The sequence below is a fragment of the Gobius niger genome (assembly GCF_951799975.1).
Source record: "Gobius niger genome assembly, chromosome: 10".
Classification (NCBI taxonomy): domain Eukaryota; kingdom Metazoa; phylum Chordata; class Actinopteri; order Gobiiformes; family Gobiidae; genus Gobius; species Gobius niger.
This window is the reverse complement of record NC_136861.1, coordinates 27,065,115-27,342,611: the sequence shown is the minus strand read 5'-3', so window position 1 is coordinate 27,342,611 and position 277,497 is coordinate 27,065,115. Positions and strand designations below refer to the sequence as shown.

General features: G+C 41.9%; 29 protein-coding genes and 2 long non-coding RNA genes across 45 annotated transcripts; 13 read left to right on the top strand and 18 right to left on the bottom strand.

Moving 5' to 3' along the window:
- The first annotated feature begins 4,676 nt into the window (after positions 1–4,676).
- tnrc18 (trinucleotide repeat containing 18) lies at positions 4,677–50,970 on the top strand. 7 transcript variants are annotated; one of them, XM_079564124.1, is made up of 33 exons: positions 4,677–4,856; positions 6,295–6,606; positions 21,678–21,818; positions 25,406–25,510; positions 26,657–28,156; positions 29,983–30,070; positions 30,373–30,602; positions 31,043–31,189; positions 31,769–31,956; positions 33,913–34,327; positions 34,745–35,689; positions 36,295–36,440; positions 36,539–36,672; positions 36,770–36,880; positions 36,953–37,124; positions 37,207–37,510; positions 37,818–38,030; positions 39,963–40,127; positions 40,407–40,858; positions 41,231–41,368; positions 41,536–41,677; positions 41,762–41,879; positions 42,073–42,148; positions 42,228–42,336; positions 42,589–42,705; positions 43,060–43,212; positions 44,065–45,062; positions 45,093–45,137; positions 45,183–45,494; positions 47,755–48,081; positions 48,516–48,752; positions 48,826–48,900; positions 49,477–50,970. In XM_079564124.1, exons 2-33 carry the CDS (start codon positions 6,399–6,401, stop codon positions 49,681–49,683), a joined length of 8,718 nt encoding a protein of 2,905 aa, XP_079420250.1. In that variant the 5' UTR covers positions 4,677–4,856; positions 6,295–6,398; the 3' UTR covers positions 49,684–50,970. The 7 variants fall into 7 exon arrangements, with proteins under 7 accessions (XP_079420250.1, XP_079420247.1, XP_079420249.1 ...); XM_079564121.1 differs by having other exon boundaries at positions 45,093–45,494; XM_079564123.1 differs by having other exon boundaries at positions 44,065–45,137; positions 45,198–45,494.
- An 11,590-nt stretch (positions 50,971–62,560) lies between these two features.
- Positions 62,561–81,973, bottom strand: slc29a4a (solute carrier family 29 member 4a). Of its 2 annotated transcripts, none has more exons than XM_079564135.1 (11): positions 81,732–81,973; positions 79,681–80,069; positions 75,165–75,296; positions 74,962–75,075; positions 72,222–72,350; positions 69,526–69,600; positions 68,894–69,153; positions 66,303–66,423; positions 66,037–66,224; positions 64,219–64,459; positions 62,561–63,597 (listed from the first exon to the last, which is right to left on the bottom strand). In XM_079564135.1, the coding sequence occupies exons 2-11, from the start codon at positions 79,937–79,939 to the stop codon at positions 63,461–63,463; spliced, it is 1,656 nt and encodes a 551-aa protein (XP_079420261.1). In that variant the 5' UTR covers positions 79,940–80,069; positions 81,732–81,973; the 3' UTR covers positions 62,561–63,460. The 2 variants fall into 2 exon arrangements, with proteins under 2 accessions (XP_079420261.1, XP_079420260.1); XM_079564134.1 differs by having other exon boundaries at positions 68,885–69,153; positions 81,732–81,972.
- A 7,077-nt stretch (positions 81,974–89,050) lies between these two features.
- Positions 89,051–90,233, top strand: atp5mf (ATP synthase membrane subunit f). Its single transcript, XM_079564150.1, has 4 exons — positions 89,051–89,184; positions 89,729–89,836; positions 89,904–90,020; positions 90,097–90,233. Exons 1-4 carry the CDS (start codon positions 89,169–89,171, stop codon positions 90,123–90,125), a joined length of 270 nt encoding a protein of 89 aa, XP_079420276.1. The 5' UTR covers positions 89,051–89,168; the 3' UTR covers positions 90,126–90,233.
- Positions 90,234–91,076: 843 nt separating this feature from the next.
- cpsf4 (cleavage and polyadenylation specific factor 4) lies at positions 91,077–93,434 on the bottom strand. The gene is made up of 8 exons (XM_079564142.1): positions 93,030–93,434; positions 92,487–92,537; positions 92,258–92,410; positions 92,093–92,188; positions 91,909–92,002; positions 91,755–91,824; positions 91,372–91,530; positions 91,077–91,298 (listed from the first exon to the last, which is right to left on the bottom strand). Exons 1-8 carry the CDS (start codon positions 93,130–93,132, stop codon positions 91,230–91,232), a joined length of 795 nt encoding a protein of 264 aa, XP_079420268.1. The 5' UTR covers positions 93,133–93,434; the 3' UTR covers positions 91,077–91,229.
- Positions 93,435–93,728: 294 nt separating this feature from the next.
- shmt1 (serine hydroxymethyltransferase 1 (soluble)) lies at positions 93,729–96,259 on the bottom strand. Its single transcript, XM_079564137.1, has 11 exons — positions 96,143–96,259; positions 95,834–95,979; positions 95,644–95,759; positions 95,397–95,557; positions 95,250–95,331; positions 94,958–95,170; positions 94,764–94,877; positions 94,568–94,690; positions 94,364–94,480; positions 94,175–94,285; positions 93,729–94,103 (listed from the first exon to the last, which is right to left on the bottom strand). The coding sequence occupies exons 1-11, from the start codon at positions 96,233–96,235 to the stop codon at positions 93,931–93,933; spliced, it is 1,449 nt and encodes a 482-aa protein (XP_079420263.1). The 5' UTR covers positions 96,236–96,259; the 3' UTR covers positions 93,729–93,930.
- A 1,451-nt stretch (positions 96,260–97,710) lies between these two features.
- Positions 97,711–100,125, bottom strand: pdap1b (pdgfa associated protein 1b). The gene is made up of 6 exons (XM_079564143.1): positions 99,989–100,125; positions 99,605–99,696; positions 99,410–99,514; positions 99,213–99,334; positions 98,218–98,369; positions 97,711–98,133 (listed from the first exon to the last, which is right to left on the bottom strand). Exons 1-6 carry the CDS (start codon positions 99,999–100,001, stop codon positions 98,078–98,080), a joined length of 540 nt encoding a protein of 179 aa, XP_079420269.1. The 5' UTR covers positions 100,002–100,125; the 3' UTR covers positions 97,711–98,077.
- Positions 100,126–100,493: 368 nt separating this feature from the next.
- bud31 (BUD31 homolog) lies at positions 100,494–102,024 on the top strand. The gene is made up of 4 exons (XM_079564148.1): positions 100,494–100,677; positions 101,175–101,297; positions 101,388–101,554; positions 101,635–102,024. Exons 1-4 carry the CDS (start codon positions 100,584–100,586, stop codon positions 101,683–101,685), a joined length of 435 nt encoding a protein of 144 aa, XP_079420274.1. The 5' UTR covers positions 100,494–100,583; the 3' UTR covers positions 101,686–102,024.
- Positions 102,025–102,833: 809 nt separating this feature from the next.
- Positions 102,834–107,520, bottom strand: smcr8a (Smith-Magenis syndrome chromosome region, candidate 8a). The gene is made up of 3 exons (XM_079564130.1): positions 106,477–107,520; positions 104,506–106,203; positions 102,834–104,263 (listed from the first exon to the last, which is right to left on the bottom strand). The coding sequence occupies exons 1-3, from the start codon at positions 107,079–107,081 to the stop codon at positions 103,807–103,809; spliced, it is 2,760 nt and encodes a 919-aa protein (XP_079420256.1). The 5' UTR covers positions 107,082–107,520; the 3' UTR covers positions 102,834–103,806.
- Positions 107,521–107,786: 266 nt separating this feature from the next.
- top3a (DNA topoisomerase III alpha) lies at positions 107,787–118,631 on the top strand. Its single transcript, XM_079564129.1, has 19 exons — positions 107,787–108,276; positions 108,357–108,416; positions 108,488–108,561; positions 108,658–108,733; positions 109,027–109,135; positions 109,254–109,397; positions 109,463–109,633; positions 109,723–109,823; positions 111,481–111,555; positions 111,665–111,747; positions 111,858–112,068; positions 112,135–112,320; positions 112,466–112,595; positions 112,701–112,814; positions 114,193–114,358; positions 114,438–114,584; positions 114,651–114,773; positions 116,044–116,759; positions 117,760–118,631. The coding sequence occupies exons 1-19, from the start codon at positions 108,052–108,054 to the stop codon at positions 117,939–117,941; spliced, it is 3,093 nt and encodes a 1,030-aa protein (XP_079420255.1). The 5' UTR covers positions 107,787–108,051; the 3' UTR covers positions 117,942–118,631.
- A 4,891-nt stretch (positions 118,632–123,522) lies between these two features.
- cbx7a (chromobox homolog 7a) lies at positions 123,523–127,525 on the top strand. The gene is made up of 6 exons (XM_079564141.1): positions 123,523–123,813; positions 124,803–124,846; positions 124,977–125,042; positions 125,130–125,196; positions 125,438–125,714; positions 125,786–127,525. Exons 1-6 carry the CDS (start codon positions 123,745–123,747, stop codon positions 126,313–126,315), a joined length of 1,053 nt encoding a protein of 350 aa, XP_079420267.1. The 5' UTR covers positions 123,523–123,744; the 3' UTR covers positions 126,316–127,525.
- A 426-nt stretch (positions 127,526–127,951) lies between these two features.
- ep300b (EP300 lysine acetyltransferase b) lies at positions 127,952–146,567 on the bottom strand. 4 transcript variants are annotated; one of them, XM_079564125.1, is made up of 30 exons: positions 146,152–146,567; positions 144,210–144,787; positions 143,078–143,254; positions 142,672–142,945; positions 142,393–142,506; positions 142,088–142,318; positions 141,909–142,017; positions 141,716–141,841; positions 141,519–141,636; positions 140,737–140,905; positions 140,576–140,653; positions 140,357–140,442; positions 140,132–140,278; positions 139,605–140,045; positions 139,256–139,501; positions 138,551–138,743; positions 138,200–138,351; positions 136,777–137,016; positions 136,554–136,642; positions 135,600–135,710; positions 134,773–134,829; positions 134,583–134,660; positions 134,402–134,469; positions 134,180–134,330; positions 133,833–134,093; positions 133,585–133,750; positions 133,327–133,494; positions 133,075–133,236; positions 132,678–132,959; positions 127,952–132,587 (listed from the first exon to the last, which is right to left on the bottom strand). In XM_079564125.1, the coding sequence occupies exons 1-30, from the start codon at positions 146,243–146,245 to the stop codon at positions 129,102–129,104; spliced, it is 8,652 nt and encodes a 2,883-aa protein (XP_079420251.1). In that variant the 5' UTR covers positions 146,246–146,567; the 3' UTR covers positions 127,952–129,101. The 4 variants fall into 4 exon arrangements, with proteins under 4 accessions (XP_079420251.1, XP_079420254.1, XP_079420253.1 ...); XM_079564128.1 differs by having other exon boundaries at positions 135,600–135,680; XM_079564127.1 differs by having other exon boundaries at positions 138,233–138,351.
- A 1,822-nt stretch (positions 146,568–148,389) lies between these two features.
- xpnpep3 (X-prolyl aminopeptidase 3, mitochondrial) lies at positions 148,390–163,498 on the bottom strand. Its single transcript, XM_079564136.1, has 11 exons — positions 163,196–163,498; positions 162,958–163,080; positions 162,100–162,287; positions 161,791–162,010; positions 161,511–161,695; positions 161,077–161,139; positions 160,860–160,973; positions 152,150–152,235; positions 149,593–149,776; positions 149,086–149,206; positions 148,390–148,990 (listed from the first exon to the last, which is right to left on the bottom strand). The coding sequence occupies exons 1-11, from the start codon at positions 163,272–163,274 to the stop codon at positions 148,824–148,826; spliced, it is 1,530 nt and encodes a 509-aa protein (XP_079420262.1). The 5' UTR covers positions 163,275–163,498; the 3' UTR covers positions 148,390–148,823.
- A 533-nt stretch (positions 163,499–164,031) lies between these two features.
- On the top strand, positions 164,032–169,333 carry st13 (ST13 Hsp70 interacting protein). Of its 2 annotated transcripts, none has more exons than XM_079564140.1 (13): positions 164,032–164,175; positions 164,488–164,627; positions 164,879–164,927; positions 165,236–165,329; positions 165,461–165,534; positions 165,611–165,677; positions 165,748–165,832; positions 166,251–166,361; positions 167,892–167,994; positions 168,066–168,182; positions 168,297–168,336; positions 168,462–168,550; positions 168,782–169,333. In XM_079564140.1, exons 2-13 carry the CDS (start codon positions 164,518–164,520, stop codon positions 168,914–168,916), a joined length of 1,074 nt encoding a protein of 357 aa, XP_079420266.1. In that variant the 5' UTR covers positions 164,032–164,175; positions 164,488–164,517; the 3' UTR covers positions 168,917–169,333. The 2 variants fall into 2 exon arrangements, with proteins under 2 accessions (XP_079420266.1, XP_079420265.1); XM_079564139.1 differs by having other exon boundaries at positions 168,459–168,550.
- A 525-nt stretch (positions 169,334–169,858) lies between these two features.
- On the bottom strand, positions 169,859–171,122 carry rbx1 (ring-box 1, E3 ubiquitin protein ligase). Its single transcript, XM_079564149.1, has 5 exons — positions 171,012–171,122; positions 170,523–170,601; positions 170,384–170,454; positions 170,080–170,165; positions 169,859–170,005 (listed from the first exon to the last, which is right to left on the bottom strand). The coding sequence occupies exons 1-5, from the start codon at positions 171,087–171,089 to the stop codon at positions 169,993–169,995; spliced, it is 327 nt and encodes a 108-aa protein (XP_079420275.1). The 5' UTR covers positions 171,090–171,122; the 3' UTR covers positions 169,859–169,992.
- Positions 171,123–171,403: 281 nt separating this feature from the next.
- chadla (chondroadherin-like a) lies at positions 171,404–175,526 on the bottom strand (the record flags this gene model as incomplete). Its single annotated transcript, XM_079565261.1, has 10 exons — positions 171,404–171,693; positions 171,764–171,930; positions 172,118–172,470; positions 172,561–172,897; positions 173,106–173,362; positions 174,315–174,553; positions 174,638–174,783; positions 174,859–175,014; positions 175,095–175,289; positions 175,368–175,526. 10 exons carry the CDS (start codon positions 175,524–175,526, stop codon positions 171,423–171,425), a joined length of 2,280 nt encoding a protein of 759 aa, XP_079421387.1. The 3' UTR covers positions 171,404–171,422.
- A 444-nt stretch (positions 175,527–175,970) lies between these two features.
- LOC306968668 (ran GTPase-activating protein 1-like) lies at positions 175,971–185,083 on the bottom strand. Of its 2 annotated transcripts, XM_079564131.1 has the most exons (16): positions 184,970–185,083; positions 184,289–184,407; positions 184,092–184,219; positions 183,931–183,990; positions 183,665–183,844; positions 183,450–183,584; positions 183,219–183,377; positions 181,806–181,919; positions 179,554–179,653; positions 179,378–179,462; positions 178,014–178,179; positions 177,811–177,927; positions 177,636–177,741; positions 177,374–177,462; positions 177,130–177,251; positions 175,971–176,391 (listed from the first exon to the last, which is right to left on the bottom strand). In XM_079564131.1, exons 2-16 carry the CDS (start codon positions 184,398–184,400, stop codon positions 176,310–176,312), a joined length of 1,755 nt encoding a protein of 584 aa, XP_079420257.1. In that variant the 5' UTR covers positions 184,401–184,407; positions 184,970–185,083; the 3' UTR covers positions 175,971–176,309. The 2 variants fall into 2 exon arrangements, with proteins under 2 accessions (XP_079420257.1, XP_079420258.1); XM_079564132.1 differs by lacking the exon at positions 175,971–176,391 and having other exon boundaries at positions 177,099–177,251.
- An 860-nt stretch (positions 185,084–185,943) lies between these two features.
- On the top strand, positions 185,944–194,566 carry LOC306968737 (zinc finger CCCH domain-containing protein 7B-like). The gene is made up of 23 exons (XM_079564220.1): positions 185,944–186,128; positions 186,267–186,340; positions 186,430–186,466; positions 186,797–186,994; positions 187,144–187,302; positions 187,640–187,720; positions 187,961–188,014; positions 188,080–188,134; positions 188,233–188,390; positions 189,020–189,554; positions 189,786–189,832; positions 189,911–190,004; positions 190,209–190,364; positions 190,521–190,735; positions 190,972–191,072; positions 191,146–191,327; positions 191,643–191,734; positions 191,807–191,955; positions 192,679–192,784; positions 192,880–192,985; positions 193,077–193,213; positions 193,291–193,457; positions 193,538–194,566. Exons 2-23 carry the CDS (start codon positions 186,282–186,284, stop codon positions 193,716–193,718), a joined length of 3,069 nt encoding a protein of 1,022 aa, XP_079420346.1. The 5' UTR covers positions 185,944–186,128; positions 186,267–186,281; the 3' UTR covers positions 193,719–194,566.
- Positions 194,567–194,688: 122 nt separating this feature from the next.
- tefb (TEF transcription factor, PAR bZIP family member b) lies at positions 194,689–201,565 on the top strand. 2 transcript variants are annotated; one of them, XM_079565220.1, is made up of 4 exons: positions 194,689–194,886; positions 197,282–197,878; positions 197,970–198,187; positions 198,694–201,565. In XM_079565220.1, the coding sequence occupies exons 1-4, from the start codon at positions 194,787–194,789 to the stop codon at positions 198,907–198,909; spliced, it is 1,131 nt and encodes a 376-aa protein (XP_079421346.1). In that variant the 5' UTR covers positions 194,689–194,786; the 3' UTR covers positions 198,910–201,565. The 2 variants fall into 2 exon arrangements, with proteins under 2 accessions (XP_079421346.1, XP_079421345.1); XM_079565219.1 differs by lacking the exon at positions 194,689–194,886 and adding an exon at positions 196,577–196,790 and having other exon boundaries at positions 198,694–201,564.
- Positions 201,566–204,243: 2,678 nt separating this feature from the next.
- Positions 204,244–209,425, bottom strand: tob2 (transducer of ERBB2, 2). Its single transcript, XM_079564062.1, has 2 exons — positions 209,209–209,425; positions 204,244–207,331 (listed from the first exon to the last, which is right to left on the bottom strand). Exon 2 carries the CDS (start codon positions 207,181–207,183, stop codon positions 206,020–206,022), a length of 1,164 nt encoding a protein of 387 aa, XP_079420188.1. The 5' UTR covers positions 207,184–207,331; positions 209,209–209,425; the 3' UTR covers positions 204,244–206,019.
- Positions 209,426–210,934: 1,509 nt separating this feature from the next.
- Positions 210,935–211,973, top strand: LOC306969389. The gene is made up of 3 exons (XR_013793318.1): positions 210,935–210,997; positions 211,617–211,788; positions 211,881–211,973. It is a non-coding gene; the product is annotated as an uncharacterized lncRNA (long non-coding RNA).
- A 2,232-nt stretch (positions 211,974–214,205) lies between these two features.
- polr3h (polymerase (RNA) III (DNA directed) polypeptide H) lies at positions 214,206–218,498 on the top strand. Its single transcript, XM_079565429.1, has 6 exons — positions 214,206–214,461; positions 216,054–216,150; positions 216,222–216,308; positions 216,656–216,719; positions 217,257–217,491; positions 218,306–218,498. The coding sequence occupies exons 1-6, from the start codon at positions 214,351–214,353 to the stop codon at positions 218,354–218,356; spliced, it is 645 nt and encodes a 214-aa protein (XP_079421555.1). The 5' UTR covers positions 214,206–214,350; the 3' UTR covers positions 218,357–218,498.
- A 647-nt stretch (positions 218,499–219,145) lies between these two features.
- Positions 219,146–224,979, top strand: csdc2b (cold shock domain containing C2, RNA binding b). The gene is made up of 4 exons (XM_079564669.1): positions 219,146–219,385; positions 220,689–221,039; positions 223,303–223,425; positions 224,155–224,979. The coding sequence occupies exons 2-4, from the start codon at positions 220,828–220,830 to the stop codon at positions 224,315–224,317; spliced, it is 498 nt and encodes a 165-aa protein (XP_079420795.1). The 5' UTR covers positions 219,146–219,385; positions 220,689–220,827; the 3' UTR covers positions 224,318–224,979.
- A 995-nt stretch (positions 224,980–225,974) lies between these two features.
- pmm1 (phosphomannomutase 1) lies at positions 225,975–231,008 on the bottom strand. Its single transcript, XM_079565422.1, has 8 exons — positions 230,664–231,008; positions 230,132–230,249; positions 229,346–229,422; positions 228,719–228,810; positions 228,495–228,594; positions 227,876–227,951; positions 226,720–226,835; positions 225,975–226,361 (listed from the first exon to the last, which is right to left on the bottom strand). The coding sequence occupies exons 1-8, from the start codon at positions 230,742–230,744 to the stop codon at positions 226,239–226,241; spliced, it is 783 nt and encodes a 260-aa protein (XP_079421548.1). The 5' UTR covers positions 230,745–231,008; the 3' UTR covers positions 225,975–226,238.
- A 5,925-nt stretch (positions 231,009–236,933) lies between these two features.
- On the top strand, positions 236,934–249,377 carry gucy2ca (guanylate cyclase 2Ca). The gene is made up of 27 exons (XM_079564252.1): positions 236,934–237,149; positions 237,447–237,559; positions 238,166–238,233; positions 238,312–238,539; positions 238,626–238,744; positions 240,432–240,531; positions 240,607–240,715; positions 241,073–241,208; positions 242,172–242,257; positions 243,219–243,333; positions 243,411–243,492; positions 243,566–243,659; positions 243,727–243,789; positions 243,859–243,930; positions 244,011–244,115; positions 244,483–244,569; positions 245,989–246,121; positions 246,195–246,332; positions 246,407–246,495; positions 246,573–246,664; positions 246,739–246,897; positions 247,024–247,216; positions 248,002–248,176; positions 248,311–248,409; positions 248,486–248,580; positions 248,652–248,728; positions 248,880–249,377. The coding sequence occupies exons 1-27, from the start codon at positions 236,939–236,941 to the stop codon at positions 249,082–249,084; spliced, it is 3,243 nt and encodes a 1,080-aa protein (XP_079420378.1). The 5' UTR covers positions 236,934–236,938; the 3' UTR covers positions 249,085–249,377.
- A 90-nt stretch (positions 249,378–249,467) lies between these two features.
- LOC306968752 (uncharacterized protein) lies at positions 249,468–251,239 on the bottom strand. Its single transcript, XM_079564235.1, has 3 exons — positions 251,035–251,239; positions 250,799–250,969; positions 249,468–249,808 (listed from the first exon to the last, which is right to left on the bottom strand). Exons 1-3 carry the CDS (start codon positions 251,129–251,131, stop codon positions 249,531–249,533), a joined length of 546 nt encoding a protein of 181 aa, XP_079420361.1. The 5' UTR covers positions 251,132–251,239; the 3' UTR covers positions 249,468–249,530.
- Positions 251,240–252,554: 1,315 nt separating this feature from the next.
- plbd1a (phospholipase B domain containing 1a) lies at positions 252,555–259,351 on the bottom strand. The gene is made up of 11 exons (XM_079565169.1): positions 259,201–259,351; positions 258,382–258,604; positions 257,407–257,490; positions 257,150–257,291; positions 256,620–256,757; positions 256,387–256,531; positions 254,994–255,194; positions 254,791–254,931; positions 254,171–254,356; positions 253,972–254,078; positions 252,555–252,900 (listed from the first exon to the last, which is right to left on the bottom strand). The coding sequence occupies exons 1-11, from the start codon at positions 259,310–259,312 to the stop codon at positions 252,724–252,726; spliced, it is 1,656 nt and encodes a 551-aa protein (XP_079421295.1). The 5' UTR covers positions 259,313–259,351; the 3' UTR covers positions 252,555–252,723.
- A 1,032-nt stretch (positions 259,352–260,383) lies between these two features.
- On the bottom strand, positions 260,384–264,100 carry pick1 (protein interacting with prkca 1). Of its 2 annotated transcripts, XM_079565165.1 has the most exons (14): positions 263,962–264,100; positions 263,527–263,588; positions 263,323–263,434; positions 263,114–263,242; positions 262,623–262,689; positions 262,447–262,536; positions 262,328–262,381; positions 262,195–262,257; positions 261,976–262,109; positions 261,810–261,902; positions 261,681–261,731; positions 261,452–261,596; positions 260,945–261,214; positions 260,384–260,855 (listed from the first exon to the last, which is right to left on the bottom strand). In XM_079565165.1, the coding sequence occupies exons 2-13, from the start codon at positions 263,565–263,567 to the stop codon at positions 260,946–260,948; spliced, it is 1,248 nt and encodes a 415-aa protein (XP_079421291.1). In that variant the 5' UTR covers positions 263,568–263,588; positions 263,962–264,100; the 3' UTR covers positions 260,384–260,855; position 260,945. The 2 variants fall into 2 exon arrangements, with proteins under 2 accessions (XP_079421291.1, XP_079421290.1); XM_079565164.1 differs by having other exon boundaries at positions 260,387–261,214.
- Positions 264,101–264,288: 188 nt separating this feature from the next.
- Positions 264,289–265,889, top strand: LOC306969412 (galectin-2-like). Its single transcript, XM_079565033.1, has 4 exons — positions 264,289–264,444; positions 264,915–264,994; positions 265,094–265,265; positions 265,663–265,889. The coding sequence occupies exons 1-4, from the start codon at positions 264,442–264,444 to the stop codon at positions 265,807–265,809; spliced, it is 402 nt and encodes a 133-aa protein (XP_079421159.1). The 5' UTR covers positions 264,289–264,441; the 3' UTR covers positions 265,810–265,889.
- A 410-nt stretch (positions 265,890–266,299) lies between these two features.
- LOC306969597 (interferon-induced very large GTPase 1) lies at positions 266,300–267,486 on the bottom strand (the record flags this gene model as incomplete). Its single annotated transcript, XM_079565260.1, has 1 exon — positions 266,300–267,486. The coding sequence occupies exon 1, from the start codon at positions 267,368–267,370 to the stop codon at positions 266,300–266,302; it is 1,071 nt and encodes a 356-aa protein (XP_079421386.1). The 5' UTR covers positions 267,371–267,486.
- A 174-nt stretch (positions 267,487–267,660) lies between these two features.
- LOC306969596 (interferon-induced very large GTPase 1-like) lies at positions 267,661–270,834 on the bottom strand (the record flags this gene model as incomplete). Its single annotated transcript, XM_079565259.1, has 2 exons — positions 267,775–270,834; positions 267,661–267,725 (listed from the first exon to the last, which is right to left on the bottom strand). The coding sequence occupies exons 1-2, from the start codon at positions 270,752–270,754 to the stop codon at positions 267,661–267,663; spliced, it is 3,045 nt and encodes a 1,014-aa protein (XP_079421385.1). The 5' UTR covers positions 270,755–270,834.
- Positions 270,835–273,777: 2,943 nt separating this feature from the next.
- LOC306969363 lies at positions 273,778–275,185 on the bottom strand. Its single transcript, XR_013793317.1, has 4 exons — positions 275,078–275,185; positions 274,957–274,991; positions 274,822–274,876; positions 273,778–273,806 (listed from the first exon to the last, which is right to left on the bottom strand). It is a non-coding gene; the product is annotated as an uncharacterized lncRNA (long non-coding RNA).
- Between the last annotated feature and the right edge of the window lie 2,312 nt (positions 275,186–277,497).

The following is a 277,497-nucleotide window of genomic DNA, read 5'->3' as shown; positions in this document are numbered from 1 at the left end:
GCAGGAGGGTCGGGCGCGTGCGTCCCAGAGGTTATTGACATTGATAACATTAGTTGCTCGGGCCCAGTCCGGTAAAATTGTACGCACCATCTCGTTACTCTGTAGCTTACACACCAAGCTCAGCACTCGGTAAACATTGAGTACTTGGGTTCGCCTGCTACTGCATTTTTAGGGAACACGGAGGCCTGCACTCATGAATATAAGCGTGTGTTACCAGTAAGTGAGGTGAATTTATATGTGCATCTATAAAGGTGCTGCATACGGGTTGTACACACGCTGAATTGTGTTTGGAAATTTATTCCATCTCGCAGCAGTTCCCTTGTGATTCTGCTGAGGCTGCTACCCTCTGATATTATTTTACTGCAACGCCAGCAAATCACTCGCTGTAGAGGTGTGTGTCGGCTATGCGCCCTGATCGTGTGCAGGGGTGTTCACGAGCTCACGCCGCAATCCTCAATTTAGTGCGCGTGTAAGGGGCGCGTTCAGCCTCTATGTTCCTCGTGCGCACGGCAGGTGACTGAGAATAATGCTAGTTGCTGCACAATAGCTTCCCGCGAGAGACGACATAGTGGGGAAACCATTTGTCAGAAAACGAGGCGTACTGTTTTACAACACATTTACAACAGTCAGCTCGAGCCGGCAGTTCCTCTGGTCATTCCACACACCCTCATGCAGTTACAGTGTTTATGTCCAACAGAGGGGGCTGTTGCGCCGCTTCATCGCCAAACTAAACTGGGTGGAAGGGAAATAGAGGGGTATTAATGCAGACAGAAAGAGGCCAGTAGAGAGAACGACACTATTTGTTAATGTAATAACAATAACTCCTCTTTTAGCTTGCAGAACAATAAAGCATATTCATAATGACTATGGCAATTCAGAACAAAGCAATTTAACAACCACTTTGTTCTTTGCTCTCTGCTCTGCACACTTTGTTTTTAGTCTCTAAACAATTATAAAAGCAGATTACTCAACAAGAATCTACAAACTTTTACATCTGTAATAAAGTCTGTAGTGTTGGCTATATGTAGTCAGCGGTTCTCAAACTGTGAGACGTTTACCACTGGTGGTACTTGGGTTTCTGCAGGTGCAGGGTCTCATTTCATTCTTTTTCATTGTGTCTTTATACTTTAAGAGCGCTATCAGGTTAGTTGTTTTTTCTGGTTTACACACAGTTAAAACACAATTTCGTCTAATTCAGATTTATTTCTGACTCGATCTAGTCATGAATTGATCTTGATCTATGCCTGATGGTACTTGGAAGGTCTAATAATTTACGAGCTGGTACTTTGTGTGACATTGACATAAATCTTAGCCCTATATATATATATATATATATTTTTTTTTTACTGTGCACCATTGAAAAATATCTTTCTAAAAGACCTTCACACAAGAAAGTAGCCAATGTGATTGTAATTCTACATATAATCCCAATAGGAACAATAGGGATTAGCTGGTGAGCAGCTGACATAAATATTATAATTCACAGACACACAGTACATACATCTACTTTGTGGCCGTTGAATCAGCGTTTGCTTGAGATTGTTGCAATGTGCTCGTCATACTTGTCAAAGTATGTGCTTGTCAAATCTCAGATCTTGCACAGACCATGCCAGGAAATACATTTCTAAAGCATGCTTTGCTTCCTCAAGCGCCCTGCTCTACCCTTCCCCCAACACCATATTGAGTGGAGATTACTCTTGATATTTAGATGTTTGTTGGGTAAATTTACCTTTTTTTTCTCTATGGAATAGGCCCGTCAGTCAAATACAGTTTTGATACCTTAAGTGGATTTGGTAGTAATGAGTTCTGATGAGTAATGTTGTGGAGGCCCTCGTCCATGTTTGTGCTGTAGCTCCAGACCTACAGCTGGGCTGCATATTGATGAGTAAGAGGCACAATGGAAGGAATAAGGGAATTCAAAGGACATTGGAGGCATTGTCACATAACATTGTTTTTTATTTTCACTGAAAAGTGATTTCTCTGTGCTTGAGACCAGATGGGTGTCTGGAGGAGAGGCTTCAGAATCTGAAGAGGTTTTATTGCCATTGTCAGTGAGGGAACATTCACAAACTAGGAATTCAGTGCTTTGTGATGACAGACAGGAGACAGGTTGCCTACTGAGCTACACACTCCTCACGAGATGCTTGTCGCGTGGGGTGAACTCACTCCTCTTCCACTCTATTATTACATATGTATTTGTCTGAGGAAATGTGACACCACCATTAACCTTCTATGCAATCATCTCACAGATTAGTGTTGGTGCATTGCAGCAGCAGTGCGTCCATAAGCGTACAGTGCTTCCAGATAAGGCGTGATGAATGATTTAGCCCTGCGGTCATGCTGCTCTGTGAGGATGTAACGGTGTGCCTGAGAGTGGGGAGGAGGTGTTGGGCGGAGGAGACTAGTAGGTTGACAAAATTACTGCACAGTTATTTATTGATGCTTCTAGTGTGCCATTTGTGGATAATAGAGAATATGTCCACTGGAGAATGTTGTTAAAGTGGGATTGACTGTATAGTTTGAGAAAGGCCAGGTGCTTCTGCAGGGGGCACATCTCACTGTTTATTTATTTATGTATTTCTTTCTTTCTCCACAGAGGAGTGAACCCCCACTGAATTAATCAATGCTGTCTCCGAGGGCTGTCCCCTGTGGCTTCATGCAGCCACATGTGTACAGAAAATTAGATAGTCTGGCTGCCAAATCAAATCTTTCACCTGATCCCTCAGTCCAGAGAATGGACCAAAACCTCAATAATGTAATTATAACTGTGTGATTATATTGCTTGATGTGAAAAATTACATCCAGGCAACAAAGACAAAGAGGGAGAACAATAACATTATCGTAGATATGCCCACAGTCTCTTTGTGGGGTTTAGAACAGTCCAGGAATAATGACTTTTTGACATTGTATCAAATTTTAGTTTTGTTTTACCAGACTCTTTGGCAGTAGTTATAATAATAGTTACATTACAGTTTGGACTATCTACTAAAAACATTATCTGAGAGCCATGTCCAAATCCAAACAAAATTCAGTTGTGGCTCAACACAAAGATGAGAACTTCAACATGAAGCACAACAAGTTTACAGCCTTTATTTAGATATTATTTACTGACTGCTCTTTGTGAAGTGTGTTTGAACAGCTGAACCCACTGCAGGCATTTCACGGAGGCAAATAAACCGAATATTAAGTGTGCGTAAAGTGTGCGTAAAGTGGGATTTCACCTTAATTGTAACCTTTTATATTTTAGTTTGTAATGACATTGTGAGCATAAACATAAGCTGTTTACCGACTGTGGCAGTCACACCCACCTTACATAGAAATAAAATCAAACTCCGCAAGTGAAGATGAAACCTTCCTCCTGCTTGTGGGTTCACGACAAAAACAATGGGCCCTAATCTAAGGCATTGTCCGTATTCCCATTCCGGGCCATGAGTAGAACAAAGAGTCTAGTCCCCATCGGGTGGATGGGACACCACTGTGCCTAAATCCATGGTCATGTCCCGTCAATGTGACAGTCGACACTGGTTTCCAGACTCTTCCTTCGCTGCCGCTTCTCGTGATATTTGTAGCTGCAGTCGCACCGCTCCCCTCTCTGCATGTGCAGTGTTTTCTGCGCGTCCTTCGTTCTTTCTTTCTAGTGGGCTGCCTTGAAACGGTCTCGCGCTGAGGAGGTGGGGCCAGGGCGGCTTGAAACCGTTTCGTATTTTTAATCAACATTTTCTTCAACTATAGGCTGCTATAATGCAGAATATTAGGGAGTGAACCAATGGTTTCATGTCACCGAACCAATCTACAGGTACCCAGGGATTAGGAGTGAAGCTGTTGGGCACACAGAGAGCGTTGCTTTTGCTCCTCTTCTCATGCTAATTTAGCCCTGCTCAGGCTTAATGCACATTATACCACAGGCAGCCCAATGCTGCTTGACCCGCTGCATGTTTTGGTCCTTTGCATGAAAGCGCTGTGCTCCCCTTTGAGAAAAATAAAGTAGCGAATCAGAGGGATAGAGGTCATGCTGCTGATATGTCTCATGCGCCTCATGTGCCTACCTTTGACCCAATGAAATCAACTTATCTGACCACAACAACTTTGAATTTTGGCCCAACAGATTATCAACACATCAGTCAATAATAGGTCCTTATCCATGTTTGAGGTCCAGATTAGTGGCATTAGGTCGGACACTTTCAAATGGTTGCCTGCCACACAGAGCGTCAAATAAATGCAACATTTATTTGTTGCATTATTTGACTGTAATAACTCAATTTATCTTCCAACACTTGACAAAAGTGAAACAATTCCCACGGTTGTTTCTTACCCACTTTAACGGCATTCTAATCCGCGTGGAAATGAGAAAGTATGGTCACCAACGGGGGGCAAAGAAAAGGGTCGTCGGGAAAACACGCTTCAAATAGCCCCCACCACCGCCTTTCAAAAAACTGTTTTGATCACTCAGTCTTGAAGGGAGAGGGGACCTTGAAACGGCTCAACCTCCTTGCTCCATAATTGGTTTTATAGTGCTGGCGAGCGGCCAGAGTATTTTTTTTCAGTAAAGCTACAGACTTTGATTGACACTCCCAGCAGCCAATAGGAGCGGGTCTAATGTAGACGTTCGGGGCCGGGCAGGGGCTTGGTGGTAGCGAGGGAGATGGGCGGGGCGAGCTAAACAATGCTGGGTTTCATTGCTCTGGAGTTTACCGACTCGACGACGGAGGCTTGCTCTCCTCTGGACTCTCTGTAGTCATCCACCAGCTCGCCTTTAGACCAGCATGTAATGGACTAGTTCACTTCTCACGGCAACAAGGACGTATTTTGAAAAATGTTTGAATTTTCAGCTCGGGTTACAAATGTTCTCCTTTCAAGTAAGCTCCACGTCATTTTCTTGTTAGTCCAGTTTTTGACTCAGAGTAAGTCCTTGTTCAAAAACATTTTTGCGCAAATCTAACTAAAAGCGCGCGAGGCGTACATTTTTGTTAACTCCGCTTCGATTTGCAATCCAAGTTTCAACATCCTTCCGTGGAAGAAACTTTCGTGCTCTGTTTACCGTGAAAAGTTTGAAACGTGGCTGAGTTGCCGCTGTCTCGCCGAGCCGCGTGGATAACTATCCGCTGGGGAAGTCGTCCTTGCCTGCGCCGTGCGCGCCCTGGGACATTTTAGCCGGGGTGCTTTTCGGAAAAATAAGCGCTTTATTATGGTTAGTGGAGTCTTCAGATCCCGCCCGCCTGCATATCTCTAGTCATAGCCCTATTTTCTCGCTTCCAGTCTGGTTAATCTGACTTTGTCGTAGTAGCCTCGCTATCACTTTGGATGTCACTTTGAATATATAGATTTTCTGTAACCTATTAATTTTACGCGTAGCTAAAACATGACGCGCCAAGTTCTGTCTAAAAAATCTGCCTGTGATCCTTCTGGACTCGGTGCGCGCGCTCCCATTACATGAAAGTCCTGACTTTTAATCTATTTAATTTTTAGTAATGAGCTCTGCTACTTCACATGTTTAAACTAATGGTTAGTCAGTCGCTTCTGCAGGTTCTCCGTGGACAATTAACTTCCGCGCATTAAAGGTCTTTATATGGTCGATCCGATCCAAGTTTAGGGCATTTAGATTGTCAAGTAATAACACACGGGCGTTTTGGTGTGAAATAGCTTCATGTATTTAGTTGCTTAGGTTGTGCAGCTGCAGTTTGTTGTCAGTATATTTGCATTTGTGGTCAAGAAAATACCCAACACGGTTGATTAATGATGCAACCTTTGCAACCTTATTTATTTTTAACCCGTTTGAAATTTATATTTGATGCGCCTTCAGTATTTATGGTGTATTGGCTTACGAGGTCGCCTGCAGCACTGCCGTTTGGTGTGAGGAAAAGCTCGGTAAAACGGCTTCGATGGGTGACTAAATTGTAGCCGTATGCGCTTGCAAATCTCGGAGCGCTTGGTTTCGAGCCGTCGTTCTGCGGCGCTTCCCGGGAAAGAGCAGCTCTTGGCGGCTGCAGCTCGGTTCGCAGTGGGTGGAGCGCTGCGAATCCGCTCCACTTTACCTCGTCTTTTAAAAGATGTAAAATACAGCCTGTGTGCTTGAAGTAGTTGCAGAACAGTACAGGGAGCTCGATTTGTCCTCGCAACAATTGAGAAATTGCGTGTGTTTAGTTTTTGAAGTGTTTTTCCAAACTGCGTCATTGGTCGTTTGGGCCGAGCGCTCGCTACGTACGAGAGAAATCTAAAAACTGACCTCTGCCAGCACTTCACTTGTACCTGAATATGACAGTTTTTGTCAAGTGTGTTTCCTGTTGTGTGTTATAGGTCAGCAGCATGACTGAAAAAGAGCACGTATCGCCTGAAAAACTAAGGACATTATAGCCTAAACTGGCTTTTTGATTTTGGGGTAACTTTTCCTATCGTGGATAATGGATGGCCGAGATTTTGGACCTCCACGTTCTGTCCACGTACCCCCACCTCTGTTGGCTGGACTCGCCATGGAGCAACACCGACTCGGCTCTGCGAATGCAGCCGGGAGGATCCCTCCCTCCCCCGGTCACTTAGGCGCAAGTCATCCGCCGCCTCTCCATTCCGGGAAATTTTTACCATCGGCCATTAACCTACATTCACATCACAGTAAGTCTATTTTTGTTCATAACGGCTCTGTACTGTTGTCTACAAAGCATTAATGTAATGAACTTGTATGATTGTGCATAGAGAATGTCTTTCTGCGGTGGTAACAGCTGCTTGGAGGATCCGCTATCGCGTTTGTGAAAAATACAACTAGATTTCATAAGGTGTCGCTGATATACAGCAATGACAAGTTGAAGTGGCAAAAGAAGGGCAACATCCATAGGCTGGACACTTGCATAAACGTCGCTTGTTTAGAGGAAAATGACGGCGGTGTCGTCATGCGCTCCGTGTTTAGGTCTGAAATAGGCTGGAGGTGTGGGTGCTGTTGCAGTGTTGCGCAGGTCAGGGTGTAATGCCGTTGGATCGTATGCGGACCATTACACTGTCATTGCTGAGAGCAGGCTGTTTGTGAGAGTGGGGGTGGTAAAGTTGTGACCTTAGATGGTGACAGGCCAATTCTTTCTCCCTCAAAGGAAATTGTTTGAATTACTGTGGTTAAGTCTGAGGTATTTTCAGTGAAATGTTTTGTTGTGGAAGGGTAGGCAAAGTCATTGTCACCGTATATAGGCTCTTTCTTATTTGGACCCACTGAAAAGAGCTAGTGTTTTGTAAGCTGACTGATGACCGTGTTTGTTTACATCTCTTTACCTGTGCAGAGGGTGCTCTGTATTAACTGACTGCCTGACTGACTGTTACAGTTACTCCCCACTGAGCTGGAGCGTTTCCCTTCACTTTCACTGCCAGTATGCTCTGCCTTTAGTAATGAAAGTCTTGTAATAACACGGCACAAAAGATAACTGTGTTTACATACAGTTTTGCGGTCTGAGCGCCGTCACACTTGGTTGATGTTGCGTTCAGGGAGGATAGATCTGCTGCTTTTTTGGAAATGGAAAGTCTGACAAACGCTCTCATCGAGTTACTTGCCTCCCGCTGAAGTCATGTAGCTGCGGATAGTATACTGTTTCTTTGGTTTCCTTTCAGAGCTAAAGACTACAGAAATTCACTCCACTTCAGCCCTGTCTTTTCTTAGTGTAAGTCTAATGCGGTACTTAACCATTTGGAGCGCACAGAGGTTTCTGGCGTGCAGTGAAAAGGAGGTACGTCAAGCGGGGCAGGGCTCCGGTACAGGCGAGCCCACACACTCCCAGCACATGAAAAGCTGTCAAGAGATGAAATCGGCGCACAGCGTGTAGTGTTACCGTGATTGATGGCTGTGTCACGCCAAAGAGATGAGCCAGTGCACTGTTTATTGCAGGTGATTTCTGGCTGTGCTGACTTTGAAGCTCAGAAGGAACACCTTAATATTTCCACTCAAACCTGTTGGATCTAACACCATTGCACCGCAGCACTTCATCGGCAGTGCATTGTGGCGTCCCACGGCTCGGAAATGAGCTGAAAACTGCTTGCGGTGGGTGTGTGCGCGCTGTGAGTTGGCATGTGTGGAAGTGAATGTGTTGCTGAGGGGGGGAGTTGACGTGGAATGGACCCAACCTGTGTAGCCCAGACTGGCACTGGAAACAGACTTTTTTTTTTGAAAATGAACTACATGTGAATTCTGCCCACACACAGAAGCAGCCCCTCTCTCTCTGCTCCCACTGTACGACACAGGCCATAAAACTTTATGGCACTCTTCAATATCAAAGCCCTGCACATTACATCAACCAATGCCCGTCCCAATCATGTAATAACACCTTCAAGCCTATTACAAGATAATTACGCTGTCATTTCAAATCTTTCAAAAGTGCTTCGTTTTTTAATTGCAATAAACGATGTGCATCAAGAGCTCAAGGTCTGAGTGTGTAATCAAAGCGCTGGAGTCGCCCACCGCTGTTTTTGTTTACATGCACTTTATAGAATCCACCGCACACTCTGCTCTGTGGATGTTGGCTCTTTTCAACAGAGGGGGTGTGACTTTCTAACCGCCAGTGCAGTCTTGTTTTCAAAGCTCAAAAGCTTTGCAGTTTGTGTAACTGTAAAGAATGATCAAGAAAACCTTGGCCAATCTTTTGATCAGTTGTGGTTGTCTATTTTGCTTCGCACCACTATTGAAAACATCGGCATTTAACCTTTGCAAAATGACATGGGAAATGACATCGCTTCTCTTCACATAAAGCCAAGCGATGCCAATGTTGATACAAAAGATCTAAACAAGGGTATTGCTCTGGCTCTCATGTTTTGCAACCGCAGTGCTGACATGGTGAGACCGAGCCAGATTGACATTACAGGGCGATGGACATTAGCCCTGTAATATCAATATGCAATAGCACCCGTTTAATGGTTTGGTAAAAGAAGAGCAGTTGCTGCTGGTTGGATCAAGTGCACCTCGTTTTAGCCAATCACAGCCAAGCATCAAAACAGCAAACTGAAGCTAGGCTAATCAATACAATATATAGTATTTATTAACAATGATTATTTATGCTTGTGTTTAGCAGCAGACTGTGTGTGTTTTTCTGACATTGTTCGCCTACTCATGGCAATACTGCAGTGCTGCGGATTCAAACCACTGATTACGAACTGCACAAGATGGATCCTCGTGTGTTTGAAACTCAAATACGGCGAGAATTCAGCTTGCACAAAAGGTTACTACAGTGCCAATAAAAAATAAACTGCTGTATCGGCTAAAACTTCCACTTCTCATTGATCTACTCACTTAACACAGTTCCCCACAGATGCGCAAAAGTGCAAAGCGATACTTTTTTTGTTTTTCTCTTTACCATAGATAAATGTTTTTACCTTAAACTGTTGGACAATTGTCATTCCTCCTCTCACTTGACTGGAGCATCAAGTTTTCTCTTTCTATGTAAGAAAGTCAACATGGGGCCGTGACACTGCGCACATTGACATTTGTCTTACCAGTGCACAACAGCCACAAACAGGTCTGCCCCTTTGGCCCGCTGTGCCCTCACCTCTTTATTTATGCAGGCTATATGAAAACAGGATTAGTTATTAGGCCGTGTTTAGAGATGTGAAGCGGCTGTAAATGGTCCTCTGTCTATTGGAGGTCTGCCGCAGCCTCCCGTCACCAGATTGGGGCCATCTGTCCTCCCAGTCCTCCCCCCCCTCCCCGTGTGCATCCGAGAGCAGGAGAGGTAGGACCAGTGAACGTTTCCAAAAGATCACATATGTATGGCGTTTTCATCCTGCTTTCCCTGCTCTATTCATTTGTTCAAAGCAAACAGAGCCATGTTGCCACAGCCCACGGGAAGCCAAAGCACATCACTTCCTGCGCCAGCAATATTTTCCGGGAATGGTGTGGAAAAATGGTAAAGGCGTGCTAATGTTGCACTGTTTGGAAACGGGGAATATATACAATGTGTGCGAGCTACAAAAACATTTATTTACCCCCTCCAATAAAATTTAATGACCTCCACCAAGGCACTGGGGGGTGATTGTGATCTGGCGTAACATATACAGCATACAGTAACTAATATTCACTATAAGTAGCAACATAACATAAATCTGTAATAGGATTGCAAGTTTATATTACACTGGCTTAACCTAAATAACCCAAATACCAAAACTTTTTAATCTAAAATGGATAAAGCTGATTTATTATTGTTTACGATTACACAAACTTGGTCTGAATCAGGACTTTGTAAACAAAAAACATTTTGTTAGATTATTTTATAGGCAAGAACTAAGTAAATAGTTCCAATGAGGTCCATAATTTAGCTTTATTGGTGTCTCTGGACAAAAATAAAGCAATCATTGTTTGCAAAAATACTACTCTGGCCTTGAGCGTGGATCTACTGTGCCCGTGCTACGCCTATCCAACGATTACTCTAAACTGTCAGAAGACTTCAGAACAAATGTATAGTCAATGAAAGGAAAATACGGTTTGGGGTGTTGTCCCCGGATGCTTTTTCTTCGGTATTCACGCCCTCTCAGTGTTGAATGGATGAGATACGCAGAAGCAAGTGTTGCCGTCAGAGCTGCAAAGGAAGGTCGAAAGATAAGTGGTAAAAGCAGCCCGATACAAATGGGGAAAGTCGTCCCAAAATGGGCAGATTCCCAGAGGTGAGGTGCAATGCTTTGTTTTTGTTTTGTTTTGTTTTATAAATGGAGGGATAAGGTTCTCCAGTGGCAGTGCGTTTGGAGAGAAACAGATGGGAGGATTGAGAGCTCTTGTGTATGGGAATAGCAGCATGTGATTGTACTTAGTGCAGTTAGGGGCTGGGGTTTCCCCTTGAGACTCGCTGTGCACGGGGAAAAACACCGAGATTTATCCTCCTGACCACAACACACTCAAAGACAAAGTGAGAGCCTTTCCAACCTGCCATTCTTTAAATCTATATTAAGTCAAAAACGTGGCAAATCTAAGAAACTGGACCAGGACATACAGCTTTGACATAACCAGAGTCAACTTTGCATTAGACGTTGGAAGTACCCTAGTCCCTAAACTCATAACTGCACAGTTATGAGTTTAGGGACTCATAACTGTGAGTCCCTAACAGTTATAAGGATCACCATGTACCATGAGCGGTTCCCGTGCCACAGTTTGAGAACCACTGCTTCAGATATGCACAGAAAGGGCATGTGTGAGAGCATAATTCATACAGCTTGTGGGGCAGGGCCAGAGTTGCTTTGCTCCGATACCAATTTGTCTCCCACACTGGCGGGCCTGTGTGTGTCTGTTTACGTTGAAATTAATGTGGTGAGTGTGTGTTTATATATATTCAAGACGCGGGACCCCTCCGCGCGGCCGGGACAGGTCCGGCTCTCAGATTAATTGGATCCTTCAGGAGAGAAAACGGGCTGCTTAAGAGAAAGCACAAGGCAGCGCTGCCCCTCTACAATAAACCTGTCAGGCGCAGACAAACGGCGCGCACAAACATCGCACACGCGCACACGCACACACACGTCGTCACACCTTAAGAGTGATGGTGTGTTTGGATCAATCGTGCCGTGGCATGTCCAAATACCCAGCGCATTAGCTAACCTGTTCTCCCTTGGCCAGAGCCTCCGTCTATGTCAAACAACAGCCTGCGGCGCACATAAAAGGTCACGCGGTTCTCTGCTGTCAGTGTGACTTCTCCTCGCTCATTACATAAGATTGAATGTGCCGCTCTAGATAATTAGGTAACATTTTGAGGTGAGGTGGCGTGAAATGAAGAGGTGTGACACATGCAGTTTGGATAAGCACGACGAAAGTGTACAGAAATGCTGCTCAGAGCTAAATGCGGCTCTTTAGCTACAGAGTGAAACGTGTCTGGTGGACCTCATGGTTTGGATTTGCTTTAGTCTCGGTCTAATATGTTGTAAGTCCTTGTTTAGACCTTATTTAGTCCTGGTTCAATCGTCACATTCTCAGTAAACATTCTATTTGATGAGATTTGGTGTTTTCAGGAAGAATTTGGCTCATTTTGGATCCGAAAGGTTAAGACCCACCCCCTGTGTCACCAAAGACCTCAAGACGACCAAACTAACCCAGCTCTAAAAGGTCTAAATCAAACATTATTTATCTGAGCGCGCTAGTGATAGTAAATTGTTCAGTGTCAAGGTTAAGTACAGCCCTGCTACTAATTCCGCCTACTAGTGCAATAGTTCACGGCATCGTAATACTGTATTTGATCTCAAACCTTCTGTTGGAGCGTACACAACCCTGACTCATTGTTATTGTGAAAATAAGCAAACATAAAATCCTGAATGCCACGTGTTGGACTTTTTTTTTTTTTTTTTAGTAATCATTTCCTGACAGAGAAGAGTTTTGGTTTCATGGGGATTGAGTAATAGCAGAAATATTAACCACAAATTGTCTATTAGATCAGAAGCTTTAAAACATATAGTTTCCTGAGATACTTGAAAAGCTTTACTGTATAAAAAAACACAGTACAAATGGTTGGGTTTTCCATTAGCTTCACTCTTGAGAACAGCATTAATAAAAGAATCTAGTCTAGTCCTGATAAGATAGTTTATGTGTTTCTGTCGGTTACATATTAAACCCTAGTTGTGCTGCCAGACCCAGCCTGTCGGTGCGTTCTTCTGTCTCCCCATGTCCTGTGTGCCTGCGCCTGTTGCCACTGCGTCCCCATTTGTTGCCGTGGAGGATTGTGTCAAAACAACACCTGCCGTCTTCGCAGGAGATTTGGGAGCGCGCGGTCGTCGGCGCACACGAGGAGCACTTCTTCCATCCAACTGTCAGGGAGAAAAACCTGCCGCACAACTCCCGCCATTGTCCTCGTCAAAAGTTCTACCAAGAGAGAGGGAGATTCCGCCATGGCCAAACGCTGCTTTTGTTGTGCTATGCATTGAGCGGTGCGCTTCAGGAAGTTTGAAGAGTCTGTTTAATGAGCGGCTTTGTCTTAAGTTTGGAGGGAAACATTGTGTCGTAAATGGTGATAAGAGTCATTACGTGGGAATAAAAACTCAAAAAGAAAGTTACTCGTTTTACTTACTCTTTCTATTTGACATACACTGGTGTACATATGTGTTTTGTTGCTTGAAATCCTAACAGGCAATTACGACAACACTTTACGGCATTTCATTTTATGTATTCATTTTGCATAGTGACAAGTAAGGTTGCGCAATCTTTGACCTTTCTGGACCCATTTGAATGTTCTGTCCCAGTCATTATGTTAACGTATAGCAAGGTATTCATAATCTCTGTGGTTTCTCTGTCATTAACATATTGTAAGATGTTTAGGGCTTTTGGGTGTGTTTCTGAACACACAAAAAGCAGACACCTAACTTATTATTATAATATTATAATATTATGATTTAACGTTTGGGACAGAGGCCACCATTTTTCATATAAAAGTAAAATCTCAAAGGATCTGTACATTCATTCATGTTTTCTAACTAGGCTTTGACCTCACCTGAATGTGGTGGATTGGTCGACAACAGATTATGGATTATTCATAATTTGGGATGTTTTGTGCCTAAATGCTAATAGCAGGCTAACAAACGTTGAACAGTTTCCTGGACTAGCAAGCTTGCTAACTGAATCTTTTATTTCTGGTCACAAAACATAAACCATTTTGCTTGTTGGCCTGTGGTTACATTTGAAGTATTCAGAAGTTTAATTGACTCTTGGCATAACTTCAAATCACAACAACGCTGCCCAAGAAGTGACTTCCTGCTTCGATCCAGCACGCCAAAACAAAAGCACACAGCTCGTCTCATTGAGTAGTTCAGCAGCGAACATTACAAGAATATAATTAAATAGACACATTTTAAGTGTTTTGTCTGTTAATAGTTAGGCAAAGTTGAACTAAGGAATAAGATTGTGCTGTAATTTTGGCGCGCTGGATCGAAACAGGAAGTCACTTCTTGGGCGGCGTTGTTGTGATTTGAAGTCATGCATAGAGTCAATTAACATGATCCAACCAACAGAGAAACTAAAATTACATAAAACTACAAGACTACGTGAGGTTTTGACTCGGTGCATGTAGAGCTGCCTGTGAAGATACCATCTTTTTGGGCTCATGCTTTTACTGTGTTGCTAAACCGTAAAACTTTATAACAGTGGATGTCCCAAAGCCTGTAGACAAACATTGCAGAACCACGTACTTCCCCAACATGAAAACTGACTTGTCCTAACCGGTGCGGGACATAAGCGGACACCCGTTTACAGGGCTTGAAAAGGGCTTCTTGTTCGGCGTCAAACAAAAAAAGAAAAACCAGTCCTCCCCGACAGGAACATTCTGAAATGATTAACGCACGCACATAGCTCCGCATAAATCCACTCTCACATCTTCCCCCTGTGTTTACGTGACCTTTCCCGCTGCGTCGCCTGGTATAATGGTTACCAGTGTTGCAGTACCAGCCTACAGCCTAGCTAGCCTTTTACCCAGTTTGAATGGTCTTCTCCTTGGGAATAAAGAGGGGAAAAAAAGAAAAGAAAAAGGTGGATCAATAGATGTATCCCCCTCCAGCTCACCCTGCCCTGATGGAAAACACATGGGTTTACTCACTGTGATGTGTGGCAGCGCCTGGTGTCTCTTTGTACATGAAGTATTGCTGTTTTTAGACTCCCGACAGTCAATTTTAAATCAATAAATCCACAGTTAAATTCTTTTCTGTTTTTTTTTCAAACAATTTGTGTAGGCGTTTCAAGAGCTGCAAAAAAAAATGGGGGGAAAAATGCAGGCTTTGTGTGTGCACGTTGGGAAGTCAGCAGAGAGCGTGTTTCTTGGCAACTTTTTCATCCCAATATGGCAAACTGACTGGCTGTGAGTGAAGCAGGAGCCAATTGTGTGTGTGTGTGTGTGTGTGTGTGTGTGTGTGTGTGTGTGTGTGTGTGTGTGTGTGTGTGTGTGTGTGTGTGTGTGTGTGTGTGTGTGTGTGTGTGTGTGTGTGTGTGTGTGTGTGTGTGTGTGTGTGTGTGTGTGTGTGTGTGTGTGTGTGTGTGTGTGTGTGTGTGTGTGTGTGTGTGTGTGTGTGTGTGTGTGTGTGTGTGTGTGTGTGTGTGTGTGTGTGTGTGTGTGTGTGTGAGGGACTCTGAAAAGCGCAGGGAAGTTTAAAGAGGCAAAGGAAAAGGGCAGGGAGAGAGGGAGAGAGAGGAGGGTAATGAAAGAGTCATTCCGAAACATTAAAAGAGGCACTTTTCCTCTCAGCTACCATTTGGATGTTGTTTCTGGAACGGGGAGTGCAAATGTTTCCCACCCCCTTCGCTCTCCACTCCCTCCTCCTGCACAGGATCAGGGATGTTTTTTTTTTCACTTACTACGAGCGCTTAAAGTTTGTCTAAATGTATCAGTTGTAAAAAAAGAAAATTAAAAAAAAGAAGTGATCTGTTTATTCTGAATCAATGACCGTGCTCTGGAAACATCTCCTAACATCTCGCCTTATTCTTTGCCTGATTTATTTAACTTTGAATCCCAGAAAATGAAGCATTTTTTTTTTTTTTTATGAGTAGACAAAGACAAAATAAATCCCATGTGGGTGAAAATAAATAAATCATGGCGTCTCTTGAGGTTTTACTCTCTGTTGTAGTAGCAGCAAACTTCATCTTGATATCATTTCTATAACTCACACAGGGTTCACAGTTAAGATTGATCCAGAATGGGCTGCTTGCCTCTTGTGCCTGTTTCGCAGACCCCTGAGGAATGGAAAGTGCTGACGTGCGCTCGGACCTGAATGCTTGACAGCTAATAATCCGTCTGCGTGTTTATAGAAGGACTGGGTTTTTGCGTACGGTCCCCTGCACTGCACGCACCAGGTAACAATTAGGAGCTGTGTTATCGACCAGAACGATTCGCAAAAACAACATTTTGGCCGCATGTTCCTGACACGACTGACGGGGAAAATGTGGCCGTTGTGGATGGAATAAATGTAGAAAGAGGAGCTGTGCACAGACTCTGAAATGAGCTGATAATCGAGTGTGCTACATCCACTTGTACAGGCTTCTAGCTCTTTTTTTAAGGCTGCATTATAAATCACATTCGAATCCAAATCATGAATGGAATCATTGTCTCCCTGGGGACTTTGTACATAAAACCCACCAAGCCTGTTGTTTAAGTCTCTACAAACGTATTCAGTTACTAATTTGACTTGTGTTAGTTTAGTAGTTTGTATTTGGTTTAAGGCAAACAGGATAATCTTTAAAGTAGAGGACCTGTCAACACTGAAATGACAAAAATAGCTACTGGCTCATTTATAAGTTTAGTTTATTAGTTTATTTGAGCAGTTTAGCACTCTGCTCAAAAGGAGTGGGCCGAAGCAAGAGCTTATAAGCGCCCGCCCCCAAAATCCATACAATAAAGTAATACAAAGGAACATTGTGCAACAATTGATTATATACACTCGCAGTATCCGATCATGGTAGAAAAAACCCTTTACAAGATGGTATTTACATAAGTCATTACATGAGTGAAACACATGTACTGTTTACATTCTCCAAAAAGGAGTAACGCTGATTACAAAACAATCATGCTGCTTAAAGGAGCTATACCTGATTTTTCTTCTAGAAATGAAATGAAAATAATTGTATCCGCCTTTGGTGTAATATAAACTCAAACATTTGTGGGGAAAACAGCATGCACCAAATTATAAAACATATGTGTCAATTTCATGAACTTTGCAGGCTTTTTTTCTTGCATTTTTGTGAATGTGATCCTGGAAAGTTGTGAAATGTGCCTATAAACCTGTCCCTGTAAAGAATTTGGATGCTACAAATACATTAGGAAAGTTACGAATGAGTTCAATTAACATTTTAATTTAGTGGCCTCCCCTTTAATTGTTTGCAGTCAACACAACGTTTATGAATCAACCTTATCCTATTGTAGTTACATTATCAATCATACAATTAGCAGCATCATATTTTGATTTGCCTCCTTAGCAAAAGACAACCTGTTTGACTTCAAAGCGGCTATTTTAACACAGACCATACTGACAAACTATTTGAAATATTCATGTAATTCATATAAAAAAACAGAAACGAGGCACAACTGCAACAACTGTCTCGTTTCATGTACAATGTCTAGTACAAAGCAAGTAATGACAAAAGCCGATCATTAATACATTTCTAAGCTGCACAATCAAGCATTTGCTTTTTCCGTCTTCTCTCAAATGTTATAGCACACAGTTTAAAGTTCACTGTCTACTAAATCTTACTTAAAAAGCACATACTTGAAATCATACTGAAATCATGCATTTCTAATGTTATTAGACATTCGCTTTAACACATGTCAATCACACCAAAGGACTAGTTTTATGCAATACTAGAAAATGTACTTCGCGCTGTTGTTAGTACATTGTTTCAAAATCATGTACCATCAGGACTTTACAGTAATGTCCGGAGAAGCAATGAGTAAGGCACAAAGAGAAAACCTCTCAAACCAAACTTTGAACATTACAAACATCCAGCACACAAGGCTGTTCTAAAAAACGATCTGCTCTGTTCATGGAAGTTGACGGCCACGGGGCGACCATTGCCCTGCAGTATGTTTTAAATGTTTGTGTTTACGCTGCGCCGTCAAAGCAGCCCTGCAAATTCACTGTACATATGCAAATTGAGGCTTTTCAGAAAACACAACAGGACGTTATTTGCATTTTTGGATATTCCTCGAGGCAATTGAAATCTAGTCAAAAACATGTTTACAAACTAGTTCAAAGCATAAAGACGCAGTAAAAAAACAACAACTCATGATCAAAACTGTTTTTATTTTATTTTCAAAATGACCTACTGGTAATATTTAAATTCATACTCATTGTATAAATATGTCAGATTACTTTCCACTAAATAAACAGATTTTTAAACCGATTGTATTAATGTGATTAGTAAGCAAGCTTTACCACAGCTCATTGAGGCATAAAATAGATATAAAAGGGGCAAAATGGCTTTGAATTTTCTAGACTTGCTTATGGAATTAAAAAAGAAGTATTGTTACAACCATAAAATAATATTTGGACATAAATCAGATCAGTGTTGTCTCTCCGCACAAGCTGGAAAATAGTGTTTGAGTACTTGGCTGTGTTGTGGCACGTGTGTGTGCTGGAGGATGTGTACTTTGTGTTTGCGCAGCTCCCGCGGTGCGTCTGACTCAAAGGGCACTGGCTGCAAACCCACACTCTGAACTGTTTGCACATGTTAGCGCTCACACACGTGCAGCCCAGCCACATCGCTGTTCTACCGAGAGCTGACGGACCGCTGCAGTGCGAGGAGAGCCTCCTACTCGCAGTATTTTAAGAAACAAAAAGGAGGGGGGGGGGGGGGGGGGGGAATAAGCCTTGGAGCTGCGTTTATGATTAATCAGAAAAGCCGCATTGTGCTGCTGATTTACAATTCTCTGATGCTAGATGCTGGAAAGGGGGCACACCGCGTCCCTCTTGATTCCCCCAGGACACGCAGAGAAAGCCAGCCGTCCCTCCCTTCCCTTCCCCCCTTTAGCCCATATGTAGACACCACCTTTCCCCTACACACATGGTTAGTTTTATCAAGGTAATGGCTGTGCGCTGTGTCCACTTCTATGGGACGAGTGTAGAAGGGGGTGGGGTCCATAACATTGAAATACGCTCTCGCCTTTGCTCTTGTTGGCTTCGGTTCGGATATGTGGCAGCGGTTCAACGTTTATGAGTGATCAGATTGCGCACAGTGGGTGGGTTCAATCAGAACAGTAGATACAATTAAATGCTTGTATTTTTATGAAGTGATTGTACGCACATTTGAAATCAGTAATATAATCTCATTAGGCAAAAAAAAAAACTGGTAACTTGAGTGATCTGTTCAATATTAATGCTCCTGTTCTTGCTTATAATGTACGCTGTGAGCTGAATCTTAAAGTGATCGTCTGTGAGTTTGCAAAGTGAGGAAAGCTGAAAGTAAACAATCAAAATCTTCCCCTCTTTAACCAGAAAGCCATTCATAGTTTGCAAAATGAGGCGAACAGGAACAGAATTTTCAAAGGTAAATGATCAAGCTCCTCCCCCTCCCTCCTGATTGGACCGGACAGGCTGGTTCACAGGAAAAGCTCATCTTATTGGTCGACGTGGGAGGATGCTAGACTCTGATTAGTTGCTGAGGAAGGTGGGACTTTACAAAAAAAGAATATATTAATACTTAAATTACATCAAAATGCAAGACCAGGTGGTAGATTTCACACATTTTATAAAATCTTTAATACATTTGGACTTCCGGACTTATCACTTTAATTTTAGACGGGTATTGCAATTACATATTTGTCTAAAGTCGTGCAGGCCGATCATTACCCAGATGACGCTTACAAAAATGTGTAAATATGTAAGCCAAGTTTACTTTTGGTATGATGTAATTGGTTGTGGAATATCAAAAACAGGTGAGCGAGGGGGGGCAGCTTGAAGCCATGAATAAAGAAACATGTGCGATTCTGTCTCTATCTATATTTAAACAGTTGCGCTTGGCTGTCCTTTACCAGCCTCTATTTGTCAGATACAATATTTGTCTTGTGCAACCAATGTTTAAATTTCTATTTCTACCGAGCGCCCGACTCCGCTCCACCCTTAGCTACTCCTTGATTTACAGTCGAGTTTGCTCCTCCGCAGTGGCACGGTCTCTGAAAATATTGATCTTAAATATCACTGTTGACCTGGGCAAATATTTCATCTGGAATCATTGACTGGATTCCTCCTCTCGCCATGAGACCCGTCCGGCCGCCGCACAATGAGAAGAAAGGGTTGAGACATTAATTAATCAGGGGAAGCCTTAACTCAAACATTATTTTCATCTCGCCTTGGTGAATAAAGCACCGCCAGGCACTGCCTCCCCACAGGCCGAGCCACTTCCTCCAAAACCTCTGTCGACTAGTCACTTCCCCTCGTGACCCCGCGCGGTTGAGCTCCCGCTGTGACGATTGTGTTTTTCGAAGTTTTTGTGGTTGCATTAACCGGCTGGTTTTTTTTTTTTTTTTTTTTTACGGAGTGCAGTCAGTGAATTTGTGGTCGGGCCGAGGCGCAGCGCTGGGTGGCTCAGTAATAATGTGATTACTACAGACTTCCTCAGCACAGGGACATCAGCACATATCGATCGCACGCACTCAGCGGGGTGAATGACAGCGTGTACAGTGTGCACTGACCGCCCCGGCCGTTTATCAGGCCCAGGGTCTGTGCGGTTACCACGGTGACTGCCGGTATGGGTGGGGGATATTGATGGAAACGGATAGTTCAATATTTTTGTAATGGCAATGCAAGCTGTTTGCTGTCAAACCAATAAGAAATTCCTGTTCAGATGATCGCAGAAACGTCACATTGTTCACCACACATCAGCCGATTATGTAGCTCTTGCTTTGCTCTTTTGTCAATATTGTCATTTTGCACATCTTTCACATTTATTTTGCACCCCTCAGAATAGAGAATAATGATCTTCTAGCGGCCAGCCAAATATCGATCGAATAAGGAGGCGTTTACCTTTTCATATTTGCCACTCTCATTTTTATTGTAAAAAGCTTCTCTTCACACAAACGCCTCTGTTGTATAGTGTGTAGGGCTGCAACTAACGGTTATTTTGGTAATCGATTAATCGACCGATTATTTTTACGATTAATCGATTAATCGGTTGGCTGTGAAAGGTGCATGGAATTTTTTGTTTGTTTTTTTTAATGTATCACATAAAGCTAAGGTGGCGCCACTTGAGGACACGTGGATGGAGTAAACTTAAAGTAAACGTTTGTAGGAGGCTCTTTGCGCTAATTCTGCTTTGATTGGACGAGACAAAGACAGATATTTATGAAATTTACGATGTACAAAACACTGCAGACCCTAACTTTAAAAAAAACAAAGTAGTCTTTTTTGCTCAATTTTAGTCTGTGTTTACTAGAAAACGATTAATCGATTACTGGAATAGTTGACAACTATTTTAGTAATCGATTAGTTGTCGATTAAGCGATTAGTTGTTTCAGCCCTAATAGTGTGTATCACTAACTAAGACTGTATAGTTTTTGGACATATAAATATGGTTAACTGCAAGGTAAACCTCACTATTGTGTCACTAGAAGATCGTTAATTGTTGACGAAGCTACTCAAGTATCGCTTTAGTTCGTTTTATTCGGTTTATCGTATGCACAAATTATTTACATTGAATTAAGCACACTTCTTCAACATAACGTATGCAAACGGACTCAAAAGGTATGGGCTGAAGCTTTATATTAAGGTGCGCTCATTAAGTATCAGTAATTGTTATTTTAGGGTTAGGGTAGACTAATCATATTACTCATTGCCTATTAGCAAGTATAAGCATCTAATTAATACTTAAGCATATTATTAATGGCCTATTAATAAATAATGCTTATTATTATTAATACTTAATGAGCGCACCTTAGTATAAGCATAAAATTATGTTCTTCAATCACATAATCATCTAGGTCAGCGGTTCCCAACCTTTTTTTTTTTTTACTTTCGTGTTGTTCATTCATACTCAAGTACCCCATACCGTGATTATCCTGCCAACTATGCTTAGATTTTTACCAATTAGTCTTAAAGTTGGTGAAAAAACACTGTTACAAATGAGCTTTTATTTGAAAATAATATTGAAATACAACTCAGTTTCACAATTTATTTTATTTTTCATCTGGAATTATTCCAAGTAAGTTGAGAAACGCTGTTCTCTGTGATAGACTGGCCACCTCTAACTGACACTTGTCCTTCCTCTTTCCCCCTCACAGGCGATGCCTTCCCAGCAAGCTCCAGTCCCTACTTGTCCGGTTACCCTGGCCCCTCCCACTTGACCTCTGACCCAGGGTACAGAGCGGCCAATCCCAGCAGCCTTCAGATGGCCCAGCTGTGGGCGTCACACGCACACGAAGGTGAGCTCGCGTCTCTGTTTAGGCTTTTCAGGTCGTGGAGCTCAGTGTGGACTGAATGAATGAAAGTGGTTCTGAATGGAAGGCAACAGTGGCCGCCCACCTCAGTGTCTAGAAGTAAAATTCCCATTCATTTAACCCTGGGCTCTGTAATTAAAAAACACAATGGATGATAATCAGCTGTGTGTGTGGTTACTACTGATCATAGCATGACGCAAAGTAATGAAACTGAACACTTGAAAAGGAAGAATATTTAGTTATTTATCGTACTGAGTCACCACTTGGTTAATTATTTTCCATTATTCTCTTTTTAACTTTTAATATTCTGACAAATCCATGAAGAAAATGTTTTACTTCAGAAACCAGCCCATAGTCATGACAATTTTCTTCTGTTTATGAAATGAGTATGCACTATGTTTCACCACTATTCATATACACCTTTCCTAAAAATGTAAATAATAGAAAAATATTTTAAAAAGAGATCTGAGAATATTTTTTGTGTTACTGCATCTTGACAAAATCCTTCTCCCAGAAGTTAAAACACACAGATGCCGAAGTTTAGAATCAGATGAGTGAACTTGTTTTTCATGCTGATTTTCTCATTATCTGGATGTTAAATATTGTGAACTTTCATCACGTCTTCATCTTGCCCCGTGCCTATTCCTCCACATACTTCCCCTTCGCTCCTCTGCTCCCTGGTGCATAATTCAAAGGCGCAAAGTGACATCATATTTTAATGACATATCTTGCGGTCGGCTCCTGTCGTGCTGCGCGGCGCCCAGGAGGCTTGTTCCTCTTGTGTTCCTCATTGCTTACACCGGTGGGATCCTGCTCCAGTTCTGTCTGTGCGCCGCTACCTCTGTCCTACTTGTGTCCCGCGCACTCCTCCTGTCCTCTACTGTTTCCATAGTTTTGCCTGTCCAGCTCAATGTAATCCATCTTCTTCTCCTGTTCTTTCTTTTTGACCTTGATGCCTGTTTTTTTTTTTTCTCCGCTTGTCTCTCCTTCTGGCCCACTTTTCCAAATGTTTTCTATCCAGGCTAATCTCTGTCCTCCTTGTCTCTCAGCTGGACTTCTTTGTGCAATAACAAACTTTAAACGTGCTCAAATTGTTAGTTTCTAATTGTTGTAACAGGCCAACTGCTTTGCTTTATGTGAGTGATAGAATCGTGCTTCTTTTCCCTTGTGTCCTTGAGCAAGTCCTTATCTGTAAGAAGCGGAGGGTCAGATAGTAGCACCTCTCTCGTGTGATGGTCGAACAGCCAGTGGATTCCTTTTAGGTTAATTTAAAGTGGATGGTATCGCAGCCTTTCAGTCACAAATCTAATTTGGCGCTCTCTAAAACCAGCCAATCAGATTGAGTATGACTTTGGCTTTTCATTTGCCAAAGTTACTGCCCGGTATTAGGGCGATACTTAAACCCTGTCATGAATATGATGAGCCCCTCTGATGATCATCCATCATCCAAAAATGCATTATTCTAATTGTTTGATTTGATCGTACCTGTAATTTCAACTTGCAAAATTTTCCACATTTGACTTCAAACTGTGTTAACTTAACACGTGTTAACATATTTTAATTTAGTTATGGTTGAGATTTAGTTGAATAATTCTCTTTAATTTAGGTCTAGCTTTAGTTGATTAAAATTGCATGTAAATTTAGTCGACTAAATCTAAAATGAATTCAGTCAACTTTGCATAATTGACATTTTAGTTTTAGTCTCAAACAACTTTTAATTTAGTTTTAGTGAAATTTTCATCAGCAAAGAAATTACATGACAAAATATTTAAAAATTAATAAACAGATGTTGGAAAATTGAAATATACAGGTCTAATTAATAATAATTATTTTGATATGAATAAATTTAATCAGAGCCAGTCGAAGATCTAAAGATCCAGATGAGTCAAATTGGCATTAGTTGAGGTGAGTGTCTGCGGGAGCTTAAACACCGACCGGGCGCTTCGAGCCGTTGTGGGTCCTGGTTCAGGACCAAGGTTCTGGTCGGTGACATTATCGACCCGCGGTTTGTTCATCTCAGGCAGCTGGAAGTCGTGAGTTAGAGGCTCATGAGTTGAAAGCAGGATGTAATGCTGATGTTGGATCAAAAATGTAAAAGTTATTTGTAAAAACTGAGTATATGTTTTAAACTAGGGGGAACGTTTGAATAAGAATCACTTGTGATGCACATCTTTAATTAATTAATTGGTCTGTTTAACAAACTATTATCAATTAACTGTTTGGTTTCATTTTAAATTACACTATATACTTAAACTATGCATTTATTTTAAGTAAAATAGTTTGAGTCTTTGATTCAAGGTTTGGGGAAGGAATTTCTCCTAATTAAACTGGAATGTTTCTTGTCAACTCACAAGTTTTATGTTGGTGTTTTTGGCCGGCTTCGCGTCGTAAATTTCTGTGTTATCTCCTCACAGAATGGCAATGCCGCTAAACCGAGCATCCGGTCAGAAAAGGTTAGGGTTACAACTTGATTAACGGCTGAGTCCAGACTGATAAATATGTCAAACTTATTATCGCATTAGGATCCTTAAGTGTGAACACTGAGTATTTTACTATTTAAATTCCTCATTGGTTTAACATTGAGTCTTCTTTTTACACATGAACACAATCCCGATCTTTACAGCACAACAGCACATCTCCCAGTTCTTTGGACTTTTGGAAATAGACCAAAGCTCTGATAGTTCAGTCTGGCATAAGTAAGCTTTGATTCTGGTTGTAGCCGCTAAATCCCTGGGTGGTCAGAGAAGCCGTAGACTCGACTCGCTGATATGAAATGAATCCTTCGCAGCCTGCGAGAGATTCCTAATACCTGGTGGCCGGCTTTAACAGGAGCTAAAGTTACTCAGCGCTGGAGCGGTTTCCAGGCAGAAGCGGAGAGGCAGACTGGGGAGCTCTGTGTGGGATATACCGTAGCAGCGCTGGGAATCTTCACTTCGGAGCTGCGAGAGATCAAGGCGGGCTCGTATTGTTGTTAAAAGAAGCTTTACGAGAGATGTTTCCAGCGTGCCTCGCATCACGCCGCTTGTATTTCCGTCTGCTAATGCTGTTCCCCGCTCGCTGACACCCCGACACCCATCTCTGGTTCCGGCACGGCATGTTTGGGCACCACCTCGGAGCACTACTCTACTACTTATTACTTATCCGTGGTCAGTGACACAGTTTCAGCCAGCTCAGGCGTAACACAAATATCCATAGCATTAGGAGCGATGAGGTCTATATTAAGAGCTGGTCTCCGAGAGCAGCAGCTGGCTGAGGGGCAGATTGGCTCGGCCAGTTGACCCCGAGGACAAAATGAGTTGTTTTAGGCGGCACAAGGTCACTGATCTCTGCTCCCACGGCGCTTTAAACAAGTGACTCTACATGTACTCAAGTTTAGCGTCTCAGTGTCGTGTGATGGGCTAAAACTTTCTGAAGAGTATTTGTTTTCCTAAGTATAATGTCTAATAGACCTTACAACAACATTAGCAATTCATCAGTAGTTCCCAACTGTAAAACAAAACCACAAGGCGATGTCTGATGTTCCTTTTTAATCACTTCCCTGACATTCTCGGACCCGTTGTGTGTTTGCCCAGGCTACCCCCCTCTCCCGAGCAGCCTCTACTCCAGCCCGTACCTGTCCCTGGGGCATCTGGACCCGCCGTCGCTCTCCCAGCACCCGCTCTACGACTCCCACAAAGGTCAGTCCCAAACACGGAACAGAATTCACACCGACAGGCAGCTCATTTTTAGAGCGCGTCCTGTGACACCTCAGTGGAAGTGGGTTGTATGTTTTACTATTTTAGTGCGTGTTATGTTGAATTGGGCCAGTGCTCCAGCGCAGAAATAGGTGCTCAGAGCTGACAGATTCCGGCCTGAAGATTTGCTTGTAAAGTTCGGTGTTAAGTGTAACTAAAGGAGGGTAAGGTTGTAAGTTTGATACTTTATTGGCATTATCATCAGCAATGTAGGTTCATGGTCAGTTTCCGGTGTGGCATTACCCAAATTTTTCCAGCAAAAACGTGCTGGAAAAATAGCAATATACCAAAAAAAGTGACAGAAACACACGACTAAAGAGTGATGAAAAGGCATCAAATCAAGAAAATCACAAAAAAGCCACAAAAAAGTGACAAGAATTTCATGAAAAAGTGACAAAAGCACATCGAAAAACTGATGAAAACGCAACAAATGCTAAAAAAGTTCAATTTCGTAAGTCTTAACTTTCAAATGAGGCATTACACTGGCCTATAGGTTGTAAGCTCTTAAGGCAGGGAGCTTATAGATTTGGGTGGGCGGGGGTTAAGAGGTTAACTTTAGTGCAAAATAAGCAGCGAACAAAATAATTACTCAAATAAGAGTTAAAAAGTGAGTCTCACAGAAACTGAGCGTAAACGTCTGATTTACGATTCAGTAGTGACGAAACAAAGCATGAAATAATGTTAGAATCCTAGTCTTTCCAGCTGCACGTGAGGCTCTGCAGGTCTGACCACGAGCTCTGAGGTAAATAATGGCGTGTCTCACTTACAGCTGCGGCTTAGAGGGAAACTCGTGCTCAAAACATGAAGATAAATGTGACAAGTGCTGGGCGGCTTTTCTGTGCTGCTGTGTCAGGCTGTAGTTACAGGATGGTCGGGGAATGGATTTTCCAGCTTCCCCGGCTCATCCGGTTAAAAAAGCAAACTAGCAGGACTTTGCACCGGATTTTTTTTTTCATCCCGCCCCCTACTCGAACCAAGTAGGCGTCGCTTGTTCGTAATAGGTTAATCGTTAGTTCATTGGCTCTAGTGTTGCTTACAAAATCACCTTTCTGCTTGTTTTTAATCTATTATTATCTCGTCTGTGTTTAGAGGGATTTTACCTGCCTGCTTCACTGGGCGCTCTTCACCCTCCTGCTCCTCCGCCCCCCACGATCCCCTCCAGCTCCACCCCGCCACAGAGGACGACCCGGGACAACAGAGACAAGCCTTACAGAGGGGACAGGGACCGAGAGCGGGACCGGGACAGGTTAAGAGACGATCCCCGGCCGCACAGTGTAGTGGACCTGACCCAGGACAGCAGGGGGGAGGAGGAGCGCAGGGCCCGCAGCAGCGAGCGCGACCGAGAGAGGGACGCGGAGAGAGACGGCTGGACGCTCCACTCGCACCCCGGCCATCATAAGCTTTCGGGGGACAGCAGGTCAAGACCGTCCCCCCCACGGCCCGCTGGTTCATCACACAGACTGCACGGGGCAGAAACGGACAACCATTACTCGAGCAGTTCCGAGAGACAGCGGAGGAACGAGGCGGCCCCGGCCTCAGCTGGGACCCTTCACGCGTCCTACGGCCTCCCCCCACCCTTAACGTCCCGAGAGTCTATGAGGGAGCAGCGGATTAGTGCACCAACATATGTGCCTTCTGTGGAGGTGTACGATGAACGGGTCGGGCCTATCCAGATCGCCTCTCAAGCCCGGGACAATAAACACAGCGACAGGCACAGAGAACAGGAGAGGGGCCCATCGGAGCACCCGCGCCTCTCCCAGTTCAGCGACACAAGCAATCACCGAGAGGAGGGCTCTATCATCTGTTCCAACGGTTCCAAAAAGGGACAGGACAACTCGAGCCAATCACGGTTCAGCCCCGAAGCCCGGGACCTTCCCAAACACTCGCCCCGTCTGGCCTTAGAACGGGCCGCCGTCGATTCGAAATGGAACACAATCAGCCCGATGGCGAACTATGCCACGAGTCACATGGCTGCCCTCGCGGCCCAGCACGGACACGCACTTTCGTCCCCCCACAGCCAGCCCCCAGCCTCCCCCCACGCCGCACACAGGCCCAGAGTCAACTCCAGCCACAGCCACTCCCCTCACACGCCCACTGAGGAGAACAGTCAGAGGCGCTACCTGGACCCCTCCACGCTGTACAGGACGGGGGCGCCGCTCGTGGGGGCGTCCGGCGGTGGAGAGCGCGGAGGGGATCCGACTGAGGTGTCAGCCATGCAGAGCCTCATTAAGTACAGTGGCAATTTCAGCGCTGAAGGTGGGGGCTCCTCCAGGCTGGCAGCAGATGGCAGAGGGCCCTTCGGGGGGCTGGGGAGCATCTCCGCGGAGGAGCGAGAACGGGACAGGGAGAGGGAACGTGAGCGGGACAGGCTGTCGGGGGGCCCAACCAGTACAGGGCCACTGCGGGGGCCTCCACAGCTCAAAAGAGAGCAGGAGCGGCCGGACAGCGCGCGCTCGTTTGGTCGGGAGGGGGAAGGGGAGGTGCGACACCCACCCGTGGGCATCGCTGTGGCCGTGGCCCGGCAGAGAGACAGTAAACAGAGCAGTGGGACGGCTGATCCTCCCAGAGCCTTCCTGACAAGCGTCAAAGGTAATGAATTAGCTTTAGTAGAAAACACTCGTCACTTCACTGTGATCTGGGGATTATTTTTAATCATCATTCTTATGTTGCATGTCTTCAACTCTTCAACTCTTCAACTCTTCTATGTGGCGGCTTCTTTTACATTTCTTGTACATTTGTTTTTTTTATAGTTTGTAGTCTACACACTGAAATGAACCAAGAGGCAAATGAATCCTCATTTTGGTTTCCATGAATAATGGAGGATTCATTTTCTTCAGATCAAAGTCTTATTTTCTCAGCCCTGTTTGACTTTGAGGTGTTCATGCATAACGTGACTGGAATAGTTAAAACAAGTTTTTCTATGAATAACTAATTGTCTGTGGGGCTTTTGGTATATCGGTGGTCGCTGTGCTATAGTTTCAGGTTTAGGGCTGGTTCAAGGTCACACGGCGACAGTAGAGCTCTGTGCTGTGCCTTGTTTCTGTTTCCTTTCAGACGTCTCTTTCTGTTCTTCACAGTTCAGCCTCCTTTCATCTGATTGAATGTATCCTACCACCGCCCACTCCGCCTCTCTGAGGGGTCTTCTATAGGGCCACTCCTCCTTGTCCCACCTCAGGCCCCCTTCTTTGGCTCCACTCTGTTTTTAGCTCCCTCTGCTGCCCCCGGGCCCCTACACTCCCCCTCCATTCAACATGTCATTACAGAGTGGAGCTACAGCTACAAACAACTTTTCCGTTACAAAGACCTAGGTGTGCCGAGCAATGAACCCCACAATCAGACTGACTTAGCAGTGTCTGAAAATATTATTTTCTCTGCTCTTTGCACACATTCAGACTGTGTTTATTCATCTAGTCGCTGAAGAGTGGCTGCTTTAAAAGCCTCATTCTCTGAACAAGATGTGCAGGGACCAAAATGAAAGGGAAGAATGCTTGAGATGATGGTGATGATGATGAAAGTCTGGAGGAAGAGGGATGTGCTATTGGGACAAATGGACAGATCAATGTGATAACTGTGAAGTGTGCGTTATAGCAGGAAATCTGTGAGCTGAAGGGTGAGATTAGGACCAGCGGTGGAGGCATGGAGAGATGGAGGCGTGTGGCGTTGTGAAGCGGGAGGATGGCATGTGGGACAGACTCCCTGTAACCTTGGTAACGGCCTTGAAACCTTTGCTGGGAAGCATGTCAGGATTGTTAGTCTCTTGTCCCTGTGCAGCTGCACCAGGACAGCACTGAAGGGTTCAGCACACTTGTATTAAACCTTTCTCTCCATCTCCGCTGCTCGGGGACCTCCAGTCAGACGTGATGAGCTGGAAGAGGGTTAGCAGAGAGCGAGGAGGAGATCTCATGTTTATTCTGGATTGCTTCACTGCGTGAAGAGCAGTGTCTGCTTGAGTGCCATTCCCTTTTCCATAAATCTGTCTTTTGCCGCTGGCTCTCTAGTATGCTGCTGCTGGACGGGTTTCTGGTCTGTGTGCATAGTGGTGGTGTGTTGCCACATCTCTGGGGAACTAGACTAATAAGTGATATGAGCTGACACCCTGAGTGAGAGCTGTCTCTCTTGCACTGAATATTTCACTCTATAAAATGCTCGCTACAGTCCAGGCTCTGGTCTAACATTGTATTTTTAGCCACTTCCTTCTCGTTTTGACATATGACCACGTTATACAGCCACTGTCATTAAGCATTCTTCCTGTCTCCTTTCTGCTGTGACAGCTTTACCGGCTCTTCAGCACAAATCCACAAATAGCATTTTCTTCTCTTATATAGAGAAATGATTTTCATTCACAGTAGGATACAACTCAGATGGCCCTAACTAACTCCTGACTTGTTTTCCCCCCACCTTTGTGACGTGGACAGATGAAGAGCGAGGGGAGGAGCACCCTCGACACCGAGATGACCGGCTGCTGGGGAGCAGGTTGGAGCGTGAGCAGGAGAAAGTGCTCAGGTTGGCCTTGCACACAAGTGCGCACCAAAACCGTTGCATATCGAGAGGTCAAATTCAGATGAGGGGAAAAGTGAATGACCAGTGTGTTGAGTATATTTATAATAACACCTAACACTTGTGTAGCGTTTTTCAAGATACTAAAAGACGCTTCACAGATAAAAATCTCAATCTATAGAGCTTTGTACAGCAATACATTTGGACAATAATGTTTAACTTGTAGATTGAGGTGATGGGGGTGGACTCGGAGATGATTCCTTCTGCTTTCTGAATCTAAATGATCCTGCTTCTGCCCTGACATTTAGAGAGTCCAAAGAGCTGGCTGAGTTCACCCAGATGCACCCGACTCCTCTGTCCGGCGGCCTCGCCCCCAGTATGATGACGCCCACTCTTCTGAATCCCAACCTCATGGTGACGGGGGGAGCCGCTCTGTCAGGGGCAGGACGCTGGCCGCCCGACCCCTCAACGTTAACCTCTCACCCCTGGATGCCTCGCTCCGGGGCACCCCCAGTGTGGCTTTCCAGTTCCCCTTACAGTACGTGGATTTTTTTTGTGCTTTATTATCCTTTGTTAATCTTGTGGCTAACATTTAAATCTGTTTGTAACTGTGGGGGAGCCTTCTGATTGGCCACTTATTAAAGCGCAGTGTCGGTTTTGTCCGTTGATTCGCGCTGCAGCCGCCGTATCCCAGGGGTCAAGTGCCATAGACATTCCCAAACTTTGCAGGACATTCCGGTCCCTCTGGTCCAGCACGCCCGGTCCAAAAATAACAACAAGGCACATTCTCTCACTTTGTCATGCGAGTCTTCTTTGAACCAGACTTGGATAAACACCAAAATACATCCACTCACAGCTCCCTGAGGCGGAATTCGTCTAGACACATAAACAAATAAAGGCTTTGAGATGTTTGTATTAGTTATAATGACAAAGTATCTTATCTAACATGGTGTTTTTTGAATATTCTTTCCCTCTCAGGCCTCGGCCCTTCGTCCCTTCACCAAACCCTCCCACCAGGCTACCCTCCCTCTCTGGCCGGGTCCATGCCCCCTCCTTACCAGTTCGCCAGGGACCCCCAGTCTGGACAACTGCTAGTCATTCCCACTGAGCACCTGCCGCACTACGGTACGACTGTCATTTGGTGTTCGAAGTTGTTGGGATTGTGCATAAGCGTTTTTTAAGTGCAGTTTATTATTGTTATCGGTTCCACGACAGATGTTTTGGAACAACGGCGAATAAGCCAGTGTGAGCACGATCTCTCCGGCTCCATATGGCGCATTAGACCAAAGATTTATTACGCTCAAGCCGTTATGGAAGCAGCTGACAGGTTTAGAAGAGAACTCTTACGTAGTTACTAATGCTAAAATGACACTCATTAGAGAAGCTGTGGTGAGTTCAGAAGCGTATTTCTGTTTTTCTAAATCAATTTCAGTTCATTCTTTTAAAACGCCTTCACAGAATGGCTTACAATATCCTGAATAACTATCAATAAGTGCAGCATAAATGTGTAAAAGTGTGCATGTAAACATCGTCCGTTTCACCTTGTTGCTTAGAAATAGACTGACTTTACAACACAAATCCATGGCAACAAATCTGATTTGATCCCATAGACAATACAGCACATCTATCACAACACTGCATCTTAAAAGCAGACAATGGAGAGGTGGTATGAACATTCCTCACGGTCCCATGCTGTGTGCGTAGGGGGCGGTGAGGTGTTGGAGCGGGGAGCCCCGGTGTGGTCGAGTGTGTACGGTACAGGCAGCTCCCTCCAGCACGCAGCCCAGCTCCAGCTCCTCTCACAGCAACAGATGCTGCGACAACAGGAGCTGCTCATGATCCAGCAACACACCGCACAAGTCCTGGAGCTACAGAGGAACGTGCAGCTCGTCGTAAGTGCTGTTTGACTGACTGCTCACGCGGCTTAACACAGGCAAACAGGATTCTGAATAGAGGAATACGAAATGCACATAAAACTGGAAAAAAAGAGACTGAATGCACTCGCTTCTCTGTGGCCATATTCCCTTGTCTATATTGGAGGTCGATCACAGATTAAAGCCAATATCTCCGGGACCGAAAGTGATAGAGACTCGCTCTTTGCCTTGAAAAGAGCAAAGTCAGGGCTTTAAAACGTGTCCTCCCACAACTTCCTCGGCCTCAGGGGAACAGAGAAAATTGGTTTGCTACACTTTAGTTAAATACAGGTTTCACTAAACCTCAGTCACTATGGAGATGCCATATTTTAAAGCACAGAACCCGGAGAATTTAATCATTGACTTAGTTTTAGCCTCTGCAATTGTATTTTTGATGACCACGCAAAGCGCCGCAGCCAGCAACAGTATGCTAATGTTAACGGCAGCATGCTAATGCTAGCGCCAACTAATCAAAGCTGGGACAGAAACTATGATTGAATCACCTAAAGTAATAAAATAAAATCGGTCACTGCTGTAGTGGCCAAGTATTTGTTTTTTACAGGATTATATTTACTTTTGAAAAAAAAAGGCCAAAAAAAATAAGTCAGAAATATCGGCTGAGCGTATTGCCATCGGCCAATAAAAATAACCAAAAACTCGGCATCAGCCTTTGAAACCCATATTGGTTGACCTCTAGTCTATTAGTCCCAAGGCAATTTATAAAGGTGTTGTTTGAGGTCTGATTTTTCACTAATAGTTTACTTAATTCTGAAAACATATTGTTTTTGATCATTGACGCATATACTGTTTAGACCAAGGGTAAGTAATTCATGGGATTAAGGGCAGTTGGACCGCCAGAATATTTTTCTTTTTGCCAGAATGAAAGCATTTCTGTACATCGCATTATATAATGGAAGAGATGTGATGCGTACAGGATGTCTGGGTATAGCACTATTTAAACTGGTGCTTCATCCTCCCACTAATAGAGTTGGTGCCTCCACTTTTCTTTGCAGCCGTCACTACCAAGCCTTTATTTAGATGTCAAGACCTCTCACATTTAAATGACCCATCTTTTATTTAACCAGTGTGAAAGTCAAAAAATTGTGTTTTATGAGCAGCATTGTGCCTTCCCACAAATAAAGTAGTTTCCTGTTAATGACCTAATTATTCATAGCAGTCCGTGTCACAGGTGTGCTTTAATAGCCTCTGGTTGGAAGCGACACAGGTGGACCAGGCCATTATTCTCCTGTAAAACAGCAGCCCTGCATTTAGTGCTCTTGTACTATGTCAAATAACTGTGTTGCCTAGCAGTTAGTGAGGATATTAGTGTTGTGCGTGAGTAGCTACAAATATTTTGGAATATTTTATCTTTTTCTCGCAACTTTCACAATGTATTTTTAGCAGAAGCATTTAGAAATATAATTTTTGTTGCTATAAAGGTGGGGCTTAGCATTAGCTTTTAGCTCACTGACCACTGTGGCACGTCCTTTACAAACTTTACTAGTGAGTTAGTGTTGTTATTTGTCACATGCCAAAAGAGCTACTTCTCACTACTTACATTTTTTATTAACTTAAGTATGATGACTCAGAACTTTTTCTCCCCCATGGTACTCGCTATACGCTGAAGCATGGTGTACACGGCATGATTTTCATCTCAGATTTATCGATTTGCAGTTTTCGATGGGTCAAATATTGAATCATAGCTACGTCCAAAAGTTCATTGTACAGATTTTCTAACTATATAATGAAGGGCAACCTCTATATAGCCTTATACCAGCTCTAACAGACTGCAGTTGTATGCTAATGAAGCACTGCAGTGCCTCATATATGTGCTTTAAATAGCCCCAGGTCCAGGTAGGCTCTCTGACATTAAAGTCTAGTTAGTAGACACTGGTACCTGCTTCCCGCTCACGTGACCCTCTGTCTCACTCTCAGGAGCGCTTAAAAGCCAGTGAGCACCGTTCAGAGGTGGAAGACAAACCAGACAAGCGGAACAACGTCGAACCCAAACCGCAGCCCCCTTCGCTGTCGTCTCCGTCCCCCTCGGCCTCACCTCACCCCCGCAAGCCCGCTCCCCCGCCCCGCTCGCCGCCCTCGTCCTCCCTCACCCCACTGCCCCCCACGCCCTCTCCCGTGACCAGCCTCAAGTCGGAGGAGGCGGTGCAGAGAGCCTTGTCCCACCCGCCCACGCCTCTGGCCCACCCGTCCTCTCCAAGGTCCGCGTCCCCGCCGCCGTCATCCCCACGCCGGCCCAAGCGGGAGGCAGCTGAGGATGGAGAGCTGGGCAGGAGAGAGGGGCAGAGGGACGTCCAAAAATCCCACCATCCTCCATATCCAAGCATCTACACGGGTGAGAATTGATCTGCCTCAGCCGACACTCACATGACTCTTCTGGACTTCTTACAAGATCATTACAGACCATTTCCAGGTTGATAACGTTCACCTCCCGGCCTGAATAACAGCTGAAAACAAACCAAAACTTAGTGTGACTTAGTGTAATATGTTATACTGTCAATATTTTGATAATGAAGTGCAGAAAGGCCCAGTGACAGTTGAACATTAGCACTAGCAAAACACTCTTTCTGAATTTCATCAGCTACAAACTAGCTTTGTCATCGTGTTCAATCAGATTCTCAAATAAATAGAAAACCTTAGGCCAAAACCTTATTCAATACATGTCAAATAAATGCTGGAATGTTAGTTGCTGAAACAAACTAAAAAAAACTTGTCTTCAATCCCTGACACCATTGCTTTTATTCTTTAACAGATATTCCTCCAGGTTACCCGTACCAGCCCATTGCTGCATCATTTGGCGCACCGTTCACCTCATACCACGTCCCACCTTCCACCTGTTCAAACACAGACGTTGCCCCACCCCACCGGGCTCCCTCTCCCTCCAAAGCCCATCTACTGCCTGCACCCCATTTGCACTCGAGGTTAGTGGACTCTGACAACAAACCGCCGCCAAAACTAGAGTCGTCAAAGAGCGGCGCTATCCTCGATCTGGAACCCAGAGTGGAGCAGCCGTACGGGACGGCAGAACCACTGGGTCCTCTAAGACGCACTTGTAGTCCGGTCCTGACCAATCAAAAAGACAGGGAAGACCCTAAACCCCAACCAGCGACTTTGAATACCTCCATCGCTCTTCCACTCAAAGAAGTCCAGCCTGAGGAAATCGCAGCGGACGAGAAAATCAAAATGGAGGCGTTGCAATACTCGTATCACATGTATCCCGAACCTCCCACCCTCACAGAAGCAGAGCCCAAGTCAGAAATGATCAAAGACCCTCAGCAGACACCTTATCCATTATGTATAATCGCAGATACTGACGGACAGGGATCCTCCACCCACGAGCCCCAAGATCAAACCTCTGTGTATGAACCCGAGACACAGGACACGCCAATAAACCTGCACGGACCCATTGATACGGATAAAGTTGATATTCCGCCCACGTCAGACTCTCCTCTGCCTCTTGTCGTCGTTCCTGAAGATCCTATGGCAGGAATGCTTGCACTGCTGGCAGCTACTGAGATGGCCCAGGCCCGACCCTGCACCCCACCAGCTCCCACGCTCACCCCACAAATGGAGATGTCTCCCGTGAGCTCTGAATTCAGTGCGACCGGAACGTTGGAGATGGTGGCTTTAGAGGGAATGGCCCTGCTCAGCCAGATGGCGCAGCAAGAAATGGAAAACCTCAACAACAGTGGACAAGGTTAGTCGAAAAGTTGGTTAAGCTCTAAGAATTAAGGATTAGATTGGTTTGATGTTGAGCAACAATGATGTATAAAATCAAAATTCAGAAACTTGGTAGAAAGACGATAGAGTAGCTCTAAACGAGACCTCATGCAAAATAGACTTTTTATGAAGTTGTTCCTTCATTAAGACGCACCTGGAGTGTTATTCTACTTCATTCATGCAGTTTTGAGTTGTTCAGTTCACTGGCTGTTTCTTGTTCTACTACAGATGTGCTCTGATCTGTATTTCCTGGAATTTATTGCGTCATAGGGGAATACAAAACAGGCCTCCACATATTGATAAAAAAAGAATCCCTAATTCAGCACGGGACTCGATCTGAGCTGTTCTGCGCATAAAGAATCTATGGATTTCTTAGCATGCAGTTGGCTCAAAGTGAAATCTTTTTCTGTTTTATAAAATGACATTTCCACTGCTCCCTGCAGAGGGCGCTCCAGAAACTTTGACCAGCACCGTCTGTCATTAGAAACTTTTTTCTTTACATGGAATTTCATAATTGAAACGTTAAATATTAATGCTGAAGTGGTCAAAAGAGTGTTTCTAAGCCTAAATTATGTGTTACAGATGTGGCTTTGGCGGGTCTCGACTGCCTTCTGGAAGCAAGCCGACAAATACTTTTAGAAGCCATAGAAAAACAGTCTCACATCCAGCTGCCCCGAGAGTTGGACCCCAACAAGAAGTACAGCTGGAGGCAGAGGAAAGAGGAGCCGGTAGGAACAGGACAGAATATATCTACAAACTGCTATCAATGCCACAACGTCGTCTGCTGCTTTTCCTTCCTATTTTACATTGTCTGTTGTCCTTGCAGCTGTTCATTAAAATGTCCATGGACGTGCTGGACGCGGTGGAAGTGGAGTACCGCGTTCGTCTCGCAGAAATACAAAAGACCTACAAGGATAAACAGAGGGAGTTCAGCAAGCTGCAGAGACGCACAGACAGGCAGTGAGTGATCTTTTCAACACTGTCATACTCCAGGCTCTTATTAACGCATACCAAAAGCACACCTCATGTTAAACATTGACGCTACTTGTTCTCCCAGTGAGCGGCACCAGGATGACGACAGGCGGAGTCTGACTAGACGGGGCAGAGGAAGACCCAGGAAGAGAAAGCTGCTGGCCACTCCACCCAAACTGGACGGCAGGCCTGCAAAGTGAGCAGACGTTCTGAAATTTAATGCACATCTTAGTATGATAATTTTGTAATAAATGCCCTTTTGTTGTAGGGTTGGAAGGACAGTGCAATACTCTGAGGACTCCGAGGCAGGGGAGGGACAGAGGAAGAAGTTTCGATTATCCAAAGAGGATGAAGGCACAGAAGCAGGTCCTGGAGCAGTGAAGATCAAAAAGAAGAAAAAGAAAAGGGGTTGGAAAGATCAAGATTCTTCTAGTTTGGAGGTATGATTTAAGTGGTAAAGTGCTCGTAACCTTTTCATTGTGATCAGTGATAATGAGGTCTTGTTTTTTGTGTCAATGTCAGGTCCTAAAGGCAAAGCGAAGTCATTTATGTGAGCAGGAGCAGCTGGCGTCAGATCTGAACAGGGCTTTATCACTCTCACAGCTTAGCTCGCTGGCTTCATCACATAAACTCGGCTCCAGTAAAGTGGACAAGTCCAAAGGAAAGTCCTCTGAAAACCGTCTGAAGGACCGAAGCATCCACGCCTCTGTCAAAGGAACAAAGCATAAGATGAGTGGCAAGATGTCCTCCTCCGACAAGATGAAGAGCCAGAAGCAGAGACCCATGTTCTCCCCGCTGAGATCGGAGCTGAGCAGCTGCTCCAACAGTGAGTGCACATGATCAGTGTCAGTAACAGTCTATGGTCACATTTGCAGCCGGGTGTTGAGTTACTACAGTGATCACACAAACTGTACCAAACTAACACTTCATATTCCTTTTTAAGTTAATTATTGCATTTCCCAATCCACTCGCTCTTAACACTCTCTCTTAACATTTTCTAGTAGTTTTATGAACCTCTTCTTCACTTTGTATCATTGTGCTTTGTCACTTTGAGAATTTAGAGACATCATGAGTTAGACTCTTGTTTCCACTTGTGACCTCATAAATGATTAACCACCCTTTCTCTGCACCAGACTCTGATTCCGAGGAGCACATTTCGTCCCGAGGGGGCTGGCCCCCACTTTCAAACTCTCGCTCCTGTGATGATGGGACAAGGAAGAGGAAGTCCGCCATGTCACCGTCCTCTCTGCTGTCCAATAAGAAGTCTCAGAAGAAGAAACACAAGCACTTATCCCTTCTGCTGGAGGAGGCAGGCCTCAGCTCGTCTGACGACTCCTTTGATCAAGGTTACTGACCAAACCCTGCCGTAGAGCCCGACTACGTGTCTTTGAGCCGCCTCAAAATCTTTGTTTGCTTTTGTTAAAGCAGCTGCTTCTGGACTGTGCTATAGCTTGACAATTTCTACCTCATTTGCTGCTGGCTTCTTTTGTGAAGTTGCCTTTTAATAATAGTATACTTGATTTTATGGTGCTTTTTTATATTGCCTGGATTGCAACCTAATTTGTAGCATTTTGTACATTTGAAAATTGTGTGAATTTGTGAGATTTTTTCATAAAGTTGTATTGCAGTTTGGATACATATAAGCTTTATTAAAGGTGTTGATTTATTGGTACAGAAAGCAAAGCGCTGTGGTCCTTTTGTCTGCTTCATCTGTCTGTCTCTGTCTGTTTGTCCAGCAGCACTTCACACATCCTTTAGTGGCTCTTTGTCAAATATCCCACCAGAACTGAAACATCACTGTCAGCAGGTTTATACCTGATACATAAAGGATTTCACATGGTGAGGTCTGTTCACAGTAATGCTGAATGATGCTGCATTATCACATAGAACAGTTTTACAACAAGTCAAAGTGTTACTTGCTGTTGACAAAAAACAATCACAGGCTCTCGTGGCAGACCTCAGGATATTTGTACAAAAGAGCTTTGTCTACTAAAACTTAAAGTAACCCTTTCCCTTGCGTTGCTCTCTGACACCTTGCTCTGTCCTCTCACTGTTTCCCCTCTCACCTCTGACCCTTGACCTGTCCTACTCATGATGCTTTGAGTGTCTCTCAGCCTGTCCCATGAGCTTGTGCTGATGCTGCCACGTCATTACAGAAGCTTGGCCAGGACTAGCGCAGCCTTGAGCCTATGCTACCTCGCTTATAGCTAGTCTATGCTGTGGTTCAAGCTCTGCTCAAGCTAGACTGTGCTAAAGCCAGGCCATGCTATGGCTAGGCTGCGCTCTCACCGCTGCACTGCCCAGCCCCGCCCTGTCTGAGGCCACGCCCTCTCACCTGTTGAGTAAGTAGGAAGTGCCCCTCCCTCTATTCTTTATTGACCTCTAACATGTAAAGACATTGAATTAATCAGATCTTCAGTTCGTTTGGATCATTATTTATTTCACTATTCTCACTAAAGATCAGCACTGAGAGCCATGACTACCTCCTGCCCATTGGTCTCGAGCCCTTCTGGGGCGGGGCAGGACTGTAACCATGGTTACTCAAACTTCAAGTGAGCGTTATATAGGGGCCTCACAGGGCTGACCTCTCAGTGCCTGCTTGTTGTTTGTCTGCTTGCTTATGTTAACACAGTGGATGCACAGTACCTTTGCACATGCGTTTAATCTGAAATCATTTCGAACATACATATCTATTTACCTTTTACAGTAACTACTGATTCAAACAGTTTTTAGAGACTCTGTACTGTGCATCTGCCCTCCATGTTAACAGTCTAACCCCTGAGGAGCTGTTCCTCCTGTTTATCTGTTGCCATAGAGCTGCTAACTACCAGCTACTACTCACAGCTAACAATCCAAACGCCACTGTATATATCTGTGTGTGGGCGCTTTGTGTTTAATGTGCTGTTGCAGCCTGTCAGACTTTATGAAAAAAACAAAAACATTCCTTGTAGCTTTTTACTTCTTTCTTTCTCAAAGTCTTGGGGTTTTAAATAAAACATGATATCTGGGCTCTAAAGGCTTCAGTTGCTGTGTGCATCAGCGCGCGTCACATGCATGTCTTAAATCCCAGTCTTTCTGCTGTCTCTTGCTTACACAGCGTTAAAGGCTGGCTGCACTGGAGTGGATAGGGTTAACACTTCTGACCATGACTAGCTGGTGTTACATGTGCTCACTGCTTTGTTTTGTTTATTAACAGAAGGCTTTCCCTCTCAAACCTTGGGCTATATTCTCTCTGCAAACCAATTTGAAACTTATCTGTAACTTCTCTCTGGAAACAGAAAGCTCGGAGGATGATGAGGATGACTCAGAGTCGGATGACGGTGTCTGTGATGAGAGTGGACTGGGACTTTTAGCGAGATTCGCTGCGAGTGCTCTTCCTGTCAGCTCCCCTGCTCTGGGCCTTCTTCATAATGGAAAACAACGCAATAGACAAAGCACTCTGGGTATGTGTGAACATGTTATGTATCATACTTCTCTTTATGAGAAATGGCCTTTGTGTGGACTGAGTGACATCAGCTGTCAGGGTGTCTTCTCAGTATCATCTTATTGATCCTTAGTTAAATGTTCATTATCGCCATGGAGCAGGTAATGAGTCAGTCATTAATTATGTATTAGTTTCTAATGGACCAATATTCCATTCACAGGCACATTGATTAGAGATTGTGACTTGAGTCTATTACTGGGATCATGTGTAAAGTAACGGCCTGCTTTCTCCTCGTCAGGTTCCTCTGAGTGTGAGTGGTCAGACTCAGATCTGCAAATGAGGAAGTTTCCCTCCCTGCTTCACGGCAAACGTGCCGCCCCTGAGCTCCCCTTGTTGCCTCCTGTCACTCACCGCATCGAGCAGACCAGCCCCACGAAGCGAGACGACTCTCTCTCCATCAAACGCAAGGCTCTGTCCAAACCGCGGCCCTCGCCCCGGTCTCCACGGAGATTCAGCTTTGAACAGTCTGGCTTTGGGGGATTCAGTGAAGATGAGGGCTGGAACCGCCGTCGAAGTGAGAGGATCTTCCTCAATGACGCTACAGCATCAGCCAATCAGATGTCTCTGTCCTCCTGCGGCTCAACCAACCAGATGACTTCACCTATATCCAGCTCTGCCCCTTCTCTCTCCCTGAAACACGCCTGCAGACCGAAGCCCGCTCCGAGCAGAGAGGGAAAAGATGCAGTGAAAGTACGTCAATAATTAATGATTGTTTTTCACCTGCAGAGAGCAGCTGAAAACACTAAACATTAGCCTCCATCCTTTGTTTTCTCTCTCACTCCACTCCAAACTTTGATTCCGTCTAAGCTCTCATCTCTGTGGAAGCCTGTGTGTGTGCGTGTGTTTTAAGTGTGTGCATGTCACTGTGCCAGCAGGGTGCCCCTGTACATCAGTCACTGCAGTCCTCCCCTGCTGTCCCTGCCATGTTGCTGACAAGAAAGGACAACTGCAGGCATCCCACCCTCAGAGTGTGTGGGTGTGTGTACCAGAGCGGAAATCTGTCCAGCCCCAGCCTGTCATTCTCATCTGTGTTGTATTTGTGTTTGTCTTGTCTTAAATCAGAAGAAAAAGAAGCTGAAGGAGTCTCCTCTGCCCCTGAGCCCGTCCACACTGTCGTCCCCCGTCACAGAGGGACCTGTGCCTCTCAGCCTCAGTCCAGTGCGAAAGAGCCAGCCAAAAGCTAAGCCCAAACCCAGAGATGTAAGTAGGACGAACTCATTAATAAACTATTAAAGGTCAGCAACAACAACAAAAAAACAACACAAAGTTTTATTTTCAAAAAGGCATAGAGCATTGGACAGCAGTATAACGTTTGCTCTCCAGTCAGTGTTGTCAGACCTTTGAAGTGAGTGTTGTTGCATGTGCAGCCCTCCAGGGGGGCTGTGAGCCGCCTGATGGAGAGCATGGCAGCAGATGAAGACTTTGAGCCCAACCAGGACAGCAGCTTCAGTGAAGACGAGCTGCTCCCATCGTGTGACAGCAGTGCACCAGAGACATCCCCCCCGCCCGGTCAGCACTGAGCTACACGTGCAAGAGTAATATGCAGCTCACTGATCACGGTGTAATCTAACGCGCTGTTTGTGATGTCCTCAGCTCCAGTGCAGTGTGTCCTCGACAAAGACTCTCTGGTGGATGGGCTCCGAGTCTTGATCCCGATGGACGACCAGCTGCTGTACGCTGGGCATGTCAACACTGTACACTCCCCCGACATGTGAGTGTGCGAGAGACAACGGCAACCTTTGGGCTGATAATCGATCAATATAAAGTGCTCTGTATTTTACCATGCTGTCAGATCTACATCACAGGGACATTGGTTTAGCAGAGATTATGGGGAATATAGTGTAAAAAGGAAAGCGCATTGAGGAGTAGGAATCACTGATCTCTCTCTGTGTCTCTCTGCACAGATACAGTGTGGTGGTAGAGGGTGAGCGAGGGAACCGTCCACACATCTACTGCTTGGAACAACTTCTACAAGAAGCTGTGCGTTGACCAGACCTCTTGTAATCTCGCATGCACAATCCCCTTGTATTGGGCTGACTGTTTATTTTGTTATGTGCAGATTATCGATGTGAAGCCTCCGTCTGTGCGCTACCTCCCAGAGGGCACACGCATCGCTGCCTACTGGAGCCAGCAGTACCGCTGCCTCTACCCTGGCACTGTTGTCAACGGTACACACCTCCCACTTACATGAGATGATTCATCCTGCTCTCACAGACTGTATAATTGTAGCTGGCAGCACAAACAAACGCTGAGTTCCTTAACAAAGCTGCTGTCTCTGTGTTCACTGCTCTATAGGCCATTATTTAGAGCAATCAAACAGTAAAAAGGACATTACGTGTGTCTTTTCGGCGTCAAATGAGTTTTACAGCTGGGCTGTTACATTGTACAATTATTATAACAAGTGTGTTATTTCTTCTCAGGGAATTCAGACATTGATGAAGATGACAACCTCATCACAGTGGAGTTTGATGACGGTGACACTGGCCGTATCCCTCTGTCTCACATCAGGCTGCTGCCGCCCGACTACAAGATCCACTGTAAGCACTGGCCACACACACGCTCAAGTATAAAATATAGTTAAAATACGTCATCACTGCAAGTCTGTGTGAAATATGGAAGTTCAATCAGAAATAAAATACTAAACAAACATGACCTCTATAAAATGGAGACGGTTTAATAAAAATGTTGAAATGTTAATTATAAAGCCACATGATCAACAGGCAGCCTTTACTACACTGAACACATTGCAATAATTGAGTGCACACCTGCTGTTTGCGTTTTCCTGTAGGGAAATGGTTAAGTCCCACACTTCCTGCAGACATAATGAAAAACACAAGAGGCTGGTTGAATTCATGGTACCGTAAATGTTTATGGCTCTGGTGTGGTTCCAGGCGCTGAGCCGTCCCCTGCTCTGCTCGTGGCCAGCTGCTCCAGGAGGAGAGTCCGCAAATGCAGCAAAGAGGGCAAAGACACCGGGCCCAAACGAGACGAGAGCGCTCCGAAGATCAAAGGGAAGCCCGGCCGCAAACCGAAGCCCAAACCCGGTGAGTTGTAAACCTGCCGTTCTTCAGACACCTTAAATGTGTTGTAGCCAAGCGTTTACCTGCTGCATGGTTATAGCTCTGATATCGCACAGTGGCATAGTAGTTATCTTCCTCATCTCACAGAAGTAGTTGTCTCATTGAGTGTCCTCCATCTGGGATTTTGTTCACTGGGCGCACTTAAAGCCAGCATTTCAAAGGCCTGGCTTTATCCAACTCACCTCAGCTCTCTTGTATATTTCATCTCCATATCTTTTAATCCACAGCACAAATAAAGCCATTTGAGAAGCACCTCTCCATTGGGTTAATAATAAAGCAGAGATCCGTTGTGGTGTTTTTGAACTTTTTTCTTGATCTGCAATAGACTCCATTTATAACATTGTCTCTTGTGGTGTTCTTTTATCGCCCTCTAAATAGACTAACCGCCTAATAATAGCGCCCATCTTTTTAACAGTTCTATTTTAAGTAGCCTTTAGACAATATATTAAAGTTAGAGCAATGCATCCTTTGAAAATAATGGCCCGAGGGCTCAGAACAACTTTGATTTCCCGTTTGACCACTGCGGCCTCCTCTGATTCATTTCAATGAATTTGCTCCAACAGCCACTTGTCTGGTTGTGTGTTGCCACAGCTGTAATATACGGCATGTTGAGCGTGTGATTCGCTGACGCCGGGCTTGTTTTGTGTGAGTAAGCGCTTCATAAATGCAGTGGTTTCCAGAATAGTTTCCTCACTGATTTGTCTGCCATTTGTAGCCCTTACAGAAATCATAACACCGCAGAGTGAAGGCGTCAGCGTTTTAGAACTGACCCGAAAAGCAGCTGAGTGGGTAAAGTTTCTATTTCTTTTTTTGCAGAGATCGCCCTTAATCAGGATTGTCGAGAGAAGAGTGAGTCGTCTGTCTCGCGGATATCGGACGGGCCTCCTGCTAAACTGTCCCAGGACAGGGCACCATCTGCGCAGAAGGCCTGTCAAGAGAAGCCCAGGCCCGTCTCTCGGCCCAGTTTGGAGATCCAGCCCAAACCGAAAAGCAAAAGCTCATCGTCCTCCACTCCGACCACCAGCCCCACCCTGTCCAGCCCCGCGCCCAGAAAGGACGGCCAGAATCCCAAATCTGGGCGCTCGCTTCCGTCGTCGCTCTACCCATCCACCTACGGGAAAGTCCTGACCGTGGATCTCTACGCCGAGCCCAGTCTGACGTCCTACCAACGCAGAGATAAAGACGGCGCCATGAGTCCGACGTCGCACAGGCCGCTGTCCAAATCGGGTTTAGCCAAATCCAGTTTGACTCCCAATCACAAACCGCTGTCTTCGTCCAAAAATAAACCGTCCACCGATAACCACAGCAGATCTGGCCTTGGCTCCGGACTGATATCGAGTTCCCTTAACAGGCTTTCCACAAGCAAGCCCACATCTCTGAGCAGACCCACGTCCTCGTCACTACCCTCTGCCCCGCGCCCCAAAATGAAAATGCCCTCAGACCAGCTGATCTCAAGAACAAGCTCTTTGCCGAGACCGAAGCCAAGCTCCGCACAGAACGAGGCGAGACGTAAATCGTCGTCCGAGGAGCCTTTGGTTAAACTCGACCACGAAGGCGTCACTTCACCCAAGACCAAGAAGACGAAGTTAATGCTGCTCGAGGGGCGAGGCGTGAGGCGGGACCACGCCCCCATCGCAACAGCCAATCCGAAGCCGCTGAAGCCTAAAGTTCGAGATCACGTCCCGGTAGAGAAAGAGAGTCTGTACAAAGCGACGCCGCTGGTCAAGGAGAAGACGGACGGCGGGAACAGTAAGGGACATGCGGCCGAGAAGAGAGAGGAGAAGGTTAAGCGGGAGGAGGTCAAACGGGAGGAGGTCAAACGAGAGGAGGTCAAACGAGAGGAGGTCAAACGGGAGGAGGTCAAACGGGAGGAGGTCAAGCGAGAGGAGGTGAAGCGGGAGGAGGGCAAACGAGAGGAGGCCAAGCGGGAGGAGGGCAAACGAGAGGAGGTAAAGCGAGGGCCGCAGTGCAGCAGCAGCTCGGACTCGGACGAAGACCGAGGAGACAAGGACAAAGTAAAGAAGAAGAGGAAGAAGTGCACGTCCAGCTGCTCCTCCTCCTCTTCTTCCTGCTCGGGCTCCTCCTCCTCTTCCTCCTCCTCCTCATCTTCATCGTCGTCCTCCACAGACGACTCCTCCTGCAGCTCGGACGAGGAGCGGCACCACAGCCCTCCCCCAGGCCCAACCCCCCCACTGCCAGCACAGGACAAGCCCAAAGAGGAGGCCAAAGAGGAGCCGAGGGAGGAGGTAGGATTCCTCTAGAGTTTTGGAGTGTTTCATGTAATTGGCAGTTGGTGTGACTTTTTTAAGTGTTACCTTAATTAATTTGTTTGTGCAAATCGCAGAGTGACAGGCCTGTCTGCTCCTACTTAATTAAGAGCTCATGTTTTATCTGACATTTCATGAGAGAATGACAAAACTGAATCCTCACAAATTATAGCAGCATTTTAAAATTTCTGTTGCTAATAATGAAAACATTTACTGTGCTAAACAGCAGCAAAGCAAGCGGTATTTATGGACTTGATACTTCTTTTCTGATACAATGTAAACAACATCTTCTCTGATCCATTGACAACAATGATCAATCCACTAATGAGGGTGTTTTTCCAGCAGCCCTAAAACCTGCGATTGTCACCCCTATGTTTAAGTCTGGTGACAAACAAGATATGAACAATTATCGTCCAATAAGCATCCTCCTAGCTGCGTCAAAAGTGCTCGAGAAGACGGTGGCGGGGGCAACTTACCACCCTGCCTGTGGCGGGGCAACTTACCACCCTGCCTGTTGCTACTTCCTGGAAACTATCAGGGCATATGTGGATCAGGGAAGGGTGGTGTGCGCAGTCTTCCTTGATCTGCGTAAAGCCTTTGATTGTGTCAATCACCAGATACGCTACAGTAAATTTAATCAATGTTGTCTCTCTGAGCACACCCAAAACTGGATAAGATCTTATTTGAGCGACCGACATCAGTGTGAGTAACATCCAATCTGCATTTGGAGCCACCTCAATGGCCGTGCCGCAAGGGTCTATCTTTGGACCCTCATTTTTTCTACAGGTGAACCTCAGAAAATTTGAATATTGTTCAAATGTTCATTTATTTCTGTAATTCAACTTAAAATATGAAACTAATATATGATATAAACTCATTACATGCAAAGTGACATGCAAATTTACGGTTCATTTTCAAGACATTCTAATTTTATTAGATTTTTATTTGGGATTTTTACAAACTGAGCCATAATATCTGACTTGGCATGTAATGAGTCTGTCATACATTAGTTTCACAGTTTAAAGGGGTTAGATGCAAGTTTTATACCATTTTATACTCACTACTGCCTCAGGTCACATGTGTAACTGCAGCTTCTATATTAAGCTTGTGCATGAAGGCAATTCGGACCAAAGTAAATCTTTTTTAGTGACAGTGCAGGATTTTAGAGGCAGTTGTGGTGAACAGGTCTGGGCTCATTCTACACATTAGGACATTGCTGGAACATGTAGGGGGAGGAAAATACATAATTTTAACATTTTTAAACTCTTTAAGTTGAATAACAGAAATAAATGCACTTTTTAACAATATTCTAATTTTCCGAGTTTCACCTGCATATACATGACTGATGATACGGTGATCTTCACTTTTGGGGGAAACGAGCTGGAGGTTGCTGACAAATTATCAAAAGAGATGCAAAAAGTAGCAGAATGGCTAGAATCCTGCCTGACCTTAAACATGGATAATACTGTCTCAATGTTTTTTTTTCCAATAAAAGTAAATTACAAGTAATTCATATAAATGGACAAAAAAATGAATGAAACAAAATATTTAGGTCTAATACTTGATTCGAACCCTGGTTTTAAAAGTCGCATAAAAAACTTGGTAACAAATTGAAATATGACTAGATGAGCTTTAACTATAGAAATTCATTAACTATGGAAGCCTCAGATACTTACCTCAATACTATGATTGTTCCACATCTTCTATATTGCATGTCTAGTTGGTCTCAGGCGTGTAAAACATTGTTAAAACCACTTGAATCATTGTTTAAAAGAGCCATAAAAGTTCATGATAAAAAGCCTCGTCAGTACCACCACTGTACGGTACAAAGTAAATACAACAGTTTCGAAAACCTCATTAAATATAATAACATTTCTGCTCTATTTAAAATAATCCATAATAAGGCTGCTCCCCCTTTAAGATAATTTGTCACACTAAATTCGGAGAGAATTTCTAGAGCCACGCGGTCGAGAGAGAGCGCAGGGTTTCCAAGATGCAGAACCGCATTTGGTAAACAATCGTTCTCTCGAGCCTTTGGAACCCTCTTCCAAACCAAATTATTTCATGCACAAACCATTGTACATTTACACGCCTGACCAAACAGTGTTTATTGTCAAAGCAAACCTGTACTGACCTGTACTATGATGACAGCTCTTTTTTTTAGACTAATGTATTTTGTGCACTGTCCATGATAACATAAAATAAAATGAAATTACATTTTCGTCATTGATCTCTGCAGATGAAGAAAGACAAAGAAGTGAAAGAGGAAGAGTCTGCTCCTGCAGAGTTACCCTCAGCCTCTCCATCCACTAAGACCCCTGCCCCGGCTAAACCAAACAAGCCTGCTACAGGGAAGGGCTCCGGACAAAGGGGGCGTCCTCCGAAACAGAAGCCAGATGGAGGTGAGGGCAAGGTGGGCAGACCCAAGCGCAGAGAAGGTGTCCATCTACCCACCACCAAGGAGCTGGCCAAGCGCCAGAGGCTTCCCAGTGTTGAGAACAGGCCCAAAATCTCTGCATTCCTCCCGGCCAGACAGCTCTGGAAGTGGTTCGGGAAACCCACACAGGTGATTAGAGCGAGTTTCACTCCATTCCTCACTGTTTTCATAAACAAAACTATACAAAGAGTTTAAAAAAGTTGATATGGCACCATACAATGTACAGAGATGAGAGAAAGAAATGTTCTTGATGAATAAGCATGAATTATGTAATAATCAAGCTGCAATCACCAGAACCAAATGTAGAGCAAAACTCAAATAGATACTAATTAACAAAGCGACGACAACAACAAAACACTAGGTGCTGCTACAAATAACACATTACTAAACTAAACATTGAATGGATTTTTGGTGTTTTGGTGCAAATGCTGCTCCAAAAGTGCATCCTCTTCTTGAACCAGTCAGATTGATTTCAATGCTAATGTTATTGTTAATGAAATATGAATCTGGCTCTTACCAGGTTCCTTTACTCAGGCGTAACATGTGTCTCCTGCCCCTCACAGAGGCGCGGTATGAAGGGCAAAGCCAAGAAGCTCTTCTACAAGGCCATAGTCCGCGGTCGGGAGATGATCCGAATCGGGGACTGTGCCGTGTTCCTCTCAGCCGGCCGTCCCAACCTGCCCTTCATCGGCCGCATCCAGAGCATGTGGGAATCCTGGGGCAGCAACATGGTGGTCCGAGTCAACTGGTTCTACCATCCTGAGGAGACCAACCCCGGCAAGAAACTCACTGACAAGAAGGTAGGAGCGTCAAACATCAGCACCGAAAGGACACATTTTAATATTATATTTACTAAAGTGTCATGTTTAATAGAACTGGGACCAGATGTGTGGCCAGTCGATACCTGCTGCTCTGCACTCCACCATCCAGAGGAAAGACTTTGTGGAGGTAATTGTCTCATTTCAATTATGTTTTAACGTTGTTTAAACCACAAAACTTCAGTGGATTCTTTGATCTTTCCATTTTATTTACAGCTGTCTTCAATTCCTGTTTTCAAACCTTAATTGACAAAGGGAGCGAGCAAAGTTTAAATTGTAAATTGTGATGTAAACTCATTTACATTTTTGCCAACACATTCCAAACTGCTCACTAACTTTCATCAGACTAGGTTTTTAGAATGGGTGTTATTTTTGGTTTATGTATACCAAAAATAACATACTATGCTGCAGACACCCTGTAGCAGTCTGTGAATACGATTTACTGCATGGAGCACTTTGCTACGAGTCAAAAAATGGGGTATGGCCCCTTTAAAGAGAATAACGTTACCAGTCAAAAGTTTTAAAGCGCTCCAGTTTTCGAATCTAAGTTCCCACCTTTGACAGAGATAACAGCTGAACACACCTGTGGCATTCTTTCTATAATGGATACAAAATATTCTAGTAGTTCCCATGTAGTGTATGTAACTAATTGCCATCTTAAAAGGCCACAGCTTCATGAGACCCGTGTCTGTGTCTTTTCCTGCAGCGCGCCCTGTACCAGTCGTCCCACAGCGATGAGAACGACGTGCAGACGGTGAGCCACAAGTGCCTGGTGGTGAGCGTGGAGGAGTACGAGCAGATGACCCACACCAGACGCTACGCGGACAGCGAGGACCTCTACTACCTGGCCGGCACCTACGAACCCACCACCGGCATGATCTTCAACACAGACGGCGTGCCTGTCATCTGCTGAAACAACTGGCCCAATACGGACTTTTCCTGACACCAACACGTCCACCGCTGCACTTGTCCGGCTGCGAAACACTACACAGTATTATCCAGCTGCACACTCCGTTAACAGATCAGTGCTTGTCGTGCTCGTGACGAAGCGGCAGCAACTTGTACATGTAAATACACCGAACAGACAGTTATAACACACACGCATGTAAATACTCTAACACACAGCACAGTAATATAGAGGATCTATGAGTGTTTTATTTTCATGTAATAGATTTTATGTCCAGAGTACATTCTCTATAAGATGTAAACCGTCGAGAAGCTTTAAACGAACTGTGAAAGTCAAAAAGGAGCGGCGTAAAGCGCAGTCCTGGACTATACTGTCGTGATTATGATGTTGCCATGGTGATGTTACAGTCGTGTCAATGTTTTTAGACAGAACAGCGAGAGCGAATATGCACGGATATTTTCGAAGGATCGAGACTCCTTCCATTGCAACAGAGCACTTAAAATACTAATTTAAATCCTACAATTTCCTTAGACAATCCTTTCTAGGACAGGTCGAATGTTTGCGTGCTACAGAAATCTTTAGACTCCCTCAGAGACTCAGGTTAAAGAGAGAAGAAGGAACCTTGTAGTATTTTAAAGCACTTACCATCGTATTTTTTTTGTTTTGTCTTTTCACTTAAAGGAAACGATCCGCCCAGAAACACTATTGAAAAAGCTGCTATTGTTAGTGTTGTTTTCCAATTTGGCCCCAAACCGACGTCGTGCGATTCCCTCGGATCGCGAAAGAGGATTCTGGGAAATGTAGGACACCCTTCTTATTTGTGGGAATGCGTGACTAATAAAAAGTACAGTTGTGAGCCTTCATCACAAAGTAACTCCTGCAGCTTGTTTATGAACAGCGTGGGAGCCGCAGCGGGTGGATTTTTTCCTTTAAAATGTTTTCAGAGCTGTAAACACTGCGGTCGGACCCGAAAGCCTCAAGGCCCCAATTAAAACGGCGTAGATCACTTCTGAACACACGCCTTTTTTTTTGTTGTTGTTTTTTTAGACGCGTTTCCACAGCCGCCGTGTGCGTATCTATGTGCAGCCTCGGTGTATCCCACGTTTTTGTGCTTTCACTTCCCCTCTCCTGCTGCCTAACGTGTGCCCGAAAAACACCGCCCAATGATTGATTACATTCGACAAGAGTGCACTTTGATTGAGACTCACCGGGTCTCGAACGTCTTCCTAGAGTACTTACTACGAGGCCCCCTCCGTGTGCCGCGCCCTCTTGTCTGACTTGTCCCCTCTTTGCTGCTTTTACATTGTTTTCTACGTGCCTCGTCGTGTGACTGTTCTCGGGCTGGACAGCTGAATGTGTCGCGCTCAGGGTTGTGAGCGCTTGGGCCGCCTTTTTTTGATTTCCAGGGCCTTACAGTAATCACGAGGATAATGATTCACCAAATCTGCCGTCAGCCCCGCCCCCTTCCTGTCGCTTTCAGGAGCCGTGGAGTTTCCCGTTTTACACATTCACACGAGCCCCACGGCGTCGACCACAGATCACTTTACGCGCGCACTGTACAGCGTGTTTTTTTTTCTTTTCTACACGTCGTTACCGTGGCGCCCTCTCTGCTCATCGGCAGAGGCTGATTGTCTTGTTGATATTCAATAAGTTTAATATTTTCTACTCTCTTGAGATTGTTTGCTTAGAAATGTTTCTTTCTGGCTGTACAGATTGCTGCGTGAAAATGATTTCTTGCATCATCCGGTAAAGGATAAGAGTACATATTCTTCAGAGCAGATATAATAGCCGTCACCGGGAAAAGTGTAAATAGATGCTGCTAGTCTGTTAGTGTTAAGCCCGAGTGCGTGTTTTTTCGAGGTAGCAATACTATTCAATCAAACCCTGAAAAATGTTATTCAATCGCTAGAAGCCCCACCCCCTTTACCGAAGCTGCTGCTCTTCCGTCACCTTTACCTGAATCGCAAAGCGCCAAATAGATGATCCATGACGCGGACTCGCAGAACAAGTGCCCCGTTTGTGAATGTTTGTTTGAGGACAGACACACGATCCGCTTTACCCCCAACCTCCCCCCTGTGAGGTGCGTCTCTGCCTCCCAGTCTCCGTTCAACCCACCCAAAGCCCAGTCCGTGGCCTTTAAACAGGGTCCGACAAAAAACACTTTAGCTCCACTTTGCCTTCGCTTTGATTTAGTGTCATCATTTCAACTCCAGAGTGTTCATTCGTTTTATTCTTTACTTCGGCTTGCCTTTCTTTTCTTTTCTTTTTTGCTGTGACATTTCCCTTGCTTCCCCTCTCTGAACAATCGTCCAGCCTCTCAGGCGTTACCGCTTGACAGGCTCCGGGAGCTAGCTGCTAGAAAGAGAGGGACGGGAGATGGAGCTTAAGAGAGAATGGGGAAACGGAGAGAGAGAGAGGGGTGGACTGGAGGCTGGTTCTTCGTCTGCTGTTCCTTCAGTATCTTTATCGTCCTGTTACAGATTACAGCAGAATGAAATATTTTAAAATGAAATAGAGTTGTGGGGGGTGGGGTGGGGGGGGGGAGGGTTCCTCTAAGTTTTGTAAATGAGCCTTCAGTGCGGAGGGAAGAAAAAGCTATCAGAATATACTTTGTACACATGTCTAATCTTGTAAAAATGCAAAAGAATACATTTTAGAGAGATAAATTGGATATATTCTGTCGGCCTATTCTGTATTGTATTGTTTCTTTTCTCTTGTTTTTTTTTTTTTTTTTTTTTTTTTTTTTTACAGATGAAAACCATGTTTATCAGTGTTTCTTTTTGATTGTTTTAGTAACTTGATATTTTATAGTATATCAATAAACAGATGGAACTGTACGGATGAGCGTCTGAGAATTTGTGGCATGTCACCAAAGGAATGTCCGGTTACGACAGATGTCCACCAGACTCCAGTTTAGCCTCACTTCACAACAAGTGTGTTTTTAAGATAATGAGGAGTAAGAGAGAGGGAATGTATTCTTCACTGTAGCCGGTTGTCAGAACAAACTAATTTTGGAGGAGGCGCTGAGCACAACAGAACAGGCTTTGTGCTAATCTAAATATAGCTGCTATTGGTGCCAGTAAAAGCAAATAAAGCTACTAAGGCTCAAAAATGTACAGACTGTGTGGTTAATGGATTACCGTGAAAGAGTTGAAGCATGGGACATATTTAGAAGCACATATGACCGGTTCAACAACCCATTCATCAGACCATAGTTAGTTAAAGGAACAGGCCACCGTTTTTCTATCCTGAGATATGTTCTTACCCGAGCTTAGACGAGTTGAAGCGTACCTGTCTGGTCTTTCTCGCTCAGTCACGCAAAGAGACCAAAGATGTTGGTAGCATTTAGCCTCTCCTCCAAGACCAAGCTCTTCCACGTTTCCCCTATTTAAAATCATTTATGTGAAAGGTTACACGATCCAAGTATAGTTACACAAAATTAAACATGTTGATTTTCTAAGTGGATAAAAAGTAGTATTATATTGTAAGACGTAATACAATATTTTAGGAGCACATCGACGTCTGCGCAGTTATATCTTCACTCCTAAAGAATTCTGAAGATATTACTGCGCAGACGTGTAACTACTCAGGCAACCGTATTTAAATAGGGAAAACGTGGTCGCTTCTAACTTCATCCCTGTTTGGAGCTATAGGAATATGCAGGGAGAGGCTAAATGCTAACTACATTTGCGTGACTGAGCGCACGCACAACGACCAGACAGTTATGCATTAACTCGTCTAAGCTCAGGTAAGAACATATCTCAGTATGTAAAAACAGTGGCCTGTTCCTTTAACATCTCATTAAAGATGTAGCGGTATCGCTTTAGATTAAGGGGTGCATGAAGTGTTAAAAAGCATTAGTAATCATTGTAAGGGTAGGGTAAGGGTTAAGGTCAGGGTTAGGTTAAGGGTTGGCTCTTAGTATGTTAACAGATAAAAGTATATTAAGCAGTATGTTAAAGAGACTAAATACAAGTTGGTCATTTTATGCTCACTACTGCCACCTCAGGTCTTATGCGTAACTGTAGCTTCTATATTAAGCTTGTGCATGACGGCACTTAACACCTATTTTAGTGACAGTGGAGGATTTTAGAGGCAGTTGTGGTGAACAGGTCTGAGCTCATTCTACATATTACGACATGGCTGGAACATGTAGGGGGAGGAAAATACTTTAACATGTTTAAACTCCTTGTAGTCCCTTTAATACTTTACGAGCATATTATTAATGCTTATTAATACCTTATTAATACTTAACAAGCACACCTTAATATAAAGCATTACCGATGTAGTTAATACTTTACTGATGTAAACTGTCAATAGTACATAACACCGCCGTCAAAATAATAATTAGAAAAACATTAAAATGCTTCACTTTTAGATCGCTATTTAAAGTGACTACCTGATTTTGAAACTTTTTAATGAATATGTGAAGAAATGGGTATTTTTACTGTCACAGTCGTGCTTCAGACTCAATATGTGATGAAAAAGGTAAACCCCTTTTAGTCACATGTTGACTATTTGGGTTGACCGTACACAACATCAACAAATCATAATACGGCGCAAACTTCACACATCAGGCTGATTTTCCCCCCACAAATTTTACAACATACTTTTATGGGGAAAAAAATAATTCAACCCTACAAAAAGAAAAAAAATGTCAGGTATAGCTCCTTTAAGCCCATGTGACAATGCTCCTGTCACTGTCTTCAGCCCGGTGACGATGCCACTGTGCCCAAAGCAAACCAGCTGCACAGTGATGGGTAGTTTTTCGAGCTGGATGCCTGAGCCACCTACTGGTCCTGGATAAGGCGATGTGAGTGAAGTGTCTTGCCCCCAAAAGCAGTGGCAGCTTTTTGAGATTTGAACAGGGAACACTTCACACACTTCCCTCTCCTCCTATGTTCTTTGACCCTGTTGCAAGTTTTTGTGGACTGCCCCTTTAATCACCAGTGGACTCAATAAGCCCTCCATTTTGGCAGCCCCTGTAATGAAGCTGCTGGTCGTGCTAAAATGGAGGAAAAGTTCTGCTTCTTCTTGCTCCCTCTGCCTCTCCGGCGGCCGCAGGAGACCGCGCGCTTTTCCACCGTTTGACCGACGGTGATGAGCTGACAGGGCGGTGTGTGTACGTGTGCGGTTTGAATTCCAGCGTGTCCACGTGTAATTTAATCTTTGCTGACATGCGGAGACTGCGTGTGTGTTCCGGCTTCAGCAGTCAGGGGCCCCCCCGACCTCTGCTAAACTGGCCCCCCGGGGGACCCACATCAGCACAACATCTCGACCTGCAGCAGGGGCCAGTCCTTCAGCTCTGACTGTGCAGCCGAGAGAGAGAGAGCGAGCGAGAGAGAGAAGGTGAATGAGAAAAGCTCCATCCAGACTGTGGGTGTGTCGGCGTCCAGCGCTCTGACTGGCTGGCGTCTCACCAACACTCGGGTTTCATTGGTCGGGGGCGTTGATAGGCTCGGCTTTATGCGTGTGTGTGCGTTTTGCAACTTACCGATGCCCAGTGATGCCCCCGCCTCAGTCAGCTCCTTCAGGCGAGTGTGTGTGGGTCGCCAGCAGTTTCCCAGGAGACAGGTATCCGAGCGAGGGGGCGTTCAAAGCACAAACATTTTTTGAAAAGGCTTGTTATTCAGACACTCACTCATTCAAGTCAGTTTGTCCTTCAACATAAGGGTTTTGTTGTTTGAGAAAAGAGAAACTGAATCAAAAAGAACTTAGAACTATTCCCTTAACGTTGGTTCCCTCTCCATTTTTCACATTTTACATCTTTACACTCAAGGCTTGTCTTTAGACAAGACAGCTACAGGGAAACTGTTGAGACAGGCTTTCCTGCATGCACAGTGAGAGATACTTTGAATAGTTACAGCACAGACAAGGTAATAACGGGTTTTCAAGTAAAGTGCAAATACCGATTGAAACAACTTCACACAATGCAGCATCTGCCCACCTTTCATGTGAACTTGGCTGCTTCTATAGACAACCACGTCCTCTAAAAGTGACTTCAACATCCTACTGAGGTGAACCTGCTATGGGACACAGAAGCCCGGGGACAGTCTGACAGAAGTGTGGCTGCCATTATAAAAAAAATAGTCGCTGAATTTAGTTTTTTTTTTCACTTTTTTCCTGCACTTTCATCGCTTTTTTTGTGACTTTTTTGTTGCTCTTTTCGTTTTCATAGTCGTTTTCTTCTTGTCTTTGTCGCTATTTTGACGCTTTTTCTTACAAGAAGCTTTAAGATTTGGGTAATGACAAACTAGATAAAATGTACTTGGTTCAAGTGGGGGTTAAGAAGTTAACAACAAAATACTTGGACACAACCTTCAGCAAGCTACAACTGTATTTTAGCGGCACAAAAGAAAATCTTGAGTTGAAAAATAAAATCGTTGAAAATCCTTGGAAAGTTTGAAATGTTTTATTTTGTTTTTCAAAAAGGGAGTGGACCAATTCAAACACACAAAAGGTTTTAGATTGCATTTTGGCCCCTGCACACTCTAATGCACTCACAAATGCATGCAGAGAGTGCATTCACTGCTGAAAATGTCTTGCCTGTGGACACATAGGCAGAATTCAATACTGGGATGTTGGCCAAATGCATTCGATGGGACCGACAAAGCCGATGGATCATCTGATACATTTTGAGAACACATCACACAGGGGAACTTTGACTTGGCCTGTTTGTGTGGTGTTTGTGTACGAGCACCTGTAATATGCTAATGTCTTTTTTGGGATGTATGCCTTTTGTCTCGCTTGCTTTTCATCGGCGCCTCTTCCCCCCCCTCGCGGTGCCTCGTCTTCTTGTGCATCTTGTGATAAATTTAAATCTGCAATGACAAGTAACCAACATTAGCAGAGAGTGCGGTCCCACATGGAAGAAGGCTTGTGTGTGACGTGCTGCATATCAATTAGCCCTATCCATTATTCATGCTGACAACGTAATGAATGAAACATCACAGTCTTTGTATCGGGCATGTTTACTTGTCTCCTGCTGTCGGGGATATTTAGGCAGGACTGACAGTGTGCACCGAATCCCATTGTAGCCGTGAAGGCAAAGTGACGCCCGATGAATAACTGACAGCTCCAAGTCTATAATGAAGTTGGGGGGAAGAATGCGCCGCTGCAACGGGACACTTAATTGCATCGGATTTGCAAAAGTGAATGGACGAGTTCCTGATAAGAGACAGCGGATCATTAAGACGCTGCCATTCTGAAGTAGCAGGTGAAACTGGAGAGGGGCTGTGGTAAACTCGGTTAATAAGAATAGAATAGGATTGGCATGGCCCAGCGGTAAGTTCTCTCATCAGCGGAGTGAGCAAGATAATCTGGGCACTGAAGTGACTTTAACCTTTAACCCCCACTCTGAACCGACCACATTTTCTCCAGTTTGGCTTTACCCAAATCTAAAGCTTCTTCAAAAAAAAGTGTCAAAAATAGCAACAAAAATGAGATGAGAAGGAACGACGGCGTCAAAAAAGTGATGGAAAAGCCACAAAAGACCAACAAAAACGTGATGAAAACACAATAAAAACGGCATCAAACTATAAAGTAACTAAAATGTGACAAAAACGTATCTTTCTGAAACTAAATGCTTTTGTATGTATTTGTTTTTGTGAGGTTCAGCTGCAGAGAGTCCACTTAATGAAAAAAGCATCTTTTTAAAAGTAAACAAACAGCTAGCTTATGAGCTAAAGACATTTGAGACCTACACATTTCTTCTTCTGAAACACTGAAGAGGTACTAAGAGCCCCCCACACCTGCAGCACAGTGGAGGCGCTATTGAAACAAAAAAGAGACAAACGAGGAGGTATCCGGGCAAGACGTTCACTGGAGAATAAAACAGATTAACTGCTAAACTCTTCCCAGAAGATGGTGAAAAACTATTGTGGAGCGGAGGGAGCTGCGCGGGAGGAAGAGGAAGGAGGACCAGTGCAGGACGCCACGCTCTGAAACAGGGAAAAACCCAGGATGCAGTGCACCATCAGAGGAGCACTGAAGACAGCCAGCTAGGTTTCACCTGAACCCTATTTCGAGAGCTTACATAAACTGGAAGTAAATACATTTATGGAGGAGCAGGTGTAAATAAAAAAGTAGGGCACAATTCCTTTTTTTCTAACACATTTAACAATTTCAGGGCGGCACTTCAAGTTTATATTAATACTTTTGCAGGTGATTTGACAGCCAAAAACGTACACACTGCTGTTTTACACCAGAAATAACAAAGCTCATGGGACTCTTTTTCCCGCACCTGCATTCAACTCTTCAAATAGTGTCTCTATACGTGCTTCTTCTCTCACCGAACGAGAGCAAACTGTTTTACTTCAGCCTTTTGAATATCACTATAACGTGAGGGCAAATCTGATCTAATGAGGTCTATAGCTATAGTTAGAAAAACGGGAACATAAATGGTACCTTTCCCTGAGGCAATTCCAACCAGCCGATTATGTTCATATGTGCAGGACGCTAAAACACTAACATGTTTACACTGGCACATGTTAGTCGTTTACTATATTTAGTCCCTCTCCGACAGCATACATAATCCCCTATCCATATCTTTCCCTCATCCACTATGTCAGCTTTGGTCACTGATTTGTTTTATCAAAAGTAAAGAGGGAGAAAATACTCAGTCATTATAGGCCACACACTGCCGTCTTCTGTCAAAAGCTTGATCCGCACTACAAAGAGTCCGTGTGCTTTAGCTGAAAAAGACCTGGCACCAACGCAGCACTTTGTTTGATATTTCCTATTGCAGATGGTGCTCAGCGAAGCGGGCAGGTTGCCATGGAGCCATAAGAGTTCTTTATTTAGCCTTGTCATTCTCTAAAGTCATCATGAAACTAAACGGTCTTCAGAAAGCGGACATATTTAGTGTAAAAGAATACATTTGCAGGTGTTTTTGAAGTGTGCCAAAGCTCACAGGGCTTGGACAGTGAAAAATTGTTTCTAAAAAGATTTGTTGGGCTGTGTGCGCCTGTTAATGGGGCCACTGGAAACACATTTAGGCTTTAGGTCAGGCTCATGGGACAGCTTTGAGTGCAGGTGTGTGCCACATAGAATGAATTTAGGCTATGAATGTTAACTATGTGTAAAGGTTTATCTATTCTTAAAGGAACAGGCCACCGTTTTTCCATACTGAGATATGTTCTTACCTGAGCTTAGACGAGTTCATGCGTACCTGTCTGGGGTTTACGCATGTGCTCAGTCACGCACAAAGACCAAAGATGTTGTGAGCCTTCAGCCTCTCCTCCTCTCCTCTATGGGGCCAAACGGGGGTGAAGTTAGAAGCGACCAAGCTCCTCCATGTTTTCCCTACTTAGATACGGTTACGCAGTTACACGATCCAAGTATAGTTACACAAATTTAAACATGTCGATTTTCTAAGCAAGAGGGAGCTGAGTAAGTTTCCTTCGCAGGGTGGCTGGGCGCACCCTTCGAGATCACGTGAGGAGCTCAGCTACCCAGGAGGAGCTCGGGGTAGAGTCGCTGCTCCTTCACGTCGAAAGGAGCCAGCTGAGGTGGCAAGGGCATCTGTTTTTCATGCCTCCTGGTCGTGAGGTGTTCCAGGCATGTCCTAGTGGGAGGAGGCCTCGTGGAAGACCCAGGACACGCTGGTGGGACTATGTCTCCGAGCTGGCCTGGTGTCGCCTCGGGGTCCCCCCAGAACAGCTGGAGGAGGTGTGCGTGGACCGGGAAGTTTGGGCATCTCTGCTGAGACTGCTGCCCCCGCGACCCGGCCCCGGATAACGCGGAAGAAAATGGATGGATGGACTTTCTAAGCGGAATATCTTCACTTTACTGCACGGACGTCGACGTGCTCCTCTGGTGTTATTATGCCTTACAATATAGTTTTTATATGCTTAAAAAATCGACATGTTTAATTTAGTGCAAGATGATCTCGCTTGAAGTAAGAAAGTAAAACTGCCAATGGGATAAGACCAATTTTCTAACCCCATTGGTGAAGAAAATCACTTGAAATAAAGAGAAAATGTATGAGTCAGAAACATCTCAGAACAAGTGAAATAATCTAGGTCAAATGCCCAACTACATCTTAACAACTAAACAACTAAAATTTGGATTATTATGTTCCTCAAGTTGAGACATTTAAACTAATCTATAGTAATTTCCTTTTTGCAGTACTGTAGTGAAGCTGAGATCAGGAGAGATGTACTGACGTGAAGACTATGAAAGAGAGAGTGACAAGACCATCTCTACAAAGTGTTGAGGGACTGAGGTAGCACAGTTTCCATTTCCAAAAAAGATCAGAAACCAAACCACCGTAAAGTTTTTAAACATGGAAACCAATTGGTGCCACCCAAGCAATTAAGTGTCCCCACTAGGATACGCCCCTGGAGAGAGAAAAGGCGGGAGGTTAGGAGACAATAATAATCCATGATAGAGACAGAAAACCCGCTAGAAGAGGTTCCACATACTTACAAAAACAAACAAACAAAGCCTAGTTTACTGTTGTTCTAACTTGCCTCATTACATCCAGTCTCCTCCCTCGCTCTTGTGTCTTCTCCATGTTCCTCCTTTTTTTTATTTTATTTTTTTCCTGCTCTTGCTGAATATGGAGCAGAATGACTAATGATCACTTTTCCCTGTCACACGCCGGAGACTTTCTTTCTCTCCCTAGAGCTACATCCAGAATTAGCTCGTCGGGTCCAAAGCAACACTCTGGCACCTGCACACGGGAGCGCCGCGCCCTCTACCGCCTATAAATACATGATCAATGCGACACACTGACTGTACTAACGCGCCAGAATATGCACGGTCCTCTCATGGATGGATGGCACACAGCAGGGGTCAAAATACACTTTCTGGGCAGTACGTGATCATTGGGTCTAACGATGCTGTGTTTCCTGTAGTCTCGCAGCGCCCTCTGTCGGGCGTAGCCGGGGGGTGCAAGGGAACTGTATGCCAATTTAATTTACTTTATTGACGTGTGAAGCTATAAAGAAGGCAGTGTTATGGTCCTGCAGAGGATTGAGAATGATCAAGGGCAGGGAGGATGGCTCTATGCATCTGTTCATCCTCTGCCAAAGGTAGCAGCGTTAGGCTCAAAGACCAAAGCTGTTACATTTTATGAATATGCATAGACGCGGAAAGAATGATTTACATTAAAGAAATGCCCTGTACTTCTAGCAATACTTTTATCACATTGCCTACTTTCCAAGTCTACTCCAGTAATGGACTGCAGTGAGTACATTTATGATAAAAGCTTAATTTTGACATGGAAATAGTACATAAACAGTAATTTATTCTCAATATCAAGATTATCAAATAAACCAAACAACTTCATCAGCATCTCACATTGTACATGGACCGAGTTGTTTGTGCTAAACTTGTTAGGACCTTGTATATTCAGAAAAATAAATAATGATAGATAATATTAACTTCTAGTTTCCTGTATCTCACCATTAGCGTTTGCATTGATCCATCTTCATAGGCACGTGGTTAAACAGACACGATGAGCACCAAGACTGAAAACAATTTATTCTTTATTTTCTGACATGGAAAACCCCAAACAGACTGTAAACAGAACCACATGTATTAAGGCGAATCAAAGACAAATTATTCTGAATTAGAACTTAAAGTGCATATGACAGGCTTTTGTGATTATCTAGTGACGTCCTACATCAGCGGTCGGCAAGGGACCAAATCTGGATGATTTTAAGAAGTGGAACTAAATGCATAGCTCCGCCCACATTCGCCATCCAAAAATACCTCCCAAGGTGGGTTTCACCTTGAGGACGACGGGGCTCATTCATGACGCTTATGTACAGTATGGTATACCTCTTTTTGTGTTACACCCTGTACCTATTCCTAATAAATCTTACATAATTGTGCAAACTATGCTGTTGTGAAATCCGTGTCATATGCACTTTCAGGTTTCTGACACCAAACAACAACCCACTCACACAGGACCTTTGGCAAATGATTTATGAGCGGTGGCACGAACTATCTTCTTCTTTTATACTCTGTCATTAGGAAGATAAATGTATGCAAAAAGTAGCAGTGCATTCACAGTACACTGAGTCCACTGGGGCACCCCGCGCCGCTTTTTAAATGGACCACGCTCCCCGTTCTCGAAATAGCGCCACTAAGAAAGAGCAGCAAAGTGACTTCCCATGTCCTTAATGGTGCACTTGGCCAAAATAAGCAACAGGTGTCTTAAAAAGGGGGGGGGGGGGGACAAAGTGAGATGGATATGGCACATACATACATTGATGAGGTCAGCCCCCGGTCGAGGCCAGATTCACACAGTGTCCACAATAGTCTCTGTTCAAGTCTCTACTCTTCGTAGTAAAGTGGGGTATTTATGTTTTTTATGTTAAAGCTGCATTATGCAACTTTTTATGTGGAAAAATAAAGTTTATATTTGTGCGTATTTGACCTTGTAGTGACTCAGTGGCTGTATGAGTGGTCAGCGATCCTGCAGCGTTGTAGAGACCACCCTGATGGAAAGTAAAGGTGACCACTCATACAGCCACTGAGTCACTACAAGGTCAAATATGCACAAATATAAACTTTTTTTCCCCCCACATAAAAAGTTGAATAATGCAGCTTTAAATCTACTTTTGAGTTTTTCTCAAATTCGTTAAGGAACTACACTCAGGCTTATATAAAGGCTGCATCCATCAGTAAGATGAAACATTTATGAATGTTTAAAAACTGCACAACTATGATTGAGCGCAATAGTGGGTCGGCAGTTCTTGAATAGGCTCTGAATACTTAATTTGATTCATTTCGCTTTTTCAGTTTCTTTTTTAATGCATTACTTTAATTAGAGTAGATTTTTCACGAATAGATAAATAAATGTGTATAATCAAAATCCTGCAGTAATAAAATAGAAATAATAAAGATGTTTAAAAACTTTCTGAACAAACCGGTGTATCTAAATGCATTGACATTTTAGCCAAGCTTTCCCTACAACTGAAATTTTCACTCACTTCAACAAAAAAACTGAGTACGAGCTGAACAGAGTCATGAAATATATATTCTGTTTTTACAAATAAATGAGTCACTGCTTTGAGTGAGCACATCTGTGTATTTACAGTTTCCCTTGTTTTATATAGAACTACATTCATATAGTTACGCTGTACATATGCACACATATTTGACACTGTTTAGTTTCCATAGTCGCTCAAACGTATATGATTTGGTTTCTTTTTTTTTTCACCATCAGGGGGTGCAAGAAATCACGCCATTTTAACAATTTAGGGGGTATTTTTGGTCAAACAGAGCTGCATGTGGAAACAAACTGTAGCAGATTGAAGTCAATAGCATCACCCGAATAAACCCTGTAACACTGAATACTGAGAACACTATCTTTGGCGTGCAAATCACATCCACATAAACGCCCCAAATCCTGCTACTAAAATAAACCCAGGGCTTTCACAGTACATCTTATTCCATTTACTACAAACACAAAGATGTATGCAGCCAATGTCGCCAGTGCTCCTGTTCAAAATCACTGCTCTTTTGAGTTATTTCGGGCACTAACATTGGTAAAAGTTGTATTTCTTCACTCATTGTTGCTGCAGCATGCTGGCACAGTCACCCCAAATGTCACCCAGTCCACAATTACAACAGTGGGAGGCTGCTTTAAAACCTCCTCCTTTTCATAAAGTTGTAAGGAGGATAAATGAGGGTGTTTTCTGTTATTTTTTATTAACTTACATGTTTTACTTCCTCCGAGTGGATAATATTGTCCTCTGCTCGGGTCCACTTTGACATCTTCAGATGAAATGTTTGAGCAGTTTGAAGACGCTGTACAAGAGGGGTACATTCAGTTGCCTGTGGCGTTGAGGGAGTGCAGCGTTGCCAGGCGAGCTCCGGACCCCGGGGTCGTGAAGCTATAGGCTGCGTAGGCCACAGCGGAGCCAAGCATGAGGCCTGTCATATATGACACTGTCATGGTGTTCCCTGCAGGCACAGACAGAACAGACAAGACTTTAATCCATTGTTTCACTTCATTCAAAATGTGACAACCTGTTCAAACGGAAATGCAATCATTTATGTTTTGCAGTTTTACAGTGACACCAATTCCACAGGGGTTATGTAGATTACAGTTGTCGTACAGTATGTGCAGTGAGCACACAGAATAAGAGCTCAGTGTTTTATTATTGGTACTATAAACATGAGAAATGTTTGGTTTTAATCATGATAGAGCTTTTACATCAACTGCTGTTACGCTCTCACAAGATGACCTCTATATTATCCTCTGCTGAAGCGAGATGTGCCAAAAAGAGTAGAGGTAAAATGTAAAAGATGACATCAGAGTGCCTCTCTCTAAAAATTACTCATGAACTTACTTGGAGCCAAGCCTTCCATTAGGAAACCTGCATATAGCAGCTACTGGACTAAAAACATGAGTCATAGCGGAAGGAACATGCATTTTCATTTATTCAAAGCATAATCATGAATGACGACAATGTTAGCGTGAAAAATGACAATAATCTAAGTCATGAATTTCTAACCAAGTTGTTCTCTGAAAGTAGATTACCAAAATGGAATCAAGAACAATCATTCATGACTGTTTCTTACCAGCCAGCTCTCTTTGCTCTGGAGGCACTTTTCCAGCCGCTTGGATCATTGGCACAGATCCGAAATATCCGTTGGAGACGCCCATGAGAAGGGAGAAGAGACAGGGCCAGGCAGGGTGGGACAGTGTGGGGGCTCTGGCCGGGTACACACACATGACAAACAGAGGGATGAAGATCACTCTGAGGCAGGAGAAGAAGAGCAGGCGGCCGCCCGACCAGTCATACGGCACCGCAGCCAGGATCTGGGACAAGAAACAACAAACTAATATAAATACAAATGGGTTTACGATAGTTATTTCAGCTTAGGGTTATTAAAAACATCCACACCCAGATACTAATCACTTTATCCCTCTTCACATGGAAGCACAGCTAGACTTCAATAGACAAACTAGCCTAGCATCCCGTTCTGATGGCAAATAAAGTTCTCCTGCTTAAGAGAATAAGACTCTTGGTTATTTTCCTTTATCCCCCCGGATGCTATTGTTTTTTGTCTAAAAATAATACATTACATTTCAGTAATTTTGACTTGCATCATAGCAGTGGTTCTCAAACTCTTCACACCAAGTATAATTTCAGGTGATCTTTGAATCCTGGGAGTTACTGACTGTAATGTTCACTAAATCAACAAACCAAAAGTTAATGTTAAAAGTGGAAGTTGGGTTTTAAAATCAGTATTGAGTGGCAAGTTTCATAATTTAATCAAATATAGGTCGGTATTAGATCTGAGATCAGATCTGAGGAAGGTCAAATATTTGAAGAGGATGAACTGAAAACACCTTGAACATGAAACACTGCCCTGTAATGAAGGTCAAAAAAACCTGACTTTGACTTACTTTCTGTTTCTACTTTCCTCAAAGAGAGTGAAGCTAAATTTCCCCATTTTCCAGTTCATTTCCTTCCGCCATCTTATCTCTCACTTTTTTCAACACAATGCTAAATTGGGCATGAGGACAAAGTCAGTGCTTATACTAAAAACTCTCACTCAGGCGTAAACGTCCTATTTAACTGGAGGGCAGCAGATAGTGTTTTATTTCTGATTATTTAAATGAAGCTTTTGAGGCGTGTTGTGACACAAAATAAAAACGTCAGTGGCTCTCAGTGCTCAAGGTCACCGTGACGGCTTCCCTCCAGCTGAATGGAGACTGATCAAGGAGGACGTTCGCCAAATCATGGACACAAGTCGAGTAATATTCACAAGGTCTGCACAATATATTGCAAAAAATATAAAAAATCACATCAATAAGGTGATGCAATATCCGTATCGCAAGAAGCCACTATACAGTACATCGTATCATCGCTGACCATCAACCTGGCCCTACATCTGGAGATGGGTCCCCAGGCGCGGTACTGCCTAATGCTCCTTATGGTTGTTCTATAATGACACATTTTTGCAAACTCAAAAACAAACAATGCATTGAACTTATACTGTACATGTGCAAAAGTTCAGTTTTAGACTTGTTTTGGTCCCGATGTCTTTTTTAAGTCTTCCTTTGACACAATTTGCTGAAAAACTAGTTACCTACGATTTGTGTTTAATTAGAATGGAACATATTGTGTTGAAACAGTGTCGTGAAATATCACAATAATATCGTTATCGCGATATTGGAGAGCCGCGTCACATATCGCAAGTTACTTCAATATCGTTCAGCCCTAATATTCACCTGGGTGTCGTTCAGGGATTCATGATCTACAAATGCAAAGAAGCCCTAAACACCTTTAAAAAGCCTGACAAATGCAAGATAATGATTAGAACCTGAGCATAAGACAGAGATACAAATGAAGTTGAGCCTGTTTAATGGAAGACTAATGAAGCCCTTACCTTGCCCACGAAGTCCGACATGTTGAAAGTAGCCATGATGAGTATAGGAAGCCATTCTCCTAAAGTGGGGTTGCGTATTTCTGACTCGAGGCCAGGGAACAGGCAGAGTGTGATGCTGTAGGTCACTGCTATGGACAGCATGTAAGCCCAGATCACACGAGACACGACGTACCGGTGCAAGATCATGTCTGTGCGAAAAGAACAAAAGGTCACAATTACAAGCAACTCGGACGTGACTTAAGCTATTTTCATGAGCGACAAAGTACCGCGAAGGCCGGGCCAGCTTTTCCTGATCTTGGCTTTTGGAGCATCAAACCGCACATAAGTTCCTCCCCCAAAGTCATCGACGCCTTCTTCTGTGGAGGACGCCACTGTCCCTCCATTCCCCTGAGGACACACAGGATCATTTTAACTTTTAACTCACATAACATAAAATACTATCAAAAGCATTGTGGATGAAAGGCGTTTTTGCCTGGGGATGTGCTTCAAAGAGAGGACACTTATCCTTTTAAAAATGGGATCTTTTAATGTAAAAAGACCGTTACAAAGGGCTACCTCAAATGTGAGCCCTTTGTGCAAATGAGTGAGAAAAGTCTTTTCCAGAAAGTAAGCGGTGACCCATACCAAGCCTCAGATAAAGGTGAAGCTCTGCAATAAGAGAATCATTTGGTTTCACAGAGAAAAGCCAGAATAAAAACTGGTCGGTCTGGACCCCAATGTGGTCAAGGGAAAATATTCCGTGGGTGTTTACTCTTTTGCCAAAAATATTCATAAATTGTTTGATAGTTTTAGTTATTCAGCCTTATGATTGAGTCAACAGAACTCTATGAGGAAACACTGTACTTTCATTTCATAAACTGGTCAAAATGTAAACTCTTTATTATCGTAGTTTAAATATTTCTATTTTGCCTTGACATGACAGTTAAAGTGTGAACCCGAATTCAAGTGTCTGGATTTGACTCAAAAGCAGCTTTTATTCAAACAGTTTAGGGTCGAGGTGTGCATATATCGATGCAAAAACAACAAAATGCTGCTGTTTTACACATTCAGCCAACAAACTCTGCTTTGTCAATTAGGGAGCGCTTCCGGGCAGAATGACATCAGCACTTCAGCTGCTATTAGAGTTAATTGAGCCCTGTGGATGAACTTTGACAGCAGGGCTTGAAACAAAGATGCTTCAAAACAACAAATTGGAAACGCACCACATTACTATAATATTCAAACTACACCGAGCATGTAACCTTTGATTTGTTCTTCTTTCTATTTCCAGCCCCGCCTGCCTCGAAGCGCACACACCGAAGCACGCACACACAGATCCATTAGTTGATTAGGGAGGACTCAGGGCCAGAAGGAACCACTCTTCTTGATTATCCCATAACTGCAGAGCGCAGCTTCAGTCTCCCCCGGCAACCAGAACAAAGAGAAGCCTGAACCAGCCCCCAGTTGCACATGCACATTTACACACACATACACACAGAGCTGTCAATCACTGCACCCGTGCGTAATACTGAGCAAACAGAGAGATGAAAGAGGCGCTGCCCGAGGTGCAGCATCTGCCTTTGAGCCCCCAGAGCACGCACATGTTGTTACTGTGGCGACTTGACTTTTACAACGCAACGCCTCCATCAACAGCTCATAATTTGGTCCTGTTTTTGGTCCTCTGCTCCATGACCCAGTCTGTCTTTGTCTCTGCTTGAATCGTCACGCCTCTTCCTTTTGGCAGCTTGCCTGCAGCTTTCCACCACACAGTTGTATGTACAGGTCTTATAGATAATGTGCACATATGCTGCTATGTGTGGGGCAGCAATAATAGTAGTAGGAGCGGTAACAGTGGTAGTAGCATATATAGTTCTAGTTTGTGTTATTTAGCAGTAGTTGTAGTCGTACCAAGAAGCAGTCATAATCCGGACCTGCTTGATTACACATGTTGGTCTCCACATCCTTCTCTGCTCTAAGCACCATGACTTTGGCTTGTGCAGCTCGTAGGAGGCCTCAGTCTCTGCACCATCTGTCTTCTACCTGTCTCACCCTCCGCTGCTCCACCCACGCATCACACATAACAAACACCGGCTGCTCCTCAGCTCTCACAGCCCGCTTCCTCTTTTTGACTCAGCCCGCAGCTTCAATAAATACTCAGTGTGTATCAACACACTAATCAGTCAGTGTGTGCCACTCTTCACGCAGGTATAAACTAGAAAATTAACTTCGCCGTCTAAAGGTTGACAGTCGATGTGCCTGGCGTAACAAACAGACGCAACAAACAACTTGCATAGATATTATTATAATCATATTATAAAATCATCTGATGCCAACAGAAACTTGGCCTGGTGCAAACCTGGTTTACACTTGGGCACAGCACTGAATTGCTCACTTAGCTTTACTGCAGAGCCAACTTCCAAAAGATCCATACAGATACAGCTTTATCTGCAATAAATCTGTATTTAATGAGCCAAGAATCCATTTCACACTTTTGATGAATAAGTAATTGGCATTAGTGCACTGTGTGCATTCTATGAGCAGGTTGCACAAAGTCAAAACGCCGTTTTCTTGCTTATTTGGGCCAGAAATTATATTTTATGATCATATTGAAATATATTACAGCATAATTATAGAATTTAAATTATATTGTTGTTATTTGTAAATGCAGTAAGCTCCGGGTGGTAGCATTGAAACACTAACAGGCCAAGAGTAACACCATAAAAGAGTTACACAGCAATATTGTAAGATTTTTTTTTTTTAATATATAAATAAAAACTATTTATATATAAACCAAATAGTAGAATGCAAAATAAAATTAAAAAAAAACTGTCATGTGATGTGTAAAAAAAGTAAATATCAAAAGACTTACAAATCTTACTTCCTCTGCCGTGACATCATGGTGGACCCTGTACGCCGTCCCATTATCCCGCGGGTCGTGAACTTTCCCTTGGCCTTTGCCCTGGGAATGACTTGTGTAGTAGCGCACAAACCGAGAGCGGCGCACGAGCAGGTGCAGCAGAAAGCAGAGCATCTCCATGCTGATGGACACCAGGAAGAAGATGAGCGTGTTCCTGCGCTCGTCCGGGATGAGCAGCTTGGTGAAGATGCGGGACAGCGAGATGATGACCCCAGCCGTGCCTTGAACGCCAGAGGACAGATGCGCACAGATTAAAATGCAGCCCATGATGGATTAGACTTGTAGCACAATCTGACAGAGGTCTTGGGTTTTGTCAGGTGGGGACAGAGTATTAGCAGGTAGCATCCATGTTTTTACGCTAATGTTGAAATAAATAGACATCACACTTGTGTCATCTTCTTGAGGGAGAACCTACATATGAACAGGTAAACTAAAACATTGTTATTGTCTGATAACACCCCATCCCCACCAAGGAGATTTCTTTTTTCTTTCACATTTTGCCAAGTGACAAGATGCAGCAGATAAAAATAGCTGTGCGAAAGCAGGTATGAGATTAGAAACGGGCACGAGATTAGAAATCGGCGTGTGCTTACTCTCTCCTGTCATCACCCCCTGCGTGTACCTCTTGGGAAGCATCCCCATGTAACCATAGAAACTGGACTGCTGCACTGAGGAGACAAGAGGAAGAAGAGCTTATGTGAGCGGACAGCGGCTGGACACGGTCAACACGGCGCCGACTCAATTCATTTCCACCACACAAAGTTGCAAAGCACGAGAGAGGTGCAGCTGCGACCTGAGATAATTAAAAAAAAAAAAAGTACTGTTGACTTCAGGGCGCATCGGCAGGGGAGCGGCCGGAGTGTGTGAAAGTCATTAGCAGAGGCCGCGTAGAGTCGCCTCAATGCCCCATAGATCTACACTGTTGCTTGCTCATTGTTGCAACTGCCTCACTATTATTGATTGTAACGCCTTCGCTACACATTGTGGGCTATTTGTATTCAATAAGGCGCGCGCTAATTTGGTTTGCGTCGTGCGCAAGGCAATGTGACTGCTTTAACAATTAGCAAAAGGTTATTTCATGTAGCCCGTTTCAGTGCAATTAATAAATGATGAGGCAAAACAACTCGGCTTGAATTTGCATACTGTATCAAAGTGGAGAGTTAGTAAATAAACGAGTTTGGCAGAGTAGTTCCTGTATATAAGTAAATGTCGGCCTTGCAGCAGCTCATGGTCAAACTCTTTCCTGTACAGTCAAATCTGTTTCATTGTAATGACAACAACAGCCGCCTTTTCATGTCTTTGATGTGAGTAATGTCCTTCAGACTACATTCAGCTCTAGGTTTAATGAGGTAAACATTGTTCCTAGAACATTACTTATTTACCGTAATACTCAATAACAGGATCTCTGTAAGACTGTATATGTGGTACATACACATGGAGCTGCTTCAGGAAGGTTTTCAGACCTCTCTGCTTTTGTTATGTTGGTTTCATTACCTATTTAGATCATGTCCCAACCGTCAAAGCTGATTTCCTTTATATAATAGGCTACTGTGTGATACTACATGATATCCACATTCCTTGCATAAAATGTTCAACATTGGGTGTCCTAACTTTGTGAGTGGGAATATGTTGTGACCTACATGTTTTGGGGGCTACAATAGCAAATAAAATGGTACTAAGTATCTTGTTTACCTTAATAAAACATTTCCGTAGTCCCTCTGGGGCAATAAAAGTGTTAATGGGATGATTGGGGGGTCTTTCATCTCCCCTTAGTGTCTCTGGCCAGAAAACCACACTTGCAACTTTGCCTGCACCGGGTCAGAGGCCCCAATACACACTAATGGAATCATGAAGAAGAAGAAGCTAACAGGCTAACGCTAAATGCAGGCTAGTGCCACTTAAACAGCATTCACAGCCAAGTTTGAATGAAAACAATGATCTCCATTGTGTAATTGGATGTACAATATCCCTCCCTCCTTTGTCTTTTCTGTCAGCGTAGTATTTACTCTCAAGGACAATTAATGAGTAAAAAACCTGAACATGCTACGACACTTGCAGCGGCGCTTATGGCCTCGAAGGGGCATGAGTTACTTAGTACTGCTTTAATTTCCCAGTTTGTCCCGCCATGTCCCATTGCACAACGGTCACCCTAGTCTGATGATAAAATCCTACTCTATTCTATTGAAATTCAACACTGACTACTCCACAATAATGCACAAAAAAATGACTCAAAAGGTTTAGAAAACAAAAGGAAAAAGATAAAAACATCTCATTGTAAAAGAAGTAATCAGATGGAATACAACAACTGCAGACCTTCCATTGCTCTCGGTCATAGCTTTGAAACATTCGCACAAGTTACATTTGGTGGTAGGAACAGGACAGACTTGAGCCTTTTCAGCATCAGACTTCAGCGTAGTAAACAAAGAGAGGCGCATGAACATTACCTGAACCCGCTGAATGCACGGACACAGCAGGTGTCCAAGTTATTGGGTGTCACCTTGGATTGTCACCTTTCTTGGTCCGCTCACATCAATGAGATCATAGCCAAGATGGGAAAAGGCATTGCAATGTCCAGGAAATGTATGACATACATACCCATGTCTATTGCTAAACAGGTTGTACAGTCTCTTGTTCTGTGTCATTTGGAATACTGTCCAGTCATTTGGTCATCTGCTTCACAAAAAGATCTTCACAAACTTCAAGTGGCACAAAACAGGGCAGCCAGGACTGTCCTTCAGTGTTCCTACAGGACCAGTGTGGCACTAGCGCATTCACGCCTGACTTGGCTTACAGTTAACAACAAAATTAAACTAAGACTAATTTCACTAATGTGGAATTCTATATTTAAAAAACAGCCACAGTTCTTTTCTGAGCAGCTTGCGTCTGTAGAAAGCAGCCACCCATACGCCACTAGACGAGCATTGGGTGGTGATTTAAAACTTCCTCATCCCAAAACAAATTCTCTGAAGTCCACAGTGCTTTACAGAGCAGTATTTACCTGGAATCAGCTCTCAGTCAGCACACGCGGAGAACTAAATAAATACACATTTAGAAACATGTCTTCACGAGAACTACTGCAGATGACCATGTGACTTTTCCAGCAATGTTACTGTGTTTCACTGTATTTCAGTAGGCACTTTAAAGCATGTTTTGCAAATTTTATTTTTTGTAAAGTATGTTATTGTAGTCCTTTGAAGGACCCCCGGAAGACTAGCTGCCATTAAACGGGCAGCTAATGGGGATCCAAATAAAACAATAAACAAGGGCAGAAGCACATGTTCTCATCTACCTGTGCATCCGAACGCCACCACTCCCACCGACACCAAGTTGATGATGTACGCCTGCCGCGTGGTGAACTTCTCCAACCACACATCGAAAACGCTGACGAACACCAGCGGCCCCAGCGCAAAAATATAACCTGGAATAGAAGAAAGTGAAGCGTGACGCAACGGTTTGACTGGATACAAATGTGACATGGCTGACGCGATGCTTTTAACCAGCGCCCACTACAATCCCAATCCCCGGGGACGCACATCAAAAGACTTCTTGGTGCTGGATTGGTACTGCAGCTATTTTAAGACGAGCGCGGAGAAAGACTGATCGTACAAGTGTAGATATCAAACATTTCCTAAGGGGACATGCAGACTAGTGCCTCCAAAATCTTTTTTTTCCTTCAAATTTTGAGAGGGCTGAGGCTGAGCGGTGGTGTATCAAAGGAACTGAGCAAGCTAACTTATTAAATTATGGGTTTGGGGCAACATTAACATATTAAAGACCTTGAGAAAACAAAATTGTGTACACTGGTAAGGAAAAACTCTCCGTGGATTTCTGCTAAACCTCAGGCAGCGATAAACTAGAGTATTATTTTATCTATGTAGCTATGCCCAGTCATTTTAAATGTGTAAACGGCAGTCTAGATATTGCATGTTTTCATTAAGTTATTATCAGGTTAAGATGAGATCTATTAAATAAAAATACCCTCCTTTCAAATGCCAGATATTTCCAATGGCTTAAAAAATGTTATTTAATCATTAGACCATCATTCGTATGTGTGTTGGGTTTATTCGGAATAAGTCTGTATTGTATTACAGATAACTTCTCAATTCTTTTTAATAGCACCAACCTACAATACTTTACCTGCCAGCCTTTTATTGCTATAATCTGGCACATTTACACCGTTTTAATGCAGATGTTCATCAATGAATGAGCCCTAAAAATAACTTACATTTAGACACAACCGTGGTTGTTATACGCACGTTGAATGTTGCTGTTTACTGTCGGTGATCCCGCACATGTGCGCTACGCTGGGGGGCAAAAGGCTCGCCTCCACAATGCTCCACAATCAACACAGCCCACATTATTTGAATATTATGTATTATTATTATTTGATACATCTTTTGTGCCGAGGATCACGAGCTACTGCACTAATGGGACTGCTGCAAGCGAAAAGCCCATAAAAAACAACCTCTGTGCACATAACATTAAATTATATATATATATATATATAAATTAAGTTATTCTTAATACTTAAGTTTACATCTTCGCCTACACCAGTGTAACAATTACATTTAGGCCATTCATTTATTATCAAAATCATCCCTTAAATATTACATAAATCACCAAGGTTCACCAAAAGAAGATAAAGCATCCCCACAATTTGGACACAAGGACCTGTTGCACAATTTATAAAGTGCTCGTTTCAAAAGCCTGACATCTGACTGGACTGTCCTCGCTTGTACAGCATGAGGAACATCTACTGAGGCTTTAACAGACACGATGGAGGCACTTGATAGTCATCACTTTTTTGTGTCTGTGCATGTGGAGGTTTTTATTTTCTAACCTCTAATTACGTGAAATGAGCAAATTCACTCACTGTGATTCAGTCTCCTCCTATTCGCTGTGAGCTGTTGCTTTTTTCATGTTAAATCTGATCTTAAATCTATGAAACTTCTCCACTCCTTTCTTTGCCGCCTACAGAAGTCTGAACTACAATGATTTTATTATATTCAGCCATATTAAGCACGATCTTTGGTCAAAAGTTTTCAGCTAATATATTATGGAGTATGAAGGCCTGCGCTTTCCTTTTGCCCTCCAGCCGGTGCCGCCGTTCAGAATCCAACCAATCCTTTGATACCCACCTCAGTTCAGGAAAAAGGTAATAAGACCAATGTTTTTGACTTAAAGGTGCATTATGCAACTTTTTATGCGCGAAAAAAACTTGATATTTGTGCGGGATTGACCGTTTTGTGGCCAAATGGCTGTATGAGTGGTCAGCATGGCGCCTTTACTTTCCATCACGGTGGCCTCTACAATGCTCCAGGATCAAATGTTTTGTAGGTTTTCTGGTGAGACGGTCCGTCAGCAGAGAAAACCAACCACACAATTGATCCTGGAGGGTCATAGAGGCAACCGTGATGGAAAGTAAAGGCGCCATGCTGACCACCAATACAGCCGGTTAGGTTAGTGTGAATACTAAATACTGTGTATACTTCTTTTTTTTTCACATAAAAAGTTGCATAATGCACCTTTAAAGGGGCTTGATGCAAGTTAGTCCTTTTATGCTCACTACTGCCACCTCAGATCTTATGCGTAACTGCAGCTTCTATATTAAGCTCGTGCATGAAGCACTTTGGACCCGAATTAACACCTTTTTGAGTGACAGTGCAGGATTTGAGAGGCAGTTGTGGTGAACAGGTCTGAGCTCATTCTACACATTAGGACATGGCTGGAACATGTAGGGGGAGGAAAATACTTAGTTTTAACATTTTTAAACTCCGTATAGTCCCTTTAAAGATGTTAATGCCAGATTTGGTGCTAATTCATATTTAATTTATCAGTTTTGGAAACTTGAGCTTTGTTATTAAGTTCATTCAGGGTAAATGATTACAGTTTGTTTTGACAAAGCACAATACTCAGTGCATTAGAGTTTATTGTGTCACAACACGTATCGTATCGAGCCCTCGGCATCGCGGTTCGTATTATATCGCGACAAAAGCGTCAGATTTAACAAATCGTTTGCCCAGACTTACCCACTGTGATTCTGGTGTGCATACTAAGCCTCTCCACCAGGACATTGTTGAGGATAACCGCCAACAACGCCACGAGAATGTACGTCAAGCTCATGTCGAACACAATAGACGTTCCTGCAAACCAGAGATGTTTGGAATAAACATATTTTCTCTCATATTTACCCTTTGATTCACTGTTTTCTTTCAGGTCCTTCACTTCATACCTTCAAACTTGTGGTGCAGGTAATCCACATCGGTGATGAAACTGTTGTAGGGTAACAGGAAACCCACTCCGGCCAGCAGCATCGCAAAGTAAATACCATGGTAACGGTCATCAGGGATAGGCTCCTCGAAGTCTGGCCAAGGAAGTGGGGAAAAAAAACAATCAAAGGTCACAATGCTGTAAAGCAGAGATCTTCAACCGTTTTTTTTAACTGAGAGTTACTTTTAGGAAATGACAGCGGCAGACAGTTTCCTTAAAGACCCTATACCCTATTAATCACAAGTAATGAAAGAGGAAGCCACTAAATTAAAATGTTAGTTGTGTCCAAACTCATGTCTAACTTTGTTAACATATTTGTAGCATCCAGTTCTTCACAGGGACAAAGTTATAGGCACATTTCACAACTTAAAGGGTCACTTTACAGAAATGTGTGTTCTTTTCCCACACAAATGTCTGAGTTTACAATATACAAAAGGACAAAACACATTGCATACAAGCGCATATGACACATTAGACACAATTTCCCCTCACTCCCCTCCTCCTCTGTGATTGCACTCAATGAGCTACGGAAATCTCATTAATCTTGTGTGAAACACACATTCATCCGCATAAATAAGATATGTACAAAGCAAGTATTTAGAGATTTACATGTATTTGCTAAATTGCAACTTTCATGAAAGTCTGTCACTTTTTTAGGACATTTAGAACGTAATATTTCCATTTAGAACTAAGTTTACAGCGCAGTACTTTTTTTCCTGCAACCTTTCAATGTCTCAGCCTCTCCTCCGGTGCTGCTTTGCTTTGTGAGGAAAAAAGCTGACAGCTCCAGTAGATATTGGATTAATAAACAAACTGACATTTCACTTTCATTAAAAATTTCAGCTGCATCAGAGCAAGTCGGTCAGATATTTGTCAGTTGATCATCTTTTTGTAAACTTCTATCATAATGCTAAACTGTTAGCCGCTAACTGTTGCTGCGTCTTCTGCTTCCAACATTTGCGATCTCTTGTTCACGTGTTTCTGATGTTATCATCTAAATAGGTCATATTTTTTATATATAAAGCATTAAAACCTGTCATATGCACTTTAAACTTTGAGGATGTTTGTGTAACTGTGCGACTGCCAGGATGATATTTGAACACTTTGAACATTGCGATGTAATTTGGGATGTTTGTAAATGGATTTTGAGTTTGGACATTTTGAGCACTTCCTGGACCCTGTATTCCAAACAAGTGTGAAATATGAGCTGCGTACAACTTCAGACGTCCAACAAACAACAACAAAAATAAAATTAGAAGATTTCCTAAGTCAACAAACATTTGTGTAAAAAAATATTAATTGCAGGCTTTATGACATTGCAATTATTAAATTGTTGAAACTGCAACTTCAATTGTTGCTGCCCTAAACACCTGAAGCTTTTAATCATCGACTGGACTGATTGTTGAATTGAGGATTTTTAGTTCTATTCGCAGAAGCTTCTTAGCTCTTGTGGTCAGAAAATGTAACAAGTAAAGCCAAACTCGACATGGCTCCAATAACACTCAGGCCCTCCTAAAACCGAAGCAAAACATCCTCAAATCAACCAACTCAGGCCTGTCAACGATTTAGAGCTTCACTAAATGAATACTTCCTGGGCGACTGAGAGTCTCTGCAAACATACTGCCATAATATTTGCTAAAGCACTGTTACATTTTTGTATTGTGTAATCATAAATGAATAAATAAAGTCTTGAAAGTTGATTTAAGCTCTTCTGTGTGTAATTGCTCTCCTAAAACAGGTTCTGTATCTTTTAAGTCATCAGAGCTGTGACGCTTCATTTTAAGGGGCACATTCACAGTGAACTCATGGTGAACTCACCACGCATTCCCTCATCACTCTAGAATCTTAACTTATAACGCAATAATTAATATGGAGAAAACTCATCTATGAATGTGAGGCCGAGAGACACTACTCAATCGTCAGGCTTAAGTAGAAATGTAGAAAGCTTTTGGGGAGCTTCTTGGAACTATAGTGGAAGAGCTACTGCAAGCTACAGGACGGCATAGGCCAAATTCCTGTGTTAATAAACTCTGGGGCCTGAAAGAACATTGTGCAGCCTAAAGGTTAACCAAAATGAAAAGGGCTGCAGTGACGGCACGTTTGGTGCCCTGGAGGACCCACTTGTCCCGGTTGTGTCTGCGAAAGATTGATTACATGAATTAATGATCACGTACTGTATAGTTAAGAGTCCGTTTGAAAACATGGGAAACTGCGGGTTTCGCAGCTGATTCAGTGAACGTGTGACGGGCCGGGTTCTTTGTGTAGCCGTTCATAATCCGCTCCTAATCCTCTGAGTCAGTCCTAAATGGCTTTAAATGATTTTTGTGCATTTAAATTCCTCATCTGACTCAAAGGTAAAATAACAACTTGTACGTTCTGTCACCTCCAATTTATTCTTTTTGGAAAAAGTGGTAAAAGCATCATTATTAGTAAGCACTGCAGTTAATCTCTTAACCCCTACCAGACCCGAGCATATTTTGTCCAGTTTGGCATCACCCAAATCTAGAAGCAACAATAACTCATCAAAAATGTGACAAAAATGATATAAATATGTGATACAAACATGGTGACAACAAAAAGTTGCAATCAGTTTTGTAGGTCTTAGCTTTCAAATGAAGCGCTACACTGGACTATAGGTTGTAAATTCTAGTCGAGAAGCTTTTAGATTTGGGTAAAGCCTCAGTTAAGCGGGGGGTAAGAGATTAATCACTGCCATCTATAAAATAGCAGGAAAGAAGATGCATAAACAAGAAATCTGCCTAGAATGTACTCTTCTATTTAAAAAAAAAATGCAGTCTATAGTTATGGACCTCCACCAAGGCACTGGCAGTATAATGGTAAACACACACTTAAGTTCACCATTGAGTTCTAATGTGAAGAGAAAAAAAAGGACTTCCTGCTCTGTGCTGAAATTGTGCTTCAAAATTCCTAATATGTGTGTAATTGGAGCTTCTCAAAGTGGCTATTGTGTTGAAATAGCACAAACTGCAATGACGTGTATCAAGACATTTAACGCTCTCAGTGAGGAACAAAAACCTTGTCTCTACGGGGTCTCATTATCCGTAAAACCCACAAACCTACTACTTTAGACAGATTTGCATGGGATCTATATTAGTCAACTCAGAAATGTGTCAAACGTTAAGGCTCCTGGACTAAATCGAATCGCAATCACTATATTTAGCCAGGAAAATTACCCCTGGTTGTGTTGTTCAGACCTACTTAATGAATCCTCCAGATAGTGAGTAATCCTAAAATGACCAAGGTTCCTCAAGTCCTTCTCCTTCATTTGCCTTTGATCCGTGCGTGCAAACGGACCAAACTTAGACGAAAGTGTAACCTCCATGTCTGGTACATTCGCATCACCGGGACAAATCGTGCGCAGGTAAATGGGTCGAACGCGGCGCCGGTGCTCTGTTTACAGCTGCTGATTCTGCCCAGTCAACAGAACGGGTCGCCGCACTCGCTCAGACAGAATCATTGCTCGCACTAACTCCGACTCATTAGCAGCAGAATTCAATGAGGAAGACATCTCTCAGGTCCGTTTCTCGCTGAATGGCAGGCTCACAGTGCATGAGGTTTGATTTTAGATCATCTCAGCTTGAACAGCATATTGAAGATGCTGGACAGCTTTTCTTTCAGGAGAAATGTCCAGCCTTGTCATACTGTAACTGTCAAATCTTGCTACTCATTTAAAGGCTCTAAATCCGCTTTCACAATATACTGAAGGACAAACCTATTTTTATTCCAATACAGGGAAAAAAAAGATATAGGTATATGGCCTAAGCTACAGCACAGAGAAGGCAAAATGGGGGCCAGTATCCAATATTTATATCTTGGGGCTAAAGGTGCTTCTGCAGAAAAACGGCCCTGCGCTGACAACAAATACCAAGCAGTTAATGAGTCTCGATTGCCAGGCTCTTTAGGACCCTCGCTGTGCCCGTGCTGTGTGTTGCTGGTCACTACTGATTAAATTAAGTTGGCCTTTGTGCGACGAGAGTAACCTGGCAACAGAGCAATTTTCTCTTCATACAGCTGCCTCCTGTGTTCTACATAAACTTTTACTCGCTGTTCCCTTCACGGTTTACCTCCAAAAAAACCCAAACTCTTTGAACACGAGTAGTAGGGGAAAGGAAATGGGTGCTTAAGATCGAAACTAAACTAAACTGAACCACAATGACACCAGTGACCTTACGTTGACCTAACACTGTTAACATCTCCTCTTCTCCAGTGGATCACACAACCAGTTTCTTGGACCAGTGCAACTTCAGAATTGACAAAGCTTCCAGGATGAGAGGTCAGACATCTCGAATGAAAATAACCTAGTTCAGACTATTTCTTTTGGAAAGCCTTGTATGTTTACATGCCTGGACATCTGGAAGGTTATGGCTACGTTAATAGTGATTAATCTCAATTTTCTATTTGTTTGGATTTTGCACAGCCTTCATTTTGAATCTGTTTGGATCTCACGCGTTCCTCACCGGGTTCGGACAGAGCCAGCACTCCTCGCTCCGGGGCGTCTTTACTGATCTCTTCCTCCTCCAGCTGGTAGGAGTCGAAGCTGAAGCTCTGCACCACGCCGCTCTCTCGCCCCTCGCGCCAGCCGTCTCTGCCCCCCATGTCCCTCCAGCCTGTCCGGCCTGGATCCCTCCATATGTCTCTGTCCTCCTGGGGTAGGACCGGAGCGGGCCTGCGCCTCTCCGCTGCCACAGAGCCCATCTCTGTGCTGGACGTATACATGGGAACGCTTAAAAAACTTCACTCGACGAGGCTGTGCACAATCTCTGGGGTCTGCATGGTCAAAAGAAAGCTCCGAGACACGCCCCGCTCAGGGATACGCCATGCAGGGGTCCTTCGGATGATGGAGGATCTGCAGAGAAAACAAGAGGAATGAAGGCCAGGGTTTGAATTTCAATGTAAAGGAAGAAACTGAGATATAGAAAACAATACTTCTGTCACTAAAAGCAAGTGTGGGAAGAGTCAAGGTGAGACACCATGAAGAAGTGGCTATGCGAGAGGCATACTGAGTGTGTGACAAAGCAAGCATGACTGAGTGTCAGGCACAGTGAGGTGCACCGAATAAACAGCGACAATATAGAGCTGGGAGAGGAGAAGGAAACTCTACACAGCAGCTTTTTGGTGTTATATCTGTTTGCTGCCTCCAATAAGCAAAGCAGAAGGGGTGTAGACTAGGACTGAATATGAAGTAATTGTGCTGAACTTTGCCGTAACAATAAGACAATGAATATCTGTTAAAAGTAGACATAGTAGATGAAAAAGTAGATTTAACTTTAAGAGCTTTCAAATTGCTTTCTTCTTCTTCAGGAAAAAACAACCTTAAATAACACTATTAAAGTAAATTATGTGTCTGTTTAGTTTTTTTTTTATTATTATTTATAGGCTATGTCTTGATAATCTCTCAATTTACTGTTATTGTTGATCAAATCATAGCCCTCAGATGGACAGTATGATAGTATTCAGGGGCTATGAAGGAGGAGCTTGTGCACAGACCACAGAGCTATTGTCTACGTTTATAAACATAAACAATAGCTGTGTGGTCCGTATAAACAGGCACATCTCTACTCCCTCCCCTGAAGTGCTTTCCCAACATACATGGCCCGATCATGTTTCAGATAACACACACACAGTCTTTAGGAATCCCTCTGTTGTGTCGTTCACCAAAGGCCAACTGTTGTCGACGAAAAGACAGTGTGACCGTGTGGATCAATGAGACGTATTGACGTTGGGTCCCAATGCAAATATGCTTTAAGGGCATGGACAAAAGCTCAGCTGCTCCGGTCCTGCCTCCTCCGGGTAACACAAGGCGCTCCTGTCAGCAGTGTTAATCAGCAGTGCGGCCTGTCCATCCTCCCAACTCTGCTCCTTTCAGGCCAAATTAAGGGCTGTAGTTCAGTAACACACATTTGACTTGCAAGACACTGATTCCCATTATGATTATGCCCAAACACTTTTTTAAGCAGAGTAAGTAGCCAATGCATTAGGATTTATACCAACATATGTTCTCCCAAGTGGCCACCACGCGCTTCCATTCTCAGCCTGGAGGCGGCGCTCACGACCTCGCCTCTGTAAATTAATGTGAACGAGGATAATTGACTCGCAGTTAATATCACGCCGCAGTCCCCATTGTTGCGCCGCGATATAACGCTCCAACCATTATTTATCCACACTCCCCTCAGGTAACTAAGCGGATCGTAAAGCCGTGGATTAGCCTACTACAGGGCAACAAAATGTCCACAATCAATTAACCTGAGCGTGAGAGGAGGAGCGTGAAATGTAACATAGAAGAAGAAGGGGGAAAAATGCACGGAGCGTGAGCAAAATTTAATGTTGATGATTAAAGCCTTTTTTTCAAGATTTCCAAAAGGGGGAGAAAAAAAAGGCACAGTCACATGAAGTCTGTAAACACGCTTTGAATTATTATTATTTTTGCTTTTTTTTTTTTTTTTTTTTTTACAGCCCTCCATCCACACGTTTTCTTCTGACTGGCGAACAACAACAGGTTAGCCCGTACCTTCTCCGCGTCCCTCACTCTTCACTTTGTCCTGTCCCTTTCCCCGCTTCGCCTTGGCACGAGGTTCTGTAGAAGCCACTCTCCGAGCCCCCATGAGCAGCAGCTCGAGCACGATTTTTGGTGAGTCCCGGATCATCCAGCCCTGGCCAGCACCCGGTCCTGTCTCCTCCTCTCCTCGACCCGCCGTCCAAGAGCAGAGAGAGGGGAGGAGGATGGAGAGAGCGACCGGGGAGGAGGCAGGCAGCTCGGATGGATGGATGAGAGAGGGGAGAGAGAGAGAGAGAGAGAGAGAGAGAGAGAGATGGGAGGGGGAAGAAGAGGGGTATGTTGCCTGTGGCTGTTCCATCGTTTGCAATCACTCGTTTTCACCATTAGTGCATGAGGAGGACACTGGTGATATCCATGTTTTAATCCACTTAGACTTGTAGCCTACATGTTTAGTGGGAAACACTGCAGGCAAAATTCTCCACCACCAGGATTTCAGTTTTTTTCATAGAGTCAACGCTCACAAGCTTTTCAGTTCTTTCAATAACTACCTCAAAAGCACTTGAGTCTGTTTAAATGACTGATGCGGAGTTGCTTTGATTATGTTTTTATGTCTTATTTAATGCTTTAATCACCAATTATTTGCAGGAAAATTTAATCTAATATTTTGCGATACTACATCAAATTCTTGCTTGGGTTTTGATAAGACCCCAGATAAATCTTTATAGATGTTTATGAGAATCTGAAACATAAAATGCCGTTTTCCTAAAATACTTTTCCCCCCCCAATACTTTGTTTTTCTCTGAAGGATTTGTAGATGCTTCATCCCTGGTCTGATATTGAGCTTTTAGTCACTTAGTTTGCTTAAGACTTACAAAGATAGTCAAATTTTGTATCTACTATGTCAACAATAAACCCAATTGAAATCATGTTCTATCCATAAAGCAAATCTTGTCCCTTGATATATGGGCCATTTTTAGCTATTTTTATACCGCAAATGCCTTTTTATTTCTCAGTATAAAAATATTGAGTCACAAAAACCTCACAATACATTTTGCCGTACATTTATGTCAGTAATTCAGGATTCACAGTAATATCTCACAACTGAGTTTAACAATCCCTCAAGGTCCTGGATTCGTTTTACATTCTTTTTCCGTTCATAATTAGCCAACTGAAGTTCATGATGCTCCTCCAGTTTTGTAAATTTAATCTGGTTTTATTGTGCAAAGTGCATGTCTGCATGTCAACACAAGAGAGAGAGAGAGAGAGAGAGAGAGAGAAAGAGCAAATGAAGGGATCTGTTCTCTCTGCCCTTACGTGTCTCAGTCTGGCTCATCACAGACACAAGTGCTGGAGCCGCTATGTGACTGACATTTTTATCACTTCATTTCAATATGTTAATGCTGGCAAACAGGGATCTTAGCCTTTGCTGCCACGAAGAAATGGAGCCATATGGACGTCCACTAAACGCCATAGCAGCCTTATTATGTCTCCAAGTAGCTCTACCTATCTCATTTTATTTGCCCCAGTTTATCTTTTTGATATTCAGTCTTACCGATATTAACATGTTTTGTATATGACTGTAGCTCGGATAGGATTAACAAAATACAGTCTTGTCTTTGAATTAGCTTGAAACAAAGGTTTACTCTTAAGAACGAGGGGTAGGAAAGATTTGCAATGAAACAAATAGGGAGGGAAAGAGCTGAATACTACGGAAGGACATTAAATGAGGACAAGTGCATTTATCATGCCGACAGGACACTCACTCTGCCTTTGTTTTCCACAGTGCAAGGGGAATCTGTTCACTTTTCTATTTTTCTCTTGGTTTACAGTACAATCTTGTCCTCGCCATTACAGGAGTCGGTGGTTCAGGTGGTAGAGCGAGTTGTTTTATGACATATCCCCGCACAAGCATTCCAGTAACAGAAATCAGGAAATTAAGGAAATTATCCACACTTCTTTCAAGAGACATTTGTAAGAAAGTTTCTTCTTCTTGTAACTTTGAATTGAATGGTCTGGTTGTGTAGAGAAAAAGGCCCAAAATGCAAAACAGCCTCCAGTATTTATTAACAAAAACTGTCCAAAAACTAGTCAGGTGAGTCGGGCAGGGAGGGTCTGTAGGCGAAGGAGGCTGTGGGGCAGAGTGGACCCCGAAGGCAAGTCAGGGGAGTCCAAGATCTCTGGCAGAAAGTCCAGAGGCGTCGGCAGAAACGGAACAACAAGATCCAGGGGCTCCAGCGGAGACAGGACTGCAAGGTCAAGGGGCTCCAGGGAGGTGGAGGTAGATCATGAAGGCCTGCTGAGGGCCATGGTGGCAGGAGGAGCCCACCCCGGATGGAGAAGGATGTCTGACAGTGACCTCAAGACTAGAGGAGCCCACCCTGGACGGAGAATGGTGTCCATCGGTGGCTTGAAGAGAGCAGTTTTGGGTCATGTTTGGTTAGTTCATTCTGTCACGGTGTGAAGGTGGAGCATAGAGAAGAGGCAAACTGCTCTCAGCATTTATTAACAGAAGTGTCCAGAGAAAGGAAAAGAAATGCCAAAAATACAACACCAAAGTTCAGAAATTACTAAAGAACTTACAAAACGAAAAGTCGGGACCAGGCCTGTCAAGACGCAGCAGACACCAGACAATGAACCGACAAAGACAAGGGAAAACATAGGGGTCTAAATACAGTCGGGAACAAGGAACAGGTGAAGCACCCAAGGGCAGGGAAGGTAAACAACAGGGGAAGTAATGCAAAACTGCAGTGACAGAACTGACACGTCAAAGTAAAACAATAAAGACATGAACAGAAACAAGATCAAGGACAAGAGCAAGAACAAACAAAACCAAGGGAGAACAGAACAGAAATTAAACTGAACAGCACCACCGCCCATAGGCTTGTTTTGGATCATTTTTTGGTCAGAGTTTTGGAGCTGATCTGTTTGCTTCTGCCTCGCATCCAACCTGCCTGTCCCAATTTGTCCGACTTGCCAAATTTGTGTCTATCATAATCAGCCTGTCTTGCACCTTTCCCACTTGGCTGTAGCTTGTCTGTGCTGGCGGCTTGTAGCTCTGGATTTGTGCTGTGTTCTGAAATATAATAGATTGTCACGTTGCTTTACCCTACAGCAATCTGAGCTGACAGAAATCGTAATGGCTCTCACGCTGTTATATTTCCCACATTTTGCTCTGAACACAGTTATGAATGCATAAAAAGGTCATACTACGCTGCATCTCCATCGCACAATGGAAATAGTTTTTTCCCGGCGCAGTGGTATGGGCGACTTTATCCTTTATAATGTTGTTTTTGCAACTCTTACTTCATTTTGCAATGTTTATTTGCATCATTCCACCCTTACCCACTCCCACCCCTCCTTCCAGCCTGGCAAAGATGCTGAGCTTTAACTGTGTCTATATTTAGCTTTTGGTTCAATCAATGGCAGTCGAGCCACAGCGCCATGACTCTGCATACTGATAGTAGCAGTGTATATCGCCACCGACGCTCAATTCTGGGGAAAGCGATAAAGAATTTGTGAAAAGATCATGTGTGGTGGGGGAAGAAAGACAGACAGATGAGGTCCTAATCCTATCACACGGTTGGAAAAATCCAAAATAAGAAAAGAGCTCAAGGAGGAGAAAAGTGCAGGTAATGAGCTGCAAGGCGGTGCAGGTGAGGCAGCAGGATGAAAAGAAAAAGACAGGTGTAACCACAGAGGCACAAGGAGGGAGAGATGGCGACAGATGGATGGAGAGAGGAAAGGTGGAGTTGACTCAAGATGGAAACAGCAGACTGAGGAGAGAAACAGAGATGTCTAAAAACGAGAGAGCGATACCAGGGGAGAGAAGAGGAGAGCAAGTTCACACAAGAGAAGGAAACTAAAATCCTGCAACTCACTCCAGGCTTTAGAGCAGTGTTGGTGTGCCATTTGGCTGGGTGGATTTGGAGGGAAATTAAAGTTGATAGGGGTGTGGAGGAGGTGGGGAAAGCTGGCAAAGACAGTTGTAGGCAAAACTCTTTGTGGTCTCTTTGGTATTACCGGATGATTTTTGATTTCAGTTCTCACTGGCGAGATGTATTTCTGGTAGTTTAGGCCATTGCAGTCAATTTGTAAATGTTACTAATTTGACAACCCCAAAATTGCTCCCTGGCAAATGTAAAAACCCAATGTGGCTTTCTTGGGTCAAAACGTTTGCTTTAGAAATGATCACATAATTGCCAGTAAAAACAGAAATCTAACTGTCCTTTCCCACTGAAAGATTCCTCAACGTTTCCTCTTTCTTGTCTGTGTTTTTGATTCATATAAAGCCAGAAATCATCATATTTATATACAGTAGATATAACCTAACAAAATATTTGAGGGGATTACTTGAAGGAGAAAGGTTCAGGGCATTATTTCTGACCTTTTTTTCCACTGTTTCTATCACGGTTTAGGTCTGATCTGTTCTCTTAAGACATTTGTCTTTGTTCTATACGAATCAGCAACGCTCAGAAAGAGTCAGACAGGCAGCTTAGTTTGCCTCATTATCGCAGTCTCTGATCTCGCTGAATTTGTTTATTAAAGGTTGCTATGTAACAGTGCGCCCTGTTCAATTGAAGTAAGCAGCTGTGTCACTGCTCGTGTGACTGTCCATCGCTGTTTCTGCGGTTGTGTTTGGTAGAATAGAGTAGCTCTGCTATAGGCACGCTGCAAGCATTATCATACATTCTTAATTTTAGTTTCTTTGTTCAGAAAGACATTTGGAACGGAAATCATTCAGATCTGATTTGACTAGTGTAATAAAGTAGCCTAGTCATGGATTTAGCCCAATGGCATTGTAGAGGCCTTTCCCCCTCAAGTGACTTTGCCTATATATAAGAAATGATGTTTGAAGACAGTTCAATTGTTCCTCCTCTTGGAAATCCAAATCAAATCAGACGGATAGATTTTGGAATAGACAAGTCTGATTATCATGGATATGGATAATATGAACGGGATGTTTTAATGTTCTCCGAGCTGATTACATGCATAATGAATTAGTCTCGTGTCTGAAAGTCTGTTATTGTTTCCATTTTTGGTCTTAGCTATTTGGTATTCTGCACATGTCCAACCTTGATTAGGCGCTGTGCTAATAGTTCCCATTACATTACTATGTGAGTGTGGATGGGTAAGTTTGATTTAGTGGCTCAGGCCATTATCGCAGTGTGGAATGAAACGCTCCCAGTGGAGAGCTTCCACACACTGTGCTCCTCACATGTGCCTGTCTGCCACTGAGGTCTCCTCAGGGAGCTTTATCAGAGCCTTAGAGGTCCTTTTAGCTACTCCCCCATGATCACTGCATGAAGAGATTACGGAAATGATTGGAGGGTATATAAAGCTAAAACCAACTCTCCCAGTGCGTCTGGAGGTTTGATATGGGCTTAACTCTAACAGAAGGTGGGAAAATAGAAGAATGAAGAGAATTACAGTGATTTATTTAGTGCAAAACATTTAAATCACAGGTAGTTATGGTTTTGATTAGAGGGTCAGCGTATTCTATTGATAGAAAAAGCAACGATGAAAAGGGACAGAGGGATGGCTGTGCAGTCAGTGATGGAAGCATCTCTGTGTAAAGGTCATGTGTTTTGCTGCATGTAGAGTGTCCTCTCTCTGTCTCCCTTTTTCTCTCTGAATTCTCTTACTCTTTCACCACTGTCCCTGTTTCGCTCTTACAGTCCTTTATCCTCTCCGTCCTTTATTCCAGCACAAACCTCTTTTTTGCCTCTCCAGCGGCCTCCTGCATTTGTCTCCTCCTCTCTCTCTCCATCAGCTTCAAAGAGCTGTCTCGGTGGTGGACCTCGAGGGCAGCTGCCTCTTGACGTGGAATAAAATCATCGAGCCCCTTGTGTGTTGTGTGTATGGAGCGAGTGCAGACTCCTGTGAAGCCGTCTGGCCTGAGGCAACTTTAGACCAAACAAACAAAACTAATGAACAGGTGAGCAAGGCTGCTGGGTCCTTTTCTGCTTGTAGATTTGTAAATTAGATTGCTAAATGGTAGGTGGTCATCTTTACAGGTGGAATGCCCTTAATGTGCTATGAATGCTATGAATGTACCACCTCTGGGAGTCTGTGGTTTGCCCTGACATCTTAACAACAAGAGTTTGGATCACCTTGCAGTGGCCTGTTTTGCGCTTATATCACACAGAACTTAAAATAGAGGAAGCAGGCTCAAGGCAGTTGTTTATCCTATGTCCTTTTGCTATAATGTGAGCGTGTTTTTCCACTTGTTTATCTTCGGCATTTCGTATCCTCACTAAATGAATAAATTTGATTGCCTCCGGTCACTCTGCCAGAACTGTGAAACAAGTCTAATCAATATTCTCAACAGTAGATCTCAAGGACTGTTTCAATGTGAAAGGAATCAATCGTAGCAGGACTCACAAAACACGAACAACCAGTTATGCACACTTTTGAGTTTAGTTTGTTTTGAGGAGGGAACAACTGGTCGGACACAATGTACTTAAAGCTTTATTATTGCGTTAAAGCTTGGTCTCTTCCCAGCTTAGTCATGCTTAGGTCTGTAGGTCTAAACCCTCTGGTAATTGGCAAAACAAATATTTTAAGATGTTGCACTTTATGTGAAAGGTGCTTTGGCCTATTCTAGAATCACTTTACTAACTCTCGGCATCTTTTCTATCTGTTGATTTGAAGTTGTGTTTTGTTGTGAATATAAATTGAATGCATAAAGAGTTCACCTCACAATCCACTGTGAGAGCACAAAACAGTCAGTTATAAATGCAGACCACTTGCAGTTATGTGGGAAACATTATTCGAGAGAAAAGAGATGGGGCGTTATTGGATCTATGAATCTACTGTGTAATTAAGGTCGTTAGAGCAGTATAGTTGTCTAAGTGGATGGTGTTGGATGGTGCCCAATATATAGTCACTTTCTGGGCAGTTGCCATGTCTGCAGGGTGTACACTCTGTCTATACAAGACACTAACAGGGTGGTATGAGGTTTAAATACAGCTGCCTCACCTCATGCCCCACACTAGCACACTGTGAGCACAAACTACTGTCTTCAGGTGATGCAGTGCTCAAGGCTGGTCTGGTTTGTATCCAATCGATTGTCTGGATTCTCAGATGAGGTGCCAAGAGACATCATTGTTGCTTACTACACTCTGTGTTTCAGGTTGAGCACAAAGAAAACTGCAACAAAACATGCACCATGCACCTTGTCTTTACTGCAGAGAGCCAACATACCAACATTTTTGTTTTGAAATCAAATTAAGATATGCAATAAAGATTTTTTCCTCGCACATTTAAATGACCCTTGAAACCCCTTACATCATTGTTTATCGCTTTATTCTGTCAGTGAGGGACATCTGATTGAACTTGTTTCCGCTGCCGCCCTCTGGTGGACATATGAGAGGACTGCATTAGCCATAACGCCCCTGCCTTCTTTCCCATCGTCCCCCGCTTCTCTTCCAGCTCTCAGCACCAGTCAAGATGGCGGACAGACCAGGTAATTCAGCGTGCCCTCTGTAAAACGTATCTTATTTTGTCGCATTTAGTCCACATTTACTTGTTATTTTCGCCATTTAGCAAGCATTGATTCTTATCTAACAAGTCAGACTCATGTGTTGGACTTAAAAGGCTGTTTGAACGTGGCTGAGAACAAGTCACGTCAAGGACTTTGCTTGTCATTGGCTGGTTTGCAAATAAACTGACAATGTCAACTTCCATTTAACATTTTCTTACATAGCTGCGTGTCGTTTGCCATATAGCAGTGTTGTGATTTCGCACACTGCCCCGATTTTGCAAGGATTAAGTGTCATGTATGTGGAGTCTCGCATTAGCTTAGCATTAGCAGCTAACGTAAACGATGCACGGTGTTCCGAGTTGGACAGTTTGTAATAAGTCTATACTTTCTTATAATGGCGGTAGTTTTAACGACCGTCAAAGGTGCATTTGTGTTGTCATATACTTTGGTTGAAAACTGTAGGTATTGTTGAATGATGTGTCGATATAAAGTCCTTTGATTTTGACATTCATTGTCATTATTGCAGTTCCAATAGTCGAGAAGCGACTGATGGACGTGAAGCTGGGCCAACTCGGGACCTGGATTGGAGGACGAGACTTCACTCCTAATGGCATTATTGCATCCATCCGCAACGGTGAGGAGTCTTGTGAAAGCAAATTCCAAGTTACAGAAACGGTTATATTTTTGTCCTATCCCTCTAGGCCATGACAGATACTACAACAAGTACATCAATGTGAAGAAAGGAGGTTTTGGTGGCGTGGCTATGCTGCTTGCCGGATACATAGCTCTCAGCTATCTGTGGGAATATGACCACATCAGTAAGTCCTTTTTTTTCCCTTCCTTTTCTCATTTTGTCGTTATTGTGCGTAAAATAACCAGGATGTTTGCTTTCAGAACATGATCGTTGGAGGAAGTACCATTGAGCATCTTCTGCAACGACTTATTCATGAGGGTTGCGCAAAAATCACCCATTGCTCTCAGCATAATTTTGTTATGTATTTGTCTGTGACCAATAAATATAAAATATTCTATTTAATGTGTTGCACTTAATTGAAAGTAGTCTAGATACGCACTGAAAGAGCAGATATTTCGACATCTCGCCTTTGCTATGCCTGATCGCGGAAGCTAAGCAGAGTGGGGCCTGGTTGGCACTTGGATGGGAGTCGAGGGTGAACGCAGTGAGTGGTTGGAAGGGCCCGATGGCACAGACTGGTCGCCTCAATTCTCTCCGTCTACCCCAGGGCAGCTGTGCTTGCAATAGTAGCTTACCACCAACAAGTGTGGACTGCATGAATAACGCAATATTAAGCGTCAAGTGTCCAGAAAACTGCTATATTAAACCAAAAGATGACAAGTTTGTGGCAAAGTGAGTTAATGTGGCTAAAGCATTAACTTCTGACAAGTGTACATCAATGAAATGCAGTTTCATAATTGCATGAGCTGAATTTGTCAAGATTTATTATGAAAATGGAATGAGAAATTTAGCCATTGCATTACAAAAGTGTGTGCCAGATGATTCTCTTGTCATATCAATACACACATGATCTACAAGAGCATCAAGGGGGAAAAGCTCTTTCTTTGAAGAGAGCAATGAAGGTTTATAATTACAAGTCTTTGTTGTGCTGTATTCCCATGGGTTTAGAAAGATGTTACCTGACAGATGATGGTTTAAAATTTTGCAATTGTTGCTTCAAAGTTATTGTCACAGTCAACACAACCTGTTAACTGTGAATGATCTGGAAAAACGTTCTATTTCTGCAACTATAGACAGAGTATTAACAATGAGGACACCTTCCCATCTTTTCTGTCTTTGTACAAACAGATTTACTTGTGTAGACAGTCACTTTTTTTTAATAACCTTCATCTTACAAGTGTTCTTTTTTTCTTTTCTGGCCCACATCTTGGTACAAAATGTCTTGCTTCACCAGCAATAAGTCCTTGAAACTTGCCAGAGTTATTCTGCCAACTGGTGTCACTGCAGCTCTGCACCGATGACAGATTAAAAACTCTTTCGAACATGTCTGATTCTACTGTCCACTCAGGAAGGCAAGATGACCTTTAGTGCATTTATTGGCATAGTGTCCTTTTTCTCCACACTGAAATAGAACCGTACAGTAGAATATAAGCATGTATTATGGCAATATAAAAAATGGTTACAATATGACTAACCTTGTAGCATGTGACCTGGTCCAATGGCCTCTGGCCTCTAGCCATTATGTTATTTTGTGGATTCATGGCAGATGTGTAGTTGTTTTGTGGCCGCTGACCTGGACTGGAGTTGGTCAACTGGATTAAAGATAGAGAGGAGCGGCCCATGGTAGAAGCCATCTGTAAAAAATAGATGGGCAAATTCAAAACAATAGATCAGGGTATGCAACAGGGTGATACAGCACCCTGTAGCCTGAAACCTCAGCTTTCTAGAACGAGTGTCTAAAGAAATGAACAATGTAGAATTGGCACTCGTTTGCTTATGTTGCTATGCTGTGATGTCATCTGCATTCCCTCATCATCTGCATCTGTAGTATTCATGTCAGTTGATGAATTCAGCTTACTTTTAGCTGGTTTTGGCCTTGTGGGAGAGGTGGCTGCTCTGAAGCTCCCATTGGTAACTCAAAACGAGGACTGTAGTAAGTGACAACAGATTAATATAGTTAGTGTAATGAAAAAGGCATAATACGAATTGTAAATCTGCACATAATGACTTACTGCATAAATTTACAAGACTTTCCTTCTGGACAAAATCCCACAAGGTAATTTACGCAGATTACTCTTCTTGTATGCCGGTGCCTACAGTCCGGGCCTGCATTGAAAAGATGGCTTACTCAGTAATTTTCAAAATACAATACATAAATCAACACTATTAAGAATCTTGGAAAGGCTGGGGAGATACCATGTTTGCAGAAGCCTCTGTCATACCAAGGACAGTCCTTAATTTTGGATTCAGGGTCAATGTGTAAGAAAGGACATTCTTTGTTGCTACATTCACCTGTGACAGTTAGCAAAGTTACAAAATATGGTCACAAGCAAATCAGTAATGAACTAAATTAATACATACCAAATTTGGAGTAGAAATAGCATTCAGGCATTTTTGTCATGTCATATTCATGAAGAAACTCGCACTGGTCGCCTTTCTTACACAGTCCTCTCAGCCAATGCTTACAAACTACAGTCTTTTCTCCACTGATGTGACGGAAGGGGCACATGCCACCTGTGGAGCAAAACGCAGTCAGATTTGCTGGGCTTCTTTTTGTAGTCTTGTAAAATATATTGTTGATATACTGTACCTTTCGAACAAGCCGCTCTCATGAAGAACTCACACACAGCAGATCCAGACTCTAGAGACAGGATGAGGCAGTTTGTTAGTTACAACCTTCATTATAACAGGTCTAAGGTCACCGTAGTGTAATAGCAAGTGTAAAGTAAAACAAAGTCACCAGAGGTGGTTATTTTACTGCATTATGTAGCTATTTGAAAACATTGTATACAAGTTCATGTCAGATTATGTTTCTCATCAGTGATCACGAGGAAAACGTGAAAACATCTATTACAATACGTAGACTCAGTTGAGAAACATTAGCATTGATCAACGACTCGAGCCACCGTACTTTTTGACAATATTGAAGTGTTTTTGACGCTTTTTGATGCTACAGTTTAGAAACGTTTGTAACGTTGGTGTTTTTAGTGAGATTTCAATCAAACATGTTTCAGACACTAACGTCCAAACAATAGTAGTACAGTGAAGAGCACTCATCACTGGGATAATGTTTGGTCAACTCTTGCAGCAAGTGCAGGATGAGGCTAATGTAGCTGCTAACAGAGGCGCTTACTGTCCATGCCGGGGAAAGGCAGAGGCTGGGCGCCCAGCTGCTGCTTCACCGCGATCTCCAGGTCAAACTTGATGTGATCCACGTTGGCGAGTAGGTCCTGCATGTTGTTGCCTTGGTCTGACGCTGCTATGAACTTTCACAGGAATCAGTGCGTAAACCTAGATCTGCCTGTTGGATTCATAAACGTTAGCCCAATGAGCTAACGGAGTTAGCCTGCTGGAGCACTGACAAGGAGATTGGCAACTTTAGTCGCAGAAAATCAATAGATGAATTAATTGCAAATATCCTTCACAGCGACACACGGACTAAAATGTTGCAGTTTTTATCTTAACCTCATCGGGATGAGAAGGCAGTCGTCCGTAGAAGCGACTTAAACAGTCTCTGAACTACAGCAGGCTCGACCAAACGATCCGCTTCAGTCGATCACGAGCCTCTTCCTCTGGGGCAAAGGCAGAAGCAGCTGAAAATGATACAGGCCCGTTTCCTCCACCGGAAATCACTCAGACTGGGGCTTTCCAAATGCAAAACATACATACAATATAACAGATAACGAGAGCACAGTTTAAATGCCTTGACTTTGGGACAGTTGACCGTACACAGCTACTTAGGGGACTTGATACAAAATACAAAACAAACCAGTCTTATGCACTTCATGCTTTATTTGTTCCCCATTTGTGCGACTGTTCATATTCATATCAGATGAATTGAAAAAGTGTGATTAAAATTCATTGCAGTAGTTGTTATGCAGAAACTTTGGACTTGTACAATAATAATTTAAAACAAGCAGATTTTCAAATTAAAGCTCTGCACATTGGATATACAAGACAAATATATAATTTCAACAAAATGTACACAGAGCCATTCAGTCATAGTAATTGTTACATATTCATTTTGGGAGCCACTACAACTCAGGCAGGCCAGGCATGGGGAACTGGCCAGCAAAGGCCTCCACCTCAGATCGAATCTGTGCGGTCTGTTCCAGAAACTTCTGTCCCTGGGACATGGCCTGGACAAAGTCCTTCAGGGTCGCTTTGGGATCCAGGCTTTTCTGCACCTCCAGTGTCAACACAATACCTGCACATGATAATAGCAATGAGGACAAGTATATTGGACTTTTGTGGCAGGTTGGACGCTTAAAGGTTTACCTTTGTGGATGAACTCTGCCACCTTCTTAAAATCTTCTTCCACCAAACCTCTAGATGTCAGAGCTGGAGAGCCAAATCTCAGGCCACTTGGACGCAGAGCACTTTTATCTCCTTCAATGAAAATGTGTGAAGGAGAATATAAGATTTTCTATATTCTACAACTACAGACACCATGTTCACTCAGCATACCTGGACAAGTGTTCTTGTTACAAGCAATTGCACAAGCCTCCAAAATCTTCTCCGCCCTGCCTCCATCGGTGCCCTTGGTACGTACGTCCAACAGGATGAGGTGGTTGTCAGAGCCACCTACATGACAAAACATGAAAAAATGAAAAAACTTATGTCCAAAGCGTATTTTTAAAAAAGGATACAATAATTTGGGAAAACACTCACCTGTCACGATCTTGTAGCCATGGTCGATGAGGGCGTTGGAAAGGGCTTTACAGTTGCCCAAAACCTGCTGCTGATAGGCCTTGAATTCTGGTGTCATGGCTTGTTTTAAAGCAACAGCAACACCTAATAAAAAGGAATTCATGTCAAAATATAAGTTTAAACAAGCATTTTTTTGGGGGGCTCAAGAATATTATACCTGCAATTGCATGGTTGTGTGGACCTCCCTGCAGACCAGGAAACACAGCCTGATTGATAAGAGACTCCAAGTTGTACATCGTTTCCTTGCCTTTACTATCGATGCTTCTCACACCTGTTGCAAAACAATAAAAATGCCCATATAAAAATCAGAGTCCTAAAAAAAAAAATCTTGTTAGGTTTATGGCAACATACCTTTCCTGTAGAAGATAAGCCCTGCACGACAGCCTCTCAGCGTCTTGTGTGTAGTTGTTGAAACAATGTCACAGCTTTCGAATGGTGAGGGAACAACTCCAGCAGCAATTAATCCACTGATGTGCGCCATATCTGCCAGGAGATATGCTCCATTTTCGTTTGCAATCTGCCTCATACGAGCATAGTCGATATTACGGGAATAGCAGCTTGTACCTATTACAAGTCAAAAATCACAAGGCATGACTAAAGCTACTCGGGTTAGGGAAGTACAAGAAATGTACAAATCATTAACCTGCAATGATGAGTTTGGGGTGAAAAAGCTTTGCATTTTCTTGAAGACGGTCATAGTCGATATATCCTGTTTCAGGGTTCACCTGGAGACAAACAACATGTTGTTCAGGACCAGAGATAACTTATAGGAAATGTCAAAAATATTTACCTTGTACGGCATTGACTCAAAATACATGGATGTGGCTGATATTTTCTTTTTTTCAGTCATAAAGCCATGGGTTAAGTGACCTCCATCAGGAAGGTCCAATCCCATGATTCTTCCATGGGGTTCCACAACAGCAGTGTAGACAGCAAAGTTAGCTGGAGAACCTAATGAAAAAGCACAAAAGTGACTTGAACATACGCACAAATAATGAAGAGATTAAATAAATATTCTAAATCAATCTAGTGTCTACCAGAGTATGGCTGAACATTGACGCCCCACTTTTCTGGGTTCAGACCAAAAGCCTCCAGTGCTCTCTGCTGACAGAGTCTTTCCAGCTCATCCACATGTTCAGTTCCTCCATAGTACCTGAAAATGCACATTATGTCATAGAAATAAATAAGCAGAATATCCTTCACTTATAACGGCCTACACGTACGCACCTCTGACCAGGGTACCCTTCAGAATACTTGTTGTTCATACAAGAACCCAGCGCTTCTAACACAGCTCGGCTTGCAAAGTTTTCGGATGCTATTAGTTCCAGGCCATAAGTCTGTCGGTGCTTCTCTTTCTTTATGATAGAGAACACCTGGAACACAGGTAAACAAGCACCAATAGAAACAGAACGGTAATAAAAATAACAACTCTTAACATCCTTGCAGCCAGGCAGTTCACGTTTAACCAAACACTTTATGCAGCAAGTGAATTTGAAGAGAAGATTTTGGTATATTGAAAAAAAAATGCAAACAAACCTCAAAATCGTTGGCGGCCAGAGGCTCCAACATCATCTTGTTATGAGAGTCCCATGTTTCTTTGCTCACACAATGGCCATTTGTCAGAGACATGGTTGTTGTTTCTCTAGTCCCAAATGGAAATCTAGATAAGAAAAGATTTAAATACACCAACACCAAAAACAAACAAACAATAGTCTTAAAGGTGAGCCCTAACTTTCAAGTTCAAAATGTTAATATAAATCCCATTTTAGCAACGTCGAAACATACCATTAAAAAACACTGATCTGACCTCACAAAACCTGGAGAAGACTGTCTACGTCACACAGGCCATTACAAAACTCCAGATAAGATAAGCCTCTATTTTGATGAGGCTACAGGCTCCACAACTGCAGCCACCTTACTCAGGCTGCTTGTGTCATTTCTGTAAACAAGTCAATGACCGTATGACTTTTATTAGCGCTAAATGTTGCCCCACTGACCTAGAAATTAGCCCGTCAGCAAAACATTACAGCACAATGTTACCGTAGGCTAGCAATGAAAGATATAGGAAACAAATCTTTTTAAATGGAATGAAGTTGCGTGAATGCAAGCAGTCGGCTGTCATTCTGTTGTTTTACTCATGCATTTCGCCAATACTTAAATGATAATGATAAACTGGGCCCATCTGAAACACTACACTGACAGACAGCGTGTGTAGCCTTTTAAATATGACTTTACTTAAACTTACCTTGTTGGTTAGATCCTGCTGTTGTCAGCCGCACACTGGACAGGCGTCAGACAATGAGGCTGAAACAAAAAACTGCAGCGTCTGTTTGCTCAATGGTTTGCTCTGTATCGAGGATAAAGTCCGCGAAACTTTCAACCAATCAGTGCGCGCGTGCTCTTCTTCCTCTGCACAGTAATGGCCTCAGAGCCTCACACTGGTGCCTCACTGGCGCCGGAGAGCAACGACTCTCTTAAACTCGTGATGAAAGATAGTGTGAAAACAAAGATGTTAAGTCAATTTAAATTGATTATTTTTGTAAGAAACTGTACTTTCCAAAGTATACACGTCTGAGATCTAAGCAGTTTATTAATTAACTCAGCTCATAGGTGTCCCTTCTTTTACTCACTTTTTAATTTGACCCTAGATCAGTGGTTCCCAACCTTTTTGTCTCACGTGCCCCTTGAGGTGTTAATTTGTACTTCGAGTTCTCACAAAATCATAACAAAGTGAGTAACTAAGCATAGATTATTCAATTTGGTAGATTGTTATGTTGAAAATATAGGTAAAATACTGTTTGAGTCAATTCTTTTATTGGCAGGTATAATTAAATCAAGTCTTTGAAAGTCATATTGAAATTCTACTCAGCTTCACTTTCGTTTTGTAATCTGAGGTTATTCCAAGTACCCCCTGCCAAGTGCTCAAGTACCTCTGGTTGGGAAACACTGCTCTAGATTATTGAATGTAAGGAAATAAGAGTTGTAACCCTATGTGCTGCTGTACCCATACTGTGATAGTAAATCTATTTTGTAAATTTGCACAAATAATTTTAAAAATTATATGATACTTTTATTTAGTTTCTACATTTCCTCATTCATACCATTTACACAGAAGTGGATTCAAAAGTCTGTTCATTGATAAATAAAACCAAAATAAATATTGAGGCATTTCTGATGAATCTGAATCTTCTCCATAATGAGTTGTGATGCTCCAAAACATAGCAGCAAAAATGGTTAAGATACAGTGATTCAGTCACATTATCAGTAACATGATAAATGGCAAAGGAGAATAAACATGTACTCAGTGCTGATGTCATAACCATTATGCTTTGTGGCTATTATTCCAAGCCGTGTCGTACACACAACTCAAATACACTGTGAAATACTCTTCATCTTTAGCTCTTCCTTTAAATAGGCAAATCTGTGTTATATTGCACCAGTCCGTAAATACCCTCTGATAATTCTCATTCATCATTTCAATGAGAGTGAGTTCATCCCTTTTGCTGCCGCTGCTGCCGCCTCTTTTGCTAAAGAAAAAAAAAGAAGAGAAAAATAATGTATTATTGCTTTATTAATGTGTATGACAACTGTTGATTTCTACTGTTGCTTACCTTTTTTCTCTTCCTCTTTTTTTCTGGCTGCCTCCTCTCGCTGTTTTTTAATAATTGCAAGGCGGGCAAGATCTGCCTTAGCCTGGTCTGTTTTTCCTGCCAAGTGCATCTTCATGTAGCGCTCTTTTGCTTTCTGCTTTTCAATCTCCTCTCTAAAACAAATACAAAGGAGTTTTTAAATAATTGACCCCTGAATAATAGTGGTGTGATACTATTATACAGGGGAGTGGGATGGCTACAAGGTCAAGAAAGACCTTGCTTTTGTGAGCCCAGGTCCTCAGGAAAACAAACAAACAAACAGCTCCCCCTTTGTTTACGCCAAACCTCAGATGTTCGTTACCAAATATCTATTTATCTCATGTCACCAGGGAGAGAAGAACTGCTCTTCTGGCAACCTTTCTAAATAAATGGTGGTGATGAAGGTGATAATGGTCATAAAACAAGACGTTGCTGAATGACGTGATGTATAATCAACTTTTGTTTCTAGCCACCAGGTGCATATGAGAGAAAAAAGTATCACTCCATTAGTCAAGAAACACTGATGAATATTTTTAAATCCAGTTGTCTTTTTTTGGCAGAATTATTTTTGTACATATTTTAAATGTTATATAGATATTACAGCGTTCTTTTCTCATAGTTACCAGGGTGTGCCGGTGTGTTTTTAGGGTACTGTATTTTATGATGATGACTTTTTATTCAGACCATTAAATTAAAGTATCCATTCACTCTTTTCAACACCAACTGAACAAGCACTTTGTGTTAAACCTATACGCCTGTATTGTGTTCAATAGTACGTAGTTTTCGCTGTAGTATGTATGGCTTGTTCCGTATGCGGCCAACTGTGGTTCTCTGTAAATGTTCTAGAAATAATGGTTGATTTCACTATGATGAGTTAAAAAGTTGCAGCGCTATATGATGTGCTCCATGGCTGTGTTTAACAATGGATTTCCTCCATAGATTAATAACATTTCATAAACAACAACATAACTTCATACCTTTCTCTTCTAGATAACTGCTTTGGTTCATCCAGTTCAATCTGCGTCACCTTCTTGGACTTCTGAGACACTCTGTTGGGGTTCTCGATCTCTATTAAGCCTTCCACGCCAGCTCGTTTCCTCTGGACACATAACAATCAAGACATAAGGCAATAGTACGTAGAAAAAAAGTGTCTTGCGCAGGTAAAGTAGCCTACATCGGAGCCTTCATCATCACTGTCTTCTGATCCTGATCCTGGAAGCTTCTCCTCTGCCAATTCATTCTGAGCGGCCCCATCACCATCACCTTGCTCCTGCTCTTGCTGAAAACAAGAAAGCCCGACATTAGGGTGAGCTTGGTTGTTTTACACTACCAGTCAACTTTGCACAGTTTAGAAACTAAGATACACTACCTGTTTCCTTTCCTTCTCTGCCTTCATCTGAGCGTCAATCTCCTCAGGGCTTGTGTACATCCGTGCTCGGCCCTTGTGACTACCCCTTTTACCTGTCAGCATTACACTAGAGTCAGTTTTACAAGCACTAACAAACATTTGCTGTTGACAGTGATGTAAATAAGTATATAATGTATAAAGCAACTGTTATTATAACGTTAATATGGTTATGCATATACATGGATTAAAGGCTGTAATGAAATAGTTGGCAACAGCAATACTTTTAATGTAATAACACAAAATTATAAATCTTAAAAGAAAAACATCTCACTCCACTGAGGACTGGCTAACAAGCTAACAGAGTACAAAAAGCCCACAATATATGACATTCGTAATCGTCCTTACCTCCTTTGGGCATATTGAAAATGATATATCCGCTATTTATAATCACAAACGACAATAATACATTAAAAACATGAATGTAAAAAAAGACCACGACTGACAGCTGGCTAAACTCGATCCGAAAAGCGACAGCACTATTTTTAGCAGGTCATTGATTTGCCTGTAAAAATGTTTGCAAAACATTAACATTTTCAATGCTTTATAGATACATTTGTGTGACTATAAAACTATGTATGTGGACATTCTGTGTTTCACTTTTGTTTTCTGATCAAATAACATTGTGAATAATGTAATAGTTTAGTTTTTAAGGCATTTGTTTAGCCGACTATTGTGATGCAATACACTGAAAAACTTAACACACACAGAAAAGTGTGAGAAAGTGTTAATGTGCATCATAAGCCAGGGAATCTAAATACCGTTTATATCAACATAAATAAAATACCATTATGTTAAATATATTTTTATGCGATGACGTCACGCTGGAGACATAAAGTATGAAGGACCCCGAGTGACGTCAATTCTGATCGCCGAAGAAGAAGCTCTGACGATCGAAACGAAGTGTAAACACGGAGAGCTTCTGTTTTTGTGAATAATAACTATGCCTAAGGTGAAGAGGAGTCGAAAACCACCTCCAGATGGATGGGAGCTTATTGAGCCTACTTTGGATGAGCTCGATCAGAAAATGAGAGAAGGTAAAACGTAAAATAAAGCCGACTTGCGGCTGAGGCTACCGTCGTCGAGAGCGAATAGCTTGCTTTGTTTGTGTGTGGACGGATGTTTCTAGAATTGGTCAATTGAAGACCTCCTATGTGGTCAAACACAGGTGCACATATACACACACAAATACATTTTTGTATGTACTTAAGAAAGATCGATGTTTATAGTGTTTTATTAAGAGGTTAATTGTGCCAACGAGACGTTTTTTGTGCGTTACTAACCTTGTTTCCATGACTATTTGCACCTCCCGAGCTGTTGTAACAAGTCAGTGTCTCCATTGTGAGATTAAGCTCTTATCTCATTTTCACCAGGAAATGGCTTCGATGTTTACCTAGCTAGAGCATTGAAAGAAATATTGTCAAAATAAATGTACTGTTACAATATACAAGCCACATGAGACACCAGTGTAATCAACATTACATTTCTGGAAAAATGTTCCTTATAACATTGTAATGTGATTGTGTGTTCACAGCTGAAACTGAACCACATGAAGGTAAACGAAAAGTGGAGGCCCTTTGGCCAATCTTCAGACTTCATCATCAGCGAAGTCGGTACATCTACGACCTTTTCTACAAACGAAAAGCTATCAGCAGAGGTAAAGCTAGACTATTGTTAATTATCTAGTTGCACGTTTATGGCCACATTTGTTTGGCTGTTATGTCTAATATAAATTATCTTTTTCCAGAGTTATACGAGTATTGCATTAAAGAAGGATATGCAGATAAAAACCTGATTGCAAAGTGGAAAAAGCAGGGCTATGAGAACCTCTGTTGCCTGCGTTGCATTCAAACAAGAGACACCAACTTTGGAACCAACTGCATTTGCCGTGTTCCCAAGAGCAAACTCGAAGTTGTAAGTTTCATTCTACCATTAGCTCAATAATTTTCAGGTTTTTAGATTGTGGGATGTATAACTGTTCTATTTTCCTCCAGGGAAGGATCATTGAGTGCACTCACTGTGGTTGTAGAGGCTGTTCTGGTTAACTGTGTTTGGACATCTGCTTTTATCACTGTTCAGTTGGACTTCCATCTCTGCCTTTGGTTTCTGCTTGTCACAACAGGACGAATAAGTTATTACATCAACAGAATTGGCATCAACAGAAATGAGAAATAGTTTTCCATTTGGCATTTTTTGTTTTTACTTTGTGCTGTTCATAAAGATCATCATAAACCGTATACTTTTTGTAAAACTGACTAAAACTGAATCTCTGCATTTTGTCATTCCAGTTTGTAACACTCACATTCATGTTTTACGTTAATGCAAATTTAATTTTTAAATAAGATTATATGTGAGATTCAGTCATTTTACTTCTCGTACATTTTTAAATAAACCAGTTTGTTTTATTATCAGCACTGCTTTGTGTTTTTTTACCCAGGTTGCACAAATCGTATTCATGGTTGGCCATGTTTGATTTTATATTGTTTTCCAGAAGCAAATTCATTATTTTCCTTATGAAACAAAAAACAAAACACTAGAACTGTGTGGCCCTTTATTTTGAGTTCTCTAAAAAAGGACAATGCACAACAATATCAAGTGTGACAAATGTACTGCTCTGGATTATAGCTATTAATGTACTTCAAAATGCAAGTGTTAAAACTGCTTGAACTCTGCAGCTGCACCATCAGGCTGAATTCCTCAGATCAATTAATTATGCATTTCACACACCCGTCATCCTTCAAGCACGACATGCTGTGCTCAGCACGGTACTGAGGATTCGCTAATGCCATAGGCCTCACACTGTTTATGTTGGACCAAAAACGTGACAAAAATAGTTGAAATAATTTAATTCAATAGCATGATGAAATAAAAATACTTGACAATTGTAACAAAATATTTAAATACAATGATAAGACAATGACATGAACTGGCATGATATGGAAATATAAGGACATCGTTGACTCATTTCAGCACATTGGTATGGCTTGTTTGCATTACAATCACCTTTTGTGGCACTGAGCAATCAAAAGTCAAGCAGTGCCCCTGCAACTAGAACATTAAAACTTTCTTTTCAAAGACTAAATAAATGACCCACTCAAATCAAGTGTATACTGAATAGATTGGAAACCGACATCTTAGTGTTTTGGTCATAGAGTCACATGTACGTTAAAGACCACCTAATACAGAACCTCTGTAGGTGGCACACTGGCCAAAAGTGACTGAATCTACAATTTCCTTCCTTTCCAGCAAACCTAAAAATGTAAATTTTCCTTTAAAATGTCAACCCTTTTAATTATTTCTTTCTTTATAAGCCCCAAATCACTTAAGCTTCTTAAAAAGAAAAGAGAAATAGCAATATTACCAGTACACCGATTCACCCAGTCACAACACAGTCTCATGCTGACGGCACAACTGCTCGCACAAATTTAAGACAAAACACTACTTGAAACATTTAGGCCAGAAGTCATTTAAACTTTCCTGAACAACTTCTGATTAATGTTAATGAAATGCTTGAAAACAGTAACATTTTGGCCTCTATACTCACTCTACAGTTAAACATGCAAATGGATCTGAGCTTACACAGTGGATACATGTCCTCATGCAACTAGAAGTTGTCACTGGGAATGTTTACTTCATGCTGTCAAAGCACTTTATTATACAATCATCCTCGGAATGCATTCTACAAAAATCCTCTATGATGAAACGAAAGAGAAATGCTACCTCTGTAAAATCACAAAATCAACTGTAACAGACAATGTGAGCATACACAAGTATGGTAATCCTACAGTCATCTTATCAAACCAGATCAGACTATGTCACAGCATGTCTTTTGTGATTGGAAAGTGTTAAACATTAAAACAGTGACACAAACAGCTGGTCAAACGGATAAGATCAAGGCCACAAGAGTTTTCAGATAAAGCTTGTGGATGTATTATTTTGGTGTATTTTCCAAAATCAAGCCAAGTAACATTTCTTGGTGACAAAAATGGCAAGTGTTTGTCCTGATCAAGTGTGATGAAAGATGTGTGACTGCACAGATGCAAGAACCAAGCTGCAAACTGACTACAGAAAACAGTAAAAACAATTGTCAGTGCAGTTTGTTCAAAGGGAGCACAAGATCACTTGGTCAATGAAAAAGGGTCAGAGTCACTCCTGATGTTGGTAATTTAGATCTTGTATAAATCGCTGGTGGTATATTTAAAAGAGAAACATGGAGGTGCCGTGCTCTCACTGGGAGGCTGCAGGTACTGTTGGGTGATGAGCTGGCTGAGATAGAGCAGTATCTCGTTGTCATCTTCATCCAGCCCCAGCTGTTCCTGAAGGAAACAGAGGCGCCGCCCCTTCACCACCTCAGGGCCCTCCTCTAAGCTCACAGGCAGGTGGAGGTGATGGGTGAATGTCAACAGGAAAGCTTTCGCGGCCAGTCGACACAGCACACTCTGAAGGTGCAAGAAGTAGGAGGAGCCACGGCGGATGTAAGTGCGGTGGTCCGCTATATTGGAAAGTAACTGGCCACGGTACGGAGGACAACGCAAGGTCTTCTGATCAATGTCCAAGATGGAAATGTAGCGACTGTAGCGGGACAGTGAATACAGCAGGCTGGAACCCACTGGAGATGATACTCTGGGAAAGGCCAAAAAGTATTAGTAATTGGCATTAGTGTGCACATGAAATCACAAATTATTTTAGTTACTCATATAAGTAAATGGGTTAGGACTAAAAGCTTAAAAGGCAGGAATCACCGACTCTTGAGTTATGAATTAAATTAACTTTTCAATTTAAAACAAATACAAAAAAGGCTCCACACAGAATTGTGGCCTCCATGCAAATAATCTCAATATAACATAATTTTCAGTTTCACGTACCTCTGCAGTCCAATTAGTTTCCAGCGGTAAATGTCAGAAAGGCTAAAGGGGCAGGACATCCAGGCCTGGATTCTCTCTGCACTTTTCCCAGGGCCAGGCACAAAGAGGGCGAGTGCTGCCACCAGTTTGCGGACCCTCCCCTCATCTTCCCCAAGCACCACAAGAGTTCTTCCGCTCAACAGACACCACAGTGCCTGAATGGCAAATGGATACTGTCGCACAAACCTCAGAGCACCCTGCCCGGCCTTCCTCCTCTGTCGCAGGGTTACTACTGCCCCGTAGCCGAAGGGAGAGAGTGCTCGGTCAGACCCAGTGGAAGCACTCATAGTGCAGTCTGATCCTTCCTCGACTGACACATGAGAGATTGAGTCTGCATTCTGGCCCACGGGCAGCTCCAGGCCAGCAGCCGGGCTCTCTGAGAGAGAGCCCACAGTGTAGTGGTCTTGCAGTAGATGCAGCGCCTGTGGCTCCTGATTCACCACCAAAGTTTGAGGTGGTTGGATTTTAGAGTTATGGTCTGATTCATCTGCTGTATCTGCAGCCAAGTCCTCATAAAGAAATCCATCCTGGGACATGCAACATGCAGTGTCAATGGGTAGCAGCAAATCCGACTCGCAGACCTCCAAAGGAGTATCCTCACACTCGCCATTATGCTCCAGCAAGGACACTGGGGTGTGGTCCCCATCGTCATCTCCAGCAGTGGTCTCCATGTCCTCACTGCTGCTCTCTCTCTCATGGTCAGGGGTCACGTCTGAATCCGGATCAGGGGCCTCAGATATGACACTGTCTAGATTATGTTGCTGATCTTGTTGTTTGGTCATATTTGTCCCACTGCTGTAACTGCATTTGGTCCCCTCAGAGCTGTCCTGAGTTTCTAAAGTCTGGTCTGAGGGCGAGGACTCCAGGTGGCTCTCTCCGAGGCCCAGCTCACTGTCCAGAGTGTGGCTCATCTCAGAGAAAGGCTCAGTAGCATCCTCTAAAGGCTCTGGTGCCAGTACAATATGAGGTGGTTTTAAAAGGGTGTGCAATTCAACCGAATGGTTCACAGGGCAAAATGGTCGTATAGTAATTTCATCATCATTGTCCTCGCAAACTTCCTCCTCAAACAGGAAGTTAGTAACTTTCTGTTTCCTGCGGAGTGACCTGTCCAGACGACGTGTGTACAGATAACACAGGTCGCCACGAAAACCCCTCTCAGTTTCTTTTAAGAGTTCCATTGAGGCCTCATAAAATGTCTCATCACAAAGCTCTTGAAGAGTTTTTAAGCGTTTGTCAAAACATTTGGCAGACTTGGCTCTAATAAGTTGGGGTGTGTAGGACGGCCTGCGTTTCACACCATCCTCATCATCCTCCATTTCGCCCTCACCTGCTTCATCCTCACTTTGAATTTCACCTTCACCCCTTTCCCCTTTACCTATGCAACCTAATGGGCCAGCAAGTTTAGAAAATTTCTCCAGCAAATCTTCACACTCGGCCAAACACTCACTCATGCACTTGTGGCACATGGCAGCATGGGGGTCCCGTCGCGGACGTCCATGGTATGACGTGATCTGTTTCAGAAGATCTCTGTGTTCGTAGATGCTCTTTTCCACATTTGCTAGCTCATTGGCTTTCTCCACAGCATGGGCAGAGTACCTGGTCTGAGGATCTGCCTCTCTCTGGAGTCCCTCTTCCCGTTGCAGCACTGAGTGGGTGTACCTGTCAGGACAGAGGATACAGTAAAAAAAAAACACTGAAGCATTCAGCACAAAGCGTATATTATATTAGCAATATTATGGGACAGCTAAGCCTGTTTCTGTTGTCTTTTAAATAATATTGTTTAGTTTAGACAAATATTCTATTCTGTATAGCTGTTAACCTGCTGCAGGAGGTCAATTTAGGTGGATTTAATTCCCTAATGTGGAGCCCAAAACATGCAGTCAGTAAATGGATCCCCTTACACTAGTTGGCATGAAATCAAAGACATCTTACTCTAAATCTTGAAGCTTCCTTTGCAGTTCCTTGGCAAATGCTCTTCTGTTTCCTGCCTTCAAACACTCAGAAGCCTGTGAGAAGCGGAGGGACAGCTCCTGGAACTGCAGCATGATTTTTCGCTCATCTGCCGAAATATATGCCATGCAGAAGGGTCGCACAAAGCCCCGGGCTTCTAGGTCATAAAGGGTGAGGTGATGGACGTAAGCGAAGGCTCCTTCCTTTGAGTCACCCAGCACTACTCGAGAGTCCTCCACAAAACTAAGTCGTGGGTATCCACTACCCGGAGGGTGTCCCACAAATGAGGCTTGGTAGTCCACAGACATGATACGCAGCGAAAAGTAGTTAAGGTCAAAGGTGCCACACACTTTTGGCTCATCAGGGATTGTGAGGAGAGGCTGAGGTCCCACTTGCTCAGAGAACTCAGAGATGAGTATAAAGTCTTTGGTGAATTTGGCATAGGACGTTTTGGCCCATGGGTTAGAGTCAGCTGGTGGATAAAGGGGTATAGAAAACTCTTCAGGGATGGGGGGCCAAGGCTCAGGATTTGGCTGGCCATAGTCATCCTCTTTAGTGAAAGCCACCACGTCAGGCGAGCCTATCATAGTGGCGTTCACCACATCCAAGGCAGTTTAACAAGAATTGTTATTTTGAGAGATGCCTGAGCGACAAGCTATAACTCTTATTAAAATACTCCTTTTTACAAACATCCGCCAAACGACCCCACTCAACAGATACACATAACCAATCTTTTTAGTGCTAATCATAACATAAACTAAGACGGCATACAACCCTGTATTTCAGAAACAAAGGCAATTATCTTGCGCAAATCAGTATCCAAGGCAGACGACTCCATTCATGTGGTGAAGAGAAGAAAAAAACGTAGACCAGTCTCACAAAACGCGTATTTCTTTCCTCGTTAGATGTTCTCACGTGTTGTGTCACTACATTTCAGCATTAAAATGTGCAGTCAATGAAACATGGCAAGCGCAATAAACACGGAGAAATCCGTACTATCAATTACTCTCCAGACCTGCTTGAGACAGACGCCATGTTTACCCAGCTGGTGGTAAACTTGTCATGTGACTTAACCGCTTGCTCCTAAACAATTACGTTTATCCTTTTATTATTAGATTCTGCGTTTTGCAAATCGTTGCATATAGAGCCTGTGGACCTATCAGTTTGTATAAATCACTTATTTCCGTATCGTTATATTTTCCTCACATTTTACGACAATTCTTACGACAAACTCCGTCCGAGTACGACAACGACGAGTTGTTTTACGGCATAATGTGACAAGCTGGCGCGGGATTTGTAAACAAAGTCAAAGTGCCGCATATATTTTGTTATAGTGGCTAGTGTGTTGAAAAAATAGAGTTGCAGCGTTACATTTTTATTTGAGTTTATTATACGTGTATTTCCGGAAGTACACACGTTGGAGTTTTAGCGATTAATGTATTTTAAACGTGTTCATGTTTGGAAGCCAGCATTGTAGCTAGCCCAATCTGCTAACATGCTAATACTATGGAGAAATCAAAACAGTGGTGGGGTCAGACTTTGTGATAGTGGCAAAGTATGTCATTAGTGCTTCTCACGGGGAGACGTTCACTGCTACAAACCGGAATACAGTGGGTCATCCAAAAGTGTCGCATTACAGCACAGATCAGCTCGGGTTTGGACACACAATCAACAGAAATGATCCGAAATCGTAGTCAAATCAAACGGGTCCTGTGTGTTGCGGAGAAGAATGATGCAGCTAAAGGCATCGCAGAAATCATGTCCAGTGGCAGATCTAGGAGGGTAAAACCTGTTACCAAAATGTTCCTCTTTTAATTGACATTCAGTTCATGTAATCAATACATTGGTATGTGTTATTTCAGAGGGAAGGGCTGTCAAAATTTAATAAAATCTACGAGTTTGATTATCACCTCTTTGGCCAGGTAAGTCAATATTTAAGTCCCCTTATTGGCTTTTTATGAGTTGCTCACAATTAATGAATGTGTTTTACCAGAACGTTTCAGTGACAATGACATCGGTCTCTGGTCATTTGTTGGGTTTAGAATTTAAGGCACCATTTCAGAAATGGTAAGTTAAATCATTTACTCCACTGACATTATGCCGTAATATGTGAAACCCAAAGCTGGAATACTTGGTTTTGAAAATGAATTCCCTTTCAAATAGGCACAGTTGCAACCCTGTGCTGCTGTTTGATGCTGAAGTTGAAAAATATTGTCCAGACAACATGATACAAATAAAGGTATATTCTATTATTTTTCACCAACTTCCCAGTTACACGCCACAAATGCTCCATTACATCTTGTATGTACAATAATAATTTCTTGAGTTTTTTATGTCATTGTAACTTATCACACTGGACTGAAAAAAAGGAAATAACGTCTGTGGAAACTTGTTAATTAATGTGAACATCGTTAATAAATGAAATACATTTTGTATTTAATGATGGTGCAGTTTACTTCACAGATCTACAAAATGCTTTCTCTGCATATGTTCTGTAGTTGTAACTAACTGTAGTTTGTCCACATTCTATAGCGGACTTTGGAGAAAGAAGCACGGCAGTGCCAGGCCCTGATAATCTGGACAGATTGTGACCGTGAAGGAGAAAACATTGGTTTTGAAATTATTGATGTTTGTAAGGCAGGTAAAAATGCCATCGTTACTATGTGTTATTATGAGAATGTAATTGCAATTCTTAGCTCGATGTAACACATTAAGGACAGAGTTCTTGTAAGTTCTTACTTAAGAAGTTTTTGTTTTAGTGAAAGCCAGTATGCAAGTTTTTCGGGCAAGATTCTCTGAAATTACTCCCAACTCAATAAGAAGAGCTTGTGAGACTGTAACTGAGCCTGATGTGAATGTCAGTGATGCTGTGGATGTGCGTCAGGAACTAGACCTACGGATAGGTAAATCGTTATAATCTACACTTTTAAATGGCTAGAATGTTTTTATATACTTTTTGTTTTTGCAGGAGCATCTTTCACACGTTTCCAGACACTCCGATTACAGAAGATTTTCCCTGCATCTCTGGCAAATCAGTTGATCTCCTATGGAAGCTGTCAGTTTCCCACTTTGGGTTTTGTGGTGGAGCGGTTCAAAGCAATACAGGCTTTTATTCCAGAGACTTTCTTCAAGATTAAAGGTAAAGTGTAGACATTGACCTACAGTAGTGTAACTGCATCTGGATGCTAAACAAATGGTTGCGTGCTTTTGTTTTGGGCTTTACCTCAGTTATCCATGAGTTTGAAGAAGACATGGTGGAGTTCAGTTGGAAGAGAAACCGTCTCTTTAATCACACTGCTTGCCTAGTTCTGTACCAGATCTGCATGGAGGTGAGTGACTTCCTTGGTGTGTTAGTAAATTTGTGATAATTATATCTATTTGCTAAATGGCAGAAGAATGAGAGATGGAATTTTTGTAGAAATGTTTTTGTTACTTTCTACAAAGCCAGAGTGAAACAAGTACTGTACCGACATGGGCTGAGAGGGTACTCTGCCAGGAAAATGCCCTTACTCCACAGAAACATCAAAAAGCCAGACTGGAGCTTGCAAATAATAAAAGGATAAAGACTTCCTTTTTTTCAGAGACATATCCTGTGGTCTGATGACAAACAAAAATTGAATTGTTTGGCCATAATCATTATAACGTTTGGAGGAAAAAGGGGGAATCTTGTAAGCCTGAGAACACCTTCCCAACTTTCAAATACAGGGGTGGCAGCATCATGCTGTGGGGTTGTTTTGCTGCGGGAGGGACTGGTGCACTTCACAAAACAGATGACATCATGGAGAAAGAAAATTATGTGGAAATATTGGAGCAACATCTCAAGACATCAGCCAGGAAGTTAAAGCTTGGGCGCAGATGGGTCTTTCAAATGGACAATGCACTAAAGCAAACTGCCAAACTAGTTACAAAGTGGCTTAAGGAAAACGAAGTCAATGTTTTGAAGTGACCATCACAGTCCTGATCTCACTCCAGTTGAAAATGTATGAGCAGAGCTGAAAAGGCATGTGCACACAAGGAGGGCTACAAACATAGCTCAGCTACACCAGTTCTGTTTGGATGAATGTGGATGTGGCGTCTGTCCGACACGGCCAACTACACCTGTGTGGCCAAGAACATCGTGGCCAAGCGCAAGAGCTCCACCGCCGTGGTCATCGTCTACGGATTTCCCATCAACCAGTGCTCCTCCTGTGACCAAAACAGTGAAGATGGCGGCCGCGACACAACGATCTTTCACCAAAGAAAAAAAAGAGTGGAAAAAGACTGGTGCGCACTGAATGGGTGCTGCTGCCGGATGCTCTCTCATCGAATGCAATTTCTCCATCTGTGAGATCAATAAAGTATCATATTGTCTTATCTTATCTTATGAATGGACCAAAACTCCTGCCAACTATTGTGAGAAGCTTGTGGAAGGAAATCCAAAACGTTTGACCCAAAATATACAGTTTAAAAGGCAATGAAATCTATGTAAACTTTTGGCTTTGTAAAAAGTAATATAAAACCATGTTGAAAATTCTATCTCAGTTTTCTGGCATTTAGCACATTGAAAAAAATAATATTAAGTGTAATTGACCTAAAAAGTTAATTCTGGCTTTTTATGTGGTGTACTGTATGTATACATCTGGTTCCCACTGTGAATGAATGAATGGTAATTTTACTTCGAGCAATTTACAAACCAATACATTTTCTATATGTACATTATGTTTACATATGAATAAAATCACAAATACAAGGGATACATAATCCAATTTATTCTCATGCTCGAATGGGAGTGGGATGAAGTAGCACTTATTTTTCCCCTCCCCCTTTTTTAAAATAAAAAATACAATTCAAATGCAAACTGTAACTTCTCTCTGCAGCTCTTACCTCAAACGCGGGACTATGCTCTGTCAAGTTGATTAAACTATTAGTTAAAAAGATGCCCAAAAATGTACAACACAAGTGTGCAATAAACTCTTGTACAGAGTTATTCATGTCCTTAATTTGTAGGATCCTATGGCAACAGTCACCGCAGTAACCAGCAAACCCAAGAGCAAATGGAGACCCCTGCCTTTGGACACTGTGGTAAGAGAATACGAAACAATTACTACATTTCTGCTGCTGTAACATGCAGGAAAAAACACATAACCTGTGATATCTATCCATTTGCCTTGTTCCCTTCCCTTATTATCAGGAACTGGAAAAACTTGCATCTCGAAAGTTAAGAATAAACGCAAAAGAAACAATGAAAATAGCTGAGAAGCTTTACACCCAGGGGTAAGTTTAATTAACATTAACATTTGAATATTATCAACTATGCCTTTTCCTAACCAATTTGCTGAAAACTGCAAAACGCCACTTTTTTAAAAATATGTTGATATGCGCAGGTTCATCAGTTATCCCAGAACAGAGACCAATATTTTTCCTGCAACTCTGGCCCTTGCTCCCCTAGTGGAGCAACAGACACCGAGTCCAGCATGGGGAACATTTGCCCAACGTGTACTCGATCAACCCGGAGGTCCCAACCCACGACAGGGCAAGAACTCTGACCAAGCCCACCCTCCCATACACCCCACCAAGTTCGCGAACAATCTCCAGGTAAGGCTGATAGACTTGAATTTTTCTGCCGAATGTTGCACCTTTCAATGAGTTGTTCTTTAACAGGGAAATGAGGCACGCGTGTACGAGTTCATTGTCCGACATTTCCTGGCTTGCGTATCCCAGGATGCCTTGGGGCAGGAGACGGTGGTAGACATTGACATTGCCCAGGAGAAGTTCTCAGCCTCAGGACTCATGATCATTGCAAGAAACTATCTGGATGTTTACCCTTATGACAAATGGAGTGCCAAGGTTAATAATGTTACAATTGTCATTTCTAAAGTATTCCCATTGATGATTGATGTATACGTTCGATAAACAAAATTAATTCAAGCGAGTCGACAGGGACACAAATAAACCAGTGCTAAAATCCTTCCTTCCTTTTGTTATGCTCTAGATAATTCCAGTTTATGAACAAGGCTCGCAATTTCAGCCCACTGCTGTCGAGATGGTCGACGGACAGACTAGCCCCCCACAGCTGCTCACTGAAGCTGATCTGATATCACTGATGGAAAAGCACGGCATTGGTATGCACAATATTAATCATCCATTTTGTACTAATGCGTCTGGAGTCTCCCTTTGAAAATACGTCTACTTTTAATTTGCATGGACACTTCTGTGATGTCGTACAGGCACAGACGCCACTCATGCGGACCATATAGAGACCATTAAGAGCAGGATGTACGTGGGACTAACACCAGACCAGAGGTTCCTGCCTGGAGAACTGGGAATGGGACTGGTGGAGGGTTGGTATAATTCAGTTACAATTTGTGTGGTTTGTTAATAGTGATTTTGATTTCAAAATGAACAAGACCTAAATTCAATCTCTTACTGTTAAATTTGGGGTTTGAAAAGCTTTGTAATATATCTGACTTTTTGGCTATAAAGTCTAGTGGTTGAATAAAGTCCTCGGCTGTTTCCCAAAGCCTAGGCACCTTGCCTTGGTCAAAAGTGGGCGTGGTCAGGCATCTACATCATCACTCACTGCTCAAGTGCTGTTCCAATGTTCAAGGATACATTAGTGTAGCCTTCACTGCCTTGCTCCAGCCAAAATCACCCATAAGGCAGCACGGCTCTTGGGGGGAATAAAGAAAAAGAAGGTGGTGCTGGCTTTTTTGACTTGTTAAAGCATTTCATTTTTAAAGGGGCTAGATGCAAGTTGGACATTTTATACTCACTACTGCCACCTCAGGTCAAACGTGTAACTGCAGGTTCTATATTAAGCTCGTGCATGACGGAAATTCAACCCGAAGTAACAACTTTTTGAGTGACATTGCAGGATTTTTGAGGCAGTTGTGGTGAACTGGTCTGGGCTCATTCTACACCTTAGGACATTGCTGTAAATGTATGGGGAGGAAAATACATAATCTTAACATTTTTAAACTCCGGTGTTCTGCCAGTGTTCATTTCAGTTGCAAAAAAGTTTTTGTCAAGATTTGGACAAATAATTAACTTCAGGTTTTTGTCTTTTTTGTGTGTTAATAATAGAAAAACTAAATCCATTATTTTTTTTGTAAATTTGTAATTTGTATTATTTGATTCAGACATACAAGGAAATGTCACTGCTTCATGGAGCAAAGGACCTCATTTGTTTTGTGGGCATTGAATTTAATTGCTAAAAGGCACTTTGAATTTTTTAGTCCCCCTTTCGAGATTTATTTTGTATTTTCAGATAGGTTACATCATCTCTGACTTCATTATATGTATTTATTTGTAGTTGGTCAAAATATAATTACTTCTACTCCACTAGCCTTCAGAATCCCCTCCTCTCAGCAGATCCTCCCCTGGATGAAACAACTTCCTTTTTTATTTTGTGATGTCACTTCCTTGCCTCTGAAGTGTGTTCCATTAGCAGCTCCAAGGCAGGACACTTGCCTTGGACTGAAAGGAAGTGAGTTTGAAGGTACTGCCTTCAACACCAAGGCAAGGCAAGGTATCTAGGCTTTGAGAAACAGCCCTGGTTTTGCACTGTTCACTCTCTGTAAACATATTAACTAAAACCAAAACATCTAAATGTAGTTTTGTTTTGTTTTTTTTTCATCTTAAAGGTTGCCCCCATGAAAATAACAATATCCAAGTGTAACACAGCATGAGTAACAATACTACCTCTGTATTATGTTACAGGATATAACTCCATGGGCTATGAGATGTCCAAACCAAACCTGCGTGCCGAATTGGAGGCAGACCTCAAACTTGTGTCCGAAGGGAGGAAGGATAAACAAACTGTGCTGCAGCATTATATTCAAAAATACAAAGCAGTGTTTATTGAGTCTGTTAGAAAAGCCAAAAAGTGAGTCGATTGTCACATGGACATTCAGTCGGTTCAATGTACATCCATCGCATATTCACAGGCTTTCTTCTCATTCCAGATTAGACGAAGCGCTGTCCCCGTACCTGGGTGCAGCACAAGCGATCACAGAGGAGGAACAGCAGGACATGGAGTTGCCCATGCCGGTACGAAAATGTCCAAGCTGCAGCCGGGACATGGTTCTCAAGAAGAAAAGAGAAGGAACCAGGTGAATTGACATTTTCCACTCTACGATCTTACAGCGCTCTTTTAACGCATATGTCTCTCCCTTTAGTAAATACCTGTCCTGCACGGGGTATCCAGCCTGTAAGACCGCAGTGTGGTTCCCGGAGATGGTGCTGGAGGTCAACAGAGATGACAGCATTTGCCCTACGTGTCGGCCTCATCCTGTTCACATGTTAGTCTCCCTTTTGTTACACTTAGTAATCTGTGTTGCCCTAAATCCTCACAGTGTTACGGCCGATTATTCCAGATATAACTACAGTTGCTAATTTGAGAAGATTCAACAGATTTTTATGCATTTGTCCACAACTTTGAAGGGCAGCTTGTGCATCTGTATCCGCACCAGTCAGTCACGCTGCCCACTTGTTCATCAGAATTACTGCATTTGTTTTCTTTTTGTAGCTCATGAGATCACATTGGTGGTGGGGTCTGTTATACAACTGTCAGGGCATCGTTTTCATTCTCATTTATTGTGTGGGCAGCAGTGAATAGTTTAAGTTTTTTAGTTTGAAAGTTTCTGCAGTTTAGGCGACTTACACAGCCTGCATAAGAGGGCCGCTGTGAAATGATGCCCCTATAATTTGTATGTAAAACGCATGGAGGCAAAGGAAGAAACGCCATTTGTATTTTGACCGCTCCTTTTAATTCTAAAGTTTTTTCCCCTGCCTCAGTCATCCAGTTATTTTTAGTTGCCATCTCTGTGTCCAAGGTTGCTCCAAGTACATTGCCTCTGTATCAGACCGTTCAAAGCAGAAATAGAGTGAAATAAGAGCAGATTATGATACGCTGCTGTCACATTAAACTCCGCGCGCAAAAAGAGGTTGTGCCATGAAAGAATCTTGACAAAATCTATTTTACATAAGTAGGCGCTAACCTCTTGAGCACGTGCTGCAGCTCAGTCCAAATATAGGGCATGTTCACTCACACACCGCGCCTAAATGCTCCACACCAGCATTTGTTACCACAGCAACCAGGCTGCTCCAGAGGAAAGTTGAAAACTAAAGCTCGAATATTATCTGTTTGTTGCTTAATTTGATTGGATTCATTGTCCTGCTGTGTATGGAAACCTCATTGTTTGATATCACTGTCTGCAGTGATTTATGATTCATGCTGCAGCAATCTCAAAGATTACCAGGGCAGTATTGATTATCATAAATTAAGATTTTACTTTTTTATTTTTAGCTTGTATTTTTCTATTGGCCACAAGCTAATCCATAAAATACATTTTATGAAAAGCGTCCAGCACAAAAAGCTGCATTCACCTCCCACTTTAACTTTGCCTAAGGCTTTGATTTTAGAATTTCAAACAGGATATTGCATTTGTACTATAGACCTTTTACTCTCGAAGGGTCTGACTCATTCGACAGTGACGATGCTCTGCCAATTTTAAAAAAGATTAAAAAGATGAGTTGAGTTGGTTTGGACATTTCCTTCTTGTTTTTCAGGCTCAAGTTTAGGTTTCGAAGAGGCAGCCTCCCGCCTATGATGCCCTTAGAGTTTGTGGGCTGCATTGGAGGATGTGATGAGACTCTGAGAGAGGTGCTGGACCTTAAGTACCTCAGAGCCGGAGGAGGGGCTGGTGGTGGAGCTGACACCCGCACTGTCCCCTCCAGGACAACTTCTTCAGGAAGAGCTACCCCCTCTGGGACAGCACCCGCTAGACCCCGAAATCCTTCACCTCTGGCGTCAGTGTCCTCGTGGAATCCCCCGCCTCCTCCCCCACCTGGTGGCGCTGTTAATGGTAGAGCCAGCAGCAATGATGCTATTGTCTGTAATTGTGGTCAAGACGCAATCCTTCTGACTGTTCGCAAAGATGGGCCCAATCAGGGGCGTCAGTTTTACAAATGCAATGCAGGCAGCTGCAACTTCTTCTTATGGGCCAATGAATGTGGCCAGCAGGGCTCCCCAGCACTGCCCCCTCCCAGGAGTAGCCAGCCCAGGCCCTCTCTGGGCTTCAGGAATGTCTCTGGAGATGACATCACAAATGGAAGCTCAGGGGACCATGGAGGAGAAACCATGTGCAACTGTAACCAGGCAGCGGTCACACGGACAGTACAGAAGGACGGTCCCAACAAGGGCAGAGTTTTCTACACGTGTGAAAAACCAAGGGAGCAGCAGTGTGGCTTCTTCCAGTGGGCTGACGAAAATGTACCACCGCCAGGTAAACTAACTGTTTATGTTATCAATTCAAATCAAGCATTTATCAAACTACCACCTTTGCTCTGCCCGACCCCGTCAGATCTCGAAGCTAAGCAGGGAAGGGCCTGGATAGTACTTGGATGTGAGACCGTTTGGAAACACCAGGAAGCCTGTGTGAATGGAGTGAGTGAGTGAGTGGTTGGTGGTGGCCCTAGGGGCCGATGGCGCAGGCTGGTCGCCTCGCTTTCGTCAGTCTACCCCAGTCTACCCCAGACTACCCCAGACTACCCCAGACTACCCCAGACTACCCCAGACTACCCCAGACTAGGGCAGACTGGTGTTACAACAGTAGCTTACCGCCATCAAGTATGGAGTGAATGAATAATTACTGCAGTGTAGCGCTTTGAGAAACTTGTAGTCTAATACAAGTGTAAGGCATTACTATTATGATTACTTTTTATGCAAGTAGAATCAGGCAAAGCATCATGACTACATGAACCAGCAAAATGTTCATTGTACAGCAACAAATAATATGCATATGATACATAGTGTCTCGTCTACCACTTCTACAGTGCAGTTTACATCATTACAGACTGATCCTTTTTTATTACCGTTATAGCATTTTTCGGTGTTTTTGAAAACGTATTTATTTGCTCGGGACACAGCAGGTTTATGAACACAAGAGACATACATGTAACCGCACCACGCCGGATTGTAGTGATCTATTGTCACGCACTCACAAACTTATTACATTTATTGAACACACAAACACACTCACTTATGCTGCTTTTGGTGACTATATACACTCATCCATTGCTATAAGCAAACATTAGTTTTAGAGCCTTAGAGATCCATCATTGTAACATCTTTATTCAATATGAATAAATAAAAGGCTGATGACTCACGAAGACGTTCCAGTTAAGGGGCTGATGATCTCAGCCTCAGATCAATCTAAAAGCTTCGCTCTTGTGTTGGATCTGTGTATTGTGGCCTTGTGTGTGACCTCTGTTTTTCTCTGGCAGGTGCTTTTGGCAGTGGATACAACAGCAGTGGATTTAGCAGTGGTCAGAGCAGCAGAAGTGGAAATGGGAGAAAGAAAGCAGGAGATGCCAGTGGTAACAGAGCTCCTGCTGCAAAGAAGCCACGTAACTGCGGCATCTGTCACCTGCCCGGACACACCCGAGTCACCTGTCCACAGCGGTGACACGAGGACAGCTCGTTTTAACCTTTTAAACACCAGTGCCTTTACTATGTCCTTCAACTCTCAAGTCCACGATTCAAAACCACAGTGCTATAAACGACAACAGTATTGGCACTTTCAGATTGATCAGCCTCTTCACATCTCTGTAGCTTTTTACCTTTTCTGTACAAACTATGACATTTTTGTAAATAGGTTCTATGCTGATTCTATGCCCTCAAGTAACTCGCCAACTACACACTTAGAGTTCGTGGTGACCATGGTTACGTGGTGTAAAACTAAATCGTTTAGAAATTCTTGTTTGGCATTGGATCAAATGTATGTATGCCTATAGATAGATACTTAATTCACAGTAAGACAAAGAAACTTTCCTGCCTTTGAAAATGTAACACATTTTACATTTTAGCTACATTGAGACATTATAAGAACATAATGTGGCTCGCACATGGAGAATACTGGGCCATATTTTAATCTGTATATATACAGACATTTGCACGCTAATAAACATATTTAACTCTGAATTCTATGTGCAGTCATATCTCGGCAGTAATGTGTGTAACACCCAAAGGTGGGTAGAACTAATATCTACCCAACTGCATGTCCTTGAGTAACTTTTGTTTTACTCCGAAGAGTCGTGACAGTACTTTTTCACCTGCACTTTTATTAAGAATCAATGCTCGGAGTAAGACCTTTGGTAACACTTCACCATATGTAAACTGTTAGTGACAAAAGTTTGAAATTCTTGAGCTTTATGTTTTTATTTCATTTTAAATCAATTTTACTGTGTATTCTTCGGAAATTAGAACATTATTTTCAGTTTTGAAACTCAAAGTTACTCAGTGCTGTAGTAGAATATTCACCACAAATATTGTCTCTTCAATTTGTGTTGAATTTTCCTATTTTACACTAAGTTACTCTGCCCACCTCTGGCAGCGCCTTGGCAGTAATGTGCGTAATTCCTTGGCTGTTTTGCTTTTGGTTCTACACTTCTGGGTTTTTTTTTCTACTTGTTGACTCACTTGCGTCTCTATTTCAGCTTCTCTGCAATAACATCTCGTTTCCTATATTGTTGCCTATGTTTTGTTTTTATACTGACTGAACGATGAATGCAATGAAAACAGAGCAGACCAAATCTTTAAAAAAAATTAAAAAATCGCAGCGTCATAAATGATGGTTTAACCTCTATAGGCTTTTATCAAAAAAACATAAAAATCCCTTTTCCTGCCTTTCCTGCCATGACTTCTTTTACACTTACACAATCTGTCCAGGTGTTTGCATTATATACAGTATTACTTCTTGAGTTCCTGGTGAAACAAAGCGCTACAAGGAAAGTGGCAATCAGAAACCCATGCTTTCCCGGCAGGCTGTATGTGCGTAAGTTTCCCATTTATTTTGTTTTACTGCTGAAATTCCAAGGAAGTATCTGCGCTCTTGTTACTGGCACGTTCCGTGACTCATGCGTGAGTCATAGCACGTGGGAGGGGAGCGAGCGATTTGGATCCGTCCTGTGTGTTGTTTTTTCGCCGCTCCATCCTCGGCTCCGAACTTACTGGAGTATCCGGGCAGATAACAAGTCATGTGACGGTCGGCTCGCTTTCTGAAACCCGGGCTTTACGGGAAGAGCGCGCGTTGATCCCAGGCCTGTGCCGTAACGCGCTCCCAGCAGGACATAAAGGCGTTATAAAACAGGAAAACACATCAGCAAAGAAGAGCTGCATAGTCGTGCTCTGGTTCTGCAGCGTCAAGCAGCTGCGCACAGTCAAATCACAACGAGAACATTTCGAAACTTTATGGAAGTGACCGTAGAAGCCCAATTAACGTGGCTGTTGGGTGGATTTAGTTTATTTTTCAGATTCAATAATATAGTGCCATTCTTGCAGGTGGACGCATGTTTCTTAGTCTTCACTGTTGGAACTTTTGGAATCTTAATTAAGTTTTGGTGAATTGAAGCCAGATTTTGGGTAGAGTTTCAAGTGCACAAATGAGTAGTTACTACACTGCTCACAAAAACTTGGGGCACACTCAAAAAACACAATGTAACTCCAAGTCAATAAAATTTCTGGGATATCAGACTGTCCAGTTAGGAAGCCACGCTTATTGTGAATCAATTTCATTTGGTGTTGTGGAAATTAAACAGACAACAGGTGGAAATGAGAGGCAATTAGCAAGATCACTCCAAAAGAGGAATGGTTTTGCAGGTGGTGACCACAGACCATTTCCCTGTCTTCATCCTTTGTACCGTATTTTTGGAACACTTTTGCATTTGTCCAGTGTTCTCACCACTAGAGGTATCATGAGGAGCATCTACAGCCCACAGAAGCTGCTCAGGGAGTGATGCTCATCCAAAATGGCACGTCCATTCGTGCTGTGGCAAGAAGGTTTGCTGTGTCTCCCAGCGCAGTGTCCAGAGCATGGAGGAGATACCAGGAGACAGGCCAGTGCACCAGGAGACCTGGGGGGGCGACCGAGGTCAACAACCCAGCAGGTGGACCGCTATCTGCTCATTTGTGCACGGAGAAACAGGAGAAGCACTGCCCGAGCCCTACAAAATGACCTCCAGAGGGCCACAAATGTGCATGTTGGTCCTCAAACGGTCAGAAACCGACTCCATGAGGGTGGTATGAGGGCCCGACGTCCACAAGTTGGGCCGGTGCTTACTGCCCAACACCGTGCAGCCCGATTGGCATTTGCCCGAGAACACAGCGATTGGCAGATTGGCCAATGGTGCCCTGTGCTCTTCACGGATGAGAGCAGGTTCACCCTGAGCACATGTGACAGACGTGACAGAGTCTGGAGACGCTCTGGAGAACGTTCTGCTGATGCAACATCATCCAGCATGACCGGTTTGGTGGTGGGTCAGTGATGGTCTGGGGAGGCATTTCATTGGAGGGCCGCACAGCCCTCCATGTGCGAGCCAGAGGTTCCCTGACTGGCATTGGGGACCAGGATGAGATCCTCAGACCTATTGTAAGACCATATGCTGGTGCTGTGGGCCCTGGGTTCCTTCTGATGCCTGATAATGCCAGGCCACATGTGGCAAGAGTGTGTCAGCAGGTCCTGCATGATGAAGGTATTGATGTTATGGACTGGCCTGCCCGTTCCCCAGACTTAAATCCAATAGAGCACATCTGGGACATCATGTCTCGGTCCATCCATCAACGCCACGTCGCACCACAGACTGTCCAGGAGCTGACTGATGCTCTAATCCAGGTCTGGGAGGAGATCCCTCAGGAGGACATCCGTGGTCTCATCAGGAGCATGCCCAGGCGTTGTAGGGAGTGCATTCAGGCACGTGGAGGCCACACACACGACGGAGGAAGATACAGACTCGTTTGGAGGAATTTCTACAGAAGCTGGATCAACCAGTGACCTGATTTGTCCCTTTGATTTTGACTATAATTTTGGATCCAGACCTCCAGGGGCTGAGAATTTGATTTCCATTTATCATTCTTATGTTATTTTGTTCTCAACACATTGCCCTACACTATGAATAAAGATTTTCATCCGAAAAATCGAATTGATTGACATCTAGGATGTGTTTTTTGAGTGTGCCCTAAGTTTTTGTGAGCAGTGGATAAGAAACAGGAGCTAAAGGCTAACCATTTGCAACATGCAAATTGTAATTTTGTTTCAAGCAGCCTGGACAAGTAATGAATAGCATAAGCGGTCTTGTTGTGTTGAGTGTTTCCAGAAGACCAGGGTGATGATTCATGAAGTGCATTCACTGTTTGGATCTGACACTGTGAACTTTCCTTTATCCTCAAAATGATTTTAATGTAATTCAAACCAGTGGAACACTGGATTGTTAAGGGGGAAAAAACAATATTCTTAGTTATACAGTTTTAGCTGAATGTTATCCTGTGGAAAGACACTGACAAGGGTTCCTTTTCTACAGGGATGCCTCTGCTCCATTTCCCTCGACACCCCTGCACAATCTGAGTCTCCTTTGTTCCCTTGAGGGATAAAGCTTCATGATATGGCGTCTCGTCCATTGTGCTGAGTAGGAAACATCTCTGATGTGTCATACACCCAGGTTACATTGATCTTATTTGAGAATCAAACTTTCTTCTCATCTTCCATGTTTGGTACAGACAGATTTTGCAGGGGGCTGGTCTTTAAAGAGAGTATTTGTTGATTTGTTCCAACTCAGGCTATTTTCAATATTGTTTGCTAATTGTTTTATGAAATTATGAGAAATCGAAAAAAGACATTCTTTGAGAAGAGTGGCTCAAACATTTGGAGGCCTATAAGTTGTGCTGGACTTTGAGCTGTTCAATGATTCAGATGTTGAACATAGAGGTTAACTCTTGGAGTTCAAAGGTCATATTGCGGTCACTGAGAGCATCACACTTTCAGGTTTTAGGTGGCTATCAGTTTGTCCCGCTGTCTCATCAGCATCATCGGCCTGCTTTTTCACTAGTCACCGTGGCAACAGTTGCCATGGTACCAGTGCCCGTAAGTGATGCGAATGTTCCAGGTGCTGAAAGACAGTGGACCACGGACAAAGTGTGCAGAGTTTTTCTGTAAACAGATCTTTGCTTTGATAGAAGGGAGGAAGTTGGCTCCGTGCACACACTTTAGTGAAGTGAGTGTTCGCACCTGGAGGACACAGTATTTTGGGAACACGCAGGTATAAAGTTAAAGCTCATGTGATCGCTCCCTGCGCTTGCTCTTTTTAGCCTCACTGAAGAGGCTAAAAAGAGAATTGCTTTCTGCCACAAAACAACAATTAGCGTGTTTTATATTTCATATGAACTTGTACACTTGTTGTGATGCACTTGTAACTTGTAAACTCAACAAGCTGTCAGTGCTGAACCTGGAAATGTAAAGAAATAAGCCAGGCATGGACACAAGGCATTATCTGTGGTTTATATAAACTTCTATGTCTTGGCCAAAGTCACAACAAAAGTATGCGCTGGTCAGAGCTGGGATTTAAGCACCAGCCCTCCAGTTAGAATATTATCGCTGTACCACCTGAGCAACCCTAGCATGTCTTATCACACCTTTATTAAATAACTTCTTATTAGCTAATCCTTTCAATATGTTTATACATTGCAAGACCTGAAGGCTCTAGGACAGGCTATTGAAGTTCCTTTGTAGCACAGATCTTGTATTCCACACTCTAAAGGCCTCTTTAATAGGATTAGTAAATGAGTTAGTATGACTATCAAGATTATCTAAAGACCATCAGAAATGTCATAATTGTGCCAAGAAAGGCAAGAAACTACATTATATATATATATATATATATATATATATATATATATATATATATATATATATATATATATATATATATATATATTATCATGCTCCATGATTATTTATGGAGCATAATAATAATCATGCATGCATGAATCATGCTCCATTCAATATATATTCAATATATACATATATATCTCATAACAAGCCTCTTTTTTATATTCAGCCCGTGTCCCACATTTACTAATGATTTTTCCACAGTGCAAACTAATCTGATACCTGCTCTATCTGTTCCCCCTACAACGCTCTGCTCTGAATTGAGAGCGCGCGCTATACTCTTGCACGCTCATTGGGGGCTTGGCCCTACGCAATGGAAAGGGGGCGCGCCCAACTTAAAGCTGCGCGTTGTCCTGTGTTGATGTGTCGCAGATTTCCAAAGTGAGAGAAGGAGTTTAGTGCGCGGTGGTTCCGTGGACAAAACAAGTGCACACTGGAAACGAGGACACGGCGCGAGCTTTTTCATCCTCAGCAGCTGCTGTTTTTTTTAGCTCCTGGAGAAAAACATCAGAGACCCAGTTCTGTTTGTGTCCCGTGCACAACGTGAACCATGGAGCTGTCATCAATTGGAGACCAAGTATTTGCAGTTGAGTCTATCACTAAAAAGAGAATCCGAAAGGTAAGAGCCACACAATACCACCAATGCCACACACATTAAAACTTGTTATTCAACTTGTTTTGTGCAATTTTTCTACAATAGTGGCGCCCTTGTGTCATCAGTCCGCGCGCACTACAAAACTGGGCTACGCAGTTTATTTTGCGTGAAGCACAGGCTACAATGCGACAAAGTTTTGGATGTCGTCATGTCAATTTAATGTGTTTTAGGAGAGCCTACGCAGATATAGTGGAGATTAAAGGGGGTGTGTATCCCCGTAGCAGGAGCTGCGCACTTCCCTGTGTCACAGCAGCGCAGTGTCAAAGTGCTGCGTAATGTCACTGTGCTGCGTGATGGTGAGCGCGCTGATTTGCACAGCACGGGAATGTTGTGAATGTGAACTCGCTATGCGTAGTTGTGCATGTAGAGCGATGAAGGGAGCAGCATGTGACGGGATCCGCTCTGTCGCATGTTTATAACAGTAGAATTGCCTCTTCATTTGGCTTTCATTTCTCGTGGCGTGTAAATAAACTTTCAGTGGCCAAACTGATTTAAACTCAGTTTACATCAATATTTGTCATTATGACACAGTGAACTGCTGCAGCCAATCAACCCATTAGTACAAACTGTGTTTTGTTATTGTGGGAAATGTTGTGGGGAGCTTTGAGCGTTGAGAAATGTTGCGTTGTTTACATGCCGCGTGGCCCCACCTATCACCGGTGTAATGTTCTGGAAAGTGCTCGAGTGTTGTACAACGCGGCTCGTGCGACCATGTGCGCTCACGTCAGTGCGTGAAAGGCTGTTGTTTGGAGGCCACCCAGCCCCTCTGTCATTGACGTCACCCCCATAAAAAAACATCGCTTGAATAGAGAAAAATGTCCGTGAACCCCCCCCCCCTGCGCACTTTAAAGTGACAGTCATCCTATTTTCGCTCATTTGTTCTGCGTCGCACTGGACATCGTGTGCTCTGCTCTGAGCGGCACTAACCCCGCCCCCTCTCTGTTTATTCCCAGGGGAATGTGGAGTACCTTCTGAAATGGCAAGGCTGGCCCCAAAAGTGAGTAAGCCTTGAGTCATCATGGGGTGAGCTCGCCCTATCATACACTCCACACGGCCAGAATGATCTGAAGCCAAGTGTAGAAGCACATGAGAGTGCACATAACACTATTTACATTGTCTTGTGGCAGGTATAGTACATGGGAACCAGAGGACAATATTTTGGACCCTCGCCTGGTCCATGCCTATGAAGAGAAGTGAGTACAGTGATACTAAAGGAATGTTTTCTTCTTCCTCTGAGATGTAGTTTGACTTTCTTTTGTTCATGTTGTTTTTGGCCTCAGTCAGGAGAGGATCAGGGCGCTGGCTTATCGCAAAAAGGGTCTCAGACCAAGGAGGCTAGTCCTGCGGGTAAGCAACTTTCATAACTTATTTCAAACAGCAACAAGAAAAGTGAGTGATATGTAGATCCACTGACATACGGTTAACTACACATTATTAAATCAGTTTGATGATCTAAAGCAGTGGTTTCCTACCTGGGATTGCAGGGGGGCTTGGAGCTTATTGTCCGGGCCGAAAAAAATCATCAGATATGAAGAAAAGACTACATCTGCATGTGTTTTTATGTATCCTATATCAACATCTTTTACAGAATATCTTTGCCATGGACCTTCGCAGCGCCAACAAGATCCCAGAGAAAGTCCCTCGCCTGCGCCTGTCGCTCACACGCTCCACTAGCACAGACGTGGAACATCGTCCAGCTCACAGGATGAGGAGGCTCCGGGTGTCCCGGCGGAGGGCAGTTGGGGATCACAAAGTGCTTCAGCCCTTGAGGATGAAAGAGCAAGTGCTGGAGGCGGACTGGGAGGGCACTAGTGAGGATGACAAACACGAATGTGAGAGCACTACATGTGGCGACAGTCTTTACGGTTGGTCTGTTTGATCTTAACTGTTGTCATCCGTTACAGCTTTGTGTTAAACGCACTGTCCTTTGTTCCAGGTCCATCCGAGTGCAGCTCCCCTCCCACTCTGCTCCGACACGACCTGGAGATGGAGCACGCACACGAAATCCTCGCATGGGATACAGCAGAAACTCAAAACGTCACATCCCTGGCAGAAAATCCCCAAACCTTTGCGTGTGACCAATCAAAGGATATCACCGTATGTGCGCCCGAGGTGGTAACAGGAGTCGCTGTGACTGTACACTCTGAGCAGGAGGAAGAGGAGGCAGCTGTGGAGCAGGTGTTGGCGTGTCCCAGATATGAGAACAGCGCTGCGGAGAGGAGTAACGCTACCTCTGTCATCGTGAGCGGCTATGGGAGGCAACCAGGCCACAACACAGGTGCTGCTCAGGTGAAGGAGGCGGAAGTGGCGGGCGACAATCAGCATGTTACAGCACTAACACAGAACTGTACAAATCCAGTCACAGCAAACCCTGGGAAGGTGATGGTGACCGAAGTGACCATCAACTCCCTGACAGTCACCTTTAAGGAAGCCTCAATGGCCGAGGGCTTCTTTGAGGGCTACTGACAAGCTTCATAATGTGTTATATTGTGGTGTCATATTTTCGAATGGAGGGCAGGGGGCCAGAGAATTATACAGAAATTACCGTTTGTGAAGGAAATGTCCAAGCAAAATTATTGAATGTCATTTTTAGATACGGAACGGGTCCACAAATCTGCCATATTAATACTGTGGCTCAAAGTGCTTTCATCTGATGACAATCGTGCCTATGTTGATTGAATAATGTCACCACTTTATCATAAGACATTAGTGAAAAATCAAGAATAATTGAACTTAGATGCAGAACCTGGTAAAATGCATTTTGAAAAGCAAACTCCACAAAAATTCAAATCTGTCCTCCAACTCAGTATTAAGCGGTAGGCTTTTTATGCCGTTATGTCACGTGAACACTACTCATTGGGATGAAAAATAACAATAATAACACTTGCCACTCATTTTTACATGTAAATATTTGTGTACAGTGAGAAAACAAATCATGTTTACAAAGCTTATTTTAGACCTACTGCCTCTGAGTAATAAGTGAGTGGTGACTTTATCATTGTGGCATCTCAAAGTACAAAGATGTGAAAGTTTGTTAGGAAACCTCAACTGCTATGAATGAGTTCCACTGGGTTTGAGACAGCAGTCAACAAAACAATACTACTTCCATGCAGCTATTTTTTACACTGGTCTGCACCTGGAGCCAGTTTATGCTCCTCTTTTTCCTACCAGTTCTTTTCTTTTTTTGTAAAAAAGACACCGATTTTTTTTAACACGAAAAGCTGAGTGCATGCCTAGTCATTCTGTGTCTCATCTTGTGCTTCAGTGAGTTTATTTCTGTCACAAGAACACAATGAAAAGACTTAATGCTTTAGATGATGTTCTGCATTTTAAGGAGTAGATGCGCTAAAAGAACTCCATTTGCTGCCTGTCTAAGCACATTGTTCTATTTTTGTAATACCATGAGTCTCTGCCTCATTCTCTATTAGTGCATTGCAAAACAACAGCTTATATCACTACTGTTGAAGCTGTGTATTAATGTCCACAAGCAGCTTACTGTATACATGTAAGTAACTCAATCGTGAAAGTGTTTATTTAATGCATGTCATAAGCTAAATGAACCTTTTCTGTACATAATATTGTCTTTCTCATTAATGAAGTGTAAAACATGTTTTATTGAATATTAAATTTTATTTTTATTTTCACTCCATTTCCAATAAATATGTAGTAAAATGTTTGACTTGGCCTCTGCTTTCAAAACAGGTTTAATACTTGTGTGCGAGTATAAAATTAAGCGTATGCCTCCAGCACCACTCAGTCTTTACGCTGTATTTATGTCCAAAAAAATGTCCCTTTTCCCTTCCTAACAGTATAATTTATAGGCCACTAGAGGGCAATCTAAGATCACAAACTGAATCACTTTGCGAGGATCACTAAACGGCTGCATGGGAAAAAACGAGTACAGGCTTAATTCACTTCAGAGGCAAACATTACCACACTATTTCAATAACTGCAACTTAAAATCTAAGATTCCATGACCATCACCTTCATTTATTTTCCGGTTTAGTTGCCAGTCAATAATTGCTATTCATCGCTTAGTGGGCAAATTCAAGGCCAAAACAATTAAAATATCAGCCAGTAAAAACACATTGGTATTGTAAAATTTAGTTTTATTATAAAAACAGTATTTGAAGTCCACAGTTTACTTTATACAGTAAAAAAAAAGTTAAATTAAACTCATAGCCAGATAAGTTGAAGTTGGGGAGAGGGGAAGATGAGGAGCTGGAGGGCAGTTCAGAGTCCAAAAGGAAGCAGCAAGTGTCAAGGCAGAAAGGGAGTCCTTTCATTCAGACGTCCTCTTTCTCCTCAGTTCTGTGCAACACAGTTCATTTGGATCAAAATCCTGTGTTTGCTCTAAACAGCAGGATAGTAAAAATACTAAAAGGTTCTAATCCATGTCCCAGCCCATGTTCAGAAAAGTACAGGCACACAGGTTTGTGTCCCCCTCCCCAAGGCTCCATTGCTCCATGTGAAGTGTCTTTAAAGGAAGGAGTGCACACATTCGAGGGAGAGGGCTTTCATGTTGGCATGACAGACAACTGGGCTTCCTGATACATCTGAGAATTCACAGCAGACCAACCGCTGCAGTAAAACACTGACAAGTAATTATTCCCAACTCAACAGAGTCATCTAAATATATCTTAAGTAGAAAGATAAATCCACTAACCCCCCCTCAGTAACAGTCAGTAACAAAAATATATTTCTATACAAAGTGTAGCAGTCTCAAGGTACATAACACTTGTGAAAACAAAAATAAATAAAGCCAACTAAAACATGTTTAAGAGATATGCATCACGTTTGAAATTAAATTGATAATCTCTACTAATTCTGTAAAGCAAGAACAGAACGAGGAACACCCATAAGGCTATTTGCATTAAATCAATGCTTAAAATTCATGACCAAGATCACCATCTTTCAAAAAAAATTCCTTAAAAAAGGCAAGGTTTCATACTACCCGCTCCCCCAAAATAATCTGTGCGATGTGCAGGTGGAGAGCGCTACAGAAACCGCTGACCACTTTGTCCATAATATATAACAAAATATATTAATAACTTACGGTTGATTTAACCTAATCCTATTTAACGACTGTTTGCCTTATTGTTCATCTCCCATAGGAAGTTCAGTTCAATGCATCGTTATTGAAAACATCTTAAATAACATTTATTAACAGATAAAAAAGACTTAAGTAAAACAATAATACTGTCCAGGGCGAGTGCAGTTTTGTGCAAAAAGCTCCTAGTTCATTGGAGTTCCTACATGATGTCTAAAGGGTTGTGGTTCATGTTTTGACCCAATGCGTTCTGTCCCAACGAGTCCTGACCAGTGACCCCTGTTCCATGAAGGCCAGCCATACTATTGAGCTGGGAGAACATAGCATTCTGGTCTGCCCCAAACTGATCCATAGAGCTCTGAGACTGCTGGTTTGTTGGTTGCTGCTGTGGAAGGGGGCCCATCCCAGGATGGTGGTTCAGGTGGGTGGGGTGCGGCGATCCAGTCTGTACCTGAGGCGAGATATGATGAGGAGAGGGCTGGGGCTGCAGGCGTGGGGACGGACTTGAGTGTGGGGGCTGTGACTGCGGTCTGGGGGAAGGCTGAGGGGAGCGTACTTGATTAGCTAGAGACGAGGGCAGTGCTTGGCCCTGTAGATGGAGGTGTGGGGATGGCTGCTGGGGACTCATGGGACCATTGTGTGGGGCAGGGGAACCGCCAGGTCCAAGGGACTGCTGCTGTTGGAGCAACCTCTGGTGAAGGGCCTGCTGGAGCAAGGCTTGGGAGGTTGGTGGACCACCCTGTGTAGGCTGTGGACCTTGTTGGTGCTGAGGGACACCCATTGGACCCTGTGGGTGCTGTGGGACACTCATTGGACCCTGTGGGTGCTGAGGGACACCCATTGGACCCTGCGGGTGCTGAGGGACACCCATTGGACCCTGTGGATGCTGAGGGACACCCATTGGACCCTGCGGGTGATGAGGGACACCCATTGGACCCTGCGGGTGCTGAGGGACACCCATTGGACCCTGCGGGTGCTGTGGGACACTCATTGGACCCTGCGGATGATGAGGAACACCCATTGGACCCTGCGGGTGCTGTGGGACACCCATTGGACCCTGTGGGTGCTGAGGCACACCTATTGCCCCCCCGGCTGGCCCTCCATCACCCATACCACTCTGCTGCTGCTGCTGCTGCTGTTGCTGTTGTTGCTGTTGCTGCATCTGCAACTGAAGCTGTAGCCTCTGCTGTAGGGCGGCTGTGGTCTGCTGCTGAGAAGGGTTTGGGTAGCCTTGGGCCTGACCAGGGGCTCCAGCAGCCTGCTGCAGGCCAGCTTGTGACTGCCCCATGGGAGACTGCATCCCTTGCTGGCCCATGTACCCCTGTGGCTGCTGAAACTGACCATGGTTCATTCCCATCTGTTGTTGATGTTGCTGTTGCTGTTGTTGCTGCTGTTGATGTTGCTGCTGATGCTGCTGCTGATGTTGTTGCTGCGGATGCTGCTGATGTTGTTGCTGTTGTTGTTGTTGTTGATGCTGTTGTTGATGTTGTTGTTGTTGATGTTGTTGTTGCTGCTGCTGTTGTTGCTGCTGTTGTTGCTGCTGTTGTTGCTGCTGTTGTTGCTGTTGTTGTTGTAAGTGCCGTCTCATCAGCATCTCTCTGAATTGGGGATTGTTGAGGTTTGCCATCTGTGGACCCTGACCCGCTGGACCCTGACCCGGTATCCCCTTAACCCCGACCGGCTGCGCCTGTAAGCTGCTGATCATGGGTCTCTGTTGCGGCATTTGTTGCTGTTGTTGGAGCTGAGCCACATTTTGCCCTCCAACCATGTGCATCCCTGGCTGACACCCACTGACAGCATTTAAGTTGAGCTGTGGGTTATCTCCAGTCATGTTGTTTCCACCAGGCCCCCCTGGCTGATTTGGGACTCCAGGTAGACCAGGTAGACCAGGTAGACCAGGAGCACCAGGCCCACCCTTATATTTAGCTGCCCTTTGTTTGATGAAGGCAGCCATGAGCTGAGGGTTGGATCGAAGGATGTTGAGGACCTGCTGCTGCTGGAGAGGGGAGCTTGGAGAGCGCAGTGTGCGGAGCAGGTCCTGCAGTGCCCCCGGTGGAATGTTTCCACCAGCGTTTGCTAGGATGGCCCCTGTGGGGCCGTGCTGCTGTTGGGCCATGTTCATGACGGGCTGTTGCTGCTGCTGCTGCTGCTGCTGCTGCTGTTGTTGTTGCTGCTGCTGAAGCTGCTGTTGCTGCTGAAGCTGCTGTTGCTGCTGAAGCTGCTGTTGCTGCTGAAGCTGCTGTTGCTGCTGCTGCTGAAGCTGCTGAGCAGTCATCATGCCTTGGTGACCCATTTGAGTCATCATAGGCTGTCTTTGGGGGGGTGCCATACTCTGCCCTGCCCATTGCTGCTGTGAAGGGTTTTGAAGAGGAGTGGCCATTCTTTGTTGCTGGAGTTGTAGTTGTGGGGGCATGTTACTTGGATGCAGATGCTGCTGCATTTGCCCTCCTACCATTCTTGCTGTTGCCTGCTGCGGATCTATGTGTGGACGGACTGCCACCTGGTTCTGAGCGGGCATGGCTTGAGGTCCCATTATCCCTGCACCAGCGGAGTTTCCCATGTTCATTTGTTGGCCCTGACCCTGCTGTTGGTGACCATGTGAGGGCATCATGCCTGTCGCTACCTGGGCCTGTCTCTGCAGTGCCATCTTTCTTTGAGCATCGGCTACTTGCTGGATCTTCATAGCAATCTCTACTGCAGCGGGTGGTGGTCCTGAGGAGGGCTGCTGCTGTGGGACAGGCTGGCCCTGTGGGTGACCAATCCCAGCAGTCAAAGCACCTGCCTGCTGCTGTTGTTGGTGTGATGCTGCAGAGCCAAGGCCAGGTTTGTCGTGGGACTGGTGAAGAGGGGATGAGCCTGGTGGCCTCCCAGCGTACGGTGGCAAAATGTGAGGTTGCTGCTGAGGGGTGTTACCACCTCCACTCTGCTGTTGACTGACCATCTGTTGATGTTGAGCAGAGTTCATGATACCCTCAGGCACGGACCCACCACTCATTTGGGAGAACTGATGCTGCATATGGCGCTGCGGTGCCATGCTGCCCTGAAGGGCAGGCCCTCCATGCTGCTGGACTCCAGCCTGGCCCATAATCTGAGGTGGAACCTGAGACATGTGTGTGGGCGTTTGGGGAGTCGGGGGCTGAGTGCTTCCAGATGTGGGAGTGCTGGGAGCTGTGCTGTTGTGTCCTGGGGATGAGAGACCTACAGGTGTACCAGGTGCTCCTCCAGCAGGCTGGCCCACACGCTGCATACTGGCCATCCTCCTCCTAAGCATCTGTGCCTGCTGCAGTCTGTGCTGCAATTGTTGCTGCCGGAGCTTTTGTTTAATATTCAAGCAAAATGGGACAGGGCACTTGTTCTCTTGACAATGTTTGGCATGGTAGCAGCAAAGAGCAATAAGTTGCTTGCATATGGGACAGCCCCCATTGGTCTTGCGTTTGCATCCTTTTGTGTGCTGAACAACACGTTTCATCTTCTGACAGGACGGCAGAGAACAGTTAGCATTTCGGCACTGACAGGCATGGACTAGAGACTGAATGCAGCGCTGAATGCTGAGGCGACGCGAGTCCCCAGGGCTTTGAGAGGTGGCAGCTGCCTGATTATTACTGTCATCGTCCAGTCCAAGTCCCAATTTGTCCATCTTGTGTTCATGACCTTTAGAGTTGTAGCAGTTGATGCACAGGTCATAGTCCTAAAGAGAAGACAGGTATATTATTAAGGCACTGAGTAAATGCGGCTTTATAAAAGAAATAAGAGCCTGTAAAGGGAAGTGGTCACTGACCTCACAAACAGTGCAGTGGAAACGCGTCTCCACATGGTGTCTGCACTCATTGCAGGTGTAGACAAAGCGGTCCTGGCTCTGGTTGTGCAGCTCCACCAACATGCACATGGAGCTCCACTTGGATCTCCGAAGAGAGCTAAACTCCAGGTGTTTGTCCCGGGCCAAAGTGAGAAAAGCATCACGTCCATCCATTAAGTCACAAGCCATTAAGGTGTCTGGATCAGTGATGGGCGGCAACGAGTTGGCAGTTGGTCCAGCAATTAAACGAATCACAAAAAATACCTATAAGAAAGAGGAGTCAATAAGTCAAGAATCCAAAAGATTTGATACTTCTCATTCCATACAATTTCCATAATGTGGCTTGGCTGATGTAATCAAGTTAAATGGAGATCGGTACCTCTTTATGTTTCTCCATGGTAGCGTACAGTTTCTGTGAGAGGTCATTGGAAACACTGGGCATTCCTGCTTTCTTCTTGTTTGCTCGGCTCAGGCTAGTTTTGTTCTTGCTCGTCTTTTTATTGTTTTTCTTTTTGGCATTCTTACTGTCTCCAGTTGAAGTCTGAAAAGGTATAAATGTCAGAAATGGAGTCAAGGCAATGTTAATTTGTTTACAAAATAGAACATTTTGGCTATTAAATTAATTTCTTACGTCTGTTGTCTCATTTGAGGTACTATTTTCTTCCCTTTTCCGCTCTTCCTCCTCTTGTTCCAGCTCCTTGATACTTTCTTCTAGAACATTGGGCCAGAAATCTCCCTCAAAATACGGCAGCTCTTTGGCACTGGTCAACCGGTCCTCTGTTGCCTGCTTGAAAATGTCCTGGAAGGCACAAAGGTACATTATTAAGTGCTATGTTGCTTAGGCGCTCATTTGCTTGGGTGAAACAGAGTGCAATAAATGGCATCTTGCCTTGTAATCATGAACAATGCGCTCTGCAACAGCCTTGTCCAGCATCTTCTTATACCACTCCTGAAGGCGTTTGGGTTTGGGGATCTTCTGGTCAGCCGGGTGACAGTGAAAGATGTAATCGTCCCCTTCACTGGGAGGACAAGCCCAGATGTGCCCCGTTGTATAGCTAACATTCATAAAGGGAGCACGGTCAAAACAGCGAAATTTACTGCGAATATGAATTATGCAGACAGGCATCCGTTTCTTACCCCAATCTTTTGACATACTCCAGGTAGCCCACAAGGATCTCGTGGTAAACAGCAGTCCTGAGGTGACGAGGTTGAAAGAAGTGCACACTGTCCAGATAAGAGATGTAAACCCGTCTTTGATTGGGAGGGGGGCAGTCCGACCCGTACTCCTGGACGTGCATGCCGAAAAAGCACACCTCTGCCCCGTCTACTTCTTCAAAGGCAAACAAGGCTTTTGTTCGGTAGGGGAATGACTCTGACATCTCTCCACTGTCAACAAACCTTTAAAAGAAATCAGACACGACTCATAATCATCCCTTTCTAGAGAATCGTAACAAATACGGGGTATTATTTTCAATTGCTCTTACCTGGACTTCATGCCTGGTTTGACCTCCACCACTTTGTCTGAGACGTGGACCACACGGATGGTGACTTCTCCAGACTCAGGGTGGTTGGTTCTTTTGAGGTAGTCGTTCACTCGAATCTCCAAGAAATTGCCCAACTTCGTCTGAGGAAGTCCTGCAAAAGACAAAGATTGAAGACATTCTGCAGAAAATGGGGTACATATTGTTTTTGATGATATGGCTTACTTTTGGATGCATATTTGTTTTCTTTTCGTGTTTTATTTGCCTTCTTTAGGCAGTCCTCGCAAACAAAACTGTGGAAGGGAAAACTAATCAGTTTGCTGAAATTACAATAAATTTGGACGTAATAGTGTCTGATACCGTAATTTTAAAGATATTTTTCTCTGAACCCAACAAATGGACTCACCCTGATGGCCATATGGTTTCATGATGCAAGACACAGATCTGGTGCATTTTTCGACAACAGTCCATACATTCCACAAATCTGAATATTGATTTAAAAAAATCATGTTTTAAAAGAATGATGTCAAACATTCATTGGAATAAATCTGCTTGTAATTAATATTTATGACAAAAAAATGTTAAAAATGACTTACGACTCTAGGTCAAGTGTGTCATTCTTTTTACGTTGAAACTGGTCTTTATTTATGGATCTGCAAAAAGTAAAAGTTAAGTTATAAAACGTAATAAACCTGTAAAAAGAAACCTTAAAAGTGTGATGAGGCAAAAATTCGTTCAGCGGAATTTTGTGATCAAATTACACCGCCTGATTTTGTTGGACCGCATTTGACTTTGATTACTGAGGCAATAAGTGTGTTTAAGATGAAGTGCGCATCTCCTGGATTCCAGGTGAGACCAGACTCGGGCCTTTCATCTCCCCCTAGTGGCCAGAAAACCACAATTGCAACTTCACTGCCTCCGGGTCGGAGGCACCAATACACACTAATGGGATTACTGAACTGAGGGCTAGCGCCATTTTAACAGTATTTACAGCCAAGTTTGAGTGAAAAACTGATCTCCATTGTGTAATTGGATGCACTTTTCTGTCAGCGTAGTATTTACTCTCACAGACAATTGATGAGTAAAAAATGCAACATGCTACAACACCTGCAGTGGCGCTCATGGCCTCTAGGGGCATGAGTTGCTCAGTACTGCTTTAAGACTGTCGTTACAATTACGTGTAGTTGATAGTGAAGGCAATGTGAGTGATGAAAGGATTTCTGCATTATCAGTGCGTTACAGATAAATGTTTTGAGCTCTGGGCTGTAAATATACGACATAATTTTAATAAAACAAGAAATACCATTCATGACATGTGCTTGGACCATTACAACATGATTAAAAGCTCAAAATGAATAATCAAGGACCATTAAGTAAAAAAAGAGCAGTCGTCGTGTGTTGTGATTGTGTGGCCGGTACTTACGTCTGTGGCTGGGCGGGGTCGTCCCCCAGGGAAACACTCTCGCTCTGGATTTCGTTGAAACACTTCTCACAGAAGTGGTACCTGTCAGCAAGAAGCCCATATTTTGGTGAACTACACCGTTGGTCAGCACAGCCAATCACAAAGCGGGCGCGGAGAAGCAGTCGCCAATCAGGGCAGGGCGGGCACACAGGTGGAGGCAGAGGGCAAAGGTCGTCGCCAGGACGCAGCAGCCAATCGTGATGCAGATTTTTTGTTTGGTGGGCAAGTGTGATTTTATGCAAACATTTTCGGAGCGGATGATTGGTCACACCAAAGCAGGCCAATGCAGACATCACAAGCGTTAAAAAAGGAGGGAGAAAAGGGAAGGGGTCAAAATGAGAATCCATAAAAAAGCGTGAAATAAATTGTAACAGATTTGACAAAGACAATGGAAGGTACAGAGAGGAAGAGCACAATGAAAATAACAACCAACAAGGGACAGAGCGCCAAAGCAAGGCAAAGATTAGCATCAGACATTCAGTGGTAAACAATACAACATTACAGCAACACTGAGACCACACGGAGCTGTGGAGCGGGAGCTGAGCATCTTCTCAGCACATGAGAAGAACCAAAAATACTAAAGCAACAATGACCCATCATCCTTTCAGATCATTTATAAAGTGGAAACAATTTGCTCACAAGCTTTGACACACAAATATTGCTTGTAAATCAAAATTGGTGGTGCCATTCTTTTCACACAAACCATAGAAGCAAAATAAGGAGCCCACTTTATGAATGATGACAAAAAAGATTAAGCCAAATTCTCTGTGACTAGATTCATAAAATAAAATGTCACTGACTCAAGTTATGCGACTGCACTGGCTGTGGTTTTCCTTGTTTACAGCCCTTACCTGTTTGTTTCTGTAAGTATGTAAGTAAAACATCACATCTGTTTCCCATGCTTTTAGCTCTTACCTGTTCTGGTAGCTGAAGTAAGCAGCATCACGTTGAATGGTGCATAATTGTTTTCCGTAGCAGCATAGGGTTTGGGGGGAAAACTCAAACTGAAACAATAAATAAGAATCAGTTTTGTTAGCAGATGCCACATGCACATTGGTTTGCTTTTCAATGCAGAATCTTGACAGTTGCATTTCCAGAACTATATATGTTTAATATGTTGTATCGTTATTATCATTACCTTCCTCCCACAACAGTATCCCAGACCCTGCATGACAGGATCGATCTCCATCTCAAACACCTCAGCCAGTTTAGAACAGTACTTGTAGACGCGGGACGTCTTGCGGTTGTAAAGCCAAGCGTTGTTGAACATTAGCCAGATGTCCTCCACATATTGCCATGGCTCTTGGTATTGTCCTGTATCCAGCTTCCGCTTGATGGTGGACAAGTCCATGGGGTTCTTCACTATGTCAAAGTAGTCCTAGTGTGAAGTGTCCCAAGTCCAATGGTAAATGTGAAGGGAATGTCACCACCATGATGGTATTATGATGAGTTGCAGGCAGCCAGGCAGGACCAGAGGGAGAGAAGAGGGTGCAGGGGGACAATGATGTTGAGCGCTGTAGAAAAGAGGTTCACGTGCAAACAGAAAGACATGACAACTTTTGCCCTTAAGCTCTGTGCTTTGCACCCTATATATAGATATACAGCAGCGTTCCTGTCCTAATTATAAGAATATAATAATGTCGGCCTAATCCTGGCAATCACAGAACTGTGGTTAGTGTGGCAGAGGATGAATGCTTGAATTGAGATATGGGCTCTGAAAAGCCCATGGTGTTTTCAGAGCTCTGACAATGAGGGTGCAAAACCAAGAAAAACAGGGCGAAGGCAACAGGCAAACAGAGGTTAACTGTGAAGCAATCCATCAGCAATATTACAGCTAAGCTAACAGCGCTGAGGTGGGATAATGTGCCAACGGATTTTAGGGATTTACTGGTGAAACAGATGTGATTTTTAAAGAGTCCAGTGCATCGCTGTGTCACTGAGACTTGAAAACAGTAACCCAGGTGCAAATGTAACAATTAAACTTCAGTTACGTTACAATTTGAGACAATACCATATTCTATATTATACAGAATATGTCCAACAAAATAAGACAGGTTTCAAGAATTTAAGTTTATATTGCCCCACCTCAACTCACTGCCTTTAAGCAAGCACACTACGGCTATGAACACTTGTACTAATTCTCCACTAATGCTAAAAAGAGATGCAGCAAAATAATTGTATCAACAAAAAACATGACGTGAAAAATAAAAGCAAGACAACATAATGAACATATTCAAACATCAAATTTATAATTTTGTTTGCTCAAATGTTTGGTGTAACGACTGGATGCTCAATGTTATCAAGAAAAATGGGTTATTTTAGGATCATCATGAATTGTCATTGCTTTAATTTTTCAGAGACATTAAGCGCAAAAATCCACTGTTCTCTCAGCTTATGGCATGCAATGAATGACAAAATCAAGATTAAGCCCCTAACTGCAGACATTGAAAAGAATCAAACTAAAAATTCTAATATAAAACTATGGATAAAATAAAGATGGAAAAAGTAAAACTACAATTAACACAAGTTGAAGCAAAATGGCAGCCAATGCAAGCCCTTACCAGGTTAGTTTTGTTACTAGTTCGAATACGTACGGGTATTCCCAGTAACTGGGGGTCCACCGGCTGACGAAAGGGAAGGGACTCTGGGTCCTGCCGGTAAAGAGCCTCAAGAGTGGGCATCAGAGCCTGACGCAACTCTTCAGGCTTAAATACTGGAAAGGAAAGTTAGAAAATTGAGAGAGGAAGTGCAGTAGCAGAGGATGTTGAACTTGAGCTAACCCTGTATTTTGAAGTAATGTACAGTTGTGAACGCACAGGTCCAATTGACTCAGGCCATCTTATAATAACTGATGTTAACTGCCAAAAAACTGAGATTTAATGCACACATCTCTGTGTAGCACGCAGAGGTACCTTTCTTTTTGCTCTGAACACTGGCCGGGGAGCCACAACTGGCAGTTGAACCTGAAGCCTCCTCTTCCTCTTTCGGCTCCTTCTTTATATCCGGCTTCTTGTCTTCACTTCCAACTCCAGTGGAAGACACATCTGGAGACGTGTCCATCGGCTCCTCTTTACAGTCATCTCCAGACGGCGGCTCTTGTTTTGTCTACAAGGGAGAAATGTTATCAATAAAAAGCAAAAACATTTGACCAAACCTTCCATTTGAAAAAATGAGTTTTATCTACATCAAATGTCAAGGACCCTGAATCTGCTCTGTCCCGTTATTTCCTAGTCAGCCAGACTACAGGCTTTTCTCATGAAATGATGTGATTTTGTATGAGAACATTAGTTAAATGCAAGAAAATGCAGGATTGTTTTATAATATTTGAGCATGTTTCAAAGCATGTAAAATATGAACGTGTAAAAAAATATTACCAAAAATAACCAGCAATTGAGGATTCAGAGATTATGTTTTAGAGTTTAGAGTTGTTCCTTCCTACAGGTAACTTTAAATCGTACATTGCAGCAGAGACACAGACAGTTAGAAGAGCCTTGGTTCCAAAGCAACATCCACAATGGATTTTTAACCTCTGCTGGACAATGTGTGTTGCTCCAAATATAATGAGCACGTGTCGTCAATAGATTTCTCAATGACCATAGCGTTATTTGAAGTCTTACGTTTGGTTTCTCTTCAGTCTTCACATCAGGCGGCTCTTCGCCCTTGTCCGCCTTTTCCTCCTCTTTTGTCTGCGTCTCCTTCTTGTCTGGATCTTCCTCTTCTTTGGTAACTTCCATTTTGACACCTTCCCGTTTGGGGGTGAGGTCGTCTGTGGTGGGAGGCTGAGAGTTGGAGTCGGTGTTGATGCTGTCCAGTGCTGGTGAGGATACTGGCTCTTCTGCGGTCTGTGAAGCCTTGGGTGAAAGCTTAAATGAAAGAAAACAAACATGTAATAACCTCGCAGAGCCATGCTGCGCTGGGTGCAAACGGTGGAAAAGGCCTTTTAGTGCCATAAACAAACGCACTCACCGGGGTTGCTGGTGCTTGTAACGGGACATGAGCCTTCTCAGTAGGTGCCTGACTGTCCTGGAGGCTCGGTGGGGCCATCCCTCCCAGCGGCTGCGGCTGGAGTTGAGAGGTCTTATCTGTGTTGGCTCCTTGCCCCGACGAAGGCGGCTCTGACGGAAGCATCTGAGGTGTGCTTGGCGAGGGGTGCTGGGGCGTTCGAGAGCCTGGTAATGTGGAGGGGGTTTGATGCGGCTGAGGGGTTAGGCTCGGTGCTGGTGAGGGCGAGTTGGCGGGCCTGGCCGCACAGTGGGGATAGGCGTTGGACTGGTTTGCTGCGGACACTGGGGGGACGTTGGGGTGAGGCACGGCATTGTTAGCACCAGCAGACACCAAGGGGCCGGGGGGAGTGGGTTGTGCTACGGGGCTGCTGGCAGGGAGTGAAGGCGTGGACATTTGGTTTTGCTGAGATGGGACATGAGGAAAGGGAGCACATGTTAGAAACAGTACCAATAAGAAGTAGTCACAATAGAAATGTGTTTGACTGATACCATTGACATTTGCGCCCCGGACTGGTTCATCCCAGCAGCTGAAGAACCAAGGCCTGGACTGGCCCCAGGAAACTGAGGCGACGAGAGGTACTGGTTTTGTAACTGTGCAGCGTTGGGCTGACCCATTCTTGTTGGTGCCATACCCATCTATTAAAAAGGGAGCGTTTATGGATTATAATTAGTCACCATTACAGTATCGTGAGAGATGACGCAAAGAATACAAACCTGATTCATTGGAGCATTATTAGAAAGAGGAGGCGTTGACCGTTGACCCATTGACTGCATCCCCATTTGACCAAACTGGTTTATTGCTAGGAATAAAAAGTCAAAATGAGCAGCTAATAGAGCAGTATCTCTGACTTTCAGCTTTTCAGGTTATTACATTAGCACCAAACATGATGACGTTGATAAAAGTTATTGTAATGAATAGACAAAGAGCTGTACCTGCTGGGTTTTGCATTCGATTCATCATCTGATTGGGCCCACTTGGTCTGACCATGGACAGATCGGCATGAGGACCATCTGAGTGCACACGAGTGGTTAATGCCCAAGAACACAGACACAGTTACACATGAACAAAGATGATGAAAGCTGTGTGGTTTTACTTGGAGGTTGTCCCGGGGGAATCGGCGGCTGGCCCAGGTTTGGAGGACCCTGTGGGATCCCCGGCTGCCCAGGCATTACAGTCTGCTTCTGAAGTCGTGTCCTTCTCTTTTCTTCAAGCTCCTTTTGAATCTTATAAATCTTCTCTGCCAGAAGGTGATAGTACTCAGCCTGGGTGAATGAGAAAGAGTAGTTCCAAGATTTTTACATTTAGTGTCAGTGTTAAATGGTAGTTTTACGACTGCTCGGGAAATTGTTCAAAAACGCATTAGAGGACTTGGAAAGCGCAAACTAATGCACTACTACTGATAGAAATGATCATGTCTTGTCTTGAATATTACGCTAATATTATAGCAATATTTTACTGAAGACAGAATATTCCATCTAATTTAAACTAATTGTTTTATTAAATTGAGTAAAATTCGGACTAAAACAAGGTTGAAATTGAACTAAATTAGGAAATCATGACTAAAACTGAAAATTTGCATAATCTAGTTATGTTGCAGTTTCATTTTAGACTAGAAAAAAAAACAAAAAACAAATAGGTACATCTTTAGCCAGATGTGTAAGAGAGGGCACGTGCACAAGCCAAAGGTAAAACAGAAAACATCACTCCCAACACCAGTGTTATTTCATTCAATATAATAGTTGGCCTGTGAACTTCGTCAGGAAAGTTATTTAATAGATATAAGGCCTCAGTGATGGGTATCGCATCACATAATATAGTAATAACAATCTAGTGATATATTGTGCATTCCTACTCACATTGTTATCAGGTACCTACCCTTGTGTTTGCAGACTCGTACATATCCCCCTCGACTTTACGAGCATAAGCAACTAAATTTTCCATCCTGCGATCCTTCAAAGCGGCCGGGTCAGGGGTGGGGAAAATAGCTTGCACACTGCTCCCAAAGACATAAAGAAATATATATTAAGGAATACACACTGAAAATGTGGCATTTTCCAAAACATTAGACTTACAGCTTATGAACAAGATGGTTGCGAAGGTCTTGCGTGATGTCTTCATGCCAAGACTTTCTTATTCCACTTGATGGATTAGCTGCTGTTGGCATTGCACCCAGACTCCCCATGGCATCGTTCATTAGACTAAAAAGCAATTTATAATTTTACACATAATTTACTGAAATAAAATAAAGCACGAGAGTGTTCGTACCTTTGCGCAGTCATACTGTTTTGCATCAAGTTTGGCAAGACAGAGGACTGTTGACTGGACTGCTGCACCCCGACACCTCCATTCACCCCAAGAGAGTGTCCTCCTGAAACTTTAAAGTTACGTCAGTATCTTAGTTGGCATAATGTCAACCCAGTAGAGTAATTTTTAGCTTTACTCACCCATTGAATTTAGAGCTCTTATCCCAGACTGGCCCGGCGGACCCTGGCTGGGCATATTGGCCTGTGAGATCTGGTTGCCCTGGTAAGGGAGACCAAGGGCAGCATAGGCTCTTTCTATGGAACTAGGATCTATTTGGCTTGCAGGATTTACGTTCGAAGCGTTAGCCTGTACACCTGGGACCACTGGGCTTGAAGAGTTTCCCAAAGCCATTGCAGCACTAGCAAGGAGGGCTGTAGACAGCAGACATGTTTATTATGAACAGCCCGATATATCAGGAATGTATGTGAACATGGCAAATACTCACACGACTGATTCCGCTTATCGCCAGCATTTTTCAGTGGAAGGCAAACCGGACAGTCATGTCGTGTGCAATTCTTCCAGTGAGAGATAATCTGTCTGGACGAGGCACAGTGGGCCACTAGCAGAAGAAAGGAATACAGAAAACAAATTACTATATTGCCATATTTGTAAGGAGCCAGTCTAATATGGCAGTTACAAAGGCAAAATGAATGTGCAGCATTTATACAAAGAAGTTTCACATTTTCACTTGTTTTTATACATAGCAATAGCGTCATAGACTCACCCTGGCAAGACTTGCCCGCCTGGCAGTGGGTCATGTGGTTCAGCACATTCTTCATGGTGCGACAGTGGGGTAAGTTGCAATGCCTCACTTCCCCGTTGGCTTGTTCCCTTCTCTGGCACTTGTGCGCGTGGAGTAAAAGGACCAGTTGCTGTTGAATTAGCTTTCGCTTCTCAGGGTCTGCAGTGGGGGCTGTGCCACCAGGACCTGCTCCTACAGCATTTAGGCTAACCTGCAGGGCCCCAGCTGCTCCTGCCCCAGCCTGCTGCTGGGAAACCTGCAACCAGCAAGATTATCATTTCATTTTAGTTAAATAAATCCATTAAAAGTGACAACGTTAAGCAGGTGTGAAGCAGAATTAGCAGTTGCAGACAACTGTAACACATAGTAAGTACAGAAAACATCCTACCATGCCAGGCATGCCTTGTCCCAATGGCTTTTTGTCCATGTTGAACTGTGCAGGCAAACTGTTTGGCAGACCTGCCTTGGCCGTTAACTGGGAGCCCACTCCTGCTCCAGCCATCCCCTGGCCCACTGACTGGCCATACTGCACGCCATACGATCCCGCATTGGTCATCATGTTCATCTGTAATGCATATTATTAAGGAATTCATTATTGGTGTCCAGTCCAATTTGAAAACTAAATCAAGATCAAACTTTCACTCCCAATCACCAGTGGAATGCAACTAAAATTGAACCCCAATCCAGGTGCCCTTCCCGTCACCACGTATTTTGTGTGACCTCAGTCGGAAATGCAGGGAAACTGTACTGCTGCACAACATCGATTGATTATTGATTATTTCAAGTTCCAAAAACATGACAAATTCATACTAATTTGCAATAGCAACATATGCACAAAATACATTCAAGTAATGTACATTGTACATACAATGTACAAATCCCTAAATGCTCGCAAAATGTATCCATAATTTGCACAGCAACATGGAAATGGGTGCATCCTTGTCACATTGTTCATACAAAATCGTAACCTGGATGTGGCTTACTGAGTTGGAGTGAGGTTTACCACTAACACCACAAAGTAAGCAGCGATACAGTTCCATCTCCTGAACAAAACCGCATTCAGGTTTGTGTCAATTGTGTCGATCAGTAATTCCCAACCCAGAGTCCGGGACTCCCAAACGGACTCCCCAAATCTTCTCCAGTGCTTAGAAAATGGATGGAAAACCATTTTAATGTATTATTTAGGACCGGCATAAACTTTGATAAATCATGATACATTTTACTGTAATGCGTCACATCATTTCAATATGTAATATAGAAAAATGTGTCGTGCAGACTTTTCCCTGACCCAAAATCGGTGACAAAACCGATAAAATGTTTGCCTTGAGCTGGCATTAGTATTGTTAGCACTAGCTTAGATATTGATCGATTATTATTGATCGATAATTTAAACAGTAATAAGGCTTGTATTACAACCAGCCACACAGTAACTTCATCGACTTTTGCACCGAAACCACTGCGTAGATGCACCTTCTTAAACGTCATGAATTTGGTAATAGTCTAAAGTTTTCCGTGCTTACCTTATTCAGTGCTTCAGGTTGCTGTGGTCTCATTCCTGGTTGAACCCCGGGACCCATTTGCTGTCCCCCTGGCTGATGTTGAAGTGTGTCCGCCAACAGATTACCATTACTACCCATGCCTACAGTTCCAGGATAGCTCATCCGCGGTGACCCGTTCATCATATGCCCTCCCATCAGTCCTTGCTGTTGTCCAGTGTTGATCTTTTGTGCTCCCATCATGGCAGTCCTGTTGAGAGCTCCCATACCACCGGCCATGCTAACCTGCTGCATTAGTCCTGGCTGTTGCTGGCCTTGAGGGCCTCCTTGAGAGACTCCTACAACTCCCACCATACCCTTGGAAGCCCCTGGTACCATGTTATTAGGCGTTGGGCCACCCTGCTGCACTGCTGCCCCACTGCGCAGCAGTTCAGAGAGTTGTTTATGTTTGGCAGCAGCCTCTTGGACTCCGAGGCCAGCTCCATGTGCCACAAGACTGGTGTGTAGCTGGCTGGAATCTCCTCCATTGGTTAGTCCCAGATCTGAAGAGTTGATCAGCTCATCAGGAAGGTCGTGCTCCAGGTCAAAAAGTGAGCCAAAATCTAAGAGAGAAGGGATATTACATGCTTTTAGGAATAGAAAACAAGGCTAGTGGCAAACATGGTTAACGGAATAGATGCCTCAGGCTCTAGCAGCCTGGACTTCTCTCCTGGGCATAGGTTTGTGGTTTGATGGGATGCCAGACATGGAGAGGAAATGTGGTACGGTCAGGGCAGAAGCCACAGGGGTATGTAAACATACAACAGTACCAGGTAGGATGTTTGCACTGGATCTGTAGTGAAAAGGTAACAAGCTTGAGATAATGATCTACCTAGAAGATGACATTATTTCCCCCCCAAATGTTCATAGTCTATGTTTGTTTTATTCAACCAGTTGCTTCTGTCCATGCTAGTGTTAGCTCCATTAGTTGTCAGATTTGGCAGCATCGTGCTGATTTATGTAAAAGTGTGTTATTAATATTAACAAATAAGATCAGTTCAAGTCAACAAAAGCAGGGCAATGATATGCCCTAATAGACAATGGACGGCGCACAAGAATGAGCTTGCTATTACAAAACAAAACGTATTTGAGTGAAGAAAAGGAAGACCTTTTGGATACACAGCATTGTCCTTTTAATTACGGCGCGATGTGTATATTTCACACTGCCACGGTGCATCGTCGGCCGTGCGTGGCTTTGCGCAACTTTAACCCAGTGTCGAACAATGGCCAATGATACACAATGGTCCCTGAAACTGAGGGCGTCTTTACAAACATCATGAGCGAAGCGTACAAGCTGCTAATTACCTTTTCTAAAGAACTTTAGCATTTTTAAGTTAAAAAAAAAGGCCACACTCGACAAGTTGCTCTAAATCAACTCGCATTGATTATTCGTCGTAGCTAGCCATCCCCCTGCACAGCTGTGCCGGCGGAGGGGTTGCCCTGAATGCAGCTAGTTAGCGCTAGCTCAATTCCCGTTACTTTCTCCTAAATGTTTTTGGACACAAATTTGGCTTTGGTTGGTGGTATATCGAGATAGCTCAACTCAGAATGGACAAATACATTTTTATTTGCGCCGTGAAATAATTTCCGATGTGTGTAAATAACTTAAAGAAAACTGGGGCGACTCGATTCTTCCATTGTTTGGTGAATGATCTTTTACTTGGATGCTAGTTAGCATCTCGGGGCTAACAGATCAAAACATTGCAGCTTCTTATCAAAGTTCAAACACAGAATAGAGTTTTTTCGTCGTAACAATACCTTAACCCACTCGCTTAATCCGCGATCGTAATTGTTTACCACACAATGCTAGTTTGAGAAGTGAGTCACTCGAACTTTGCAACTCTGCAGGCTGGCGCAAGTCTACCTAATGCAGACAATTAGCTTTTGTATTAAATAACCTTACAAGTAAAGCATGCAGTATATTTACCGTTTCCATCACTGGCCGATAGCGATAGAGCTGGAGAAGACAGCTTTGGCCTCTTGGCTGAAGGCGGACCCGACTCCAAGACATTCTCGGCCATATTTTTACGAATTAAAATGACCGTAGATCCTTCCAGGGGACTCGTATTCCCCTTAAGCGCGTCTCCTTTTAGAAATTGTTGTGAGCATTCCCCCACCGCTCGGGGGACGGTAGGGGCGAGGACAGGACAGCCGTGTTAACCTCTGCCTCGCAGCCTCACGGTGTATTCCTCTGCAGATATCACCCCCTCCCCGTCGCAGATTTTGTTGCTTCGCAGATTTGAACGGGAGGTGGGAAGGTGGAGCGAGCGGCCCTCTGTCAACCTCACGCAGCCTCTTGCGCGACCCTCCGACGACTGTCCCAAGACCAGTCATGCGCCGCGTGCCCACCACTCCCGCACAGCACACACTCCCGACTCCTCTCTCTTCTTCTGGGGTCGAAGCAAAGTTTGAACAGAACCCAAAAACAAAAATGTGGTGCTATAATTCTTGGATCAAAGTTTCCTCGTTAAACAATCCTGTCGGTAACCCAGACTGCGCGGCCAACGTCCAGTGATCTCCCGGCAGTAAATGTTTTCAAGCACCATAAAAAAAAAAGAAAACACAACAAACGTGCAACGAAAGATCACTTTTCTGACAAATAGAAAACACTCGAGTCTAAAACTTTACCACACGAGGAAGGTATTGCAAACCGTTTCATCATACTGGAGATAGAGAAGGCGTGCATGCATCTTTAATAATTGTGCACTTAGTGTTTGGTCAGGCAAGGCTGTGGCATTAACACGCTGGCTCATTTTGCATTGGTTGTTGCGGTCTTTTCCAGGACATTTTTTTTTTTTGCAACAAACGAGGTGTTCCTTCAATCAAAAAAAAAAAATGGTTAAATGTTCTCACAGGATCCCTGGACGATCGTTTCACATCCGCGTGGTTCTTTTGACAGTATCGCCTGTATTTGTGGAAAGCAAATCACATCGCTATATTTGACCATCAGTGACAAGAGAAACATCAAATACTTGCAGGAAAAACAGTCAGGGAAATACATGTCTCCGTTTTCTCTGGATCACTGTGAGCGCATAGAAACGATATGTAGAGCAGGAAAACATCTCCAACGGGCTAAAAATAAACGTGACAAAAAATGTTTCACTTGATAAGGCTATTCAGAAAATGGCCATGGTAATTTCCTTCTCGATACTCCTTTGCAAATTTGTTGGGAGGGGGGTGGGGTGGAGGGGGGGTCAGGCTCTGTGATGGAGGGCTGTGCACCCCTTGGCGTTGATCCTAACAATTTCCCTTCTCTTTTACACCCGCTTTTCTTTCCACCTTTCCCTTCTGCCGGGGAGCAATTTATTTTGACAACAGTCTATGCGGGCTTTTTGCTTCCTCCGCTCGAGACACATACTGATCTCTCATGTTGATGTTACTTATCGCAGTCTTTTCTCTTTTTTTTTTGCTCCTTCTTATAATAATATGCAGCTCTCTTCCGCCTCTAATCTCCGTCTCCACAAACACCCCTTCCTTGGATTTTTTCGAAGAAATTTCCTTCTCATGCATAGAAATGTCTACAAATAAAGATATCACCCACTGGACCTTTCCCTTCCATTGCTGTCTTGTCTTTCTGTGGCTTTAAAAGTGTGGACAGCCTTTTTTCCGCCGGTGGTGCCCGGAGCAGCTGCCCTACGTTCACCGGAGTCGCTCTTTTCGGCTATCTCCTCCCGTTTTCTGACGGTCTGTGCGCACAAACAAAATGGCGGCTTGTTGTTTCTACTCCTGACACGGGGGGAGGGATGGAGGTACAGCAACATTAGGCGTGAAGGGGGAGGAGAAAGGAGAAGGAGAGGGGGTGATTGTCATCGTAGGTGTTCGCTGGTTCTGTCCGCGACGATTCGCTTTCCACGGCACCCGGTACCAGGGGCACGTGCAGGCTTCTGTTACGGAACTCGGTTCACAATTTAACAGTAGGAATTTGCGCGTAAAGAGCGGATTGTGAAGGTTATTTGTGTTTAACGATTATCCAGCCATAGCTTTCAGTTTCACCTGTCATCTCCAAGTTTTGGGTTGATACAATGTATTTGTTCTGTATTTCAAATGGCAAAATTTACACACACAAAACCAACCTAATTTAAAGGCGTTTGTAGTTGTGATAGCAAATCTCGCAAGAAAGAACAGCAATGAAACTTTTATTTCGGACCAATGTAAATTGTCAAGAGAAACAGAAGGTTGCCTTGAGGTTGGGACAAATTGCACACCATTCAAACCATTTTAATTAAATATAAATGTACAATATCAACATACACTTCAGAAACATACCCCAGAGATGTTCGTTGGCCTTAAATAAAAATTGTTGCTATTTATTCAATTCATTGTAATTGCAATTTCAACTGTTGTATTGACGTGTCACTAGCAGTGTTACATTGAGGTCCGAAATCAGATTAACAAGATTGTTCTAGTTCCCAATCAGTAATGTGCTGGGTACAGTTTTGAGTCACTGCCAGGACATTCAAGACACCCATGATCTTGTTTAGACGATGCTTTTGTAGTGCCTGAGCTTCATTAACTCCTTTAACAGTGGAGTGTTGAAAACGGCAGCAGGTAGTGCACACAGCTCATTGACCACTGGGCTCACTTCTCCTTGTCAATGTCTTATCTCTGGGCGCACGCACGCTCTACCTCAGCAATGGTCTTTGGTGCCTCGGCGGACAAGATGAGAGGGCCTCCATTGTCTTGAATCACAACATCATCCTCGATCCTTATGCCCAAACCTCGGAAGTGCTGTGGGGCCTCGTCATTGTCCTCACAAATATACAAGCCTAGGATGTAATGAAACAAAAACAAAAACGCGTCATAGAAATTTGACTGAACTGACATGAAAGACACATATATTTGTGGCACATTTATACAGTACCTGGTTCTATGGTGATGGCCATTCCAGGCTGCAGAGGCTGGGAGCGGGACAGTTCAGGGGTGTCATGAACATCCATTCCTAAATAATGTCCAACATGATGTGGACAGTACCGTCTAGCTGCCTGAAAGGTTGCATGGATGGTTTGTTTTATTTGTGTGGGTTTTTTTCCCCATTAGGGAACATAACAAAGATCAGCATGTCCAAATAGCACAATGTTTATACCCTGATTGTAGATCAGATATCCCTCAATAATAAAAACATAAATACAAACACAATAGACTTCACTTACATTTTTTATTAAAGGAAATTAATGAAATTATATATATATTTTTTTGGTACAAATTTTGACTGATCTATACATACGTCCAATTATGTAAAGCAAAATTGTATTTAGACATGTGTAAAGCTAGAACTAGAATGCCAGATGGGTCTTCTTTGATTTAACAATATTCTTGTCAAAATACCACAATAACAATGGGATTTAAGCTATTGCATTATCTCATTTACCTTGAGTGCATCTGCCTCACTAGAGCTGGCCTTGATGATGCCTAATCGCTTGAGTTGTCGTCCCAACAGTGCAAGCATGGTACTGTAGATATGATCCAGACTGATCCCCGGGGAACACAGGGACAAACATCCACGCTGCACTTCAAGGACAGCTTCGTAAAGCTCAGCCTGAGCAGGACTAAATCTGATGAAGAAACAGTCAAAGCATAACAATAAATTCCCAAATGTCAAAGGGTGTACAATTCAGCAACAATTAAACAAAAAGACAATCAATTGTTTCTATAGATAAATAATACCAGTCTTTTGACCTGGTGAATGCCAGCCAGCAGGTAGACAAGTTCAACTCAGACTTTCTGAGTCTGAGGTGAACTGACTTAACATTCTTTACTCTTCCAGGCTTCTTGAATCCGCATCCCAAAACCAAACTGGGTAGCTGTTCTTCCATTGCTGCATGTACTTCACTCCCGATCAGCATCCTTTCAGTCTTGGCCTGGGCTTTATTGCAGCACGATGCTACCCAAGCACCCAACCCAGCTCTCCCAGTTTGTGAAACCACTGGGTCAGATTTAGTAATACATGATTCAGTAATATCCATTTATCACCAGGTCACCACAAAAAGCCAGTGGTACATTGATATTTTGCATATGAACAAACGAGGAGCATCTGTGTCTGCTCCAAGTGGAGCACAAATGCGGTGAGTTGCTTAGTGAGGCGGCACCAACCAACTTGAGGCCAATTGAAGAAATTAGCAAAGTTCTTTACTGTCAGGGCGATATAAACTTTGAAACTTTGGCCAAACTTCCCCGATCTAGTTTGCACCATAACCACATAGAGAGGGTTTTACAAGGAACACATTCCTCTCAAAGGAGACAGACGAACGGTGCTCGCGTCACCAGCTGTGCCACGGACCATCGCCTGCTGCCCGAAACACACTCAGCACTGACCCCTTTGGTCGGGAAAGCCGGCAGGATGGTGTGTGTACAATTAAGCTGCTCTTCTCGAAGGTGCATGTATGTAAAACATGTATGAATGTTTCTTTCAGGTCAAAGGTAGGAAGCTTCAGCTTGTAGTTTTGGTTTACCTAGGGCTCAGCAATTAATCGAAATCGCAGTCTCTACCTTGGTGAATCTCAATAATCAATATTGGACTTCATCATCGCATTATTATCAAAGCATTTGTTTTTGTTTGAGCTGAGGTTTGTATAAAATATATGTCTCAGTTCAAGAATCAGCAACATGTATTTAAAAAAGATTAGACATGCACAATGATCAGGATGAATCTTGGACCATTGCTCTTAACAAAACTGTTGCAGTTCAGCGAGATACCTGGGATGTCTGGTGTGAATGTCTATCTTGAAGTCATGCCACAGCTTTTTTATCGGGTTTAGGTCAGGATTGTTCTGAAACCATTCTGAAGTGGATTTGCTTTTGTGCTGTGGGTCATTGTCTTGTTGCAGCTCCAATCCTTTTTTGAGCTTCAACTGTTGGACATATGCTTTTTCTGCAAAATATCTTGATAAACTTCGTTTTTCCATTGACGATAGCAAGTTGTCTAGGCCCTGAGGCAACAAAACAGCCCCGCACCATGATTCTCCTGTACAATTTTGCCCAAACAATTCAATCCATCAGTCCACAAACGTGTAGCATTGTTTTTTTTATACAGCAATGGCCTCCCCCATGACGTTCTCCCACAAACCCCATTCTTGTTCAATGTTTTACGTATTGTAGACGTGTCAACAGAGATGTTGGCATGTGCCAGTGATTTCTGTAAGTCTTTAGCTGACACTCTAGGGTTCTTTTTTACCTCATTGATTATTCTGCGCTGTGCACTTGGAGTCATCTTTACAGGGCGGCAAGCAACAGTGCCAAACTGTCTCCATTTTGTGGATTTCCAACTGTGGATTTATGAACATCAAGACTTTTAGAGATGGTTTTGTAACCTTTTCCATCTTTATACAGACCAACAATTCGTGATCTTAGGTTTTCAGAGAGCTCTTTGAAGTGAGGCATGGTGGACATCAGATAATGCTTCTCAACAAGAGACAATTCTTGACTAGTTTGTAATTTTCAGTGGCGAGGGCAGCTTTAAACCACTCCTCAGTGATTGGACTTCAGGTTGGCCAGAAGGTTCACTTACTTGTTCCACGCTGTCCTATGAATGTTATGGCCAATAGAAATATGACCACATGTAATTGTTTGGGTGGTATTAGTTTAAGCAGACACTGTTCAGATCAGACCACATTTTACGACCATTTTATGGAGAAATGTGAGAAATTCCAAATGGTTCACAAACTTTTTCCTCCCACTTTATATTGAGTCATGTTTTGCTTTCTTTCATAAGGTGTGGACACTTCACATTCATGAGTTGTAAAATAACGCGTGGGGGTAAAAAGGACCCATCAAAAACAGGCCAATCAAAATTCAGGCCCAAAGAAAGTGTATATCTGTTGGCTGCATATTGTATTTGGGAACATTTTCAGTGGTGCGTCTATTGTGATTACCACTCCATTAATATTTGGGGTGGACACTTTTTGCAGATGGACAAACTACAAACTTACTTTCCATTTACAGGCCATGTTCGAGTAATATCACTGACGTAACCAAAGTATTCACAACCACCGTCAAGGAGCACCATTTCACCATCCTGAAAGAAAAAGTACAACTGATCTCAGTACTTTTCCCCAGCCCCAACAATTACCAACAAGCGCCGTCAATCTGCGTCTCTCCGAACACCAACAAACTCATAAAGTAGAAAGTTGTTAATTACTCTAGCTATGTTGTTTTTCTATATGTGAAAAACAACATGTTTTTCAGGATCAAGGTGCACAACTCTTTTTTAAATGACCTATTTTTATTTACTGGTTTATTTGGACAGTGCATGTTAATGAACATACATGGGTCTCATGCATGTAAACACAGCACACCGGTGACATCCTTGTACATGTTTTTAGTAGTAGGGGAAACCGGAGTACCCGGAGGAAACCTACAGATGCGGGGAGAACATGGAAACTCCACACAGAAAGGCCCCGCCCAGGTGGGAATCGAACCCGGGACTTTCTAGCTGTGAAGCACGAGCTCTAACCGCTGTACTACGGTGCCGCCCAGCATTTGATATTTGATAGAACACTAAGAAATCCCATCAGCACTAAACACTGTCTGTCACATCATAAAGAAAATGCAAAATAAACCCTTGGCCGCTCCCAGGTATCTTGGACATCGCTTATGATGATTCTGTTGAAATGATTCTAATTCTAATGATTCTAATTCTTGATACTTCAAGAATTTCGAATCCTTCTATAACCATGTCAGCTTTCCATAACCTTTCCTACATTCATGTGGTCACGACAAAGGACACTGATCAATCTCATTATTTTTTGCATCAACTCTCAGCTGGTACAGTTTCGGGACCCACCTAACCTGGCTAACACTAGGCTGCTGTGTGCGCTCGAATCATTTCGAACTGCACAGCAACCTGGGGACCATGGCCGAAATTTTTGCATGGATTTGGGAACCAATCACAGAAGGAGGAGGGACGGCAAGACTATGACGAGCTATTCGATATACGGAAGCTTGTAGTTTATTTACGGATTTAAAAAAAAGTTTATTTACGGATCCAACATGACAGCAGCAGACACGATGGTATTTTTCGATGAAGCTTTAGGCCGTGTTCTAAATAGTTGAGCTCGAAAGTTTACAGCGGGTACGTCATACGTCGCCTGATACGATGATACGATTGGCTGTGGCTACGTGCAGACGCACGATAGACATTTGCAGCGCCCAATAAACGGCTATGGACGATCGTAAACCATACCTCTCCTACGAGAAAATGAATCAGTGGTCCCCAGACAAAATATCACTTGTGATTTTAGTCTGGCGTTAGCCAGGCTAGGACTCAACTTACAATAAGCTGCAACCCAAATAAAATATTTATCTTAAATTTTAAAAATTAGCAGTTGAAAATACAATATTTCCTTACAAAGATGATTATCAAAGCAATCACTAATATCTTTTTGCAAAGGCCTGTGACCAACTGAAAATGGTCCATGAATCATTTTTGAGTCCCAACTCCCGACCCACTGATAACGTAGGTACAGTATGAATCTATAGTATTATTATCGTTGCATGTGTGGATTCCTCAGGTTAATTATGTTATTAAAGAGGGGGTATTATGCTTTTTTCAGCCACATAGCACCAGTCCATGGCACACTACAATGATGACGAAACCTTCTGTTGGTCTGTAAATGCAGTAAATTAGAATAACTGCCTTGTATAAAATTGCTCTTTCAAAATGGCGGTAGCGAAAGACTTGAAATAGGCCCCTGTCTCTTTAAGAACCTCTGACCCTTTCCGACACGCCCCCTCCACACGCTGTCTGTGGCATCACAACAACACTGCGCTCGTTGTCTCAACTGTATTGAAACTACGATCGGTGCATTTTAATTTTTATTGTTGGAAAGGAGCTACTGTTTATCACTTTGTGAACAATGGCCACACAGGATATTATCTGGAGACAAACCTTCCACACCGGACGCTTGGAAGGGGCTCTTGCCTGAAAAATAACTGCTGTTTGGAGGCTCTCTCTTTGCATCTGCCATGCCCTATGGATCTCTAACTATACCCCCATGGACGACACCAGGATCTGCAGGAGCCCATACGATTCAAAGACGGACATTATCTGTGCAGGTGGACAGTGGTTTTTCGAGGTTACCCGTTAGCTTGTTATAATCGACTACAGCTCATTGTTGATGAAAAGTCTGCAATAAACCACAAATGTGTAAAGCCAGGCTCATTGTGTGATCATCGTAAAGGCTGCTTCAAGTAGTTGCCTGCTTTATTGACGTTATTTGTGCATAATATGCTGCCTGTTTTCAATGAATGTTGTGAAGGTGAAGGTTGTTAGCTTGTCGTGGCTAATAGTGCCTTAGCTCCGGGAGAAAACCACTCGGCTACGACTCACTGTAGATGAAATGTGAGCAATAAACTACAAAATCAACAAGCCAGGCTCCGTGTGTGATCGTCATAAAGGCTGCTTCAAGCAGTTGCCTGTTTTAGTGACGTTTTCAATGCATAATATGCTGCTTGTATTCAGTGAATTTTCCCGTTAGCTTGTCGCGGCTAGCTTGTTAGCTCCGGGAGAAAGCCACTCGGCTATGACCCATTGTAGATGAAATGTGAGCAATAAACTTCCAAATCAACAAGCCTGGCTCCGTGTGTGATCATTGTTAAACGGTTCTTTATGTGTGTGGTGGTTTTATTGACTTTATTTGTGCATATTTCTCGTTTTCACGTGATGACTCGAGGTTTAGCTTAGCATTAGCTTTCTCCGGAGGCTCTGTGCATCATCAAGGCCCAGCGCAGAACCAGACACTGAAATAAGCGTTCTTGTCACCGGTTTTAATCCTGGGTGTTTCGGTAACAGAAACACTGATGTGTGTCTTTGTAAAAGTCTGCTGTGGCTCCGGTTCACAACACATGAAGCTAATCCTCCATGATGACTCTGTTTACATCTTAGGGCTAGACACTGCGGGGAGGGGGTTCTGCTGAGGAGCAGTGGTTGGTTACTCGGCTGGTGACGAAAGGTTGGAGGCGTATCCTGGAGGTCGGAGGCGTTTCCTGAAGGAATCAGGCGTTTTATCCCTAAAATGGCTGCCATCGGAGTTTTTACAGATTACTCGAAAATACGTGAATGTGCTAAGGCAACACTTCAGGCATGTTTTTAATGAGGGAATGACTTAATAACATGATGTAAAGCTTGAAAAAGTCGATTTTGCATAATACCCCCCCTTTAACCTTCAGTTATTCTCTGTTTATTCTCTGTGCTCATTCTCAACATGCATTTGACCTATTGTGTACTGAAATGCACATGTCAGCGTCTGCACACAAATTCTCTGATTTCATTTACTCTGGAAAAACTAGAGCTGGCAATCTAGTCTTTGAAACAAAGGGCAGTGAAGCTTTTGCCATTAGCCTCGAGTTGAACTATTTTCTTTAAGTATGTATTGTCACCGCTGTCCATTGATTATTTTATTTTTTGTTAGATTGATCCCACTTTTGAAATTTTATTAATCGCATTTTTATTTCGTTTATTTCAATATAATCATTATTTTCATGACCTTCAGGTAATATCTGCACCCAAGATACAGAAGTGTGTTCTGTCCAAACGTATGATGGTATTCATTTGCAATGAATCCATGATTAAAGCATTCTTTTTGATGAACTGTCCGTCAAAGCGTCAATTTTGACAGCCCTAATATTTATTATACTGTATAATATATACTACAATTTGGACAGAACATACACGAGACACAAGCATGTAAACACACTATGCATTGGTTGGAGTTGCTCTGCCACTGAGTCGCTGTTGCCCCACTCGTTCTTGTTTATAGTTCTTTTTGAAATGTCTATGCAATCCAGCATGTGCATGCATTGTTCAGTGTGCAGTGTGTTGCATAAGGATCCACCCCCCTTTTTTGACATTTTGTCACGCTATGGATCACAAACATAAATATATATATTTTCAATTTTATGTAAAAGATACACATTAAGTGACAGACAATTGTGAAGGGAAATCAAATGTATACATAATTTTAAACTTTTTTTTATAAATAAAAAAGTGGGGTTTGCAAAAGTAACTGCCTTGGGCTGCAATTACAGCTGCAAGTTTGTTGGGGTATGTCTCTACCAGTCCTGCACATCTTGAGACTGCCCAGATTAGATGGAGAGCGCCTGTGAACCGCAGTTTTCAGATCTTTCCACAGATTCTCAATTGGATTTAGGATTGGACTTGGGCATTCTAACACATGGATATTTTTAGTTTTCAACCATTCCATTGTTGCCCTGGCTTTATGTTTAGGGTCGTTGTCTTGCTGGAAGGTGAACCTCCCAGTTTCAAGTCTTTTGCAGATTCCAACAGGTTTTCATCCAAGATTTCGCTGTATTTGGCCCCATGCATGTTCCCATCAGCTTCGAACCATCTTCCCTGTCCCTGAAGAAAACCACCTCCAGAGCATGATGCCACCACCATGTTTGGCAGTGGGGATGGTGTTTTCAGGGTGTTGTGCAGCGTTACTTTTACGCCAAACATAGCATTTTCCATTTTGGTCTCATCTGAAAGCACTTTCTTCCACATGTTGTATCCCCCATGTGGTTTCTACAGGACTTCTGATGGTATTCTTCTCAAAATGGCTTCCTATGGAGATTGAAACTTTTTTATTTATTTATTTTATTTTATGAAATTGTAAGTAATGATTTGTTTTCTTGATTTTTTGTTTTTAATGCTTTTTATTATATTTTTGCTATGTTTGGTGCTACTGTGAGGCACATTGAGTTGTCATGTACATGAAATGTGCCATACAAATAAACTTGCCTTGCCTTGCCTTCTTCTAGCCACCCCTCCATGAAGGCCAGATTTGTGCAGCGTACGACTAATAGTTGTCCTGTGGACAGTTTCCCCCACCTGAGCTGTAGCTCTCTGCAGTTCATCCAGGGTCATCATAGGCTTCTTGGTAACAGCTCTGGGGCCTCATTTATCAAGCTGGCGCACAAAATTAGGCCAAAACTGCGTAGCCGCTCCTCTGCGCCAAAGGTGGTATTTATAGAAAAACAACCTTAACGTAAAACATTGCGCTCCTCCGCGCAATTTGTTGATTTGTTTGAGGAAGTCATGTTTGGTCACTTTTGAAATGGTTTATTTGAATTTTATTTTCTTCTGAAATGACTTAGAAAAGATAAGAATGAAATAAGCAACTTATGACGATGTTTGTGAAAATTGGTGCGCATACGTGCACGGTCGTACCCATGCACGTATGCGCACTGGCGCTAAAGCCTTTGAAACGGGAAGCAGGAATGATCCCGCTGTACTGTGCTTTGAGTTATCTCTGGATATAAGTCTGACCAACTGGGTTTAGGTCCAAAGCTCGGGTCACGTGCCCTTCAGACGAGGCCGTCTTTACGCAGTGCGCACCGGCACCATGGCTCCACTGAGCGCTCCCTCCTCAGACTCCACCCGGACACAGACCTCTCCTCACTCACTCCACCCGGACACTGACCTCTCCTCACTCACACCATCCGGACACTGACCTCTCCTCACTCACACCACCCGGACACAGACCTCTCCTCACTCACACCACCCGGACACAGACCTCTCCTCACTCACACCACCAGGACACAGACCTCTCCTCACTCACTCCACCCGGACACAGACCTCTCCACATTCACTCCACCCGGACACAGACCTCTCCTCACTCACACCACCCGGACACTGACCTCTCCTCACTCACACCACCAGGACACAGACCTCTCCTCACTCACACCACCCGTACACAGACCTCTCCTCACTCACTCCACCCGGACACAGACCTCTCCACATTCACTCCACCCGGACACAGACCTCTCCTCACTCACACCACCCGGACACTGACCTCTCCTCACTCACACCACCAGGACACAGACCTCTCCTCACTCACTCCACCAGGACACAGACCTCTCCTCACTCACTCCACCCGTACACTGACCTCTCCTCACTCACACCACCCGGACACTGACCTCTCCTCACTCACACCACCAGGACACAGACCTCTCCTCACTCACTCCACCCGGACACAGACCTCTCCACATTCACTCCACCCGGACACAGACCTCTCCTCACTCACTCCACCCGGACACAGACCTCTCCTCACTCACTCCACCCGGACACAGACCTCTCCACATTCACTCCACCCGGACACAGACCTCTCCTCACTCACACCACCCGGACACTGACCTCTCCTCACTCACACCACCAGGACACAGACCTCTCCTCACTCACTCCACCCGGACACAGACCTCTCCACATTCACTCCACCCGGACACAGACCTCTCCTCACTCACACCACCCGGACACTGACCTCTCCTCACTCACACCACCAGGACACAGACCTCTCCTCACTCACACCACCCGGACACTGACCTCTCCTCACTCACACCACCAGGACACAGACCTCTCCTCACTCACACCACCCGGACACAGACCTCTCCACATTCACTCCACCCGGACACAGACCTCTCCTCACTCACACCACCCGGACACTGACCTCTCCTCACTCACACCACCAGGACACAGACCTCTCCTCACTCACTCCACACGGACCTCTCCTCACTCACACCACCCGGACACAGACCTCTCCTCACTCACTCCACCCGGACACAGACCTCTCCTCACTCACACCACCCGGACACAGACCTCTCCTCACTCACACCACCCGGACACTGACCTCTCCACATTCACTCCACCCGGACACAGACCTCTCCTCACTCACACCACCCGGACACAGACCTCTCCTCACTCACACCACCAGGACACAGACTTCTCCACATTCACTCCACCCGGACACAGACCTCTCCTCACTCACACCACCCGGACACAGACCTCTCCTCACTCACACCACCAGGACACAGACCTCTCCTCACTCACTCCACACGGACCTCTCCTCACTCACTCCACCAGGACACAGACCTCTTCTCACTCACTTCACTTCACTTCACTAACCCAGTTTTAAACTTCTCTATAACTTTATACCGGACCTGTCTGGTGTGTTTTTGGACCTCATGATGCTTCTGCTCCCCAATAGTCTCTGAACAGACCTCTGAGACCATCACAGAGCAGCTGTATTTGAACTGACATTAGATGACACACAGGTAGACTCTATTTAGTCATTAGTGCAACATGTAATCATTAAGAAATCATCAGGAAATTTCTGAAGGCAGTTGGTTGCACTAAGAGGAAGGGGGGTACATAGTTTTTAATTTTCTTTTTAATAGAAATCATGTATAAATTTCATTTCACTTCAAGATTGTCTGTCACTTAGTGTGTGTCTTTCCCATACAATTTCAATTAAATATATTTATGCGTGTGAACCATAGCGTGGCAAAATGTCGAAAAGTTAAAGGGACTAGTATACAGAGTTTAAAAACGTTAAAGTATTTTCCTCCCCCTACATGTTCCAACAATGTCCTGAGGTGAAGAATGAGCCCAGACCTGTTCACCACAACTGCCTCTAAAATCCTGCACTGTCACTAAAAAACTGTGTTAAATCAGGTTCGAAGTGCTGTCATGCACGAGCTTAAAGGAATAGGCCACCGTTTTTACATACTAAGATATGTTCTTACCTAACCTTAGTCGAGTTAATATATCCCCGTCTGGTCTTTGTCCGTGCGCTCTGTCACGCAAACGGAGCACATACGCAGCCTCTCCCACATGTCACATAGCTCACGATAGAAGCTACCAAGCTCTTCCACGTGTTCCCTATTTAAATAAAGTTACGTGAAGTGTTTTCATGCGAAGTATATTTACACAGAAATGTAGCATGTCGACTTTAGAAGCAGATAAAAAGGGGTACTATATTGTGAGGCGTAATGATACGAGGAGCAAAACGTCCGCGCAGTAACTCCTAAAGACTTCCCCCGCTCACTTCCGTCAATAGAAGCTGCGTGACTTGTAGAGAGCTAGCAGAGAACAGTTGAAGAAGCGTCGATAACTTGTGAACAATGCCTTTTCCGTGCATCGTGCCGGGCTGTGATAACAAGCAGAAAGTATATAGTGTAGTAATGTTTCACAGATTTCCAACTCACCCCGGACGACGACACAGGACTCAGGACCTCGACCATGAGGTAGGAATGTGCAGCACTTTCCAAAAATATATTTTCTGCTTGTTGCAAAAGGCTCTGTACAAGTCACGCAGCTTCTATTGACGGAAGTGAGCGGGGGAAGTCTTTAGGAGTTACTGCGCGGACGTTTTGCTCCTTGTATCATTACGCCTCACAATATAGTGCCCCTTTTTATCTGCTTATAAAATCGACATGTTACATTTCTGTGTAAATATACTTCGCATGAAAACACTTCACGTAACTTTATTTAAATAGGGAACACGTGGAAGAGCTTGGTTGCTTCTATCATGAGCTTTTTTGGAGCTATGTGACATGTGGGAGAGGCTGCGTATGTGCTCCGTTTGTGTGACAGAGCGCACGGACAAAGACCAGACGGGGATATATTAACTCGACTAAGGTTAGGTAAGAACATATCTTAGTATATAAAAACGGTGGCCTATTCCTTTAAGAAGCTGCAGTTACACATATGACCTGAGGTAGCAGTAGTGAGTATTAAATGGCTAACTTGCATCTAGCTTCCTTAAAGGGGGCGGATACTTATGCAACCCACTGTATATAAGAACTGTCCAGACCAGACAAATTAAAATAATAAAAAATAGCAACATGTGACAAATAATTTCTTACTTTGATTATCTGGTTGTTGTTTATATAGTGAAGAGTATTTGCTCTGTTTCCTCCAGCCACGACAGGTGGGTAGGCCAAGAAGTTTGCGCCATGTATCCGATTTTCAAAATCAAACTAAAAGTAAAGCGACAAAAAATAAAAGAGCTCAGTTAAAATGCAACATAATGGATAACATTTTTTGGCAAAGGATGATTTAAAAATAAGCGTGATACTGCACCTTAGCAAAAAGAAGAGCTTCATCTATGTCTCCTTGTGACATTGCCATGGTTCTTCTAAATGCCTAAAAAAGGAGGAATGAGTTAAGGCAGGGCAAAATAATAAATTTGAATGAAGTCTTTTGATTAATTTTTTTTTGTAGTATTAAAAATTGGGTTATTAAGAAACAGTGTTCAGTTTTTTACAGTGATTGCCTGTGCTACTTTTGGGTTTGTTGATGCACTTTTTCTAAAAAACAATAAATACGTATACAGTATATTTAAAATACATTTACAGTCAGCAGTTAGTTAGTTTGTTTGTTTGTTTGTTTGTTTGTTTGTTTTTTAAATGGAGGGGGGTTATAAGAAAATTAAAGATTTTTTGGGGGAGAACAATCGCCCAGCTCTAAAATGAATGAATAAGTTTATATGGAACTGGTAGCTTGTTTTCACTGACCTGCGCTGTGATGCGACCTGCTTCCTGCATTAGTGCCACTTCTGCAGAGCTTTTAAGAGCTCTGAGAGATTGTATAAGAGGTCTAAGGGAGCGTGGCATTGATCCCATCTCCATTATGGGGGACACATGCGTCTGATGCAGCTTAGGGTGGGATGGCTGAGAACTATCATACCACACTGCAGTACCTAATAGTTTAAGAATTGAGAAAAGTTGTAAAACAACAACAACAACAACAACTGTAAACAATACAATATGTCAAACCAACCTACATATTCCTAACCTTTAAGACTCTTAAGTGCTACACCTAGTTCTTCTGTGGAGTGAACTCTTTCGATGCCAGTCAGTGCAGCAGCACCATCTCTTCCTGACCGGGGGCCATCCCATAGCTCTCGAGATGGGTCTCTGCGTGGGACAAAAAGGATGGCCTGATCTGGTCTCCCTCTTCCATGGAGAATCAAGGCACTATCAGGTTCTTGAATACCAGTCAGATAAAGAAAGTCCTGCAAAGCATTAATTTTTAAAAAGTCACTCACTCAAGTCAACACATGTCAATAAACTGCTGTGCTCTCACATATGATTATATAATGACCTGGTTTTGATGAAATGGATACGGGATATCATTTGTCATGTAGCGAGTTGGATGGGACAGCACAATTACTACATGGTTACTTGATGAAGTAGATGACCCCATTCGTTCTGCTTGGGCCTCAATAAGTGAGGCTAATCGGTATCTTCTGAGTTCATACTCAGTTTGGCTTAAGCCTGGAGTCACGTCACCTGCATAAAGAATATGACTGTATTAAAACAAAGAAACACAAAATGCAATATTACATGTTAATTTTGGCTGTGTTTAACATTACATGTAGTATCTTCAATGAAGGTTCTCGGGTAATATTCTGTACTCTACAGTTGAAGTGTAGAACGTTTCACCTCTAATCCAAAAGGCTTCGTCAGCGACACTGAAGTTTAAACTCAGCCCGCAGATTACAGTATAGACCAATGGGAGGAGTTTAGCTTGGCTAAGTCCCTCCCCTCTATTACTCTCACCCGTGGGTAAATCTTTGTAGTTCTAAGTCGTTGTAGTTCTAAGTCCTAACGACCAAACTCACACCTAAGTTTCGGTCTGAACGGCTCTACTCTCAGTAGAGAGTAGAGCCACTGCTAATTACCTGTCTACTGATCTGTCCTGGGCTGAGTTTCAGCCTCATTCGCATGACAGGAGCATGAACAGGAGCAGGAGGCTGCTGTACAGAGACACTTCAACTACAGAGTACAGAGCATGACTCAAGACCCTTCATTGTAGATGGACAACTCCTGTATGACTGAGAGCATATACAGATATTACTTGGAGTATACAGACACCAGCCTTAAATAAATCATACTTTCTCTTAACTGAACGTTAACCGGTGGCCTGGTTAAAATAATGTGTAAATAATGTAAAACTCACCATTTTTGATGAGGTGTGGATGTGTGTATGGGCTCGGTTGGCCAAGATAACGGGATGGGACCGGTTTTGGTTTTAAACCTCCAGTTTTCACCGAAACAGGTCTACACGGACACATAACACATCCTGCACACAACAAGGTAGCTTATATAATCCTGTTTCACTTGCAGACTTAAACAGTTATTATATTCCTTTGAATCTAAGCATTAAGACTCATATAAAATCGAGCATCTTGTCTCACCTTGAGCCCAGTTTTGTCGGGACAGTAGCCTGAAACCAGACCTGATATAGGTGCCAACATTACCACCAGAACGCGACATAGCATTAACCAAACAGTTATCAAACCCGAGGTCACAGCACGCGCCTTGCTAGCGTCAAGCATAAATACAAACAGTTACAGACATTACTGGCCACTACGACGAACTAGCCAAAGCTTCAACTAACGTTTTCACAAAAAACAATACATATTTCTCAAGACTCAGTGGTAGTACCGAACTGTTGTAGGTTGGAGCAGTAACTTTCGTTAGCTTAGCTGCATCGTAGCTGCATCTGAGTTTATTATTCCCTGAAAGTAGTTTCGCAGGCACAACGAATTTAATTAGATAGAACTTAGAATTAATGTAATCCCTTATTGCAATAAACCTTACTCTCTGTTTTTACTTGTACTGAACATTTCAATAACTGTGATCTCTCAGTAACGTTTGAGTAATCTTTGATTAAATAAATTACCTTTGTTGTTGTTTTGTTGCTATATACTTTTCACTTATAACTAAAGCCACAGTGCGGAACATTCCAGGTAATATGTTGCTGCAGTGCTACTTCACAAGACCAATTAATGCTGTTGTAAAACTCAAAACATACACAAACATACCAGTGACAAAGCTGTTTTTGCAGTGGGTCATACAGAAGAGCATTTGTGGCCCTCTTCAACCCCGTAAGAATCCCTGTTTGTTTGCACCAATATTTTTACAGTTGGCCCAACAGGAGAATTGATTTTAAGATTTTATTGTCTGCAAGTAATTGTGTAAAACGCCAGAGCCGTTCAATCAAAACTCAGGGCTTAACTTGCACGCCCCGCCCTCGTGCTCTTCCGCAACCCTTCGCTTGAATTGAACGCAGCAGCAGCGACATCGTCAGGGATTGAGAAGCTGCATTTTTCTTCAAAATTCTGCAGATTTGTGCTGCCATTTGAGTGTCACGCCCTTGTATATTATCATCTAGGTACGTGAATGTCGGTGTGAAGCTTTGAACGCATTTTATCTCGCTTCTCTTGTGAGCGGCCCGTGAGCAGCTGGAGCTAACATGCTATCGTGCGTCATGGGCTTTCCAGAAATGTCTGTCATTAACACATGGCATATTTGTTTATTTGTCATTGTTATACACTAAACCTATGTAAATATGTTGCGTAAGATGCCCTTTTGTAATTCTGCAGTTACATCGACTGAATTAGCTGAACTAAATGGCTAGGCATTAGCAACGGTCATTAGCTAGCTTGTGCGTAAACAAGGCTTATGTTTGTATCCGCGTTCACAGCGCGTGGTGCACCAACGGTGACAACCCAGCATGGACCCACGAAAGATCACCGAGCTGAAGAGTTTCGTGCAGATGTGCCAGTCCAACCCTAATGTTCTGCACCTGCCCGAGATGAGCTTCTTCCGGACCTGGCTGCACAGGTGCAAACTTTTGCCTTTGCCTTTTTCTTCTCAAACTACGGGAACAGTTTGTGACACTTTAGAATTTGCATGAAAAATCTACTTGTGAACATTTCAGACCATCAAAGTCTGACTTGGAAAAACTTATATAACATACAAAAATAATGCCACATCAAAAAAGTTTAACACTATTCAACCTGCCATGTCTACGTTCCTCTGATGATGTTGATGCATATTCATTTCATAAACCTTTTTAACCATTATAATTGCAGCATGGGTGCCACACTCCCTCCACCACCCAAGACGGGAGATTCTTGCAAGGTAAATTAGTAGTCTGTTATACTTTGATTTGTTTTTTAGTTTAATTGACAGGGACAGTACACATTAATGAACATTTCTGTAAATGTGTCAGTATTACCTGGGCAAGTGTCCTATTCCAACAACAATTATAAAACATATAGAACATTTTTAAAGTTGAAGCTACTTACTTACATGACATAGCAATGGTTCATACAGTTCATAGATTGATAACATCTGAATGTTCTGTGACTTGTACAACAGAACATGTACATCTTTTATCATACTTGTTACTAGCAATGCCTTGGCTTATTCAATCATTTTAATTGTAGGGAGGTTGTCCGTGTGATCATCCTCCTGCGGCTTCTGCTTGTGCGCCTGAACCTGAGCCAGTTGTTGGGTCTGAGAGCGAGGAAAGTGAAATAGGTACAAATTTGTTTTTAACTTTTCTCTTTCCTTATTTAAGTTAATCATCTGTGGCCTTTTTACTAAGAGTTCCATAGTCTCACATTCTATGAAGTCATACCTATGTGGGTTTGTTTTGTTTATGTCATTAGAAATCGACAATGATGGGGTTATTGAGCCGGACACTGATATACCACAAGACCCAGCAGAACTGGAAGAAATAGAGGTACTACTAAAGATGTTTATGAAAAAAAAACACTACTTTATTACTGTAACACACAAGCATTGTGTATAATTCACAGGTCACAGATGAGATGATGGACCAAGCGAATGAAAAGAAGACAGAGGCCATTAATGCTCTCGGAGAAGGTAAACGACAAATAAAATGTTTGATATAATGTTGATGTGTAAATATATATATATATATATTGTTTTTTAGGTGACCTACAGAAAGCTCTGAATCTCTTTTCTGAGGCCATAAAGTTGAACCCATGTGTTGCCATCATGTATGCCAAGAGAGCAAGGTGATTATTTTATAGTATACCCATCTTTTATCTATTATTGTCATGTTTTATTTGGGGTATTGTATAAAAACTATTTAAAATGTAGCTTGCAGACAAATTTGCTGCTAGAGTTCACGTCAATTTGTTATTCAAGCTAAAAAGACTTATTCATGACAATGAGACCAGCTTAGATTACTGTCAGCATTTTATGAATTATTTTGTTTTTATACACACTAGTCGTCTTTGTATACTATATTTCTATTATATATAGATAGATTTTGTAGACTTCCCACAAGTTTTCTTGAGGAATTTAGTCCAGCTCAATGAAACTGTCTGAAATGTGGGTAAAATGTGCTGATCTGGTAAAGAAGTAGGCTTGCTTCATCGAATACCCACATAGACTAAAACTATTAACCTATTTTTTGTGTGTGTGTTTTAGTGTTTATATCAAGATGCAGAAACCTAATGCAGCCATAAGAGACTGTGACAAAGCGATCAAAATCAACCCCGACTCTGCACAACCTTACAAGTGGAGAGGAAAAGCTCATAGGTACATCACTTAAATTTCAGTTTGAAATGGGTGTGTGACACATAAATGTTGTGATGTCGTGATAATTTGCTGCACGATACAATACCAATACTTTTTATGCAGATATCGCTTCTTTTGAAAATGTCATGTATATTAATGAGGCAGTAGCACTCCACTGCTGTCAAGAACGCACATTGTATGGATTGATATCCGGCCTCACTGAAAACTCTGGAGGAGGCTGTTCTCAGCTGCTTGGCCTCATACGAACAGGAGAGAGCGAGGACTAACACAGAAGGGTCACGTCATAGCCCTGTCTGACACTGATGAGCTAAACTCACTCATTATATTGTGTCATAAAGTTTCTCAGATTTATATGTAGTCAAATAACGCCCTGTAAACAATTTGTAATGACTTTTACTTAAGAAAGCACCAGAGTTGCCGGCTTGGTAGCGCAGAGGGTAGTGCTCGTGCTTCACAGCTAGAAAGTCCCAGGTTCAATTCCTACCTGGACAGGGGGTTTCTATGTGGAGTTTGCATGTTCTCTCCATGTCTGTGTTGGTTTCCTTCGGGTACTCTGGTTTCCCCTACCACTAAAAACATGTGCAATAGGTGAATACTCCAGCAAGGTGATTCTGACAGTAAGCTTGGCTCCACATCTGGAGATGGGTCCCCGGGCGCGGTACTGCCGCCACCCACGGCTTGCATACAGGTCGTCCCTGTGGCGTCTAAGGATGGGTCAAATGCAGAACAAGAATTTCGTTGTACAGTTGTTGTATAATGACAAGTAAAGTGCCTTATCCTTAAAAAGCAACAACATTCAAGGAAGTGGAAGTAAATCAATTGTCTTCCTCTTTGTACTCGGGGCATATAAAGGCATGTGTCAATAACAGGGGGCTGTTTGCTGGACAAAGTGTGTTGGTTGTGTTGATGCCTCATCATTGTCATGTAAAATTGGATGGAGAGAGAGGACATGACTGCTCTGTAACTAATGCCGTGTAAAGGGCGCCTCAGTAGAGGCTCATAAGTCAACAATACAGTCGGGACAGTAGTAGGACCAAAAACTGTCACAAAAATATATTACTTTTTATGATTTAATGATTTATATAAATAACAATCGTATTAGATACCAGTTGGAAACAGGACTTTGGTTTCTTGTTTATTAAAAAGTAAATTTAGTGATTCCACTGACTCTGAACGATCAATCAGCCCTTTTTTCAGTGAGTGGGTCAAGGATCATTTACTGATTTAAAAAAAAAAAAGGGGGGGGAGCAAGGCACATGATATCAAATGCAAATTGAAAAAAACTGGAGCATGTAGATTAAGATGCATGCAGTTTTTCACCTTTACAATACGTAACTATTTTGTTATTATGTGAAATAAATGCACTATAGCAATATTGTAAGTTATACTACCATGAGCCAAGTGTTGTGTATTGTATCAAAGTGTAAGGTACCCCAAGGTTCCCACCCCTAGTTTGAATGTACTTCTGCTGTGAATATATTTTGGTATTGGTCAAATTGTGGAATTAGTTTATTCATTCTACACCATTAGGCTGCTTGGTCATTGGGAGGAGGCCGCAAAAGACCTGGCCACAGCGTGCAAACTGGACTATGATGACGATGCCAGTGCGTTGTTAAAGGAGGTTCTGCCCAAGGTAGGGTAGTATTGCCATTTGTAAAATCCTTTTAAAATGTGTTTGTTAATGTTTTTGTTTTGTTCATGCAGGCAAATAAAATCATAGAGCACAGACGCAAATACGAGCGCAAAAGAGAAGAGAAGGAAATCAAGGACAAGAAAGAAAGAATAAAGAAGGCAAGGGAGGAACATGCAAAAGCTCAAAGGGTCAGTTCGGAGTTTTTTATTCAGATATGTTTGTGGTAAATTTTCATTCCATGTACATTATAAGTTTAAATGTGTTTCCCATTTTTTTCATCTAAATTTGATGGGGTCTCCTAGGAGGAGGAAGCAAGACAGTTTGGGGGTGGATACTACCCTGGTAAGACATTTCAAATATAGTGATAGAGTAATCTTAAAACAGACTTACTTTTTATGTAGCATACTTTTGTTTAAGTGCTTCTGTGTGCAAATTGGATTTCCGTCACTATAAATATTTCACAGCAGGTCCAGCTGGATTTCCAGGCGGCCCTCCTCCTGGCATGCCTGGTTTTGCCGATATCTTACAAGACCCTGAACTTCTTAATGCCATGAAGGTGACGGACATCAAACAGTTTTATGTGTTGAATAGGCATTAATGTCGCATAAAATATTTAGCCTTCCAAAGTATTCCAGGTCTAAAATGGACCTAAATTGGATCAAATTAACTCGCTAATCTATGTGCTTCTAAAAAAAAATATATATTTAATTTTTATACACACTACCATTAACATTAAGAACTCCTTTGTTTTGGGAGATGTCTGATTTTTTTTTCTCTGTATCTGTAGGACCCAGAGATCATGGCCGCCTTCCAGGATGTCTCTGCAAATCCAGCAAACATCGCTAAGTATCAGAATAATCCCAAAGTTATGGCCCTCGTCACCAAACTAAGTGCAAAATTCGGGGCTTCATCACAACCATAAGAAAATTAATTGCAAGTTTAAGATGAGGATCCGGGGAGCCACAAGCTTTTTCTACTGTACCACTGTGTGCAAATCTAAAACACAGGCAGTGGGTGAATTGCTTTTGTAAAGGTAGTTGAAGTGTTCAACTATTAAAACTGTTACTATCAAAAGAACATGGGGTTAAAAGGTGTGAGATGTAGAAATCCTATGGGCCTCTATCAATTAGCGATGACGAACCATCAGTTCAGTCCCAAACCCCTAGAGTGAGATATTAAATCACACACATCCAAGGCTCAGCTAACAAGTGTTTCCCAGAAACTGACCAACTCTAAACATTGGCACTTTTTGTTAGACCTTATATTGTGAATAAAATGGTACTTTTGACGTCTGTCCCTGTTGGCAAGATAATTATTAATAAAATGCTGTTGCTTAAAACGTGATTTTTTTTTTTTTCATTTTAACAAATCTCTAATGCAAATGTTGATCTACTGTGCACAGATGTCTTCAGAAAGTGATCTGAGTATTCGAACAATGAAAACAAATACTCAGACATCAGTTTAGGATGAGCACCAATAAATCAGTCAATGTTTTTTTTTTTACTACAAGGCTACATACCCTCATACTGTCACTCTTAATACATTATACTTAATCTGGACAGTACAATGTAATGTACCTATGCAGTACATAAACAATGTGTATTAGTATCTGAGGTACATAATGTAATAAGACCCTTAGGATTAGAGTTTGGGTCTTCTGTCTTTATTTACCTCCAAACGACTAATACACATTATTCCATTGTGTATAACTATGCAGTACAAAGTTATTACATTGCTACAAAAGCACATTACATTGTACCCAACTAAATTTAGTACAATGTATCAAGGTAGTATAAAATAAATATATATTTTATTTTGCAGTGCTAGAATATACTATAAACTGAGGAAACTGGTGGATGAATAATGCCAATTGTATGGATATATTTATTTCACAGAACAGGGGAAAAATAAACAGAACAGATGCATTGCCAAAGGTTTACAAGTAGGTGAAGGAAGGACAGTAAGCATAAAAAGATCAAAAATGTTGGTGGTAGGAAGCTAGTGTCCATACCTGTGAAAACAGAAAACCAATTAGATATTAGAATTTCACTTTTCACCCATTGAAATATCAAAAACCTTACATACTTTTGAAACTCCCACTCTCTGTTGTCTAAAGGACAGACCTGCCTGGTTTTCAGCCAACGGGAAATGCAGTGGAAGTGGAACGCATGCTGAAAAATACATGTTAATAAATCAAATCCGTTACCCCTCAAGGTATAACTGAATTAAACAGAACAAAGTCTACAATAACTTCTAAACAGGTGTAGTGAAGCTGTTCACATACTACTTTAGAAATCTTTATACTATTAAAAATGCATTAAAATCTTGAATTAGTTTTTGCTTCCACACTTGAAAGTGATTGAATCTGTCAGTGTTAATTTGCACTTACGTTACAGACACCCCAAGCAACAGTGCACTCCTCAGATGTGGCAGAAGCTTGATTAGCTTGACACTCTATACCTGAATGAAGACGGTGTGACATTGATTAAAAGATTTTCCATAAGCACGTTTAACTTGAGTAAACTTACAGAGATCCATTATGTGGTTCCTGCAAATGGCACAGTTATCCACCACAATGTCCCAGGCCCACAGCGCGACCGCATTCCACTGGCACAACAGAACACACTTGCATAAGTACCATCTTAAAACAGATCATAACATTATAGTTATACTGAAATGTTTATTGTCAGTGCCTAAATATGGACTCCATTTTCGAGGCGCATAGCTATTTTCGCAGCAACATTCGTAGCATTAACATTCAAGACATACATATGATTTTGTTTTCTAAAATCATTGCCCTTAAATAATAAGATACACTATAATAGAGTGAACCGTCCTAAAGTAATGTATCTAACGTTCATGTAATGCGCACTCATGCTACAATTACAACATGCTAGCGGTGAGCTGTTAGCTACCAGAAAGTGTACCGACTGGCGTTAATACTGCCGGGAAAATGGATGTAAATAATTAGCCAACGCGACTCTTTCACATAAATGAACAATTATTCAATACCATACCTTTTTCACTTCAAATCGCTTCTTGCTAGCCCCACTGTTTGTGCCGCTTGGTGTATCAACATCCATCGCTGCTGCCATCTTGACCCGGTGCTACGTTACCCGGAAGCAGAATTAACGTTACTAGTTATCACTTCCGTTGAACGTAAAGCGCCGTGATTTGGATTTTTGTGTGCTACTATTAACAAAATAAAAACAAGAATGTTCGCGTTAAAATCCAGTTCTTTTAATTGCACAATGTTTTTACATGTAACAACCTAAAGACAAAATCCTAGGTTCCACCGAGATTTGAACTCGGATCGCTGGATTCAGAGTCCAGAGTGCTAACCATTACACCATGGAACCATGTAACTGTGCCAACATCTACATATGCTTTTAGTATTATTGAGAGTTTATATTCATACTACAGAAACATTACAGTGTCTTAGGTGTTTTTGACAAGGTTTTGCTTTGTTTGACTTTAGATTTTGCCATGAAAGACTTTGTTGTTGGTCCTTTGGGTGATCTGGCTTTGGCTTTCTTCTTCTTTGAAGGTTTGGGTGACACAACCTTTGGCTTCGAAGCTGGAGGAGACTTTAATTCTGGACAGGATTTGAAAAGAGGGACTTCTTTGACCTTCTGACCTTTGTGCTCAAGTGGATTTCTACATGTAGCTGCAACCTCAAAGCTTACACTCCCGAGCCACCTAGAGACAGATCAAACAATAAAATATGTTTGATAGGAAATACCTTCCCATATGTCAGAGACAAACTCACCTGTACAGAGGAAGCTGAGAGCAGTCACAGAGAAAAGGAATGTCTTGTAGATCCACAAGCTCAAGGCCCGTAAGTGGGCGCAGGTCAGGAAGCATTTCCAATGGGTTCCCCCTCAAAGATAAAGCTCTCAGTCCTGGGCCTAGGCCGGCCAGTGCATCACTAGACATCTGGACAAAGAAACAAGTGAGCTGGCGTGGGCTTGTATGAAATAATTTTTGTTTCACAAGATATGAAAAAGAGAGTTTGAAAGTCTATCCACTATCCAACATGTAGTAAGCCATTTGATCTTAATTTTAAGGCCCTTATTTTTGTTATGGCATCACATGAACAGCTTGCTTATGAAAGTGGGTTTACCTTCTCTATGCCTGTCTCATCCATCTTAAGTCTCCTCAAGCTTTTAGATACCATTTTAAATGCATTTGGTCCAATCCGTTTAATCGAGTTGTGGGACAGGTTGAGCTCCTCGAGATGAGTGGCCTCAGACAGACCTTGGGTGGGGACCTCCTTCAGCTGGTTCAAGTCGATGTACAGTATAGCAAGGTGCTCAGAGCTCAGGGCATTTTTAGCAACAGCCGTAATGGTATTGTTGGACAAATAGAGTTCTCTGAGATTTGGAACTGCAGATGACAACAAGCCAGAGGGCTCAAGTTTGGAGATGGTATTACGTTCTAAATGTAGGACGAACAAATGTGGAACTTGGGCCAGAGCTGCAACAACAAATCACATTGCCTTTTTATTCATATTTCATTTATATATTAATACTATCCAGACAAAAGACCAAGACGGCAATATGTCACCTGTTCCAGGGAACTGCATAAGTCTATTCCCCTCCAGGTGAAGGTACGTCAGTGCTGTGGCTCCCTTAAATGCCCCTGGATCCAGTGATGTGAGATCATTCTCTGACAGATACAAATACAACAGCTTTTTCATCCCACTGAAGGCACTGCCCTCAATCTCATGGATCTTGCAAAGTTCCAGGTGAAGGGATATAACATTGATGGCTGCTTTAAAGCTGTTGACAGGGAGATAGTGGAAGTGGTTGTTGCGAAGGTCTAGTAACTGTGTGGTGTTGGGGAAACCTTTGGGGACTTTGGTGTGACCTCTCCCCTCACATGTGCCATGCTGACCTTCAGCCTGGGAAAAATAAACATTGAAAAATTATGTTATATAGTGCCAGTGTGGCAGGAAATTTGAAAATATGCATTGTGCAACATTAAAGTTAAAAACATAATAATACAATAATTCCCCCAAACTATATTAAAAACAAATGATTCAATATTTCAAAATATCAAAAATGTTTCCCGAATCTCTACTTTTCATTTGTATGAAGATAAAACATTACATCACAGTCACAGTTAGCAGGACACTGGACTTTTTTCTCAGGCTTTAATGGGGATTGGGGGCTTGGTTTCTCCTCCTCTTCAGTCTCCTCTTGAAGCATCTCCCCTCGGCGACACCGCAGATTTAAAGCAGTCATTTTCTGCAGAGGTTCGTCTGCGAGGTGACCCGGCCCTGCGCATGATCCCGAGAGCTTCACACCCCTCTTCTGAGCCCACTGCCTCAGAGGTCGCAAGAAGCAGTTACAGTTAATGGGGTTGCCTGTAAAAATAAAACTCAAATCAGTGTTGTTACATCAAAAATGCCAGCGATTTATGGTTTTTCAAACCCTAAAAGAAAAAATCTTTGTGGTACACCATCTTTGCGGTGACTCTACATACTGTATTATTTAATGCAAAATCAATATGTTAATGGACCAAACTCATTCCTAACTTTCCAAACTCATTTGTAGCATAACAATTATTCCCAAGGAAGAGTTTATAAGCACTTTTCACAACTTTTAGCATGACTTTTTAAGGTTTCACAGAAATGCTACAAAACTAGCCTGCAAGTTTATGAAACTGATACTAATGCTTTATTAGATTAAAAAACAAAACAAATATGGCAATTTTTAGTCGACTAAAATTGCAAGTAAAATTAGTCGACTAAATTATAATATCAAAAGCAGGCACTCTAAACAAATATGCACCGCACAAGGAAGTACTAAAAGGGCTTTATTTAGATTTAGATATCATATTAATATCATTTTAAGCCCTGATGAAGACCATCTAAATAATGGCCTTTTAGTACTTGCTTGTGTGGTGCATATTTGTTTACAGTGCCTGAGTTTGCTCTTTTTGTATTTTTTTAGATTTGGATCCCTTTCCCAAGAGCACCTACACAAAATGATGGAATACATTGGGACACCTAGAGCAAGCAGTTATTTTATTGTTTCTATAAATTATCACATTTATTATCATCATATTTAATCAAGGTTCTCTGTTTTATGGAGCTTCTCCATTGAATTTATTGTATTGTCTCATTGTAGTCAACGTATCGAAATATTTGGACATTCTAGTCATAGTTTTAGTCTCACAAACAACTTTTTATCTATATTTAGTCCAATTTTAGGCATTAAAAAATACAGTGACTAAAATTATGACAAAATATTTTAGTCGACAACATTAACACTGCCAATGTCTCCGTTATATGAAACGATAACTGCCAAACACACCTGTGAGGTTGAGGCTGACCAGTTGCTTGGGTCCAGACAGTGGTTCCAGATAACGCAGCTGATTATTGCCAAGATCCAAATGGGACACGAGTGGGGCCTTGGACAGAGCCTGATCGGACAGGTCCTGCAGAGACATGTGGTCCAGATACAGGTGTGTGAGCTTGGCCATGGACACAGCCTCCTCTCCCAGGTAGATCATAGGATTGTGGCTCATGTCCAGGCGAGTGACCTCAGGAAGCCTGTGAAAACACGCAAGGACTTAAAAAACAAAACCTCACAAACTTAGATAAAAGATGACACTGCTCCCATTTGTCTGAGACTACCTGCTCATGGTGTGAGTAGGAAAAAACTGCAGCTCATTGTGGTCCAGACTTAGGCGGTTGAGCGTGAACAGGCCAGTGAATGCCTCTGGTGCTAGATTGTTCAAGGAGTTATGGCTAAGACGCATCCACTTTATCTTCTGGAGGCCCTGTAAGAGAATAAGGACATACAGTATCTGATGTACAGAGAAACATCCTGCATTGGACCCTTAAACAATAAAGACCTGAAAAGCCATGTTGGGTATGTAAACCAGCTGATTGTGAGTGAGTGCCAGCATGTTGAGATTGCTGAGCTGGGTGAAGGCTCCGGGTTGAATCTCCTCTATACGGTTATGATCTAGATTCAGCTCCTTTAAGGATGAAAGCCCATCAAAAGACTCCTGAGAGGAACATGTAACAGTGCACCATTAAAACGGGTTAATATTATCAATTAATATACCACGGCGAGATCACCCTTTACCTGATAAAGGATGTCAATTTTGTTGTATGCCAAGTTTAAGGAGACCAGGCGACCCAGATTCCGAAACGCGCCCTCTTGTACTTTTTGAATTTTACAGCTCTGCAAGTTTAGATGGGTAAGGTATGGTGTGTGTACAAAACTCCCTTTAGAAAGGACCTTCATGTTGTTATTCCTCAAGTCTAATTTCACAGTTATCTGATTGAATGAACAAAACATTGTATTAGCTTAGCTTTATACAGAAAGACAATTTAGTTTGAATTTTGGAAGAATTACCTCATCTACAGTTGGGGGAACTTCTGTTAAGTTCTTTCCAGCACAAGTAACCATGAGTGTGGCACTGTCACAGATGCACAGCCTCGGACACTTTCCAGCCTTAACCAGTAAATGTGGTGTTAATGCCACAAAAAGGACCAGAGCTATGGAGAGGTCCATCTGTGCAGTAAGGACAAACTGGGACTTAGTACGAGAGAAACAGTATAAAGTACTTTAGTTTCGTAGTTGTGAAATTAATAAATGAAAACATTGACAGTTTTAATGCAAGAAGCAGGCTTACCTTACAGACGGATTTATTACATCAATTATTGTTGTGACAAAGTACAAAACAGGTCCAAGCACCTCTTCCACCTCTTCCTCCAAGTGTCTCCTGCAATACTGTGAGGTCCAGCAGCCAACAAACAAGGCTTTGATACATTCTTGTCCTGTGACCCCTGCCCGTGTGGCCCTTCACTGCAAATTATCACCTCAGCTTTACATTTTCTGCACAAGACAGTAGGTTACTTTACCGGCCTGGATAAAACAAGTCTTCAAATGCTATTGTAATAATGACAATAATTGTTTATTATTATACAAGAATTACTTTATTAAAACTTTGTAAACATTGTGGGTGGTTTTATTTTTAATTGACATCAATTGGATTCCTCATATAATTTTTTATACAATGTAATATAACAGCTTAGTTGTCAATGCAGTAAACATAAAAAATAAAACATTAACAAAGGCAAATAGGGAAAAGTACAAATACATAAATACAGCCATATACCTATGTCCAGATTAGAAAATACAGCTAACTCCAATAGAGATCAAAAGTGATTGAACACAAACATGAGCTCATTCAGTTAAGTGGAGAAAGGTTTGTGGATAAACCTAAAGTGTATTTCCGTTTCTTCAAACAAATGCCCCATTTTGCAGTCCATAAAAGTTTGTTAACGTCAGTCTTCAGCTTTGGGACCTCAAACTGTGCAGAGTTGACTGGAGGTGTCTTTTAATTTTTCCACAAGAATCCAGTGCAGTGTTGTTTCTAAAACAAGTAAAAAAATAGGATTTCAATTGTTTACGGCACAACCGTTCAAGAATCCATGTAGCAAAATGACGTCAGGAAAATCATTTTAACAATTAAAGATTAACCATCTGTTGGTGATCCAGATGTAGTGGAGTGTTGTCCAAAGGGAGATAGCGTCTTCCTTTAGAAAATACTTTGAACACCCCCAATGGCCTGGTAGTTAAGGCTACTGCACGTGAAATCGTAAATGGTTTCAACTCGTACAGCGCTTTTCCATCTACATTAGGCCCTCTCATTACATTTACATTTACGCACTTTCAGCACGATCAGCGTTATTAGGATCATGTTTGTGCTTTCTCACACGTGGCATGTGTGAGAAATCCAGACAGCATATGCTGTTATTCGCTGTGAGTCCAAATTGGTGCAGTGTCTTCTGGGGCAGTCCGCCCAGTTCACATCTCAACACAGACGTATACTGCGTTTCAATAGATCTGGAGATCAAAATATCCCCCAAATGAACTATTCAATATTACGTTACGTTACGTCAAATTGCAGGCCTATGTGGTCAATTATATATGCCATCTAATCTCTAACATTTCAATTTACAGACTATCACTTTAAGTCAAGTTAATAAATTACCAAAGACGCAAGAGTTTTAATGACGTTAATTGTCGAGTGCTCATCCCCAGTGAACAGGTGGCACAGTAATAATAACAATGTTATACCTGGGAGTTGCCTGGTGGTTCACGTCCTTACCGGGACATGAAGGCTTCGAGCACCGCTACATTTTCTTTAGGGAAGTAGTCTTGTTGAACAACATGTTCTAAAGCCTGGAGGTGTCCAGGGACCACAAGAATAGGCTTCACTTTGTCTTCACTCTGGAGGCGACAGAGAAAAAGGGTGTTAAAATGAAAGCTTTTGAGTGACAAAGGCAACAACAACAAAAACTTCAACTGACAATCGACTGAACACATATTGTCAGATAGTAACACAATGATACCTTGATCAGTCCAAGCAGTATTAGCAAAGACGACACAAAGCTGTATCCTTGGAATGAAGAGGTGGTATAAGCTTTCTTGAGCAGAGCATCTGTAAGCAAAAGATAACATTAATGTAATTATTCTTTGCAGCAGTAGTTTGGCATAAAAGTGCCATGTACAAAATAAAATTGTATAATAACAAATTCTATCCAAATATGTTTATATATATATATATATATATATATATATATATATATATAATTTTTTTTCCAACGGCCTCACCAATACTATTCAAAACAGCATCTTTCACTTCTTCATTGTCATCCTTGTAAACAGAGGAAATCTTCAGAAAGGCTTCTGCTGTTTTCATAGCATCAGTCACATCCACCTACACAAGACAAGAGAAGATTAGAATGGTTTCCAATAACTAAACAGTTCATGAAATTCCCCAGTTTACCTGCTGTTCTATCAGAAAGGCCCTTCTGTCTCCAAGTTTCAGCAGTTTGTCGGGTGAAGGAAAGCTGAGGAAGGAGGAGACATCAGGAGGCTTTGGAGCAGAGGTCGGTGTAGAAAACTAGAGCCAGACAGAAGGAACAAAACTGTATTTTATTATTGCACTACATACTGCAGGTCAGTAAAAGATCTTTTTTTGGGGCTAACCTTATCCTCTTCTTCCTCCTCCTCCTCCTCTTCTTCCTCCTCAATTTCCTCCTCATCTACATCATCATCATCGTCATCTACTTCTTCCTCCTCCTCCTCTTCGTCAACATCATCATCCTTATCATCATCATCATCGTCGTCGTCGTCTTGCTCCCCATCGTCATCACTAATCACACAACACAGGAGTCTGGTGAGTGTTTCACATTAGAACATAGTGCAGAAGCTGTGTCTTTTGGTTTTAGCAAAGCACTGGAAACAGGATGCCACCTAGTGGCAAAGGAGCGACATTGCAAAAATAAAGTATAGGATTTGATAATTGGCAATAAGTTGGACAAAAAGGATGTAACTCTGGTCATATGGCACTCAGTCAGCCATGCCAGGAAGACGCCTTAAAAATGGTACCAAACTCATAATGGTAATTTTGTATATAATGCATATAATAGTTAACCTGGCTAACACCATGCTGCTGTGTGCGCTCGAATTATTTCGAACTGCACAACAGCCTGGGGACCATGACCGACATCTCCGGTGGATTTGGGAACCAATCACAGAACGAGGAGGGACGGCAAGACGATGACGCACTATTCGATATATGGAAGCTTGTAGTTTATTTACGGATAATAAAAAAAAAAGTTTATTTACGGATCCAACATGACAGCAGTATTTTTTGATCAAGCTTTAGACCTTGTTCTAAATAGTTTATATTCAAAAGTTTACAGCGGGTACGTCAGACGTCATCTCATACGATGATACGATTGGCCATGGCTACGTGCAGACGCAAGAGACTTTTTTTTTTTTTTTTCCGTATCGCCCAATAAACGAGTATGGACGATCGTAAACCACACCTCTCCTACGAGAAAATGAATTGGTGGTCCCCAGACTAAATATCACTTGTGATTTTAGTCTGGTGTTAGCCAGGCTATATAATAGTAGTATTTATGGACAATGTTGTACTGTTTAGCAAAGCAAGTCAGTGAAGTGTTTTATTAAAATATTGTACATCTATAGCTCAATCATTTACTCTCCTTTCTTCAATGCGTTTCTCAGCTTCACTTAAAGTCAGTCCACAAATCGTTCTGAGTGAGAGTTTCTTGCTATTCAGGACGAGAGCCGGAAATCTTCAGACTTGCAGCAGCACACAGTGTGTAGCAAACTTTGGAGGTGCTGCTGCAGATCCTAATGGGATTTTTAATCCTAGAAAAATGTATTCATAAATAGAGAAATGATAAAAACTCCAGGGGGTCGGATGGGCCAATACCTCTGCTATATCGCGTAATATTACCAGCAAAGTCTTAAAGGTAAAAGACTTCTTACTGGAACAATTGTTGCCGTAGCATTTAAACAGGTCCAATATTTCTCGGTACCTGAGTGATCCAAGAATCTGGCCCATGTTCATTCCCTCCATGGCATCCTGCAACGCTTGGCAGCCTTCTTCCCCAAGGCTGTTTCCTTGAAATGGACAGCAAAATCAGTCAGGTCAAATAAAAATAAATCATTCAAAAAGAATGGTGCAGAAAAAATGCGTCAGGCATGCATGTACCATTCAGGTCAAGCTTCTCCAATGTGTTTTTGTGTTTGACAGATTGTGCAACCTTCAGAGCAGCCTCTTCTGTGATTTCACAGAAAGACAGGTTCAGTTCCTGTTAATAATTGGAAAAAAGGAAAAATATTTAATTAGTATATTTGATTATTATATAAACACAATATGCAACCGGCCTCTCAGTTTTAAACTCATAGATCAGGCACACAATTGTTTAAAACAAATCTGGTTCTAGTATTACGAAAAATGAAAAAATAGAAAAAAACATGCATTCTATAGTGAGGATCCACTGCTGGGCCCAAAAGTGAAAGAGTTCAGAAAACGGAAAAATGGTCCGAACAGCAATTGCAGCTCCCAAAAAGATTTTTAATCTACAGTATAATTACACCATTTGTGATGTTTCGGGCCACATGCCCTTCATCAGACATGGAACTGCGTTAGAGACACACCTGCTTGGTCACCTGACCAATCAGAACAAAAATGGTGATTAAAAGGTACAGTCCACAGCATATTCACAGTATTTACAAAAATAAACTACTTTTTAGAATGTTGTGATGTGAACGTAACCCATTTATGGGAATGTTGCGATCACAATATTGTATTATTGTAATATTGTAAATGTACGCCTAAATAGACGATGGACCATTTACGCCCAACCCTTTGTCACTTCTTGACAAAGGCTTTATTTGGAGCTGATATGCGTGGAAGAAACCAGCAATATGTTTCAAAGATGTTAAGATTCATCAGCCCAGCACAATAAAGGCTTTTTAAACGTAAATAGAGAATTATGATGTGGGAGGAGTGCTTTGTTTTTTTGTTTTTCTTTTGACTCTTTGGTCCCCAACCGCCAAAGAGCACCGTCCCCCCAAAACTAATTTTGTCACTGACTTTCTGAGCACTTTGTCTAGCTTTTTCCTGTAAGATTATGGACTGTATGTTTAATCACATTGTTTTCTGTGTAGAGATCTGATTGGTCAGGTGATTATTTAGTTCTGAATAGGGACGGGAAGTCTTTATCGATATCATTGCCATTGATGACATTTCTCTTATCGATCCAGTTCTTTATCGATTCTCTTGTTGATTCCAATTCATTTAAAAATAGGCTATAGATTGATCATCCATTGACCTATTTTGGCATAACCTTCCTCTCCCCTTGAAATAAGACACTTGTTTCTCTAAAACGCTCATTTGAATAATTCAACTTGCAACAGCCAGTGTTGAAAATGACGCACAGAGAAGTTGCATCTAAACAGCTTATTAGTGAATTTCTTATCTATATCTCATTTTCCCCCTTCCTCTATTTTTATGAACGAGGGTCAAAGGACATCCTCATCAGCTCCACGGCGCCGTTGTTTCTGAACTATGGTGCACAACGCGTGCAGATGTGTTAGCACGTGCTCATTGTTTTGGTTCTTCAGTGGAGCTGCACATTTATGAGCGTTTATAGAGATGACAGATTCAGACAGACTCGTTACGACATGCCATGCAGATCCTAGAACAGCTGAGACTTTAGTTTGTGATGAAGTGAAAGTGGTGCCTGTATCTGCAGCGGCTGCGCGCCTGCAGGTTTATAATATTAAGAGGCTGCGGCGCAAAGCGGCATCAATAAGAAGCGTTACTTGTACAACCGGTTCTCAATTCCCACCCTTAGTTCTGACTAAAACAGGTGTGTCTCATTTTTATGTCTGATGATGGGGAAGTGGCCTGAAACATCTCTAATGGTGTAATTATAGATCAAAAATCTTTTTAGGGGCTCCAATTGCTCGGCGGACCATTTTTCATTCTCTTAAGCATTACGAAATATAACCTTTAATATTGTACTACCATATTAACAATATAATAACAATGGCTTAAACTTGTAATGTGTTTTTCAAGCCTGTGTTACCAATTCCCTCAAAGCGCCACATTTATTCATTCATTATCTATTCACTCCATACTCGTGGTGGGCAACTATTATAGCCACAGCCACCTCTGGGGAAGACTGACAGAAGCGAGGCTGTCGATATGCGCCATCGGCACCACCACGAGCCACTCACACACTATCCATGCAGAAAGGCCCTAAGGCAGTAACCGCTGTGCCACCGTGCCGCCCATTATCCTTGAGTAAAGACCATGAAACATAGTCATGTCTCTAATGTTGATTATAATGGCTATGGTCACAATCAAAAGAATATCCTTTCACATACAGTATGTTCCTTCATTTTATATTCAGAATACATGTAAATATAATTAATGTAAGAGAAAATCTTAACCTTGAGAATGGGAAGTCCTTCAGAAACGGTTTCTGCAATGGCAATAGCTCCTGCGGGACGCACCAGGCAGTCCCCAAAGTTGATCACCTGTACACTGCTCAGATGTTTCAGCGCCTGTAAAAGAAAGCAGTACATGCCAAAGGTCATTACACAGTTCTGTGAAGAACATTTTGTCTAAAACACCACAATTTGTTGTACTGTGAAACTTTTTCTTACACCACGTTCCAAATTATTATGCAAATTGTATTTCAGTGTCATAAAGTAAAAAATAAATTAAAAAAAGTTTATCAATGAAACTCATGGAATGTATTGTGTCTCATGGCTCTTTGAATCACTTACATTAATCTCAAACAAAATTAGTCAGGTTAAGCCCAGTGAAAAACTGCTGAAGAAGGACATTCCATATTATTAAACAGACCACCATTTTCAAGCAATACAGGAAAGAAAAAGGATCTCTCTGCTGATAAAAAGCGTGAAATAGTTACATGCCTAGGACTAGGTAAAACCTTCGATATTTCACAAAATATTACGAGTAATCATCGTACTGTTAAGTGATTTGTGGCTAATTCAGAGCATACTTGGGTTTGTGCAGATAAAGGCACAATAGGACGGTTTCTGCCAGACAAATACATCAGATGAATAGAGCAGCTGCTACAAAGCAGCATACAGGTATTTGAAGCTGCTGGTGCCTCTGGAGTCCCCCGAACATCAAGGTGTGGGACCCTCCAGAAGCTGCAGTTGTGCATAAACCTTCTATCTGGCCTCCCCTAAACTGTTAATTGAAGCTGACGAGCAGAAACGGCTGCAGTGGCTCAGAAATACATGAGGACTCATTTTCAAACAGTCTTGTTCACTGATGAGGCCGTGTAACCCTGGATGGTCAGATCAATGGAGTAGTAGATGGTTGGTGAATGGCCACCATGTCCCAACAAGGCTGTGTCGTCAACAAGGAGGAGGCAGAGTCATGTTTTGGGCCAGAATCATGGTGAGAGAGCTGGTCGGCCCCTTTAGGATCCCTGAAGGTAAGGTGAATTTTGAAGCTGCTATCAATTAATGGTCCTATGTTAAAATATAACTTGACCTGTTAAGATGTTGTTGATTGAAATAGCTTTTGATTTCAGTAAATATGACCTCATACTGCTACAAATTCAACAAATTACCATTTTCAGTTAATTTCATCCTTTAAAATGTATTGAAACTATGAGTTGCATAATAATTTGTAACAGTAAATGAGTTGTTTATTATACTTATTTTTGAAAAAAATAAAATACTGTTATCACTGGGAGATTTTTAGAATCACATTCATATAATCCTGTAACAGTTAAAGACTTAAAAATGGTGCTGACTGTCATTTGACTTGATAATTTAGAAAATCTTAGAAAATTATAATTTGTAATGCGGTGTAAACTGTACCTGTGCCATGGCGATGCCGCCTTTGTCAGTGAAGGTGTTGTCATTGAGATTGAGGATCCGCAGGTTTGCATTGTGTTGCACAGCTTTAGCCAGGGCTGTGATACCGGGGTGGTTGATGCCGTTTTGGGGCATGTGAATTTCCTCCAAACTTCCCATTAGCTGAAAGAAAATGGCTATATTAGTAAAGTGTATTATAAAGTTATAAATATACATCATGGTCAAATGCAAAACCTGAAAAGCTTGTGCGAGGGCAATTGCACCATCATTCTCCAGACGATTTCGACCCGCAACAAACACCTTCAGGTTGAGGGGGTTGCCCCCTGCACTGGAGTCCTTATGGCAATGAGTCAGTGCAGCAGCCAAGATCTAAACACAAGGAGAACCTCAACACTTCAACAATCTTTATACATATAATTATTGCATCTGTATTTTAAAACCCTGCTTACTTTCCCTCCTCCAATGCCCATTCCACAATTATTTAATCGTAGCTCTTGAAGCGTGTGGCTGGCACTGCTCTTGAGCAACCTTTCGATTCCTTTCACACCATCGGGTCCAAAGGCATTGTCACTAAGATCTAAAACCGTCAGTCTCGCTCCTGCCAACATCAGTGCATCACCCAGTGAATTCTGACAAAAGAAACACACAGTTACAAGTTTGGTAGACGTTTTAAGGAAGTTATAAAATAATAAGAGTAATTCAAGTTATGCTTTACCAGAGCAGGTGGGATCTCAGCACGAAGACGGCCAGTAAACATATCACTCCAATAACATCGCTAGATTTCGTTGGTTTTGAATAACAACAGTGTTTATCATTTAACCATATTGCTTACTTTATATACGTAATAATCACATGATGTAGAGTGTAATAACACACCTTAAACTCGCTTTTTGTTTGCAGAGCTTTTGCAATGGCTTGTGCCGCCTCCACACCGAAAGTGTTCCCCTCCAGCCTCAGGGCCTGTAACCCCTCAAAGTCCTGGATCTCTTTAACAATCTCCTCCACTGCAACAGTTAGTATGTGCAATTCAGAGTCAGCACACAAACCAAACATGTAGACATTTAAGGTCATACCTGACTGAGCATCATCTAACTTCCGACCCTGGCCTCTATAACTCAGCTCCCCGTCCTCAACTCCAGTCTTGGCCAGAGAGGCAGCCAGCTCTGCAACAACATCTGTCGCCATGGTAGCACTGAGGAGGAAGAGTGGTGACTTAGTAAAGAACAATATTACATTCATTACACCCTCATGTGAAAGATCTAACAGAGAAATCCTAATCAGATGTGTCAGTCCAAAATTGAGTAAGGTGAACATCAAAGGACCAGCTCCAAAGAACCTGGTACCTGATAAGCTTCTGTCATGAACAGAACTAATCCAAACATTTCAACGAATCCGCGCCAGAGAAGTAAAGAGCAGTCATAAAAGCTCAATTAACTGCATAAGACACATTTGTATTCACGGCTATAACCCATAATCTTATTGCTTATGTACACAGCTATCAAGTTTACTTTCTTCCTCACAGACAGCCAGAAATGAATGTTGTTCTCCGTATTAGTGTGAACCAAATCAATATGAAGTTATGTTTATTTAGCTTGTTAGCTGGAGCGCACAGCGTGGCCTATGCTATGCTAAACTCGGGCTAAACTCGCTCACTGTGTTAGCTCATTAGTTCATTCTCACATTGTGTCTGAAAATATGTTTTTAAAAACTACAATTGAACAATACCAACACATTAATACATAATGTTTCGTTACCTCAAAATGCTGAGTTGCTAAAACGCGCACCAGTGACAGTCCCGCTCGTTTAAAAACACAGCAGCACGTCTATGACGTAAGACAGGGGGTCAAGGGAATTGTAGTCCAAAAGGAATTGTAGTCCAAAAGGAATACAGTGAGAATTTCAAGAACTTGGATTTCTTCTTTCATAAATTTGAGGACACAAATGGTCTTTATGAAACTGGTTATTGAAAGAAATAGTTTATGTGAAGTTAAAGTTGCACGTCACATGGTGAAAAGGTTGCAGCCTGTATGTGAAGGAGCCTGAGAGACAGTGGATTGGGCAAAAACGCAGCACCAGTGACTAGCCATAATAACATCAGGCTGCAGACCTGGAGGCAGCGCATCCACAACAGTCACAAAGCCCTTCGCTGTTTGCAGCGGATTCACGACCATCCGAGCGCCCTCTGCTGTTTGCAGCCCCTGGAGAAAGTCTTTTTCCTGGACGATACTGCAGATGCACCGTCGGCTTACGTGAGTAAAAAAAAAACTGGGATTTGATACTTTCTTCTCATTATTATTGTTTTAGTTCTATATAAAACCACTTTGGAAAAAGTTTATGTTTTGAGAGGTTGGGTAGAGCAGCCAACATTTTTACAGATGTAAGAGTAACAACATGGCCTACAAATAATGTTACTAGTATATATAAGTATAAGTCCAATAAAAAGAAAAATACAATAGAACACCCACCACTACAAACTTACAATCATTTAAGTCATGTTAAATGTAACTTACACATTATCACATTTTATTCAGGCAATTATAGAGTAGCTATGTGTTATCGCTAGAAATACTTTAACACAAACAAGAATGACCTTAAATCATCAGATAATAAATAGCCCCAAGTATAGCAGTGAGTCCCATTGGCTGTTATGCAAACAGCAGAGGGCGCTGTGACTGTTGTGGGTTCGCTGCCTCCGGATCTGCAGCTTCACCTCCTCTCCAAATGTGCGAACGTGCTGAGCAGACCTTGGATGGACTTCAGTGAATCGAAACTTATGCAGGGGCGTCGGAACTCGACTGCAAACACTTCTTATTCTGGTGTCAACAGCAATGTCTCTGAGCCGTATACTCACTCTTTGTATTGAATGAATCGTAATTTGTCCTCGTGCATCAATGAACTTATTTTGGATGTCAGGCAAGTGTCTAAAGTTTTGCGCCATTGCCAGCTTGAACACTTCTCGAGCAGAACACGTTTAAGTTTCGTTAAAGCCATTTTACTGTATTATATGTTGTACTTATTTCTTGTACTTTGTTGTTGTACTTTCTCCTCCAGGGAAGCAGCAGCAGCATGGACCCTGGCAGGCTCAAGCGCAAAGAAGAGATCTCCAAGGCCCTCAAATTTATACAGTAACGCACCTTTTCGATGTTTTGTTTTATTTTTGTCACGGGTCCAAACGGCTAACTGTGCTATCGATGTGATCATGTTATGTTTGCAGGTCTTCATTGGCATATCCCGACCCTGAAGGCTATCAGGTATCAGCTTAGACATGCACTGTTATGTCTGTCATTATCTTTAACTTTCGACCTGTTTGTTAATGGCTGGATTCCAAAGCATTTATTATCAGCCATATTCTCGAAAATACATTTTAACAAACAACCCTCTGCCTATGGAGATTCTAAAGTGTGTTTGTTTTTTACTTTAAGTTCAAGAGGCCTCTAACTTCTACCACTTGTTATTTATGTACACCGTTAAATTACACCCAGACTACTTGATGCTTTCCTCGAAGGCCTTGGATATTGTAATGTGCAATTTACTTCGTGTTCGCTGATGAGCCAACATGTACAACTCTTTCCTCCTTTTAGGATTTTTTAACAGGCTTGGTGCACAACCTTCTCCAGGAAGGGAATGCACTGTTCCAAGACACTTCCTGGGAGGAGGCTGTGAAGGAGTTCAGTGAAGGTCTGAACGTTTCTCAGTATGCTGCTTCAGAAGACATCCACATCCCAGAAATGCTCATAGAGAGCTTGTTTGTGAGTCGTGCTGAGGCCTATTATAATATGGTAAGATGCATTTGCCTTTTGTGTTCATTACATGATCTTTGTCAGTGGAACATTCATCTGACGAAATGTAAACTAAAAAGACATCGGCCTTATTTTGCTCTTAATCACTGTCATCTTTTATTTTTATCATTGTTGTCTCTGATATCAAGGGAGAATATGAGCGAGGTGTGGAGGACTGTGACAAAGTTCTCTCGCTGTGTAAAGAGAGTCACCAAGGCCTGTACAGGAAGGCCCTCTGCCTGAAAGAATTGGGGAAGTACAAAGAAGCGTACAGCTGCACCACTGACTGTCTGCTCATCAACCGCATGGTAAAGAAACCTTTCAGTCATCAAGGCTACATTCAAGTCTACAGGTTTCATTTTTGGTTAGCTAAACCAATGGTCTCTATTTGTTTGTTTGTAATCTCCTATATTCAGGATAGAGCACATATATTTGCTCTGGTAATGAGACCAAATGATGCATACACATTTAAATTGTGAATAGCACAGGAAAATATGCTGTTAAATACGTTTTTAGTCGTTACTTGTTCTTCCTTCCATCAATAAATGCACAAACTCTTGATTCTGGCAGTTATTCCACCGGGCGTCTTAAGAAACCGTCAAGAAGTTGTTTCAAGTTTTTAACATTTAAATTGTTGTTTTTTAGGACAATCAAGTAAATGAGCTTGCACAGGATTTGGCCATCCATTTAGGATTGAAAATACGAAAACCTTATGTTAGCGCAAAGGTGAGTCATTATGGTTTTGTTTGCACAATAGTATGACAAAGAAAGACCCAAGTGTTTCAAAATAAGTTGTAAATCTGGAAATGAATCTTAATATATATATATATATATATAAAATATAATATAAATGTTCATCTTTGAATCAGTTTCAAACTTAATACTACGTATACTACGAAATGGATCTTTACTCTGTTGAAAGCTTTGTGCTCATTCGTATCTTTAACATTGGACTGTGTTTATTAGGAAGAGTGTCTTGTAAGACAAGTGGTCACAAATGGAAAAACTCCACATGAACAGGTACATCAGAGTCCACTTTATTTGCTGTACTGGACCAATAATATGACTGATTTTAATGTCTTCAGACATGCATAGATCATACAGGAAATGGTACAGCATCTCTCCCAGCCATTACTTCAGGTGTGAATAACTTGGTTACATTTATATTTGACTTAATATATACTACTTCTGTATTAAGGCTCAAAGCAAATGAAATAAATAAACTTTGTCATTATCAGAAAGCCTCTCCAGCAAAGAGAAGGCTCCTCTCTCAGCCCAGGGCGGCTCTCAGCTGGCTGTCTCCACTGCACCAGAAATGTCTGATGATTCCGAGTTGATGGACGATGACTTGGATAGTCTGCTTGACACCTTCCCCAATGAGCCAGAGCCAACTCAGGTGAAATGTAGCATTTAATATGACATTAAATGACAATTAGTTTTGGATGACAGCCTCTGTTTATGCTACTTTTGTGTTTCCATTGGACTGGCGTTTGGTATAACTGCCTAAGTTTTGGTCTAGACTCCAGTGGATTGCGGCCTGAATGAGCTTCCATGATGCAGCTGATGCAGACACCTGTGAAGCTCTAAGGCAAAGGATAAACAACAACCAGATGTAGTGAAGACAGAATGACCCAATTTTTAACAAAACTGAAATTTGGGAGCAAGTAGTTGCTGAATCAGAGCACTTGTCAATAAAATATCACTTTTTTTGCAAGTTTGACTGTGGGAGATTTTCCACATTTCTATATGAGCCTTACGTTAAGCTTCTCTTCACCTAGAAATTAAAATACATATTAGTATATATGTATATACTAATATGTATTTTATCTGTGCATGGGCTTGTACAATAGTTTGTTTTTGGTTGAAAAATTACTGATGCTCAAATATAACAGTGAATGTATGAAATACACTACTACATTGTGTATTGTAATCTCTATATTATTTGCTCTAGTAGAAATATGTTGATTTAGTTTCGTCATGTTTGTCGGTTGAATTTTACTAATTATTTGTCCCTTTATTTTACAGACCCATCTTCAGGCCTTTTTGGCCCCAGGCCTTACGTCGCCCTCACCACACACCGTTGCTTCTGCCGTCCCAGTAACAACACCACAGCTGCCCCCAACCTTTTACAGCTTGAACTCTTTCCTTGGCAGTGGCAGCATGTGCTCTACATTAGATGCTCTTGATGATGTCTCCGCCTCAGCCGATTTATGTGCCTTAGACGCACCCTCTAGAATTTCATTTGGGACCGTACCTTACAAAGCTCCACCAATGACACAAAACTCTCTGGATGACCTTGACTCACTGAACGAGTTGTCGTCTTCACACACCACTACTGTGCAAGAAGCTCCCAAAGCAAATCCTAGCTCTGAAAAGTCAATTGAGGAAACTCTGGAGAAAACGCTCGAGTTTGCTACAGACAGTATCAACGGTGACACAGGGTTAAATGCCGTTGATTGCCTCGATTCTCTTGATGCTCTCGACAGATTTCCCTCAATGGGAAATGTTGCAGCAACTGTGGGAGCCGGACTAGACTCACTCTCAGATTTTAAATTAAATGGTAATTTTAAGGCCTACTCTGCTTCTAAAATCTATCTGCCACTAACTCCATCTTCTCCATTCTATTCCTCAAATTAAACAGCTCATCCCCTCTTTCTCAAATCTCTTGTCTGGCAGGATTATTACATCCCTAAAACATAAGCTGCAGTTCAGACTATAAGAAATCTCACTACAGTAACGGCTATAATACAGGTTTCACAAAGCTGCAAATAATTGTTTGTCCTCATTTCAGGTAAATCAGATTGTATCAACCCTGCACCTTTGAAGACTGACCCCAAAGTAAGATTATTTAGAATTCTGCTATAAATCTGCACTCCTGAAGACTTATCTTTTCCTTTCTCACCCCACAAAATTAAGGAAGCAAAGAAGTGTTCACCAGCCAAATTATCAAAGGGCTTGACTTCGACACATCAGTTTATGCAAGCGTGCTCAACTTGTTACTCTCGAACAGGTAAGATTATTGTTTTTGTTCTATCACGGTTGTGCATATAAAAAAACTGCATACATTTAAGAGCCAGATTGTACCAGTCAGTGTAAATCTGTAGTTTTGAGACAAGTAACGCTCAACAGGAAAACATGAAACACATTACAAGATCATTTAGCTGATTTGTTTGAAGAAATCTGAAAATACAATATAATCTCCTTTTCCCTGTAGGGAAAGGGATTTACACATTTGTCCACAAGCCTGGACTTGTGCACAGCTGTGAGAAAAACATTTTATTATGCAGAGAAAAGGACAGTGTTATGCCCTGGACCAGAGTGCGAGACAGGCCTCCCGCATCCTTTTTTGGCCCATTTATACTGTGCAGAGGTAAGAAGAGTTTCATAATTTAGTGGTAGGAGATCAAAGGCACCTGTTACTTTATTTCATCCACTAGTAAAATCAAGACTAGTGGATATTCTTTATTATTTATAATTGAGCGTGTTTCTGTGGTGACTAACGGTACATTTCTTGTGTTGTGCTCAGAAATACAGCAGTCTGGAGATCTTGGCTTGTGTAAATTTGGGGAGGATTGCACATTTGCCTTTAACCAGTTAGAGATTGATGTTTGGACTGAAGAGAGAAAGGGGACCTTTGACCGAGACCTGTTGTTTGACAAACCAGCTTTGAAGCAAGACCCTGAAAAAGCCATAATACATATTCTTGAGGAAAACAAGGGCATGTTTATCTTTCTATGCGGGGTTAGTGATCATTTCACTGTGAAATTAACTTGACTCTTCTAAAGTGATGCCATTTTAGCTCTATATTATTTGTTCAAATGTGACATTAACAATCAGTCCTACTGCTACATTTTACATTCCCTATACTGAATAAAGAGGAGAGGTATATGCCTCTTCCTAATAGGGAAAAAAGCATTAAAAATAATTACTTTATTGTTTTATATTATGCATCAATAGATTGTTTCATTTGTCTGTAGGCATGCTTTGATGGCAAACCTACTATAATAAGCCAGCGCAGCAGAGATGACCGCTCCTTCTGCTCTAACGTGGATGTTCGACACTTGTTTGAGGCCAATAAGTGAGGGACCGTCCATCTTTTTAATATGTTTAAGTTTCAGTGTTTAAGTTTTTCCTCTTGCCTTGTGTAACAGATACTTCGCATTTATGATGAGGAACATCAGTGTGAGGTACAAGAAGATCCGTGGCCTGCACATGCAGTGCCAGTTGGACCTGTGCCGCCACAGCATCAGATATGGATGTGTGCTCGGTGATAAGTGCATGTTCGCCCACTCAGAAGTAGAACTCAAAACGTGGAAGCTACAGAGAGAGACCGGTGTGTGAACAAGAATTATCTTTTTGCTTACCAAAGTTGAAATGGGTTAATTTTAAATATATCTACTGCTTTGCATAACGTCCTCCAGTCTAAGACTGAAATATCAGACATGAGGTCTAATATATATATATATATATATATATATATATATATATATATATATATATATATATATATATTAGACCTCAAAAAAAAAATAAAAAAAAAATTATAATATATATATATATATATATATATATATAATATATATATATATATATATATATATATATTATAATTTTTTTTTTTTTTTTTTTTTTTTTTTTTTATGAACAGGAACCACACCTGACGAGATGGTGAAAGTATCCACCAATTACTATGAAAAACTAAGCAAAAATCTAAGCAACAAGCAACAAAACGGCATCAAAGTAAGCCACTTCATACTTATGGTAATCTGCTTTTGTCATTGTCTTTGTCTTGACATGTTTCACTTGTTGCAGTCTCTGGGAACTATTAAACCGAAAGGAGGAAGACCTAAGGAACAGCTCAACATGAGGATGAGGTTTGTCTGTGGACATTGCTTGCGAGATGGAGTCACAAGTGACCCAGACAAGGCGCTCAAGTATTGCTCAGCTAAAGCTCAACATATGTGAGTACAATGAGGGTAATACAGTCCAAATGGAGCTCACGTCCTGCCTCCAGCCAGTACCGGAACAAAAGATCCCATTGAAAATCTCCATAGACTTTTCAAAAAAATTAAATATTGTGTTTAAAAGCACAATAGAGGTTTATCAGCGAGAAAGAAAATACCCCCAAAAAAATTGTACAGCGATACAGCTTTTCTAACGTTACGGTTTATAAAGCTTGGATGAATCTTGAAATCAAAATTGAGTGTATTATGTGCATGAGTTTACCCCATTGCTGATTAGCTGCCGTCATACTTCTGAACTTTTATTTGTATTATTTTTAAAGTCTATGGAGACTGAATTCCCGCACCATCATGGACGTGGGACTGTTGAGCTCCATAACATTAGCACTATAGTATAAATCTAGAATGGCTCCCATTCATTCCTGAAGAGGACAGACCTTTAGCAGAATATTTCCAGCCATGTCTCATAAGATGGCTGCACAATAAAGCGCTAAACCAATAAACGTTTTGTTGGCAAAGGTAAAACCTGCCCACTCATTACAATACAGCTACGCAATTGGTCTGAATCACCACAGGATTTGTGCCTTGGATTTTTGTGAGATTAAAACTCACGACAATCCAGTTTAAGAGCAAGGTTACAATTAAGCTGAAAAATACAAAATATTGAATTGATAAACTACGGAATGGTCATTGTATCTGATGTGTTCTGGTTGCTGCCTACAGGTGGACTAAAGATAAAAGGATATTGCTGGTGAAATCCTTGGTGCGGACTAAATGGGTTATGGTTCGAACACTGCCGCATTGCAAGCATTTCCCATTGCACTATGATGTACTTGTGCTTTTTATTGTCTTTTTCACATTAACTGCATCTGTTGTTGTCTACGGTCTGAAATCTGAGATTTGTTCGTATTTGTTTCGTCATAGCTATGTAATAGAATCTTGAATCATGGAAGATGCAACGTTGGGAACTGCACATTTGCTCACAGTGAAGAAGAGAAGGATATGTGGACGTATATGAAAAATAATAAATGTGAGTATAAGTAAAACACTTTTGTGATGCTAAACGTATCATTTTGATGAGTTTGTAAATTTAACTGAAAGCGATTGTCTGGTATTTTCAGTAGTGGACATGCAACAGGTATATGACATGTGGCTGACACTGAGCACCAGTGTCCACCAAAAGGATGAACGTGCTGTGTCCCAGTCTCCCCCTCAAGAGAAGTGCATTGTGATGCCCACAGACTACGCTGAGCCAATGGTCGGCACTTTGCTATAGACTTTTACTATAGTTTGTGTCCTATGCACCTGTTAAAGTTCCATTGTGTTTTTGTCTAGGATGGACTTTACTGCAGACTTTGTGGTAGACATAGCAATAGCGAAAGGCAGTGGCAGCAGCATATTTCCACTGAGAAGCACAAAGATCGTGTTTTCAGTTGTGATGAAGAAAAGGCTCTAACATGGAACTATAGATTCCCAGCCAAATGCTTTGACCTCTGCCCCAAGTGAGACTTTTTCAGAAATTAAGCAATAAAAGCAACTTCTCCCAAAACCATATTCACATAGATATATATGCTTTGTCCAGGTTGGATGACAACTGCCCTGATGGCATGAGCTGCGACTATGCTCACTGTCCAAAGGAACTGCAGGAGTGGAAGGAGAGGAGAGATTTTCTCAGACGTAAACTCGAAAGAGCCAGGGAGGACATGCTCATAATGCCAGACGAGTCGGACTTTGGAAAGTATAACTTCCTTCTACAGGACTAACATTTTTTTTCGCTCATTTCTTATACATCATAATCTGCGATATCTTTACTGCCAAAGCCTTCTACATCTTCAGAGTTTCCAGTATTGACATAGCCACAGCGTGTAACTGCCTCTTAAAATGCACTTCTGGAATATCTCATTATTTTGTACTTTCTTCAAATACACAGGAATGGAAGGATAGTAATGGCAAGAGTGATTTTAGCACAAAATACTTAGTGCACATTTATAATGGCTTTATTTACTGCACAGAGCTCAACAATCCCATCCACTTCCGGACATTTGGTGGGTGCTGGAAGTAAAATAAAAATCCCATTTATATTTCGCATTCACTTTTTCAAAAATTTCAAAGATTAAGAGCTTGAAAGCGTAACACAGACTAATCAGGTTTTTACTTCTGGCACCCGACAAAGGACCGGAGCGGGACTGTTGAGCTCTATTACATCCGCTTTGTGACACACTGAACACATGTAAACGCTGTAATGTTTGTTATTGTTCAACAGTTTGTGCAGTGAAGTCCTTAGTTCAATAGAATCACTGCTAAAACAATGACCTTTCTGTTTCAAAACGCTTCAACTGTTCTGTTGAAATGTTCCCACGCAAATAAAAATCTGAAGTGTTTCTCTCACGTTTGGGTTCATTTGTAGTCTACAACTTCTCAACATGAATTCACCTCGGTTTCTTCGCGCTTTGAGAACACACTGTTGTCTGTAGGTGGCGGTGTGCTGCAGGTTTCCATTGCAGAGTAAACACGTGCCTTCACCGTGGAGTGAAATGTGCCGCTCTGTCCCTACACTGCTGTTGTTTTGGTCCTCTTCCGAGAGGTCCCGCCCACTGCCTGCCCATTGGTCGTGCACCGTGACTGGCAGGTTTGCCTCGAGCCGCTCGCGCTGTATCTCGGCGTATGGGCGTGCTCACACAGACGCAGTACAATACAAGTTGTGTGGACACATGGCTCCCGTGATGTGTGACCTGCTGCAAAGTTAGTTGAAAGTCTAGTAAGTTGGCAGTGAAGAACCATTTGAGCTCGAACCAACAGCCTTCGCCAGACGTTTTCACTGGACATCCATCATGTCAACAGCAAGTCGGGTCCCTTTTGGAGACAGGAGTGACGATCTGCTGAGGTCTCTTGCTGAGTATTCTTTCACCTTCCCTTTCAGTTATGACAATGGTAAGGGCAAGTCCTATTTTAAGAATGATTACAAACGCTTAATGTATTGTACTTGTTAAGGATGTTATGTTGACAAAAGCATTCATGTTGTGTCTACTTTCAGCTGTGCACGGGGTTAGTCTGTAACCAGAGCGCTTCATACTATGGTGTAACTAATTGGTGGGTTGCAGGTTCTAGAATATGATGATGTCATCGGACCCAGCGGGGGGCAGGGGCCAGTTTTTCCTATTAACAGCAAGTCGTAGCTAAAAAGAAAAAGTATGAATTACAAAAAATATCATTTTTATCAGTCACTGGGTCCATGATCTCTCTGTACAAGACCAAACATTTCCTCAAAAACTAAATATTTTTGCCTCGTTCACGCTGTTTATCTGCAACTTTACTGTGCTGCGAAAGTTAACTATTTAGGCAGTACAGCAAGTGAACAGTAGAGGGCAGTGGAGACGCATGTCCTTAAAGTCGTATCCCGCTTTTTCAGGATTTAACGCTTGCTGTCAGGATTCCAATAAACTACAATTCCCCTAAATTACGACTAAGATTAAACTTGAATTATATTTTTAATTATATAACTTATTATATTCTTGCGATCGTATGTCTGTATGTCACACAATTCCTGCCAAATTCAAAGTGCGTGCACTCCTTTTAATAATCCGTATGATGAGGGGAAATCTGACAGTTTCGTTGTGTCCGGGTGTTCCGCTGGTTTCCATCGCTGCGGTCGGCCATGTGGAGGTCACTGTGACGCACTGGTGGCAATGACTGGTTGTAAAAGTGGCCTGGACATCGTGTTCCTAAACGTAAACATTCGAGTGGCGATAGAGCATCTGGCGGGGGCGGGACATCTGGACTATGCGAAGCTAAATTGAAAACGCAATTAAGATCATGTGTGCTTTAAACGGCAAAACACATCTCCTTTCCATAAGATCTGTTACATGTTTTAGATTCAGCCTACAATTGGCCTTATTCTCAGCATCTGTGGTCGCGTGACTCCTCTGTGCTTTATTCCTCACAATGTGGCCAGTTTGTCTTTAACAGCTGCGTACCTCCAGCTCATCGTGCTCGTGCGCCACATGTGTCTGAAACCCCGCCCCTTCTTGTACTTTCACGTGAGGCGGGTGGGGGCCGCGGCACGTGTACGTCCACGAGCGTCTTGGCAAGGACGGAACATCTAAACAAAACAACACGGTCCCAGTCAGTGACGTAGCGTTTCAACCGTCTGGCTAATGAGCGCATATATTTATCACTGTTTTCAATGCATATCTATTGTATCTTAGATGAGTCGAGCTGGGAGTGTTGTTTATTTATCAACCTTTATTTCGAAGTAACTGCGCGCGCGTCCTTTGTGGTTGGTATTTAGCTGGTATTTCATCGTGACAATGGATTTTACCTTTACCTCAAAGACCAAGGCACCAGAGATCTGACGCTTTGTAGCCGCTCCATCTGTGCTGCAGAAACGGATACATATGTAGCGAGATGACAGCCCGGCCAATCAGCCTCTACTATCCGTCTGTGGGCGGGGCACCTGTTCACGCGCACCAAAGACCTCTGGATGGGCGCAGAAAGCAGGGGCGTTAAGAAGCCTTGTTTTAGCTCCCCCAAAAAAGAGTCAACATCCACGAAGAGGCAGCGATCAAGCACGTTTCACCCGGAGAAGAAGAGCAGCAGTAGACCGTATCGTGCGCGTTTCTGTTGTAGAGCATCGCAAGTGTGACCCTTTAAACCGGTGCGCTCTTCTTCTGGGGACTGACAAGACAGGGGAACAATGCCTGCAACAACGTCCGAGACCGTGGCTATTAAACCAAGTACTCCAGCAAGTACAACTGGTCCTCCAAAGTCCTTTCCGTTCGCTCTGAAGAAGATCATGGACATCCCCCCTCCTAACATCTTGGAGGAAGGCGACGACGGTAAGCTAAAAAAAACAAACGAAAAACGGGAGCCAGTCCTAGTTGTCGTCGCCGTGGTTTTGTGTACAAGCTGAGTAAATACGTGGTCAACGGGTTTAATCCTGTCCTCCATCACATCTGAATGTAAAGGGTGCAATTATATGAAAAGTCAGTAGTCTAACGTAAACCCTTCAGCTGCAGACGTCGTATGTCTTGATCAAAGATGCTGGAAAGTATAGACTAAAAAAAAAAAAGAACAAAAAGTACCCATGCTGCTTTTTGCCGTTTTGGAATCCAATGCACGTATACAGCAACGACCTTTACGCACCAGCGATTTACATGTTCATTCTCTACATTCCTGATCAATTTATGAAAGTCTACAATCTACAATTTATCTCCCTTCACCTTGCACTAAATCAATCTTGTACCTGTGATCTGTGACTCGTTATTTGCGATCTCCCTGTTTTTGTTTGTTTGTTTATTGTGACTGATTTACCTGGTGTTTGGTGCAGAAATCGAGAAGGAGAAGCTGTGCTCCTCTGAGGATGTGGAGGGAGGCGTGGCAGGAGGAGCCAGCACTGGTGGTGGCCCCAGGGGAAGTGCTGTAGGTGGTGGTGGCAGTGGAGGGGTATCCGCCTCCCTCACCCCAGCGATATGGGACAAGACCATCCCCTACGACGGAGAGACCTTCCACCTGGAGTACATGGACCTGGACGAGTTCCTGCTGGAGAATGGCATCCCTGTGAGCCTGGAGGAAGAGGAGCTGCAGAAGACACTGAGCGGAGTGGAAGGCAAAGGGAAAACTGTTCCCACGGTTCCAGCCCCTGTTACCACCAGCTCTGCTTCTACTACTACCGGCACTGCAGCTGTTGTCCCCACCTCAGTGGACTCTCCCGCTTCGGTCTCTTCTGAAGCAGAGGAACCCATCACTGTTACTACACTACAGCCAGCTAAGATCGAAGATGACGAGGAGGATGAGGATGAGCAGGAGGAGGAGGAGGAGGAGGAGGAGCAGCAGCAGCAGCAGCAGGAGGAGCAAGAGCAAGAGGAGGAGACCCTTGAGGAACAAGTGAAAACAAAGGAAGCAGAAGTCAAGAAAATTAAAATAGGTTTGTATATTAAAGTCATTTTGTGTTTTATTTGTTTTATAATGAGCCTTAATCATAACTGCAAGTGCTATGTCGACATTTATGTCTACAGAAAGCCGCACTGGAGAGCGTAATACACCTTCGCCCATTGACCCGGACGCCATTGAAGTGGACATTAACTTTCAGCCTGATCCCACTGACCTAGTGCTGTCCAGTGTACCAGGAGGAGAGCTTTTTAATCCACGTAAACACAAATTCTCTGACGAGGAGCTCAAACCACAGCCCATGATCAAGAAGGCCAAGAAGGTGTTTGTTCCTGATGAGCAGAAGGTGGGTACATATGGATATTTGTATGTTATTTGAACTGAGATTTTTTTTTAATTCTACATTTGACTAGGGTTTCGGACCCTGCCTTTTGACTGTTGGCCAGTGCCAATGATTTTGAATGTGATCTGATACCGCAATGCATGGGCCAGTACTGAGGAATAGGCCAAGTTACAGTGATTCCTATGTACAACAGGTTTATCTAGCACAGTGGACTATTTTTTATTTTCAATAGAGATCATTTAATTTATCCTTAAGTAATGTTAGGTGTAATGGGGGTTTATACACGTTTTACACCCAGTTATGACATAATTGAGTCCAGCGTTATCTTAATCTAGGCCTGGTTGTACTTGCAATGTCAAATATTTATGGGTTGGGACTTGGTTTAAAAGTTTGAGAACCAATACTTCCGATACAGGCTCCAGCATCAGAAGTATAAGCTTACAGTAAATATTGTTGTTTTTTGTTTGTATCTGCCCATCATTAATGGCTCCTGATTGTTCTTATTGTAGGATGATAAATACTGGTCCAGAAGGAAGAAGAATAATATGGCAGCGAAGCGTTCCCGTGATGCACGTCGGCTCAAGGAGAACCAGATCACGGTACGTGCCTCGTTCCTAGAGCGAGAGAACGCAGCTCTGCGACAGCAAGTGGCAGAGCTCCGAAAGGACTGTGGCCGCTGCAAAAACACCCTGGCCCGCTACGAGGCCAAGTACGGTCGGCTGTAAAGGACCAGGGGAGGACAACAAGAAGCATCAAGGAGTCATACGCAGAGCACCCTTCCCCGCAGTATCCAACACAGACACAAACACCAAGGGAATCTGAAATTTGCTGTGGCTGATGTCCAGTGACTCTTCCTAAGTTTCAGAGACACGCTGGCAGGCGGTGAGGTGGTCTGGGAGCGGTGGTCACCGGGCAGCCCATGCAGAGCGCCTGGCTTTTACACTGGCTGGCGAGAGGGGACAATAGTAGAATACGGTTTCTTAATTTTGGGAGGAAGAAAGGCTGGTGCAAAGTAAAGCCACTGAATTCGAAACAGAAAACAGTTTTAGAAGACAGCACTTGGACCAAAGCATGAGTCATTTAGAAGTCGTGTCACACCCTTTACTTTTCACACTTGTGTTTGTGTGTGGACTTCAGAATGGACAGAAGCTCAAAAGGGTAGAGTATATAGGAGCCTGTGGGAGACAGAATGGTGCTCCGGGCCAGAGGATAGCAGCAGAGAGCTCAGGGCAGTGGGGGAAACCGCAGGGCGTGTCCGGGTAGTTCAGTTACAGTTCTTCCTTTTTGTAACTCGCGTGGACACAAAACAAACTGATTGACTTGTATATTGTCAGTGTGTTATCCATTTTGCACCTTTTCTTACACAGAGTGGGATAATGGGTGATTTATTAGCTACGTCCTGTGAATGCCACCGTAGCTATTTCGGGGAGAAAAAACATGCATGATGTACAGCTCACTTTTTACAAAAGTGAGCTTCCACACATTATTGACCATTTTACAAAGTGGTTTCGTGGTCTGTCGTGTACCAAGTATGTTTGAAGATCAGCAGGGCCCTCACAGGTGGAGGGGTATTTTAAAATGCAAGAAATGTTTATTTTACTGCACACTGCAAGTAGAGGGCGCTACAGCCACTGCCTGCCTTGACATGGTGTAGTGACGGGTGGAAGTTTTTATTTTAGCTGTTTGCTAGAAAATATTGTAAATATTTTGAGACAGGGATACAGACTGTGTCTTTATTAACCCAATACTATTCCCTATATTTGCCAAATAGTCAATGAGTGCTGTATCTCTTCTGATGGTAATAATAATGCATCTGTTGATTGTGATGTGAAACAATATGTTAGATTATTCCTTAATGGAACAATACTTTTATTGAAACCAATGACAATGCAGGGAATATTCAAAGGGTAAACTGTGCTTTTAGATGTTTGTTTTAAAACACATTTATAAATGATGTGGGATTTTTCCCTCTATATTAACATGGAAAAACAAGGACAGGGCACACTCCTATTACCTCATCCAACACTTCCTATTCCAGATGGATCAAAGTGTGAGGTTTTATAGCCGTGTTGGTAGAAGCAGCGAGCACATATGCAGCATTGGAACCTTTGACAGTTTATGAAAAGGAGCTCAGTTTGCTAAAGGGACTGATGTCTGTCAAAATTAGTAAAATTCCAAAAGGAAAAAAAATACAGACTGTTATGAGACTCCATCTAAGGAATTTGGAGGTTGCAGATTTTTGTGGAGTGGATGGTGCGTGCTTATAACCGCCTCAATCATGAAAAAAAATACTGTGGCAATAATACCCAGCTATTTATTGCTTGTTTTATTTCAGTGATGTCATATGTAAAATTGTCATGTGGTACTGAATAGAAATGTCCCAAAGTCATTTGTGCTTCCAATTGCTCTATCGCCTGGGATTGTAATGCATGAAGCCCAGTTAAAATTTGTCTTTACTTGCTAAATATTTGACACCAAGTGTACTTAATGTCTGTAAACATCACCTAAAATAGATGCTGTTTTAATGAATACATTGATGGACTTTGCAGTCAAAAAAGAATGAAAGAAAAAAAAACATCTTTGCCACGTATTCCTGGTGTGTACTTCATTTTGGACAGAAATTGCAGATTTTGATCACTGTGTAGATTGATAATCGTTTACTCCGCATAGATTTTTTATTAACTGGATGCACTGAACCTTTTGGGCGGTGTTTCTTCATAGATTTGTGTTTCCTAATAATCATGTGTTGTTTGATTTTTTTTACTGACATTCAAACTTAAAATATTTTCTACATCGTTGTGATTATTGCTAACATGTTGGTGGGGGGGATCTGTCTCTGTCAAAAAGGACATTAAAACGAGAACAGCATTCAGTATGTAGCAATCTTTAATTTCGATATGGCTTAAAGGTTACAGCTTGTCCACATTGGGAAAGTTGTCAGCTCTGAACATGCAACCTGCATTTATAATAGATTCTGCTTTTGGCAATCATCACACTCAGCTTCACCTTTTAAACATCAGTTCTACCTGTATTCCCAAGGTAGTACTTTTAGAGCAGCTAATGAGTGATTCAAATGAATATTTTATACCATGTCAGCATAAAGCAGGCTGCAGCTCTTGTATTTTGCATGCATGTGGTGCCTCTTTGTTGTTTTGTCAGGTTTTTCTCAGATGCATTACAGGCATTGGTCTCGGGTGCTTGGCATAGCGTAATAAGGCTACATGTTTACTATTCTGAAAGTAGCTCCTGAGTCCTCCTGACTAATATCGATTTTTTTTCCTATATATTTTTTATGTGCTTTTATCATTATTCTAACCATGTAAAAAGGATTTGTACATTCCCATGTCCTATCCTGTATCTTGTTGTATGCATATGAAATAAACTGCGATACAAATATTTGATGCCTCCTAATAGTATTGTTTTTTTCTTCTCAAGCCAAAATCAATCAAAAGAAGCGTCGATGTGGACCAGTGAAGACCCACAGTATAAGACATTTGCGTGAAACCTCATCACGTTTTGTGGTTTGCTCTGATGTTCCCTTGTCTTTCTCTCGGCCTCATCAGTATTCCTGAGGAGTACAAGATGTTGCGTAATGATCACATCGACATAGGGGAGCACTGTTGCGTAACACCGGGATGCAGCGGCAGCATCCAGCAGCGGAGTATGGTGGAAAGACAGAGGCGAAAGCGCCAGGAACAATGAAAAAAAGGGAGGGGCTGTGGGAATAACGCTGGTAGGAGGAGGGAGGGAGCGATGGAGAGGGGGAGGATGGCGCGGTGGTGTGAAGGAGACGAGGATGGATGCTGATGGATCAACAACTAAATGGACGGCGGCGGTGGACAGTGGGGTGGGGGGCGCGTTTAGGTCTATGTTTGCTAAAAAAAAAAAAAAAAAAAAGCTGTTGCTGCATGTGCTAGAAGCTTCCACAGCTGCACTGAACATGATGAAACGCAAAGTAAGACCAGGGATGCGTCCAGGCAGCGAAGGGGCGGTGCGCAAGCTGCCTCATTACCACCGTGAATTTTTGATCAAAGTAGTTCACAGTGTTGAAGTGGTAGGCCTATAATTTTGAATTAAACAACATGCGTTTTTTTTTTTTGTCTGAGAGGCACTAAAGTAGCCTACAGTATGTCTCTTTGTGTTTTCTAGTCTAAATCGAGGCATGGCAGGGCAAGGCATGTTTATTTATACCGCGCATTTCGTACACAAGGGAACTCAATGCGTAAAGACGGCTTTCTGTTGTCTGCTTAAAGCCACAAGTTGAAATATAAGCATTTATTTTATGACAGATATTTTTCATCATTTAAAATTGCCTCATAAATGCACAAACAAACATGTGCCTTTGTTGTGAGCGGCTCAGCTCTCCTAAGACGTGACTGTAACTGTACCGGGAGTGGGTACTTCTCCAGCTCCTCTCCACAGAGACGTCAAATAAAGGCAGCAGAATTTGAGAATCAAACAGGTTAGGTTCTCATCCAAATCTATTCTTTGATTACCCACTGCAGTAATAGCATTTTCTGATTAGGAGCATGTTTTGTACTGATGGGAACGGTATTGTCCAAAATGTTACACAGTGTCCCTTTAAAGTGCACGTTAAAGTGCACATGACACATTAGACACAAGTTTTACTCGATTATATTAAAGATTTTGCTCGAGATTGTGCCCAGCTTTCTTTACTTTGGTCATTTTTATGATGTTTATAGTTTCACCTCCTTATTGGACACAGACAGGAAGTGACATAGAAGAAAGTAAACAATTTTAAACTGTTGCCATACCTACCAAGTCAAACTGTTATGGAAAGTTACCTTTTTCAGCAGCTTAAAAATTCAGATTACTTTTCTGCCCAACATTTCTTAATTAAAATTGCTGCTTCACTGAAATAAAATGCAACTTATGTTATCCTTCTATACAAGTAATATTTTCAAAAGCATTAAAATATATGCAGTTGAATGAATTCACCACCACACCACAGGCTTGTGTTTCCATGCTTCCTTTTGGAGATTTATTTTATTACAAACTTAAAAAAGAATCTCATACAGTAAGAAACTTCAATAGTAACTCCCCTTCCACGGGGAGCTGCACAGAAAACAGGTCATTGCATTTCAGTAGTGAACGTCATACTACAGGGTGTACATCTGGTACAAAATAGGGAAGGGGGAACATAACAAAATACAAGCAAGAAAATGCACTACACCCAGAAGTAATCCGATTTAGTTCGATCTATTATGCTTTTAAATCTTACATAGAAAATAAACTTTTTATAACAATGAAATATAAGCAAAGACATCTGTATATAAAAAATTCCACTTCCACTGACCAGTTCAATTTCAACCCTGACTGTAAAAACTTTTTTCTTTGTAATACTGTATTTGAATACACCAAAACTCTTTGAAACTAGAAAACGAAATACCTGCATGCAGTTGACTGTAACACTGTGATAATGAGTGGTGGGCTGTTTAGCACAGGTTCAATTACAGTCATTCCTTGAAATCTTTCTAAACCTGCTTCACATAGACTTTTTTTTGTTAAGAGGTAGCACCCCATAAATCTCCTAGGGCCGTTTCGACTATTGCACTCAACTCCATTAAATGTATATGTGGATAAGCAAAGATAGCTGTAGGATGGCTATGGCTATATCATCAGAACCAGGATGCAAATAGGCAACTAGTCAGACCAACTATCAAATGTTATGAATGTCAAAAAGGCATAGCGTTTGGAACATAATGGGCTATGACTTTAATGCTTCTGAAAAAGGGCCCCAAGCGTCACAAAAACGTTTCCCATCGGAATGCGAACAATGGGGAATTTGATATATTATTTTGGTTTCGATGAACAGCCCGCAGGAGCATGGGATTGTGTGGTCAGATAGCTTTTAGAGCCCAACGCAACAGCAGCCATCTTTCTCCACAAACCCACTGTAAACATTCATGTCTTATTTCTGATCCCTTCAAGAGTGAATACATTTACCTGTCTCATGAGACAAATGCTATACACGGTACAATACACATTCAGTACTTAATTGTGTACATCTTTATTCGTCTTGTTTTGCATATATTCACGTCTTTTTGAAAAAATAACTTCAGCATGTAAGAAACTAAACAATGACTCTGAACAGAAGAACTGCGTATATACATTTTCCCATTATTTTATACTTGTACAAATATGAGTGGTCATTAGCAAAAACAAAAAAATAGAAATAAATTACAAAGAATAATAAATTCCCCCTTGTAATCATAACATGTGGTAACTCTTAGAATTAGAAATAAAAGTTGCATGACTGCTTGCATACAACAAATCGTCATATCGCAATACCAGCACATGTCAGGGGTCATAAATAAAACAATACAAGTACAAATCTGGACTGACATCTTCTCTCCAGTATGATGCATTAAATACTTTGCAGTCCTTTCAGAATCTCTAAAGCATTTAACGACAGCTAAGTGAGAGTGCATTACTGAGCAGAGGGTGAGGGCACGAGGAGCCCAATAATAAAGTGCTGGAAAGCTCAAACGGACATTTCAGGGTCACTCTCGCCTTCAGACACAGAAAACAATCACATGGACCCGCAGTAAACATACAACTCGCTGTGACAGGGCTATTCAAAACACTGCAACAGAGCCGATGACACATTCAAGAACATTCATCCCTATGATTTCAATGTCACTCCATACATTTTCTTGGTAAAAAAAAAACAAAAACAAAAACAACAACACTAGAAGAATTTCCAGAAGGGAGAGAATGTGTGCGCCTTTGGCTTCAATACCATTTAAGCAGAGAGAAAACGTGCTCTGGATTTTAACGTGTGGCTCTCTAAGCTTATCCTGCCTGAACAGCGTCAAGGCAACACTCCCCTCCAGCCTTTTCTGTTTGCCTCTCCTGGGCTTCTCTCCGCGCACAGGAAAACCTCTCCTTCATAGTCAAAGTCATGCTAAGCCATTTATCACAATCCCTAATGCTTAACTGCTGCTTCTTCTTCTTCCCCTCCCCCTCGATTCTTCTGCCTGTTCACCTTCACACGCTGCTGACTGCGAACGTGTGCACATTTCCCTGCACGTGTCCATTTGCACAAATATATCAAATGATGACCGAGGTATCAAAATAGGTTGCAGTGCTAAATTGCTTTTCATGTTCAGTTTTCTTCAACTGTCCCTGATGTAGTTTCCCTTGACAGGTGGACTACATTCCCCTCCATCAGCCGACCACAACACACAGTGCCCTCTCATTTAGGCCCATGTCATGCAAAACCAAAGCCGCTCTGAAAATGTAATGTAGCCTGTGCGCCAGTGGTTTCAAGGATAAGATGGCCACTATGTAAACACTGAACCTCTGAGCCCCATCGAACCACAACAAAACAAGAGCAAAGCAAGCAGAGCTCCACTTGCTGTATTTGAGGCAAGTAGGGCAGAGCAGATTGCGGAACAAAGTGCTGAGCTTTTTCCACAGCCGTCATTCGGTGCAGGACTTGGCTAGGTCATTTTTCACAGCATGACAGTGCAATGCAAAATGGGGGGTACGCGAGAGCCAGGTCCAAGAAAACAAGTATCCAGCATTCAATTGAAATCATAAACAAGGGATTGGCATCAAATCAATGCAGAATGGAAGGTACGCTCCCACCAGCTCATATGTTGCTCACAAAGCCTGACCGCTAACAATAGACAAATGCTTGGGGTGAGGTGGGGGCTACAGAGTAACAAAACGAAACCGTACACTCAGTCAGTGTTATATTGTAAATCAGTAGTAAAACTAATTCTAAACTTGCATTGGTATTTCCACAATTTGTTAGAAAAAATAAAAAAATCTGAAGTTAGTGTCACAAAGTATTGTCAAATGAAGGCTTAGTTTGCCAGCACGACGGGCTGGAAGGATGGGCTGGGATATTGCAGGTTGTAGCTTCCCAAACCGTCGACAAACGGCGGCTTCTCTACGTACGACACTGGGCCGCCTCCGCTGCCTATGATGCCCACACTCTGAGCGGGAGGGGGGCTGGAGAAGGGGTCGAAGGGCGGCTGGTTGCTGACCGTGTGAGGAGGCTGGAAGGGGCTTGTGTGAGCTTGCATGGGCGGAGTGTCGCTTTCGAAGTACAGCTGGCCTGGAGAACCTGGGTAGATGAACTCTTTGGCGTTGGGGGAGAGCTGGCTGGGGATTGGTCCGCCCAGGGAGTGCAGGGAAAGGGACAGTGGCTTGTGCTTAAGCAGCTCTGAGGCTGAGACGGGAGGGGAGCGCGAAAGCATCCTTGGGACAGGGGGTACAGCAGCAGGCATGCCCCCACTGCTCTTCTTCATCTTGGTGGAGCCGAACTTGGTTGCAGCAAAGCTAGCAGTGGTGAAGGTGATAGGCAGTGGGCGTGCTGGCTGTGGAGTGGAGAGGTAGGGCAAGGCGCTGGGCGGAGAGGGAGTGGAAGTGTTAGAGGAGTGAGGTGCCAGCTCAGGGGGTGTGTTGGAGCTGGGATAGCTGAAGAGCCCATGACAGGAAGTGGGTAGTGGGGGCGGTGAGAGTGCAGGCATAAGAGTGGGCGATGCCTGACTGCTGATGGGCACAAAAACCTGAGCGTCTGGGTTAAAGACTACACTCTTGTTCTCCTCAGCCTCATCTCCATTAGCTTCTCTTGGGACAATCTCTGGATCCTCGCCGTCACAGCCCAGGCCAGGGGGGTCCTCCAGGTACAACACCTTCACAGCCCCCTTCTCTCCAATCTGATACGAGACCTCATAAGGGTCAATCCACACGCTCAGCTCTGCAGGAACGTTGGCATGCACCTCCTCTGTGTCCAGGCCACTCCTCTTGGCAGCAAGCTCCACAACAGGGTCCCGAGGAGCCCCCAGGTGGATGCAGCGAAAGGCAGAGCCCCGGAGAGGAGCCTCTGGGTACCAGTGCCCCTCAAAACGGGACACCAAGATCCTCTCCAGCTCCTCACCAAACAGGTCTGCTCGGCGGCGAGGCAGCTTGTTGTAAAGGTAGGATACAATGAAATTGAGGGCAACTTTGACTTCCAAATGCATCACTATCAGCGTCCTGGGGCAGGCTGTATCAGATGGTGATCCTTAATGGAGGGTGAAGATTTTTCTTCTGACTTAGAGTTTTAAGTAGATTTTAACTGTCGTCATGGTAAAGGCACCTCAATATATCCGAAAGATCTTCAGGTCCAAACTGCAAAAACAAAACAAAAACTAAATTAAATCACATGGTATTCACAGAGTGCACAGGGATATACTGTATCCCTTATCAAGTCATTGTCACAATGTAAACATGAACAAAAATCTTTTAATGCTGAATTAATTGGTGTCATGTTTCTATACAGTGGAAATAAAACACTATATGTATTAAAAGTATTGACTACTATATGTGTCTAGAGAAGAAATATCCTAAATGTTGTGTCATTGCAAACCTAAACATCTGAAGAGGCATGTTTGATTCATAAGACGGCAAAGCAATAAAAACAAGTGACTAGGGTTTTGAAAACCATCCAATTCCAAATCATAGACTGCCCACAATAATATGATGGAAACAAGACTCTAAGGAAGTCTGGATTTTGAGAATCAGCTGATGTGCAGATGGGCGTAACAGATGCTGCCTGTGTTGTAGGCTTCATAAATCCTTTATAATCTCAATGAGATCTTGAGGTCTTTGCTTTGGCATAGCCACGCATCATCCATTAATCATAGAACAGTGGAAAAATAAGAAAAAACAACAGCAGATTCATAAACATTGGTGTAAAATGGCAGGACAGTTAGTGAAGCCTATTGAACACAATTTCCCACCATGCAGTGAGCACAGAACCCCCTCCCCCTTCATCACACAAACATTCATTCACGTTCATGTCTCTGAGAAGAATCTGACACCCAAGATTAAAAAGACAGCTCTGATTACAGGCAACTTCATTTTTATAACCAAAAAGCCTGTGACCTGACTGCTTCATTTTTAACAATCACATATGTTTTGTAAGACATAAACACAAAACAGTTTCCAGTCACTTCGGTACATCCACCACCTGGCTTAAAGGCAGGAGAAGTGCCAGAGAAAGGAGCCCTTACTTGAGATCTGAGAGCACAGCAACCAATCACATTATTGGTTTCCTTTTATATTAAAGCAACAGCTCTTTTCAATGTCATCCAATGACAAATGTACGGCTCACCATAGATATGCACAAAATACACCATGGCTCGCCTTTTTCGGACAAAACAACATCCACATTAATGGAGTGCGTGATGATGTGTGTACCAGCTCAGCCGCCTATAGGGGGGAGATGTGCTTGAGCTCAGTACAACAGCTTTTAAAGCAATGGCAGCTGCTCCTGTTATTTTGGTTTGCATGGATTAATGATGAGTGTTCCAAGTGTGTGGTAGCTTTAGTCCAGAAAAGCATTCCTGTTGGAGAGTAAATGAAGCCATTTACACAAACACTACAACATCGACAAGACACAAACAGACAGAGCAAGAGAATTGTTTATGATTTGCTGTTTTTGGTCCAATTGTCACCTAAATATGTGAACTATGACCCCAATTGTCATTACCTAAAAGGCTAATGTCCATGCTGCACATAATGATAAAGGCTTGGGGTGCTTGGTTCAGATGGATGAAAAGATAAACAAAGACTAGCCTACCTGGAGACTGCCCTGGGTAAGTCAGCACAGAGCCAAATGCAACGGGTTTCAGACAAAAAAACAAAAAAAAAACTATTTTGAAAACGATATGCGTAATCTGTTTCACACCACCGATGGCGCGAGGTAGTGGATAATGTGGCATCTTAAGGCATTGAACAAATAAACTAAGCAAAATAAACACGAATCAATATGACAACTCAACGATCTTTGACAAATCAACTTTAACCAGTGAGTGATACGAAACGCGAGCTATGTTTTATTGTTCTTGTGACAATAATGTGGTCACCATTGTGATGATTGCAACCACAGCACACGATCTGCACGGACAATCAAAACACACGGTCGTTTCTTACACAATAAGATCATATGACCGTAAGGATTTCACTAAACAGAAAAGTCATTTGGTCATCCTCGCGCAGCTTACCGTTATTTGTGATGCTCGAGCTACGTCTCTCCTCCTGCCTCTTCTAACGGCTAAAAGAAGGTTCAGGAAAAGCGGATGTCCCTGTGCGGAGGTGAGTGCCCGGGATAATGTCACCTTACGCCTTTTAAACCCGTCCTGGAGCTGGAAAAGCCCTCTCAGTTTGGCCGCTACCCGCTGTCACTTTGCACGGAGCTTCCACCGAAACTTTACTGTTTGACAACGCGGCGTATTTATACAGTGTGACTCGCCCACACCCCCATGACGGAGCGGACTACTTTCCTCTGGCAAGGGCAGCTGCAAGTTATCGCACAACACATCATACGAAACAATATTTATAAGAAGTCATCTGAGAGGTGATTTCTTTGACGACGCATTTTATCATTCTTCTACAACTAAGACATAATGGCTTTAATAATAATAATAAAAAAATAAAAAATAAAAAAATAAATTCCGACAAGAATGAACGCACAGGAAGCGACATTCCATTTCCTACACTTACAATAACAAAAAAACAATTACAGGACTAGACTAAACTGGCTCGTGAGTAAGCCCACATTACGAGAGCCAAGATCAGTTTCCTTCATGGCTCTAATTTGTTTGGCGGATGGATATTTGTACTTACCTTACAGCAGTGAGCAGCAACCAATTTTCTAAAAATATAAGCGGTGATAGCAACAGAGTTTCTATTGGCTGATATGGGGGAGGACCCGCACATTATTGGGTTACAGACATGCAGCATCCTGACTTTTCAGCAGTGGCTTTTGGGAAATGGGGTCCTTGTGGTGAGGATTGAAAAACTAATAGAATAGAAATAGCCATAATATTATATCAACAGCCATGCCGTTTCAAAGCATAACCTATGCGTTAACACTATTTGATGTGAATGGGAGGTTACCTCGATTTGTAGCATTTGAGTAGGCTATTTGATGGGCCAACAGTTATTTTTAAGACTTATTATTTATTTCTACAATTTAACCTATTTCTTGAATGAAATGAGAGTCAAATTAAGGAGACTCTGCAGGTGATGAATGAGGGGAATGAATAATTACATTTATAGATGCTAATATCCAAAAAATCACATGTACATAAAAAAAATGGCTACCACAGCTTTAGTAAGTTTACAAAATCTGAATAAATAATAGAGCCAGGTTTATTTTGTTACTAGCCTCCTTTTCTTTTTTTTTTCTTTTTTTTCTTTTTAAAAATCTTAGTCTTTGAGTGGTTGTTTAATGTTTACAGAAGTCTGTGCTACTTTCAGTGGAGATGTTGGCCTTCCTTCCTTCTTAGTCTAAACCAGTATTTCTGCACCTGGTGGTAGGACTTCTCAGGTGATACTCATGTTATTTTTAATTAGAGATTTCATTTATGTTATTGTGCTGCACCATAAGTTAAGAGAGCATTTCTTGCTTAGGTATGGTTTACATTCAGTTTATAAATAATTTAGCCTAGCTTGAATTCATTTGAGACATTTTTTAGACAGTTTCCAAATATAAGGCATTATATAGGTATATAGCCTACGATATTTGGAATATATATATTTGAACTTATAAAGTGGTACATGGTGTGAAAAGTCTGATATCCACTATAGAATTTTTCAGAATATGATTTTTGTTGTTGTTGACAAAACATATGTTTAAAAAAAAAAAAAAAATCATCGTACAAAACAAAACAAATCAGATCAAATAAAATAAAAAAAACTAAGTCAAGCTGTGACGTCACTTTAATGCGACAAACAAACAACATGGTGTAGATGTACTGTTTGACAGCCTGAAAACAGAGGGCAAGAAAGGTGTTTTTTACTTATCAACAGTCTAAAATGATTTCACTCACGCTCTACGTGTAAAGGTGTTGTTTCTGACAGATCTCAAATGATCGCTCTTTACAGTCGGGACTGAAACATTCTTCTTCTCGCAGTAAAGAAGTCGCTGTGTCCACGTCTGACTCCGATTGTTGTGCTCAGCTGCCACAGTCCTGTTCTCGAAGAAAATAATTCATATTTCGTTGTTAATCGCTGTTTCACACAGTATGAAAGGGGCTAATGTGGGTTATTTTGTGCAGTCATAGAAATCAGCATAAAGTTGGACTTTGTATCATTGATGTTTCCACACAAGCCATGATATGAAATACATTTATTTTTGACAACAATAATGTCATACAAGTGGTTGATGTAATATGAGTTGTAAAATTGTTTACAGCTGATTTGGCCGGCCACTGTTTACTCCAGTGTCCATTATTGTCCCACCAAAAACACTTGTTACTGCTCTACAAATTACAGTTAATGAGTCACCTTTCTACTACAGAGGAAACCCTTTTTAAGTTGCAGCTTTTATTATTTTAGAAGATCTATGGGCACCTGTATTATCTAGTGGGGCAGGAGACCGTGGAAGCACATAATTGCCTGTGTTCAGACTGTGTGGTTATGCTGGACGCTACAGCTCAGATGGGGATGCTTCAGTTCAGCAGTGTTTGCCCAAAGTGGCTGTCCCTTCAACCACTTGGACAATATCTCTAACCTGCTCATCAGGGCTGTCAACAATGTCAATGAACAATGGTGAAAATTGGAGACTGTGGAGGTGTTTCGTATGTGGCAATTATCAAGTATGTCAGAATTAGTTTGATTGCTATATTCACTTAAAACATATGACTTGTTTATTCCAATTCTGTATTTATAGGTGTTGTTGGAGGTGAGAGCTAAGGTGAAAGGTCCATCAGAGAGCACCCAGGCGGACATGCCGTCATTGTCAAGAGCTCTCCAAGAATCCATGGTGACTTAAAAAAACAAATACCCATACTTCATGTCAAGTAAAGAAAATGTAATCGAATGGTTTTGTTCCAGTGCGGCAATAAGGATCAAATTACTTAATTCATTGGAAATATAATGATATAAATTATAATCTCAAAAACTGTTCCTAGATTTCAATTTTAGTCAATAATTTCAAGATTGTTGGCCGTTGTATAGAGGACAGTAATTGCATCAGGACAAATACAAATCAATATCAACCAGACAGTAAGACTCAGGTGCATTTTTTTTTTTTCCATGACCTTGAGGGTGAGTGTAAGTGAGATAGTCCTGATTGGCCAAACATTCCTTCTCCAATTACACAAAAGAATGTAGCGAGCATTTTGCAGATATCTCTAACAACATAATATATAATATAATCTGTAATGATATAATACAAACTTAAAGAAGCAAGAAGCAAGGTCTACTACCCCTGACTTTTGACGACCCCCTGGATTACGACAAAATCCACCCAGATGACAAAATCTCTATTGGTCCTATGTCTTTTGCTCTTGGAAAGGTAAACCCACGTCTCTTAAAATAGTTCACATCGCAAATAGTCCATATAATTTAAGACCCAAAATACGACCTCTCTAGTAAGTAATGAATCACTTTTTTTTTTGCCGTTGCAGCTCCTGACAGCAGTAATCCAACACGGTGATGGCAGCAAGGGCACTATTCCTCTTAACCACACCTTCAGATCGAATGGTTCAAGGCTGGCTCCGCCCTCAACCAGATGAAGAAGCCTCAGTAATCTGCAGCCTGGAGGAAAGTGTTGCCTATGGGACGGGCCATTACAGTTGCTGTCGATGGAAAAACATGGACATAAAATGCAAAGAAGGAGCCACAAAGCACATACACATCACACAACAAGGTCACTGGATAGTTGGAAAGTGCACACACACACACACGCACACACACACACACACACACACACACACATATATAAACACAAGTACACATGCAAGTAAGAGTTACAGTGAAGGCGCGTGCACTTTAATGTTGACTGCAGTACTGACACTATAAATCATTGCAGCCGATGCCATTTATTGTGACATAAATCAGTTGCAAATGCTACCAATATAATATACACAACTGCTACGGGAACAACCGCTTAGTTACCGAAACTGCACTAGAGCCAGTTTTATTTGTTATTATTGATCATTATTATTGTCCCAAACAAAAGGCCTTTCGTTTGAATTATGTAGTAATTTCATTAGCAGTTAATGCAGAAATATTGTGCATATGATAAGCAGTAAACCATCAGAAGAAAAGTCCTCACAGAATATGTCTTAGGATTTTTTTTTACCTGATCCTAGCTAAGTAACCCAGTCTCTCTGGCCTGTGCTAATATGTAAATGTATTTATTGCCCATAAATGTATATTTGCATTACCTCCTGCACTTGCTAATTTACAAAACTGTTTTAGCAAATGCACATCGCTCAGGGCACAGCTGCAGCTCATCCAGTCCTGCCTGCATCTGTAATGCATATTATGATGTAATTCATTCTGCTGCTGCAGCAAATTTATTGGCCTGCGATGTGGTTTACTCACTTTACAATCAATATGTCATCGGATCATCTACAGCCCTGTAATGTAGCAAAAGATGCATTTTCTGTTTTTTAGATTCATTTGCATAGTTTATCTGAAATAGAGTTGTTGTCTGCCCCCCTTTACGCTCCATGGTTTTCAGCTGGTTGAACAGATCAAACAATTAAAGCCTATCAACCGTTTAGGTTTTATGTAAGCCTATGTATTAGCATTCTAGGGACAGTGCTAAGTGCTTGAGCAGAGTTCATAATCACCTAGGTGTTGCTTTTTAACAACAAGTTAATTTTGTTTCTGAGATTGTGTGATGAGACTTCCTTGTTGACATCCATTCTTCAAAAAGATAAGAGGATGTTTGTTTTATATTTGAATGTTCCACATTCTAAACATTGTAATTAGGCTACATACTAATCAATATTTTGTAGCTCATATTAGTGAGTATAGTAACTACAGTGCTTCATAATAAAGCAAAAGCCTTTTCATAATTTAGTTTAATAATTAAGTTTGCTTTGTAGAATTTGTTTTATCGATGGTTAGCTTATAGGGTCTACGTGTGATATCATTATTTGATATATGCTAAATCATGCCAATTTCACAAAATACAATGAAAGATTTGGTCATAGCGCACCAAAACCAGAAGGGCTACTGCGCCTTTAAGCGTTACGACATGTCGTAAAACAAGTGTTCACGCGGGGATAACACTGAAGTCATGTGTTTAGCCGAATTATAACATGGAGTATTTATTTATTGATTAGACTGAAATGAAAGATAATGCCGCATTGAAACTGGAGCGGTGTTGTTGATGTGTTGACGGTATGTTCGTGCTGGTGGAGATGGTGGACACTGTTCGCATCTGTCCATGGGACTTCCACAAACAACTCAACGACGCTATAGCAGAGGAGCTCAACAAAAAACTGGCCAACAAGGTGCTTCACTGCCTGTCAAGATAAGATAGAACTTTATGATTACTTACAATTCACATGTTACATCAGCTCTCAAGAACACTCGGGGTACAAATCAGACAGGAAAATGAGGTATAAATAAATTAAAAACAAAATATAGAAATATCAAACGTCAACATTAGCAGTGCAAAGTTTGCAGTCATAGTGCAGGTGCTGGATGAAGTGACACTGATACAGAGATTATTGCACGTGGTGTTGCATAGTAGTTATTGTACATGAGTTACTTTACAGTGGTGTTGTACAGTCTGACAGCAGTGAGGATGATGAAGCTGCGCTCCTTTCACTGAGGGTGTCTCAGTCTGCCACTGAAGGAGCTGCTCAGCTCCTCTACAGTCCCGTGCAGTGGGTGGGAGGTGTTGTCCATGATGGATGAGGATGGCCCTTCTGACCAGCTTGTTCAGTCAATAAAGGATTATCTCTCTCTCTTATGCTGCTCTGTGCTGCCCGGGGTCCAGCACGCAGCAGTGTCGTGGATACCAGAGGCTATCACAGAGTCAAAAAATGTCCAGACTCCAGAGCAGAGGCCTGCTCACTCCAAAGGATCTCAGTTTCCTCAAAAGATGGAGGAGACTTTGGCCTGTCTGTTGTGGGACTAGTACAGTTGATTGTTGAGGTGAACCCCCATGTACTTGAAACTGTCCACCTCAATCTCCTCCCCCTGGATGTTCAGCGGTGTGTGCGGTAGTGTCTTCCTCCTGAAGTCGATCACCATCTCCTTCATCTTGCTGATGTTCAAGCACAGGTGGTTGCGCTCACACCAGTCCACAAAGTCCATGATAACTGACCGGTGCTCCAGGTCGTTCTTTTGGTTTTTCTTTGGGCTTCTCTGAGCCTAATGTTTGGCCATTTAACACTCACAGCTGTCAGTCTTAAACAGTGTAGTGTTTCTTTTAGCTTTTTCCACTTGTAATAACTAAGAATTTCATGCCAATAGGTGTGTTTAAGATCAGGTGAGATCAAGTGGTGGCACAACTGACCAGTCTGCGCCCGCCTGGCTCATCTTAAACACACCTACGATGAACGTGATCAGTTGCACAGGGTGCTTGGCATCACACGTGTGGCACCCACTGTTGCCACATCTGCCCAAGGCAGTAAGGTTGGCCGACTCAAATCTCCTCATGTCTGCTCCGGTTTCCTCCAGGTGCTCCGGTTTCCCCTACCACAACAACATGTAGAATATAATAATAGGTGATCCTCCAGCCAGGGTATTCTGACCATCAGCCTGGCTCCACATCTGGAGATGGGTCCCCAGGTGCAGCATTGCGGTCGCCCACTGCCCCAGCGACATCGAAGGATGAGCCAAAGAAGACACATTTCTTTATGGGGACAACCATTTTGCGTACACTATTGAAATGGGAGACAGAATACTCTCTACATCCCTAATAAATGTACATGACTAACAAAACTAATAATAGGCTATTGAAAAGTGACGGTGACAAAACATTAAATGGCGAGAAACTATTGCTACCAGTACAGTGCACTTATACCTAATGATCCCCAAATGGCTCTCAGTCAATGTGCTTACATGGTTGTACCCTTCTCTCGTGCTGCCTCAGGTTGTCTACAACGTTGGACTGTGTATCTGTCTGTATGACATCACTAAATTAGAAGATTCTTACATATTTCCGGGAGATGGAGCTTCACACACTAAGGGTATGATAAAGGAAATGTTGTGAAAGTTGTGTTCATTGGATTTGTTTAAATGTAACCTTTTCCTTGTGCAGTTCATTTCAGGTATGTAGTCTTCCATCCTTTCCTTGATGAAGTCCTTGTTGGCAAGATCAAATACTGCAGTCAAGAGGGAGTTCACGGTAACAGCATTTTGATCAGTGACGTATTTTATTTGTAAATACAAGTTATTCTAGTTAAGTCACATGATCTCCGGATTTTGGAAAGTGGCACACGTTTCTTCAGGATAGCCTTCTTTGATTTAATAACATAAGTGTATCAAAATGACCACGAATAATTGCTTTAATGGTCCAAAAGCATTTTTTACTACACACCTAATAGTCATTATTTATATTTTAATACCCCTAGTAAGACTTTATCAGTTCATCATTTCTTCATTTTTTTGTGTCTTATTGTTCAATGTTTTCCACTGGACCTGAATAGCCCTCACACTGAGTAACAGCTGACGTTTTTGATCCTCTTGTTACAGTTACTATGGGTTTCTTTGATGACATCCTCATTCCGCCAGAGTCTCTTCAGCAGCCTGCAAAATTGTATCCTGACCCTCTGTGTATCTGTGTGAAACGTTAAAGCGGATGACCACCTCAAAATGTTGTAAAAGTGGGACATGTGCTGCGATGTGGTGGGACTGAGATTACGAGTTAAAATGCACAATAGTTAAAGACAACCATAGCAGCATGTCATTTACGTTTTGCAATGGGACACAACGTATTCCTGGTTTATTGGACATGCATGTAATAAACCAGGAATAGGCAGTGTCCCCCAGTGTAAATCCTCTCGGCCTAAAAATGATTTTGAGAAATTGATTGATTGCACACATCATATACCTAACAAAAATACTGATAATTTAATAAATCAATTTTAGATAAGACTTAGGGCATTTATGTTGTAAGCTACTACACTGATACTTAGAATGTGGTGCTTCAGGCCCTTCACCAAACAAACTTACCTACTCCTGCCATAAACTGTACATTTTTCGCAAGGTGTGTCGATATTTTCCAGTTCTCTATGTAATTTTCCATCAATAGTGGGACACATTATTTCCCCATTCTCCTTAACATCAGCTGCAGTGATGAGGCCGAGCAGGTCTGGCTGTGGGAATATGAGACTGACGAAGGAGCTCATGATCTCTACATGGACCAGGGGGAAGAAATCCGCTTCAGAGTAACAGACGAGGTTTTTGTCGACACCTCTCCAACGGGACCAGCCACCTCTAGCGAACAACCAGCGTCCCAACCGGGACAGTCCACAGCTCCACCACCAGAGGCCGCCGTGGAGAAGAAGGAAGCGCCTTATACTCTCATAGTAATGGTCTTCCTTTTGGTCTTCTTGTACCTTATTTTTTACAAGACAAATGTGTTGCAATCAATTATGTTCCTAAGAAACATTTTCATTCTTCATTGTGTGCAAGTACAGAGAGCAGAGTGACTCGGCAGTGACTCTAGTATTGAAAATATTGATCATAATGTTTGAATATCTTTCTTTAAAACATTTTATATAATATTTATTCATGGATATTCATATTTGCATGCTTTGTTATTCTGTACTTGTGAATAGTTAGATCAATGGTAGGAAAAGTTGAAGGAACAACTTATTCTTGCTCTTTTTCACTCATAGTGAATTGCTCTGCTAGTGTCCTAGTTGTCAAATGTGTTTTTAAAGGATGTTTTGCCATGTAGGCTTTATTAGATGGGACAACACGGAATGAAAGGGGGGACGAGCAGGGAGAGACATTCAGCAAACTGTCAGAGCAGGGACTCGAACCCAAGACACTGGGAACAGAAAACTGTTCTGTCATATGTGCAGCCTTAACCACCAGACTACTGGCTGCACTGTTACATGCATTTTAATGTGAAACACATTGGCTTCTGTGGCGGATCGATATCTTGATGCCCCAGTACTATAGTATTTAATATCGATCCTAAAATCACTGTTATCAGCCATTCCTATGAACCAGTAATGTTTACATTATTAGCCTCTTCTGGGTTTATAATCACTCATAATATGCAGCAGACATGCAACAACACCTTTTTATTTTTCTACAAATCAATATACAGCAAAGGGACAACATCCCCTTTAATTCACCAGAAATAATATGTGTGTGTGTTTGTCTTTACAGGGGACCATTTCTGAACCGGGATTGGGGCTGCTGTCATGGTGGAACAATTAATCAGGCAACCAAGCCGTTATAAAAGACTAAAATATGAGAATAACATTACTTTACATATTTAAATACATTCTCAGTGCCTCAAGTTTATATTATCACCACAATTGAATATTTTGTTTTTGTGCAGATTCATTTGAAAGCAGAATAAAAACACACATCATTTTTTATTTTTTATTGACCCATTGCCTTTTGTGTCCTGTTTGTATCCACAGAATGTGTTAAGTCAGGCTAATGTTGACATAAAGACGTGAAGGGAGTAAGACTTAAAATGTGTTATTGCTCTGTGTACAAGAATAGCCTTGAACTGGGCTTTTTCACGTGATGTCTGTCTGTCTGGAGGGAACTTTAAAAATATACAGAACATGGTGAGCTTGCATTATTGTTTTGACTCAGTTAAAACTCCACATAACTTAATCAAACTTGTTTTGTATGTGTGTGAACTCAATTACAATGTTTGATATTGGCATCTAATCTGCTGATAATTTGCAAGCGTATTTGTGTGTGTGTTTCTTCAGGAGCAGACATGTCCTGTTTCAATTATGCTCATGTGTCTCGGCTTGCTAAAGGTTTTCAGTGCTAAACTGATTTGACAGACAGCAGATGTTTATACATTTCAACATTCTAATATGCTCTCATTAGAGTTAATAGAGTATTATTTTAATGATGACATTGACACATTCTAAGTGCTTGTTATTGTGTGTCATGGCAAGTTCTACTTTGCATGGATCAATCTGTAATGGGGCAATAACCGCTCGACACAAAGCGGAAGTAGCCTGCCTTATACACTGAGCATACTGTTCTGTAGGCTGCAGATGCCTGACGGGGACTGCAGGAGCGAGTAGCATCACGCCATCGGAATCTCCGCCAGCTGCGCAGACTCGCCTCGCGCGCACGGGAACATCAGGGTTTTCCGGTGATCTGCGCGGATTTACGCGATTTATTTATTTAAATAGCGGTTATATAATTCACAGCAACTTAAAACACGCTCTCGCGTACACTAGTCGTCCCCTGCCCTCTGTCCCGGCCGATGCGGTAAGTCATTTTTGTGGATATGTGTTATGCAAATGGACGTGCCTTTGTTTTGAGGTTGGGACCATTGTTTCTGTTGCATGCTCTTCAGGCAATAAATGTAAAGAAATAATGTGGTTAAGAACAAGGATACTCTGCAGCTGGGTCAGTATGTTTTGAAGCAAAAAGTGTCCTGGGGCTAAACGAACGGCCCAGCTGCTACATGTACACAAACTTAGATCGGTGCACATGCTGATGGGAAATAAAAAAAGGCTTTCCATGAAACCAAAGCAAGACATTTAGGCTAGTTTACAATGCATTTGTACATCTTTGGAATGCTCTGGATAGACTGTTAGAAATTGAATCATGCCATTATGTGAAAGCAATTTCATTTACAAACCTAACATTATATAAATGTGATCGCTGATATAGAAGACTCAATATTTCATGTCATTTCTTATTGTGTCGTCAGAGGAAGAAATTTGATTTGGAGGAAAGTCAGTGCAAATACAAAGACCTGGACACATTAAAAAAGAACATTACAAAATAAACCCAAACCCTCCCACAGTGGCTAACACAGCCACATTCAGTTGGTTCTGTTTATTCATGTGTGTGTTTGAGTGTGGTATTATTGTGCTATTGGACATGCTCTCTGCCCGTTAGGAGAGGTGTTTGATGAAATCACGTTTTTAAGGTTTCTGTTGCCTCTGCTGTGGTGTGTAAATATGTTCCTCTGCCACTGACGTCACGTGCGCAGTGGTGCGCTTTTGCAGCTGATCTGACGTCAGGCCATATGGGGGCCCCAGTGCGGCTACGTCGTCACGTTTAGAGGGGGAGTGGGCGTACAGGGCATCCTTGCTACACATCAGTTACTACAAGGGCTTTGTAGTAAACAATGACAATGGAGCGCTTTTGAGATATATTTGGATGAGAGTCGACATTAGCACTAGCATTTTGTATAATATCTATCAATAATAATTGACTGCTCGAATTATTGGGGAATTTTATTGAAACTCACAGTAGGTTAGCCCTACACCTAGATTTGAAGTTAACATTGATTTTGCAGAGTCAGAACACAAAAACAACAAATTAGATTGTGTTTTATGAATAAAAAATATAGATGACACAGGCTTGAGAATTGTTCCATGGTATGTACATCAGGATTTGCAAGTCTTAGATAGACCTATAGACTAGGTTATAGGCCTATATTTTCAGTATTGTTGCAGATATTGTTTCTCAGATTTGGCCTCTATGTTGAGTGCTCTTTCTTGTGGAGTTTTGAGGCCATATGATAACCCACTGTCCTCCTTCCATCCCCTCCCTGCAGCTCTTTCCTTCACAGCAAGGCCCTCTGACAGACTTGAAGCGACAGCACTGACCTGGTTATCAGCGCCAACAGGCAGACGGACCACTAGTGTCGCCAGCCTGCAGCCCGGGGCTACATCGGGACCTTCCTTGTGTTTGACATGGCAGACCCCTCATCTTCCTCTGAACCCCCCCTGCAGTCCCCCCTGCGCTCCCCTCTGCGCTCCCCCCTGCGCTCCCCCAGTGCCTCACTGACTCTGTCCTTCCCCTTCCTGAGAGAGGGCAGTCGAGTGTGGAAGGAGGGTGCTGAAGAACCACTGCCCCGGGACCTGCCCAGCCCTCTGCCCACCAAACGCACCCGCACATACTCAGCGTGAGTATGTCATATTCTGATTGTGACCGTTTGAGAAGTGCTGATACAAGGCGTCTGGCTGGTGATGAGTTTGCTGTTGCCTTGTACTTGCAATCTCGTTTCAGAATAAACCAAAAAAGCTATTGAACACTGGAGCTTATTCACAATGTTGTTTACCCACAAAATAATGTATTTCCATCCATCCATCCATCCATCCATCCATCCATCCATCCATCCATCCATCCATTTTCTTCCGCTTTATCCGGGGCCGGGTCGCAGGGGTATTTTGTTTTTAATATTGGCCACTGTAACTGCATTTTTCATCATTATCAAAACATGAATATAGACACAAACATTACACTGTATGCCCCAGATGTAGAAGGTATGTTTAAGACAAAATTAGTTTACTGATAATAATTGTAATGTTGATTTACTCAAAATTGTACAAATGGTGATTCAAGAAGTTTTTTTTGTGTTTACATTTACTGTTTTAGTGCTTATTTCACATAGCCTACCTTTAATATCACATGAATGAATGTTCAATACTTTCTTTTATCAAATGAGCTTAATATTAATTGGCAGAAAATATTGTTTGTTGCGAAACATGCAATATTAGGGCGGCACCGTCATCTCAGTATTAGGTGACGCAATATCTACAGTCAGGTCCATAACTATTGGGACATCGACTCAATTCCCATCTTTTTGGCTCTTTAACCCACCACAAAAGATTTGAAATGAAACAACCAAGATGTGCATAAAATGACATTCAGCTTTAAATTGAGGCTATTTACATCCAAATCAGATGTTGTTTGTCTGTGCGTCTCCCACTTTTTAAGGGACCAAAAGCAATGGGACAAAGCAACAATTATTAATATAACTTTTTTCTTTTTAATTTTTGGTTGCAAATCCTGTGCAGTCAATGACAGCCTGAAGTCTGGAAGGCACAGACGTCACCAGATGCTGGGTTTAATACCTGGTGATGCTCTGCCAGGCCTCTACTGTAATGTCTTCAGTTCCTGCTGTTTTTGGGGCATTTTCCCTTCAGTTTTGTCTTCAGCAAGTGAAATTGGAGGTGATTGACTTGGCCTTTGAATAACATTTCACTTCTTTGCCACAAAAAGCTCTCTCGGCAGTAGCTTTGGGTCACTGTCCATTTGCACTGTGAAGCGGCGTCCAAGCATTTGGCTGAATATGAGCCCATGCCATGATGCTGCACCACCATGTTTCACTGATGAGGTGGGATGTTTTGAATCATGAGCAGTTCCTTTCTTTCTCCATGCTTTTCTCTTCCCATCACTCTGGCACAAGTTGATCTCATCTGTTCTAGGATGTTGTTTCAGAACTGTAAATGCTTTTTTAGATGTTTTTTTTTGGCAAACTCTAATCAGCCTCTTGTTTCTGAGGCTCACCAGTGGTTTACACCTTATGGTTCATCGTCTGTATTCTCTCTGGTGAAGTCTTTTCTTGTTGACTTTGATACACATACATCCACCTCCTGTAGAGTGTTTTTGATCTGACCTATTGTTGTGAACCAGGGAAAGAATTCTTCGTTCATCCACCAGTCTTCCAGGTCTTTTGATGTTGTTGAGCTCACCGGTTTGTTCTTTCTTTTTAATAATGTTTCAACTGTTGAGCCTAATAATGGCTGGCTTCACTGATAGCGATAGCTCTTTGAATCTCATATCGAAAATAATAGCAACAGTATCCAAAATGCAAATATCACACTTGAAATGAACTCTGGACGTCTTATCTGTTCCTTATAAATGGGATCATGAGAGAAGAGCAAACACCAGGCCATCGAACAGCTGAGCAGCCACTTATTTTTGGTCCCTCAAAAAGTGGGAGGCTCACATACAAAAGCTTGTAGTTCCAACACCGTTCATCTGGATGTAAATACTCCCAAATGAAAGCTGAAAGTCTGCAGTTTAAGTACATCTTAGTTGTTTCATTTGTTGTTTCATTTGGTGGTTTATAGAGCCAAAAACGTAATCATTGAGTTGACGTCCCAATATTTATGGACCTGACTGTCACAAGAAGCCACAGTACATTGCAAAACAAAAAATACATGGTTGCATGTTGCAAATGTTAAGTTTTAGTCATAATTTGTCCGCGTTAGTTCCATTTTTACCTTGTTTTAGTGTTCAATACTGAATACTCCAATTCAGTTGTGGCAGATGAGCAGAGATGAATCAAAGAACCATTTAGTTTCTTCTCAACTCTTTACCAACAAAGCCTTATCTGTTTGTCACTGTCCTCTCTGAAAGTGTTTTTCCATCTGCTGCAGGACGGTGCGCGCTCACTCAGGGCCCGTGTTCAAAGGAGTGTGTAAAAACTTCTCCAGGTCTCAGGGTCACGGCTTCATCCAGCCTTCGCACGGCGGAGAGGACATCTTTGTTCACATCTCAGAGTAAGTGCCAGCGTGCCCAGGCTAAAATTTCACACACAAACATGCAGAATCTGATGAGTAAACATGGCGTGATCAGTGCAGCAGTGCTGTGCTGAAAACTAGGCCCGCTTTAACTGTCCCGGGACACGGAGACAACTGCAATAAGTCAAAATTACACCAGTTTCCCAGGGAAGTATATAGGGCAGAGCGGAGAACTTAAGAAGGGAAAAAAAAGCAAACGAGTGAAGTTTTAATAACCGGGAAGATAGCAATAAATAGATTTTTAGGTCACCCTATTCTACGAGGTGAGAGCTCATCATCGCAAAAGGGTTTAAAGTAAATCGATTCCAACTATTAGCTCAACTTTAACAGCAAATAGACAAGAAAGTGAGTCACAATGAGAGGCAAAATCTGTTTCAAATTTGTTATAATTTGATTTTGAAATGAATGAAATGAGGTAATAGTGGCTTTTGACTTTGCATGGCTGTATTGACATTGGCTGCATTGACTTGTGGAGAATAAGTGAAGTTATAAGAGAGATGGTCCAGGTTTGTAATGAAGAAACGAGACATGAGAAAAGGCAAGGGCCATATACAGTACAAAGAACTTGAGGTGACCTGCTTTTCTGCTTAATTATGGTACACTGCAGAAAACCACCAAACTGCCCCAGATACAGCCACATAAAGGATTCCTGTTTGCAGGAAAAAACATCTTTCACACCTGACATGTTGTCTCATGTTTCTGTTTCAGCGTGGATGGAGAGTACGTCCCGGTTGAGGGCGATGAGGTCACATATAAAGTGTGCCGAGTCCCGCCCAAGAATCTGAAGGTGCAGGCTGTGGATGTCAAAATCATTCATCTGAACCCAGGAAGCAAGCACGAAACCTGGTCTGGACAAATCATCAGCTCGTAGGCCCTAACGGCTCAGAGATTGGGGACTTAAACTTTATTTGTGCGCAATTCTTTTGGGAAATATGGGTTGTTGTCTTTTTTCCACATTTTTGTTGAGTCAGATGAGTCTAGATTTCTGATTTGGTACATTACTTTTTTTTATGAAACTGGTTTTCCAAAAGAAAGTAAAAAATGTGTCCAGCAGTGACTAGATTGCCCATGTTGAGTTTCATTTCTGCTTCCACACGGCTTGTTTACTTCCGAGATCACATGTTGAGTTCAAGCATGGATCAGCTGACTCTTTTTCTCAGCATAGATTATTGCAAAGGAAATGGGGACGACAGAATGAATTCTGAAAGTACAAGAACAAAAATATAAAAAGACGGCGTTTGACCTGCCATTATGAAATGCTGCAACAGTAACAAAGAGTTATTGAGCAGTAAGAGGGAATGTCCAGAGAGATTTGGCAAATGTATGTAAACAAGTTATAAAGCATGTGTTAATGTGTCTTCTATTTTTGAGTGTATTTATTTAGGTTGTTTATGATAATTTGTGAATTTCCCTTCAAGTAATTTGCACTTGACAGATTTCCTGAGTGCACTGCTCTAGACTCATAATGTGGACCTACTCCTTTCATACAAATGAGTCTCTGGAGCTAATGTAAAATTTTAAAAAAATCATGTTTTCTATTGATACATGACGATACATGACGACATAAATATAATTATATACATATCCATTGTTTGGTTACAACTGTGTCCTGTCGGTCGCCGTTAAAGCTTGAGTCTTGTTTTTTTTTGTCACTTCTGATAGCACTTTGTTTGTGGATAACAAAATGGGGTTTTCTTATTCATTCTGAATCGAAGCCTTGTGTGATCATTAAAGCATTTCATTCACAAATTAACTTTTGGCAATCCAGGCTTTTGTTTTTGTAAAATAGAAATATGTTATATAGGCTCATAGAACAAACATATAGTGTTTGTCTTGACAATTTACAGATAATTAATCAACATTTATTTAGAAAGGAATCCACACAATTGAAAATGACTGTCCTCCATGTCACATGTAACACTCGTGTGTAAAAGAAAAACCCACACTGACGTGTGTAATGATCTGAATTGAATACATTTTAATGCACAAAGTACATTATCACACATGATATAAAAATCATTAACACACAGCAACGTCATTATTTTGTAAATTGCTGATGTTTTAAAAGATTTTGGCAGGTAAAGGTTGGAGTTCTCTGATTCTGGTGCATACTGTTCTTTAACAGACTGGAGTAGTTTGCGGTATAAATAACTGACATGAAAAACAAATTAAATTCAAGTTACATTGGAACATACTATGTTAAATAATACAGACATGCGGACGGTGTGTCTTGAAGAAGACAGTAGCTTAATTCACTGGTGAGTTCATTTAGTCAGTTAAGTTTGGCATTAAAAGCTTGTGAAAGCTTGGATATAGAAAATCATGGATGATTCCGATAATTTCCTTTATAATAACTTTGTCACAAAAACTCATTTCACAGTATGTCACTATCAGTTCATAGAGCATTAAATGTTCAGCCCAGATTAGTTTAAATTCTAATCTGTGGATCTGGAATGTATTACTGACAAAAGCGATAGACTGCAACTTAATTGTACAAGTAGTATCATTATTAGTGCATTGTTTAATTTATCTTAAAATACTAAATATCATAAAGGTTTGCTTAAAAACAGTGTGTGCATAAAATAGATTGCAGTAGTATCGTCAGAAACATAATAACTGTTACAATTTCCAATGGTCCCTTTTTAAAAGGTACATATAAAACAAGTCCCTTCCTATGAGTTAATATATAAGTGGAGTCAAGGTGCTAGCTGTCACATTAAATACTTTGTTATGGAGCGCCAGGCTGGATTTAAAGGGAGGGGCAGTGGGACAGGTTCAATGAGTTTAGGGCATCAGGATTTCTGCGACGACGCGTCAAAAAACAGTTCTTGACAACGCCGGGCTGTGTCCTCCGGAGAGAAAACCGTGAAACCAATTGTCCGAGGGTCATTGAAAATCTCATAGTCGTTCCCTCCCTGCAAAGAAAAGCAACATCATTGACAAGGCATAACAAAATATTAAAGCTATTTGGTGAGGACCAATGAAAAACACAACGATGTGTTTGCAGACTAGTAGCACCTCCTTGTGGTAGATGCACAGAACAATATAGCACAGCAAGGCAATATAAATGACTTTAATTAGTTTGTTAGTGAACACCTTAACATCAGGAGGATGCTGTACACTGCATCTCAACAGAAACCTTTTGATGCACCGTTTTTTTGTTTTTGTTTTACTCTTTTTGGTGAATTCTGCTGGATGACTGAGCACCAGGTCAAACTTTTATGAGACTGAATGAAAGCTGTGCTTTATGACAACAGCACTGAAGAAACTTACATCTGATGTTTCATTGCCAAAGAAGTATATGGTGTCCAGGCCTTCCCGCTCCAGGACCTCCAGACACAGCCTCTTGTCCCAGCCTTCCGGAAAGATGTCAAAGCTGATGAGGCCACCTTTGAAGAACAGAAAACATGATCCACGAGAGAAGATTTAAATTACATTTACAGAGGTCCTTGAAAACGAGGTGGTTCATCTCAAGAGGTTATTCCTCTTGAAAATAAATGTATATTTCAGAGAATGCCTTTGCCGAATGATATTCAACCTGACAGAAACAATAGAGTTTCGTTTTCTTTCTTTATTACTTTATTTATTACTACAAAAGTATTGTAATATTCTCCCTTCAACATAAATCACAACAAAGAAATCACAAGATATTTGTTGTTGAGGTAAAGACGCATGCACTGTGACCTTTGAGCTCAGGGTCATCGTTAACCAGTAAACAGATAACTGTCACTAAATACATGACAGGTTAAAAGCCATATCCCAGTTTCAAAAGGGTTCATATAGAAATGTTTGCAAAAAAGGACATTGTGATGCAAATAAAGCCAAGGATGCATTTTAAAATAAGGCTGCGATCAGAGCGATAAGAGGTGGGCCAGGACATGACAGCTGGGAAGCCAATCAGTGGCCTTGATTTTGTCCACACCCTCCATCAAATGACTTCAGTGCTTTCTTATGTCACACTTAGAGCAAAGTGTACTAAAAGGTTAAAACAGCTGGGAATGTGCAGATAGTATGGAGAAAAAGACGGCTTGTTTACATGAGAAAAGCTTATACCATCCAGCACCCAAATCTTACTAATACTTCTTTGCTAATTAGTTCTTTATTATTCTTAGATAAATGTTTGATTCATGTCCCAAAGTGTCTTGTTTAAACATAAACCATGTGAAAAACAATGGTTAACAATTAAAACTTGACTGATGTGATCTGGGACGTGATGCAGCACCCGCAGAGGCTTGTGGAGCACGAAGGTAAACAAAAGGGCCTCCCCATGATGTAGCGGGAGATTGTTTTTGTGTGTGCAATACTTTAACACATGCGGGACAGGACACAGCAGTGGCAGAACCAGATCCCTACACCTGCTACATTTTGATTAAATCTAACCTGTAAATCTATGCTAAACAAAACCTTTAGATTAGAAGGTAGTTCTCACCTCTTGTAAACCGCAGGCCTTTCCCTGCAAACTCTTCCTTCAGGGCAGCGACAAACTTCTCCCGGATCTTTTCTCTCTGTTGAGCAAAATCAGCATCTGACTCAAATTAAATTGTCCCATCATTATTATTTACATTGATGTGTAGAATTGAACATTTGGATAGATTTCACACAGATGAAGTAAATGTCTGCCCCCTGCTCTTCACAGGCTGTCGCTTTGAGAGCCCTGCTTTGTTTGACCACTGTGTGTTTGCCTCACAGACCAGCGTCCCGTCACAACAGACTGTGCCTGTGTTTCAGTGAAAATGTCTTCATCTGTTGCCGTTAAGTTTAGTGCTACATTATTTGCTGCATCTTTGTGTAATAATAAAGAGCTACAGTCCAAAACCCAGATAATGATGTTTTCCATATAGTATTACAATATTCTGTCAGGTAATCAAGCACATTCCTTTCTAATAAAAAAAAGATAATGTGTATTTGAAAAAGAGTGAGCTGAGTCTATTTATAAAGAGCACTTTTCACAGATAAAATGCACCAAAAAAGGTGAAATAAAAACATGATAATCTTATGACATGAATGACATCGGCCAAAGATGACAATATCTGTTAATGACAACAAACCTTGTCAATTTCAGAGAACTCCAGGCGCTCTTCAGGGGAACAACTGCGGCCAATGGGAGAAATATTCAGCATCCCGTTCCTAAACTCAATAAATGTTCCCCTGCAAGACAATTACCGTCTTCAATGACCACACAGATCAAAACATATCTCAAATGAAGATGTAAACCTGCTTTGCTGTCCTGCTCTTGTACAAACTGAATATTTGGCTCAGATTTTCATCTTACCTTTTTTTTGGCAGCTTGATAAGTCCCATGTAACTGAGACAGAAATTAATCAGGTCCTGGAGTAGCTCCTCACCAATCTGGTTCTGAATAGCCTGTGAATGATAAATTATATTTCTTTCAATGCTCTAAAGAGCAGGATCCAACTTATTAGTCCTAAAAAAAAGTTTCAAAAAGTTGTATAAATCTACTAAAATTCAATAATATATGAGCTTAGGATGAATGAAGTAAGAAAAGAAAGTGAAAAGACTTTAATAGATCCATAACGGGTGAAAATGAATTTAAATGATGACATTTGGTTTAAAATAAATTAACATAAAACAAAATGTATATAGAAATATATATTGGAATATGGAAATTTGTGTTATAAATTTTAAATACATGCTTATTTCTCTCCTGTTTGACACTTGATATTGTTTATTATAAATACCTTTGCTTGTTTTCTCGTGGAAGTATGTAAACTGGGTTAGGCATAATAAGTATTCATTTCAGCCTAAACCCTTTCGGTCGTGTTGTACACGAATAATTGGAAATGTTTGTTTAATGTTTAAAGGAATGAAATGACAGAATAAACTACTGCTGCTGCTGCTGCTGCTGCTGCTTCTGCTGCTACTACTACAGCAAACATACCTGTTTAGAAAGAAGCTTTCCATCTTTGTATTGCACAGTTCCGTTCTCAGCGAATACATAGTCAAACTTGTGGATCACTGCAAAAACAATAGACACGTTGACAGTGTGCCAAATGTGGTTTTAGAACCTCCTGTTATCTGCTGCTTTTTCCTGACAAACAACAGAAAAATAATGCTTCTTGTCAGACTCACTGATAGGCTTTACTTGACCATTTTTCCAGCCTATGACAGATGTTGTTTACACCTCCTGCTGTAAGTGGTCATGCTGAGTATTATTGCTGTGGTAAACAAACATACATAATTTGTATAATCAAATGTAATAGATCTACTGATTTGGATGTGAAAGTCTCATAGGTTAAGTTGGGTGAGCAGCCAACATAGAACATAGAACATCGAGCTCTGGCTGTTGTTACTCAACATGTAACTCTACTCGGAGCAGTGTAAACCATCTCACACAGATTTGTGACTCTGCTTTTAGTGCTTTTAACCACATTACCAACCCGTACTAGCTTTGTTGCTGTATTTTAGAAACAGAACAATACACACCTTGTACCTTTGGCACACTTGGCATCACAGTGAAAGTCAACAAGTCATTCTTGGCACATAGCATTCCTTAAAGTGTAATATTTACACAAGTACCAGGATGGAGCCAGATATAATAGAGTGTGAAGATACAGAAGCGCTCTGTGGCTAGAGCGATGGTTAAAGACATTGTTCTCTAAGCATCTCAGTGCAGACTGATGTGTGCACTGAGATGATGTGGGGTTATCCCAGGTGAACAGCTCACCATCATCGCCCTCCCCGAGTTGCTCTGCGATTTTGGAGTAGTCAGAACCTCCCACGATACCGATTTTGACTTTCCTCCGCAGGGTCTGAAAGAAATCATCCAGCCGTGGGTCGATTTTCTGCACAATGAGAACAAAATGGTCCAGATTAGAGAAGTCCAAACATAACTTAGTGACAGGGCTGTGACACCATTATGTTAACAAGAACTGTCGTGAAAACCCTTGTAACCTTAATTCATACAGTAACTTTTCTGTCCTACATAGAAAAGACAGGCTTAATTTAGTAAAACATAACACTGTAACAGCTATGGCAGTTATTGCAATTAAATTCTCCCCTTGTGAAAGATGAAATATTGAGCATATGCAGTGATATACAGTGACTCTGACACACATTTTGATAATGCTGTGCTGTTTTTAGACATCCTCTCTGCAGAACTGGACGTGCTGTAAAGGGCATGCCGGGAGATTGCACAAGCGCGTTAACAACAGCCAAGTACTACCGCACGCCCATTGATCAGATTCATCTCGCCTCACCTGTCTCGGCAGTGTCAGTGTGCCGTCGACATCAAACAAACACAGGACGTTTCTGTTCGAGGACAAGCCGTTCACGTCCATTTCAGCGTCCTTCTCTGGATCCCACTTCGGATTTGACGAAGTAAACCTCTCGCAGACACATAACACACTCACACACGTAAACACCGCTGATGTGCGCAATTGAAAGAAAAAAAGGAACAGAATAATGGTTTCTTAAAAAAGGCTGCTGTACATGTTTGAGCTGGTATAGCCTGATTTTGATGCCTCGATGTTGTTTGTCCCACCGATAGTATTTAGTAACACAACTCTTCGACGTGCGAAACGTGCAAGACGTCTTTGGCGACAGCTCGTGCAGCGGCCAATCACTACACGCACTGCGCCATGACGCACGGAGAGGGCGGTGCGCTTTAACCACACATGTCATCAACGAGGTGACCTTTTACCTTTACCTACACGGCACACCAAAATATACTTCATAGACACATATGCCACGACCAGAAGATGCAAAGCTCACAAGAGGTAAATCCTGAGAGAAGAAGATCGGATCTGTAGAAGTGGATATTAGTAGTTGTACCATGCATGGTTTTCTTGTGTAGACTAACAATAACATTTGCTGTCTAAAATAGAATAGCTTACTTAAAGGTAGGTAAAGTTACCCTAAAATGATCGTATTCTTGCCAATGAACCACATAAAACAAATGCACATATCAGCATATTTCAAACATCCCTGTGTTTTGGCACTGGCACAGATGCTCTTTTTAATTCAATTGGATTAAGTAATGCTGCTCCTAACCATAAATCACTGTTCAAATGAAAAGCTGTAGAAGGTGCCAAGGTGGATAAATAAATCTTGTGTGTCACAGGTTATCAGTTAACCTTTCGAGGCAGTGTAAGTCGATTAATCTACACTATACATAATGTGAACCTTTGTGGGAATTTAAACCAGCAAATGCTCCCTGCCTATTTCAAGATCATATACATTATAGAATCATTACTTTTGAACACTGTGGGCTGGCCAGTTCCTGTTTGATACAAAATAAATCCTTAAATAGATCCTTGTTTGAAGCACTGATTTACTGTTTTACTAAATCAAGATCAGTTCATTCCACTCACAATGATTACCAGAGGTCTTTATACAGGCTATAAGACTGTAGTGATGATATATGGAAGTGCCAGGATCAGGAAACAAAAGCGAAGGCGTGGTAAAAAGTTTCAGCTCTGGATGCCATCAATGTTACCAACACAAAGACAATACATTTCAACCACAGGATGGTGAGGGGTGTGACGCAAATCTTGATTACTTTACAATGGCTTAGTTTTAAAATACAGCTGTCTGCATCCTGGGTGCAACTCCTGTCTCAGTCATTTTGTTTTTCTTAATTTACAGTTAATGTATGAAAAAATTACATTGAAAAAGTAATTCAATCATTTTAGAAGGTTAATGAACCAGAATGCCCCATTTAAATTAGGGCTAAGAACAATAGCTTCGGTGCTATTGGTGTTTTGAAAGCAAGCTGACCACTGAAATGAGCAGATGAAGGGGCATGGACTTACACAAAGAAGTTGACAGTGGAGAAGAAGAGCGCTCCTCCTGGCATTGGTGAAATTAAGCGTACCGAGTTTTTTATTCAGTCGGATGGTGGGACTGCTCTCCTCGCTCACCTCTGTATATGCCACACGGATGAAGAGGATGACAACAGACATTTACAAGGACAGAACACACCCCAGACACTCACTGTTTGAGCCCCGTTTTAGAGTGTTATAGACTCACACCAGTAGATTGAGGAGCAGTTTTTACCACCAAGCTGTGAGCTCCATCTTCTATCTTATATCTATGGCTCCATCACACCTAAAGAGCATTTTAGCACCACATTGTAGCTGCTATTACTGTTTTTGTCTGTGAGGGTTTTTTTATTATTATTTATTGTATATTGAGACTTTGAGAGCCATACAAGTTCCATTACTCTTTTGTATAATGACAATAAAGCGTTCTATTCTATTCTATTCTATTCTATTCTATTCTATTCTATTCTATTCTATTCTATACATGAAAGTAATTATTTGCTCATCAGGACAGAGAACAAATGCTACCGTTGGGAGCGCTCATGTTACTTGCATTAATATCCTCCAGAGGGCAGGAGAGGAACAGAAACAGTCAAATCACAATTTGTGCTTTTCACTGTTATTGTTAATGCAGGATCATCAGTGATCTGTCTGTCTACAAGTATTATTTGACATAGTTTTAAGGCATTTGCATATTTCAAGATGTGACAAAAGACAAGAAAATAATTGAAAGACAATTGAAAGTAAGGTTTTATACTTGGGCTGGGGATGGAAACTCTCAGCGGTCTTGACAAACATAAACAGAGAGATTTACAAATTATGATATATTTTTTTAAATAACTTTTTACTTCAGGGATTTTTCCCACTTTTCACTAAACTAACTGTGTGTTTCAGTTGGAGAATATTTCTCTTTGGACCAGGAGACAGCCATTGAAAGGATGGAAAAGAACGTCCTAGCGCAGGTCAGTTACTTGAGATGAGTAGTTGCTAATTTGTTAAATTAAAGGTACTTCTGCGCCTAAGACACTTTGTTTTGTTTTGTCGCACTGGGGGGAATGTCAGTACTTGGAAGAAATCCAAGAATGAGGAGAACAAACTCCACTCAGAAAAGCCTTGTTTAATCTGGGGGTTAAACCTAGGACCTTCTTGCTGAGTGGGGCGGAGTAACCACTGCACCACTGTGCCCTGTCACAGCCGGGGGCGGAGGAAAGAAGTTGTGATTCTATGTAGAGTCTTATCTACTCTAAATTTCAACATACTTCCACCAAGCTTTGGAAGATGAATAATGATATAATGACGACATAAACAACAACACTCACCCTCTAGTTTCCTGCTGTACCTGAGAGGCTGGCTGTGTGAGCGAGACGGATTTTGCAACTCGCTAATATTGCCTTCATAAATCATTTTATCTTTTCTGCAATTCACAGCCATAATAAATCGGCCGTGTTGCAACTCGATTGAGGAAATCTGCTTGAGTCTAGTTTAAGATAGTCTAAAGCTACGTGACCTCCTTTGTTGCTCGTCATTAGCGGCCTGTCTATATAGGTTATCTCCTTATCAGTTCTAACTATTAATGGCCCCAGTACGAGACACAACACCAGTGTTTTAGAGCTGAGCACAACGGTCTACAACCTAACCTCGTGGATGCAGAGAGCTGATTCCACCCCCAAAATAAAAACTGTTTTCTATTTGCTCACTTTGAATCCACATCAGGCCAGGAATAACCCAGGACTGTGTGAGGTGTAAGCAAGGACTGGAAAACTTGGACCAGCACCAAAGAGCCACAACAGCAGGACTAAACCCTGCACCAAGGCCCAGTCATAATTTGTGAATCAGTCCAGGCTAATTGGTCGTATAAAAGGTGGCAGAGGGCACGCTGACTAATAAAGAAACTAATGATTAGCTACTGAAAATATTAACTGAGTCAAATCTCTGTGTCCCAGATTCCCACACGCAGGACTATTGGATTGTCGTCATGATAAAGCAAGAATTTTGTCAATCACAAAACTCAACAAACCAACAATGTTATTCTATTGTGAAACAGTCTCTGGGGAATTCAGCAGGACACGGCAAAAATAAACTGTTTTGTGTGAGAAAAAGGAATTTTATGACACGCAATATTTTCCACTCTCTCTTTGTTCAACATGATTAGAAGAAAGGCAATTGAAGTCATTTATTAATCCCAGTATTAATTTGTCTTTGTTTAAGCAGCAGACTCAAGAGTAGCTGACTTTATGAGTGTGGTGGTGATGTTCTTGTGATATATTGGCTTTTCTAGACAGCTTTAAAGCAGAACAGATTGTTCCACCGCAATGGAAAATTCCTGGATGACTGAGAGCCTTAACTTCATAACCCCCACTTGAACTGAGCACATTTTCTCCAGTAAATCTAAAAGAGTGACAAAAACGTGCCCGAAAAGCAGCAATAATACAACAAAAAAGTGACCAAAGAGAGACAAAAAGTTGATAAAAACACGTGACGGAAACCCAACAAAAATATGAAAAATATGAAATATGAATCTATTGAAATCTATCAAAAATAAACAAAAACACGACTACCCCCCTCGCCACGAAAACACGACAAAAACGCTTCAAAAAGTGACAAAAACGCGGTGACAAAAAGCTAAGGTTAGTTTTGTAGGTTTTAGCTTTCAAACTAGGCTGTAAGCTCCACTTGAGAAGCTTTTAGATTTGGGCAAAGCCGAACCGGAGAAAATATGTGTCATCTTTACACAAACAAAACTCCATTAGCTGACTATTGCCACTCTAATCCACAGTACGACACAATAAAACACAAGCCCTGTTCTTTTCAACACATGCTATTTCCTCATCTGCACCAACATGCCACTTCTCATAAACCATAATGGACCTAACAGCTGTACAACCCAGCTATGACAACACCTCACTGTGTCGGTGCAGATGTTTATTGCCCTCCAACGTGAGAAAGCATGGAAACTATAAACTGTCAGATTGAATGGAGCTTGAAGAATGTGTCTTAAGTGCAGTAACTACTACTACTAAGTAACTCATGCCCCTAGAGGCCATAAGGGAGAGAGGGATATTGTACATTGTGCCACAACCCAATTACACAATAGCGATCATTTTTGTCACTCAAACTTAGCTGTAAATACTGCGTAAATGGCGCTAGTCCGCAGTTAGCTTTGCCCATTAGCCTGTTAGCTTCTTTTTCGTGATTCCCATTCGTGGGGCTCCGGAGGAGTTGCAAGTATTGTTGAGCCACCAGGGGAAGATGAAAGTCTCCCCAATAATCCCACCAACACTTGTATTACCCCCAGAGGGACTACGAAAAAGAATTTATTTAGGAAAAAAAGTGACTTAGTACTGCTTTAAGTCACTTTTTGGTGCTTCCTAAATGTTTGCCATTTTCTTTCAAATACTGCTGCTTTATGTGTCCAAAAAACATGAAACTAAAACAAATATGTACATCTTTGTTTGGTGACTGAATTAGAAACAAAAAGCATTTATTGAACCTGACTATTAACCTACTATTATTATTATTTTTTATAGCAAACACAAACCCCAAGACTTCCACATTTACCACACACATCCCAATTTCCACAAACCTCTCTCATAGCATTATCTTAATCAGAAACACCAAAGTTTTAGTGGTAACCTTCCTGCTAAACCATTTTTACTCCTTTTACAGATGCCATTTCAGGGACATTTCACAACCCAAAAGAGTATTTGTTTATATATTTTTTTGAATTCATAATTGCTTTTATCTCCCAATGAAACGCGTGTAAAGGAGTATGACTGGGTATTGAAAAGTGGATTTAATTTTCCCCTTTGACTGTGTTTTATCTGCGGCATGAACAGTGTGAGAAAGACAATGACGCCTCAATCATGGGCTGATAAAACCGCTGTTTGACTTGAGTAATGTTTTATGGTCAGCAATAAAAGTACACTGTGTTTATACAAAGCCGCAGGAAGGAATACACATGTAGCAGTGCTGAGGATACTAAAAACCTATTAGAGTTATTAATATTGATTGCGGAAAACAAAAATGTAAGCGTCTAAGTCAATAGTTGCACTGAAGTCAATAGTTAAAGATAATACAATAGCAGTGGTCTTGAAATCTGTTTATTGACTGACAAGGTGGTAGTTACACATTCGATGTTTTGAAGAAGACATTTTTATAATATTTTTTATCCTTGCTGCTTATATAGTCGACAATATTTATTCCCCACACATAATACCTCACTTTTATGACCTGAATTGACCTTTGCCCCCTTAGCTTTTCCACGACATTGCTTTAAAAGAAACCTGTGTTGCATAACAATGTTAGGCTTAATTTATGTTTTCAGAAATTCCTCACCAAATCGATTCTGAAGGTGTCTGGCTTGTTTCAACTGAATCTGATTGTTAGTTTTTGTTTACAAACAGAGGGATATATAAAAAAAAGGTGATGCATTGTGGGAATCTTAAGTGCCCTCCTCCCTTTTTTTTCCCGATCATAGCACCTACTGTCACCAAAGTTGTTCATTAACGCGGGACTGATGGATCAGCTCGTATCAGGGCAGACCATTGCAAATCTGCCAGAGCAGGTGGAGAACAACAGGTGGAGGCAAGCCGGACTGTTTTAGACTGTTTTTTTTAAACTGCAAATACGAAAACAGGATTGCAGCTGTGTTTTAACAGCTATTGTTATTGCTTTTCTTGTCATGTAAAAGCTTTTGGAAAACACAGTTGAAGATGTCCGTCCTGCAGAGTCTACCTTACCTGTGGATGTTTATACTAACACTGACAGCAGATCAAATGTTGGATCGCTGCCTGAATGAAAGGTTCTTATACAGGATGAATGTGGTGCTGTTGGAGGACAACGCATACGAGTGGAGCCGGCCGTACGTTCAAGCAGCAGTTGAGCAAGCTATTGAGGAGGACAGACTGAAGAACGAGGCAGCAGGTATGAAGATCAGCGTCCCACTAAAGAATCTGTAATCTGCAATGTAAATCCTTTAGTGTCATGTCACACGCCGGTGCATGTGTGCCACTTTCATAAATGATTTTAATTATCATAAACATCAACCATTTCATCAGTTCAAAGTAAGGAATAAGGAGCCTTTTATTGTACTGCATGAAGTGATTGCACACTTTGCAGGGCAAGATTAGATACATACATTATTGATCCCTTACTGATCATTTACTCTATGGCATTTCATTGTTTATTGTTTTATGTAATAAACACACATTTTCACTATAGGTCTTAATTTCCAGCTGACAGCCAACTACCAAGGCTTCAACGCCGACGGGTACAACAGTCAGGGCTGTGGCAGCAGTACATGTCAAGGGGTTGCCATCGTCAAGAATCTCACTGTAAGCATCTTAACGCGCCCAACTTCAATATATCAAAATTACATTTGAAAGTTGGCTAGTTTGCCAAGGGCGTGTCTGGAGAATGGCCACCTCACCCCAGATTATAGATGGACTGCTGAGGTTGAAAACAAGCTCAATCAAATGTAACTTTTAATATGTCACCTATATCAGGGGTGACCATAGCCCTAAGAACAATTTACTTTCTCTTATGGCTTCTTGCTGAATTGGCTCACATCTCCAGAGATGGTGCTTTTTAATGCAAGTATATGAATATATACACAATTATCATCTCAATAACTAACATTTTAGTGTGAGGCAATAGTAGTAGTAGTATGGTTCTGAGTCTAAATGAAGGTGAGATAATACAGTTAACTGCTAAATACACCAGTTTAATGTTTACTGCACTGGCTACCATCTTCAATATGTGGCCTAGGATAAAACAAGACAATTCTTGTGACAAGAATATAACCATAAACAAGCACCATAGCCAAGAGAGTATAATAGTACCCCCGAAAGTGCAATCTCCCAACACGGCCAGTCGACCATGGTTTATCAAGTACTGCACTGCACTAAACTGTTCACTGCATATTGCTTGTGTTTTTGCAGATAAACCATGAAATAGGCTGTGTGATGCTCGGGCCTTCTTGCACTTACGCCACATACCAATTAGTAGAGTAAGTATCTCTCTGTTGTCCATTTTACTCATTATTTATACTGCTTCTAGCCACACATGTTGCTTTATGTTGGTTTAGTCAGGAGGCCGGCCTAACCCTGAGTATACCTATCATCTCGGCTGGAAGCTTCGGAGTGTCCTGTGACTACAAGCCCAAGCTGACTCGAATCCTGCCACCTGCGCGCAAGCTGTCCCACTTCATGGTTAACTTTATAAATGAGACCATATTACCATGGAAAAAGAAGTGGAACCGGGTCTATGTGTATTCACCGAAAAGCACAGTAAATGTATCCGAGGACTGCTTCTGGTGAGGACGCACTAACAACAGGCCGCCATAAGTACTCACCATTTGAACTTCCTTGTGATTAAGGTGGCTGAAATACCTTTCCGCAGGTACATCAAGGCACTGGAAGCAGCGGCGCACCATTTTGCTTCCAATACCAAGAGAGAAATGCTGCGTGGGGAGGATGAGCTGTTCATGGCACTTGCGTCTCCGGTTCGACACAGTAACAGTAAGTGTGTCCTGAAAAATCTAATGGAAGTTTCAAATAAAAATCTGTGTCCGGAAAATCTAATGGAAGTTTCAAATATATGTTATAATCTCTATTTACACGTGCAGTTGAAAGGAACGCTTATTTGTTAAAAGTGACTACTTAAATTCCATATCATTATTCCATTCATCAGAAAGATTCACGGTGATTAGCGCTCGTGCTTCACAGGTAGAAGGTCTCAGGTTCGATCCCTGGACGGGGTAAGATTGTGTTTCATGTGGCAAGGCCCTGTAATTACAGAGATATTAATCGGAAACCAGACAAAAAAATCTGCATTTTGACAGCTTTTGGGGGGCATGGTAGTGCCTTAGCGCAGCGGTTAGTGCGTGTGCTTCACAGCTCGAAGGTCCTGGGTTCAATTCCCACCTGGATGGGGCCTTTCTGTGTGGAGTTTTTATGTTCTCCCCGTGTCTGCACGTACAATACACTGTGTTCCAAATTATTTTGCAAATTGTATTCCAGTGTTAAAAAGGTTAAAAAAAAAGTTTTTCAGTGAAACCCATGGATAGTATTGTGTCTCAGACGCCTGGGAGTGCCGTGTAACCCTGGATGGTCAGATGGATAGTTGGTGAATGGCCACCATGTCCCAACAAGGCTGTGACGTCAGCAAGGAGGAGGTGGAGCCATGTTTTGGATGTGGAGTTTCTGACAGACCAATTTCTTCTATGGTACAAAAAGAAGAACGGTGCTTTCCATAACAAAATCATCTTCATGCATGACAACGCACCATGTCCTGCTGTAAAGAATACCTCTGCATCAAGGCTGCTATGGGCATAAAAGGAGAGAAACTCATGATGTGTGGACCCCATCTTCCCCTGACCTCAACCCTATTGAGAACCTTTGGAGCCTCAAGCAAAACATCTATGAGGGTGGGAGGCAGTTCACATCCAAACATCCATCCTGCAAAGAAATCCAAGCAGAAACTCTCCAAAAACTCACAAGTTTAATGGATGCAAGAGTTTTGAAGCTGCTATCACAGAAGGGCTCCTATGTTAAAATGTAGCTTGACCTGTTAATATATTTTTGATTTAAATAGCTTTTGATTTCAGTGAATATGACCTCCTAATGCTACAAATTCAACAAATGACCATTTTCAGTTAATTTCAACCTTTGAGTTGTTTATTAAAAAAAAAAAAACTGTTATCATTGGGGGGTTTTTTCACTCACATTCAAATGATCCTCAGTTAATGGCAGTTAAAGGCTTGAAAATTATGCCGACTGTCATTTGAGTTGATAATTTGGAGCACAGTGTAGGCATGAGTGAGAGTGCGTTTGAGAGTGCAAGTGTGGGACAACGGATAAACACGCACTGTCCCGACCAAACAAACAAATAAATAAAATAAACAAATGTGTCCTTGACCTCAATATGTATCTATGGTCTTTATGGGATTCTATTCTAACTCAGTGAGACTTAGAGAGAGTGAGTGAGATTTGGTTGCCAGGAATAGCCTCAATAATTTGGCACATAAACCACCTTTATTGGTTGTATGACTGTGGCAAAGTGTTCTTCACTGAATGAAAGGTGGATTGGTGGCAGGACGGATGTCATAAAGTCCACATAAATGTTTAGGTGCCAGGAAGACCAGTGCAGAAAGTCTATGTTTAGAGGATTTAGAGGATTGTCTTCATTTTGTTGTCTTGTTTGCAGTTTTCATCCTCTGTGGCGGCCCAGACCATATTTCCCATATCAAGCGGAACTCAGGACCTATCCACCCAGACATCACGTTCATTCTCATTGACATCTACAAGTGAGTATTTGAACTTGATCTTGTTTTAAATGAGCATACTATTCAAACAAAAGCTTGTTCTTTTTGGTTTCCCAGTTCAGAGTATTATGACAACAGAACGTCCAGTCAAGACATGAACAATGTTCTGGTGGTAACTCTGCCACAGCGAAACTACACCTTTGGTAACCTGACCTACAATGACACGGTAAGATCCCATTTTAAACAATCATACGCCAGTGGTTCTTCATCTAAAGTCTGAGTTTCTTCTCTCTCTGCTTGTAGTACTAAAAAGTCCAGTAGTTGCTGTTCTCAAATACACAGTGATGCCTCATTGTTCAGTTGTTTCTTACTTTGTGCCCTGGTCTAGTCTCACTTCTATATGATCTCATGTTTTTGGAATGAAATGGAACTGCACACATTGGCATTAAATGTATATTTAAAAATTAAATTTAAATGTTTAAAGGCTACCTTTTCTTGCTGCGTTGTGAGTGTGAGAATCCGTGCTCTGTATCATCTCATAAATGACAACAATCACAAGTCTGTTTCCTGTTATTCTGAGCAGATCAATGACTATGTTGCTGGGTACCACGACGGGGCGCTCCTATTCGGGAAAGTATTACGAGACAAGATGCTCAGTCGCAACAGCAGCAAGAACATGCCCCTGAATGGCCATCCCTTTGCAAACATTTCGTTTAATGGTGTGTATGACCATTGATAACCCCGCGAGTAACACAATAGGGGACAGAGCAAACATTAACTAAAGCTCGGAAAGTAAAAACGCGTGTATTTTTGTCGTAGGTATTTTTACTTAGATAATAAATTTATTTTATACATTAAAGGCACGACAGAGGCTAACCAAAAACACTCAATTTTTATTTTTATTTTTTATTTTTTATCCAAATATATTTATTGAATTTACAGTTAAAATCACATTGGTCACTCACACTTTGTTCACTCATACCCTTAACTGCATTCATCCACTCACTCGTTCACTCTGTCACGCACACATGCACACTTGAGGAGAGAGGCGCAATCCAGACTTCAAACTAAAGGCTCACAGTGGTATAGAGACACTACATTATTTGAGAGAATACTGGGATATTGTATATATCCATCCATCCTGTACTGGCTCAGGATCGGCAGAGGATCCAGTCCATAACAAGATGGATGAATATTGCTCGGCATCAAGGGTGCCCAGGAAGCAATCGCTGGATCACTTCCTGGGGGGCTCAGCCGTACACACGGAGGCACTACAAAAGGAAAGTTAAAAAAAATAAAAAATAATAATAAATAAAATAAAGTAAAATATTTATATATATTCACCTTCATAACTATACAAAAGTATAACAGTAAAAATTATTACATTTATTATTACAAAAACACACAATTTTAATTACAAGATTGATCTGAAACCCTGTAAACCAAAAAAGCATTTCACTGTGTTTTCAAGTATATGATTTTTTCTGTCTATGATCAGTAGTTAGCATGTAGCTGATTAGCCTCCATTGTGCCTTTAAACGCTTATTTAAAAGTTTTAATTTCGAAATCTAAATGGGAAAAATGAATAGGAAATGTACTTCCGGACGCCTTGGGGACTCCTTTTAAATCAGTTTTATTATGTTTGTCAAACCAGTCACTCTGACGCAGTTTGCTGTATCCAGGTATGGGAGGACACTATGTACTGGATGAGTTTGGAGACCGAGATGTCAACTTCTCTCTGCTGTATACGTCCACCCTTACACACGAGGTAATGAAGCAACACACCACTGACATGTTATGTTTCAGGCGTACAGTGGGTCATACCCCTCTACATATCCCGTTGTTATTATGTTGGATGCTGAAAAAGTTCAAAGATCTTTCCTTACCACCACTGATATAAACTTTTAAGCCACACTGCGGAACATTCGAGGTTATATGTTGCATCACTGGATCCCTGATATTTAGTTTAAATTAGTTGTGTGAAATGTTTCGCAGTATGGATTTAATGAATGTTATAATGCAGCACATTTATGATTGAGAGCAATTGAATAGGTCTGTAGTTGTTGGTCTGAAAACACTGTCACTACAAAAGCTCTTCCTTTTACATAATTTTTCCAAGCGTTTTTAAATTTGTTATGTTATTTTTAAATATATTGTGTATCTTATTGTATTGTAGGGTTATCAGTGTAAACTATTTAACATTGCACAAATATACACAGGCTGCTGCGCAATGAAATTGAAATAATTGGAAGAGGTCTGGAAACTTTCTGAAGTCCCTGTACATGTATATTTGTATATGTATATATATATATATGTATATTATGTATATGTATATGTATGTGTATATATGTATATGTACAGTATATGTATATGTATATGTGTACAGTATATTTCAGACTATATGAGCCTCACTTTTTTCATTTTTCATTCATTTCATTTATTTATTTATTTAATATGGACATAGCAGTTACATTGGACGTACCAGATGCATTGTTTAAAGTGTTATAGCACATTTGCTAATTTTCAACACCTGTCCATAGGGGGCTTTTAGGTTTCAAGGATTAAACACATTATTAAACAAGGTTCAAATAAAACAGATTATTTAACTAGATAAGGCACATTTTACACATGTGAGCACCTTTGGGCCGATTTGAGCCATGGTTTAAGCTCTCTGGCAAAGGTGTTTCAGACTTGTTGACTTGTTGTTCACTTGTTGTTTTACTTTGCAGTATACAACCCTCTTTGTGTTTGACACGTCCAAAAATGAAACTACAGTAAAGGACACATCTGCTCTGCCCTGGGAGGACGGTGTTTTGCCGGATGATGACCCGGACATCGATGATCGTAATAAACTTACTTCATTTTGCTGTCATGCAGTTACAGATATACATAGTTAAGGAAATGTATGTTTTGATTTTTAGAAATAAGTACTCAGGACATCATTGTCATTGTTTTGAGCCTCAGCGTCATTGTGGTGACTGCCATTGCACTCATTTTCTACAGGTATGTAGAGCTTACAAACTATCATTTAAAACGCTAATTTAATTTATGAATCTATTTATTTTGTTTCCTACAGGCAAAACAGGAAGGAGCGTATGATGCAGAAAAAGTGGTCACACATAGATCCTAACCTGATTGGTCCTCTGGATGAAAAGGAAGTTTCTCTAAAGGCAGGTCTACAAGGTCAACAAAACAAAGTTATATTGTTATGGTAAGCTAATATGTTTTTGGTGACAGATTGATGACGACAAGAGAAGGGACAGTATATTCCTCGCTCACCGAGGGCGCTACGACAAGAAGGTAATCTTTCACAAATGTTCAGCTGTTATTGTTAGAAATACAAGATGACTTTTTCCCCTTCCTTTTCAGCCAGTCATTTTGAAAGAGTTCAAACACACAGATGGCGACTTTAATGAAGAGCAGAAAATTGAGCTCAACACTGTTAGTAGTTCAGTAATAGCTATTTTTGTATTTAAATAATATCAAGAAAACTTGGATTAATTAAGACTTTACAATTGCAGTTGCTCCGTATTGACTACTACAACCTGACCAAGTTCTACGGCACAGTCCAGTTTGAGTACGGTGTGTTTGGTGTTTTTGAGCTTTGCCAGAGAGGCTCCCTGAGGGTAAGGACTCTGCACTTTCCATGTTATTAATAATCAAGTGTTATCATTTCTATTAATGATTAGAGTGAAATAAAAACAATGACAACAGCTCATTTAAAAAATTTATATTTATTGCTTTTGGGCTAAATTAAAAGCAGTTTTTTCAGTAAATAGACCCACGTTACTTAGCGCTGTAACCTCAGTGTTTAGATCTATCAGGTAACCATGACTACAGTAAACAGTGAAATGGTTTTCTGGCCTCTTCTCTGCTCTCCTGACGCCTTTATAGTTTCGCTGATAAGAGACAGATAGAGCAGTGGTGGAGCATGTGCATGTAATCACACACACATTAACCCCATAGGGTCATAACAGTATTGTGTCTTCACAGAGCATTCTCAATGACAAGATCTCTTATCCCGATGAGACCTTCATGGATATGGAGTTCAAGATATCAGTTATGTATGACATAGCAAAGGTACACTTTTTTACTGTATTCCTTAACCTCTTGACCCCCACCTGAACAAAGCACATTTTCTCCAGTTTGGCTTTATCTAAATCTAAAAACGTCCCAGAAAAACAACAATAACACAATAAAAATGTGACAAAAACACACGACTAAAGAGAGATGAAATATCAGACAAAAGGTGACTACAAAAGTGACAAAAACACAACAAAAATACCATAAAAAAATCACAAAAATTAGATGAAATTGTGACAAAAATGTAACAAAAACACACAACAAAAAAGCAATTAAAAAAGACAAGAACACTACAAAAACACTTCCAGAATAGGACAAAAACTCGACGAAAGAGCGATTCAAGAGTGACAAAAAAGCAACAAAAAAATTAACAAAAGAGCGAAAAAAATGTGATGAAAAAGTTTTGTAGGTGGGCGTTACTCTGGCCTGTAGGCTCTAAGCTCCAGTTGAGACACTTTTAGATTTGGGTAAAGCTGAATTGGAGAAAATGCACTCGGTTATGGCGTGGGTTAAGAGGTTGTGTCTCTTTTTTTTACTGTTCCCCTTGTTTTTAGTTTATATTTCGTATTTGTCGTATTTGCTAGTTACTCGAAAATGGATTTATATGGTAAAATTCATTGTGTAATATTAATTATTACACAATGAATACTTCGCAGTGCAATTATGCAGTACTACAACATGTAACAATATATCTACTCAGGATGAAAATGAAAGACAACTGATTGACAGTATTTCTCTACATCACTGCTCATGAAGAAAACAGTTAAAACACGGCCCCAGAGATGCACGTCTATGTGATGTAACAACCAGTAAATCTCTGTCGGTCGAGCTACAGCAGGATTTACTAAAGATCTGCTTCACTCTGAAAACTAAATGTACACATCAAAGAGGGAACAGAAAACCTTTACTCTCTCAGTCTGAGTCAGTGCTAAACTGCTCAAGACTTTAGCATGCTACCGGTTAGCAACTGTCATCAATCAACTGTCAATGGCTTCAACACGATAAACACATGTGTGGCTCACACATATGAACACTGAGGAAATGCTACAGTAACAGCTCAGCTCTGACCTCTGTCACATGTTGTATCCAAGGCTAGATGTTTGGAGTGTGGTTCAGAGGTCAGAGCTGAGCTGTAAATGCTAACTGGTAGCATGCTAACGCCTTGAGCAGCTTAAACATTGACTTACTGTTTCTACACATAAATGTGCGTCTCTGGGGCTGTGTTTTTACTGTTTTCTTCTTGAGCAATGATTACGAATAAATCAAAATGCCACTGTCAATCAGTGGTGTGTGGTTGTCTTTCATTTATATCCTGAGTAGAGATATTGTTTCCGCCATGACAACAAAGGACACATGACTGAAAAGGCATGTATATCCACGCTGTTGTGCTCACAGTTTGTTATGCTGTCTCCACAGGGAATGTCCTACCTCCACTCCAGTAGCGTAGGAGCTCACGGCCGTCTAAAATCCACTAACTGTGTGGTGGACAATCGCATGGTGGTCAAAATCACAGACTTTGGATGCAACACTATTCTTACACCAGGCAAAGGTGAGATGAGGGATGTTGTCACTGAATGAATCCCAAAACGCAACACATCTTAAAGCCCTTCATCTGCTTTCAGATCTATGGACAGCCCCAGAGCACCTTCGTAAAAGCGGCATATCTCAGAAAGGCGACGTGTACAGCTTTGCCATCATTACACACGAGATTATCATGAGGAAAACTCCGTTCTACACACAGAACTGCTCTGATATTTCAGGTGAACATTTGTTTGACTTTCACTTCAACATACTGTGTATTTTCAAAAGATAATAATGTTTTTTATGCGTATAGAAAAGATTTACAGAGTGCAGAATCCCAGTGTGTTTGGCTATTTTAGACCAGACCTCAACTTTGAAGGTGCATTAGAGAGAGCAATAGAGGTAGGACACACACAGCGATCATCACTTACCATAGTCACTGTACAGGAATGTAATCTCAGTGGTTTGTATGTTCCTAGTTGTACACATTAATGAAAAACTGCTGGGAGGAGGAACCAGAACGCAGGCCAGACTTCAAGAAAATAGAGCTAACCCTTGGTAAGATTTTTAGGTAAGTGAGCACCTTGAGCAGAATACTGAAAGAAATATAATACTTGAGATACCTGATTTATTGGTATTTTATAGTGCCCTCCACAACCAGGCCAGTGAGACTTACATGGACAACCTCATTCGACGCCTGCAGATGTACTCGAGGACTCTGGAGCGCCTAGTGGAAGAAAGGACCGCTCTGTACAAAGCTGAGAGAGACAGAGCGGACAGGCTAAACTTCATGCTCCTCCCCGGGTAAGTCACATGACAGGTATTCTGGTATAAGCTTTGTGTTGACAGTGATGGTAGCGCTTGTTTCCTCTGTTTTTTCCATTGCTCATGACTCGACTCAAATGTGTGGTGTGTGGTTGTATTTTTCAGCCCGGTGGTGTGTTCACTGAAGGAGACGGGCCGAGTGGAGCCGGAGCTGTTTGAGGAGGTGACCATTTACTTCAGCGACATCGTGGGCTTCACTACACTCTGCCACTACAGCACCCCCATGGAGGTGGTGGACATGCTCAACGACATCTACAAGAACTTTGACAGCATCCTCGACCACCACGACGTCTACAAGGTACTGCGAGCTCAAAGTCTTTATGGACAGCGTGAAAATAGCCATTAAAGCAATTGCAATGTTGGACTAAAAACAAGCTTCTGCCAATAGTATAATTATAAGACTTTACTGATTGGTGACGAGGAAAGAAAAATCCTTTGATTATAATGCATTTGCAGCCAATAATGTAATAAAAGAATCAATTAAACAATATAATAATCAATCAATGACAATAAACGTTTATGATATGCCGTTTGCCTTTATTTATGTAGAGCAGAGGTGTAGAACTAATTTGAAATTCAGCTCCCTCTGCAGGTCACGGGCCACATATAATGGAAACAGGAAAAAAAATAATCTAATAAATGAATAATAATGAGCTGTGATTTTAATACACTCCTGATTTGGTCAAAAGCCTGATTAGCATAATAAATAATAACGACTTACATTAATTACTCTGCTTTACTATTACTTGTGTCACAAGTTTCGTAAAGTGCTGTAGTCATTATTCATTGACGCCGCACTTGGTGTATTGTATTGTAGCCAGAGCCGACCTTGGGGCAGACTGACCATTTACCATGGCTATAATGTGTTGTTTGTATCCTGAGCTCTTATTATGGCAATGGATTTATGGAATATGGAATAATTTCCTTTTTTTTTTTAATTTAAGCTGCCCCCTGGTGGCTGGAGTGAGCATTCTGGTTATTTCTTTAAAAATCCATAACTCTTGACACATATGATGTAGATGTTTCAGTTTCTACTAACTCTCTTGTGTTTGACTTTGTGGATTTTACATATTCTATTTGCAGGTGGAGACAATAGGAGATGCCTACATGGTTGCTTCAGGTTTACCCAACCGAAACGGAAACAGACACGCAGTGGACATTGCTCACATGGCCCTGGATATACTGTCCTTTGTAGGGACTTATCAGCTCGAGCACTTACCTGGAATCCCTCTCTGGATTCGCATTGGCGTCCATTCAGGTAGCTTCTTATGTGAAATGATTAGTCTTTTATTATGTGGCTGTGTGTACCTGTGCAGTGTAGTGTAATCATTCGTAATCATCTAAGGGAAAGGTTACAGAAAATTGACTCATGAAATGTCCATTTATGCACAGGACCCTGTGCTGCCGGTGTTGTGGGGAACAAGATGCCTCGTTACTGTTTGTTTGGAGATACAGTGAACACGGCTTCGCGGATGGAGTCTACGGGCCTACGTAAGAAGACCCACCATTTATATACAAGCACTTAAGCTTTGTCACTTTTATTCATCAGCTCTGCATTGTCTTTTAGCTCTGAGGATACACACGAGCAAGTCCACCATTAACATCCTGAAGAGGACAGACGGCCAGTTTGAGTACGAGCAGAGAGGAGAGACGTACCTCAAGGTGAAGCTTTGAAAGGCTTTTCATAGACTTTCCAAAGCAATGGAAGCTTATGCTTTGTGTTTGTGTCTTAGGGAAAAGGAAAAGAGATGACTTACTGGCTGACTGGAGTAACTGGACAGAAATACAACCTTCCCACACCACCAACTGCGTGAGTCACACTGAAATACACACACGGTCACTGGACCTAATACATAAAGAGTTCAACAGCGTTTTTCTCTCTGAATGTGTCAATTTTATTGTGTTTTAATGTTAGTATTATAAAAATAAATTGCACACATTTGCTTTGTTTTTGTCACCAGTGAGAACTTCCAGCGGCTTCAAGAGGACTTAGCTGAGATGATCCAGGCTAGTTTAGGTAAACGTGCCGAGTGCACTGAAGGTTTTGAGAAACGAAAGACCCTATCCACCAAGATACGGCGGAGGGAGACCAGCAGCAGCACTCAGAGCGACCCGCCGGAGTACTTTCACTTGGCCGTCACCGACTACCCCAGCACCTACCTGTGAGCACACAGCAGGGCTCTGCACAGGACACCATGGAGGACTTAACATGCAGCAGCAAAGGACACTGATTAATATTTTCAATGATAGTAAACTAAAGCCGCCATTAAAATTGGACGCTGACAAACATTTCATTTAAAGCATGTCTTTATTGTACTCCAGTCAAAATATGTGTCATCCCCTCGGAAAAGTTCTCTTTTTGTTTGAATGTCGCTCACTGATTGGGAAAGAAAATAGTTTACCATGTAAATAGATTTTCTGCTGCAAAGATTGTGTGTATATTGTGTGATAAGGTCACACAGATCAGCGTGTCTGTAAATATTTATCTATTTGTATTATTAAACAAAGCTGAAAGAGTGGATTATTCAAGACTCTTGGGTGAGACTGGTTCACATCATGGCACATGTACAAACAATTCAAATACTTCTGTGATAAAAGTCGACAGATCAGTCCTACAGAGTTTTGGTCGTGACGAGTGCTGTACCGCCGAGCTCTGTGGCAGGAAGTGGGAATGTCTCCTGCCTCACAGCGCTGCCTTTGAGTCCCTCACCCCATTCTCCTCCATCATGCCTCACGTGCTCCCAGCCAGTGTCTCCTCGCCACACGGGCGCAGTGGGATCCCCGGTGTACAGGTGCTGCTGACCCTGTGGAGATGCCTCTGATGGAAGCGGACAGTAAACATTGGCTGAAGGCTCTGTTTTGGAAAGAGGCTGCTCTGCTGGCTCCTCCACTACAACAAATAAACAAGACATTGTGTTGGAAAAAACCTGGCAACAAAAAAAACAACCCAAAGAATGTATTTATTTGACACTATATTTTACACCTTCACTCTGTTGGAGGACACCTCAAAACGTTTAGTTTGTTATTGTCTATCCTGGGAGGGCATTTGCATCATCAAATCCCACCTAGATCATGTAAATTTAAAAAAGGGAACCAACTTCAACCATTTTATATTAAAGCGTCTCAAATACAAATTAAATGTATCCAGGAACACTCAAGTCTCATTTGAGCAGTTTAGAGTCATGTGCTCTGTCCAGCACATGACCACTTCACAGCTAAAGCAATTGCATTCAGAGTGCAGTGAACACATGTACTATTCAGCTACAATTTCCCTTCTGTTATAAAAAGATTTCAACCTTGTCTTCCTCAACCAGCGGATGTGTGCTGAATGTAGTCGGCCCAAAGCTGTTTTCAAATCCCTAAGGGACCTCTGGCTGTTACATTTCAGCACCGATGCCAACATTTCTGACTCTACAAAGACCAGAGGTGTGTAGAGAAGCCAAAATATTAACTTAAGGAAGAGTAACGTTACTTCGAAATTATTTTACCCTACTTACTCTACAATCTGAATAACTGTTTCAGCGTAAAAGTCTGATTTGTGCTTCAGTCGTGACATAAATTATTAAACATAAATTAACAAAACTTGTCCTAATGTGAAAACTTATGGAATTTATTTAGTGACACATTTTTTTTACTCAAGTAAGAGTAAAGATACTTCATTACAATATTACTCAAGCAGATGTAAAAAGTACTGAATGATATAACTACTTTAATAAGTACAGATTTTCCTAAAAGTTACTCAAGTGCTTGTACTTGAGTAAATGTAGAGAGTACCGCCCGCCTCTGACAAAGATGTCTCTATTAGATCCATATTGCAGTTTGCATGCTCTGTCTCCACAGCTCTTTTCTTGTTGGCTTTCAAGCACTTCCAGCTTCTTACCCGTGTGCTGCTGTGAATGCCTTCTGTAGATAACCAGCCACAGAGCCAGAGCCAAAATGGAGCCCAGCGTGGCCAACAGCATGACTATCCACAGGGCAGGGTTGAACGCTGCCACTGTCTGGTCAGCAGGGGGGGTGTTCTTCAGCCAGACCAGGGAAGTGAGGGATGGTTCTGAAAGTGCAGTCATGTCAAGTTGAAATAGTATCATGAACAGTTAATAGGGCCATAGTTCTTACCAGTGTGTGTTGGGGGCCTTTTCTCAATGTCCAGAGACACGCAGTTGTTAAGCAGGCTGTCCCATTTGAACCCAGCGGGGCAGTTCTTCTTGGCCATTGCAAACAAACCATGAAATGACGATCTTATGTTGCTACAGTGTGTCCCTCTGCTCTGGCAGCCGTTTGGTGAGCTGAGCAGAGAATACAGGCTGCTGTCTCCAACATGAGTTTCAGTTCCTGTGCTGAAAGGAAAGGGTGAAGACCTTGGGTCCCCTGGGGCTCGAGCGAGAGGAGTGCAGTTTGACCCTTGGGGCCCCTCAACCTTTAGTATTTTAGGCGTTATAACAATTAACCATTTACCATTAAAGCATATTTTTATTACACTCCAGTCAAGAACACACCGACTGCCACGGTTTGTGTGGTTTCGATTGAATATATTACTATACAATACAATGTTGCTGATAGTACAACAACTACTCTCTATTGTGCTGATGGATACAGTTTACAGCTTAGCGATACAATGTTATTTATCCCCTTAACCTCCGAGTGCATTTTCTCCAGTTGAGCATTACAGTGAAATGCCTCATTTGAAAGCTAAGACTTACAAAGCTAATCTGAGATTCTTTCTTGCTATGATTGTCATGGTTTCATCTTTTTTTTTTTTTAATCATGTTTCGGTCACATTTATTCACGTCATACACAATACAAACAATACATAAACAATACAAAATGCAGCCAAAACGCAACAAAAAAGCAACAAAAATGTGACAAATACATGACATGTAGGTCTTAGCTTTCAAAGATGTCTTAGATTTGGGTAAAATTGGATAAAATGTGTTCAGTTAAGGTGGGGGTTAAGAGGTTATTATCTGTGGGAGTTTGTTTGTTTAATTACAGGATACAAAGCTATAGATAAAATGTCTGAGTTCACGTCTGCATTAGAAGATTTCCGAAAACTGTGAGGATGGGGCTGCCCATATTAACATATCCATATCAGTGTTTAACCAAGTTTGAATTAAGAAATTGAAAGTGGGGACTTTCCCATCACAATCATTGTCTGTACAGCGAATGATCACAAAGAGACAAGTGGCCACAATGACGAATCAGTATGTGGCTATAAATACTGTATGTGGCTAAAAAAGACTTGGCATGAAAGTTTGCAAATGCCAATCCCACTTTGCTACAGGTTGGGCACAGCTTAGACTTTTTTGGGCTGTAGAGCATAATAAGATTTATTTTGTCAGTGTAAACATAACAGACAACTTTGTGTCGGCCATCAGCAACACCACGTAACATTCATCACAAAATCACAAACACAACAGTAGGCAGATTTAATCTCTCACATTTTATACGATCATCCTGATGATTTGTAACTTTGGTGCTGCCTGAGCCTGATTTTCCTTGAAGATCAATAAAGTATCTCATGTGCAAAGTTTAAGCCAAAATAAAAAACGCAGATTAAGAGCCCTGAGTAAAAGTAGTGCACAATCAGTTCATTAAAAATAATCTTCAATATAAAAAACATCGCACAAAATCTTGGCATCTTATTTTTTGTCAAACCTGACGTCTTTGTAGATTCACATAAACAGCAAATTACTCTGAATAAAACAACATACACACTTCACACACTACATTTGCATCTTCACAAACTTCGCACTTTCTTGCTCCCTGACATGTACCACTCCATGTTCACATCTGCAGCTCCGGACCTCACGGACTGAAGAACAGAGGCTCCATGGGGACGAAGGTGTAGTTGTAGAAGTTGGGCAGTGCCACGTGGCTGATGTTGTTGAAGTCGGCCCATCTGAACAGAGGCAGCCCCCCCTGTGTGGTGGGCCCATTCACCGCCTCAGCTCTGAAGCTCGCAGCCATGTGGTAGTCCGTCACCTGCAGCAAAACATATCATTCACATGTTGTTATGGAGAAATCTGACACTGAAAATGTCCAAATTATAGACTTCTTAATTCCTATAGGCTCATATAGGCTGTAAATGTCTAAAAAAAAAAGCATAAATGAATGAGAGTATCTGAGTGGGTTTGCAGTAATATAGATTTAGCTTTTTAAAAACGTTTTTTTATGTACCGGTATGTTTTTAAAGGGATATTTCAGAACTTTTCCTGATTTCCTAGTTATCCAGAGCGTTGTTGATTTATGGAGATTTTTTTTTATTCATGCAGTCCTTATATTTCAAGAGTTTAGTGGTGCTAGGCTAGAGCACGTCTATGGTAACTTGTAGCCTGCATTAAAAACTGACCCAAGCACAGTGAACCTGAGGCAAATCACTTATAACACCAGACTAACCCATATAAATGTCTGTGTTCACTTTATTTATTTTTTAAATATAACCATTTTGCATTAAAAGAACTTGTATTTGAGCAGCATCAGCTTCCTGGTTGTAAGTTACGCAGCGGCGGAGTGATCTGCTCGGTTACCGGATCTACAGTAGTTTGTTTACCTGCGGCCGACATTACTACACGTGGAATTCACAAAAGAGCTTTTTACAAATCAGATATGGCAACGTTTGAAAGGCCTACATGATGATTTTGAAGAGGTTTTTAATGCAGGATACTAGTTACCATAGATATGCACTAGCCTAACACTAGCCTAGCACCACTAAACTCTTCAAATATAAGGACTCTATGAATGAAAAAGAAAATATCTCCAGAAATCAACAGCACTCTGGATAACTAGGAAATGAGGCCCTATGTCAAAAAGCCTGAAATATCCCTTTAATATAATATAGTAGCATAAAACGTGTAGAGTTTTTACAAATAGAAAGTAAATGGAAGACCAGACTGCTACATAATAACATAGAGTAAAAAAGGTCTGAAAATAGTTCTGAAACTGCCCACTGTAAATCCTCAAATATGTCCTTGATATTGCTACATGCATTCAAAATACCCAAGTACAGTTCTCGTTCAAACTTATACTTGCAGAAAATGTTACTATTTGTGCTACCTTGGTGTCATAGCAGCCTCCTGGTGAGGGCTTCACTGCCTTGAGGTCGTTGCGGCAGCAGATGGACTTACACGGGTGGTTCTTGGTGTAAGGGTCCTTCTTGTAATCTGAAGAGACAGACAAGAGAATGTTCTATTATTGACAAGAATTAAGAAATCTGTAGGTAGAAGGCAAGTTGTTTTTGGATAAAGTGACATACTGTTATATCTCATGATGTGCTTGAGAGAGGCCAGGTCCGTCACACTGCCCTGGTCCCGTCTGAAGATCTTGGCTCTGGGGCAGAGGTCGTAAGAGAAGTCCTCTCCAAACTCCTGCCACATCTGCCGGTATCCACTCAGGTTGTAAATGTTCTCATGGAAGGGGATGTTATACGACGGCCAATAACCTGCAGGGAGGTACCAACAACAAAAAAGTCAAATTTTTACGTCCACTCTTGAGGAGAATAATCATCTGACTCGGTGCACTGGGTGTAGAAGTTCTTTTAGACAAAGGCAAGTTTAGTGGTGCCCAGGTAGCACACAAAGGCACCAACTTTTGGGGATGTTCAGTCAGGGCTCACAAATGTGTCTTTTGTGCATCTTCAGTCATTTTATAGATACACATGCACCTATTACCTTTATTTGTGTTGTGTTTGTACTGAGGGTTCAGAGAGTTTTCAGATATAAACAAATACAAGTTTAGGTCCATTCCTTGCTCATGATACAGAAAGGTATAGACTCGTCAACATAACACTAGAAGTAAATAAATAGAAGGGAATGAATACTTCTTGAGCTTCCTGTTGCAGAGCTGCCAGCATTTGGAGAGTTGTGTTAGTCTTACCTAGACGCAGAGCCTGTGTTTGATCCGAAGACTGCACCAACCCTGGGATCTGCTCCACCACAGTCAGAGCGCCGTCCTCCACGCTGTGTCCCAGCTTCACCTTACTCCTGTCCAACACCATGTACTGGTTGTTGTACGTACCTACAGGCAAACAGAGTCAGTATTCTGACATCAGAGAAGCCGATAGATTTGACTTGTCTTACCTGAGTTATACCGGGAGAATATTTCGGCCCACTCCTCTCCTGTTGAGGCCAAACTGTGGGCCAGGCGGACCCTCTGCCAGGCCAGCAGGCTCTCAGGGGTGACGAACTGATAGAGAGTGGAGTTGAAGACATTGTTGGTTGTCTGCGTCATCATCAAGCCACTGCCCAAGAGGTAGAAGTCATCCAGAGACACCAGGAATCCTTAAAGTGCACATGACACATTTATATTTAAGATTTTGCTGAAGATTGTGCCCAGCTTTCTTTAGCTTGGCCATTTTTGTGATGTTTATAGTTTCACTTCCTTGTTGGACACATGAAGGAAGTGACATAGATAGAGGATAGATACAGACGGCATCTCTGGAATCGCCCATATATGGTCATTTTTGAAAACAGTTAAGGGGGAAAACATTTTTTTATTTTTTTTTATTTTCTCTAATTATTCAAAAACTACTGTAACAAATGCTGAATTATGAATATAGTTTTCTACTAAATAATGATACAAAGACATGGGGAGGAGCAAAGTGGTTCAGCAGCCCATAAATACATGAATAACGGAGAATGCTAACTTGATGCTACATGTTAGCATCGGGCTAATGCTAACGGTTAGCTAGCGCTTGCTACAACTGCCGTTTTTTCACTTCTACTGAACAATCTGTTGCGACAAAATATCCATATGGGCCCGATTTACACTTGACTTTATTTGTATGTGATAAATAAGTTGATATTCCACCAGAAAATGACTAAAAAGAGTGAAGAATTGTCTGTATCTATAGCAATTTTAAACTGTTGCCATACCAACCATGTTATGTCAATGAGAAATTAGTCAAACTGCTCTGGAACTTTACCTTTATCTATGTCACTTCCTGTCAGCAGCTAAAAAATTTGAATAAAATTAACTTCATTAAAATTGCTGTTTCGCTGAAATAAAATGATAATTATGAAACTGATGTTAACCTTCTAAAAAAGTCATATTTTCAAAAGCATTAAAACCTCTTTAAAGAGACTAGATGCAAGTTGGTCATTTTATGTTCACTACTGGCACCTCAGGTCTTAAGCGTAACTGCAATCTCTATATTAAGTTCGTGCATGACGGCACTTCGGACCCAAAGTAACAACTTTTTGACAGTGCAGGATTTTAGAGGCAGTTGTGGTGAACAGGTCTGGGCTCATTCTACACATCAGGACATTGCTGGAACATGTGAGGGGAGGGAAATACTTCGTTTTAACATTTTTAAACTCTGTATACTCCCTTTAAGTCAATATACTGAAACTTGAAAATTGTTACTTATAATAAAGACTGTAGAGCGATGTTTTTTTGGGCTGTACAAGAGAGTGTGTGAAATATACAGTATTTGGATGAATATATTTTTTATTTTGTAATGGTGTTGCTTGCCTGGGTAGCTGCTAAAGGAGAGTTTCCCTGTCGCCGTGTGTGGCTCCGTGACTCGAAAGTCCCAGTGCTTGTAGACCCGCATGGTGGCAGCGTACGTGTACCAGCTGGAATGGGCAAACAGCACGTTCTCAAAACCAGGAAGCATCTGCGGAGCGACACATTACACCTTTTGAGTATTTGGAGAGGTGCTTAACTTATGTAGCGAGATGTTGTTTTTTACATTGCCCTCTGACCTTGATGAGGGCAGAGCAGTGTCCCATGCCGGGGAGTTTTAAGTCGTCAAGTCGAGGGTGGGACGGGTTTAGGGCTGGGATCAGATCAAGCAGGTCTCCAACAGCGTTCAGGAACTGCACTTCAAACTTTGAGAGAGGCTGTGGGATGTGGGAAGAACAGCAGATAAACACCTGTTCACATAAAAACTACACAGACTATTTAATGGTAAACACAAGCGAACACTCTTGCTTTGGGAAGAGCAATTTATTGACCAACAATTATTATGATCATTTTATTTTTTTAAGCAATTGTTTGTTATTATATTCTTACGCGCAGTTACTTTAAACAAGACAGTGTGAAACAATGAGACATGATCACAAGATTTCCATGGCTGTGACTTCCTTGTTTCATACTATTTTAACAGTCAGTCAAACAAAAACAAGAACCAGTTTGAAATTTGAGTGGTTTTAAGGGCACACGTCTCCCTTCACTCTGACTTTCCTGCTCCTTAGTTTCTCTGTAGTTTAGTGCATGCACGTCATGAACAAACCTTTTTTCCTTGTTGTTTGGCCCAGTCGGCGACTCCGGCGTGTAGACCATCCATCTGTGCCGTGATGAAGCCCGCATGAGCCCACAGCGGATCAGTGCCCTTGTTCAGTTTCACTTGTTCTCTGACCCAAGAATCCTGCTTCCTGCACACATGAATTATTCTCAGCATTCAATTTCTTCATGCAAAACATCAGTCGTTTTGTATCGAAGAGGATCTCAAAGAATCAAGTTTCAACAATGAAGAGAGAAGCATCTTACGCAATGAAATTTTGGACCAGGCTGAGAGTCTTGTCGTCGGGGATTATCTGTGGAAACATGTTGGTGTAGTGGTGCATCATCTGCCTGCAAAGACAAAGTATGAAATCAAGATTCTATGGATTATTACTGGGGCTGTCGAAGTTAATGCTTCACCTCACCATTAATTAAAACATAGTTATCCGTGTTTTGACCTAAGATGCTCCTGTATCTCAAGCACAAGTCTGTTCATGAAATGTGGAGTAAATGCTTTTAATTAGAGTGTTTTACGTCGGCCTAGCACCAATAATCGAAATAAACATTGCCTTAAAATGAATTGCAATTAATTGTGATTAATCAACTTTCAGAATCTGATCTTGAAAAATTGTCCATTGACAGCAGTAATTACTACACAGATACTGTATCTCCGTCGTTTTCTCCCAGGAGCTCCTTTTTTTTATATTTTATTTTAATCATTTTGTTTATTGACAAGTCAGAACAATAAGTTACAACTAAGGTCAGCAACAGCTTCTTTAACCAAATACAAATTACGGAGAGGTGCTTATGCTTTGAGGATGAGTAACTACAGTCAGAGAACATCCTGGACAACGAACAGCCAAGATTATATTTCAACAAATAAGAAAATGTGTTTAGCTTCCTTGCAGGATTTTACCTCAATGTTTGTAGATTACGTTCCACAATGTTTTCATAACTCAATCATTTGATACACAAAGAAAAGGAAAAAAACAGCATGTTTGAATTTCACTCGATATGATTTGTTTGTTTAATCCAATTTGACTCAACAGCAGAAATGTAGAGAGCCTTTAGCAGCTAAAAGCAACTCCCAAGCTACAGGTTGAACACCCTACTTTAACACCCAAGACCATGGGTTAGGCTGTAATTATCCATAGATTACATAATTGTATTTACACTGGTATTCAGTGAGAAGCACGGGACACATATCCAATAGTGCAAAGGCAGCACATTCCTGACACTTACTGTGCAGTGAGGAAACCCTCCAAGTAGCCAGCCAAGAAGAAGGTGAGTTCGTCTGTCTCCGGGGTCGTTCCATATCCCGCTCGGATCTCCAGGACACTCCAGCCAGTGCTGTTCAGGGTGTTGTTGAGGTAGCCGTACGCGTCCCCCTCGGTCTCAATCACACCGTCCTTCAGCACGACCATTTTATGTGTGGGGTCCCAGTACACTGTGGCTGCCGACATACCTGAGAGAGAAAAGGGCAGACACTGAAGTTAAGATGAGACAAGATAGCCTTTATTGATCTCACAATGGGGAAATTCACTCGTTGAACAAATGTTTCAAAGTAGAGAGTTGAGACAGAGGTGTAGTAATCAGTGGTGGAGAATAATGAAGGTAAAGTGAAATACAACTAAACACTAACATTTTAGGTACTTTTCTATCTTCTCAGCTCATTCAGACACTTTTGTAAAACAAGAGCGCAATTCTTCAAAGACACAAACCACACATGTAACTCTTTTGTTCAAAATCCGTGTTGAATAATTTTCAAATACATACAATCAAACCACAAGCCCTGAGCCACAAAAACCAATAGCCTAATCCCACTCTATTAGTAATTCTTTAGTGTAGCCTTATGCTGAGCCTGTTGTGTGCACCTGAACGGACAGAAGTGAAAGTAATCTCCCCTGATCTCGTGATATCTATAACTACCAGTAACATACCCTCTGGCTTGAATAAAGGGCAGGATGACTGAGAATGTGTATCATATCAGTGGAGTCATCAGACCTATACAAGTCCTAAAAGAGTCCTAACACAGTCATGATTTGATCTCGACCTACTTACTCTTTGGAGGGGTGAAGGTCGCAGCGGAGCAGCTAATAACAGCTAAAACACAAACCCAGTGCCACTCTGTTAAAAACATAACAGCCTGTCTTTTGGGAGCTCTGTGCGCCATCTTCTCTCGTCGGATTAGCAGAAGTGGTTGGACTATTTTTCATTTACGAATACGAGGTAACGAGAACAGGAATGTAAAAGAGGCGGTGAGTTTCCTGATTGGCTGAATGTTGTGCTGCGTTAAATGCGTTTATTTAGTTTACTAATCATGTAATCTGTACCAAAGTTATCACAGCGGAGCCATTTACTCTTTCGAAACTAAGCGTTTGAAATGTTATGATTGATAAAAGTAAATCAAAATATTTCACCCCAGATGGGACTCGAACCCACAATCCCTGGCTTAGGAGGCCAGTGCCTTATCCATTAGGCCACTGGGGCTACATTCCTATCAACGGTGGCGGGGTAAAATTTGTAGTTGATTCACAACAATTTCGTCCGTGTTTCAGTATTCCCTTTCATACAAAAATAAATAGTTTGGGACACGGTATTAACATTAACAGTACTGTGGTTTTTGAAAGATAGGCTATTAGGCTATTCGGCTACGGCTGTTTATTTTCTTTATTTTTTGTTCACTTTGTCTTTGTCTTGTGCAGATTAAATTGCTCCTTAAATTGGCTCCTTGTTTCATTAGCGCGATTCCCCTCAGGACAAAGCGGGTTTCTTGCAACACATTTCCATCCAGGTTTTTTATATCCTTCTAAAAGATCGCGACCGCCCTCTGGTGGTGAATGAAGGAAGGAACTGAACGAGAGGCTCTCAAAGCTGCAGGCCTGGAGCCGAGCCAGATCCACGACGGGGAGGCGGATTCGCCATGATAATGCGCCCTCTACTGGTAGGAGCGGATCCACGACTGTATTATTTGTCTATGGTACCTGGGCTTCTTTAGGTGGTGCTGAGGGTCATCTGCAATTTCACACTATTATTTGTTTGTTCATTGCTCTATTGAAAATCCAAATGTGTCAAACCAGCAATAAAAAAAGTATTTGCCAACATTTTACAGTGAATTTGCACAATATCTGTTGAATGAACTTGACGCAGAGATCACAAAACTATTCCCTTTTAATAAACACTAGCTTGAATTCATTATCATTTAAATGTTTTATAAATAAATGTCAGACATAAAAATGAAACGATGAAAAACATGCATCAAAATTTGACTTCCCTTTTTCAATATTTACGTATTCTTCCAAAGTCTATTACAATTGATGATTTTAACTAGTTATTATAAAATAATACATTATGTAGCAGGACACGTATTATACTATGTAACATAACACATTCAAATACAAAAAACAATAAATATTTCACAATAAAAGCTCACATCATTTACTTTGTCTTTCCAGTGAAGGCCCTTAATTAAGATTAAGATGAGAAATTAAGAAAAAGTAAAGCTATAGAGAAATCTAATCTGCATATGTCAAGAAACATGATTTTGGATTTGACATGTCAGTAGTGTTTGGAATGAATAAAAACATATAAATAAAAAATATATAATCCACAGAGTCCCCGTAATATCAGGGATAGAAGGCACACCTCATGTATACAGTATTTTGCACAGTTTGAATAAATTACATATTTTGCGTTGGTTCAGCACTGACTTGAATCTAAACAAAAAAAATAGACAAATCAACAATGCTCTGTGATTGTTTGCCAACTTAACAAGTAACGTCGGGAGTAGATTTGAACAACACACTTCAGTCGTCATCAATCAGCTTCTCCGCTCCGTTCTCCGTTTGTGGGGCTGTGCGGGTTCCCTGCTCCTGTTCCTCGCCCCTGCCCCCCTGCTCGTCCTCATCCTCGTCCGTGTAGGTGAAGGACTGGCTGCTGCTGTAGCTCAACATGGTGCGGGACAAATCCACCTCTATGGGGAACACGTCAGCCTCCTTAAGCACGGCGTAGCACTCGTCGTAGTAGTGGGACATGCTCGAGACAAAGCGTTGCAGCTGGAATACTATGTCCTGGACTGTGTAAGATCAATGGGAGAAGCAAAGTGAGATCCCAAAACATCTCCAAGTAATGGTATAAACACCCATAAAAATCATACTGTAAGTTTCCAAACTGTAACAAAAGAGAACCCCCCCATTGTGGTGACATGAAACATATTCTTACAGATTATAAATTATGAATGCGTTTCATAAAAGCTGTCCACATAGCAACAGATAGGGAGTCAAGAAGAATTTATTATCACAAATAGACATACCGTGTTTCTGATCAAGAAGCTCTATTTTCTCCAAAACATCCTTCCTCATTTTTGCAAAACGGGCACGGGCTTCTTGACGACAGCGGAGAATCAAGCGGTACTCGTAGTTTCCAGTGCTAACGCGATACAGAGGCTCACCCATGGCCTGTTGAAGGAAACCATTGTAAATTACCACTAATTACATCACATTTCTCAGAAGACAAAAGTATAAATCAACTTTGGTACTCACGATGCTGGTGTATTCTTCATCATCCATTTCCTTGACTTTCAGACAGTAAGACTAAACAACACACCAAAAAAATGTTTTTTACTTTCGATTCAAAGCCCCTTCACTGCAAGTTGTTGATTTTTTTCTTACCAAATATTCAAACTTGACATCTAGGTACTTTCTGATGGTGAGCTTTGTGTCTGGAATGGCTTTGTGAAGGTATGTGTTCAGGTCATGGAGCATCTGTAAAGCAATATCCAGCCTATAAGAAGAAAGCCATGACCACGGGTAATCCTTCCAGTCACGTCTAACTCACAGGTTTGATGGTCTTTAGGAGCTGAATTCCAGATTTTTCAATGCTGCGGTGGGCATCTGCAAACTTTACAAAGGCCTCACTGGCTGCGGCCTGTGGCTCCCGGACTCCAATGACCGAGAAGACATCCCCAAATGCTGTAAAAGAGTTCACATTTAGGATAATCACATCCTCCATTTATTGTACAATACTGGACACTAAAATAATTAAAGATACGAGTACCTCTATGAGTCTGAGAAAGCTCAAAGAAAGCTCTCAGCAGCCTCTTTGTGTGCTCCATAAGTCCTGTAAATGCATAAAACTTGAAGTCTCTCTGATGAGAACAATTATACAGCAATTGAAGTATTTCTTGTACCTTTGTAGAGTTCTGCGGTTTTCTCCAGTTCCTCTAGTCTTTTCACCAAGCCATCTACAAACGGGTACAACGTAAAACACTGCACCGATGACCTAAATCTATAACACCTTCTTTCTTACCGTTACACAAAATTGCTCGACTCAGTCCAAGAGCATCTGCCGTACCAGAACTCAAATTTTCCACAAGACGATGCTTTACTTTTTTTAGCACTAAATTGAAGACACATGTGCATAACGTTAATTTGACTCTATCCAATCGTAGTAATAACAATAGGCTTGTGTAAAGTTATTAAGACCTATGTCCAGAGATTTCCCCTGCTTTGGATCCGCTTGCAATTTGTTATAATGGATTACCGCTTCTCCCTGGAGTCCAAAGATGAGCAAACACAGAGGAAAACATTACATTTATCATCAGCAGTGACCGTTACATGTGACCTCAGCGTGGACGACCACCAGAAAAAACAAAACTAATCGCTTTTTTTTCGCACAGTACAGTCTCCCTTTAATCCAGGTCCAGGAAGTCATGGAATTAGTGTGCTTGGGAACAATGGACTCCTAAAACAACATGGGCCCACTAGGTCGGTGACGTAGTACCAACTACTTTTGGTCGCTGTAACCTCTCTCTGCTCGACCATTCACCAGTGTCTCGTGGTGGGTTTGCTCATAAACCGTGTCTCATTGACAATTTCACTGCAGGAGATGTGAGTATAGCAAATATTTTCTTTTTTAAAACTATATTCTGTTGCGTTATATAGTAATTTAAATGGAATAATGAAAGTTTTTGTACCTGGACAGCTTGGATCATCTTTGCTACCTCCACTTTTGTCTTTCCCTTCACTGGTTTTCCATTAACACCTGTAAGTTCATCGCCTGCAGCCAGTGTGCCTTCTACAGCGGCTGGGGTGTTATCAAAGACCTGCGAGGACACACACACACACACTATATTTACAGAGGTATGTATAAAATAAACAGGACTTACTCCTCAAACAGTCTCACCTGCACGATGTACAGACAGGGACAGTACTGTGCCCCTCCCCCAATGCTAATACCAATGAGGTTATTGGCATCTTTCTTTAAGCTCACTGTTCCCGGTACTGTTGGTATCCCACTTTAACAAAAGGGAGAGATTTAACATAATTCAAGCATGTTTATTAAATCTGTAAAAAAAAAAAAAGACACTACAACACAAGAGTTACTCACAGCTTGTCCTCTTCCAGCTCATAATCCATGTCTGTAAACATTGTGGGACAGGACTGGGTTACCTTAAGGGGCTGTAAGTGGGGAGATATTAAAAAAGAAAAATGTTTGATGATCATACGCAATACAAGTTACCATAATACACAAGAGCACTGCAGAAGGGTTGGGTGGATGCAGCAGGTGAACCGACAGCTGCTATCGTACAAATTGGTAATAATAATGTCTGCTCATATTGCATTGCCTTTTGATCTAAAACGCTTTGTCGAAAACCCTGAACTACATAATAAAATGACAATGACAACCAGAAACAAGAATAAAAACGCTGGATTTTACATGCCAGTGGCTAGCTGGTAATGGATGCTGTTAGCAGGTGGAGCAGAAGCCATGATGTACAAGCTAAAAGCTCAAATATTAAGCTAATATGCGGACGGACATTACCTGTTTCGCAGCCACTCACTCCAGTATGACTTAGTTTCACAACCTGTCTCAAAACCACAGATTTGTTGTGTTTTCCACCATTATATTAAATGCACTAACGACTCATTATTTACTTTGGTGCGTCACTTCCGGAAACGAACCGGAAGTTGCCAGTGTTTTTGTTTGTTTGTTTTTTATCAATGAAAATAGTCACATTTTGCTGTAGAGATGAAAACCCTTTGACAGTGAATGAGGCACTCGCACATTCCTGTTGCACGTAAACTTTAAAGTCAACATTATTTTATATTTTCAGTGTGGGTATATAACTCCCCCGACTGGTCACATCAGATATTACACTGCTGGACTACTTGTTTAAAAAGTAGCTATGTGCTAACTAAGATGCTCCTCTACTAAAATCCAAACTTTGCCCATTGTTCTTTGTTTATTGTTAATCCTCACCTTTGTTTCTGCAGGCAATCCCCTCCACCACCAGCAGCCAGCATGGTAAGCTAACATGATAACTTTCTTTTTTGGGTAGTTTCCTCTATACTTGCTTTTTTTGTGCTCATTTCTGAAACAAAAATCTGGGCATGTATGTAAGCCTACTAGTATGGGCTCTGGTAAAAAACAAACCAAACAAATGCCTCTGAGCTTTGGAAAGCATTAGTCATGTCCACTTTTCACTCATTTAATGCCAGTCCTGTGCTGCCATGCCAAACTGAAGCTATGGTATTTGCAGCAGATCACCTGGAAGGAAACTTATTACCTCAATACTAAAACAGTGGATCTCCGGCTTATCTTGTGTGTTGTCTGAGAGAATTCAGACTTACTCACTTGACAAAACCACATCATTGCTAACCCTTAACTGACCTCACCTCCACTTAAACATTTGTCATGTTTCTTTTGCAATTTGTTGATGCTTTATTTTGATTTGTGTTGGTTGCGTTGGTATTATCTTGGGTTATTTTTCACAGGAACTTGAGATGAAGAACGTGGAACTCAAAGTTGGAGACAAGTTGAAAATAAAAGGCATGATTCTGCATGATGCTGACAGGTACATCTTATCTACCTAATGTAAAACCTCCTTCTAAGTCTCACTCTTATTTTGTTATAACTTGGCCCTAGCTTGCCAACCCAAACATGTTGTGTTTAGATTCCAGATTGACCTCGGCAGTGACAGGGAGGACCTAGCTCTGCACTTTAACCCCCGCTTCAATGATGATCTCGATGGGACTGTTCTTGTGTGTAACTCTATGAACACTGGTTGCTGGGGCGACGAGAAACGAGAAATGCTCCACACTTTGCAGAAAGGATCTGAAGTGAAGGTGGGGATGTTTATCTGCTTAAAAGTTGGACACTTTAACGGCTTACAACAGGCACATGACGGGGCTCAGCAAATAATATGTTAAAAACTAGTTCAGAAATGTAGGGTAATAGAAATCGGTACATTTACTGTAAGTGCCTGAAAAGTACTTACTGTGTTACTTCTTTCAAAATACAATGGGTGGTAATAATTTCACACAGATATGAAAAAAGATTGCAATTCTTTGCTCTGGTCCTATCGAAGCCTGGATTTGCTGCATATAATAAAGGTTGCATCAGGAAGGGTAACTGATGTCAAATAATGAAACTATACAATTTCCCCATGTATCCAAAAGGCAGATGATGCTGTGGCAACCTCACAATGTGTAATGTCAATGAATGCTACTGTTTATTCTTCAGATTGTGGTGAAGTTCAGTGGAGAATTGTTTGAGGTGGAGCTCCCTGATGAACAGGAAGTGCAGTTCCCAAACCGCGAGGATATGAACCTCATCAACTACTTGAGAATCAGAGGAGACTTCAAGCTGATGTCCTTCAAGATCTACTAGAGAATTATCATTTATATCTATCTAACTATATCTATTTAAATCTTAAATCGCTCTCTCTCTGTGTCTCTGTCTGTCTCTTGATAGATAGAAAACAATTGTTTATTTTTCTTCCTAAATTATATAATTGATGAAGTAAATAAAATAAACTTTAAAAAAAAAAGTTCTCCAGTTTTATGTTGTTGGAAAGCTGTATTTATTTATTTTTTGCTAATCTAATACAGCATTGCTTTCTATTGTCTGTTATAATAAAAGTACCGTAAGCTTTAGCTGCAATGATTCCCATAGGTTATAAGAATTGATAGCAATACAACATTTTGATCAATTATCTTACTAAGAATAATAGTGGAAAATGGCAGAAACAACTTACAAAGAATTGATATATATCAAAATAAGATATACTGACAAGAAAATAAAAAAGTTATTTTTCTGTATATGTCACTGTTAGATTTTAGTTTCTTCTATGTATGTTTGTATGTAGCATGTTCTTAAGCTACATGTTGAACATTTCATCCAAACTTTCAATTGCTTCCTTTTTAGTATATTTTCTCCAGTCACTGGGAATGTCTCCATGACCCACAAATTTCATATTGTGATATTTTTCCAGTTCTTCTTTAAATCGGCATATAAACCATTTCCAGTAGATTAGCTTTGATCCAGCAGGAGTAACTACCCATTCTGCATATTTCCCTCCAGCTGTTTGATATTGCTTGTAGGGAACAGTATAGTCTGAGTCGGACAGGGGATAGAATTTTCTGTCACTAGCAACTAATGTGGTGCAAAAATCAATAACCAGCTCTACAGTGCCGCTTCCGTGCCATCCAATAATTCCTGAAGGACGATGGTAGGGCACACAGTGTTTCTCAGGACTGTGGTCTTTGACCGTGTTTGTGCAAACAGCTCCACAAAAGGGACATGTTTCCCAACAGCAGTTACTCAACTGATCAATCAGGATCTGATCTGGCTTCAGTCGGAAGTGATGCATCTTTTTCAGTGAGAGATTTTTCATCTCTTTAACAATGGGAGCAAGACCTTTCTCTATTTCTTCTTTGAGAAACTCATAATTGTTTATGTCAAACTCCTGACAACAGGCTGCGTCAAATGTAAGATCATTTTTTATCGAACCAACAAATTCTTCCATCCACACTTTCAAATTTTCATTTTCCTTGACTTTTTCAGTTGCTTTAGACAATGCACAGTTTAATTGATTGCTGATGTTGTCAGCATTTTTCTGAAGAAGACTGACTGCTTTCTGCTTGTGAGTTGTGAAGATGTATTTTTTTACTTCCTCTTTGATGAAATTCTTCAGGTGTTTCTTTGGGTTCCTGATGTATGTGACATAACTGTCAAAGTCTTCTTTCTCTGCAAGTGACTTCAACACATATTTCTCCAAGTTTAGCCGACTTTCCTTAAATGCTGGGTAGTTGTCTCTCATTTCCCCGGCGATGCTGATGGCAGTGCTGTTACAAACAGCTTTAGTCATAGAGGCTTTCAGTTGCTCACAGATCAGTTTTGCTAGAACAACGGCAGAAGAGCTTCCCTTGCAAAAGCTCCTGAAGATCATGTAATACTCTTTTTCTCTACTTTGAAGAAATGTGGCAGCATCATGATTTACTTTGAAATTCCTGTGAGATACAACAATGTATTCCTTTGCGTCGCTCAATACATAGAGTAAAAGATCAACAGTAAACTCTTTCTTGAAAACCACTTCGTGCATAAACTGAAATTCTGCAACATCATCTGGAATACTTTTGGCCACTTCTTGTACATACATTTGGTTGTAGCCTCTTTCAGATATAGGTTTAGTTTGCAGTATGCTAATGGCCTTTTCTTTGATCTCACAAATCATTTGTCTCATGCACTCTTCTTCAGTATGTGAAGACATTTTAAGGTTTCTTTTGGGTTGTTTGGATCCAAACCTAAGCATTGATTTAAAAACATTCCATGTTTTCACAACTCCACTTTCACTGTTAGTCTCCATGGATAACGTGTCTTCTTGGCGTTGTCTCGTTTTCTCTTGGTGCCTGGTCTCGAGAATGTATGAAGAGTAATCTCCGATTTCATAAATCATTTTGTACTTGCATGACTTTAAAGCTTCTTCTATCTGAGCCCATTCAATGCCAAGTTCATGCAGGATAACTGGCAGATCATTGTCAAAATCGATGTCCTCAATAGGTTTGGTATTTCCAATTAAATCCTGGACCCAGAGTTTCCACTCACATTCAAAGAGCTCTTTTAGTGCGTTTTCATCTTTGGCCTGGTCTTTTAACTGATGTGCTAAGTCTTTGCTCTTTTGTAGCAACTTGCTCTTAAACACATTGTTTTGTTGATCTACCTTTTTACAAGCCTCTTTCTGTTGTATAAGTTCATCCAGCTTCCTTGTCACTTGTTTAATCAAATCGTCATTAAAATTCTTAATCCTTTGATGAAACTGTGCCTTCCATTGAATCAAGATTTCGTTGTCTTTTTCATCTTCAAAATACGATGCCATTTCTGTTGTAACTTCCCCGTAGGCTTTACTCATGCCTGTATAAATGTGGGCTTGTTCCACCTTTCTCAGCTTTCCGTTTTCAATTCTGGTATATAGTTGATTTTCAATGTTCAGAATTTCACTCCGCAGGCCCCATGTCCACTTCTCAAACTGAGCTTCAAGTTTTCTGTAAACAGTGATCTCAAGTGTATTTTTAAAGCTGAAAACAAAGTTTTCATTGAGAAGAGCGTTCCAGAGATCCTGCACTTTAGTTTTGAAATCGGAGAGAGTGACTCCAGGAGACTTGGACGCTTTAGAAAGGATGAAGCTCTTCAGGTCTTGGACACATTCACTGTAGCCTGGATTTGGAGGAGCCATCGGAGGACTTCCCTCCCACAGCTGAGCAAAGTACTTCACATCTTTTTGAACGTCAAACTCAATGATATCACTGAAACCGATTGCTTCAAAGCCTTCTTCTTTGGCAGCTAACTGAGCCATCTGGTCCAGTTTATCCTGCAGTTTTCTTTTTCCATCTAAGTTTTTTTCTACTGCTGCAACATCTGTGACATTCTGATGGACAAACACACAACTTGGGGTCAGCTTGACTCTCTTCATCCTCATGAAAGCCTGAACCACAATCTGTAGAACATCTTGCATCTCTGAAGGATTTTCTCCAAAGACATTCACTAAAGTCATGTTTCCAACTCCAACAACAAATGTTGCCAGTTCATTGTCATGGTGAATGGTAGCATTTCCTTCTAATTCTAAAGCGCGCAGCCCCTCAGTGTCCACCACAAGGATGTAATCCCACTTAAAGTCTTTACTTACGTCTTCTGACAGTTTGACCAGCTGCATGAAGGCACCTCTGGTGCATCTTCCTGCACTGACTGCAAACTGGAGACCAAACATGGCGTTCAGCATTGTTGACTTCCCACTGCTCTGTATGCCCAAAACAGACAAAACAAAGACCCTCTTGTCCCCCAGTTTGTGGATGACCTGGTCAATAAGACTTGAGATCCAAATTAAAGGGACGTGACCTGCATCTCCATCCATCAGCTCCATTGGGTGACCTGATATCATGAGCTCTGCAGCCAGCTCAGGGTACTTAGACCAGTCAGTTTGATCATTCTTTGGTGTTTTCTTTAGAGACTTATGGGCTTCATAGATCTGTCCCATTTCTCTGAAGATGTGCTCCAGGCCACAAGTTGCGGACTGAAGTTTGGAGGATATTTGTTCAAGTTCTGCTCGTTTGGCTCTTATATTTACCTCACTGGTCTTGTCAGGTTTTCGTTTTAAACACACAAGCTCTGACCACTTTTCATCATATCTCTGGAGGATTAATGACAGTTCGTCTGTGAAGTGAGTATCCATTAAGATCTGTGTCCATTTGAGAAAATACTCTCTCTGTGTTGGAGGCAAAGACGAGAGATGTCTGATGAAAGACTCCATCAGTTCACTATGAGGAGTGTCACACTGAGCTTTTCTTAGTACCTGCAACCTATTTTGTTTTTCACTTCTATCCTTCTCAATGTGCCCTTTCAGACGATACTGTTCTTTGTTTAATCTGCACCAGTCATGCCACAGTTTGCCTTGACAGGGAAGAAGATTGCTTTTTATACTGGCAACCTTCACTCTTTGAATTGTTGTCATTATTTCTGTCGCAGCTGAAAACCCTTCTATGCAACAGGGTTCATATTCATCCACTCTGACTCCAGTGTCTGACATTGACTCCAGCTTGAAGGGCTCATGCGGATCTGATAAAATATCTTTGATGATTATTTTCAGCTCTTCTGAAACATCTGACTGACCCCTGTCTTTAAGACCAACTTTGTATTTTCCCTTTTTGAGTTTAACCACAGCACTTCTGTTGTCTTCAAGGAGAACAACCAGAGGTTTTGGAGATTCCAGAAGTGCAGAGATAACTTGTGCACTCGCATCATCTTTTCTCAATGTTGGCACAAAAACTAAGTTCACTGAGGACTTGTCCATCAGTATTTTCAGTTGTTTATCATAAGTCAGACCATCCCCGTGAAGGTTACAGAAGGCCACACAATCAGGGAAGGTATCATTGGGTTTTCCAGCTGGACAGAACCAGGCGATCTCTGCAACACCGTCAAACAGGAGGCGAGTTTTGTTGCTTCCGGAGCAGTTTCTGTGGAAGAAGGTGCTGTGACGGTCATTGATCAAAGTGTTGATGAGCTGAGATTTGGACACAGACAGAGAGCCCAGACGGAAACAAAACACCATTGGTGTCTCTGCTTTGCAGATGGGCATTGACTTCATTGTCACAACATCCGAATTGTCTTTGGTTTCAGTTTTCTTCCAGGTTTTTTGTATCTGTCTGAATGTCCACAGAGGACACTCAATGTCCTCAGTGAAAGGCTCAGGCACCAGTAGAGGTAAGGCGTACTGACACTGGGACAGTTTTGTGACCATCATCTGCTTTAGAAAACTATCTGAGCAGTGAAACACTGCCATCTGGACGTCCAGAGGATGGATGGTACTCTCTTTGAGCTGGTCATTTTCTATGAAATTGCTACAAAATGCATCTATGCTTAGCTCATTTCGAGTGTCCTCTTCCTGGTTTGAATACCCTTGTTTGGGATGTTGTTTTTGCTGAACATATCTGGCCTTGTAATCTAACATCATAAGTTTTCTAAGAAAAATATAAGAAATATTTCTTTCCAATATGTCTCGTTGAGGTATCACAGCTGGACCAATCTGAAGAACATCTGTGTGAGTGAGCTTATGCTTTTGATGGAGATGGAGGTTGCTGAACAGCACGTTGCGGTGCATTTCTGAAATCACAAATAACATTAATTAATTTAGTAAATAATATACATATATATCACACTACCGGTCAAAAGTTTGGGGTCACCCAGGCCAGTTCTACAGCTTCTCTAATCAGCACAACAGTTTCCAGCAGTGTTACCATAATTGCATGAGGGTTTTCTAATCATAAATGACCCTCTAACACGATTCGCTAACACTATGTACCACTGGAACTATGGAGCGATGTGCCTCTGCACATCTATGTAGGTTTTTCATTAAAAATCCGAATAGGCATTCACAACATTAACAACAATGTCGAGACTGTATTTCTGATTAATTTAATGTTATCCTCGTTGAAAAAACGCAGTGCTTTTCTTTAAAAAATAGGACATTTTAAGTGACCCCAACCATTTGAGCGGTAATGTATATATAATAATTATTATTATTATTGTTAATCCTTGAAAAAGTAAATACCTATATTTTTCTTTTCATCGTTGATTGATGTGGTGTCATTTTTTTTCTCTCTCATCTGAGTCCCATGATGCTAAAAACAAACAAACTACGTAAGTGCTACGTAAGCTTGTTATTGAGAACTTTTTGACAATTCAAAAGATAGATAAAAAATGTTTGGGCCAGGCCTCAGACAGAATAATATAACATTAAAGGTACATTATGGAACTTTTTATGCACCTTCCAGTGACCCAGCGGCTGTATGGGGGGTCAACATGACACATTTGCTTACTTTCCATCCCGGAGGCCTGTCGGACTCCCCAGGATCAATTGTTTTTTTAGGATTTCACTGCTGATGGCACTGTCATGGTTATGTATACATTCCACCCAGAAAACCTACCAGAAATCCTAAAAAAAATTAAAAACAAAATTGATCGTCCCCGAGACCACCGGGATGTAAAGTAAATGCGCCATGCTGACCCCCATACAGCCACTGGGTCACTGAAAGGTAAAATATTCATTAATATATTAACTTTTGGGGGGTAATAAAAAGTTCCATAATGCACCTTTAAAGAGGTTTACATATTCCTGTGACATTTTCTTATTCATATGCTCTGTAGCTCAAATGGATCATCTTTTCTGTAGCAGAAAGTATGTTCCATACCCCAAACCGAGGCAGGAGATTTTCATGCCTTTGTCAATGTCCCCTTGGAATTAAAGGTTTCTATTTGATACTGTTGACAAATTGAGGTATTTGCATCTTTTGTTTCAGGACCCCTTCTGCACACTAATGAACTTCAGTAGCTTCTGTACAAAAAAAATAATATAATAGCTTTTCTTAGCATGGCACAAACAAACAATAACATCAATTCAATAATTAATAATATCAATGCTATCTGGGTTATCCCATGAAAGTCGCATCCACTCCTCTGTAAACTCCACAAGTGAGTGCAGTTGAAACCCCGAGACCTACACTGGACAAGAGCTATAAAAGTTGCCGTAAAATCCACACTATACAAAAACGTACCTCTTCAGTAATCTCAAGTGACAATACGCTAAGTTGATGATCTGGAAAAAAAACAGATGGAATTTTTTATTTATTTAATATTTTTACAGTATATATACAGCTTGTTTATAACGTTTTGCTACGAATACAGAGGCTAAAGGCTTTTTTTCACCTGTTGGTTTCAGCAGAAGCTGTGAGGAGTCCCCTGTGTCTTGTCCTTCCCGTCTTTCGATCTTGTCTCTGCTGTAGTGCTTCGGTTCATGCTTTGACACCAGGGCATCTATTTTTTCCAGCAGACATAACACTTCTGCTTCCTCTGTCAGACCTTTGGTACAAATGTGGAATCTTTCCGCGGAAAAGCCACTGATGTCTTTCAAATGTTTGATCAGATCTTCCTCACAGTTTTCCTTGGATTCACGGGTCACAACAGTCATTAAATAATCTAATGCCCCTTTTCCAAAAGAGGACTCCAGCCACTGCACCTCAGACTCATGTTGCCTGACATGTTGACCATGAGGGAGCAGCAGGAGAAAGGCATTAACGCCTTTATGTGAAGGAAAGTCATCAGTGTTTTTCTGACCGAGTAAATCAACGATCGAGATGACCCGGCCACACATATCATACAGCCTGGATGAATACGACTTTGTCTGTTTGTCTTTGTCTGGATCAAGTAAGAGATTTGGACCTGGTTCAACAGCATCAGAGTCACCAAATAACACAAGTGTCAGCTCTGGGGCCACTGAAACAAAGAACATCACTCAGTTCAGACAATTTGTGAAGATTTTCTTTTACCTGGTGATGATGAAACATTACCATTCTCAACTGAGCTCACATCCATCATTTGTTCTTTTTCATCCTGAATAACATGTATATCAATGTTAAAGTTTGTGTATACTTTATTTTCCTGTGTGGTATTTTGTCGCTTTCTTACTTTTACGTTTCTCTGAGCAGTCTTGTCCAGTGTCTCGATGCCTGGTTTGAACGGAGAATAAACAGTTGTTGAGATGAACACATTAAAAAAATCATAGCTGCTCTTGTATAATCCCACCTTCATCTGTGGAAAGTGTTGAGTCAATTTTCAAGGTGTTTTGCACAATGCAGCCATCGCCATCCTTAAGCAACATGTCATGATCCTTCTAAATAACACAGTCATTTATTACTGTAAAGAGCTGTTCATAACTGATAATACAACAATGTAGATCGATCACCTGTACTGCTGACACAATAGACATGACTTTCTAATAATGTTATTATTTATAAAACTTACCATTAACAGGTCACATGCGTTCTCTTTTATGGGCACTATAATGGGGAGGAAAATCAAATAAATGTGTGTATATATATATATTATCTATATATATATATTTATTTATAAGGCGGCCTTTGTGCTCTACCTCTACCACCACTGTTATACATTCACCAAAAAGTCTAGAATTTTATTGTTCACTTTTCATTATGGGGTATCAGACACAGTGGGCGCCTGGGGGGTCCTTAAAGGCACTGACAGGAGGCCTCCAAAGTCTGTTCGCACATCTGTAGATTTTTCAATGAAATGTATCTATGTTTGTTTAATAAGTCAAATCAGCATTGTCAGTACGCATGCGCTGTAATGTTCACAACTACCCACTGTGTCAAAAAGCCCATTAAAACCAGACTATCATTGTAGAACAAACGGCTATTTAGTGACTATTGCATCGCTTGTTTTAGTTGTTGTTTTACGGCGATATGTCAAGTTTGTATTTATTCTCCATTGCAGTGTGACTGTCCACATGGGCTTAATCAATCTGTGGACGAGTTTTGCTCTATTCACTAAAGGAACCTCACAGTGTTGTATATGGAGCCACTATACGTACTCATCACATTTCATACTGAAAGAAAAGATCCAGAACGTTGTGACTCGTGACAAATGTATTAAATTAGTAAGTTTGACATATTGCTAACTAGTAATGCTATTTGTAACCAATACGTCTATTTACGTAGTAATACAACAACTGTTTTGTATTTATTTATTGGTTTAGACAGGGCCACAAGTTCTTTTTCTCTTCCCAGTAACACTGTATGCCCGTTTCTTACAGAATTCTTTTAAAACATTGATTTTCAATGCTCAAAATATTCAAAATCTGTGTCACACTCATGTTAATAGTTTGGGATACGATCTAGTCCTGACCTTTAACCTGGACCAGCATGTTTTGCGCTCGGTGAAATGCCGAATCCGCTTATTATAATCACGTTTTGTTTTGTTTTCACTATTGTTTGTAAATAATGATGTAATTTTTTGTAGGGGAAATGCATATTTTTTCAAAAGAGCACATTTTACCATGTATATTTTCCTCTGCACTTTTGTCCACTCTTTCTTGCTCTTCTTGTTCGCTCTTATAAACAATAAATAAATAAAATAAATATTAGAGCTTAACACATGCACAGATTTGACCGCATCATTTCAAAGCATTACCTTGGTTTTGGTTTCACTTCCTCTCACAGTTTGTTCTACTAAAAAAATCATGAAGAAATAGTAACATAAGGTTCAAATGATTATTTGAGTCATTATTTGTAAAAGTCATTCTTATTTGTACCTTTGTCATTTGCCACAGAAATCAAACCGGGCTTGTTTTGTGGCTCTACTTCAGTTTTTGTTTCCATGTCACATTTTGGAGCAGACTTCTCCAGTGCATACACCTCTGGATTGTCTCGCTCTGTGCTGCCATCTTTATCCTTTGGTAAGGTTTCGGAAAACAAGCAATCAATAAAAATATATGTCAGGCGTTTAAAACAACAGCATTCTGCTGCTGAATGGACATGAATGGAGTTTACCATTATCGCGTGGTCATCTGCTTTCTCTTTTAGATGTGCTACAAAGAGAGAGAGAAAAAAAACATAAAATCTCTAATCTTACTGGAACCAAGGCTGGTCTTTCGCTCCAGTTATTTTGAGGTGTTAGCGGTGTCTTACACAAAAACCACACCATAAAAGAATATACCAAGCTTTGGTGAATAGTCAGGACAGTCATGGACAGTCGCAGGCAGCACTTTGCCTTAAACATGTTAAAGAACATTATGTTGGATGGACTTGACTAGAGAACATGTCTGTAGATAGAAATGGCAACTGTTAAATAAAGACAATATAAAATTTCAACTTCTCGATGAAATTTTAAATAAATAGAGGCCGATATATTTTTGTAGCCTTTTGTCCAATCTTGCTTCAATCAAGACAAAAACACTGGGGCAACGGTGGCTCAGATGGTAGAGCAGGTCGCCCACCTCCCGACTCCCAGAGCTTCAGGCTGTTGTTGTGTGTTCCATCCATAATGGAGAGTTTTCACGTTAGTTGTTTAGCTTCCTCCAATCCAGCATTTGGTGATATTATATATAGAGACTGTGTAACCAAAGTATTTTGAACATGTATCAATATTTAGGACTTGCCCAGTGCTGCTGTAAATCTGAAAAATGTGGTTATTTTTGTAAATTTCCATTAACTGTCATTTTATTTAAGTTATTAAAATAAATCATGTTCTAAGTCACCAGACCTCCGGCACTGGCGACGATATCAACAGCAAATAGTTTTGGAAGATTTTGTGATAAATGTGCATTGCATAAAATTTGCACTATTTTGCAATTGTCTGATTTGGACAATGACAAGAGTTACAGGTCTGCAAGTTTTGTCTGGCTGATTGGAATTATAGGTACTTTAACTTTACTGAAGTACATTTTATGATGAATCCTTTTTACTTTTATTTCACTATATTTTAGAGCCTGTATCTGCACTTTCTACTCTAAAAAAAAAAAAAAAAAAAATTGTGTTAAAAGTATTTTATTTTCAAAGTGACCTCTCTATGATGAACTGGTTTAGTCCCACTTTAGACTTGGTTTAGCACTTAACTCCTTTAGACCTTGTTTACTCTGCGTTAGAAAACGCAGAGTAGGTGTGGTGTTGTGGCACATTAGCGTGAACCTGGCCCCCCATCATACTCATATTTAAATGAAAAATATGTCAATTGTTTGTGCTACGTTTTTTTTTTTTTTAAGGTAGTGCAGACAAACAATACAAAAACAGTAGACAAGTCCACTGACGTGTAATAATAATAATAATAAAACAAATTCTATACAACAACAAAAAAAAGGCACAAGTTAGAAGTGCTACCTTAAACATTTACGTGTGTGTGTGTGTGTGTGTGTGTGTGTGTGTGTGTGTGTGTGTGTGTGTGTGTGTGTGTGTGTGTGTGTGTGTGTGTGTGTGTGTGTGTGTGTGCGCGTGTGTGCATGTGTGTGCATGTGTGTGCGTGCCTGTATGAAATGCTAAGTGCGACTTGGATATGTTTATAGGGGAAACACAAGAGAAGGAGAGTTTGGCAACATAGAAAGGAGCAAAAAAATAATAATAATAATAATAATAATAATAGTAATAGTCATACAACTAAAATATAGAATAGTAAAATCAATCAAATAGAAGACATTTCTTTCCAATTATACAATGCTTATAATTTTATTTTATTTATTTATTAACCATTTTTACTTATAAGTTCAATACCCTTTTGAAGTGGATGTAAGACCAGGGGCTTAAACTCTGCTGCTGCCCGACCCTGGGGAGGCAACTCGCAGAGCAAGGATTGCTCCATCACCTCAGAGCAACCCACTGACCAGATGAGGAGAGGGTCTGCTCACTTGATCGAGTAGTGTTTTTACCTGGCTAATATCCACCTCTACATTTGTCGTTAATTTTCTTTTTATTATTATTATTATCTTTTTTAATTTATTTATTTATTTGCATTCTTTAATTTTGAGGTGGGGTAAGACCATGGTGCTTAAATTCTGCTGCTGCCTGTCCGTGGTGGGGAGGCAGCAGCAGAGCACCGCTCCATCACTTTAGAGCAACCCTCTGACCTGATGAGGAGAGAGTCTGCTCACTTGATCAAGCAGTGTTTTTGGTGTATCCCCCCCTTTGTTTTATATATACATATATATATATTTCCCTTCCTCTACCTCCCCCCCAAAAAATG

Excerpts from the sequence above, each read along its gene's own strand:
- tnrc18 (XM_079564118.1), top strand. The coding sequence starts at position 6,399 with ATGGATGGCCGAGATTTTGGACCTCCACGTTCTGTCCACGTACCCCCA. Across the intron at positions 48,082-48,515 it reads GGTTCGGGAAACCCACACAG|AGGCGCGGTATGAAGGGCAA; the intron begins GTGATTAGAGCG and ends TGCCCCTCACAG. Across the intron at positions 48,901-49,476 it reads AGAGGAAAGACTTTGTGGAG|CGCGCCCTGTACCAGTCGTC; the intron begins GTAATTGTCTCA and ends CTTTTCCTGCAG.
- slc29a4a (XM_079564134.1), bottom strand. The coding sequence starts at position 79,939 with ATGTATACGTCCAGCACAGAGATGGGCTCTGTGGCAGCGGAGAGGCGC. Across the intron at positions 69,154-69,525 it reads GGGGGTGATGACAGGAGAGA|GCACGGCTGGGGTCATCATC; the intron begins GTAAGCACACGC and ends CTGGCGTTCAAG. Across the intron at positions 64,460-66,036 it reads TGTCGGACTTCGTGGGCAAG|ATCCTGGCTGCGGTGCCGTA; the intron begins GTAAGGGCTTCA and ends TTCTTGTCCCAG.
- atp5mf (XM_079564150.1), top strand. Across the intron at positions 89,837-89,903 it reads TATTGCATCCATCCGCAACG|GCCATGACAGATACTACAAC; the intron begins GTGAGGAGTCTT and ends CTATCCCTCTAG. Across the intron at positions 90,021-90,096 it reads GTGGGAATATGACCACATCA|AACATGATCGTTGGAGGAAG; the intron begins GTAAGTCCTTTT and ends GTTTGCTTTCAG.
- cpsf4 (XM_079564142.1), bottom strand. The coding sequence starts at position 93,132 with ATGCAGGACCTACTCGCCAACGTGGATCACATCAAGTTTGACCTGGAG. Across the intron at positions 92,538-93,029 it reads GCCTTTCCCCGGCATGGACA|AGTCTGGATCTGCTGTGTGT; the intron begins GTAAGCGCCTCT and ends TCCTGTCTCTAG. Across the intron at positions 92,189-92,257 it reads CTATTTCTACTCCAAATTTG|GTGAATGTAGCAACAAAGAA; the intron begins GTATGTATTAAT and ends TAACTGTCACAG.
- shmt1 (XM_079564137.1), bottom strand. The coding sequence starts at position 96,235 with ATGTCTCTGACAAATGGCCATTGTGTGAGCAAAGAAACATGGGACTCT. Across the intron at positions 95,332-95,396 it reads TTGAGTCAATGCCGTACAAG|GTGAACCCTGAAACAGGATA; the intron begins GTAAATATTTTT and ends GTTTGTCTCCAG. Across the intron at positions 95,171-95,249 it reads CCCCAAACTCATCATTGCAG|GTACAAGCTGCTATTCCCGT; the intron begins GTTAATGATTTG and ends GACTTGTAATAG.
- pdap1b (XM_079564143.1), bottom strand. Across the intron at positions 99,335-99,409 it reads GTGATGATGAAGGCTCCGAT|AGGAAACGAGCTGGCGTGGA; the intron begins GTAGGCTACTTT and ends TTATGTGTCCAG. Across the intron at positions 98,370-99,212 it reads CAGTTATCTAGAAGAGAAAG|AGAGGAGATTGAAAAGCAGA; the intron begins GTATGAAGTTAT and ends TATTTGTTTTAG.
- bud31 (XM_079564148.1), top strand. The coding sequence starts at position 100,584 with ATGCCTAAGGTGAAGAGGAGTCGAAAACCACCTCCAGATGGATGGGAG. Across the intron at positions 100,678-101,174 it reads CGATCAGAAAATGAGAGAAG|CTGAAACTGAACCACATGAA; the intron begins GTAAAACGTAAA and ends GTGTGTTCACAG. Across the intron at positions 101,555-101,634 it reads CCAAGAGCAAACTCGAAGTT|GGAAGGATCATTGAGTGCAC; the intron begins GTAAGTTTCATT and ends ATTTTCCTCCAG.
- smcr8a (XM_079564130.1), bottom strand. The coding sequence starts at position 107,081 with ATGATAGGCTCGCCTGACGTGGTGGCTTTCACTAAAGAGGATGACTAT. Across the intron at positions 106,204-106,476 it reads AGGAAGCTTCAAGATTTAGA|GTACACCCACTCAGTGCTGC; the intron begins GTAAGATGTCTT and ends CTGTCCTGACAG. Across the intron at positions 104,264-104,505 it reads AAACTAATTGGACTGCAGAG|AGTATCATCTCCAGTGGGTT; the intron begins GTACGTGAAACT and ends GGCCTTTCCCAG.
- top3a (XM_079564129.1), top strand. The coding sequence starts at position 108,052 with ATGTCATTAGTGCTTCTCACGGGGAGACGTTCACTGCTACAAACCGGA. Across the intron at positions 108,734-109,026 it reads ACAACATGATACAAATAAAG|CGGACTTTGGAGAAAGAAGC; the intron begins GTATATTCTATT and ends CACATTCTATAG. Across the intron at positions 112,815-114,192 it reads GGGAATGGGACTGGTGGAGG|GATATAACTCCATGGGCTAT; the intron begins GTTGGTATAATT and ends ATTATGTTACAG.
- cbx7a (XM_079564141.1), top strand. The coding sequence starts at position 123,745 with ATGGAGCTGTCATCAATTGGAGACCAAGTATTTGCAGTTGAGTCTATC. Across the intron at positions 124,847-124,976 it reads TGGCAAGGCTGGCCCCAAAA|GTATAGTACATGGGAACCAG; the intron begins GTGAGTAAGCCT and ends GTCTTGTGGCAG. Across the intron at positions 125,197-125,437 it reads CAAGGAGGCTAGTCCTGCGG|AATATCTTTGCCATGGACCT; the intron begins GTAAGCAACTTT and ends CATCTTTTACAG.
- ep300b (XM_079564125.1), bottom strand. The coding sequence starts at position 146,245 with ATGGCCGAGAATGTCTTGGAGTCGGGTCCGCCTTCAGCCAAGAGGCCA. Across the intron at positions 140,046-140,131 it reads CCGGGGCGCAAATGTCAATG|CAAAACCAAATGTCCACGCC; the intron begins GTATCAGTCAAA and ends GTCCCATCTCAG. Across the intron at positions 134,331-134,401 it reads AAACAAATATGCATCCAAAA|GACTTCCTCAGACGAAGTTG; the intron begins GTAAGCCATATC and ends TGTCTTTTGCAG.
- xpnpep3 (XM_079564136.1), bottom strand. The coding sequence starts at position 163,274 with ATGTCGCGTTCTGGTGGTAATGTTGGCACCTATATCAGGTCTGGTTTC. Across the intron at positions 163,081-163,195 it reads CCGACAAAACTGGGCTCAAG|GATGTGTTATGTGTCCGTGT; the intron begins GTGAGACAAGAT and ends TGTTGTGTGCAG. Across the intron at positions 161,696-161,790 it reads AGCACTTAAGAGTCTTAAAG|GTACTGCAGTGTGGTATGAT; the intron begins GTTAGGAATATG and ends TTAAACTATTAG.
- st13 (XM_079564139.1), top strand. The coding sequence starts at position 164,518 with ATGGACCCACGAAAGATCACCGAGCTGAAGAGTTTCGTGCAGATGTGC. Across the intron at positions 165,535-165,610 it reads CAGAACTGGAAGAAATAGAG|GTCACAGATGAGATGATGGA; the intron begins GTACTACTAAAG and ends TATAATTCACAG. Across the intron at positions 168,183-168,296 it reads AACATGCAAAAGCTCAAAGG|GAGGAGGAAGCAAGACAGTT; the intron begins GTCAGTTCGGAG and ends GGGGTCTCCTAG.
- rbx1 (XM_079564149.1), bottom strand. The coding sequence starts at position 171,089 with ATGGCAGCAGCGATGGATGTTGATACACCAAGCGGCACAAACAGTGGG. Across the intron at positions 170,455-170,522 it reads GAACCACATAATGGATCTCT|GTATAGAGTGTCAAGCTAAT; the intron begins GTAAGTTTACTC and ends GTCTTCATTCAG. Across the intron at positions 170,166-170,383 it reads TTGCTTGGGGTGTCTGTAAC|CATGCGTTCCACTTCCACTG; the intron begins GTAAGTGCAAAT and ends TGTATTTTTCAG.
- LOC306968668 (XM_079564131.1), bottom strand. The coding sequence starts at position 184,400 with ATGGCGACAGATGTTGTTGCAGAGCTGGCTGCCTCTCTGGCCAAGACT. Across the intron at positions 179,654-181,805 it reads AAGGACTTCCCATTCTCAAG|GAACTGAACCTGTCTTTCTG; the intron begins GTTAAGATTTTC and ends AATTATTAACAG. Across the intron at positions 177,463-177,635 it reads TGCTGTTTTGAATAGTATTG|ATGCTCTGCTCAAGAAAGCT; the intron begins GTGAGGCCGTTG and ends TTTTGCTTACAG.
- LOC306968737 (XM_079564220.1), top strand. The coding sequence starts at position 186,282 with ATGGACCCTGGCAGGCTCAAGCGCAAAGAAGAGATCTCCAAGGCCCTC. Across the intron at positions 191,328-191,642 it reads GAAGCTACAGAGAGAGACCG|GAACCACACCTGACGAGATG; the intron begins GTGTGTGAACAA and ends TTTTATGAACAG. Across the intron at positions 192,785-192,879 it reads ATTTCCCATTGCACTATGAT|CTATGTAATAGAATCTTGAA; the intron begins GTACTTGTGCTT and ends GTTTCGTCATAG.
- tefb (XM_079565219.1), top strand. The coding sequence starts at position 196,649 with ATGCCTGCAACAACGTCCGAGACCGTGGCTATTAAACCAAGTACTCCA. Across the intron at positions 196,791-197,281 it reads CTTGGAGGAAGGCGACGACG|AAATCGAGAAGGAGAAGCTG; the intron begins GTAAGCTAAAAA and ends TGTTTGGTGCAG. Across the intron at positions 198,188-198,693 it reads TTGTTCCTGATGAGCAGAAG|GATGATAAATACTGGTCCAG; the intron begins GTGGGTACATAT and ends TTCTTATTGTAG.
- tob2 (XM_079564062.1), bottom strand. The coding sequence starts at position 207,183 with ATGCATTTGGAAGTCAAAGTTGCCCTCAATTTCATTGTATCCTACCTT.
- polr3h (XM_079565429.1), top strand. The coding sequence starts at position 214,351 with ATGTTCGTGCTGGTGGAGATGGTGGACACTGTTCGCATCTGTCCATGG. Across the intron at positions 214,462-216,053 it reads ACAAAAAACTGGCCAACAAG|GTTGTCTACAACGTTGGACT; the intron begins GTGCTTCACTGC and ends GTGCTGCCTCAG. Across the intron at positions 216,720-217,256 it reads CTTCAGCAGCCTGCAAAATT|TGATGAGGCCGAGCAGGTCT; the intron begins GTATCCTGACCC and ends CATCAGCTGCAG.
- csdc2b (XM_079564669.1), top strand. The coding sequence starts at position 220,828 with ATGGCAGACCCCTCATCTTCCTCTGAACCCCCCCTGCAGTCCCCCCTG. Across the intron at positions 221,040-223,302 it reads CGCACCCGCACATACTCAGC|GACGGTGCGCGCTCACTCAG; the intron begins GTGAGTATGTCA and ends CATCTGCTGCAG. Across the intron at positions 223,426-224,154 it reads ATCTTTGTTCACATCTCAGA|CGTGGATGGAGAGTACGTCC; the intron begins GTAAGTGCCAGC and ends TTTCTGTTTCAG.
- pmm1 (XM_079565422.1), bottom strand. The coding sequence starts at position 230,744 with ATGGACGTGAACGGCTTGTCCTCGAACAGAAACGTCCTGTGTTTGTTT. Across the intron at positions 226,836-227,875 it reads AGGCCTGCGGTTTACAAGAG|GTGGCCTCATCAGCTTTGAC; the intron begins GTGAGAACTACC and ends TGTTCTTCAAAG. Across the intron at positions 226,362-226,719 it reads TTGGCAATGAAACATCAGAT|GGAGGGAACGACTATGAGAT; the intron begins GTAAGTTTCTTC and ends TTTTCTTTGCAG.
- gucy2ca (XM_079564252.1), top strand. The coding sequence starts at position 236,939 with ATGTCCGTCCTGCAGAGTCTACCTTACCTGTGGATGTTTATACTAACA. Across the intron at positions 246,898-247,023 it reads AACTTCATGCTCCTCCCCGG|CCCGGTGGTGTGTTCACTGA; the intron begins GTAAGTCACATG and ends TGTATTTTTCAG. Across the intron at positions 248,177-248,310 it reads TCGCATTGGCGTCCATTCAG|GACCCTGTGCTGCCGGTGTT; the intron begins GTAGCTTCTTAT and ends ATTTATGCACAG.
- LOC306968752 (XM_079564235.1), bottom strand. The coding sequence starts at position 251,131 with ATGGCCAAGAAGAACTGCCCCGCTGGGTTCAAATGGGACAGCCTGCTT. Across the intron at positions 250,970-251,034 it reads AAGGCCCCCAACACACACTG|AACCATCCCTCACTTCCCTG; the intron begins GTAAGAACTATG and ends CTGCACTTTCAG. Across the intron at positions 249,809-250,798 it reads GCATTCACAGCAGCACACGG|TGGAGGAGCCAGCAGAGCAG; the intron begins GTAAGAAGCTGG and ends TATTTGTTGTAG.
- plbd1a (XM_079565169.1), bottom strand. The coding sequence starts at position 259,312 with ATGGCGCACAGAGCTCCCAAAAGACAGGCTGTTATGTTTTTAACAGAG. Across the intron at positions 257,491-258,381 it reads GAGGGTTTCCTCACTGCACA|GCAGATGATGCACCACTACA; the intron begins GTAAGTGTCAGG and ends TTGTCTTTGCAG. Across the intron at positions 256,758-257,149 it reads CCAAACAACAAGGAAAAAAG|CCTCTCTCAAAGTTTGAAGT; the intron begins GTTTGTTCATGA and ends CACATCCCACAG.
- pick1 (XM_079565165.1), bottom strand. The coding sequence starts at position 263,567 with ATGTTTACAGACATGGATTATGAGCTGGAAGAGGACAAGCT. Across the intron at positions 263,435-263,526 it reads GAGCTGGAAGAGGACAAGCT|TGGGATACCAACAGTACCGG; the intron begins GTGAGTAACTCT and ends CTTTTGTTAAAG. Across the intron at positions 261,732-261,809 it reads ATGTCAAGTTTGAATATTTG|TCTTACTGTCTGAAAGTCAA; the intron begins GTAAGAAAAAAA and ends TGTGTTGTTTAG.
- LOC306969412 (XM_079565033.1), top strand. Across the intron at positions 264,995-265,093 it reads ATTCTGCATGATGCTGACAG|ATTCCAGATTGACCTCGGCA; the intron begins GTACATCTTATC and ends TGTTGTGTTTAG. Across the intron at positions 265,266-265,662 it reads AGAAAGGATCTGAAGTGAAG|ATTGTGGTGAAGTTCAGTGG; the intron begins GTGGGGATGTTT and ends TTTATTCTTCAG.